Source organism: Balaenoptera borealis (genome assembly GCF_965194805.1).
Source record: "Balaenoptera borealis genome assembly, chromosome: 2".
Classification (NCBI taxonomy): domain Eukaryota; kingdom Metazoa; phylum Chordata; class Mammalia; order Artiodactyla; family Balaenopteridae; genus Balaenoptera; species Balaenoptera borealis.
In genome coordinates this window covers 173,060,697-173,339,109 of record NC_138867.1, presented here as the reverse complement: position 1 = coordinate 173,339,109, position 278,413 = coordinate 173,060,697, and the positions used below count along the sequence as shown (strand labels likewise).

Genomic DNA, 278,413 nt, shown 5'->3' with positions numbered 1-278,413 from the left:
CAAGAGGTTCCTGTCTCTGCCTATTCCCTTTTGTTTAGGTCCCTTGAGGGATACCCATCCTTTTCTCCTTAGTTCCTCTGCCCGTATTTATTAGGCTGAAACTTCTTAGAAATGTATCATACCAGAAATTCTTTCTCCCAAAATGGGGAAATAATACTTGAATTTGACAGTAGCAATCAAAATAACCAATCAGGTGAATTAAATAACCCTTCAACATCTTTTATTTGCCCCATTTCTGACGATACTGGAGCTGATTCTGGAAACCCTGATCATTTGTCCCTATTGATTCAGCTACCACCCCCCTTATGGGCAAAATCTCCAACTGGTGTTGGCAAAATCCACAGTGCATCTCCCATTGATATTCAAGTAGATCTCTCAAAACCTCTCCCCAGAATTAATCAATACTCTATAAGTAAACGTGCGCTTCAAGTTATAAAGCTCATAACAGAAGATTACAGGGATCAGCACCTTATTATCACACTCTTATTTTACCCGTGAGAAAACTCAAGGGCTGAGGATGGAGGTTTGTCGAGGAGCTCCGAGCAATAAACAACATTGTTATCCCTTGTCACCCTGTTGTTTCTAACCTGTCCACACTACTAACATTCGTTCCCACTGAAAGCAAAAGTTTCACCATAATTGATCTATGCAGTGCATTCTTCAATATTCCAGTTGATAAGGCTAGCCAATATCTTTTTGCCTTCACCTGGGAAGGACAACAATACACCTCAACAGTAGGGCCCCAGGGTTTCACAGAGAGTCCCTCTTAACTTTTCACAAATATTTATTTATTTGTTTGTTTGTTTGTTTGTTTATTTATTTATTTGCCACAGTGCACGGCATGCGGGATCATAGTTCCCGGAACAGGGATCGAACCCGTGCCCCCTGCAGTGGAAGCATGGAGTCCTAACCACTGGACCACCAGGGAAGTCCCTTAACTTTTACACAAAATCTTGAAAGCTGATTTGGATAATGCAAAATTTTCTTCAGACTCTACTTTGTTGCAATATATAGATGATTTGCTCCTATGCTTCCTTTCTCAATCCTCTTCATGGGAAGATAGCACCCACCTGTTAAAACTTTTGGTCTTGGGAATTCCCTGGTGATCCAGTGTTTAGGACTTGGCAGTGGCCCAGGTTCAATCTCTGGCCAGGGAAATAAGATCCTGCGGCCAAAAAAAAATAACAAGAAAGAAAGAGAAAAAAACAAACAAAACAAAACAACAACTTTTGGTCTTATAAATTCTCCAAAGAAAAATTGCATTTCGCTCAAATTTCAGGTTTGATATTTAGGGCACCTGATCTTGGAACGAGGACTACATTTGGATCCAGGTAGGCTTCACGGCATCCTGAACTTCCCCAAACCTAAAACTAAGCAGCAATTATGAGGTTTTCTTGGGCTAGCTGGCTACTGTTGAAATTGGATTCCAAATTTCTTTCTTATGGTCCAGCCCTTATATGCTTTAAAAACATATAAACCAGCAAACTTGACCCCGTTATTTGGGGAGGTCAGGATGACATAGCTTTTGGAGCCTTAGAGAAAAGCTTAATGAGACCACCTGCCCTTGGACATCCTAATTATCAGCTTCCCTTTTTCCTTTTTGTATTTGAGAAGGAAGGGAATGCTCTTGGAGGACTCATCCAAAAACATGGGGACCGTCATTGACCCATAGGGTACTATAGCAAATATCTGGACCCTGTGTGCCACAGAATACCCACCACCTTTGCTTTAGAACCATTCCTGCTACTGACCTTCTGGTTAAGGCCACCAAAGAAATAATTATGGAATCCCTCTTAACCATCTTTGCACCCCATGCAGTAGAACCCCTCCTGAATTCCCAGCACACTCAACACTTTTCAGTTGCTTACATCCTATGAAATCCTTTTGCTAACTGCTGTTCACATAACTCACGTTGTTGTAACCTCACCCCTGCTATTTCTCTCCTCTCCTTCACTGATGCATCCCCTCATGACTATTTTTTTTTAAGCTCATTCTTTTTTTTTTTTAAATTAATTAATTAATTAATTAATTATTTTTGGGCTGTGTTGGGTCTTCGTTTCTGTGCGAGGGCTTTCTCCAGCTGTGGCGAGCGGGGGCCACTCTTCATCGCAGTGCGCGGGCCTCTCACTGCCACAGCCTCTCTTGTTGCGGAGCACAAGCTCCAGACGCACAGGCAGTTGTGGCTCACGGGCCCAGTTGCTCCGCGGCACATGGGATCTTCCCAGATCAGGGCTCGAACCCGTGTCCCCTGCATTGGCAGGCAGATTCTCAACCACTGCGCCACCAGGGAAGCCCGCCTCATGACTATTTAACACTGACAGATCACCCTTTGACTCTCTGTAATAATTTACAGGAGACTCCTCTAACCAGTGTCGATAGTTCATGGTTTACTGATGGTTCCTAATTAAAGGATGACAATGGTAAACATCGTGCTGGGTATGTTATTACACCTCTTAAAATTGTTGAGGCAGCACCTTTATCTTTGGCTACTTCGACCTGACAAGCTGAATTATACACTCTCACTCAGACTTGTACTTAGGCAAAAGCAAAACTGTAAACATTTACACCAATATCCAGTATGCCTTTGGGGTAGCCCATGACTTTGGGATATTATAGAAACAGCAAGGTTTCCTTACCTCTAATGGGGAAAATATTAAAAATGGCTCTTATACCCAAAATCTATTAGATGCCATGCTCTTGCCAGCCGCTTTAACTACTATTAAGGTCCCTGGGCATTCCAAGCTTGACTCCCTAGAGGCTAAAGGAAATCAACTCACTGATATTTCTGCCAAAAAGTGCTCTCAAAGGAACCAATGGCCAAACTTCTGTCATGGTCCAAAGGGATGCTCCCTAAGATGATGATCTAGAAAAATTGACAAGAAATGCCCAACCATTGGCCCCAGAAAAGGAAAAGCAATGTTGAAAATCTAGTAACTGTTCATTTGATAAAAAGAGAGAACTCTCGTTTGGGTTAAATAACAAATAGGTCCTACTGGAAAATCTAGGATTCCCACTTCTTAGATTAAACTGTTATATAACAGTTTATTTTATATATATATATATGTGTGTGTGTGTGTGTATGTATAATATATATATATACATATGTATATATTACACATATGTATGTATGTATGTATAATTCCTATTTCTTACATCAAACCAATGCATTAAACCATTGGTCCACTGAAAAAATGATAGCCCTCATGAACAAATATTGGTGGTGAAATATTAATAAGGCTGCAAAAAGTACTCACCTCACTTGTCCCATCTGTCTAAACTACAATCCAAGGAAACCTGTTAGCGCTGCTCCTGGACATTTTGAATTGCCTAAGGGCCCACTGGAGATATGAGAAATGGATTTCATACAGCTTCCCCCATCTTGTGGATATAAATATATTTCAGTTATTGTCTGTATGTTTTCTCACTGAACTGAAGCTTTTCCTTGTAGACAGGCCACTGCTTCTGTGGCTAAAATTTTGTTAGAAAAGATTATCCCTACCTGGGGAGCCCCTCTTGAACTTTATAGTAATAGAGGAACCCATTTTACTGGTCAGGTTCTTTGACAAATGTGTGCTATTTGGCCAGTTTACAACAGTTTTATTGTGTTTATCGTCCTCAATTTTCAGGGTTAGTCAAATGCACTATTAGCACTATTAAGAGTCAATTGGCAGGGGCTTCCGTGGTGGCGCAGTGGTTGAGAATCTGCCTGCTCATGCAGGGGACACGGGTTCGAGCCCTGGTCTGGGAAGATCCCACATGCTGCGGAGCAACTGGGCCCGTGAGCCACAACTACTGAGCCTGCGCGTCTGGAGCCTGTGCTCCGCAACAAGAGAGGCCGCGATAGCAAGAGGCCCGCGCACCGCGATGAAGAGTGGCCCCCGCTCGCCGCAACTGGAGAAAGCCCTCGCACGGAAACGAAGACCCAACACAGCCAAAAATAAATAATAAAATAAATAAATTAATTAAAAATAACCAAAAACCACTGTTTGCGGTATAAAAAAAAAAAAGAGTCAATTGGCAAAATTTGTAGAAACCCTCCAAATACCTTAGCCAAAAGCATTGCCGCTGGTCCTTCTAAATCTCAGATCAACCCACTTTTAAACTCATAAACTCTATTCATTGAGGTAGTCATAGGACACACAATGCACCTGGCCCCCACCTCTTGATCTATGGCTGATAAACATAGATATACTTCAATATTGTAACAGCCTAATGGCTTCTACTAAAAATAACCATGCTCCGGTAGGGCAATCTTTTCAAAGTGTGCTCCAGGGAGAGGAGGACCTTAAACATCACACCTTGTAACCTGGAGGTTTCATCTATTGGAAAAGACACCTCCAGAAAGACTCTTCAACGTCACTGGAAAGGCCCCTATCACATACTGCTAACCAACCCTTGTGCTGCCAAACTCCAGGGAACAGACTCTTGAATTCATGTGACACATCTAAAGAAAGCACCAAATCCTGACTGAACTTGTACATCATTTGGTGACCCGAAGGTAAAGATATCCCAGAATTGAGGCAGACGACATCTGGTGAGAAAGCTTTCCCAAGATATTCAGGCTCAAAAGTTTAGAATTCACAGAAGCCTCTCTCTTTCATCTGGACTCTTAACTGACTCTGGATTCTTATCCAAATCCATGGCCTCTGAATTTGCAAACTACAGGCTGTATTATTGATAAAACATTTAGTTCCAAATAGTTCTTTTGAGATAACAATATTGTTTTTTAAAAACAAGTCTTTGAAGTTTTGCTATTTTTGTGAAAAGTCCATCAATTATTGCTTCTTGTTTAATCCTGCACTGTCTTCCCAAACCACATGTTTAATTTTCAGTTTTGAGTGTCCTCTTGCTGTTCTCACTACTCTAAGATACAGAGTTTAGATGGGAAATGCCTGAGAGATCTCCCTCCTACTCCCCCTTGTTACTCGAATGTGACCTCAATAGGTTTCCAATCTGTGCACTTTTCCCTCCAGCTTGGGCCATGACACCCAGGAAAGTTTTCCTGGCATCAAGGGACAAAAGGTCACTGAATCTGGAAAAAAATCCTGACTCTTGATCAACACTGTTTTCAGAGAAAGATTTTGATCAAGAGGGGAAAATGTGAAAATTAACAAACAAAAACCTCACTTAAAATGGAGTCAAGGGCTTCCCTGGTGGCGCAGTGGTTGAGAATCTGCCTGCCAATGCAGGGAACACGGGTTCGAGCCCTGGTCTGGGAAGATCCCACATGCCGCGGAGCAACTGGGCCCGTGAGCCACAACTACTGAGCCTGCGCGTCTGGAGCTTGTGCTCCGCAACAAGAGAGGCCGCGACAGTGAGAGGCCCGCGCACCGCGATGAAGAGTGGCCCCCGCTCGCCACAGCTGGAGAAAGCCCTCGCACAGAAATGAAGACCCAACACAGCCAAAAATAAGCAAAGAAAGAAAGAAAGAAAAAAAAAAAAAAAAAGAAATGCTTAGGGAAAGAAGAAATTCGCAGAGAAAATTAAAAAAAAAAAAAAATTGGAGTCAAGAGGCCAGAATGGGGAGCTCTCACGGGCTACCACTCCTTGCCAATTGCAGATCCAACAGGAAGAGATGGTATCTTTGCATTTCCGACAGGAGGAAGGTTACTACTTTGCTACCCAGCAGGAGGAAGAAAGAATTTCTCCTCGCCCAGCAATTGTCCAGCCAATGAGAGACTGTCAAAACTCAGCCAATGAAAAGCCACTACGCTTCAAACTCCCAGTTTCCTCCGAGGGACTCTTTGTTTATAGCAGCCCTTCCCAACTCCCTCGTCTATAAAAGAATATTCTTCTCCTTTGTTTTCCAGACTTACCCGTGGTTCACCGTAGATTGATTGCACGTCTCAAACTGCAATTCTTTGCTGTTGCCAAATAAACACATTTTGTTGGTAAAATAATTGGCTGTTTTATTGTTTTAGGTCAACATAGCCAAGTTCCAGCAAAAGGCCAAGGAAAGTATCCAGATGTGGTTAGTGTGGCTCTAGGATACCTGGGGTCGTGGCATTTTTCTGACTGGCCAGGAGGCAGAGAAAATGAACAATATCACCAGCACCCTGCCCTCTAGCAGCACCTGCACATACTTGGGGGTTCAAATTACTCACTCCCTTATAGATTGGATTATTCCAGCCTGCAGGGCCCAGTGAGGGAGATGTCCCTGGGCATGTGGGACCCTGAAAATCTATAGAGGAGGTACAACAAGTTCTTAGGGAGCTGGGAATAAGGGAGGCCATCTATGCTCTTGTCTTTGAGGGTCCTAATTGGGCCACATTCACTGCAGAAATGAAAGCCAAGATACTCCAGTCCGCCCCCAGCACCTGGTAGGGACTGGTATGGGATGCTGATATCCATGCTGAGCTAAGTCCTGGGAATGGGTACGGGTCCCCGAGACAGAGGGGGAACTAGAGAAGACAAAAAGCTATCCCAGTTGGCTGTAAAGGGTTCAGTAAAAGTAACCCAGGAGCAAATGTGGTTTAACCTCATTGCTGCCAGGACCTCAACCTGAAAAGGAAGACCAGCAACCCAATGCTGTGTTAGTCAACCCGTGGAGAGCCTTAAGACTGGAATAGTTCAGACCTGCCCTGACTATCCCTAGTGCCCTGTTAGCTCTCATAGAAGCCTCAGGGATACAGTCCTATTTGGGATGGGTGCCTCCCATGCCTTAGGTTTAGGATGCAGGACAAAAATCACCTCCAGGTGAAGCCTATTGGGAGCAATTGGAGGCTCCAAGTTGAACTGACTATTCACTAGTCCCCTTGAAATAAATAAAAGGTGATGGCTCTGGTTGACACTGGAGCCAAATGTACTCCACTACATAGCCACACTCAGAAGTTTTCAGGCCCCCTTGGTGCCACTGATGATTATGGAGGGCAATGCCTTTGGTTAGGAAGGTCCCTTTGACATTGTAAATGGGGTGTTCTCCCCACCGAGAATACGAGGTTTTTCTCTTTCCAATACCAGAGAACATATTGGGTATTGACATCCTACAAGTTCAGTCTACAAACCTCTACCTGTGAATTCCACATTGAGGTTAGAGTAATCAAACCAATGCTGAGAGGAAATGCCAGCTGGGAACCAGTAAGTCTACCGGCCCCCTCAAATAGTGGTTACTGTCAAATGATGTAAATTGCCTGGGAGGCATAATGAAATAGGAGAAACTATCCCCAAACTGCACCAAGTGGGTATTGTACACCCTGCCCATAGTGCTTCCAACAGACAGGTATGGCTTGTAAAAAAGCCAGATGGCTCGTGGTGGGTGACCGTGGGCTATCGAGCATTGAACACAGTGGTGTCCCCCATCCATGCGGTTGTGCCCCAAATTGCCACCATCTTAGATACCTTGGCCATAGTCCTAGGAGTGTACCATGCTGTGCTGGACTTAGCAAATGCTTTTTTTCAATCTACCCCTGGCCACTGAGTCACAAGATCAATTTGCCTCCAAGTGGGAGGGGCAACAATGGACTTTTCAAGCACTTCCCCAAGGCTACCTGCACAGCCCCACCGTATGTCATGGGATGGGAGCCCCAGACCTGTCCCTGTTCTCCTTCCCCACATCACTAAAATGAGCCCATTACATTGACAATATAATGTTGACATGTAAAGACTTGCCTCTGCTGCAGGACACCCTGCAGATTTTGCTGGAACATCTGTGAGGGAGACGATGATGTGGATGAACACACAGGAAATTCAAGTCCCAGGCACCACCGTAAAGCTTCTGGGAGTCATTTGGTTGGGTGAGAGGTACATTGTCCCAGAAGCCATGATTGATAAGGGGCAACCCCTAAGAATGTGAAAGAGGTGCAAGCTTTCATAGGGGTTTGGGGGTTTTGGAGGACTTTTATTCCCCACCTGATGCAACGCCTCCATCCTTTTTAGAAAAATTTTATTGAAGTACAGTTGATTTACAATGTTGTGTTAATTTCTGCCGTACAGCAAAGTGACTCAGTTATACATATATCTATATATTCTTTTTCATGTTCTTTTCCATTATGGTTTATCACTGGATATTGAATATAGTTCCCTGTGCTATACAGTAGGACCTTGTTGTTTATCCTTCCTATATATAATAGTGTCTCCAGCCTTTATACCAGCTTTAAAGTGAAGAAAAGGCATGTGGGGATTAGAGCAACAAGCTGCCTTTGAGAAGGCAAAAATACTAGTGAAGCAGATGAAAGCTCTGGGCATCTCCCAAGCAGGGCTACCATTTGAGTTTGAGTTAGATGTATCTGTGACTCCGGAAAGTATGGGCTGAGCACTGTGGCAGAGACAGCAGGAGAGAGGACCCCTAGGATTTTGGTCCCGCTCTGGAAGGGGGCAGAAACCCGATATGCCCCCATAAAGCAATAGCTGCTAGCAGTCTACGTCACCCTCCTCCAAATAGGACCTCTCGCGAAAACCAGCATATCATGGTAATAACATCCCTTCTTATCAAGGGGTGTATTGACAATATGTTCCATTGACCCATCTCTGCCATGGCTCAGACTCCCACGCTGACTGAGTGACAGCGCTTTGTGCAGCAGAAGAGCATCCGGTCGGCCAGCCCACTCTCTCTAGAAATGCGAGCGCTCCCAGGCTTTGTAGAGTATGTAGATCCTCCAAACACCCGCTGCCCCCACCACCTCTATTCCTGTGTAGCCCCTGCAACCTGTAGAGAGGAAGTCGGGGAAATTCCTGCTGATGCCTGCCTGCTTCACCTACGGGTCTAGTCGGGCAACCGGTGACAGGGATTGTAGTGGCTATTCAGCTCAACACTGACACCATCTGGATGGCAAACGAACTGCAGCAGCCAGTGGGCTGAATTCAGAGCGATTTGGCTGGGGATCACTCAGGAGCCCAGGCTGTTTGCTAACCTTTGCACTGATAGTTGGACTGTTCTGAAGAGATTAACCCTATGGCTTGGACAAAGGGAAGCAGATGATCGTGAATAAGCCCTTCCGGGGTGAGGATATGTGGACAGACATTTGGGTTTGCTTCCAACAGCCTGAGGCAGCCCTCACTGTTTTCCATGTCCCTGGTTCTTAAGGTGCTGATGCCCCTGGCAAATGGGAAGCTGATGCTCTAGCCCAGTATGAGCCCTAATGGACCCCTCAATAGATACAGCAGATGGGGCGCATAGGAACTGCAGCCGCCGCAGTCCCTGACTGGGATGGCATATTGCCAAGGATGCTGGATTGCCCTTGAAATAAAGTGACCTGGTTAATGCCATAACAGCATGTGTGTTCTAAACAACACCCCAGGCAACTGCCAAAGGAATCTGGCGCCATCCACTGGAGTTCCCAACCAGTGAGGGATTGGCAAATTGATTATATTGGCCCCCTCCCTCCAAGTGAGGGTTCTAAATGTCTTGGTTTATGTGGACACGGCATCTAGCCTAACCCAAGCTTTCTCCTGTGTCTGCCCAAACCAGGTTGCCACCATTAGGGGATTAGAGAAACGGAGTACAGCTACCCTCTTCGAATAGACAGTGACCGGGGGTTACATTTTAAGGGTCATGTTGTGCAAGATTAGGCAAAAGCACATGATGTGGAACAGAAGTTCCATTTCCCCTAAAAGCCACAGGCAGCAGGGTTGGTAGGAAAGAAGGATGGAATTTTAAAGCAGCAGATTAAATGACTAACAGGTAAAACCACCTTGGCCGATTCGACTTAAGTACGATCCCAGGCTTTAAGACGTTTAAATGATTGACCAATAGGGCCTGTTGCCTCATATGCCAGACTGGGGAGCCCTGCCAAGACACCCAACACTGTAAAGTTACGGAAGTGACGGGAGACAGCCACTGCCCCGACTCTCATCGTGATGGATCACCACGCTGTGTGGCTGAGATCACCAAGCCCCGTCACACCTGAGACAGGTGTTATGTACCGGACTTTGCAGTGGGGCGTCCCATAGGGATGGGTGAGTTAGTTCACATCCCCAGGTGAGGAGGAATCCCATTGTCCCTGCTACAAGCTGCGCCCATGGAAATGCATTGTCCCTGCTACAAGCTGCGCCCATGGAAATGCACTGTCCCTGGAATGGAACACGTACCACTGAGAGGGACGAAAAGGTGGTGGTCCTGGTCTGACATATCCCACCCCCAGTCCGTCTCACGCTTGACATTGCCGCCCCTGCTGGCCAACATATATGCTACGTACAACCAGGTCAAGTTCCTAAAGCTGCAGCCACGTTAACATCTAAGGATCAGGCCACAAGTGTAATTCTTCTAGAAGGGAAGACCTCCCAGTACCAGTTCCTACTAAATAATCTGTCTTTATGACCTTAGACTTCTGCTGTTCCTATGGTGTTCGGTCACAGGATGGGGACATGATGGAAATACCTTGCTACGGTGGGCCCACAAATATGCCCAGCAATCAATCCAGCTGTTGGCTATGTGGGCAGCTGCTCCTCTCTAGTTCACTGGGATCGTCATGGTGGGTACCAACACTCCAGGAACGAAATAAGAAGGCACTAAAGCAGTACGTGACATTACAGAAAAACACAAATTAGGATGAATGCTCTTAATTCATCTGATATTACCAATATTGCCTGGAGCACAAACCGTCAGTACCACTGGACATGGGTATTCTTTTTCTGTCAATCAATCAACACAGGCAGCCCAGCCAACTGCTGACCAGAAAGGTCCTAAAAACACCACCATCAGAAGCATGGGTGGCTACGCTCAGATTTGGAATGGATTCATGTGGCTTACCCCGGGTTAGGGATATTTGAGCACCTAGGCACCCCTATGTTGGGAACAGAAAAAACACTTTCAACAGAACCAACCCAGTTGTACCAGGAATATGGGGAGGATATCATTGGAACTGTGCAGGTATTCTGTCATATTAAAGAACAGCAACTGGTCTGGCACTGACTGGTCATGTCACTCACTTATTTATTGGGTAATCCTAAACAGGACCCAATGATGTGTGGGAAAACTCTTTGGCCGTGGCTTCCACCTGGATGGTTGGGCTGCTACACCTGGGTATGGGGAGAATCCACCCTACAGTAACAAAAGTTGCCAACTTCCCTCCCCTCATCTGCTATCTCCCAGGTGGGCAAGTTCTGTTTTCCACTGGTATGATCATTTGGCCACTGTCTTTATTCCCTCTGTTGGCCTGGAGGACGTTATAGCACACATAGAAGCCCTTAGTCAATACACCCAGCAAGCCTTAAAGGAGAACAGCTGTCCTCCAAAATAAGATGGCCTTGGACATCACTACTGCCTTGCAAGGAGGCACTTGGGCCGTTATCCAAGCAGAATGTTGTGTGTTCATACCTGCTGAGTCTGCTAATGTAGCATCTTTTTTTTTTTTTAAAACATATCATTAGTTCTCCTCTATTCTTAATTTATTTATTTATTTGTTTTTGGCTGTGTTGGGTCTTCGTTTCTGTGTGAGGGCTTTCTCTAGTTGTGGCGAGCTGGGGCCACTCTTCATCGTGGTGCGCAGGCGTCTCACTATCGCGGCCTCTCTTGTTGCGGAGCACAGGCTCCAGACGCGCAGGCTCAGTAGTTGTGGCTCACGGGCCTAGTTGCTCCGTGGCATGTGGGATCTTCCCAGACCAGGGCTCGAACCCGTGTCCCCTGCATTAGCAGGCAGATTCTCAGCCACTGCGCCACCAGGGAAGCCCTAGCATCTTTAATAAAGCACATGAGGACACAAGTGAACGCCCTGAGTGCTTCCCAGCCTCAGGGACTCAGTAAATCAGTGGTTCAGATCATGGTGATTTCGAACACACACAGCAGTGAGCGGTAGCTGGCAGTGAGCAACAGCTTGAAGTGAGATCTTAGTTCCCTGACCAGGGATTGACCCCTGGTCATGGTGGTGAGACTGCCAAGTCCTAACCACTAGACCACGAGGGACTGTGGCTAGAGTCTAGGCCCCAGTCTTTGTCTGCCTTGAAAAGAGAACATTCTGACAAGGAGACAGAAGGTAGAGAGGAAAGTAAAGCGTCTTTTAGAAAAGCAGAGTACATGTGGACAGACGGACGGGTGAACTCAGCAAGAGAGTCGTGCCTTTGGGAAGTTTCAATCCTTTATAAGGGGGCAGTCTTCTGGGTCTTTGTTTCCCCTCTGGCCAATCATCTTGCTTTGGGCCCATGGCTGATTTGCCTCAGGACCCTCCGTAGGTGCGCACAGCCCTCAGACAAGATGGATTCTAACGCAAGAGCCTCTGGGTGAGGGGGGGAGTTGACATGACTTATTACAGTCTGGTGTCCCCTGGCCGCCCCCCCTTTAAAAAAATTTATTTATTTATTATTTATTTATTTTGGCCGCACTGGGTCTTAGATGCGGCAGGGGGGATATTTGTTGAGGCACACGGGATCTTTAGTTGCGGCATGCGGACTTCTTCATTGCAGCATGTGGACTTCTTAGTTGCGGCATGTGAACTCTTAGTTGCGGCATGCATGCGGGATCTAGTTCCCTGACCAGGGATTGAACCCGGGCCTCCTGCATTGGGAGTGTGGAGTTGTACCCACTGGACCACCAGGGAGGTCCCTGTCCCATGCCTTTTGATGCCCCAAGAAGCCTTTCAACACATGTGCAGTGTCTTTCTTGCCCAAAGGATGGGAAATATGTGACCTCTTGATCTATTATATTTTTAAGATTTATTATTTTTTAATTTATTTTTGGTTGTGTTGGGTCTTAGTTGCGGCATGCAGGATCTTCGTTGAGGCATGTGGGATCTTTTGTTGTGGCGTGCGGGCTTCTTTCTCGTGCACGTGGGCTCTGTAGTTTGCGGCACATGGTCTCTCTAGTCGAGGTGCACCAGCACGGTAGTTGTGGTGTGTGGGTTTCATTGCCCTGCGGCATGTGGGATCTTAGTTGCCTGACAACGGATTGAACCCGTGTCCCCTGCATTGGAAGACAGATTCTTTACCACTGGACCACCAGGGAAGTGGCCAAGCTCTTTTTCTTTTTTTTCCTGTTTGGTGTTTTATTTATTTATTCATTTATTTATTTATTTATTTATTTATATTTTGGGGGACTGCGTTGGGTCTTCGTTGTCACGCGCAGGCTTTTGTCTAGTTGCAGTGAGCGGGGGCTACTCTTTGTTGCGGTGCGCGGGCTTCTCATTGCGGTGGCTTCTCTTGTTGTGGAGCACGGGCTCTAGGCACGTGGGCTTCAGTAGTTGCGGCATGCGGGCTCAGTAGTTGTGGCTCACGAGCTCTAGAACACAGGCTCAGTAGTTGTGGCACACGGGCTTAGTTGCTCCGCGGGATGTGGGATCTTCCCAGACCAGGGCTCGAACCCGCCTCCCCTGCATTGGTAGGCGGATTCTTAACCACTGCGCCACCAGGGAAGTCCCTTAGCAAAGAAAATCCAGGCTACACACTGCTCTGGGGTCATAAGGCTTTTTAGCTTCACTGTGCTGGACATGAGTAAGAATCCTAAAAATCCACTGGCACAGCAGCTGCCATGGAATCTATAGAAATACAGGAACGGAAAGTCCAGGACGCTGAGGAGATCACCTGTGGGGTGAGATGCAAATGCCAGGAGCACCACACTGAATAGATAGTTTAAGTACTGCTGGTCATTGTCACTTAACACGTTGGTTCTCTGGGATTTCTGTAGTATCTTATAAGCCCCTATGCAGAATAAGTGAATTACAGCCCAGAAATAACCATCTGGATCAAACTGGGAGTCGCTGAAGAGCAGGCACCCTGCGGCAGCCAGGAGGAAGAGGGCACTACAGATCTTTGCAGGAGATGTTTTCTCTTTCTGAAAACACTTCTGGTGCCCACAGATGATAACTTCGGCTACATTATGCAAAATGAGAAACACAGGAATGGCCAGTCTGGACAGTGCTCTGGACCCAGCACAGATGATACCCACAAACAGCACTGAAGCAGGAAGCCATGTCAAAACATCAGATCTTGAACTGCTGTTGATCTCCGCCCAGCCGTTTCCATGACACATGAAGCAAAAGTCCACCAATTCATGTCTGACACCCTTGGAATAATGTAGGGTAGGTAAATTTCAAGACAGACAGGACATACTTGTTCGTGAGGTAAGAAGCCAGGTAGCAGGTACAAAACGGGAGGCCGACCAGGCACCTCCTCATGCACATCTGTTAATTTGCGCCCCTTCCCCAGGAACCCGCGGGAGCCCCAGGGCCGCCGTGCAAGCCGGGCCACCCAGTGGCCAACCTCTTGATCTTTCAGTTAAACAGGGCATAGCTTCTCTCTGTCCCTGCCATAACTGTTATCTTAAAGTGTCCACAGGAGACAAAGTCCAGCTATTTACCCTGTTCCTGTTGTTATTTCCATCTCAAAGTGCAAACAGGAAGCCAGTTGTAAATACCTAGCTGGAGCCCACCTGCCTCTTGCCTCAGGAAATGTAAACAGAAGGCTAGTTGTAAATGTCCAGCCTGGAGCTCATCTATCTCCTGCCTCAATGGGGCTCTTGGTGGGAAAAATTGTTACTTATTTTGGGCATCGTTATCTTAATCTCTGTTTCCTCTCGCACATACCTATGTTGTCGCTGTGCTATCTGCCTCCGGAGCAGCCAGATAGCCGCCTATGAACCACCTCCAGTGCTAATGAAATCCCTGGCTGACGACTCAGTGCACGTTGTGGAAGAGGGGGGCCATGTGAAATTGTAAGAGCCGGTCATGAGGAGTGGAGTGTTGGAGTGTAACCAAGGGTGGGGTCCGGCTGCTCACTGCTCAAAAGCCAATAAAGAGACAAGGTTGGTGGAAAGGAAAGTTTGCTTTATTTTGGATGCCAGCAACCGGGAGGCGGGGAGGATGGACTCCCGTCCAAAGGCCAACTCCCTTTCAGGTCCCTGCGTGTAGGGGCTGCATGCAGAAACTGCACAGTCAGCTCTGACAGTCATCTTGAAATTGGTCATGCGGTGGTCTGACCAGCATCATCTTGATTGTTTTAAGTACAGTTAATCTTCAGTTCCAGGGTTTGTTCCCATTTCTTTGAGGCCAGTTCTTGGAATTGTGTAAATCGGAGCAGCTTATGTCCTGGCTGCAGTCTGCTCATCACGTAGTTAACTTCTTCCACCTGGTGGGGGGTTTCGGTATCTACAAGACAGCTCACAGGATATGGCTCAGAATATTATCTATAGCCCTTGAGAAGGAACTGAAAGCCCTTGACTATGCTTAATGACTAAACTATTATTATTTAGTCTTGCTAGACTGTTTTCCTTTGTTTCTGCATTTTCTCATTTCTCTGATTAAATTTATTCTTCGACTAAAGTTTTTCCACAAACAAAAGGCAGGCTGAGGACATGGGGGGGGGGGGAAGGACTGACTACAGGGTCCTGCTCCGTTTCAGGAGGAGGTCATTGAGAGGACATGGCCACCAGTTGACCCTCGAGGTGGACCCAGGGAACCAGAGGCCCCTCAGCCCCTCTCCATCCTTGGAATGTATGTTCCACCCACTGTTCTCACAAAGGGAGCCATTTTCAAGGATGCAGCCTTGAGAGAGTAAAGTGTTGTTGAGACAATCTGAACGGTATATGCGACTGAATCCTGTTAAGGCCTTTATATAAACTTTTAAGATTCTGGTAAGCAGTGTTGCTGCAGGAGAGAAAGTGGGGTGTGAGAGGATGGTCACGTCCTAGGTCTTAGGTGAATCCCTGGGACGGCCACCAAGTGTGGGTTCTTGGCTTTGCACAGGAAAGAATTCAAGAGCGAGCCATAGTAAAGTGAAAGAAGGTTTATTCAGGGAGATACACATGCCATAGACAGAGTGTGGGCCATCTCAGAAGGCAAGAGGCCCCAGGATATGGGGTTGTCAGTTCTTATAGGGGTGGGTAATTTCATAGGCTAATGAGTGCGAAGATTATTCCAACTATTTTGGGGAAGGGGAGGGGATTTCCAGGAATTGGGCCACCGCCAACTTTTTGGCCTTTTACGGTCGGCCTCAGAACGGTCATGGCACCTGTGGGTGTGACATTTAGCTTACTGATGTATTATAATTAGTGTATACCGAAGCTCAAGGTCTAGTGGAAGTCGACTCCTCCGCCATCTTGGACCTAGTTGGTTCTAACTGAGGTAGGAGATAGATGGGCCCCTGGGCTGGGCAGCTGGTGTTTGTCAAGTGGAGTAAAATTGAAGCTTTGTTCTCACCCAGACACTCCAAGGACAAAGCTGGTGGCAGAAGCTGAGCTCTGCTGAAGTAAAGAGATAAGATGACAACTCCTGAGGTTAAGGAAAACTTCCCTGTCTGCACATGCTCAGGAAGGCTCCTTGGGGGGTCAAAAAGGGAGGGGGCACCACCCCATAAGTGTGGACATGCACCCACAGTCCTTTGCGGTGGGATCCATCTTAGCAAAAAGTTGTGCACGCGTGTTGGGGAGTGTCCTAGAACAGGTCAGGTGTGGGAAAAGAAATGAGATAATTGGCCAAAGATAAACAAAGACCCGGAAGGACTGTCCTATATAAGGGATTTGTATCAGCTCTTTACTGCGCTTTTCCTCATTAGAAAGGATGCCCACACCCTTTCTCTCTGGGTGTGTATTTCTGCCTAGCTTCTGACTTAAATAAATAAACTTCTTCTCTGTGTGCTCTCCCATACACGGTGCTGTGTCTCTAACAATAAACTTTGTACCTGTTTTTACAATTTTTGCCTCCTTGAAACATTCCTGCTTTCAAACGGGGGAAAGAGCCAGGGACCCTTTGCTTCTAGCCTCTAGCCCCTGGTGCTATAGTGGCTAGGATTCCTGGTTTTCATCCAGGCTACCCAGGTTCAATTCCTGGGCAGGGAACTGAGATCTCTCTTCAGGACCACTCACTACTGTCTCTCCGAGATCATAACCAGTTAATGTCGTGTCCTCAACGGCTATGTCATTCTTTTAAAGGTTGTGCCCTGCCCCTTTCCTATCTCAGTGTGGAGATCGACTCATCTTGTGGCTGCCTGAGACAAGTCTCGTATATAAGTCCCTCGTTTGTTAAACCTGCCACCTACCAATCCGGAGTGGTCTGCCTCTTTCTTTGGTTTCTCCTTGCCTTCTGTGTATGGGGGTCAGTTTCAGATTTCACCTGGGGAACTCCTGGGGTTGGGAACCAACGTTCCTCCTAAGCAGTGGGAATAATGGGGTACTTCAAGAGGACCCCATAGTCTTGAGATTGTAACGTGAAAGAAAGTCTTTCAGAAAGTTCTGAAGACTGTTCCACCGGTTAGAGGTCAAAGTACAGTTGTATAGTTTTTGAGTCAAGGTTTTGAAAGTTTATGTAGTCCAGATCTGCACGTACAAGGTGAGTAGTGGGTTATCATGACACTTTACAGGATTGAGAAAGAAATGTTATCTCCTAAGGAGCTACCTTCCTGGTGCCAGAAGAAAATCCCTCTTTTCTTTCAAGCAGGCATTCCTGTGTTCAGGATATCTAGTTATCGTATAATGCAGATGCGCAATGCACGCTAAAGGGGAGCAGGTAGTGGCCCAAACGGCAGAGAGAATTACTTTATTTTATTTTATTTTAAAAAAATTTTTTTATTTTTGGCTGTGTTGGGTCTTCGTTTCTGTGCGAGGGCTTTCTCCAGTTGCGGAGAGCGGGGGCCACTCTTCATCGCCGTGCGCGGGCCTCTCACTGTCGCGGCCTCTCTTGTTGCGGAGCACAGGCTCCAGACGCGCAGGCTCAGTAATTGTGGCTCACGGGCCCAGTTGCTCCACAGCATGTGGGATCCTCCCAGACCAGGGCTCGAACCCGTGTCCCCTGCACTGGCAGGCAGACTCTCAACCACTGCGCCACCAGGGAAGCCCGGCAGAGAGAATTTTATGTTAAAAGTTTGTTTGTCCTGCCTTAAAAACAATTTTATTTAATCACAAATATAAAAACCATTTTTTTTTTTTCTCACAGGTGGTACAAAAACCAGGCAGTGGGCTAACCCAGGATATCGTAAAAAATTGGAAAATATACAGGAGTAGATAATATTCTGTTCCCTAGTTTTCCATATTTCCCCCTGAGGCGTGTAAAAGCATGTAGCCATGCTAAATACTTGTATACCATTAAAAAAAAAAAACCTAACTGTATCTGTGAATAATTCCTCAAGTTACATCAAGATTTCATGGCTCAAGTTGGTCCATATTTTTCGTTATTTAAACTAATTGCAGCATAACACATGAAAGTGTCCTTCTGGATGACCTGCTGGAGCTAGAATTGCGAGTTTTTCATATTTCTCTCCCAAATTTCCGTGAAACACCAACCGTATCTCTGCAGTAGAGGCTGATAACGCAAGGAATTCTGGGGAATGTAGTTTTGGTTTGCAGCTAGCGAGACATTTCCGGCAGAAGTTGCTGGGCGTGAGAAGAAAGCGAGACAGTTTTCCGCAAACGTCGCTCAAAGGCCCACCGTGGGGTTGGGGGTGTGTTGGGGGGGAGGGTGGGCATGAAGGGTGTGGCTGCTTGTCCCTACGCGATTGGCCGGCGGCTTTTCCGGCACGCTCATACGGCGCTTCCGGGCCCCCGGTCTCGCAAGGCCGTCTGGGAGTTGTAGTTCAGACTCTTGCCCGAACTCCGTAGTCCAGCTGCGGCTAGGAGGTCAGAGGCTGTCCACCGCCTTCGGTCCTTGGCTTGGAGGATGGATCCGGGGTCCGGGGCCGAGGCGGCCCCGTTGGCTGGTTTGGCCTGGTCGTCGGCCTCGGCGCCCCCGCCTCGGGGATTCAGTGCGGTGAGCGATGTCAGGGGACCAGGGACGAATAGGGAGAGAGGCGGCGACACCAGGGGCCGGGGGTTGAATAGGGGCAGAGTCGGCTGCGGCCGGGTAAGAGCCTGGCGCTGACCCGCGTCCGCGCTGTAGATCTCCTGCACTGTGGAGGGGGCGCCCGCCAGCTTCGGCAAGACTTTCGGGCAGAAATCCGGCTACTTCCTGTGCCTCAATCCTTTGGGCAGCCTTGAGGTAAGGGGCCCTCACCTTCGGAATCCCCGGGGTCCTCCCACTCCCCCTTGTCCATTCGCTGGGCTCTATGCTAGGCACACGGTCCCTGCTGCTGAGTGATTCTCGATGTATCCCCCCCCCTCCGCCAGAATCCACAGGAGAACGTGGTGGTCGATATCCAGGTCCTGGTGGACAAGAGCCCCCTCCCGCCGGGATTCTCCCCGGTCTGCGACCCCTTGGACTCCAGTGAGTCCCCTGTCGAAGGCGGGAGTGGGGTGGGGGGTCAGGGGCACGTTCGCGTCTCTGCGGGGAGGGTCCAGGAAGGGAATGGAGGGACCACAGGCGTGAGATTTTTGAATTTTGGCCACCCTCTCGATGCACTGGATAATGACAGTGTTGACTGAGAACACAGAGCCCTGGTCTAGGGCGGGACGATGTACCCCGCCCTGCGTAAAAATGTGCGATTGGTACAGTCCCTGTTCTAGAGTAAGTGTTCAGTCAATGCGACCTGTTTTATTACTGTTGCTACTACGCCTTCTTCTTACACTGTAGCTAAGCTGATCCACGCGCAGTTCTATTTTCCACTTCCACGCTTTTGCACACGGGCTCCGGTTGCCCTGGTGCTGCCCTCCCAGCCCCGACTGCTCTGCTTTCTAACCATCAGGCTCTCCCTGACTCTCATGCCCTCTCCATGTCTTGTCATTTATATTTGGCTCTCAGCATATATCTATTGGTACTGGACTTGGCAAACTTTTCCTGTAAAGGGCCAGGTAGTAAATATATTAGGCTTTCCAGGCCAGATGGTTTCTGTTGCATATATATAATATATATCCCTTTAAAAATGTAAAAGCCATGCTTTGCTCATGAGCCAGACCTTGGGCTGGATTTGGCTCATAGGTTGTAGTTTGCTGACCTCTGGATTAGAGGGCTGAGGGAAAGTGTGTTTGGAGGGCCAGGATGGGTACCCAGTTCTGTCTGATCCCACAGCTACCCACCCTCCCTGTGGTGCCCATGGCCACCCCATGAATGCTCCTCCATGTCACCAAAGATGAGGCTGGCCCAATGGCTCCTAAAAGCTTCATGGATTCCCCTCCTATGGCTTTACCATTCAGGATTTAATCACTGCCCCAGCGCCATCCAGATGGCTGCCTTAAACAGCACCTTGGTGAGCATTCTCCTGGAGCCATCTTTGGACCCCCTTCCTGCTTCTCCCCTTTTCTCATTCCCCTGTCCCTCACTCCCAGAGGCCTCCGTGTCCAAGAAGAAACGCATGTGTGTGAAGCTGGTGCCCTTGGGGGTCGCAGACACAGCTGTCTTTGACGTCCGGCTGAGTGGGAAAACCAAGACGGTGCCTGGATACCTGCGAGTAGGGTAGGGACACCCCCCAGCCCTCCTTCCTTGCCCTCCCAACCCCCATACCTACCCCTCTGACCCTCAGGGACTCCCATGAGTCCTTCCGTCCCTTCTGCCACCTCTCTGTGCCTCAGTTTCCACATGTTAAGGTGGGGACAGTTGTACCAATCTCGTAGGGTGCTGGTGAGGAGTAAATGAGTTGGTGTGTCTGAAGCACCCGGTACGGTGACTGCACCCAGCATACTAGTTAGTATGTTGCCGAGCGTGTGGGCTGAGATGTGAGGTCACCGGAGGCCTGCCTTCCCCTGGCAGCTATTCTCAGCCCTGGCTGCACATTGGGCCAGAGCCCCTTCTCTCTTTTCCCCCTCCTCTAGGGACATGGGGGGCTTCGCCATCTGGTGCAAGAAGACCAAGGCCCCGCGGCCAGTGCCCAAGCCCCGAGCTCTCAGCCGAGACATGAGAGACCTCTCCCTGGGCCCGCCTGGCCAGCCCAGGTGAGTCCTCGGGCTCAGGGATGGGAGCGGCCATGGTGGGGGGCAGTGGATATCAGGCCTCTGACTTGGGTCATCCTGCCTCCACCAGCAAGGGTGGCTTCCCGGAGCGGACGCTTTCGAGGCTGGGCTCTCGGGCATCTACACTTCGGAGGAGCGACTCCATCTACGAGGCCTCCAACCTCTACGGCATCTCAGGTGACCGCAGAGCAGGGAAATTGAGGCACTGGGGTGGGGGTGGGGCGAGACTGGCCCGAGATTGTACAGCCAGGAAGGCAAAAGGGCAGGGATGGACCAGGCCTGGGCTTCCCCCATTCTGTCAAGACTGGGAAGAGCCGAGACCTCCAGGATGGGCTTCTCGGGGTGGGGAGCGGGCAGGCCTCAAGTCTCCTGGGCCTCAGCTCCTTCCCCCCATCTGCTTTCCTCAGCCATGGATGGGGTTCCCTTCACGCTGCACCCCCGATTTGAGGGCAAGAGCTGTGGTCCCCTGGTGAGTCCGGTCCCGGGGAGTCTGGGTCTGCCCCTCCCCATTGCGTTTCTAGGCAACAGGAATCAGGGAGCATCGTCTGTGCAACCAGCACCTCAGCACAGAGGGGAGTTCCTGGGTGAGAGGAGGCTGGAGGCCAAGGCAAGGGGGCGGGAGGGCCTCCTGGAATGGGGGAGTCAGGAGGGGCAGCTGGATGCTGGGGGCGAGAGATGGTGGCAGGAAAGGGGAGAGGACATTGAGGCACATATTGAGGGGGCCCTCCTTGAAGATGAGGGAACGGGGGCTCCACGCTGGGGTCCCTGCCCGAGACTGACCTGCCCCTTGCCTGCCAGGCCTTCTCTGCCTTTGCTGATCTGACCATCAAGTCACTGGCGGACATTGAGGAGGAGGTGGGTGCAGGGTAGGGAGGGGGTGGGGTTGGGGGGTGCAGGGCCCCCGGTCTCCCCTGGGTGCCTCTTCTCTCCCAGCTATAACCCACCTCGAGGGCTCCAGATCCCCCAGTCCCTAAGTGCCACCCCATGCCCCACCATTTCTCCGGTACCCCAGTGGCTCCTCCTTTGCTCTGTGCTCTCCCCTCACCCCACTCCCCACCCCCCAGTACAACTACGGCTTCGTGGTGGAGAAGACAGCAGCTGCCCGCCTGCCCCCTAGTGTCTCTTAGCCCCTCGCCGGCCCCAGGGAAGAGTCCCCTTCCTGACACCCCCGGACTGGCAGCTGCCCACCGCATTGAATCTCGGGAGCCTTGGTGGCACAAGGCATTCTGGACCCTCGGCCACCCAGCAGAGCAGCAGCCCTGGAGGAGGGGCTGGGAGCGGTCTGCTTGGTGATGGGTCTCCTGCCCCCCCGGGCCCTGATGGGCAAGGCAGGGGGAGGGGCTGGACGGAAACCAGTGCCTTCAAGTCATTTGTGTCAAAACTTGCTGGTGCCTGGAGGCCACGCGGGCGTCCTCCCTCCAGGAAATAAACACCACGCTGTCCGGGCCGTCTGTAGTCTCCATTCTGACTGTGGGTCTCTGTGGCTCGCAGGAGCCAGGGACGGACGCACACCCAGCAAGCGGGTGAAATCCTGGAGGGGAGGGGGCGCTGCCACCACTCCCATTCTACAGAGGGAGAAACTGAGGCTCAGCGAGTGCCTGAGCCGGGATTCCGAATCACAGAGGAGACTGGGTCCCGCCCCTCCATCATTGCGCGTAACAGTAATAATAGTAACAGCTATCGTTTATACTCCGAGGACCTCCTCACCAACACCTGATGTACAGTATCTCATTTAGTCCTCCCCCAGCTCAGTGGGAAGCCATGGTTGTGTGGCCATTTCACAGATAGGAAAACCGAAGCAGGAGGCGGCTAAATTCACAGCTGGGATTCCAACCCAGAGCCTGCTCTCTTAACCACCAAGCTGTTCTGTTCTGTGCGTCCCTTTTCCTCCGCTGTGTGGTAGACACAAACGGTGGATACTCATGAATCGCGGTAGTTACCTCCTCTAAAGTAGTGTGAAAACTGAATTAGGAAATACTGTATTCCTCGAGGAGATACGGGTAGGTTCTTTTTTTTTTTTTTTTAAATTTATTTATTTATTTTTGGGTGTGTTGGGTCTTCGTTTCTGTGCGAGGGCTTTCTCCAGTTGTGGCAAGCGGGGGCCACTCTTCATCGCGGTGCGCGGGCCTCTCACTATCGCAGCCTCTCCCGTTGTGGAGCACAGGCTCCAGACGCGCAGGCTCAGCAGCTGTGGCTCACGGGCCCAGTTGCTCGGCGGCATGTGGGATCTTCCCAGACCAGGGCTCGAACCCGTGTCCCCTGCATTGGCAGGCAGACTCTCAACCACTGCGCCACCAGGGAAGCCCAATGGGTAGGTTCTTGTAAGCCTCTGGTCACATTTTGGTCAAGTAATCAATACATAACCTTGTTTTCTGTGCATTTCAAGACACCTTGGGTTTTGTTTTTTGTTTTTAATATGACAGCTTTAATTACAATTCCCCTCCTGTTTTTTTTTTTTTATGTGTTACTATTGTGTTTTTTTTACTGCCAGAAGCAGTCGTTTTTTTTTGTTTTGTTTTTGTTTTTTAAAATTTATTTATTTTTGGCTGTGTTGGGTCTTAGTTTCTGTGCGAGGGCTTTCTCTAGTTGCGGCGAGCAGGGGCCGCTCTTCATCGCGGTGCGCGGGCCTCTCACTATCGCGGCCTCTCTTGTTGCGGAGCACAGGCTCCAGACGCGCAGGCTCAGTAGTTGTGGCTCACGGGCCCAGTTGCTCCGCAGCATGTGGGATCCTCCCAGACCAGGGCTCGAACCCGTGTCCCCTGCATTGGCAGGCAGATTCTCAACCACTGCTCCACCAGGGAAGCCCGACACCTTGTTTAATATACATGCTGCCGATTCGTTAACGGTGAACTCACGGCCACCAGCCATAGAACTCACGTCTGAACAAAGCTCATCGGAGAGTATTTGCTCCCGGAGGCACATCCCAGCCTTCTTGCACCTGGGGACACTAGATAGCTCTTCAGCACTACACTTGGGGGCCTTTGCAAACAGCAAAAATCACCAATGAAAAAGCACAAAAATGCAAAATAGGCCACTGGCTAGACCTCAAGAAGGATGCCTGTTTACAGTCAGAGCTGGAACAGGAAGGCAGAACATCGCCTTGTCCTACCACAGCTGGGAACATGCACCTCTGAGGACTCAGATTTTTTCCGGCACTGTGCGTGTCCACCAATAGCCACAAAAGCACTGTGAGTATTGATTTGGGGGTCACAGATTTGAGCCAGTAGGAGAATTGGCAAATACGGACTCCACAAACTGTATTTGTGAAATGAACCACCCCAGGCTCACACTGTCTCTCCCATGCATGTGCTTCCTCTTCTGCTCTCTCTTCCCCAGGTACCCATAGCATCAGGGTGGCCCAGATCAGGAACATTCCCCAGATCTCTGGAGCGTAGGAAGGCTAAGGCTTATTTCTCGTCCACATCACGTGCCCATGGCAGGGCGGCAACAGGCTGCTGGTCGTAGTTGCAAGGAAACGCACCCGAAGGGGTGGCCAGCATCTCTCCAAGACAGTGGGGATGGACTCAGAAGGGTCTCACGCTGTCACTTAAGTGCTCTGGCCTTGAAGTGCCTTGTCAAAGTTCTGCTCACAGCTCATTGGCCAGAAGGAGTCACACGGGGTCCCAAGGGGATGTGCCACCCACCCAGGCACTTGTGTCTAATGACACTGCCCTGGGGACCTGAAGGGGGAGACACTGCCCTGCACAGGGATCTGAGGGAAAAGAGTCCCCTGCCCTGGGAGTCTGAGGGTGGAGACAGTGAACTATCCTGGAGGGGAGGGTTGGGGGAGATGATACCCCCTCCCCCACACACTTCAGCTGCCTTGGAAAAACTAGGCCTCTGATGCTAAGATATCTCCCCGAATCTCTCCACTCTGGGCGCAGCCAGCACCTGCCAGGTCCCACCCAGGTTGCTCTGGCGCCGGCCATGGAATCCGATCCAGCTGGGAAGCAAAGGCTGTTTGTTCTCTCTGGTTGTGATCTTGGCCACCCCGAAACCAGCCCCAGATCACTTTCCAGGGCATCTGTGTGTGACCAGGGGCCCCCGGACGACCCATACTGGCCTTGGGTCCGACTGGATCAACCATCATTGCCAGGTCACTGACTCTGCAAAATCCCAACCCTCTTGAGTGCAACAGGGCCTGGGAACAGCCTCACAAAGGGGCCAGAAAGTCCTGGTGGAGCCTGTCCCCTTAGCCCCCAACTCCTGACTTGGGCCACATCAATCCTCACAGCTCCAACTAAGCTTGCATCCTCTTGGGCTACAGGGAAGGGAGAAGAAGAGGAAGACTTATCCTTCTGCCTTTAGCTGGCTCTGAGGTGCTGAGACCCGGGCATCACAGGGGCCTGGGGACTGAGAGGGACATTTCTGGGGAGATGTGGTCCCAGCTCCAATGCTCACTAGCTGGTGACCCTGAGCAGTGGCTTAACCTCTCTATACCTCAGTTTGTCCATCTTTACAATGGGAATCTCAAAGGTCCTCACCTCATTCGGTAGTTCTGAGGGAGAACTCTTGTGGGACTGTGTCTCTCCGCTGCCTCTGCTGACTGTTGCAAAAACTCTTCCTGGCTCTCAAAGTTCTTCTCAGCTGGAAGCCTTCTGCAGCCCAAAGTGCATGCAGAGTGAATGGAAGATGCAAGTCCTAGTGGCTTCTACTAGTGGCATACCCCCACACTTCTTGTATTCAAGTGTTCCAGAGCCCAGCTGTGGCCCCTACTGCTCTCTCCACCCCCAGATCAGAGCAATGATCTGTGCCAGCCTTCAGCATCCCCTTGGACACCCTCCCACCCAAACCCCCAAAGCTGCTGGCTTCTACCCCATCATTCATTCTGCCTATATTTTTGTTTGTTTGTTTGTTTTGGTTTTGTTTTTTTTTTGCCATGCTGCTTGACTTGCGGGATCTTAGTTCCCTGACCAGGGATTGAACTTGGGTCACTGGCAGTGAAAGTACTGAGTCCTAACCACTGAACCACCAGGGAATTCCTTTCTGCCTGTTCTTGAACTTGAGCTAAGTGCAATGCCCAAACAAGTCCTCTTCTCTTCTGAGCCTGGCTAATCATATTCACTGTTAGGTCTGAGACATTCATCTGTGTTGCCTGTACCAGTAATTCCCTCTTGTTAATTGCTGAGTAGTATTCCATTGTATGGATGTACCAGAGTCTGTTCATCTGTTGATGGACATTTGGATTGTCCCTAGTTCTTGGCCATTGAAAGAAATTGCTCTGAGTACTCTTGTACATGTCTTTTGATGAATACACACTCATTTTTTTTTTGATTCTTACTAGTCGTATATATTCTTTTTTTTTTTTAACATCGTTATTGGAGTCTAATTGCTTTACAATGGTGTGTTAGTTTCTGCTTTATAACAAAGTGAATCAGTTATACATATACATATATCCCCATATCTCTTCCCTCTTGCATCTCCCTCCCTCCCACCCTCCCTATCCCACCCCTCTAGGTGGTCACAAAGCACCTAGCTGATCTCCCTGTGCTATGCGGCTGCTTCCCACTAGCTATCTATTTTACATTTGGTAGTGTATGCCACTCTCTCACTTTGCCCCAGCTTACCCTTCCCTTTCCCCGTATCCTCAAGTCCATTCTCTAGTAGGTCTGCGTATTTATTCCTGTCTTGCCCCTAGGATCTTCATGATCATTTTTTTTTTTTTTTAGATTCCATATATATGTGTTAGCATATGGTATTTGTTTTTCTCTTTCTGACTTACTTCACTCTGTAGGACAGACTCTAGGTCCATCCACCTCACTACAAATAACTCAGTTTCGTTTCTTCTTATGGCTGAGTAATATTCCATTATATATATGTGCCACATCTTCTTTATCCATTCATCTGTTGATGGACACTTAGGTTGCTGCCATGTCCTGGCTATTGTAAATAGAGCTGCAATGAACATTGTGGTACATGACTCTTTTTGAATTATGGTTTTCTCAAGGTATATGCCCAGTAGTGGGATTGCTGGGTCATATGGTAGTTCTATTTTTAGTTTTTTAAGGAACCGCCATACTGTTCTCCATAGTGGCTGTATCAATTTACATTCCCACCAACAGTGCAAGAGAGTTCCCTTTTCTCCACACCCTCTCCAGCATTTATTGTTTGTAGATTTTTTGATGGTGGCCATTCTGACCGGTGTGAGATGATATCTCATTGTAGTTTTGATTTGCATTTCTCTAATGATTAATGATGTTGAGCATTCTTTCATGTGTTTGTTGGCAATCTGTATATCTTCTTTGGAGAAATGTCTATTTAGGTCTTCTGCCCATTTTTGGATTGGGTTGTTTGTTTTTTTGATATTGAGCTGCATGAGCTGCTTGTAAATTTTGGAGATTAATCCTTTGTCATTTGCTTCATTTGCAAATACTTTCTCCCATTCTGAGGGTTGTCTTTTGGTCTTGTTTATGGTTTCCTTTGCTGTGCAAAAGCTTTTAAGTTTCATTAGGTCTCATTTGTTTATTTTTGTTTTTATTTCCATTTCTCTAGGAGGTGGGTCAAAAAGGATCTTGCTGTGATGTATGTCATAGAGTGTTCTGCCTATGTTTTCCTCTAAGAGTTTGATAGTGTCTGGTCTTACATTTAGGTCTTTAATCCATTTTGAGTTTATTTTTGTGTATGGTGTTAGGGAGTGTTCTAATTTCATTCTTTTACATGTAGCTGCCCAGTTTTCCCAGCACCACTTATTGAAGAGGCTGTCTTTTCTCCACTGTATATTCTTGCCTCTTTTATCAAAGATAAGGTGACCATATGTGTGTGGGTTTACCTCTGGGCTTTCTATCCTGTTCCATTGATCTATATTTCTGTTTTTGTGCCAGTACCATACTGTCTTGATTACTGTAGCTTTGTAGTATAGTCTGAAGTCAGGGAGCCTGATTGATGAATACACACTCATTCTTGTTGGGTAAATACCCTGAGTGGAAATTCTAAGTGGTAAGAGAGGCCTATCTTCAGCTTAAGCAGATACGGCCAAGCAGACTTCTAAGACTGTTGCACCAATTTACCCTCCCACCCACAGCAAATGAGAGTTCCAGTGGCTCCATGTCTTCACCAACACTTGGCATTGTCAGTTTTGTTAATTTTGGCCATTTGTCTCACCAGTTTGAATTTCTTAGGTATCATGTACACTCTTGCCAGCTTAGAAATCTGAACTGGAAAAGCTGACCCATGCTGTATAGAAAACACCGCTTTCTCATCTTCCTTATCCACCTGCCCTTTTTATTTGTCATTGGGAAGAGCCCACAGGGAATTTACAAGACATTAAGTAGTTTCTGAGATGGTTCCCTTTGGGAACATTTTGTCTTGGTAACCTGGTGTTCAGGCCTGTGTAATCCTCCGCTTGAGGGCAGGCTGGATCTGGTGTAGACTCACCTCTCACCAATGGAATACAGTAAGGGTGATGGGACTTCACTTCTGTGAGTAGGTTTAAAATACAAGACTTCCATCTTGTTGGCTACACTGATGCACACTGCCCTATAAAGAGGCCCACATGTCACAGAACTGAGGGCAGCCTCTGGCCAACAGCCAGCAAGGAACCAAGGACTTAGTTCCACAGCTCATAGGGAATTGAATCGTGCCAACAACCACAAAGTGAACTTGAAAGCAGATCCTACCCTTGTTGAATCTTTTTTATTTTTCTTTTTATAAATTTATTTATTTATATTTGGCTGCATCGGGTCTTCGTTGCTGCGCGTGGGCTTTCCCTAGTTGTGGCGAGCGGGGGCTACTCTTTGTTGTGGTGCTCAGGCTTCTCATTGCAGTGGCTTCTCTTTGTTGTGGAGCACAGGCCCTAGAGCGGGCGGGCTTCAGTAGTTGTGGCACGTGGGCTCAGTAGTTGTGGCTCGCGGGCTCTAGAGCACAGGTTCAGTGGTCGTGGGGCACGGGCTTAGTTGCTCCGCAGCATGTGGAATCTTCCCCGCCCAGGGCTTGAACCCGTGTCCCCTGCACTGGCAGGTGGATTCTTAACCACTGCGCCACCAGGGAAACCCTTAAAGTGTTTTAAATAAAGTGTTCCCTGGGGGAAACGGGCCCCTTGTTTGCTCTGAGCAATCTCCCTCAAGGTGGCATCTGACCTTCTGTTCTAAATGTCACCAGCACAGAGGACCCCAACTCCATCTGCCACTTTCAGAAGATTTTACCTGCAGAAGTAAAGGAGGGAGACCAGTGGGTGTGATGAGGGGGCAACAGTGGTGACCCTCGTGTGAGTTAGGCAGGGTGTTGGCACATGGCGGGCATCGAAAAACCAACAGCTCTTCTCAACCACAAATAGCACAGTTAAGTGCTTTCAATATCCCATTTATGCCTGCTGTTGCAAAAATGCCATGAAGCTGGAGCAGATGCTATCTGTGCCTCCCTCCCCTCTGCAGCAAGTACCTGTGACCCTGCCTGGGGCCTCCTGTGACCAGAGGAGTGTGTCTAGCTGGTGCACAGGGAAGGCTAGAAGTGTGAGGGGTCAGTCCCTCTGGGAACAGCTCTCAGCTAATGCCTGATGGAAATAGGAGGATAAATATCCCAGCCCCCTCGCCCCTGGGCTGGGACCAGCTGCCATGTGTGCTCTATGCTGTCTCCCTGGGGTCCCCAGGGGGATGGAGCCCCCGTTGCCCTTAGCACCATCTGCTCATTGGCGCCCCCTGCAGGGTTCCGGGGCGTCCTGGGGTCACTTCCCAGGTGAACAACATCTTGGCAATCATCTCAGCCTTTGGTTCTGATGACCCCAAACCAAGGCAACATCTTTTTTATAATTAATTAATTAATTAATTAGGTTGTGTTGGGTCTTAGTTGCGGCATGCGGGATCTTCATTGTGGTATGCGGGATCTTTCGTTGCAGTGCACTGGCTCTTCGTTGCAGCGTGCGGGCTCAGTAGTTGTGGCGCATGGGCTTAGTTGCCCCCACGGCATATGGGATCTTAGTTCCCCGACCAGGGATCAAACCTGGGTCCCCTGCATTGGAAAGTGCATTCTGAACCACTGGACCACGAGGGAAGTCCCCAAGGCAACATCTTTAACAGATGTGTCTACACCTCAAAATGTACCAGGATGCCGACAGCTATTTGTGTCGGTGAGGCCCGTGGAGCTAACGGAGTCACTGAAACTCTTTCCGATTTGGTCCTCACAGCTGTACTATGATGGGGTTGGGGGATTAGCCCTATTTTATAAAGAAAGAAACTGCAGTGCAGGTCGCATGACTGCTCCCTGAGCCAGGTCTGTCCAAGCTGCCCTCTTGGAACACAAAACCCTCATCAGGTGCCCAGGACAGGGAGCGACCAGAGCGTTTGGCTCCAGCCCTAGGACCAGCCTCTTCCCTGCTCGCCAGATTCTGATCAGAATACAAAGGTGCTCAGCACCCCATCCAGGGCGGTGTCGACAACAGGGCCAGGTTTCAGCAGGGACTGTGGGCAGCACTTCCAGCCAGCCTCCCACGTTGTAACCTTGCAGACTTTCCAGGGCTCCAGTTCTTGGTCCCAGGGGGGTTGTGCAGAGATCAGACTGGGATGAGGCTAGTGAGCACGTAGGGCCCACATTTAAGGAGGTGCTCACTTCAAACTTGGGGCCCACCTGCACGTGAAGGAACCTGAGAGTGAGTGCCTCCTTAAATTTTCTTTTTTTTTTTAAGTTGAGGTGAAATTCACATAAGATGAAATTCACCAATTAAAAATGTACAGTTCAGTGGCATTTAGTGCATGGACGATGTGCAACCATCACCTCTATCTAGTTCTAGAACATTTCCATCACCCCAAAGGAAACCTCATCCCTATTAGCCATTACTCCCCATTCCCCCTCCCCCAGCCCCTGGCAACCACTAATCTACTTTATATCTCTATAGATTTGCCTGTTCTGGACATTTCATATAAATGGGATCATACACTATGTGGCCTTTGCGTCTGGCTTCTTTCAATCAGCATCATGTTTTCAGGGTTCATCCATGCTGTAGCCTGTGTCAGAGCTTCCTTCCTTTTTATGGCTGAGTAATATTCCACTGTATGGATGGATCACTTTTTGTTTATTCATTCATCTATCAATGGACATTTGGGTTGTTTCCACCTTGTGGTGATTGTGACTAGCGCTGCTATGAATGCACATGTACAAGGATTTGTCTGAACCCTTGTTTTCAATTCTTTTGAGCCTCCTTAAATTTTGTACCTGCACCCTAGTCCTGGCCTTGAAGATTAGGCCTAGAGGTCTAGTTTCTAATTCTCCTGACCAGTCCACCAGGTACTCCTCACACACAGCCAGCTTGGGTCCTTCCTCCTCAACTCTCTTGCCCACCCTCAAGAGTCCCCAGGGCCTCCCCCATTCCAGAGAGTTCTCAGAAACTGGAGTCTCCAGTGTTTCCCGGGCACTAGCTATATGTCCTGGTGTCCTACGTGACAGGGTTATGAGGTTCCAGCCATCACCACCGCCGTGTGTTCTCACATGAGTGGCCTTGCTTTTCTGGCCTCAGTTTGCCCATCTGTGAGTGGGGTTGTCCTAAGGATTAACTAAAGCCCGAAGTGCCTGGTGTGTGTCTGCAGTACTAGGCATGTGACACGATATTCATTCTGACTTGATCCTCTTCATTGATATTTTCATGCTCACTGAGAGCCTGTGCTTCCTGGGCAACCCCTGTGACAGGTGCCATATGGGAGGAGGAGGTCTGTGCAGCCTCCCAGGGGCTCAGGAAGGAGGTGATCCAAGCCAGTGGGGCACCCAACTCTGTACCTGATCATCAGAATCCTTACCCAAGGTCAGGTTTGGGGACCAGCCTCCCTGCTGGGTGCTGCCACCTCTCTGCCCATGGAGATGGGTCCTGGGGGACTTCAAGCCACTGTGTGGCTGAGCTTCCTCCGCCCCTGAGTCCCTGTGTGGCCCAGGAAGGGACGGGTTGGGAGACTGCTGGGGACATTTGTCCATTTGGGGTTGGGGCAGGGACCAGGCCATCCCCACACCCTGTGAAATGTATATGCATGAAGATTTGTGGGGCATGGGCCCCAGACTTGGCTCTACAAGGGGCACACTCTCTGTCCCCTGACTCCTGCCCTTTCCACCCCAACTCCTTTCACTCTACCCCTCATCCTGGGTCTGCACTTGGCCATGCAACATGTTTGGATATGGCTCAGATGACATGGAAATAGTGACATGGAGTTTATTTTCAGGTTGTGCAGGACGGGGGTGGGGCCAGGGCCTCCAGAGACCCCCTGAGGCTCTGAGTTATCCACTCCAAGCCCTGTCAGTTCCAAGAGTCCCAGAAACTGGCCATCAACCCACCTTTTCCTGCCACCAGGCACCCCGACTGACAGAAGCACAGGTTGACAAGCCTTGAGGACCTGCTATGCACAGGCCCCCGGAATGGCTCACACGGAGTCTCACGGGAGGCTTAGGAAGAGGGACCGCTTCCGTTCCCATTTTACAGACCAGGAAACTGAGACACAGAGCAGTGAAGCCCTCAGCCACAGGCCCACAGCCAGGAGTCTGGGTCCAGGCCTCCAGGTGCGCCCATGGCCCTGGGCTGCTCTGAGCTCCGCACACGCAGGTTTCAAACGCTCACAGCCTGGAAGGAGTCGCAGAGTCTGAGACTTGCACTATCAGCAGCATGGGGGTTACAGGACTCGGGTTCGAATCCTGGCTCTGATGCTCAATACTGGCCGTGGGACCCTTGGTGAGTCACTGCCCCTCTCTGGGCCTCGGTTTCCTCATCTGTAAAATGGACGGAGATGTTTAGAGAAACGTTGCCTGAGCTCTCCCCTCCCCTCCTGCCTATAACAGAATCTTATTCATTCTGGGCAGCTACATTTCCTTGTCTCCTCTGTATTGAAGTGTGACCACATGACTCTGTTCTGGCCAATGGGGTATAAGCAGAAGTGTCCCAAGGCCTCCCAGGAAAACTTCCAAAATCTCCTGAGAAGTCCTGGCCTCTGCCTTTCTCTCTGAGTGAGGAGGTAAAGGTTGGAGCCCTGGCAGCCATTTTGTGCCATGAGGCAACCTTGAGGACACAAGTCAGGGATGCTGTGAACTGAGAGAGAAATCAAGTTATACTGCTACTGTGGTTGAGCCTGGAGCTATCTCTACAAGAGTCCTCTTCCTGCTGCCTGACACTAGGTCTCTATCCTTGATCTTTGGGCTCACACGAGAGTGGAGTCCTTCCCCGAACCCCCTGGCCTGTGGCTCAGGATGCTGCGCATCTCATGCGTGACCTCTTCCCAGTGCCCCTCACTGGCAGACAGTGTCCGGTGCATGCGAGATGCAGGCAGGCTGCCCTCCCGGCCTCCCCCTATGGCTGCAGGTGCTGTGGCAGTAACCATGGATCTGAGGGAGTCCCCAGGTTTTGGGCAGGATGAGTAGGGGGTCCAGTGATGGGTACCCTGCTGGGGCTGAGCCCTGGGGCTGGCCTTGGAGACTTCAGCAGGGCAGACAGGGTCGTCTTCAAAGTGCGGTGGGGACAGCTCATGGAGGCCACGGCGGGTGGCCCGGGCGGCCCGGAGTAGAGTGTGGGTCAGCGCCGCCACCAGGACCAGAGCACCCAAGCCAAGGATGGAGGCAGCTGCTGCACCCGTCTCGATCTCGAAGAGAAGCAGGGCGTAGATGGACAGTGCTGGGGAAGGAAATGGCTCTTATTCAATGTTTGTTCTCCAACCCCTGGGAGAGCTCCCCCAAATGGAGAGCAGTTATAGAAAATTGTACATTATGATAGGCACATAGACTAACTCATCGAACCCTTTCACACCCGACAAATACATCATCATCACATCTGTTTTACTATAAAATGGTAAATTGTGTGTTATGTGTACTTCACCACGATTGAAACAACTCAGATCTCAGGCTTTCTGAATCCCTGTGATTGACCTTGAGTGAATCACAGTCTCTCTCTGGCCTCAGTTTGCTGATCTGAACAACAAGACAGTTGGCGGGGACTTCCCTGGTGGTCCGGTGGGTAAGACTCCGCCCTCCCAATGCAGAGGACCTGGGTTGCACCTCTGGTCAGGGAACTAGATTCCACATGCACCCCACAACTAAGGAGCCGCAACTAAAAATCCCTCATGCCGCAACTAAAAAGATCCCACATGCCGCAACTAAGACCCAGCGCAGCCAAAATAAATAAATAAATTAAAAAAAAAAAATCTTAAAAAACAAAAAAGACAGTTGGCGACCTGGCCTTGAGGACCTGTACTGGTTCTCTGTTGCCCTGTCCGATGTCCAGTTGGCACCACCATTCTTTTTGGTGGGAACTGTCCTGTGCATTGTAGGACATTTAGCAGCTTCTATCCACCAGATACCAGTAGTACCCTCCCCCTGCCCTATTGTGACAACCAAAAATGTCTCCAGATGTTGATTGCCAAATGTTCCCTCAGGGGCAGAATCAGCCCCCATTGAGAAGTGCTGGTCCAGTCCCTACCCCTACCCTGGTCACTGGTCTAGAAGGACTGACCCACCACTCTGGCATCAGTGACATGTATGGTCCTAGGCCAATCAGAGCACTGCTTCCCCTGATTATAGTGATTGGTGCATGGCTATCACATGACCCAAGCTCAGCCAATCAGAGTCAGCCCTGGGACCTTTGCTTGGCCTATGAGGACAGGGTTATTTTCTAACTGCAGCCATTAGGGAATTGGTAGGAGAGAAGCCCAGAGCTGATGGAGGACTTCTTGGCACTTTGTGGGCTGTTTTAATGCTTTCTCCAGCTCTGTACTCTTGCTTTTGAAGATGCCACAATGCATCATGTCTGACATATTAAGGCGAGGCCAAGGACTTTTTTTGCTCTAAAAAAATTTTTTTTTTAATATTTTTATTTATGTATTTATTTGGCTGTGCTGGGTCTTAGTTGCGGCATGTGAACTCTTAGTTGCAGCATGTGGGATCTAGTTCCCTGACCAGGGATCGAACCCAGGCCCCCTGCATTGGGAGCATGGAGTCTTAGCCACTGGACCACCAGGGAAGTCCCTGCTCTAAACATTTTTGAAAGATCTTTATAACTATTATTTTGGCTCTGGTTAGCAATGAATGAATGATTGGCTGGACATGCTCAGGAATTCTTGCTGAGTGAGGTCACCTATCCTCAAAAAGAATCTAAATGGGAGCTGAACAAATTCTTAATTTAATGCTTAATGAGGCTGACATAGTTACCTTTTATTGCCCTTTGTGAGTTTTCTTGTATTTTAGAATAAGAATATTTTATTCTCCAAGTCTCCAACATTTTTGTTGGCTTATGAAAAGGCTTGAGATCATAGGTATTGTGTTGAAAGCGCCTACAGAGACAGGCATCTTTCTCAGGGCACGGCAGGTGATGAGATGAAGTGAGAAGCATTTCTGAAGACCTCATTTGAGTGCCTGGATCCAGCCACACCTGAGGCCAGTAACCCCTGATCTTTTCAGATACACGAGTCACTCCATCCACTCTCCTTTTTAAAAAACCCACATCCAGAGCATTTTTGTTTGTTTGTTTGTTTTGTTTGTTTTTGGCCATGTGACACGTGGGATCTTAGTTCTTAGTTCCCTGACCAGGGATGAACCCACGCCCCCTGCAGTGGAAGCGCAGAGTCTTAACCTTTGGATCGCCAGGGAAGTTCCACACTTAATAAAATCCAGAGCATTTTATGAAGTCAAACAACAAGAGTTATGCAGAGTTCGCTGCACTGTACATACAAATTCCCACAATGAACCCTAGGCTCATATCTCATAAATAAATCTTGTAAACTTATCTTTCTCTATTGTGGTACTAAGGAAAAATAGTAATAGCAAATCCCTTGTTTTTCAGTCAGCTGATTTTTTTTTCTTCCACTGAAACAGGTTGTTTATAGGGCTGCCAAGGATCTATGTATGATTCAGCGCTGAGTCTCCAGCACCAGCAACATATTTTTCAAGATTAGAACAAAATACAAGATGTCAGGAGTCTCTTTAAGAAAGGTGATGATTTGATTCCTTTACCAGCATGTGTGGGTGGAAGAATGTTGATCAAAGAAAAGTTATAAGTCGGGGAAGGAAGAAAGACAGTGCAGTGTGTCCTTCTGGCACTCAGGTTATTAGTTTTTACTCTGCTTCATGTTTTGGGATTTAAAATTGCATATCTGGTTTATGAAGCGTATTTTCTTCCTTAAGCCCTTCTTGAGCTGGATTCAGATATTTGTGACCAAAACAGTTTTTGCTAAGGCCAACCTACGAAACACTATCTCCAGAAACCACCAAGGACTTGGAAACTTTTATTCAAACCAAATGTAGAAAGCTGATGAATCAGAAGTGTGATGAAGACAACTGCCATTTATGGAATCCCCACTGGGATCAGATGCCAGCCATGGGCTAAAGTGTCAGAGCCAAGAGTGAAACAGGCAGGCTGCCTCTGGAGCTGACCCCAGTTGTGGGGCTATTACCCCTGGTCACCCCAACCCAGGGCCCTACACCCCATGTTCTATCCTGAGCACATACCTGCTAAGTAGACGGAGACCCCACAACAGAAGAGGCCGAGGGCCACATGTCTGAGGAGGCGGCAGTCATAGAGAAACCAGTCAGACCTGGCAGGGAGGGGGGCAGGAAGAAAATGGGCTCAGGAGGCAGAGCTGGTGGAATAAGGCTGGGGAGGAGAGGTAGGAGGAGTGGTCCAGCTTTGGGGAACTGGAGATCTATGTGAGGACCTAGCCATCCACTCATCTATCCCCCCACTCATTCATCCTTTACCATCCATCCATCCCCATCGATTATTCAACCATACAGCCATCCATCCATTTAACCATGCTTTGTTCGTCCATCCACCCATTTATTTAAACATCCGTCATTATCCATTCATCCATTTGTCATCTGCCATCCATCCATCCATCCATCCATCCCCCCCACCCATCCATCCATCGTCTGTCTCCCAGTCACCATCCATCGAGCAAACCAACCATCTGTCCATTCATCCATCCACAGTCACTATCCATTCCATTCCCCTCCCCCGAAACCCATCCATATACATCAGTCCATTCGAACATCCGACACTAACGAAGCAGCTATTGTGTACGGACACTTGCTAAACATCTGACCTCCATTATTTTACAGACCATAAGCTTATTTGGGGGTGAGAAAACTGAGGCTAACTTGTTATCAGTGACAATAGAAACAGAGATTCCCAAGAGCTGACGTGGATTGAGGACTCAGTTTTGAGCCCAGCCCCATGCTAAGTGCTTCCGCTGTGTGCATGCCCTTCTCCAGTCCTGTGAGATCAGGAAAAGGAAGCTCTGAGAGCTTCCATCATCACTCACCTCCCACCAATACCATGGAAATGGCCTCCTCCCTGGTCTGCCTTCCAACTCCCCTCCTGACCCCTTTTCTGCACAGTGGCCAGAGTGGGTTCTTTCAAACTTAAGTCAGATCACATCCCTCCTGGCTCACAACTCTCTCAGTCAGAGTAAACCCAAGGTCTTCACCACAGCACAGCAAGCGCTATATAATCCAGTACCTCTTGGACTTCCTTGGTGGTCCAGTGGTTAAGACTCTGTGCTTCCACTGCATGGGGGGCAAGTTCAATCCCTGGTTGGGGAACTAAGAGCACACATGCCACAGGATGCGGAAAAAAAAAAAAAAAATCCAGTACCTCTCACTTCCTGGCCCTCATCTTCCTTATGTACCCTCCAGCCACACCAATCACCTCTATCACCTTCTAACACCCTAAGCTCATTCCTGCTCCAGGGCCTTTGCACATGCTGTTCCCTCTGCCTGGATCACAGTCCCCCAGATCTTCTGCCTCCTTTCCTCCTTCAAGTCTCAACACAGGCCTCCCCTGATGGTCCCATCTCATTCCCCACCCTGTCCTCCTGCACCACATCACCCCATTTTCATCCATTTCCGGCATTCATCATCATTTGACATTACTGATCCGTTTTGTATCTTCATTATCTGTGTCCCCATGAAGGTGGGTCCAGGTCCTCCTGGTTCCTGCTGGGTCGCCAATACCCAATGCTGGGCTCAGCCCCCGGCAGGTGCCCAACACATATTTGTCAACTGGCAGAACGCATGCTTTTCAGCACCCCTTGAACTATCAGATGGAGGGTGCACAGTTTGGATGGGATCAAATGGTGGAATTTCCCATCCGCTCAAATCCATGGAATCCTGGACAAGGATCCCAGCTCCCCTCCCCCAGCGTCCTGGAAGGAAACACTCAGATATGGGACAGCCAAGTCCTTGGCTCAAGGAAGGTTCCTCACTCCACATGCACCCCCCAGCCACCCTGTCCAGTGCCCATATCTCCGAGGTCAGGTGCCTGACAAGGAACCCCACCCAGGGCCAGGGCATATGTTCTGGCTCTACCAGATTCAAGTTCAAATCCAGCCCACCCCCTTCCAATCCTGGCAGCCTAGAGAGAGCAGACTCTTTTTAACACACTGTTAAAAAGGGAGATAATAACAGCACCAGCCACCCAGGGGGCTTCACTGTGTTAATCCACATTAAGTGGGGGGCACCTAGAGCTTAGGGTTCCATAAATGACAAACACTATCAACACTGGGGCTAACTGACCCCAGGCCCTCTCTGAGTCTGTTTCCACATCTTTGAAAAGGGGGTCCCAGCTGTAGTTGTACCTGCTGTAAATTTTCAACAAATATAGGATGGAGGGAGGGATGGATGGAGAGGAGAGAGAGAGAGGGAGGGAGGGATGGAAGAAAGGAGGAAGGGAAAGATGGATGGAGGGGGTGAGGAAGGAAAGCTCTCCCCCAACCTGAGGCCCAGAGAAGGGCAGCGGCTCCCCCGGGCTTGTCCAGCCCTCAGCCGCGTAGAGGGGCCGGTCCTCCTACCTGCCGGGGCCCGGTGCCCGCGCCATCTCGGCGCCCAGGTGGCCGCAGAGCGCGGCGAGAAGCAGGCAGGTGAGACCCAGCACCAGGGCGAGCGCGGCGAGTGCGGCTGCCAGCGGCAGCAGCGCTCCGGCCGCGTCCTCCGGCAGCCCAGGGCCGGCGCCCAGCTCCGGGCCCAGCCCGTCGATTCGCGGTCCTCGAAGTTCCGCGCGGCCCGCCTGCAGCTGGAACAGCAGCTGCGCGCCCAGCGCCGCCAGCACGGCCGCGGGGATGCCCAAAAGGATCATCGCGGCCAGCACCCGGCCGCCGTACGACCTGGCCATGGAGGGGTCCTGCGGGCCTAGGGGACAGTTGAGGAATCAAAGAGATTTTAGGGGGCAGGGGAGTTGAGGGGCGTCCGAGGGCCCTCGGCGGTCCAGAGGGGGTGGGGTCGCAGGGGGGTTGTTTCTGAATATTGTCGGGGCCGCAGAGGGCTCGGGATGCCAGTCGCGGTGAGGACAAGAAAGCTCTGGGAAAACTTGAGACAGAGTCTTTTCTTTCTCTGTGAGCGACAGCTCTTGGCCTCAGAGTTCTGGAGGGGCGTGGCCGGCGCGGGGCGGGGCGAAGAAGGGGCGGAGGCGGTCCCACGTGGGATAAGGGTGCAGTGGCGGGATCCAGAGAGCCTCACAAATCCATAAACTCATTCAAGTACCCCCATTTTCCCCTCCCGCTGCCCCAAGCACCTGTTTCATTGCTGTCTTTTAAGAAAGAAAAGAAACTTGAACGAATTTTTAAATAATTCGCTCTGGTATGTGGTCTCTACCCGCGGATCCGGCAATTGGCTGGAATGTCCTCTCTGCTCACCTTCTTTCAAGGCTTTTCAGAAACGTCAGCCACATCAGAGAGGCCCTCCTGCATCCCCTCCCCAAGCAGCACACCTGTCCTTCGCTGCTAGCCTTTGTTCTTCCCACGACACATTTTGGGGGATATTATTTATTTTTAAGTTTTAAAAATTGAGGTGAAATTTACATGACATAAAATTAACCATTAGAAAGTGAACAATTCAGTGGTATTTAGTACATACACAACGTTGTGCAACCATCACCTCTATCTAGTTCTGGAATTTCCATTCCCCCCACCTCCCCCATTAGCAGTCACTTCTCATTCCCCCCTCTCAGCCCCTGGTAACCACAAATCAATCTACTTTCTGTCTCCAAGGATTTGTCTTTTCTGGACATTTCATATAAACAAAACCAGACAATATGTGGCCTGTTGTGTCTGGCTTCTTTCCCTGAGCATAAGGTTTTGAAGGCTCATCCATGTTGTAGCACGTGTCAGTGCTTCATTCCTTTTTTATTTTAACATCTTTATTAGAGTATAATTGCTTTACAATGGTGTGTCAGTTTCTGCTTTATAACAAAGTGAATCAGTTATACATATACAAATGTCCCCTTCCCTCTTGCATCTCCCTCCCTCCCACCCTCCCTATCCCACCCCTCTAGGTGGTCACAAAGCACCGAGCTGATCTCCCTGTGCTATGCGGCTACTTCCCACTAGCTATCTATTTTATGTTTGGTAGTGTATATATGCCCATGCTTCATTCCTTTTTATGGCTGAATAACATTCCATTGTATGGGTGGACCACATTTACTTTACTCATTCATCTGTTGATGGACATTTGGGTTGTTTCCACCTTTTGTCGATTGTGAATAGTGCTGCTATGAACGTGCACATACAACGATTTGTTTGAGTCCTGTTTTCATTTCTTTTGGGTCTGTACCTAGAGTGGAATGGCTGGGTTATAAGGTAACTCTATATTTAACTTATTGGGGAACTGCCTGTTTTCCACAGCGGTTGCACCATTTTACATTCCCACCAGTAGTGCACCAGGGTTCCAATTTCTTCATTTCCCTTCCAACACTTGTTATTTTCTGTTTTTGTTTTTTTTTTTATAACCATTCTACAGGGTGTGAATGGGTATCTCATTGCAATTTCGATTTGCATTTCCATAATAACCACTGAAGTAGGGTGTCTTTTCATGCCCTTGTTGTCTATTTGTGCATCTTCTTTGGAGAAATGTCTCTTCATATCCTTTGCTCATTTAGATTGTTTGTCTTCTTGCTTTCCTGTAGCACTGTGCATCTCTGGCAGCGCACCATATGCATTTTCCCACTATGTGTGGCCCGGTAGTGGGGGAGGGGTGGCTGCTCCAGACCGCAGAATGTCTGCTTCAAGTGTCCACTGCTGTGTCCCCTTTGTGTCTGGGTCTGCACCTCGCACACAGTAGGCTCTTAATAAATGCTTGTTGCACGCATGAGTGAACGGATCGCTTTGTACTCCTGCTCTGTAATTCTTGCAAAGTTTGAAGTATCAAAACTGAAAATGGTTTCAAAGTTAACGCATTCCTGATAGACCCAGAATATAAGAGTGAATGAGGTCGACATGGCCTCCTGCAAGCAGGGCTCTGTCTTAATGCATTTGGGCCTGAAAGACAGCATAGTCATCACCTAGGCTTTACAGATGAGGAAACTGAGACACAGAGAGGTTGAGTAACTCCCTAGGTCACACAGCAAACACAGACAGCCTGGCTCCCACCCACTGCTTTATATTGCTTCACAGAAATGTTATAGATCCCACTGGTTTTGAATTTCCAGGTCTCTTCTCTAATTTGGGGAGTCATTTTTTTCAGATTTCGAAATTTTGGGGTCTTCTGGGAACCGTTTGTGGGCCTTGAACCCTCAGCCCAGTGCCTGATGGGTAAAATGACCCCAGGGGAGAGAACAGGGTGACCCTTCAGCAACAGGTGGCTTCTTCCTTTGCTGTGTGGCTTTGGGTAAATCCCTTAACCTCTCTGGGCTTCCTCATCTGTAACAGGAATCAGTTCATTCATTCATTTATTCACTAGGCTTTGGTCCAACACACCCAGCCTTTTTCATCATCGCCAAAGTTAGAGTGAATTTTCCATGTTTTACAGGTAAGAAAAAGTCTCACATTGGGATAGCTGGGACTCAGTGATTCTTTTGGAACAGAGTCCTTGCTCTGTTCTGGGTGTTGGGGATACACAGATGTAAGATAGTGGCATTTATTCATTCGACAAACATTGATGAGGACCCGTGCCCCCCTGGCTCTGGGGACCCAGTGGTGACAAAGGCAGGTCCAGCTTGCCCTTCTGGGGAGGAGGTGAAAACACACGCTAAACCAGCCAAATAAAGGGACAATTCCATGCAATGGCCAAAGGTCATTACAGCCCTCTCTTAGACGTCACAATTATTTGATGGAAGCTGGGGGGTAGTGTCACAGATACCAAGACCTGGCACCCCCTTTGAATATGGGGGTGATTCTCTGGTTTGGAGGTGTCTGGCTTCAATTTGGAAATTTAACCCTGCAAGTTGGCAACACTCTGTAGGTGACACTCTGAGAGTGATCTTGTCTGCCTTGGCCAGGCGCCAAGCTGTCCCTTCCTCACCTTAGCTGTGACAAGCAGGAGTAGAGATGGGGATGGGAGGTTTGATCCCTATCTACCAGTAGGGAGACTCAGAGAGGGCCAGTGACCTGCCCACATCACACAGCCCGACAGGACAGGGAGCGGACTTCCCTACCTCACTGCCCAGGTGGCAAAACTTGGCCACTCTCATTCCGTGCTGGCTGAAATAATAGTAAAGATATTGATGGGTTGTGTGTCCTGTGGTTTGCTCTCGGGAAGGATGTTTTTTAACTTCTTTTAAAGGCTGTCGGTGAGTCAGCGACCTAAGAATTTAAGAGCCATTACCACACAGGGTTTAACACAACCATTTCACAGATAGGCCTAATTAAGGTCCACGAAGGGCAAGATGTGTCTGGAACCAGAGCAGGTGGCATCACCGACCTGAGCCTCAATTTCCTCACCTGGAGATTGGGGGTTAGGGGTGAGCAAGAAATGAGGCACTTGTCCAGTCCCTAGGCCTCTAGGGCCTCCCAAATCCCGGAGTCGCACCGCCCTCCTAGCACACCCTTTCCGGAGACTGGGAACAGGTGTGGATTGCACCTCATTTGCATGTTTGGCCCCGCCCCGAGGACGCACCTCCCGATATCGCCGCCAGGCGGCGCCAGAGGCAAAATGAAGAGGTTCGTGCGCGGAGCGAGCTTCGGCTCTGGGTCCTTGGCTGACCTGCCAGGTAGGACCTTGTCTTATTGTCATTTTCCAGAGGAAAGAAAGGAGGCTTAGAAAGGGGAGGTGACTGTCCTACAGTCACACAGCCGGGAAGGGGCTCCAGACTAGAGTTTTTGATTTCTATATTCTGCTGTCTCCCTCGTGAATCCCCAGGGTTCACCAGGGACAGGGAGACTCTGAGCCCTCGCTGAAGGTCCTGGACCCAGCGCACACGGCACCAAATATTGAACCGCATCCCGTGCAAACTACAAATCTGTTGTTAAAGGATTGCTGTAGTTTTGCGCATGAAGCATGTGAACAACGCATTTAGTGCACGGTGGGCCGAGCGTTCTCAGCACGATCATTTGATTTTAGTTTGCATTTTCCCATTTTGGAACCTGTAACCACCCCACCTCCCCAAGTCTTAAAAATATTTCTAGAGGCCCTTGAAAAGGTCTCCCTGCTTCACCACCCCGGCCTGGAAGGCTCAGACATGCCGCTGGAGAACCAAGACAGGTCCTGGGCCTGCCAGGTCCTGGTGGGGGGGGTGGGGGTGGAGGGGGTCCTCACATAGAAACCTCCGTCATCGGCCCTGCGCTAGGTCTCACCCTCCACCTGTGGCGGGGGTGGCGGCGTCCGAACTGACTAGCTCAGGTCCCGCCCTGCTTCTCCCCCGTTATCTCATTACACAGCCCCTCGCCCTCGCTCAATCCTGAAGGTGTGGAGGGTGGGCCGCAAAAAGACCCTTCCTGCTCCCCACTTCTCGGCCTTTACTCTGCATCCGGGGAGCTCAGAGCAGCTCCACCCTCACCGCCCCTCTGCTCCTCGGGCTGGGCTCAGAATAGAGACCGCCTCCCCAGCCCGCGGCTCCGGCCTGACGCTACGTCCCCTCCCTCCTCCTGGCCTGAACTCAGAACGGTCCCCTCCCCTCACCCCGCCCCCACTTCCCGCCCCGCTGGGGCTCATCAGAGATTCTGCTTGCTCTACCCGTCAGCCTTCCACCTTCGGGGCTCAGGACAGCCCCCCGGTCCCGCCCACTACCGGGAGGTGGTGGTGGGGGATGAGGGCTTATCACAGACTCGCCCCTGTCTGTCTGTTCTCTCCTACCGGGGGGTTCAGAACAGACCCCCACCCCCTAACCCCACCCACGCTAGGGAGGGGGAAGGATTCCTCATAGACACGCCCCTCTCTGTTCTCTCCCACCAAAGGGATCAGAACAGCCCGCTTCCGCCCCGGCCCCGCCCCCGCCCTCCTCTTGGGGGTTTCATCATAGAACCCCCAGTCCGGTCCACCCCTCCAGGGGTCAGAACAGCCCCACGGCCCCGCCCTCGGCCCCGCCCTCCTGCCTGGGGCCGCCCCCTCCACCCCGGCCTCGTACGCCCCGCGCAGCCGGGTCCACTCGGTACTTGCAGCGGCGCAGTGGTTCGGTGAGGCTCCGCGGCGCGGGGTCTTCCAGGTCCTCTGGCAGCAGAAAGCTGCGGTCCAGCACCTCTGCCGCCTCTTGCCAGTTGGCGAAACAGGCAGGGCCCAGGCGCCGGATCTCGTCGGCCGCGTCGAGCGTGAGCACGTCCCCACTCGGCTTGAGCACCACGACCGCCGGCAGGCGCTCCACGGAGAACCGGCGCCCGAGGTCCCTGCGGGGCGGGCGGGTCAGTCCGGTCGGACCCTCGTCCTTGACCCTATGCTGAGGAGCCCCACATCCCTCCTCCCAGTACTTACTGAGCGCCTTCTGTGTGCACTGTCCCATGCCGGCCTCTGGGGATGCCCAGGAACCAGAACAGGCCAGGCCACACTGGCCTTCGGGCTTTGGCTCCAACACCCCAGACATGCTCCCACCACAGGGCCTTTGCACTGGCCATGTCCTCCGCCTGGAGCACTCTCCCCAGACATCTGCGGATTAAGACCCTGTATGCTGCAGACACCTAACCTTAAATCTCAACGCCTCTCTTCCTCTCTGCTGATGCGTGGCTCTCAGCATCCAACACACTGCATAGTTTATTTCTCCTGTTTGTCATTTTCTCCCACAATAGAAAGTAGCTTCACTAGGGCACGGATTTCTGTCCCTATTCACGAGTGTCCCCAGTGCCTGAAACAGTGCCGGGCACAGAGTAGATGCTCAGGAAATGTGTGTGGGATGAATGAACAAATAACTGACAGATTCCGTAAAGAGATACTAAACTGGGTAAAGGACTTATGGTCAGAGAGGATCTCTCTAAGGAGGTGACCCTGGAGCTGAAATGTGCAGGAAGAGGAAGGGGAGAACTGGGGAAAGTTTTCCCATGCAGGGTGCACAGCTGGTGCAAAAGCCTGAAGGTCAGAGGGAGACTGGAGTGCAGCATTGATCATAAAGGCCCCGCAGGGCCATGGTAAGGAGTTTTTGATTTTGTTTTCTGTATGAGAGAGCGCCAGTGAAAAGCCATCCACAGGAGACCCCCCCCAGACCAAATCTCCCATCTAGGCCAAAACCCCACACAGTCATCATGGAATCAAGTAGGCTACCAGCCTGGGCCCATCACCCATGATTCTTAACTTCCACCCACGGGGTTCTTGGGTGGCCCTTTTCCAGGCCTCCATACAGAGACACATAGTATTGATACTTACAAAATCCCACAGGAGTAGGTTGCCAGACTTAGCAACTAGAAATACAGGACACCCTGTGTGAATGAATTTGAACTTCATGTAAACAACAAATAACTTTTTATAAGTATGTCCCTGCATTATGTGGGACATAGTTATACTCAAAATTCTTCATTGTTTACATGAAATTTATATTCAACTGGGTGTCCTGTATTTTATCTGGCAACCCTGTGTGTGGGAGGGGTGGGGGGTGGGGACTCGCTCACTCTGTCTGGATACTTGCCTGGGTGAAGGTTTTGTTGAGAGGACCCTGCCTCAAACAAGGTCAATGTTTGGCTATGATGCCCTTACAGCTGGCATTTCTTCCCCCAGGGGAGGGAAATGTTCACCATTTGGGGAAAAGAACCTCCTCAGCTGCAGAAGGCTGTGGGAGTGAGCAAGTGTGCCAACTCTGATAATGTTGGGTAGGGATGAAGGTCTCCATGACCAGAAACTTCTAAGTTTTGTAACAAAACTGATGACATCAGTAAAATGTCACAAAGTCTGCAACTCACTTTGAAATGGTTCAGCACAAACTCCGCGTGCATGGAGATAAAGCAAATGGCAAAAATGTCCAAGGGTTTCATTGTGTGCTCCTTCCAACTTTTTGGTATCTTTGAAATTTTTCTTTTCTTTTTTTTTTCCTTTGGCCATGCCACATGGCTTGCAGGAAACTTTTCAAAGTGAAAAATTGGGGTTTAAAAAGAATGAGGGACTTCCCTGGTGGCACAGTGGTTAAGAATCTGCCTACCAATGCAGGGGACATGGGTTCAAGCCCTGGTCCGAGAAGATCCCATATGCCGCAGAGCAGCTAAGCCCGTGCGCCACAACTACTGAGCCTGTGCTCTAGAGCCCGTGAGACACAACTACTGAGCCTGCATGCCACAACTAGTGAAGCCCACGCACCTAGAGCCCGTGCTCCAACACAAGAGAAGCCACCCCAATGAGAAGCCCGGGCACTAAAACAAAGAGTAGCCCCCTGCTCGCTGCAGCTAGAGAAAACCCGCGCACAGCCACAAAAACCCAACACAGCCAAAAATAAGTAAATAAAATATAAATAAATTTATAAAATAAATAAATAAAAAGAATGAAAGTCTCACTGTTGAAAAGGGGAAAGTTTGCAAATAGCCACAAACGATCACACTGTTTATTGGGCAGCTCCTTGGACAGCTTGAACTCAACCACCTCTCTCAGCTCCAGTGCCCTCCATGGCTCCCAGCTACTCTGAGGATCACATCCACACTCATTAGGTGGCATTTGGGGCGCTGCTCCACATGCTGCCTTCTTACTCCTGGTATTACTGTTCCCTGAATTGCCTGTTCTTTCTCTGAAATCCTCCGAGCCTTTGTCTGGGTTATGTCCTCTGCCTGGAAACCCTTCCCTTTCCTCACTCTTTACCCTCCTATCCTCCTTGTCCTTGGTGGGGGTGTGGGGGGTGTCTCTCTTTAAAGCCATTTCCTCTGGGAAGCATCCCCTGACCCCCAAATCTCAGCAAGGTCTCCCCATGATATTTCCACATGACATCCTCCCTTTGTCCTTGGGAACTACTGCAGTTCGTTATTATGTATTTATTTGAGTGTTTGAGTCTTTGATTCACGTCTGTGCTCCCCCCTTCCCAGGTTGTAAACTCCCCAGGGAGCTGGATGGAAATGGGCATATGTACCCCTCCCCCGCCCCTCCCCCCCAATTCTCTGTTCTGATTGGCCCACAGAGGGTGCTCATCAACTTCAAATGGAACAGATACGTCAGTAAACAAATACTTCACTTTCAGCAGAAACAGCCCCTCCTCCAGGAAGCCCTCCCTGACCTCTCCTCTCACCTCACCTCCTCAGGTCATCCTCGAAGGGCAAGAAGAGCCACTTCTTGGGCATGTCCCTGAGGAACAGGTCCTGCTGCTCCTCTGTCGAGTCCTGGGACACGTACACCAGGGCCAGCTGGGCTGCCCGCAACACGTAGAACTCATCCGTGAGCTGCACAAAGAAGTCCCTGAGGATGGGTGCAAAGGCCTGGCACTTCGGGCACGAGCCGGCACCAAAGAACAGCAGCACCAGTCGGTTTTCCAGCCGGCGGCTGAGCTCAGCCTCCGTGTCCAGCTCATCCTGGTCACTGTTGTTTCGGATCAGGACGCGGCCAGAGAACAGGCAGGCCATGGCAACCCTGGCTGGGTGCTGGGGACAGGGCGCAAGGACCTTGTGTGACCCCGACCCCGCTGGCTGGCTGCTGTCCCAGGATTAGGAATTCTTAGGAGGCCAGTTTAGAACCTCGCTAATCTGCCTAACCTCGACCTGATTCTTTGCTGCCTCTGAGGGCAGGGGGCCAGCTGCTCATGGGCCTGTCTCAGCAGACAGCTGCTAAGGCATTAAAAAAACAGACTGACATACTGGTGTGAAAATATTTTGTTAAATTGTGATGTAAAAAGATACGTGCCTCTTCATGGATGCATTCGGTAATCCTAAATCACAGGGCTCGACTAATTAATACCAGTGATTTCTAAGTCGAGATGAGCATAAATGATATTTCAAGGTGTCTGCCTGCCATGACCAGGATGTCCTGTGAAATTATCTTTGATTTACACGGGTGACAAAGTCACAGAGCTGGCCAATATCTGCTTTGATAGGACATAAGAAAACATGCTAAATTCCAGTTAGAAATTAATAAGAATAAACTTTTTTTCTTCCCTTCGCCCTCCTGAATTCTGTCTGAACAGCCCACCTTAAGATTCCATGGTGAGTAAGAGTGAAAATCATGGTCACAATATTTTGCAGCCCTCTCCCACCAAGCGCTGGGAACTAGTTCTCCTCTCCTTGAAGCCAGGTTGGCTCCTAACTTGCTTTGACCGACAGAATGTGGTGGAAGGTGTGAGTTCGCAGGATAAGCCTTATTCTCACCTCCCACTTTCACTCTTTTGGAATGTGGCCTCCAGACGCCCCCATGTAAGGAAGCTGATCTAGCCCAGAGGTTGGCAAACTTTTTGTGTAAAGGGCCAGGGAGTAAATGTTTTTGACATTTTAGGCCATAGAGTCTCTGCTACAACTTTGAATTCTCTTATTGTGCAAAAGCATCTCTAGACAATATGTAAATTCATTTATGTGTCTGGGTTCCAATAAAACTCTATGTACAGACACTGAAATTTGAATTTCATAGGATTTTCATATGTCGTGAGACATCAATCTTTCGATTTTTGTTTTCAACCGTTTAAAAATGTAAAAACCATTCTTAGCCCACAGTGAGCAGGATTTGGCCTGCGACCTGTTCTAGCCTATTGTTTGAGAGGCCACATGGAAAAGAGCTAGATGCCCAGCCACCAGCTGGCACCAACTGCCACACATGTGATCTTCCAGCCCAGCCACTGACAGAATGTAGCACAGTGACTCTGCCAGGTGAGACCTGCAGAGGGACCGCCCAGGTGTTACCGACCAGGGTTCTTGGCCTCCTTAATCAATAGGAATTGATCAGAGGCCAGACAAGAAGTTCAGGCAAGGCTTTATTTGGGCCCCTGCTGCAGGGCCCTACTTGCAGAACAAGTAACAGTTTCCCTCGCTGGCTTGCTTGCTGAAGTGGGGGCGAGCTGGTTCCTTATATGGGGTGAGGGGAGGGGTGTGTCCAGGGGCTGGGCCGGAGGGGTGGCTTAGGTTGTTTGCCCACCCCTCTGGTGGGGTTGTGTGCAGGGCGCATGCGCAGTACCCTGCTTTTGCTCCCAGCTCTTCAGAAGTGGCAGTTGGGGTTTTTTGGTCTGTTTGTATCTTGTTGTCCATAGTTTGCCCCAACTGTGCGTGCAAGCAGTTCTTTTTAGTCCCTTATAGTTTCTTTATATTAATATCTTGTTGCTTGAGGAGACTGTTGTCCAGGTGCAAGCACTGCAGCAAAGGGTCCCAGGTCCCAGGTCCCAGCCTGTCTCACAGGCAACCCATGGGATCCTGAGAAATAGTTGATTAGCCTTGTATGAAGCCACTCAGTTTGGGGTGATTTGTTATACAGCAGTAGGTAACCAGAACACCAGGTCTTGAGGACTTTTCTGGACCTAGGGAGACGTGAGAGACAGAAAGAAACTTAGTATTGGCTTTAAACAATGAAAAAGAAAACCACAAAATCCTCATCCTCAAGAGTTTAACCTACCTTGTCAAGGCTTTGTGACTGGGCCCATCCCTGATGGGTCCGCCTTTCATTCTGATAGGGATAGAGTAAGATACTTACACAGCTAGAAATCCCACTAGGGGAAGATAGATAGAGAGGGACTTCAGGAGATCACTGTAAAATAGACACCAACCAGGAAATGCCCAGGTCATCTGGCAGCTAAACAACAATCAGAACGTTTTGAAACTAAACAGACTTACTTGGGCCACTACCATGGAAAAAATGGATACAAGACCTGCATTTGGCTTTGTGAGCTCTGTAACATAACCTGCCCTGAAAAGCGGCATACCTGCAGGTAGCTTACAGAAGAATATGGGGGAAAGGTGAAAGAAACTAGGGGAAAGGTGACATTACACTGAAATCTGAGATGAATTACCATATTTTAGTATATGTTACCACCTTTTTACTAATACATTAGGTTGGCCAAAAAGTTCGTTCTGATTTTTCTGTAAGAGGCTATGGAAAGACCCGAACGAACTTTTTGGCCAACCCAATACATATGATTTAAGTAGCGCTATGACAGTCCCAGTTAGACCACACAAGCTTAAAGGAGCAGCTAATGAGGTAAGCCTTGACATCTACCCAAGAATGAGGAAGAAGGGGGTCTTCTTCCCTCCCTGCTTTTTCTTTGATTAGGAAGATGTAGCCCCCTTTGTTCTCAGGACAGCAGAGCTCTCTTGCCTGCCTGCTTGTATCCTTCACAAGAGTCCTATACTATTAAAACCACTTCTTGGGACTTCCCTGGTGGTCCAGTGGGTAAGACTCCGCACTCCCAATGCAGGGGGCGTGGGTTCGATCCCTGGTCGGGGAACTAGATCCCACATGGATGCCGCAACAAAGACTGGCGCAGCCAAAAAAAAAACAAAAAAAACCCCACTTCTTACCTATCACTTTGCCTCTCGTTGAATTCTCTCTGCACCAAGATACAAGAACTGGAACTTCAGTAAGCCCTGAGACCAGGCGTGAAGTTTCAGCTGGGAGATTGTGGGTTCAAGTCCCATCTGCCAGAGACTGTGGGTTGGAGTCCCATCTGAGGTGTGCGGTTTCAATTCCGTTTAAAATTTCCTGGTTAGATTTTCCTCTCTCTGCCAGAACCATGCGAACTCCCAAATTATTGTGAATTCAAGAGATTACTGAGAGCAAAATTATCTCAACAGTGGAGAACTCTTCTAAGATGTTTACAAGGTATGAAAATAAAGGGAAACCTCACAAAAATGGAGCTGGGAGGCCAGAGAGGGAGCTCTCATGCAGTATTACTCAAGGTCAATTACAGGAAGAACTGTCAATTACAGGCCCCAGCAGAAGAATCATCAATAGGAAGGAATCACCAATTACAGGCACCAAAAGAAAGGATGTATATTGCATCTCCTACAAGAAATCAACTACCCCAGGAACTCAGCCAATGGGAAACTCTTATCACCCTGAACACTCACTTTTCTCCAGTGGATTTTCCTTCCAAACAATGCCTCTCAACTTCCTCCTTTTTCTTTTTAGTACATTTTTTTTTAATTTAACTTTTTATTTATTTTTGGCTGCGTTGGGTCTTCGTTGCTGCGTGCGGGCTTTCTCTAGTTGCGGCGAGTGGGGGCTACTCTTCGTTGCGGTGGGTGGGCTTCTCATTGCGGTGGCTTCTCTTGTTGAGGAGCACAGGCTCTAGGCACACAGGGTCAGTAGTTGTGGCTCGTGGGCTCTAGAGCGCAGGCTCAGTAGTTGTGGCGCACGGGCTTAGTTGCTCCGCGGCATGTGGGATATTCCCGGACCAGGGCTCGAACCCGTGTCCCCTGCATTGGCAGGTGGATTCTTAACCACTGTGCCACCAGGGAAGTCCCCTCCTTTTTCTTTATAAAATAACGTTCCTCTCCTTTTTGTTGTCGTTGTTGTTGTTGGACTTGTCTATGGTTTTTGCTGTAGGTTGCTTGTCCTGAATTGCAATTCCATGCTATTTCCCCATAAACCCATCTTTGCTGGTAAAATAACTGTTTTATTTTTCAGGTCAACATAGGTGCCAGGCTTGTGTGCTCAGAACAGCCCTACAAGGCCTGTATGGTTTTACTCCCTTTTACAGGTGAAGCACAGAGCCTGGGAGAAGTCACCCAGCAAATGATGTCTGTCAGGCTGCAGAGTCCATTCCAACTTAACTGGGCCTTTCAGCTATCCCAGAATTTCCAAACTGTAGCCCCCTTGCAGTTGGGGCCAGGTCATTCTCTGTGGTGTGGGGCTGTCCTGAACATGGCAGAACATTTAGCAGTATCCCTAGCCTCTACTCACTAGATGCCATAACACCCCTATCCCCACCACACCTGGTCCCACGTTGTAACAAATAAAAATGTCTCCAGGTGTCACCAAGTGTCCAAAGGAGCAGGATTGCCCCCTAGATGATAATCACTGCTCTAACTGGTTACCCTGCTTATATTGGGTTGACTGGTGGCCCTTAAAGAGATATATCCAAGCCCTAACCCCCAGAACCTGTGACTGTGACCTTATTTGGAAAAGAGTCTTTGCAGATGTAATTAAATTAAGGATCTCAAGATGAGATCATCCTGGATTATCTAGGTAGGTCCTAAATCCAATGACAAGTGTCCTTATAAGAGGCAGAAGAGGAGAGGACACAGACACACAGGGAGAAGGCCATGTGAAGATAGAGGCAGAGATTGGAGTGATATGGCCAGAAGTCAAGGAATGCCTGGAGCCACCAGAAGCTGGACGAGGCAGGGAAGGGTCCCTGGAACTTTCAGAGGGAATGAGGCTGTTGACACTTTGATTTCTGACTCCTGGCTTCAGGAAGAACTGAGAGACAATACATTTCTGTTATTTTAAGCTACTCAGTTTGTGGTACTTTGGTATGGCAACCCCAATAAACTAATACCCCTACTGTAGTGGGTACTTGAATTTGGTGCAGAGAAATGGCTCCCTCCCACACGGTGCTCATGTTCTCCTGATAGTGCAATTCCCATGCTTTGATCTTCCGGTTATTTTATTTCAACGTATGCTTCATTTCTCTTGTTCTTCCAGAAAGTTCCAAGAACTCCCTTTGCAGTGGCCTGCAGACCCATGTGGTCAGCCGGGGAAGGGAGATACCCATCATTCTGTGCCCCCCACCTACTGTGTGCTTGCTTACTCTCCAGATGAGAAGCCCCTTGTGAGCCTTTCTGCACAGCGCGCGGGAGGTGGGCGTTACCACCCAGAGGGCGACCAGTGTGCTGACGGGAGAGGTGACCTGCCCAAGGCCACCCAACTGGAGAGGCTCAGAGCCTGCTTTGGCCCTGAAAGCTGAGTTCTGTCCCCCTGTCCAGGCCTCAGTTTCCCCTCCTGTGAAACAGGGATAGGACCGTTCCTTAACCAGTCATCTGGAATCCCTGGGGACAGTTACGTTTTTGGAATTGGGAATTTTTCAGATCTTAGGAAGGTAACAGGGTGAAAGCTGCCATGTGTTGTGTGATGTTCCTGGGGGGTGTGGGGAAGCCCCCTATGTAAAGGGATAAATAAAGGATAAACAGGGGTAAAAAGGGATCATTGATCACTGAAAACAGCCAGGGTCAGTGCCGGGCAAGTGGTCCCTCCGCTGGAGTACTGGCACTACCTTAAAAAAAAGTTGGGTTTGCAGAGCCTTTCTGGGGATTTGGGGATTGCTGACTGAGAAGAGTATCTCCGTGCATGGCATTTGGGATCTTAGTTCCCCGACCAGGGATGGAACCTGCGCCCCCTACAGTGGAAGCACAGAGTCTTAACCACTGGACCACCAGGGAAGTCCCACGTGTACTATTTAGTCAGGGCTCAGTAAACTTGGTAAGATGGAGGGAGGAAGAGAGAGAAGAAAGGGTGAAGGGGAGAAAGGGAGGGGAAGAAGAAAGAAGAAGAAGGGAGGAGGAAGGAAGGCAGGAGGATGGGGGAAGAAGGGGAAGAGGAGTAGTGGGGAGGAGGAAGGGGGGAAGGGGAAGGAGGAGTGGGTGGAGGAGGGGGAGAAGGTGAGCAAAGGGGGAAGTGGAGGAAGGCTAAGGGGGGGCCTTGAAGAGGCGAAGGGGGAGGGGGAGAGAGGGAGGAAGGGGGGAAGTAGGGGGAATCAGGGCAAGATGGAGAAGAGGGAGAAGTTTAAGGAAGACTGAAAGGGGAGGAGGAGGATGAGGAAGGGGAGCAAGCTCTCTGCCCACATTTGTGAATGAATGAATCTCAACTCCAGCTAGTGTGACAGTTCCAGGCCTCAGTTTCTTTACCTGTAAAATGGGGTGATCACAATAGTGCTACCTGGCAGGATAAGAGTGCTGCTGTAGTTACTGGGCATTGCTGACTCCACTGACCCCCGGTTGAGAAAGTAGGGGACCAGTGACTGGCTCTGGGCCTGTCCTCCGGATCTGCCTCCTCGTCCCCATTTTACCCACCTTAGGTGGCCCGCAGGGACCAATGGCAGCATGGGCGTGTGCACGTGTGTGTGTGTGTGTGTGTGTGTGTGTGTGTGTGTGTGGAGGGGAGCGCCTGCCCGGTCCTGTCCTCTAAATGGTGCTGGAAGCAGGCCCTGGCCACCTCCCAAGGAGAGTGCTGAGAAGGTCGGCCAAGCTGTGCAGAAAACAAGCAGGGTGGGGTGCGCAGAGGGGCAGAGGAAAGGAGAGCTTGGAGAGAAGGAGCCAAAGCAGAAGCCCACATGGGCACAACGCAGTCAGAGCAGGTCCCAGGAGTCTGCAGAAGCAGAAGCCCCAGAGGGGAGTCCTCTGTCTTGGACTCATTGTCGCTGCCCACCTACTGCCTGAGCTCTGGTAACCCTCGACAGCGCAGCTAAAGCCTGAGGGTCTGTGAGCGGCTCCAGGTCAGCCAGGGAACAGGGTGGTGGGCAGCGAGGCCAGCACTGGCCCGCACTTGATCAGGGGGAGGGCTTTAGGGTCTCTAGGTGAGCATTTAGGACCTTGGGATGCAAATAAGGGACTCTGTGGAGTTCCTGTGGAAGGGTGGGGAACTGGTGTGTGGATTTTGCCCTCCCTGGGCTGCTGCTGTGAGACTTAACTGACAAGATTTCAGGATATGGATTTGGAATTAATTGGGTCCTTGGAATATAGCTTTTTTTAAAAAAATTAATTTATTTATTTATATTTTTTATTTTTGGCTGCCTTCGGTCTCCGTTGCTAAGCATGGGCTTTCCCTAGGTGCTGCGAGCTGGGGGCCACTCCTTGCTGTGGTGCGTGGGCTTCTCATTGCGGTGGCTTCTCTTGCTGAGGAGCACGGGCTCTAGGCGCACAGGCCTCAGCAGTTGTGTCATGTGGGCTCAGCAGCCGTGGCTCGCAGGCTCCAGAGCGCAGGCTCAGTAGTTGTGGTGCAGGAGCTCAGCAGCTCCGCGGCATGTGGGATCTTCCCGGACCAGGGCTCAAACCCGTGTCGACTGCACTGGCAGGCAGATGCTTAACCATTGTGCCACCAGTGAAGTCCATTGGAATATATCTTTAAGATGAGGTAGGGGTTGGATATTCTGGGGCCCCTAGGCTGTGAGTTTAGGACTCCCCAGGTCCCTGGAGTCCGAAGAGGCTTTGGGGATTGGATTTAGAATAAGCTGGGGCAAGAACCCAGTACAGATAGGCCCTGAATGTGAACTGAGAGTTGCTAGTCCCCCGGGGTAGGAATTCTGGTTTCCATCTAGGGTTTGGGCCGGGAGCGCCCGGGAGCCACGCCTCTTGGCTGAGGGACCCACATGTTTCCTAATCGCCGCCAGGGATGGGACGGGGGAGCTGGGAGGCTGGCGAAGTTTGGTTGTCAGTGGAGACAGCCGCCTTCCTCGCCAGGCGTTCTAGCCCCTGGGTCTCGTTGGCCGTCGTCACTCTGGCCAGGGTGGCCTCTCTATGGTCGTGGCCTCCGGAAGGGGGCGGGCGTCGGCTATGCGGCTGTGCGGCAGAGCGGTTCTAAGCCAGACGTGTCGGAAGAGAGCCGGCCTGGGAGGGCAGGTGGGGTGGGGCCTAGGGTGCTAGGAGTGAGGCGGAGGGTGGTGACTGGGCCAAAGCCTGAGGGCGGGGCCGGTGACCGGGGTGGAACTTGGGCCTGGGAATACGGGCTAGGCCCAGGACTGGGGGCGGGGCTTGAGCTATTCTGGGCGGGGCCTGGCCCAGAGTGGGTGCGGCGTGGGCTTGTGGGCGGGGCCATAGGCCTAACCTAGGGGCAGAACCTGGTCCAGGGCGGGCGGGGCTCCGGAATGGGGCTTGTGCTTACGGGCGGGGCCGGAGACCTAACCTGGGGGCGGGGTCAAGCAAGTGGAGGTGGGGCGGATAGAGGTGGGACCTGGAGGAAAGCCCAGGATCTGGGTCTGTGGTGGGGCCAAGGTGGACTCTAGGCTTGAGGGCCAAGTCGTTATGATGGAGCTTGGGTCCAGCGTACAGCTGCTAAGTCGAGGCATGGGGTAGGGCTTGCCAGTGACTGACGGAATGGAAGAGCTGTGCCTGGGGGCGTGGAGATACACTAATGATTGGCAGAAAAGCCTGGGCCGGGCTAGGAGCAAGGAGGCCTGTGCCCACTTTGGGATGGGGCGGAGCCTGTCTGAGACGTGCCCAATCCCAGGCATGGGGGCGGGGCCCGGCTCGAAGCGGGAGCGGAGCGCGACTTCTGGGCGGGGTTGGGTTGGCCGTGGGGCGGGGCCCGGGAGGGCCGTGGCCTCAGAGCTCTCCGCCTCCACAGGATGCGAGCTCCAGGTGCGGGTTCGGCCTCCGTGGCCTCACTGGTGCTGCTGTGGTTGCTCGGACTGCCGTGGACCTGGAGCACAGCGGTGGCGCTCGGCGTGTACGTAGGCGGCGGCGGCTGGCGTTTCCTGCGCATCGTCTGCAAAACCGCGAGGCGGGACCTCTTGTGAGTGCAGCCCGGGCCTGATACAAGGGCTGGGGTAAGGGGCGGGCTGAGCGCCCAGGGGGGGCGGACAGAGGGGGCTGAAAGGGCAGCGTGGGGGACCTTGAGGGCTTGGGGGGGATAGGTTTTGGAGACTGGGGGCGGGGTTTGGGTGAGGGCGGGTCTAGGGGCGGGGCTGGGACCTGAAAAGAGTGGGTTGGGGGACTCCTAGGGCACCAGCAGGGGACATCTTGAGGGATTCCCTGGAGGGAGATGAGTAGATTTCAATGTCCTTGAGCCTGCGTGGGTGACCTCAGGGCTCTGGACGGCAACTTGGGGGTACTAGGGCAGCGAATAGGACTTCCAGAGAGCTGAGGCTGATTGGGAGGCCGTGCGTGTTTGGTGGGGTCTCTATGGGGCTTTGGTGACTGGGGGAGGGCTCTGGGGGGTCTTCAGGGACTCCGGTAGGTCCCTAGGAGTTCTCAGGGGGACTTTCTCAGGGAGAATGAAAGGGCTTCCTGGGGCATGTGTAAAGGGCTTTTGGAGTCTTTGAAGGGTGTTTTGTCTCCTCAGGGCCATTTACAGGTCTCTCTGTGGTCGGGGTGCTCTTTGAGAGTTTGAGGTCTGTGCGTGACTTTGGGGGTTGTTCAGAGTCTGTGGAGAGGTTGCTGTGTATTCCAAGATTTGCTTAGGGGTCTCTGGTGACTGAGAATCTCTGGGGAGGGGATTCTGGTGGTGTTTGCAGGCATCCTTGGCAGGTCTCTGGGGTATCTCTAGGGGCTTGCTCACAGAAGCTGTTGGGAGTCCTCCTGGAGTGAAATAAGTGCTTCTGGGCTTTACCACCAGAGCAAATCTCAGGAACAGCCTCCATGTGGAAGTCCCTGAGCACTTGCTATGGGTCTGCCAGTCTTGGTGCCCATGGGGAGGTGGGAGGACTAACCCATTGTTGGGTGAAGAAACTGAGGCTCTGTGAGCAGCAGGGATGGTGTGCAGCTGGGAAAAGTTCCACTGCAAATTGACTGGTTCTGAACCTTCTAGAACCTGACCTTTCTTTTCCACGCCCTGGCCCCTGCCCCTGCCCTTGGTTTTCTGACATGCAGATTGGACTGTGCTCTCTGTTCAGACACCTTCCACGATCTCCATCCTCTGCAGTAGAAAAGACTCAGCCTCCAGCTGGGTACTTGAGGTCCTGCCAATCTATTCCCTGCCCACTTGCCACTCCCCACCTCTCCATATGTTCATCTGGCCCCCAGATCAACTTGCTTTGTCAGGCTCAGGCTGCTTTCCTCTGTCTGGAATACACTGGCCCTCCTTTTGCCTGGCAACGCCTTATGATGTCGCCTCCCTCAGGGGACCCTTTGCTGAATTTTCCTGCTCAGCACCCTCCCATGGCTCCTTGTTGCTCTTAGAATCTAGACCACATGAGGTTTCTGACCATGTTCCCAACTTCCTGTCCTTTCCTTTGTCACTCTTCCAGCTACACTGGCCTCCTTGCTGTTCCTAAACACACTCGTATTTATTCCAGCCCCAGGGCCTTTGCATTTACTATACCCTCTGCCCAGATCACTCTTTCCCTGCTCTTCATTTTCATCATGCCATGGCTTAAATGTCACCTTGTCAGACAGCCCTCACCTGACCCTATGTCTCTGTAGACCCTCCCACCTTGTTGCTCTCTGGCAGAATGGCCAAGATTTACACAGGGCTTCCTCTGTGTGAGGCGCTGTGCTAAGCATGACTTCTTCAAGTCCTCCCAACCACCCTGAGAGGTGGGTACTCTCTTGTCCCATCTTACAGATGAGCAAACTGAGGCACAGCGTAGTTTTGTCACTTGCCCAAGGTCACACAGCTGGCCAGTAGTGGGGGCAGGATTTGAACCCAGGCAGTGTGGCTCCAGAGCTTGACTTGTAACCACTAGCGGCATCAGTCACTTGTAATTATCATATGTGTCTGCTTTCTTGCCTTTTAATTTTAGGGTCTCTTTCCCCCACTAAACTGTGGGCCCTGTTGGGGGGCCAGCACAGATGGAGACTGCGTTGGACTTTGTGCTCCTGTGGCCCTGGTCTCCCGTCAGGGCGGCACACAACAGGAGCGCAGGATATATTTTTTGGATGGCAGGTCTTCACTCCTTCCTTGGGCACCATGGGGCAGGGGATATCTGTGACCAGCTCTGTCTCCCCTGGGACAGGACAGAAGCTGGGTCCACTCCGAGTCCCCAACACAGAGCTTGACACACTTTCTGTAGGAGGCAGCCTGGAAGATGGCCCTACCTCCCAGTCTGCCCACCTTTGTATGATCCCTTCCCTTTGAGTGTGGACTGGACCTAGTGACTCACTTCTAATGAACAGAATACAGCAAAAGCAATGGGATATTGCTTCTGAGATTAGGTAATAAAAAAGACTGTGGCTTCCATCTTGGGTGCTCTCTCGTGGGTCACTCCCTCTGGGGGAAGCCAGCTGTCATGTAAGGCAGCTCTGTGGAGAGTCTCACATGAGTGAACTTGGAAATGGATTCTCTCCCAGTGAAACCTTGAGATGATCACAGCCCCTGCTGACACCTTGATTACAGCCTCACAAGACACCCTGAGCCAGAACCACCCAGCTAAGCTGCTCCTGGATTTGTGACCCACAGAAACTGTGAGATAATCAATGTTTGCTCTTTTCAGCTAGTAATTTTGGCTGCAATTTGTTACACGGCAATAGCTAACTAATGCAGCTTATATAACACCCACCCACCTCTGTACCAGGTTTTGTTCTAGTGTTCTCACAGTCCTGTAAGGAAGGAATGCTTACTAATCCCATTTTGTGGTTGGTGAACCAAAGCACCGAGAGGGGAGGTCATTTGCCCAAGAACACAGAGCCGAGGAGCGGCAGGACTCCAGAGTATGTGTTCTTAGCTGCTGTGTTGTGCTGGGGTGGTGGTGCAGGCTGGCTGCATTTAGAACCTAGGTTCAGAAATATTTAAGCACCCTGCCTCAGTTCTTCTAACTCATCTTGTTTTCCTCATGAAATCTGATCACATTCATCCTTGTTTATTTCTTCCTGCCCCGGTGCGCTGGAGCTCAGGGTGAAAGCAGGAAGGGGCAGAAGGAGCAGAGGGGCAAGAAAAGGCCTCAGGAAGGGCCCAAAGGTGGACAGTGGCCTCTTTGTCCCCAGGGTGGGGGTGGCTTGTGCTGCTGCCAGGCAGGGTGGCCCAGACATGTGGCTGGAGCCCAGTGCTGAAGTCCACTGCCCGCCTGTGTGGGTGTGCTCCAGAGAGGCTGGGGGCGAGGGTGGGAGGGACAGGCCGTGAAGACTGGGCCCCGCTGTGAATGCTTGAGTAACCCGAGCACGAGCCGCTGCAGCCTCAGTCGAGTTTCTTTGCTGTGCTGTCTGCGGACAGGGTGCACCCCTGTGGGAGCTGCTTCCTGTGGTTCCTACCCTTGCTGATGGCCCTCTCCCCATGGCTGTAACACTAGTACCCCTTCATGGGGTTCTTGGGGTGCTCTATTGAAGCTCTTAGAGGAGAGCTGGGCACATAGTAGGCACTCAGACTTGTTGGTGCTGATTGCCTTCACCCAGCAGTGGGTACCTCAGAGGTTAGGTGCTTGGTGGCTAGAGCCAGAGTGTCTAGCTGTGGCCCTCACTCTGCTCCCTGCTAGCCCATGAAACATCACCCTCTGAGTCTTAGTTCCTTCGTCTCTAAGAGTACACCTTGTGCATCCTCTCTTCTTTAAGAAAACGTGAATTGAGCACCTGTTGTGTGCAGCACGGGCACTTGGTCTGTCACGTGGTACATGGTGAATGTTTGGGGGCAAGCCTGAGGAGGAACAGAGGGACCCTGCCAGGGGGCCTGGTCTGGGTTGTTCTGTCCTCTATTTGCTGTGTGACCTTGAGTGTGTAATTCACCTCTCTGAGCTCCCAGCTCATCCACCATCTGACATGGGGATTTTAGAACCCTACTTTGGAGGGTGGCTGTAAGGTTAGCTCAGTAAATGCTGAGGCTGCTCAACTCTATTTATTCGTTGAATGGTTGAGATATCAGGATCTGACCAGCGAGGTGGATGTATAAACAGCTAACTTTTAACATTCTACATTTTTCAGTTATTTTTTGGTAACAGTTAATACATAACACAGGTACAAAATTCAAATGTTAGAGAGAGGTTTGCAGTGAATGTTGCCCTCTCTCCGCTGCCCCCAGCCCTGCAGTTCCCCTCCTCAGAGGCATCTTGTGTCTCTTTCCCAAGAAATATATGCAGACCTCTTCTTGTTCTTGGTGCTCACAAAGGGCCACGCATTCTCCATCATATTCTTCACCTCCTGCTTTCTTTCCTCTCTCCACTTTCACTTGAAATTTTTGCTTTTATTAAAGTCACGCAGGCTTCGAGATGAAAGACTCTAAGCCTTCTACCTCAAGTGGCAGCTGCCAGCCCCACCCTCTACCCACATTTTCCCTTCCCTTCCAGGAGTGATTCTTACCTCTCCTTTGAGTCTTTTGGACTTCACCTCCACGTCTCTAAATGGCTTATGTGACAAATCTGCATTTTTTCACTTTAAGGCTTGATCTGTCATCTCACTCCATGGAAGATGAGGATTTGGCATCCCTTTATCCCCCTGTCCTCACTCTCTTTCTGTCCCTGTGCATGGTGTATACATACCCACCCTCATATGTACACAGACACACATGTTCTTCCATCCCTTCATTGTCCCAATATTATTACAGTTGATTCTCATTATTTGTGGTAGTTTTCTTCTTCTTCTTCTTCTTTTTTTTTTTTTGGAAATGCTGCAAGGCTTGCGGGATCTTAGTTCCCCCACCAGAGATTGAACCCGCACCCTCGGCAGTGAAAGCACAGAGTCCTAACCACTGGACCACCAGGGAATTCCCTGTGATAGTTTTGTTCTACAAAGTTGCTGCGAACATTGAATTAGCAAATACTGAACCATTGTTCCTAGGGAAAATACAGGGTTAGGTTCTTGCAAGCCTCTGATCACAAGATTTTCATCAACCAGTCAATACATAATCTTGTTTTGTGTGTATTCTGTTTAAAGACACATCATTTAATATATATTGTTGATTCATTACTATTGAACTCACTGCCAGCAACATTATAACTCATGCCTGAACAAAACTTATCTAATATGTGTATCTTCTCTATAAGGCACATCACAGCCTTCTTGTACTTAGGAACACTAGACAGCATTTCAGCATTATGCCTGGGGCCCATTTTAAACAGCAAAATCAACAACAAAAAGCACAAAAACACCAAAAAATGTGGCATTAAATAGACTGCCAAAAGCATGCTTGTTTATAATATGAGTTAAACAACTTTATGTATTTTTGTCTGGAGTTATTGATTGCCTTCGTATTGGTTAGTTTTCTATGTATTTATCTCTACTTCAAAGCCAGACTCCACAATATTTGTCTATCTCTCCTCTAATGTTTATAGCATCAGGTGGGTTTTCAGTTTCACGTTTTTGGAGAAGTCTCTCTTTTAGCCTCCAATCTGTCCAGGCTGGTCTAGTTGCTCTCTCTACCTGGTGGGCAGCCATCACACCAGGCTTGCTCCTACCCATCTTCCTGAGGATTAGCATCACTTCTATCTTGGGTTGGATACCCTATTTCCTGGGTCCCTGATAGTCCTCTTCCTTGGTTTACTCCTTTAATTAGTTGGAACACATCTTCATTAGCTTTGGGAGAAATCATGTATAGAAATTTAATTTTTTGAGACCCTCCATGTATGAAAATATCTTTATTTCCACACTCACACTTGACTGATGGTCTGGGTATAGATTTCTAGGTTGGATATTATTTTCCTTCAAAATTGAAGGCATTTCTTATTTTCTTCTCACATCATGGTTATTGTTGAGAAGACTAAAACTCTCTGATTCCTGATCCTTTGCAGTGACTTTTTTTTTTTTCTTTCTGGAAGCTTGTGGGATCTTTTCAAGATGGTGGGTTATTTCCATCCATTGTATGATCTGTTGGTGGGTTTCAGGTCAAGGAAGTTTTCTTGGTGTTATCATTGGTGATTTCCTCACCTTTATTTCCTTTGTTCTTCTTCGAACTCCTATTATTGAGTGCCTGGAACAGTGTCTAGCTTGATAACATTTATTGAATGAATATGATGTTGGATCTTCTGGACTGGTTCTATAATTTTCATATCTTTTTTTTTCTTAACATATTTATTGGTGTATAATTGCTTTACAATAATGTGTTAGTTTCTGCTTTATAACAAAGTGAATCAGCTATCTTTTTATCTTTTTTATTTTCCGTCTCTGTCTTTTTATCCTACTTTCTATGATATTTCTTCAAATATATCTTTCAGTCCTTCTATTAATGGTTAACTTATGCCCTCACATTTAAAATTTTTTATTATGATTATTCTTTGTTCAAATTAATAGACTATTTTAATTGATTTTTTAATTTTGTTTTTTCTTTTTTATATAGACTTCATTTTTTATTATCAGTTTTAGGTTTACAGAAATTAAGCAGAAAGTACAGAGAGTTCCCATATACCCCCTTACTCTCCCCTGCAGTTTCCCCTGTTTTTAATATCTCTTATTAGTGTAGTATGCTTGTTACAGTTGATGAGTCATTGTTGATACATGATTATTAACTAAGCCCCATATTTTTCATTAGGGTTCATGTGTATGTTGTACATTCTTTGTGCCCTCACATTTAAATTTTCCAGGATCTTTTTTTTTTCATTCCCTGAAAGCTTTTATATAGCATCCTATTCTTGTTTCATGGATGCAATATATCTTCTTACATTTTCAAGGATATTAATGACTTTATTAGTTTTTTTCTCTTTGCACAATCTCTTTTTCCTCAAAGATTTTCTTCTTTGTTTATTTTAGTCTCCATCATCCCTATTAGAGGAAATCCCCAGGAGTCTGGTAGTCCTTGGCTGTAAAGCCAATTAGAAGCTCTCAGCATGGATGTGTGTAGGGGCTGAGGGGGTCTTGTCAACTGAGCTTCATGATGGGGTCACCTGGCCAGGTGGTGCTTTGGGGAAAGTCCAGTGCAGTGTCTTTGGGTCTTTCCTCCAGGCCTGGGCACAGGCCCCACCAGCAGCATCCCAGGAACACAGCGGGGAAGAGGGCTGGAGGCTTGGCATCTGGCAGGTAAACATTCACTTAACACCCATTTGCAGGGAGGTGCCCCACCCAGAAACCCTCCTGTGGATGGACTTTCAATCTTCTCCTGGGTGGCCACTTTTTTTTTTTTTTCAATTGAGATACTGACATATAACACTCTTATTAGTTTCAGGCGGGCAACATAATGATTTGCTATTTGCATAAAGGTTTCTCATGCTACCCGAAAATAGAGCATTCCTCTGAAACCTTTCATAAGCCTAAATGGTGTAAAAGGAAGAAGCAATTACCTTAGGATGCATCTTGCTAACGGGTGCACAAAATAAATTGAGATAAAGTTCAGATGCTCACAGACACAGTTCAGAGCTATGGCAGCTTGATGCTGGGATCCTGAGTGTAGTTCCCAGGGAAGGAGCTCGGCAGTGCCTCTCTCACTGCTTTGGGTGCGCGCTGCCCCTATAACAGCTCCCTGCAGAACAAACACCGAACACTATTTTTACTTTTTGCCTTTTATTGTAAAAACGAAAATCCTCTTTGGATTTCTTTCGGTTAGCAAAAACAGGTACTAATTTTGGTCTTTCACAAAAGAGAAGCGGCATTAAAGTGAATTTTTGAAAAGTAAGGGATACTGGTATATTGTGAAATGATCACCACTGTAAGTCTAGTTAACATCCATCACGATACATAGTTACAAAAATTTTTTTCTTGTGAGGAGAACTTTTAAGATCTACTCTCTTAGCAACTTTCAAATATGCAATGAGGTGTTATTGACTATAGTCACCATGTTGTACATTACATCCCCATGACATTTATTTCACAGAGGGGCCTTCTTAAACAGATTTCCATCAATCCTCCACTGCAGCCCAGGATTCTGCTTTCCCCCTCCTCCTGGGGCCCCCACCTCTCATGTGCTGCTGCCCAGCTTCCCAAAGTGGGGTGATTTGGTCTCCACTTCCATTTTCCCAGTCCTTGTGAGTTCACACTTAAGTCCTTTTACTAGCCGTTTTGGGAGGCACCGTGAACAGTCAGTGTCTGAGTGCTCAATCTGCCATCTTTGCCACAAGGTCAGCAGTAACTTTTCCCATTTACCTGTAGGGTCCTTCCTCATCCCTTGCATTGGGGACACCATTCTTGTGCACAGCCTTCTGTTGTAAGCTTCAGCTCGAGCCATTGTTCATCTAACCCCTCGCTTACTGCAGGATGTTTGGATTCTTTCCCATCTTCTGCTCACTGGAAGCTACAAATGAACAATGCGCCGTCGTTTCCCCCGTGTGACTTTAATGTGTCAAAATCAGTATACCCGTTGATGGAGCGATTCAGAGCCGTGGAGAGACATTCCTGACCTTGGGCCGTCTCCTCCTACTCTCTGCTTTACTCACTCCTCTCCTCCCGCTGGCCTTTGCTCTCTTTTAAACCTGCCACTCTCCTTCCTGCCTCCAGGTCTTTGCACTCGTGGTGCCCTCCACCTGGAATACTTCCCCTCGAGCTTTACCCATGGCTGGCTCCTTCTCATCCTTCAAAGTTCAGTGCAAATGTTGCTTCCTCAGACAAGGCTCCCCTGCCCCATGGGTGAAGTCTGTCCTGGTCGTGCTTGATCACATCATCCTGTTGCTTTTTTCTTAGGAAACGTATAAAACTGTCATTGTTTTTGTTTGTTTTCTCCTTGATTATTGACTGTAAACCCATAGCGGCAGGGATCACGCCTACCTTGGTCACCTGTGTGTCCCCATTCCTGTCATGATGTCCAGCATGTGGTGGTACTTTGTTTGTGGAGGTGTGCTGCACTTGTGGATCAGCTCCTCTGGGGAGGTGTTCTCCATGAGGAGGCTTCAGCTGCAAGTAGTGGGAATCCCAACTAGAAGTGGCATCAACAGTAAAGCACATTTATAGCCATGTGCAATGGGGTATTGGGACATGAGGTGGCTTCAGGTTGATCAGTTTGTGTTCAGCATGTTATCATTGGCCCAAGTTCCTTCTGCCTTTCTGCTCTGGCATCCTTGCTTCAAAGGCTTGGCGTCTCCAGTTAGTTACCCTCATGGTCTCATATTGGCTGCTGTGGCCCCAGCCATCACATGCTGATAGAAGAAAGTGAACATGGGATTACCAGGCCCCATGTTGCAGGGGGTGTGAAAGGGGCTATTGTGATGGCGGGAGGTCTATGAGTTGGGCAGTGTTGGAGTTAGAGCCAGATTTCCAGAGCTTTGAACACAGAGCAGAAGACAGTCTTATGTTCCCAGGGAAATGTTCTGAGCAGGGAAGCAGCACAGCCAGGCTGGCCTGCATGGAGGAAGAGGGTGGCTTGGTGAGGAGGGTTTGGGGCAGCCAGGCAGGAAATGCACTTGTTCCCAGACAGGGGGAATGGAGACACACCCCCTCTGCCCCCTTGAATGGGGCACTGGGGTGAGAGCGGTAAGGAAGATAGACAATGGTGGAGATGAAGCAGAGTGTGTTAGTTTCTTGTGGCTGTCATAACAATGTAGCACAAACTGGGGGACTTAAAACAACAGAAATTTATTCTGCCGTAGTTGTAGAGGCCTGAAGTCTGAAATCAAGGTGTGGGCAGGGTTGGTTCCTTCTGGAGGCTCCGAGGGAGAATCTGTTCCATGCCTCTCTCCTAGCTTCTGGTGGCTTCTAGCAATCCTTGGCAGTTCCTTGGCTTGTGGTTGCATCACTCAGTCCAATCTCTGCCTCCGTCTTCGGATGGCCTTCTTCTCTATGTCTGTGTCTCCTCTTCTGTCTCTTAGAAGGACACTTGTCATTGGATTTAGGGCCCATCCTAAATCCAGGATGATCTCATCTGAAGATCCTCAACTTAATTACATCTGCAAAGACCCTTTTTCCACATAAGGGCTCATTCACAAGTTTGGAGGATCAGGACTCGGATGTATCTTTTTGGGGCCACCATTCACCCCACTACACAGAGAATGGGGCCTGGCTCAGGGTGGAGGCGGGAGACCAGAGGGAGGTGACTGCACTGCTTCAGGCTTGTGACGGTGGGGTCTTGGCCGTGCTTGTGAGATAACCAGATTCCAGCTAGTCTGCACTGGGGAAAGTCATTTGTTCTACCCATCCTTGAGGACCTCCTGTGCCCCACACCCTGTCTGGGCTTCGGGGATGCCATGGTCACCACGACATGCCATGAACGCACCAGATGATGCTTTTCCTGTCCTATGGAGCCCACAGCCTAATGAGGGAGAAGGATGCTCGAGAAGGAAATGAGGAAATAATTTAAACATCAAAAAGTGACAAGAAGAATACAGCACGTGGGGGAGAGGCAAGGATAGTGCATGACTACTGCAGCCAGGGCGGTAGGTGTGGGGCACCTAGCACAGGTGGTCAGATGAGAAGGAGCCAACCATGCAAAGACCTGGGGGACGGAAGAGTGCTCCAGGCAGAGGGAACAGCAGGTGCAAAGCCCAGAGGCAGGACCCGACCCTCCTGGGCAGAGTAACAATGAATCCCTCTTTTTCAACCCTTCTTCTTGGTTAGGCACTTAATACATTTGACAGGTATTAGGCCGAGAATTGCACTGTTCCCCCATTTACAGATGCACTGCTGTTCTGGACCCTGCTTCCTCTTTGTAAATAGGACAATGGCAGTACCTACACTTTGCTGAGCTGGAGAACACCTTGGAGCTTGTTATGTTCAGTCTCCTGATATTCCAAGTAAGGAAACTGAGGCCCAGAGAGGGCAGGGTCTGCCCAGGTGCCATAGCTGGTAAGTGGTAGAGGAGGATCTGAACCAAGGCCGTTGACTCCAGGGCACTTTTTCTTTCCTCTGGGCTCTGCTGGGGCTCACAGCTCCGGGACAGACACTTGAGGAATAAGTGTTTGCACGAGGCCCTCAGATCATGTCCTGCCTCCTCTCCTGGACCATTACCCCCAGGGGACTTCCTGGGCTGGCCCCCCCCTCTTGGAACTTGCTTGTTCCTCTTTCTTCCTTACAGGGTAGGTATGAGTCAAGTTGCTGGGCAGATAAAATGCTAATTCAATTCTGTTTTCATACTGACAGTGCATACCTCCCTGGGGAGAGGATAGCAACAGAGTTTATTGAGAATGTAGGACACGCCAGGCCCTGTCCTTAGAAGTCTCCATCCATCTCTTTTATCCCATAATGACCTGGAAGGCATGGGATCTTATTGTCCCCATTAACCAGGAGGCCCAGAGAGGGATGTACCCACCCGTGCCCACTGTATGAGTGTCCTGGGGCTGCCGTAACAAATTACCACAATCTTGGTAGCTTAAAACAAAAGGATTTTGTTGTCTCAGAGTTCTGGAGACCAGAAGCCCAGAATCAGCTTCTGGGGAGTCCAGGCGTCCTTGGCTTGGCTTGTGGCTGCATCACTCCAGTCTCTGCCTCTGTCTCCTCAGAGCCTTCTCCCTTGTGTCTCTGTGTTCTCTCTCCTTTTTTTTTTCACTTTTTGGCTGTACCGCGCAGCATGCGGGATCTCAGTTCCCCACAACTGAGGGTTGTTGAACCCACAACCCCTGCAGTGGAAGTGCAGTGTCTTAACCACTGGACCACCAGGGAAGTCCCTCTCTCTTCTTGTAGAGATACCTGTTATTGGATTTAGGGCCCACCTAGGCAATCAGGATGACCTCATCTCATACTTACCTTAATTATATCTGCAAAGGCCCTGTTTCCAAATAAGGTCATAGGCTGAGGTTCTGGGTGTACATGAATTTTTGGAGACACTCTTCAACAGCTGCAGTCACACAGGCAGAAGAGACTGGGCTGCATTTGAGCCAGCCTGTGGGACACCAGCATCGTCCTTACATTCTAGGCCCTGTTTCTAGTGCTGGGACTACAGCCCTGCACACAATAGACAGATAGACAGGGTGCCTGCTCTCATGGAAAAAGACAAAGAATTCAGGAAACCCACAAAGGAAGATGGCAGTTTTAGATTGTGATGATCACTTTGAAGGAATAAAACGATGGTGGTGGGGGGGTGTGGGTGCTGGGAATGTATCAGTTACCTATGGCTGTGTAACAAATTACCCCTGAAACTAGGGGCTTAAAAAATGATCATTATCATCTCCTATGTCTAGGCTTCCTTACAGCTCAGTGCTGGGTTCTCAGGGCCAGTGTCCTGAGAGAGAGGGAAAGCGAGAGGGCATGAGGGCTCCTGCGTGCTGGGAAGAAGGTGTGCTGACTTTGTGCCCTGGGCTCGGAAGTCACATAGCATCACTTCTGCTACATTCTCTTCCTTAGAAGCAAGCCCCTCAGTCTGCCCATACTCAAGCGGATGGGAAATAGAACCCACCTTTCGAAGGGAGGACTGTCAAAGGGTTTGCAGGGATATTTTAAAATAGCCATACTGATCCAAGCTGGGCAGGGCTGGGAGGACCCCTCTGAGCAGGTGTCATTGGAGCTGAGAGGTGAAGGATGAGAAGGAGCCGAGATGAGGGGCCTGGGGCAGAGTATTCCAGGCAGTGGGAGCTGGGCGAAGGCCCTTGGGCAGGAACCTCTGCCCTGCTGAAGATCAGGGAAGGAGGCAAGAGCAAGCTGGGGCAATGGAGGGTGAGGAGGTGGCCAGATGCATGCAGCTGGGCCGTGCTGGGCCTCACAGGCCACAGGGAAGTCATTTGATTGAAAAAACAGTGGGAGCCTTTGGAGGGTTAAAACATTATTTTAAAAAAATTTTTTTAATTTTTGATTTTTTAAAAAATTTTTTAAAATTTAGGGAATTCCCTGGGCGGTCCAGTAGTTAGGACTCCACACTTCCACTGCAGGGGGCCCATTCCAATCCCTGGTCAGGGAGCTAAGATCCTGCAAGCTGCATGGCGTGGCCAAAAAAATAAAAATTTTTTAATTAAAAAATTTTAATTTTTAAAATAAAAAAATTTTTTATTTAAAAATTTTTTAAATTACAAATTTTAATTTAATTTTTAAATTTTTATTTAAAATTTTTTTATTTTTAAAATTTATTTTTTTATTTTATTTTTTAAAAATCTGTGTTAAAAACATTTTACTATGGAAAATTTCAAGCTTATAGAAGTAGAGAGAATAATGTAATAAACCCATGTGCCCATCCCCCAGCTTCCGTGATCTTCATATGATTGTTTCCTCACCTCCACCCACTTCCTCCTCTGTCTGAATGTCAGTGGCACATCTTTCTATCTGTTAGTTTTCCAGGGTGTATATCTGGAAGGTAAGGACTCCTGTTTTTAACCTTGCCACAGACAGTCTTCATGAGTTTCATTCATTCATTCATTTTTGTGGTAGTAAAACGCATATAATATAAAATTTACCATTAGCGACATTGAGTACATTCACAGTGTTGTGCAACCATCAGCTCTATCTAGCTCCAGAACATTTCCATCACCCCAAAAGGAAACCCTGTCCCCATTAGCAGTTACTCCCCATTCCCCCTCCCCCAGCTCCTAGTAACCACCAATCTGCTCTGTCTTCATGGGTTGTTTTTGAGGTGTAATTTACATATAATAAAATGCACCCGTTCTAAGTGTTCATTTAGGATTTGGGGAACCACCCCCGGGTAACCTTCCTGGGGGCAGAGTGAGGACTGCCTGTCTCAGTCAGGGCAGAGCAAGCTGCTGTAACAAACAGGTCCCCACTTGACAGTGGCTTAACCCAGCACAAAGTTACCTCTCAGAGTCAGGTGGCAGGGCAGGGAGCCAAGTAAAGCCAGAAGACCACTTGTTTCTTGAGCTCCTGCACTGAGAAATTCTAGCTTTCTTGGTTCTGTGATCTAAAGCCATTTCTGTTTGCTTAAAACAACAGAAACAAGTTCATGTCTCACTCATCTGACAGCCTGGCATCATCAGTGATGGCTGCTCATCTCCACAGGGTCATTCAGGAACCTGGCTCCTTCTACGGGGGTTCTGTCTTCCCCTGGGGCCTCTGATCCCCTTGTCTCTACTAGCAGGTGGTGACAGAGGAACAAGACACCTGCCCTCAGGGCCTCTCGCTAGCCCGTCTCTGGCCTCACCTGGGGCAGAGGCACCTCCTCCCCTGGGTGGGGGCACACGTGCTGGATGGCTCAGCCATCTGTGCCTAGTGCTATTGAGTAACTTGGGAGTGGAACGGCCCCCCAGCTCAGGGGGTGGACCCCAGGGCCCAGTTGAGGCAGGCGGGGCATGAGGAGTCCAAGCTGGAGGCAGTGGGGGGTCAGCATGGGGCACTTGGGCTGCCCCAGGAGAGAAAAACAAGGAAAGGACTGGGCCTGGCTCCCTCAGGGTCACCAAGCAGGCTGTGGTGGAGGAGGACAGGGTGACTCTGATTTACACTGCATGGCCTGGCCAGCTGTGAGAATCCGCCTACTTCTGGGCTGACTGGTAAATGGCCCTTTGCCCTTAGTTTCTCCAAGAGACCCAGCAACCCAAGGGTTCTCATTGAACACTTGCCACCGTTGGGAATACAGGGACCTTTTCCTCCGCTTTCTCCACGGGGGGATGCTGAGGCTTGGGGTGGTCTCCTGGAAGCTGGGCAGGACACTCAGTGACACCGTCCCCTCGTCCCCCCTCCCAGCGGCCTCATCGTGCTGATGCGCGTGCGCCTGGAGCTGCGGTGGCACCAGCGCGCCCACCACACCATCCCGCAGATCTTCCAGGAGGTGGTACGGCGGCAGCCTGAGCACCTGGCGCTGGTGGACGCGGGCAGCGGCGCGTGCTGGACCTTCGCGCAGCTGGACGCCTACTCCAATGCCGTGGCCAACCTATTCTGCCAGCTGGGCTACACGCCAGGCGACGTGGTGGCCATCTTCCTGGAGGGCCGGCCTGAGTTTGTGGGGCTGTGGCTGGGTCTGGCCAAGGCGGGCATGGAGGCCGCGCTGCTCAACGTTAACCTGCGGCGGGAGCCCCTGGTCTTCTGCCTGGGCACCTCGGGCGCCAAGGCCCTGGTCTTCGGACGGGAGCTGGCAGCGGGTGAGGCCGGGTGTGGGCAGCATCTCGGTGGGGGCCTGGGGCCGCCCAGGGCAGGGAGATGGTGCTTCCCCGGGCCTGGGAGGGGACCTGCCCATCCTTGACCGTGACATATGTTTTGGGCCGCAGTGGTGGCCGAGGTGAGTGGACAGCTGGGCAAGAGCCTGGTCAAGTTCTGTTCTGGAGACTTGGGGCCCGAGGGTTTCGTGCCGGACACCCAGCTCCTGGACCCGCTGCTGAAGGAGGCCTCCACAGCCCCCCTGGCCCAGCCCCCTGGCAAGGGCATGGATGGTGAGTCCAGGTGGGATCCCCTCTGCCGATGCCCACCCAGTCCCCTCGTCCCCCTCATGCCAGCCTCCGGTCCCCAACACCCACATCTCTCTTAGATCGACTCCTCTACATCTACACGTCAGGGACCACGGGGCTGCCCAAGGCTGCCATCGTCGTACACAGCAGGTGAGGGGCCCGTGGGCATTGCCCCCAGCGCAGGAGAGCCACTCCAGGTCCTCTCTACGGCCTGATCCCCCCGACCTCCAGCTCCTGTTGGGGTCTTGTGGGCATCTTGATCCCAACTGGGTAAAACCCACAGCCCATCTCAGGACACCATGCTGCCCTCTGCCCCTCCTCAGTCTCCTCCTGTCCCCACTCCTGCCCCCAACAGTCCCCTTCTCATCAGCGACCATAATAAGGTTTAAAATCCTAAATCAGACCTCCTCTATGCCAAACCTCCCTGTACCCTCCTTGGCCCTCAGAATAAAAGCCGTATTCGTGTTGTGCGGCACCCACCACTTCTCTGATGCCATTTTCCTCCTCTCCACCTCTCACTCGCTCCCTCCCTCCTCAACCCCTCACACTTCCTCAAACCTGCCAGACTCCTTCTGGCCTCAGGACCTTTGCATATACTCTGTGCTTCACCTGGGTGCCCTTCCCTAGCTCACCCTACAGCTCCTTCTTGCCGGACCTTAACTCATGTGTCACCTCCCCAGGCAGGTTACCCCACCCTCCCTGGCTTTGTCCCCTTCAGCCTCTCTCTGTCCCTTTGCTCTATTATATCCCTCGTGGCAGCAAGCACCGTTTTCTTTATTTGTTGCATGTTCCTCTTCTGCCAGCCTATAAGGCCCCTATGAGCTGGGCTGGCTCTGCCTCAGTATGCAGCTCGCTCCCCCAACTCCATGCTTTTTTCGTGGGTGTGGGTCCCAGCCCCTGCACTCCCTGCCCCTGCAGGTACTACCGCATAGCGGCATTTGCCCACCACTCCTACAGCATGCAGACGGCAGATGTGCTCTACGACTGTCTGCCCCTGTACCACTCGGCAGGTACCACAGGGAAGCTTGGATGGGGGAGGGGGCGGGGGATTGGGGACCCCTCATCGAGCCCACTCTCTGCAGGGAACATCATTGGCGTGGGTCAGTGTCTCATCTACGGGCTGACCGTGGTCCTCCGCAAGAAGTTTTCAGCCAGCCGCTTCTGGGATGACTGCATCAAGTACAACTGCACGGTCAGGCCCCGCCCCCTCTCGCACCTCCAGCCCTCCTCCCACCCTTCCAAGTATATGGCTCTGAATGGCTGCCTCCCAGGGACTCGGTGGGGCTGGGAGGGGGCAGTCAGTGCTTCGCTCAAGGCCCAGCCCGAGGCTAAACCTTGAACATGTAAACTCATTGGACCCTCATAGCTGCTTGGGAGCGGGCAAAGGCCTCATACCCATTTTGCAAGTGGAGAAACTGAGGCTTTTAATGCAGCTGGGATTGGACACAGACTGCCTGAGATCCTTAAGATGCTGCCTTCCCTACTCCCTGTGCCCCGAAGGTCTTCCCTGCTGGTGGCTGTAGGGAAATGGGTGCAGTCACCTCGCTGGGCTGGTTAAGGCCACAAAGCCCAGGGCTTCCCGGTGGGATAAGCATGAAGCAGAGGTGGAGGGCATCCACTATGCTGCAGAGCAGGTAGGGGTTAAGACAAGTTCCTTCCTCTCCTCTCCCCTCCACAGTGAGAGGAGAGCAGGCCAAGGATTTCAGTGCTGTGATGGGGGTGGAAATACAGGTGCCTAGTACCTTCCTCCAGGTGGAAGAAGGAGTGAGGAGGGGAGAGAAGGGGGTGTGTCCAGGGACTGGCAAATTGGCAGGTGCTGAACCTTGAAGAGGTGGGACCCAGAGACGTTCAGCCACTTGCCCAGATCACACAGCTGGCCAGGGTGGGGGCTCTGGGCTGGGCATCCTGGGGGATCCCTCAGGGCGATGACTCTGCCCTGCTGTGCTTTTGAGGATTTTATGTTCTGCTTGGGGTGGTGGGGGGTGGTCTGGGGAAAACTGCTAATCTGAATCTTGAAAATAAAGACAGTCCATTTATTAACTATTGAGAGTTGCAAATATACATAAATGTGGACAGAAAAGTTTAGGGGATTCCCAGGTATCCATCACTCGGCTCCAAAGGACATCAGATACCCTATCCTGCCCCCTCCACGCCCCCAGCACATCCCTCCTTCTGGGTTGTTGTGAAGCAGCCCCAGATAGCAGCGTGTTTCCTGCATAGATATGTCAGTAAAACCTGAAAGATGAGGATTGGTCTTTTTTTTTTCAATTGAGGTGAAATTCACGTTAGCTTTTTTTTTTTTTTTTTAATTTTTGAACTTTTTAGTTTTATTTATTTATTTATTTATTTTTTGGCCACGCCTCACGGCATGCGGGATCTTAGTTCCCCAACCGGGGATGGAACCCGTGCCTCCTGCAGTGGAAGGGCGGAGTCTTAACCACTGGATCGCCAGGGAAGTCCCCAAGATTAGCTATTTTAAAGTGGACACTTCAGTGGCGCTTAGTCCACTTACGGTGTTGTACAGTCACCACCTCTATGTAGTTCCAGAACATTTCCATCACCCCCAAAAGGACATGCTGTCCCCACTGGCAGTCATTCCCCATTCCCCTTCCCCCAGCCCCTGGCACAACCATGAATCTGCTTTCTGTCTCTATGGGTTTGCCTGTTCTGAACATTTCTTATAAATGGGATCTCTGTGTGGCCTTTTGTGTCTGGTGAGGGCTGTTTTTAAAACAAAAGATTTGGGACTTCCCTGGTGGCGCAGTGGTTAAGAATCCGCCTGCCAATGCAGGGCACTCGGGTTCGATCCCTGGTCCGGGAAGATGCCACGTGCCACGGAGCAACTAAGCCCGTGCACCACAACTACTGAGCCTGCACTCTAGAGCCCGGGAGCCACAGCTAGTGAACCCTCATGCCACAACTACTGAAGCCCGCACGCCTAGGGCCCATGCTCCACAACAAGAGAAGACACCGCAATGAGGAGCCCATGCACTGCAACAAAGAGTAGCTCCGGCCCGCCGCAACTAGAGAAAGCTCACACACAGCAACGAACACCCAACGCAGCCAAAAATAAATAAATTAATTAATTAAAAAAAAATGAAACAAAAGATTTGAAAGCAGTGTCTCAAAGAGATATTTGTACACCCATGTTCATAGCAGATTATTCACAATAAATAAAACATGGAAGCAATCCAAGTGTCCATCAGCAGAATGAATGGATAAGCAAAATGTGGTTCATCCCTACAGTGGAATATTATTCAGCCTTAAAAAGGAAGGAAGTTCTGACACAGGCTACAACATGGATGAACGTCGAGGACATTATGCTGAATGAAATAAGCCAATCACAAAAAGACAAATACTGCATGATTCCACTTATATTAGGTACTCACAGTAGCTAAAATCATAGGAAGTAGGATGGTACTTGCCAAGGCCAGGGGAGGGGGGAATGGGGAGTTAGTGTTTACTGGGTATAGAGTTTCAGACTTACAAGGTAAAAATATTTTTGGGGGGGAATTCCCTGGCAGTCCAGTGGTTAGGACCCGGCACTCTCACTGCTGAGGGACCGGGTTCTATCCCTGGTCAGGGAACTAAAATCTCAGAAATCACGTGGTGTGACCAAAAAAAAAAAAAAAAATTTATGGGGATGGATAGTGGTGATGGCTGCTCAACAATGTGAATGTATTTAATACACTGAACTGTACACTTAAAAATGGCTAAGATGGAAAAGAAATGGCTAAGATGGTAAATTTTATACTGTGTGTATTTTACCCCAATAAAAGAAAGAGTAAAAAAGAAGGAAAAAACCCCCACGAACACATACCTCAGTATCATTATCACAGCCAAAAAGTGCCAGTGATTTCTCAATTATCAGGAATCCGGACAATGGCCTGATCCCCAGTGTTTTACCATGTCAAAATATGGGGTTTTTTTGTTTCTGTATTTTTTAAAAAATCAGTTTTTAGGTAAGACCCACACATTGCAACTAGTTGATGTTTCTTATAAGAATCCTTTCATCTGTAGGTGCCCCTTGTCTCTCCCTCATTCTCCTCCCACCCCTCCTTGTAATTTATTTACTGAAGAAATGAAGTTTGGCCTGTAGTGTTTTCCCAGTCTGGGTATTGCTGGGAGGTCCTTTGACATGCTTCTCTCTCCCTGGCCACTTCCTGTACCCTGGGAGTAGGGTCAAGCATAGCGTTTTTTTTTTGTTTTTTTTTGTTTTTTTAACTACTTTTTAAAATTGACATATAGTTAATTTATACAATGTTGTGTTAGTTTCAGGTATACAGCAAAGTGATTCAGTTATATATATAAACATTATATATATATATATTCTTTTTCAGATTATTTTCCATTTTCCATTATAGATTATTACAAGATATTGAATATAGTTCCCTGTGCTATACAGTAGGTCCTGTTGTTTATCTGTTTTACATATAGTAGTGTGTATATGTTAATCCCAGACTCCTAATTTATCTGTCCCACCCATCCCCTTTGGTAACCTTAAGTTTGTTTTCTATGTCTGTGAGTCTATTTATGTTTCATAAACAAGTTCATTTCTATCATTTTTAAAGATTCCACATAGAAGTAATATCATATGATATTTGTCTTTCTCTGTTTGACTTACTTCATTTTATATGATAATCTCTAGGTCAGTCCATGTTGCTGTAAATGGCATTATTTCATTCTTTTTTATGGCTGAGTAATATTCCATTGTATATGTATGTACCACATCTTCTTTATCCATTCCTCTGTCAGTGGACATTTAGGTTGCTTCCATGTTTTGGCTACTGTAAATCGTGCTGCTATGAACATAGGGGTGCACGTATCTTTTCAAGTTAGAGTTTTGTCCAGATATGTGCCCAGGAGTTGGATTGCAGGATTATATGGTAACTCTATTTTTAGTTTTTTGAGGAATCTCTATACTGTTCTCCATAGTGGAAGCACAGCATCTCTCAACCACAGCAGTGTGGATATTTGGAGCTGCATCATTCTCTGTGGTGAGGGCTGTCCTGTGCACTGTAGGTTATTTAACAGCATTTCTGGCCTAAAATCACTGGATGCCACTAGCACCCCACCTCCCAACTGATAATTAAAAACGTGTCCAGACATTGTTAGGTGTCTTGACTGTGGTTGAGAACCACTGATCTAGATATTTGATTGCTTCCAGTTCTACTTTTTTGGCAAGGGTTCCCTGTGGGTGGTGTCATGCCCTCCACCGGGAGTCCTGTGGTGTCTGGCGGTCCCTCTCTTTGTCTTTGACATGCTGTGTTGCATTGGGCTTTGTTCACTGTCTCCGGGCCCCTGAAATTCCATTCTGTTTCCTTGAAGGGGTATTTCTGTGACCAAGAGAAGGCACTGAGGGGCTCTTTAAGGAGTAGAGGATGGAATCCTCAAAGGTCAAGTTTAACAAGGATGCCAAAAGGACTTAAGAGCATGCGTTTGGGTTTAGAAATCCCATCTTGTGGCTGGCTGTAGGATGGCGGAAACTGTGTGGCTGTTTTATTTGCAGCAGTGGGCATGGCCCAGATCAACTGCCCAGCCATCCTCCTGGGAGGCGGCAGGCTGTAATCTAGCACTCGCCTTTCTTAGCGCATAAAGCAGATGGGCAGGCGATAGGTAAGTCAACCCATCATCCATCCATGGGTGTATAGTTCCTGTGTCTCCCCATACCCACTTGGGTGTGTACATTTGGTGTACGAGGTCACCCTGACTCGGGAGTTGTAGTGGGGGTCCCAGGTTGACAATTCGCTGCCAGCGTCTGTCCAGGTGCTGCCCTGCAGGCTGGAGGTCTCGGCTGGGGCACCTGGTGTCTGCCTCTCTGAGCTGACCTGAGTTGTCTTCCCTTCAGCCCTGGGTCTGTCCGAGGGCCCAGGCCAGAGTAAAGATCAGCTGTTTGGCTCTCAGTATGTAGATGTGGCCTCAGGGCCACAGGGTCATTGAAACCTTCAGCTGCCTCAACTGTGGCTGTGTTGTCCCTTCCCCAGCCTGGTTTCTGAAGAGGACAGCTGAGAGCTGCTCAGAGTGTGGCTGCGTCTACCTGTGATGGTCTGGAGGGCAGCTATGTATTTAGGCAGGACTTTGTCAGTTGACAGGTAAAACCAAAACCCTGAACCCAGCCCTAACCTAAATTCTGGCTTTCTTGAGGAAAGAGATTTATTAGCTTATGGAACTGAGGAGGCCACATGGTGGACAGTTTCAGGCACACCTTGATCAAGGAGGGCCTCTCTCTCTCTCTCTCTCTCTTTCTCTATTTCTTGTTTTCCTCTTCCTCTTGTTTTCTTCTTTCCTTAGTGGGTGGCTTCCTCCCCACCCCTGCTTCTCCAGGAGTGTTCCCTGCAGTTCTAGTTGAGAAAGAGCCTGTCTTCCCACCAGTCCCTTAAAAGTCTCAGGGCTGATTCTCATTGGCTTAGCTGTGGTCACATGCTTATCCTTGAACCAATCAGTGTCTGGGGATGGACTGGACTGATTGGCCAAGCTGTATGACTTGTTCTGTCCTGGAGATGGGGTGGGCTGGGCCACACCCAAGGCACATGAGGGAGCCTGGGGGCAGAGGGAGAGAAACCATCATGGTCTCTGATCTTACCTTGCCCAGGACTTGCTTCCTGGTCAGCAGCTGGTGATCTTGGGCCACCTGTGTCCCCTCTCTGGGTCTCAGTGCCTTTCTCTCCAACATGGGGTCTCAGGAAGATTAAACAGATGAGCTCTCTGCTTGGCTGGTAGTGAGTGCTCAGTGCGCTTGTATTTATCAGATACTTATCAAGTCCTGCTCAAGGAATACCTCTCAGTCACGGTGACATTTGAGCCGAGACCTGAGGACCCAGGTGCATCTGGGGGAAGAGTGTTCTAGGCAGAGGGCACAGTATGTGCAAAGGCCCTGAGGAGGAGACCCACGTGGCAGAGCCGAGTGAGCATAGGAGTTAGAAGGAGAGGGGGCAGTGAGGGCGGCAGGGCCAGATGGAATTGATCACGGGTCGAATTTTGTACTTCATCTGGTGAGTACTTTGAAGCTGTACTGATTGCCATGGTGGTTAATTCTGAACATGTAACTGCTTCATTGAGACTCTGGAGCCAGGATGCCCAGATACATATCAAATTTTACCACATTATCAGCCTTGGTGGTTACTTACTGTCTGTGAACCTCAGTTTCTCCATCTGTAAAATGGGGAGGGTATCATTAAGAAGCCATCCTGGAGATGAGGACTCAAGGGCACCTGGGGTATCTGGGACTTGACCCCAGGGAGTGGCGCCACAAGACAGGGAGAGAAGGAGCCCTGGCGGCGGTGCGGGGGCGGGGGCAGTGAGTAGATGACTCCATGAGCAACTGGGGCTGGGTCCCTGCTGTGACTTCAGGGAGGCAGCGAAGAGCATGCACCTGAGAGTGGTCCCACCCCAGGATCAGGACTGTGGGCACCCTGAGCTCAGATGGTTGGGGCTCTGGGGGACAGTGTAGAGCACATCGCCTCTGGGCTGAGGGTTGCCCTGTGGAGTGTCAACGCCACGGCTCACCTTCCTGCCTGCGTGCACCACACGTGGTGTCCCCAGAAAGCAGCGGAGGGGATAGAGGGACCGCTGGAGGGGCATGGGGGACGCGATGCATCCACTCAGATGGAAGGCGCGTTGGGGATTGAGGGAATGGATAGGCCTGGTCTGTTTCCTTGCTATTATCAACTTTAAGGCCGTTTTGTTCCTAGTGCCCAGGTTGGAGTGGGGGAGGTCGCTGGGTCTGGGGGTCTCTGGCCCGCGGCAGCCTCCGCCCCCAGCCGGCTCCTCTCTGCTCCAGCGCAGGCGCCCACTGCTCGCTTCCCACCCACCTAGGTGGTCCAGTACATCGGGGAGATCTGCCGCTACCTGCTGAAACAGCCGGTGAGCGAGGCGGAAGGGCGGCACCGCGTGCGCCTGGCGGTGGGCAACGGGCTGCGGCCAGCCATCTGGGAGGAGTTCACGGAGCGCTTCGGCGTGCGCCAGGTCGGCGAGTTCTACGGAGCCACCGAGTGCAACTGCAGCATCGCCAACATGGACGGGAAGGTGGGCGCGGGCGGGGCGGCCCGGGCAGGTCTCGGGGTTCAGGGGTCGCTGCTACCTATGCGTCGCCGGCCCCGTGTCCCCAAAGAACAGCCTGGATTGTGGTGGGCAGCTCGGCCAGGGCACTCGGCTGCTTTCTTCTGGCTTGCCCAGTCATGTGACTGTCGCCCCTGAGTTCAAGTTCACAGCGTGACTGTGTTGCCCTGGGCAAGCGCCTCAGCCTTTCTGAGCCTCAATTTGTAGCAGTGGAGGTGGCAGGGGAGAGCAGGGCTCTGGGGGATCCAGGGCCAGGAATGGGGTGCTGATCTCCTCCTACTGGGCAAGTCACTCAGACTCCTTGGGTCTTTGTCTCCTTATCTGTAAATGGGGTTAACAACTTACTAGGTTTGTTCTAATCACCCAACATCATGAGCTGAGCACAGCATCCCTTCCCCATGCAGCAGGCACTCTGCAAACAGATGCTTTTATGATTAACAATTATTATCTCCACTCTGCCCTCTCAGGACCCTCCTTCTCCCTTATCAAGCCCTTCCCATCCAAAGTCGGGAACAGAGAATGAGAAGAATAATAAAGCGCCCTAGGGGGTAGGGGTTCTTTCTGTCTCTCGCTGCTGGGTCCCCAGCACCTGAGGACAAGGCACAGTCCCCACCACGCACATCTGTTGAATGGACAGCCCCAGAGCACACTGTGGCTGTACCAGCAGAGGTTGCCGCTGTAACAAACATACCCAACCGTGTGCAGCGGCAGAAACCCATTAGGCCTTCCTGCTCATAGAACTGAGCCAGGCAGGGTGACATGCAGTGGGCAGCGGGCAGAAGCTCTGCCAGCGTCCCTACGTGGCTTCAGGATCACTTTGGGCATCCACTTCCTGCCAGCCTGGAAAGTTTTAAGGACCAGGAAGTGGCGGCCAGCTGGCAGGTCTCCTCACATGACTGCAAGGGAGGCTGGGAAGGTGAGAGACGGGGCATGATTCCTGGCAGGATGCTGCACTTAATACCCCCCTCTTTCAGATCAACCAAGGTCACAGAGTTGGGTGACACTAGGAGCGCTAATTCCAGGCCCTGGGGCAGGAGAGGCAAGGTGTGTGTGTGGGGGGAGGACACCGTGTCACCCTGGGGCTCCTCGTTGACTCGGCTGGCCGCATCCCAGGTCGGCTCCTGTGGCTTCAACAGCCGCATCCTGCCCAATGTGTACCCCATCCGCCTGGTGAAGGTCAATGAGGACACCATGGAACTACTGCGGGATGCCCAGGGCCTCTGCATCCCATGCCAGGCCGGTGAGCAGGGTCCCGCCCAGTCCCCCGGGGAGCTGGGGCCCCCCACCTCCTGCCCACCCAGCACAGCCTGAGCGCTGCCTCCTCCCCAGGGGAGCCCGGCCTCCTCGTGGGCCAGATCAACCAGCAGGACCCGCTGCGTCGCTTCGATGGCTACATCAGCGAGAGTGCCACGAGCAGGAAGATCGCCCACAGCGTCTTCCGCAAGGGTGACAGCGCCTACCTCTCAGGTGTGCAGACCCTGGGGGCTGGCTGTAGGGATGGCAGGTCACCGTCTTACCTCCCCCTCTCCTCTCTGCCAGGTGACGTGCTGGTGATGGATGATCTGGGCTATATGTACTTCCGGGACCGCAGCGGGGACACCTTCCGCTGGCGTGGGGAGAACGTCTCCACCACTGAGGTGGAGGGCGTGCTGAGTCGCCTGCTGGGCCAGACAGATGTGGCCGTGTACGGGGTGGCCGTGCCAGGCAAGCTGGGGGCTCTGGGGGTGGTTCTAGGGTCCTGGGAGCAGCCCCAGAGGAGCCCAGCCAGGAGGAGCTTGGAGGTACAGGTACCCTTGTAGGCAGGAGCTAAAGCAGTGCACAACCTGGACAACTGCACCCGACAGGGTGGCGGCCTGGATCTGGAATCTCTCCTCGTGCCTGATGTTGAGCCTCAGTTTCCTCATCCAGAAAATGGGCTCATGAAATCAGCTGTGGCTCAGGGCTACAAGGAGTGCAGCAGGAGCTCCATAAAATGTTTGCTGCTTTGGCAAGCATTATTCCAGGTGGAAGGGCCTGGAGATCAGAAGCCAGGGGCCACCGTTGGAGGGTGGATCTGGTCCCATGGAGGGGGGAAGGGTGGTGGTCTCAGCCAAACCTCTGTCTCCAGGGGTGGAGGGCAAAGCAGGCATGGCGGCCATTGCGGACCCCCACGGCCAGCTGAGCCCCAATGCCCTGTACCAGGAGCTGCAGAAGGTGCTGGCGCCCTACGCACGGCCCATCTTCCTGCGCCTCCTGCCCCAGGTGGACACCACAGGTGCGGCCCCCTGTCTCTCCGTGTATCCATCTGTCTGTTAGTTCCTCAGTCATTTACTTATTTGTCCTGGTTCAGTCCCTGTGCCAGGTCCGACATAATGGTTCATGGCCAGCCAGCACTGTGGGCTAAGCCCTTTTCTTGTTTTATTTACATACTTATTTCTTTCCATTTCTCACTCCCTCTCCCACTGGGCATCCTGCAGTATTTGGTGCATTTCTTCATATTCAGCATTTTGTCTGATGACTAGGAAGTTTGAGCAAATCATCTCACACCTCTGAGGTTTCCTCTGCTGTAAATCACCCTTCTTCGTATCTTTGACCCGTCTTTGTATTGCCTCATCTTTCTTTGTGATTTACGGGAATTTCCCATAATAGTCTAGATGTTAATTCCTTAGCGGTTTCAGACCTTCTAAATCTCTTCTGTTTTGGAATCTGTTAACTCTGTCCATGGTGCCCTTTATTGAAAAGAAGCCTCTAATTTTGATACAAACTTAAACACCACCACCACTACCACCTCTGCGTTTTCAATTTTGTGGTTTGTGCTTTTGGAAGGCAGCTATGCTCACCACTCTGCCACCAATGCACACAGGTTTGTGCTTTTGAAGTTTCATTTGAAAAGAAAAAAAACCTTCCCAACTCTAGAGCACACAGGGATTCTCCCTCTATCTTTTTCTACCAACCCTAACCCTGTCTTTCACAAAACCCTTCTTTAATAGTCTACCGCAGGGAGTGCAAACTTTTCCTTAAAGTCCCAGATAGTAAATATTTTCAGTTGCGGGCCACAGCTTCTGCAGCAATAATTCAGCTCTGCAGCTGTAGGGCAAAAGCAATAGTAAACAGTGTGTACGTGAATGGGCGTGGCTTCCTCGTATGGTGGGCCGAATCTGGCCCGTGGGGTGGGCCGTGGGCCTATAAGTTGCTGACCCCTGACCTACTGTGTGACAGACCCAGCCCTGTCACCTTCTTGGTCTTGTGGGGTGTCGGCACGTGACCAGGCAGGGGGTACACAGAGTTTCAGGCCATGATGAGGGTGGTTAGGGAGGCCTCCCTGGAGGAGAGGGCATGAAGCTGAGATCCAAAGGCCAGGGGGGAGTCAGGCAGGCAAAATGGGGAAGAATGTTCCTAGCAGAGGCCTCTTCAGAGGCCTGGAGGTGCAGGACAGGATGGCGAGTTGAGGGGGGGGATTCCTGGAATCCCCCTGCCGAGTCCCCATCCCCCCCCCCACTTCCACCCCCATCCCCACAGGCACCTTCAAGATTCAGAAGACGAGGCTGCAGCACGAGGGCTTCGACCCACGCCAGACCTCAGACCGGCTCTTCTTCCTGGACCTGAAGCAGGGCCACTACCTGCCTCTGGATCAGGGTGTCTACACCCGCATCTGTTCAGGCGCCTTCTCCCTCTGACGCTGTTCCTCGGCCCACCAGAGACTGCACCAGGCCCAGCAAGCAAGAGGGGCTTGAGCCAGACAGCCCTGCCCTGTCCTGGGGGCAGAGAAACTGGATCCCGGGAGGAGCCTGTATTTCCCGCCTTCACCCTCCTCCTCTCCCCGTCTGGTTGCCCCCTGCCTGTCCTCCACTCCTGTGTCTGTGTGTGTGTGTCTGTCTCTGCTCCCTGCTTCTCGGCCTCCCTGCTGTCCCTGACTGCCCTCACCGCTCTCCTCCATCTTTCCTCCCCTGCCCTCTTCCTGCCGAAAGTAGAACAGACATTTCCTGGGAGCTGGGGTCTGTGCGGAGGCCCAGCTGCCCTGGGGGCCTCCGCGGGTCCTCCCCACTGGGTGGTAAACCCGAGTGGGGCCTCTCCGCCTCCCTCTCAGCTGTGCCTTAACAAGGCCCACCCAGCCCAGACCTCCCTAGGCTGCTGGATTCCAGGACGTTGTAGCCCTGCATGAGCTCCAGGCAGGCCCTCCACTCTCCTTGCTGAACTGAGGAGCCGGGGGTGGTCCGCCTGGCCAGCCCGGGGGCAGGGGGGCCTCGGCCAGGGATGCAGGTCAGCAGGAAGTCTCTCCCTGGCCGGGCCAATTGCCTTTTGCCCTTCCTGTCCCTGGTGGGTCTCCCTTGCCTTGCCTGCCCTTCCTGATACCCCAGAAACTTGTGGAACTGACTGTGACCACTTGGATGTTTCCCCTGCCCAGACGTCCCTGTTCAGGCGTCTGCACGGAGCTTCTGCTGGAGGGGCCCTGAAGATGGCTCTGGGTGGCCCACTGCTCAGAGGCTCACCCTGGCAGAGGCCTCTTGGGGATCCTACCTGGTGTGGCTGCTGGAGGGACCCATGGGAGTGGAAGCAGTGGGGTTGGGGGAAGCCTCCGGGCCAGGGGTGGCATCTGAGATGGTCTCTTGGGCCTCAGGCGTTCCAGCCTGTTGAATGTCCCGCTAGCCTTGCTAGTGACAGCTTGGACCCTGGGTTGGTGACATCCCGAGACAACCCTGCCAGGATGGCTCGGACATCCCCATCAGCTTCGTCAGTGGCCCATCCCGGACAGCCATCGTTGGGGCCCGCCACCCAAACTGCCCCTCTGTCCCTCCCTCCGGCAGCACCGTCCCGCACCTAGAACAGCAAGGCCAGTAGCAGGTGACCCCATGCTGTTTTGCATGGGCCTTTCTAAGCACTGAGATTTTGTTTCCTAGCTGAATTTAAGAAATAAACCTGCGGAGTGTCTGGTGCCTGATGGGAGCTCAGTCACTCACCATTTGTCCCCACGTGGCCCAGAACCCTGTGTGTTTCAGGCCCCTCCCCGGGGAACACACAGTCATCAGACATGAGGAAAACACACTCAGCCTTTGCTTACAGCTCCGGTTGCCTCTTCTCCACCTGCAAGGCTTCAGGGGTCTGGGGATGGGGGCGGGGGGTGGGCACAGGGGTTAGCGTTCTCGCCACCTCCCTGCAGCCTCTGGGTCCTCCCGGAGCCCCGTGCTGACCTTGATGGTCCCAGGAGAGGGACAGCCTATCTGCCTATGGGTTCCGGCAGGTGCACAGGATGGCCGGGGACAGAGGGTGTGTCCTGGCATGTCCGGCTGCCCCAGGAAGGGTGCCCCTCTGTGTGTGGGGTCAGCACATATGGCCATAGCTCTGGGCGAGAACCACTGAGCCTGCAAGGGTAGCTGTCTGAGATGGGATTTGAACCCAGGACCTTGTGCTCCAGAGTTCATACTCTCAGCTCCCACCTTCTGCTGTCCCCCCTCCAGAATTATAATGTCTGTCTCATCTCCATTTCAAAGGACAGAGGAAGAAAGTCTTATGACAATGGAGCATTTGCTAGGAAGGAGCACCCAGGGGGCGACCCTGGGGATGGTTAGGGGGGTGGATGAGTTCTCGGCCAGCTCAAGGATGGATGAACCATTGATGTGTGGCGCTGGTCCTTGGCTGCCCACAGTGCAAGGAGGGGGATGTAAGGTATAGCCTCTGAGATGCCCAGTGAGGGTGGGAGAAGGATCTGTTGCTGGTGGGGATGGAGCTCCCCTGGTGTGCTGATAAGCAAGTGCATTCTGGGTAACGTCCCTTCAGACATCCAACCACCTCCAAAGGTATCATCATGGTCCCCGTTCGTTGTACCGATGAGGAAACTGAAGGCACAGGGAGGGGAATGAACTCATTGTCAGGGGCTCTGGTGAGAAAGTGGCCCAGTGGGGACCTTTCTCATTGCAAAGCCTGTGACGCTAGCTGCAGCAGTGTAAGAAGTTCTCTCCAGACCAGCAAGAAAATAATCCTGATGCCCCCTAGGATCAGGCTCTGCGTTTGTTTGCTTTTTAAAATTAATAGGGACTTCCCTGGTGGCGTGATGGTTAAGAATCTGCCTACCAATGCAGGCAACACGGGTTCAATCCCTGGTTCGGGGAGATCCCACATGCTGCGGAGCAACTAAGTCCGTGCGCCACAGCTACTGAGCCTGTGCTCTAGAGCCCGTGCTCCGCAACAAGAGAAGCCACCACAATGAGAAGCCTGCGCACCGCAATGAAGAGTAGCCACGGCTCGCTGCAACTAGAGAAAGACCGCGCGCAGCAACGAAGACCCAACGCAGCCAAAAATAAATAAATAAATAAACTTATTTAAAAATAATAAAATTAATAGGTTTTACTTATTAGGGCAGTTTTAGGTTTACAAGAAAATGAGCGGAAAATACAGAATTCCCATATACCCTCTCACCTCTGCGCCACTGTTTCCACTATAATTAACATCTGGCATTAGTGGGCTACATTTGTTACACTTGATGAACTAATGTAGATACATTATTATTAAGCCAAGTCCGCAGTTTACATTAGGGTTCGCTCTGTTATACATTCTGTGGGTTTCAACAAATGCATAAAGACATACATCCACTGTTATAGTATCACAAAGAATAGTTTCTCTTGCCCTAAAATTCCCATGTTCCATCTCTTCATTCCTCCTACCCCAACCCCTGATCTTTTTACTGTCTCTACAGTTTTGCCTTTTCCAGAGTGTCATGGACTTGGAATCACACCATGTGTAACCTTTTCAGACTGGCTTCTCTCAGCAAGATGCATTTGATGTTCCTCTATGCCTTCTCGTGGCTTGATAGCTCTGTATTTTTTATACCAAATGAGAAGCTCTGTGACTTGCCCCTGGGACCCTCGGTAAATCAGGAAGAGAGCTAGGATCTGAAGGTGCTGTGCCCTGAGCCTCTCCTTTTTGGAGGGGCCCTGGAAGGATGTGCACAGAGGGGATGTCTTTATTTGTGTTGTGGGAAGAAAAACGCCCCAGCCTGGCGTTGGCAAGTACACTGAGAGGCAGGGGCTGAGAAGTGCATGAGGGACCAGGAAGGAGGAGCAGCTGCCCGAGAGGGCACATGGAGGAGGAGAGTTGGGGGCCAAGAGCTTCCTGAGGATGGGCGGCTGCAGGCTGAATCCCTGCCCCACACCCCTTGAGGGTCTCCATCACTCTGGGGAAGATTCCAGGCTCTGGCTAGCACTGTCATCCTGCAGGCTTTTTTCCTTGCACCACGGATGGTTGTTTCCAGCCTGTGTCTGGCCTCAGTGCCTTCGCTCCTGCTGTCTCATGTGCCTGAATCACTGGTTTATTTTTTAAGTGAGCTATTATTCATACACCATAAAATTCACCCTCTTAAGATGTGCAACTTAGTGGCTTTTAGTATATTCACAAGGTTATGCAACCGTCCCCTCTGTCTAGTTCCAGAATATTTTCATCACCCCAAATGGAGATCTCATGTCCCTTAGGAGTCACTCCCCATTCCCCTTCCCCAGCCTCTGGCAAGTACTACTTTCCATCTCTACGGATATATCTGTTTTAGACATTTCATAGAAATGAAATCATATAATATGTGGCCTTTGGTGTCTCACTTACTTCACTCAGTATGTTTTTAAGATTCATCCAAGTTGTAGCTCATTTCTTTTTATGGCCAAACAATATACCATTGTATGGATAAACCACATTTTGTTTAACCATTCACCAGGTGATGGACACTGAGTTATTTCCACTTTTTGGCTATCGTGAGTAATGCTGCTGTGACCATTCACACAAAAGTTTTTTGTGTGAACATGTCTTGAATTCTCTTGGGTATAAACCTAGGTGTGGAAGTGCTAGGTCACATGGTAACGCTATGTTTAATCTTTTGAGGAACTGCCAGACTGTTTTTCAAAGTGACTGCATCATTTTATATCCCCACCAGCAGCAGTGTGTGAGTTTCCAATTTCCCACATCCTCATCAGCACTACTTGTTTTATTATTGTAGTCATTCTAGTGGGTATGAAGTGATATCTCATTATAGTTTTGATTTGCATTTCCCTGAGGGCTAATAAACAGGACATCTTTTCATGTGCTTATTGGCCATTTGTATACCTTCTTTGGAGAAGTGTCTATTCGGACCCTTTGCCCAATTTTTAATTCAGTTGTCTATTTGGAGTTGTAAGAGTTCTTAATATATTCTGTATACTAAACCCTTATAAGATATATGATTTGCAAATTTCTCCCATCCCGTGGGTTGTCTTTTCACTCTTTTGGTAGTATCCTTTGAAACACAGGTTTTCATTTTGATGAAGTCCAGTTTATGTATTTGTCTTTTGTTGCTCGTGCTTTTGGAATCATTGTCTAACCCAAGGACAGAAAGATTTTTGCATTTGTTTTCTTCTAAGAATTTTTTAGTTTTAGCTCTGACATTTAGGTCTTTGACCCATTTAAATTTTTATACACGGCATGAGGTATGGATCTGTATTCGTTTTCTAGTGCTGCTGTAACAAATCACCACAAACTTAGTGGCTTAAAATAACACCAATTATAGCTCTGAAGGTGAGAAGTCAGAAATGGATCTTACTTGACTAAAATCAAGGTTTGGCAGGGCTGCATTGCTTCTGGAGCTTCTGAGAGAATCCATTTCCTTGCCTTTTTCAGCATTTAGATACTGCCAATATTCCTTGGCTCGTGGCCTCTTCCTCCATCTTCAAAGCCAGCAACAGTGGGTTGAGTCTTTTTCATGCTGTCAATTCTCTGGTCCTCCTTCTTCTATTTTTAGTGACCTCTGTGAGTACATTATGCTCATCCAGGTAATCTCTTTCAAGGACAGCTGATTAACAACGTAATTCCATCTGCAACCTTAATTCCCCCCTGCCAAGTAACCTAACATATTCACAGGTTTCAGGAATTACAGTGTGGACACCTTAGGGGGACCATCATTCTGCCTACTACAAGGTTCAACTTCATTCTTTTTTTTTTTCTTTTTTCTTTTCTTTTTTGCCTGCACCATGCAGCATGTGGGATCTTAGTTCCCTGACCAGGGATCGAACCCATGCCCCCGCGTTGGGAGCAGGGTCTTAACCACTGGACCGCCAGGGAAGTCCCTCAACCTCATTCTTTTGCATGTGACTGTCTAATTGTGACATCATTTGTTGAAAAGACTATTCTTTTCCCATTGAATGGTTCTGGCACCCTTGTTGAAGACATACGGTTTGTTGTTGCTGTTTTTCAACTCAGTTCTATTCTATTTATATATATGTCTATCCTTATGTCAGTACCACAGTTTGGTTACTGTAGCTTGTAGTTAAGTTTGAAATAAAGAAGTGTGAGTCCTCCAACTTAGTTCTTTTTCCAGATTGGTTGGCTATTTGGGGCCCTTGCAATTCCATGTGAATTTTGGGGTCAGCTTGTCAATATCTACAAAAAAGGCTCTCAGAATTTTGATAGGGATTGCATTGTATCTATAGACCAATTGGGGGAGTGTTGCTATCTTAACAATATGAAATCTTCCAACCCATGAACATCGGATGTTTTGCCATTCATTTAGATCATCTTTCAACTTTTTTCAGCAAAGTTTTATAGTTGTCAGTGTACAAGTCTTGCACCTCTTTTGCTAAATTTATTAAGTATTTTATTCTCGTTGATGCTACTGTAATGGAATTGTTTTCTTGCTACTTCTTTTAAAGATGCGCTACCTATGCAAACCTCATTGCACTTACTACACTCTCCTAAACTCTCTGCTTCTGAGACGTGGTCCAGCTGCCTTGACCCACCAGGCCTCCTGCCCCTTCCAGTCCTCCCTGCCCATGTTATTCCCTGAATATTCTATCTTATCAGCCAAGGCCCACTTGCCTCACTCTGGGAGCTTCTCCAGGCAAGAGCCAGGGTGGAGGACTCTCTGAGTCCTCAGAGAGACACAGAGGTCTCCAGAGAGAATATGCAGGAGAAATTCAACAAGTGTATTTTCAGCCCCTACACTGTGCCATAGTTCAGTGGGCTTTGGAGGACTCAGTGAACACAACAAATATCCCTGTCCTCATCAAGTCTATATTTTAATTAAAGAGAGAGACAACAAATACCAGCAAGACAAACATAAGTTCAGGAATGCAAAGTCCACCAAAATGCGCCCTCCTCCAGGAAATCCCCTCCCTCCACCCGACCCCAGGTCCCCCTCTTCCCGAACCTGGAAGCTCTGAGCTCCCTTCTCTGGCCCCGCCCTGATACCGGGAGCTTGAGCGCAATTGCACCTGCTCCGCCTGCTGCAGCCCAGGAAAGAGTTCGATGAGCGTGCAAAGAATCAATGAGCGCGGCCGGACCGGCTGCCCGACCCCGCCGGGATTTCACTCGTGGGACTGCGCATGTGCTACAGGCAGCCGCCCAAAGGCAGCGAGAGCTGTGTACCAGGACCAGGCTTTGCGCAGGCGCACTGGCGGCTGCCGGGAGGGCTTCCGCCTTCCTGTTGCCGCCGTAGCCATGGCCGCGCCGGCCCCTGGCCTCATCTCGGTCTTCTCGAGCTCGCAAGAGCTGGGCGCGTCGCTGGCACAACTGGTGGCGCAGCAGGCAGCGTGCTGCCTGGCGGGGGCCCGCGCCCGCTTCGCGCTCGGCCTGTCAGGCGGCAGCCTCGTCTCGATGCTGGCCCGCGAGCTGCCCACCGCCGCTGCCCCCGCCGGGCCCGCCAGCCTCGCGCGCTGGACGCTGGGCTTCTGCGACGAGCGCCTCGTGCCCTTCGAGCACGCCGAGAGCACGTACGGCCTCTACCGGGTGAGAGCTACGGGGGCCGCTGGGGGTCACGTCGAGAGGGCCGCACCCGTCGCCTGAACCCGGCTACGGGGGCCACCGGGGGTCACTTCGAGAAGGCCGCGCCCACCGCCTGAACCAGGCTACGGGGATGTTGCAGGGTCACACCGTGCCGTCTGCCTCTATCTGGACTGGAGCTGGGAATGGTCTGCTGGGTGCCCTGAGATCCCATCTGGGCTGCACCTCCACTGCCACCCGGGTGGAAAGTGGGGACCTTGAAGCCTCTCTTGATGCTTTATCCGGTAGCCAGGTAGAGGGAATGGCATGGGCAAAGGCGTGGAGGTGAAACAGTGGTCCATTCCAGGGACCTAGAGAAGGTCAGGCGCCGCAGGCTCGTAGCGTGCAAAGGCAGAGTTAGGGAAGAGCCAGGTAGGAGGGATCTGGTGTGGAACCTGGGCCTCAGTTTCCCCATCTGTAACCTGGACGAGTTCTTGATGGTCTCCACACAGCTTGTGGCGCTGATGACTCCGTGACTGGTTATCTTTGGCCTGGGGCCCCGGACTCCTATAGAATCAGGGGACCCCCTGCCCGCCGTTTTACAAGCAGGAAAACTGAGGCTTGGAGGATCTGTGGTCTGAGCTGGGTGCCCACACCTCCCCCCGAGCCCCCCGCGTCTCAGTCAACTCTTCTTGCCATGGATGGAGGAGGAAAACCCGCCCAGGAAAGTGTGGGAGGGGCAGGTTTGGCCAGAAGCCTCAGGTCGCTCAGGTCCTGGATGTGTTAAGTTCTCTTCACAAAGAAGCTTGAGCTGGTAGTTTTTTGTTTGTTTTGGTAATAAGCAGGAAGGTTTACTGATTACCAAGCGCTTTATCCATCACCTGATGAAACCCCACAATAGCCTATGAGGCGGGGGCTGTTAGTACCTCCATTTCATAGATGGAGAAACTGAGGCCAGAAGAGGAGAGTCACCTAGTGACCAGTGAGGGAGCCGGGGTATGAACCTGCCTGGCCCAGCCCCCCAGATAGCACCTGGGACCCATAGCAGGGACAGGGGCCACCCTTAAGTCTGCTTTCCTGTGTGTCTTCCCCCAGAGCCTAATTTAAAAGTGGGCTCTTGTTTCTTTTTACTTTGCGTGACTTTGAAAGACTTTTAATTAGAAAAGCCGTACTTGCTCAAGTAACAGAATTCTAACAAAACAGTCAAAGAGAAAGTTGCACGGATATTCAATGCGTGTCCATGTATCCAGCACTAGGGACAGGTCCCTCGCAGGGCTCGTCGTGGGGCAAGGGGCACCAACACACAAGGCAATAAATAAGGGAAATCCACTCAGAGCCATAACGTAATGCAGTTTGGACAAAAGATAATAGTGTAAGATGATAGGAAGTGCCGGGGAAGAGGGGGGAGCATCTTTCAGCCAGGATGCTGGGCATTGGGGGGCTCTGAGGAGGTGACGTTTGGGCTGTGACCAGAAGGATGTGAGGAGCCCGCCACAGGTGAGCTGGGGCAGAGCGTAGAGTAGAGGCAAAAGCTGTGCGGTGGGAACAAACGTGGGGCGAGGATTTGCTCCTGCCATTTCCCCCGTGAGGGGAATCGTATTAGTTCCCTGGGACTGCCGTAACAAAGTACCACCAAATGGGTAGCTTAAAACAGCAGGCATTGATTCACAGTTCTAGAGGCCAGAAGTCCAAAATCAAGGTGTTTTCAGCAGAGCTATGCTCCCTCCAAAGGCTCTAGGAGAGGATGCTTCCTTGCCTCTTCCAGTTTCTGGTGGCTCCAGGCGTTTCTTGACTTGTGGCTGCATCGCTCCAACCTCTGCCTCGGCTTCTACATCATCTTCTCCTCTGATTTTCTCTTTGTGTCCTCCCTTTATAAGGACACCAGTCATTGGATTTAGGGCCCATCCTAATGCACTGTGACTTCATCTTAACTAATGACAACTGCAAAGACCCTCTTTCTAAATAAGGCCACATTCTGAGGTTCCAGGTGGACATGAATTTGGGGGGGCCACTAAGCAACCTGGTACAGGGATGCAGAGGTATTCCTCTCCTTGAGGATGGACCCCGGGCACCTTGGGGCTCTCTAAGCGTGAATGGCTCACCCTGTTCTATGGGCCTTCTGCTGTCCAGGCTGGGAGGATTAGCTGGGGCCACCTGTCCGGGGATGGTTCCTCAGCACCTACAAAGTGTTTAGAGAGAGCCCACCCGATCAACCAGCAGTTCCACTTCTAGGAACCTGCCCAACCGATGCCCAGCCTTGGGCTCCCTGGAAGTCCAAGCTGAGGAGGAGGGAATGGCTCTGACCCTGTGGGGGAGGGCAGCTAAGGAGGGGACTCACGTGACAGAAATGGGGCACCCGTACTCCATCCGGCTTTGCTCAGTACAATCCCCAAGGGTGTGTATAGATGGGGACCTTGGACAAAGCAGGTCTTTCCAACAATGGATCTGATCGTGCTCCTCCCCAGCTCACACACCCTCCTTGGCTCCCCATTACCCTCAACACAGAGCCCACACTCAGGCCAGCATTCAGGGGGGGTCAGCACCATAAGTTCTGGTGGGTTTATCCCATGTCCCTGCCGCCTTCCCCCACTGCTCCAAAAACTATATTGTTTACCTGCTTTTACTTTGTGGTTCAGCTCAGCATTGCCTGGGCTGAGCTAGTCCCTGCCTAAAAGGAGGCACCGAGGTGGGGGTTGCCAGCGTCCATCCCAGAGCAGATCCAAGGCTCTGGGGCTCATCTCATGAAAGAGGGCTAGAGCCCTCTGCCTGCGGGAGGCCTGATTCCAGGTGCTTCTGCATTAAACCCACGGATCCTAGGTTGGGGTGCCTGCTATGTGCTGGGCACGCTCACCCCGTAGTGGCAGCCCGGAGGAGAAATCAGTGCTTTTCACAATTACGTGTCACGCCACCAGGCAGCAGTATGGGGGAGGTGCAGGCAGGAGTGGCTGCTCAGACGAGGCAGCTTGAAGGATGTGTAAGAGTTTCCCAGGCAGGGTCAGCAGCTGGTGTACCCACTGAGGCAGGAAGGTCAGCAGGGCCTCGTGGAGGGCAGAGAGGGGCTAGGTTTTATCCTGAAGGCCCAAGGACCCTGGGGGTATGTTTGTTTGTTTATTTACTTTTATTGGAGTATAATTGCTTTACAGTGTTGTGTTAGTTTCCGCTGTACAGCAAAGTGAATCAGCTATATGTACACATATATCCCCTCTTTTTAATTTTTATTTATTTATTTTATTTTATTTTTATTTTTATTTATTTATTTATTTATTTTTGGTGTTGTTTTTTTTATCCCCTCTTTTTTGTATTTCCTTCCCATTTAGGTCACCACAGAGCACTGAGTAGAGTTCCCTGTGCTCTACAGTAGGTTCTCATTAGTTATCTGTTTTATACATAGTAGCGTGTATGTGTCAATCCCAATCTCCCAATTCATCCCACACCCCCCTTCCCCCACCCTGGGGGTTTAGGAACAGGGCTGTGGTGTGGCCACACAGGTGCAGGCTGGAGCCAGGAGACCCCCAAACACCATGGACTTGAAAGACCCCTGGCGGAATGCCGCTGGGATCCACTGGGATCCTCACTCACACGGGAAGTGGGTATAATGACAGCCATGTCCTCACCTGGAGGATCCAGGCAGTCATAGGTGCAAGTCCCACGCCACCACAGACTGTGTGTTTCTGTTGGTGACACCGTGCCTCTGTCTGCCGCAGACCCACCTGCTCTCCAGGCTGCCGATCCCCGACAGCCAGGTGATCACCGTTAACCCCGAGCTGCCCGTGGAGGAGGCAGCTGAGGACTATGCCCAGAAGCTGAGACAGGTGAGTCCCTCGGAGCAGCTGCGGCGAGCCCTCGTCCATCCGATGGCCTCTCCCAGAGTGCCGGAGCCGCCCCGCTGCGGGCACTGTGTGCTCATCACTGGCAGAAACTCTCCCTGGGGGCGGTCAGCAGACCCAGCCTCACCCTGCAGAGCCCCCTTTGAGAATCCCCGCTCTGAGAGGCCACAGCCCTGCCCTGGGAGACCCCAAAGGTGGCCTGGTCTCTGACACCCTGGTAGTGGGCCTGGGTCTTCACATCTTGGGGACAGTTGTATACCCACACTGTCAGCCAGTTGGACAGTGAAATGTGGAACCTTGTAGATAAGAGTTCCTTTTTTTGCAGGTGAGGCTGAGCGTTTCTCACTGGGTTACAGCGACTTGTTTTTCTGACAACTGTTTCTTTGTGTCCTCTGCGCCCTTCCCTCACAACTTCTTGGGACTGTCTTCTTTCCTCACCCAGGCCTTCCAAGGGGACTCCATCCCGGTTTTCGACCTGCTGATTCTGGGTGTGGGTCCCGATGGCCACACCTGCTCACTCTTCCCAGACCACCCCCTCCTGCAGGTGAGCACACCCACGAAGGCCCTGCTCATGTCTGAGCCCCAGCCTCTGCCATCTGGGGCTTCCAGAGCGCTGGAAGGTGCCTACAGCATGCTGTGAGTCAGCCTCTGCCAACAGGCATGCCCACTGGGCTTGACCGTTCTGAGCCTCAGTTCACCCATCTTAAAACGGGAACCTTAAATCAAGTACCACAGGATTAGCAGGGCGGGATGGAACGATGGATGGACAGTACTTGGCATGTGTGAGTACTCAAGAGGTCAAGTGACATTGTCCTCCTGTCTCTACCTTGGGCCTCCCTCCCCAGGAGCGGGAGAAGATTGTGGCCCCCATCAGCGACTCCCCGAAGCCACCTCCACAGCGCGTGACCCTCACACTTCCTGTGCTGAACGCAGCTCGAACTATCATCTTTGTGGCAACTGGAGAAGGCAAGGCAGCTGTTCTGAAGGTAACAGCTGAGGGCCCCCTTCCCAAGAAGGTTGTAGGCATAGAATATGGCCCTAGACACTACTGTGCTGAAAGCACCAGATCCCAGGATATTTCAGTAATTCTTGGGTTGAAGGGGAGATGAAAACTGCAAATACAGGCTAGTTAGGAGTTAACAATTATGAAATGAAATGGACGAGATGAGACCAAAACTGCTCAGAGGTAAATTCGTAGCACTTAATGCATATACATATATATTTAATTGTTAAATAGAAAACCATTGAAATAAAGAAATCAAGCACTTTAGAAAGCTGCTTTTGCCCTGTAACAGCAGAGCTGAGTAGTTGCAACAGAGACGGAGTGTGATCTGCAGAGCCGAAATTGTGACTCTCTGGTCTTTGTAGAAGAGGTGTGCTGACCCCCATATTAAACAGTCACAGATGATAGAAAGGAAGAGACCCCATCCCTCCTGATTGCTTGAAGCTAGGACATCCGGGATGGGCGATATCACCTCTTGAGGGTAGGAGAGGTCCAAGGGTGCCGGGGTGCGGGCAGGGCCCCACGCTCCTGCCCTCTCCACACAGCGCATTTTGGAGGACAAAGAGGAAAACCCGCTCCCCGCCGCCCTGGTCCAGCCCCGCACTGGGAAACTTTGCTGGTTCCTGGACGAGGCAGCAGCCCGACTTCTGACCGTGCCCTTCGAGAAGCATTCCACTTTGTAACTGGTGCCGAGATGCTACAGCTGGGACCACGCACAGCCCGAGTAGGCTGGGATCTTTCCAGTCTGGGCCCTGCTGCCAGCCCACCCCAGGCTTCATTTTAGAAAAGCCGAGTGGTGCCACTGGAAGCCGATAGGGTCTGGCCACCAGCCCTGCCCAGGGGCTCAGCCCATGGGCCGTGCCTCTGGGTGACTCAGTTATTAAAAGGAATATCTCTTTGAAGTCTCCGCTGTCTCGTGGTCCTTGGTGGGCAGTGGGACCGTTGGTCCCCGGGTGGAGGGCCTGACCTGCAGCCCTCATCCCAGCATGTGGAGGGCAGGGAAGGGCACCCTGGATGAGTGTCCTGGGGCTGCCATAGCAGAGTACCACAAACCAGGTGGCTTCGAACAACTGAAATTTATTGTCTCACAGTTCATGAGGCCAGGAGTCTAAAATCAAGGTGTCAGGAAGGTTACATCCTTCTGGAGGCTCTGCAGGAGAATCTATCCCAGGTCTCTCTCCTGGTAGCTGCTGGCAATTCTTGGCCTTCCTTAGCTTGTAGACACATCACTCATCTCTGCCTCTGTTGTCACATGGCCTTCTCTTTGTGTGTCTCTCTGTGTCCTGTCCTCCTTTTTTTTTTTTTGTCTTGTTTTTTTGTTTGTTTGTTTTCTTGGCCATGCCGCTCGACTTGCAGGATCTCAGTTTCCAGACCAGGGATTGAACCCGGGCCACGGCAATGGAAGCCCAGAGTCCTAACCACCAGGCCACCAGGGAACTCCCTCTTGTCATCTTCTTTTTTTTTAAAGATAAGATTTTTTAAAATATTTATTTTATTTATTATCATTTATTTTTGGCTGCATTAGGTCTTCGTTGCTGCGCATGGGCTTTCTCTAGTTGTGGCGAGCGGGGGCTACTCTTTGTTGGGGTGCGTGGGCTTCTTATTGTGGTGGCTTCTCTTTTTGTGGAGCATGGGCTCTAGGCGTGCAGGCTTCAGTAGTTGTGGTGCGCAGGCTCAGTAGTTGTGGCTTGCGGGCTTAGTTACTCTGCGGCATGTGGGATCTTCCTGGACCAGGGCTCAAACCCGTGTCCCCCTGCATTGGCAGGTGGATTCTTAACCACTGTGCCACCAAGGAAGCCCTCCCTCCTGTCCTCTTCTAATAAGGACACTTGTCATTGGATATAGGACCACCCTAAATCCAGGATGAGCTCATCTCAAGATCCTTAACTCATTTTGTGTGTAAAGATGTCTGTTCCAAATAAGGTCACACTCTGAGGTTCCAGGGGTTAGGATGTGGACATATTCTTTTTTTGTAAACTGTGTTAAAATACACATAACATAAAATTTACCATCTTAACCATTTTTAAGTATACAGTTCAGTGGTATTAAATACATTTACAGTTTTAAGCAGCCATTACCATCATCCGTCCCCATAACTCTTTTCATCTTATAAATCTGAAACTCTGTACTTATTAAACACTAACTCCCCATTCTCCCCTCTCCCCGGCCCTGGCAACCACCATACTATTTTCTGTCTCTATAATTTTCACTACTATTAAGTGCCTCGTGTAATTGGGATCATACAGTATTTGCCTTTTTGTGACGGGCTTATTTCACTCTGCATAACGTCCTCAAGGTTCATCCATGTTGTAGCGTGTGTGAACTTCCTTCCTCTTTAAGATATGATATACCACATGTTACTTATCCATTCACCGGTCAGTGGACACTTGGGTTGCTTCTGTGTTTTTGCTATTGTAAATAATGCTGCTGTGAACACAGGTGGATGAATATCTCTTCGAGAGCCTACTTTCAGTTCTTTTGGATATACGTCCAGAAGTGGAATTGCTGGTTCATAACGCATATGGTAGTTCTATTTTTAATTTTTGGAGGAGTCTCCATACTGTTTTCCACAGCAGTTGTATCATTTTACATTCCCATCAACAGTGCCCAAGGGTTCCAATTCCTCCTCATCCTCGCTAACACTTGTTTTCTGTTTTTTTGATAGTGGCCTGTGGACATATCCTTTTGGGGGACACAGTTCAATCCCCTGCCCACTCACTTGGCCGAGCTCCCATTGCACACCCAGGGCCAGTCGTCACCTCTGCACCTGGCCATGCTGCAGTCCTGCTCAGAGCCTTGAATGCGCCGAGGTGCTGCTTCTTTGCGTCAGGACTGCAGCATTTGCCCAGAGTGTGTCTGCTCATGGCCCACCCATCAGCTCTGCCTGGCTCCAGCGACCAGGGGAGGCTGGTGGGCGAGGCACGTGGGAATTGAAACCTTAAAGCCGAAACCACAGAAAGTGAAGTTTCCTTCAACATCTTGTCTGGGTTGATCACTCAGATGTGAGAGTGAGGAAGTGGGACGGGGCTGAGTGGAAACAGATTGAGAAGAGCAGAGTAGAGGGTTGGAAGGAAAGCAGCCTGGCCGTGCTTGGGCAACAGCAGGTGCCACTAGCGGGAAGACCCAACTAATCCGATCCAGTCCAGGGCTTTATGCGCCGATAGAGAATGGACTGGCGAAGCAGGAACCGAAGGGAAGCAGCCCACGAGTCCACGGCACAGCAGTGGCTCCCCACCCGCTCCCCCTACCCCAGCACTGACCCCAGGGCCCCGGCGTGTCCGTCCACTTCTGTCTTCCCAGCCTGGTGCTGGACCTGGGCTGGATCCTCTTGGGATCCAGAGTCACCCGGCAAGGGATAGGTACAGGATTTAGCTGCCCCATCTCTGCCCAGCCCCCCTTCCCTGCCACCCCACACCAACAGCTGCTCTCAGGTCCTGCCAGATACCTGCCCTGCATCTGTCCTCCAAGGCCAGCTAGGACTTTTGTCTCCCACCACCCCGCCTCCCACCTGGGGCAGCCCCTACAGAAACCACCAGTTCTAGGGAACTTGGCCACAGGGGAACTGGGAGGACACAGGTGCAGGGTGGGGCGGGGCAGGGGGCGGGGCAGGGCGGGGAGCAGGCATCCCACACCTCACCAGGACCATGCTCTGGCTTCTGACCCCAGGCATTGGTCTCCGCAGCGCCCAGGCCCCTCAGGTCACCTTGCTCCCAGGGTGCCCCTGAGCCGAGGAACCTGGGGGGTTGTGGGGAGGAGGGGCGTGTTTGCTTCACTCTCAGGGGAGCCCAGGACACAGTAGCAGGATGGGTGGGCGGCCCTCGAGCCCCTTGGACAAGCGACAGCAACAGCACCTGAGGGGTGAGTGGAGTGGGAAGGAGCCAGATTTTGGCGGGTGGGGTTTAGGGCTGGGTTGTCAGGTACACAGGATGCCCTATTAATGTGAATTCTAGAGAGGCAATGAATACTTTTTTTAGAATAAGTATGTCCCAAATTTTGCATGAGGGCATACTTATGCTAAAAATGTATTCCTTATTTACCTGAAATTCAAATTTAATTGGTGTCATGTACTTTTATTTGGTAAATCTGGTAACCCTACTCAGGGCATGGGTTTGGGGTGGAGGGCATAGAGCCAGGTGGGAAGTGCCCCAAGCCTAGCCAGATCTTGTGGGATGATCCTCCCAGGTGGGCAAGGACCAACAGGCCACTCAGTGTGGACCCCAGGGACTAAGTCACAGTTCTTGATTTGAGACAAGTAAGGGCCAGTGTCCTCCATCCTCCACACACACAGTTGAGCACTTACGGTGTGCTGGGCACTGGGGATATGGAGGGGGGGCTCATGATCTAGACTAAGAAACAAGGCCAAGTTGTCATTACATGAATGGATTTAATAAGCTACTCTGCAAAGTGTTGGAATTTTTTTTTTCTGTAGTGGCTTAAACGAGATAAAGATTTGTTTCTCTCTCCTATAGAGGGGAACAGTGGCAGGCAGCCTGATAAAAGTCAGACAACCCAACCCCTTCCATATCATGGTTCTAACATGTGTGGCTTCTGTGCCTGAGGTCACTTCATGACTCAGAATGGCTGCTGAAGCTCCAGTCATCGGATCCACATTCCAGGCAGCAAGATAGATGTGTTTTACACACAGTCAAGTGCACACATATTAGGGGAACAGCTTAAAGAACTTTAACACTTGTGTAATCACCTCCTAGATCAGGATACAGAATACTTCTATCACCCCAGAAAGTTCCCTTGTGCTGGGTGAGGTTTTTAAAAGATTTTGAAAATCTCCCCCAGTAAGGGGCACAAGGAAACTTTGAGGTACAGTTGATCTGTTCTTTATCTGGGTCACGGTGATGGTGTCACGGGTGTGTACATGTGTCAAACTCATTCATTTCTATGCTTTATACATTTAAGGTGTGTTGTACATTGTTTATAAATTAAGCCGGAATCCTTTAACTCCCCCGCCCCCCACCAACCCCATGTGGATAAAAACAGGCAATGGAGGGTTAAGGGTGAATGGAATTGGAGCATGTCTTCTGGGGCAACTTTGGGGTGCGGATAGGAATCCATAAGTGGCTTTTCTGCCTGTTCTGCCCCCACCTCCGGCAGGTTGGGGGGGACCTGATTCAGCCACGTCACCATCTTCTTGTCCCTGCAGGCCAGGTAGACACCTTGCTGAGGAACTTCCTGCCCTGCTACCGCGGGCAGCTGGCAGCCTCGGTCCTGTGGCAGATCTCCCGAGAGCTGGGCCCCCAGGAGCCAGCCGGATGCCAGCTGCTGCACAGCAAAGTGGGTGCCGCAAAGGGGGAGGGGGTGCTGAGTGGGCGAGGCTGGGGAGGCCGTTCATTCGTTCGTTTGAGGGTCCCTCCTCACACCTTTGTCCTTGCTGGTGCCACGACCTGGCGTGACTATTAAAAATTCATTCTGGGACTTCCCTGGTGGTGCAGGGGTTAAGACTCCGAGCTCCCAATGCAGGGGGCCCAGGTTCGATCCCTGGTCAGGGAACTAGATCCCACATGCATGCTGCAACTAAGGAGCCCGCCTGCCACAACTAAGACCCGGCGCAACCAAATAAACAAATAAATATATAATATATAAAATAATAATAAATGCTTAAAAATTTTTTTTTAATTCATTCATTTTTTTTTTTTGGCCATGCTGCGTGGCATACGGGATCTTAGTTCCCTGATCAGGGATCGAACCCACACCCCCTGCAGTGGAAGCGTGGAGTCTTAACTACTGGACCACGAGGGACGTCCCCAAAATTCATTCTTTGAGCAAACATTCACTGTGCATCTACCGCGTGCCACACCCCTGGCTGGATGCTGGGGACACAGTAGTGACTGAGACAGATCCTGCTTTGCCCTCCAGGGCTCACAGTCTAATTGGGGAAAATGACCAGTTTGTTGTCAAGTTAACATATCATGATGCAGGATAACTTCTGATAGGTGCTAGGAAGACAAAATGAAGGGCGGTGTTGGGGGCTGGAAGCTGGGGTGTAGGAAGGTCCTTCTGAGCTGAGACGTAAAGGATGAGAAGGAGCCAGACTTGAAGCCCAGAGTGGGAAGGGCATTCTAGGCAGAGGGCACAGGCAATGCAAAAGCCCTGAAGTTGGAAGAGGTGTGGCCTGGCTGAGTGCATCACCCAAGGGCACAGCATGCCCACTGAACGCCCAAGCCTTTGCATGTGCCACCCTCCCCATTCTATCCCATACTTTGTCTGCTACTTCTTCCAAGAAGCCTTCCTTGGCTACTATTACCCCCACCTGAGTCGGGCACCTCCTCTGTAACCCCTGTCTGTCTGCTTCTCCGACGCAGCCCGGGCTCACACGTCTGCCACCTCCATTTGTCTGCTTTGTGAGGACAGGGTCCAAGCCTTATTTCCCCTTCCCCCTGACCCCTTGTGCCCACATGGTGCCTGCACTTAGTAGGGGCTCAGGAAGGGCTTATCGATGGAACAAAAGAGCTTGGAGCTGCCCAGCCCCAGCTCCAAAGGTCTCCTGAGCTGGCAAATGGTGTCCAGGATCTCCATGTGCCCTGTACAACTTAGTTCTCACCAGCCCAGGGGATGGGTCTTTGACCAATGAGGAAACCAAGGCACAGAGGGGTGAAGCGACCTGACTGAGGTCACACTGCCAGCAAGATGCAGAGGCGAGATTTGAACCCAGAGCCCATACTCCTTACAAGGGATACTGGGTCCCCTGTCCCGATCAGGGCTCTGAGATTTCCTCTCTTGGACACCCCTTCTCCCAGCTGTGCCTGCCCTGGGGTGGGGGCTCTGTGGCACCATGGACAGAGCCCCCTGCCACCTGGGACTCCCCCTGTCCTGCTTGGGGCATCATGGGGCCTGGGCATCATCCCCACCTGCACCTTCTGCCTCCTGCTGGTCCCAACCCCCTGGGCCAGGGCACAGCTGACGTTGGGGTTCAAGCAGCGTGGAGGGATTTCCCCTCACTTCAGTTGAAACATTTTCTTTAATACTTGTTTTATCTATTTGCATTATGTATATCATTTCTATTATAACATTTTAACACTATTACTATGAAAAATCTCAGACCTAGGAAGAGAGATGGAGAATTATTTAATAAACCTCTGAGTTCCCACTACCTGCTGAAGAATCAAAACATCACAAATGCTGTTTATTTAGTCATCAAATATTTACCGAGCACCAGCTGTGTAGCAGTAGCTACTCTGGGACCACTGGTGAAACAAACGCACACAATTCAGGTGGCCAGGTAGTGAGAAGAGGGACAAAGAAAACGAAACAAGGTGATGTCCCATCCTGCCTGAGGGAGGGGTCTGTGGGCAGAGGCCTGGCCATTTCTCATAAAGTTAAACTACACCTGATCCACGCCCTAGCAATCCCACCTGTATCAGTTAGCTATGCTGTGTAAAAATACACCACCAAATCAATGCTTCAAACAACACGTTTGTCATCTCAGTTACTGTGGGTCAGAAATCTAGATGGGGCTTTGCTGGGTCCTTTCTTTCAGGGTCTCTCACAGGCTGCAATCAAGATGTTGGCCAGGGCTGGGGTCTCATCTGAGGCTCAACTGGGGAAGGGTCCGCTTGCAAGTAAATTGGAGATAACAAAAGTGTCTGCCTCAGTTCATATTTGGAAGTGTAGGCTGTGAGCGTGCTTGATAAAGAATATAACACCACACAAGCAGCGCCCAAGCACCTGTACGGTAAGTCCCCTACATATGAACCTTCAAGTTGCGAACTTTCAAAGATGTGAATGTGCGTTCCATCAGCGTCAGGTGTGAGTCAAATTGCAGTTTGCCCTCCGTCTCCTATTGCTGATGATCCTTCAGCTCTACCATCTCCCACCTCCTCTCCCTCCTCCAGTCAGTCACTCTTCTTGCCTGTTCACTCGATGCCAGCCCTGTATGCCAGCTGTTGTACTGTACTACTGTACTTTCCAAGGGATTGTACTGTAAGATTAAAAATGTTTTATTTATTTTTTTGTGTTTGTTTTTTATGTATTATTTGTGTGAAAAGTATTGTAAACCTACTACAGTACAGTACTATAGAGCCGATGGTGTTAGTTGGATACCTAGGCAAACTCTGTTGGACTTACGAACAAATTGGACTTACAAACTCGCTCTCGGAACGGAACTCATTCGTATGTAGGGGACTTACTGTACTTGGTGGCACCCGGGACACAGGAGGAGCTGTCCAGGTGGTCTGGACACTGGGACACTGGCCCATGTTCTTGACATCCGCCCGCCCCTCCTCCCACAGAAGCTGCCCCAAGTCCGGGAGCACCGAGGGCCCCTGACCCAGCTGCAGGGCCACCCACCTCAGTGGCAGCCAATCTTCTGTGTCCTGCGTGGGGACGGCCGCCTGGAGTGGTTCAGTCACAGGGAGGTGAGTGAGTGGCCGGCAGCCCATCTACCTCTGGCGTCTCCATCCCACCCTCCCCAGTATGGGTTTGGGGTCCAGTTCCCAGCATAGCCCCCCTCCTTTCTTCAGTCATCAAGTAGGGCCAACCTGTAAGCTTGGCCCTGGGTGGCCGACCATCTCCTGCTGTGCCAGGTGGATAAACTGAGGCCCAGGGGTAGGGGCTCACTCATGGTCATCAGCAGAGCTGAGGTTGAAACCATGCAAGGCCTTTGCACATGCCACCTGTGCCCTGCTTTCCAGCTGGGGAATTCAGGCAGGTCACTTGTCTCCCTGGGACTCAGTTTTCGCCTCTGTGAAATGGGATGATGATGGTCTACGCCACATGGGGCTGTAAGGATTCAATGGGTTAGTCCTCATATAGCACTTGGGACTGGCCTAGCACACAGCAGGTGCTGGGTGCTCTACTACGGGGAAGAGAAGGAGGGAGGGATTGAGGGAGGAGTGGAGGGAGGGGTGGACAGAAGGAGGGAGGGTGGAGGCAGGGAGGTAAGGTGGAGGATTTCCCCAGTTAACCCAAAACCTTCCCCTGATCCCACACTGGGATATGGAAGCCACAGTTTAGACCTGTCCCAAGACGGTTCTTTGGATGCCTTTTGCAGGAATATGAAAATGGGGACCGTCCCCTGGGCTCCACAGTCCTGACAGGGTACACGGTCCTGACTTCCCAGAGTGAATATCTCCACCTGTTGGACACTCTCTGCCCAGAATCCTCAGGTAAGGCTCCCGGGGACCCCAAGAGCAGGTTTCTCTACTTCAGCACTGTTGACACTGGGGCCAGATCATTCTTTGCAGTGGGGGCCACCATGTGCTTCACAGGATGCTGAACAGTAGCCCTCGCCTCCACCCACCAGATGCCAGTAGCACTCTGCATCCCAAGAGCGACAACCAAGTATATCTCCAGACATTGCCAAGTGTCCCTGGGGGTGGCATTGCCTCTGGGTGAGCAGCCTCGCTCTAGAAAGAGAAACGCCTATTCTTGTCAGGGTGAAGGAGTTAGGTCACTGGACCAGAATCAAAGCAGCAAAGCGTACAAACGATAAAATATGGTGTCAGCAAGCATGTGGGGAGATGGGCAGTGGTGGGCAGGAAAATTGCACAGACTTGTTACAGCGTGTAATTGGTCAGTCCAGTGTTTCCAGGATGGTTCTCCTTCCTTCCCTCCTCCTCCTCCTCCTTCTCTCTCTGAATAGGCAAGGAGCAGCATAAGTGGGCTGGCATGCATCTGATGAGGGCCTGCATCATCTCATTGAATCTGGCCAGGAGGCAGCCCCATCAGTAACCACCCCATTTTACAGAGGGGGACACTGAGGCTAAGGACTGTCACACAGTTAGTAAGGGACAGAGCCAGAATTACACCTTTTGCTTCACTGCACTGCTATCCTGCTGTTTAATCATGCAAAGATGTAGCAACAAGAACAGTCTGCAGAAATGTTGATGATGTCGAAAACATGGGAATCCACCCAAATACGCATCCTTTGGGGTTGATTAAATAAATTACAGCCTGACCCTTAGGAAGGAAAGCTGTGCAGCCTCTGAAGGTGTCCCAGACATATGCAGGAGGCAAAAGGCCAGTTATAAACCAGAAAACTCCACATTGTTAAAAAAAAAAAAGCACTCCATACAGCTTTGTGCAGATTTTAAAATCTGGAATAATGTCCCCCAAACTGTTAACAGCTATTATCATCTCTGGGGGCTGCGATCGAAGGGCTGGATGACAAGGGATGTCCACCTTTTTTCTGTATTATTATTTTTAAATTTATTTTTGGCTGCATTGGGGCTTCGTTGCTTTGTGCGGGCTTTCTCTAGTTGCAGCGAGTGGGGTCTGCTCTTCGTTGCGGTGCGTGGGCTCTAGGCGCGCGAGCTTCAGTAATTGTGGCACGTGGGCTTAGTAGTTGTGGCTTGCAGGCTCTAGAGCGCAGGCTCAGTAGTTGTGGCGCACAGGCTTTGCTGCTCCGCGGCATGTGGGATCTTCCCAGACCAGAGCTCGAACCCGTGTCCCCTGCATTGGCAGGCGGATTCTTAACCACTGCACCACCAGGGAAGCCGTTTCTGCATTATTGCATTTTACTGCAGTCTGTATGTATTACTCTGGAAATCTGAAGAAAACACTGAGGATTTGGGAGACTCCAATTTAATTCATCGAAATAAATTCACTCATTTTTGTCCTCCCAACAGTTCTAGGTCATTGGCATCACTTTTCAGCCCATTTTACAGGTAGGAAAACTGAGGTTTTTCAGGGAGATGAAAATCTGTGCAAAGAGCTAGAAAATGGTCTGGCCAGGTTTGAACCTGGGCCTAGCCGACTCCAGCGCCCCACAGCAAGCAGGGCTCAGACCACATGCCAACTAGGAGAGATTGTTGGTGGCTGCCTAGGGCTGCTGTGTTAAGCATGTTGCTGAGGCTGGGAAACAGTGCTGGGATGGATTGCTGATGTCTGCCCTGGGCACACCTCCTCCTGGGACTGAGCTGAAGTAAGGGTTCTCTACACATTTCATGGTTATTGTCTCCTAGTGAATGAATGATTTTAGAGTGAATGAATGAATGAAGATGCGACCTCCTCTGCTTTCAGGACACCATACACAGGAAGAGCCTGACCCCCTCTTGGAAATGCCCGTGAGTTTCCCCCTGTTCCTGCAGCACCCCTTCCGCCGGCACCTCTGTTTCTCTGCAGCCACGGCGGAGGCGCAGCGCGCCTGGAGGCTAGCCCTGCAGGGCGGCATCCGGCTTCGAGGCACAGGTGGGTCCTGGGAAAGGGCAGGCAGTGGTGGAGCACAGAGTCTGGAGTCGGAAGGTTCTGCTCCTGCTGGCTCTGGGATCCTCTCCAAGCCTCAGTTTCCTTATTTATCAAATGGATCGTGGGGGATGACAGGGGGGAAACAGGCAGTTATGCATGGCCAGGGCTGTAATGAGGGCACAGCCCCATGGGAGCTTAGCCTGGGGGATCAGGGAGGGGATGTCCAAACTGGGGTCTAAAAAAGATGAGGGGCCAGCCAGGTGAAGAAGAGGAATGAGGACGGACACATCTGGGCAGGTTGTTGACTGAACAAGCGTACCTAACTGGAGAGGCAACTGGAGACCGCGGTGGGATCTGGGCTGTGACTGCCTGCAGGGGATGCCTTTTCCACAATGGTATACAGGCCCCTCACGGGCTGGTGATAATCTTAGGGGAGCGTGTTCCCGGCGGAGGGCACTTCTCTGCGCAAAGGTCTGGAAGTGGGTGAGACTTAGCTGTCTGGGACCTGGCGAGGAGGCGGAGGGCTTCCTTCTCGGGCGACGAGGAGCCAGGCAGCCTGAGAGCAGGGGAGGGGTGGGCGGGCACTGACGAGCCGCCCCTCAGTCCTGCAGCGAAGTCAAGCCCCAGCCGCCCGTGCCTTCCTGGACGCCATACGGCTCTACCGGCAGCAGCAAGGCCACTTTGGCGATGACGACGTGACCCTAGGCTCGGACGCCGAGGTCAGTGCCGCGCAAGGCCGCACCCGGGACCCCCCGGACCCCTTCTCGGCCCACCGAAGCACCCATGGTCACCTCCCCCGCAGGTGCTGACTGCGGTACTGATGCGGGAGCTGCTGCCTGCGCTGCGAGCCCAGACCCTGCCCGGCCTGCGGGGGGCCGGCCGCGCCCGGGCCTGGGCCTGGGCCAAGGTACGCATGGGGTCGAGGAGGTGGGGCAGGGACACGCGGGAGGCCGCGGATGGGGATAGGAGCCGGACCTGGGTGCTCAGCTTCGCCCTCCCTGCGACTGTCGCCCAACCTCTCCGCCCATCTCTGTGCGTCTGTCTTCTCTCTGTCCTCCTACCCTCGCCCCATCTCGTCTCTCTACCGCGCCCCTGGCCCGTGTGGGGTCTCCTCGGCTGATCTGGGCAGCTACTGGACGCCGTCCACGCTGCAGTCCTGGCCGGGGCCTCCGCTGGGCTCCGCGCCTTCCAGCCCGAAAAGGAGGAGTTGCTCGCCGCCCTGGAGAAGACTATCCGCCCAGACGTAGATCAGATGCTGAAGTTGCGGGAGCGCGTGTTAGGGAGGCTGCAGGGTGAGGTCCGGGGGCGTGGCCTGGATGTGAGGGGCGGGGCCGGGAGCCTGAGAGGAAGAAGGGGAACAGCTTGGGTGTAAGGGAAGGGGCCCAAGGTCTGGGACCCGGTGGAGGCAGGGCTGGAAAAGAAAAGGGTGGAGCCTAAGTGGGAAAATGGGCGAGGCCTTGATGCTTTGGTGGTGAGACTAGATCTCAAGACGGGGTCAAGAGGGAGGGCGGGTGCTTGGGAGGCGGGAAGGCCAGGGATGGAGCTGGGGAGCCCGGAGACCTGAGACTGGGTGGGGAGAGGGGCAGAGGCGTTGGCAGTAGCAGGCCTGACTCCGGTTGTGGGTTGTCCAGTCAGACGGCGGAGATAGCTCTCACTCAGCTCAGTAACAAAGAGAACAGAGTTGGAATCCTAACTCTGCCTCTGTGTGCAACTTTGAGCCGAACCCCATCGCACTTGGCCTCGGTTTTCTATTCTGTATGATGGGGTAGAGGAGGGTGCTCAGAGTCAGCGCTCCCGTCTACCTCACCCTGTTGAGCCCATGGCCTCACTCCGTGCCCCCCACCCCCCAATTTGCGGAGCACCTCGAGGAGGAGGAGATCCAGGCCAGTGTCTTCCACTCGCAGCCAACGTCCAGGGTCCCCTCGAGTCGTGCCTGCGCAGGAAGGTGGATGCGCAGCTGCCCCGGGTCACGCAGTCGCTGCTGAGCGCCGTGGAAGCCGAACTCGCGGCGGTGCAGACCCTCCTAACCCAGGGCATGGACCGCCTGTCCCGCCACCTGCGTGGGAGCCCCTCCAGCACCCGGCTGCGGAGGGAGGTGAGGTCCAGTGGGTCGTGTTTCATCGGGCCTATGGGCAGTGTGTTAACTTTATAGAAGAGTTGCGTGAACCTTGAATCTTTCTTGTTTGAAAACCTTCTCTTTTAAAAATCTCTGAACTTTCTTCTAGGCTGCATTTTACTTACGGTGGTCCACTATGCTATGGTCACTGGGGCACGGTTAATAACATGGGGGGGAAGGAGTAAGGTGACAAGATTAGCATTTTAGTAACATCAGTCTGGAGTCACCTTCCCCACAAATTGTTCCTCCTCCCATTCCCTTGTTTGGCCACAGCCCACCCCATTCCCTGGGACAGAATTCTGCTCCACGCAGGTCAGCTCTTTTCTTCCGATATTAAATGAGAGCATACTATGTGCCAAGAAACCTTCAACTTGTTAAGTGTCTGTTGACCTTTAAAATGAAACAGCCAGTTATTTTATCAGCAGAACATTTTGGGAAGGGAGGGCAGCATGAGAATTGCAATTCGGGACATGCAGGCTATGGCAAAACCAGAGGCAAGTCTGGCAAACGAAGGGGAGGAACATTACTTTATAGAGAAGAAGGAGAAAATTGGGAGAGGCAGCTTTGAAGTCCATTGGAGGAAAGCGAGAGTTCAGGGTGGTGACAGTTTCTCATTGGCTGAGTGGTGGTAGTTTCTCATTGGTTGGGGCTGTTACTGCATAAGGAGAAAATCTTCCTCCTGCTGGAGTGGTAAAGTAGTAACCTTCTTCCAGTTTGGGGTCTGCAGAGGGCAAGGATTGGCACTGCACGAGAGCCGCCCCCCCCCCACCCTTTCAGGGCTTAATGATTTCAATTTTATTTATTTATTTATTTATTTGGCCACGCAACTTGTGGGACCTCAGTTCCCTGGCCAGGGATTGAACCTGGGCCACAGCAGTGAAAGCGCCAAATCCTAACCAGTAGACTATCAGGGAACTCCCATGACTTTATTTTAAATGAGGTTTCCCTTTATTAATCTTCACATCTCCATTTCATAATCACCTCCTCCAGGAACTTTCCCTGGTCCTTTCTGCATCTGCAGCTGCGCGTGCTTCCCTCCTCACAGAAATATTAACACACCACTACAGTTGTTTGTCTACAATCTGTCTCCCCCAACTTTTCTGTGAGCAGTTTGAGGGCAAATACCACTTTGGATTACTGCACTTCTGCAGCCCCAGGATCCAGCACAAAGAGAACATCAGGTGGGACAAGGGCTGAGTGTGCCCATTTCCCCTCAGCCATGCCAGCACCACATGTTATCATTTGTTTCAAGTTTTACCATTTTATGTCCATCACACCATACCTCACAGTTACTTTTATTATGCATTATTTTGGTGACAACTGAGGCGGGATGTGTTTCTATTTGTGTTTCTTCTTTGATGAACTGTCTATGAGGTCCTTAGCCTTGCTCTTCCATTGGCTGGTGGTATTTTTCTTACCTGACTGCTATGGGAACACAGGTTTACTCATTTGGGGAGATGCCATGGGACCCAGAGCTGATGCAGACCTGCTACCGAGAGGCGGAGCAGAGCCGGGGGCGCCTGGGGCAGCTGGCAGCACCATTTGGCTTCTTTGGAACACAGAGCCTGGTGTTTGGGGCCCAGGATCTCGCACAGCAGGTAAGGGTGAGTGGGAGGCTGGGAGGAAGCGAGGCAAGGATGGCAGCCTCCAATGAGTAGGTGCCAAGTGTGTGCCAGGGAGACCACGATGACCCAGACAGACCTGGCCCTCCCTCGCTGGACTCCCAGTGTCACGCAGACATGAGCTCATGACCAGGCAGGCAGTAGTCACACGTGATGGACAGGGCTGTGATGGGGAAACACAAGGTGCTACGGGAACCCTGAGGAGGCACCTGATCCATCTCCAGGGTTGGGAAGGCTTCCAGGAGGAGAGGACTGCCAGGCTGGGGCACCTGGGGGAGGAATGGGAATGGGGGCATGTCCTGGGTGGAGGGAACAGTGTGGATAAGCCCTGGGAGGTGTGAGAGCATGTCCACATTTGGGGAAAGTGAAGCAATTTAGAGACATTGGCTTGTAGATTTCAAGGGAGGGCAAAGATGTGAGAGATATGCCAGCGAGGTGGGGGAGCAGATGGGTCAGGGCCTTGAGTATGGGGCTCAGGGGGCTGGGCTCTGTCCAAGGGCAATGGGAGTCACAGCAGGTGTGTGAGCAGGGGAGGGGCATGGCCAGATTCAAGGTTTTTTAGAAAGCCCTGCCCGCCCTGGGGAGCAGGGGCTGTCGGGGGCAGAAGCGGAGGAGGCAGGGAGGAGGTCTGAACCAGAATGGGTTGGTGGAGAGGCGCAGGGTGTGTTTTGAAAGCCAAGGGGTTGGGACCTGCTAATCGACATGGTGACTGAAAGAGACAGGGATTGAGAAGACCCAGTGCTGCCCGGCACGGTTGTTCAGTTTGTATACTGCACAAGGGCGCTCAGCCAAGGAGCCTGGACTATGGACGGCTCTCTGCTCCCCATGCTGGGCCTCCTGGCACTGACTGGATGAGCCCCAAGTCCTGAGAGGAAGAGAGTGCTGTTTCTTGGGACAAGAAGGAGGTTGGAGGGAAGCAGTTGGTCAGGGCAGGCTGGATGCTGAGAAGGGTTCAACCGAGCAGGCGTAGGGCCCAGAAAGAGCATGGATTCCCAGGGCTCATCCCAGCATCTCTTCCCACAGCTCATGGCTGACGCCGTGGCCACCTTCCTGCAGCTGGCCGACCAGTGTCTGACCACGGCTCTGGACTGTGCCCAGGCTGTCCAGCAGCTGGAGAAAGTCAGGGGGCGCGTGCTGAAGGTGGGGTCTGCGGGGAGGGCCTGGCAGTGGGCCTGGGTGCTCAGGGGGCTGTCAAACCAGCTGCCGTGCGTGTCATGCAGAAATTCCAGTCGGATAGCGGCTCAGCGCGGAGGAGGTTCATCCATGGCTGGCTGCTCTGCATCTTCTTGCCCTTTGTGTTGAGCCAGCTGGAGCTGAGCTGCAAAGCGGTGAGCTGACGGGGGACGGGTGCTATAGAACAACCAAGCATCTTTCTGTAAGACTCATAGAACCACCTTGATGACTAGAGACTTTTGTTCCCTGAGCCAAGGGGCTGGGTCGGATGGCTCTTCTGGGACCTCACAATGCCCTCTGCTTCTCCCATGACAATGCTGTGTCTGCAGAGCTGGCGTGGGGTCCCGTGCATCACATAGCAGCAGGTGATACAGGCTTCAGAGAAGGGAGGAGGCAGAGGGGGAGTGTATGTGTGTGTATGGTGAGGGTGCTGAGTGGTTAGGGGGCCTCTCTCTGAGAAGATGATGCTTGAGAAGCAGTGAACTAAAGGCATGAGCCATGTCCTGGGGAAGGGTATTCCAGGCAGAGGGTACAGCATGTGCAAAGGTCCTGAGGTAGGTCTGTGCCTGGTGTGTTGGAGAAACAGAGAGGAGGCGAGTGTGGCTGGAGCTTAGCGAACAAGGGGGTAGGAAGTAGACGAGGGGAGAGGTCACAGGGGCCTTGCTACCCAGGCTTAGGGGCACCATGAAGGGGTCTGCATCAGGGGTCAGGCAGGAAGTAGCTGTGAGGGGTCCCAGCAGAAACACCTGTACTATTCCCATTGAGGTGTGACGTGCTTTGTTTCACCAATTCTCACAACAACCCGAGGGAATAATGAGTCAAGGAGTCCATTTTAAAGATGAGGAAACTGAGGCCCAGGTTCCCCTAGCTAATCAGTGACAGAGCTGGGGCTCAAACCCATGTCACACATAGCCCACCCCTCCAGCCCAGCCCCTCACCTGCATCGGTTACAGGAGCTGCCTGAGTTCGAAGGGGACGTCCTTGCTGTGGGCAGCCCTGCTCTGACCATTGAGGGTATTTATGAGGATGTCATCCGGGGGGTCCTGCTGCAGAGGATCAATCGAGGTGAGCCCCACCCCCTACGGCTCAGGGGAGCCTGGTGACCCCTGGCTGTGTATACTGAGCCCTACCAGGGTCCCCATCACCTCTCACTGCCTGTGAACACTAGTCCTTTGACTAAGGGCCAGGACTGGGACAGAGGGGGTCTGGGGTGGGCGAGCCTAGAGGGGCAGTGATGGAAACTCCCTGAAGGAGGGGGCATTGGAGTGGGGTTGTGACGGATATGCAGGAGTTCTTAGGATGAGAGAAGGGAGACAAAATTTAAAAACTGGGGATAGACATTTACATTTACTCATTCAACAACCTCTCCATGTTTTATTCTGGGCTGGCATTGAGGCCTCAAGAGTACTTGGACTTGGGGTAGGCCTCTTAGGATTTCCTGGGCTGGGAAGAGGCTCCTGACTGTCTCTTCTCCCTCCTGCCTTGTCTGTTCCTTCCTGACCCAATGCCTATGACTGCTGAGACGTGTACTAACAGGGGAATGAGCAATGTGTAATGGTTATTCAGGGAATGTCACAGCTGACACAGAAGGAAGGAGAGGAGGCTGCCAGGGCAGATGTGCAGGGCCTTAAATGACAGGCAGAGGAGTTTAGACATTTTGTGGCAGGCAATAGGGAGCCACGGAGGGTGTGTGAGCAAGAGGGCAACAGTGGCTAGACCGGAAGCCAGAGAGGAGGCTGTGGGCCTGGTCCTTGGGGGCAAAGGATGGACTCGAGCAGGGACAGCAACCAAGGAGACGGAGACCAGGCCTGAGGATGAGACGGAAGTCAGAGGTTGTTGTTGGCCTGGGGTGTCACTGGGTGCATGGGAGGGACCACAACCCTGGGGATGGTGTAGAGAGAAAGGAGAGGAGTCCCAAGGAGCCTGGATTTGAAGGACACAAAGAGGAAGAAGGGATGCAGAAGGAGCAGTCAGAGAGGTGGGAGACCCAGAGACAGCAGTGTTCTGGGAGCCAGGAAGTAAGCGTGAGAAGTGTCCTTGTTCTGTGGGTGGCCAAACGAAAAGAACCGAGTTCCTTTAGAATAGGGGACATTTTAAATGGAAAAAGGCTAATCTCTAATTGGAAAAAATTTTTCAGAAACAGGTTTCCATTCCTAGAAGTTGTACATGTACTGCAGGCAGGGTCGGGGTGGGGTGTTTCCCTCCTCTATTGATTTGTGATGTCTGCTTGAAGCATTGTGCCGGAAGGTGGGGTAGGTAGCATCCAGGCTCAGTGAAGGTGTGGGGATCTGCTAGCAATGTCTGCCATGGGCACAGGTGTGGAGAGAGGCTCATGTGAGCCACTTGTTTAGAGTTCCTGGTTGAGACATTTCTTCCATCCTTTGCCCTCTTGTGGCCTCTCTGGGAAAATACATGGAAGCCCTGGGATTCTGGGGCTTATCCAGGTGGGTCCAGGGGTTTATCTTTTTATTTTATTTTATTTTTAAATTTGTTTATTTTTGGCTGCGTTGGGTCTTCGTTGCTGCGTGCAGGCCCTCCCTAGTTGTGGCGAGCAGGGGCCACTCCTTGCTGCAGTGTGCAGGCCCCTCACTGTGGTGGCTTTTCCCGCTGAGGATCATGGGCTCCAGGCGCGCGGGCTTCAGTAGTTGTGGCACGCGGGCTCTAGAGCGCAGGCTCAGCAGCTGAGGCACACGGGCCCAGCTGCTCCACTGCATGTGGGATCCTCCCAGACCAGGGCTTGAACCTGTGTCCCCTGCATTGGCAGGCAGACTCTCAACCACTGCGCCACCAGGGAAGTCCCTATCTCTTATTTTAGAATTGAAAAATGCCCTTGGTGCCAGCAACATGTCCTGCACTCTGGATGGCTGCTCGGAGCTTCCATGGGACCAGGCAGAAACAGGTGAGGACCTCACAGGTTCTTGGCCCATGCCAGTGAATTGCCAGGATCGGGGGGCCTGTGCTGGGGATACAAGAGGGTTGTGAGTGTGGGTTCCTGGATGGAACAGTATGCACCTTGTCTCCTGACTTGGCCAGGTTGGCCAAGCTCATGGTGAACTAGGGCAATGGGGAGCCACGGAGTGTGCCTGAGTGTCAGAGGTATCCTCTGACATGCATATGAATTTGTGTCCCATCTCTTCTTGCCAGGCCTCTATAGGGCCTCTCCCAATGGCTACCAGTTCCCAACACTGGTGGGGGAGATAGTGGTGATGGGAGCCTTGGGTTCACCTTAACAATGGGTGCATGGAGCTGTGCTCAGGGCAGCCTGGCCTCCTACTATAGGACCCTACAGAGACCTCCTTGTTGCAGCAGTAAATGTGTGTAGGGCTGAGGTTGACACTGCTGGTGGTGCAGGGATCCTGAACTCCATCCCTAAGACAGAAATGTTTCATGGGGACTTCCCTGAAATGGGACAGAAAGCAACTGGTCCAACTAGAAGCGGACCAGTGGGCAAGATGTTTATAATCTGGATGTTCAGGACTCAGGGCAGATGCAGGTATTCTGGAGCGGCTCTCAGCTCCTCAACCCCCTTGGGTATCATTGTTATGAGAGCTTTGTGAATCCACCCAGCTAAGTGGCTCCCACATTCTTCACCCACAGAAACTCTGAGCTAATAAACATGTATAGTTTTCAGTGGCTAACTCTGGGGGTCATTTGTTGTGGGGCAATAGCTAACTAATACACTGCCTAGCTGATTGGGGGCAGCATCTCATAGTCAATTGCTGCAGATAAACTGATGAATATTCACACTCACTGGAATACGTGAAGATTAAACAATCTTAGAAAGACTTCTGGGTGTCATAATATTCGGGGACTTGCAACTGGGGATGAAGGATTGTGGATGGGCTCCTTAATCTATTTAACCAGAATTTAATTGATGATGGGGTTTTGCTTCTAATCTTTTGCACTAACAGCTAACACCATAGTGAATGACCTTTTACATACTTTACATGCAAGGGGGTAAATCCCCCAAGGTGAAATCTCAGGGTTTAGAGCATGAGTGTTTGTCATTTCAATAGCAGTCTTGAGAGTGCTCTCCACCAGAGTGGTCTCACCTGGTGCCCCCTCATCTGTGTGGAGGTGGCCCATTTCCCCACCCGCTGTCAGCTGACTTGGGATTCCCAGATCTTCTGGGTGAAAAATGTTGTCTTGGCATCATTTTAATGAGCATGTCTTATTGGGGATGAGGTGGAGAGTCTTCTCATGTGTTTAGGAGCTTCTCTGTGAACCTCCATTTCTCTCCGTGGCCCACTTATCTTCTGGGTGCTTTTACATTTCTATTAAATTATTCTCGCTAAGCTTCCAATTACTGAGTATTTATTATGTGCCAGGCATTTGATGTGCCCAAATGTTTTGGCATCCTTATGACACTTTCCATTTTACAGATGTGGAAACTGAGGCTCAGAGAGGCACTTGCTCCAGGCAACCAGGCTCCAGCACCGAGGTCTAGCCACTCTGCCCACTGCCTCCTCCAGGGACATTCCAGAGCTGAAGCTTGGCCCACGTTCATCGTCATTCTCAATGGATAAATGTCTACTAGTGGAATTTCTGAGTCAAAGCATATGTACCAGTTCAAGGCTTGTATAATCCCCACACCTCTGCCTTACTCCTCTCCAGAAAGGCTATGCCTTTTAACACTCTCACCAGCAGCATTTGTACATATTCTCTTTTCCAAACACTAGGACTTTTCATAAAAGGAAAAACTGCCAGTTTGATAGACACACACACAGAGTGCATTGTTTTATTTTAAATTTCTTTGATGACTACACTGAACCTAAAAATATGTTTATTGACCATTAATATGTTTGTGTGTTTCTTATTTATTTATTTTTGGCTGTCTCGGGTCTTAGTTGTGCCACGTGGGATCTTTCGTTGTGGTGCGCGGGCTTCTCTCTAGTTGTGGCATCTGGGTTTTCTCTCTCTAGTTGAGGCGCCTGGGCTTAGTTGCCCTGTGGCATGTGGGACCTTAGTTCCCCGACCAGGGAACGAGCTCGTGTCCCCTGCATTGGAAGGTGGATTCTTTACCACTGTTTGTGTGTTTCTGTGTTTTCCTTTCTTTTCTTTTTTAGTGAATTGCCTGTTCATAGCTTTTACCTACTTTTCTCTTCAGGAGAATTTATATTTTTCTTCATGATCTCTAATAACTCTTTGTATATTAAGGATAGTAACACTTTCTGATATACACTACAGATGTTTTTTTCTCAGCTTGCTGTGGGCCTTTGGGTTTGTTTACTTGCTCCAAAATCTTAACTTAGTATCAAGTTTCCCAGCTGAGAGTAGAGCTTTTACTGCCTTCCTGTTTGCCAGAAAAGTCATCTGTCCACCGGAGGCTGGCAGCTTCACATCACAAGACTTCCAGTTGCTTCCGGAGTAGGTTCTGGGAGGGACTTCCCCAGTGTTTTTCTCAGTTCAGCTTTCAGAGGTGGGTAATGCACACTCCATGGTTTCCTCCCCCAAGAGAATGAGATTTTCCTCACCTTTCCTTCCTAACTTTTGCCCAACTGTCTCTTGCACACACTGAGGACACACGATCTGTGCCCTGAATTTTACTTAACAATATTGAGCCCCCACCCCCACCACTCACGTTAATAAATAGATATCTGAGCATCACAAAAACGATGAATTAGAAAACACATTAGATTACTGGAAAACAGCCCCCTCGTAGCATTTCTTTGGAAACGTCCACCTCCCTCCCGTTCCATCTTCACACAAGCCTGCGGGGTCGTTATGACTCCATTCTACAGGTGGACAAACTGAGGCTCACACAGACGGCCCACGCGGGGACTGGATTTGAAGCCAGGTCTGGGGACGCCAGGGCCCACTCGCTTGGTACTCAACAACCCTTGAGGACATCCCAGGGAGGTCGAGAACTAGAGTGGTAAAACCCATGTTGCAGCAGAGGAAACTGAGGCTCAGATCTTGAGTCCCAAACCAGATCCTGACTATCCAGGTTCGACTCGTGACACAGCCGGGTCTTATACAAATGGAAGTTGGATGGCGAATCAGGCTGGGATCCTGGCGGGAGCAGTTGCTCGGTGGCAGGGCAGATTCTGAGCTCTGACACCTTTACCGCACAGACCCAAGTTCAGAGCGCTCAGCGTCTTGGGGTGGGGGTCGGGGTCGGCTGGGCTTCCCGGGCAGGCCTGCAGATTGACGTCACTTCGAGCGGGCCGCTGCGGTGGGTAGGAGGCACTTTGTGTCTTTAAGACCGTTTGGAGGCGGGCCCTGACGGCTGACTCCGCCAGGAGCTCTCCTCCCCTTTAAGGCGCGCGGCAGGGGCGGGGTCCCGACGGCCCCTTTAAGGCGCCGTCCGCGTCCGCCGGCAGAAAAGCGGCTTAAAGGCGACGCGTGGCGCGATGGCGGCGACCCCACGCGCATGCCGGGGGCACGGGCGGCCCCTCCCGGTGCTGCTGCTGCTGCTGCTGTTGGCGCTGCCGCCTTTGGAGGGCCCGCCGGGCGCCGCCGCCTACTTCCCAGAGGAGCGCTGGAGCCCCGAGTCGCCGCTGCAGGCGCCGCGCGTTCTCGTCGCGCTGCTGGCGCGCAACGCGGCCCACGCGCTGCCTGCCACGCTGGGCGCGCTCGAGCGGCTGCGGCACCCCCGGGACCGCACAGCTCTGTGGTGAGCGCGGCGCCCGCGGCCCCGCATCCGGCCTGCTGTCCCCATCCCGGCGGGTCCACGCCGCGCCCCGCCCGCTGTCCTGGCACCGGGCGGGGCGGGCCAGCCCCACGCGTGCCTTTTGCTTGCTGTCCCCCATCAGGGCAGGACAAACCTACGCGTGCCTTCCTGCTTGCTTTTCCCCTGCCGCATTAGCACCAGCCCGAACGGCGCTTTGCAAGCTGGCCTCTTTAGGGTGGGGCGGCCCACAGCTCTGCCTTCTGGCCCCCACATTAGGGCATATCCGGGATCACCCGTGCCACACTGCCGGGGACTAACCCGCGAATCCACTTGGGAGCACACACAGCTTCAAAGGGAAGCTTGAGAACCCGCCCCCACCCCCAGTTGGGGCGTTGCAGTGGCCCACATTGCACGGCTACTAACTGAACGTCTTTCCGCTCCTGCTGCTGTATTGCTCCCTGAACCCAGCCTGAATCGGACCTCCTGCCTTCTGACTACTGGAGTGGGTGGGTGGGGTGTGCGACGGATGGCGGAAGGTTGGGGGGAGTGGATCCTTCCTAGAAGCAGAATGGGGCAGGGCCATGAACAAGCCTGACTGGTGACTTACCGCTTCCTACCTCAGTTTCTTCATCTGGAAAATGGGGATACAAATACAATTCTAGTTGGGTTGTCTCTGAAGATGAACAGGTTACTGAGTGTGAAGCCCTTGCGCCTGGCATCAGTGACCAGAGCCGTGGTTATTATTATCATTACTGTTATTATTGTCATCGTTGCTATCCTTGTTGTTGACTAAATAACAGTTATTTTGGGAGAATAACTCTCAGCTGTTGGTCACACTAGACTTCCAAATATTCCTTTTCCCTCCAGGCCGGATAATCCAAGCACACAGTTGGTGTTTAAGAAATGTTTGTTGAATGAATGAGTGACCACAGCCCACTCCAAAGTGGTATTGCTCATAGGAGAGAATTGAGGAAGGTGGGGCAGGGCTGCGTGATATATATGTATTTTTATTAAATCTCACATATTTAGCAGTGAATGTGGTTATAAGATCCTAGATGCCCCATACTACGAACATCATCTAATGTGTGTTTCCAAAATTAGCTTGTTTAATCCCCTCTGCAGCCCAGTGAAGTGGGCCCTGTCCTCACCCCCTGTGTCACAGATGAGGAAATTGGGGCACGGAGCGCGGAAGTGTCTTGCCCAGGGCTGTGTAGCTGGTGGGAGGCCCAGCCAGGTCGTGGGAGCCCTTGTTGCCTTGCTGCTGCTCGTCCTGCCTTGGTCTCCCTAACTTCACTCACTGGCCTGTGCTGTCTGCAGGGTGGCCACGGACCACAACTCAGACAACACGTCAGCCGTGCTTCGGGAATGGCTGGTGGCCATGAAGAGTTTGTACCACTCTGTGGAGTGGCGGCCGGCAGAGGAGCCCAAGTGAGTGCCAGGCCTTGCCCTGCCCCCTGCCCCCAGCTGGACTTGGCTGTGCCCCTGCTCACACACCCTCCATGACTCCCCATCATCCTGGGCCAGCCCCCCGCCCCCAGTCCCTGATGCTCCAGCCCAGCTCTGCAGCCTTCAGCGCTAGCTGTGGCTACTCTGACCCTACCTCAGCTTCACCAGTGGGTCAGAAGCCTCCCGTTGGACCTTTGCCCCCGCCGTTCGCTCCACCTGGAATTCCTTCATTCCTTGGTCTTTGTGGTGGACGCCCGCTGCTTTGTCCCCTGTGTCACTCAGCTGCAACATCAGCTCTGCTGCTTAGCGTGCCCGTGAGCCCCTGAGTGATGGGGACTGCGGTTCCTTTCACTCTTTCAGGATTAATGTCTGTACCCACCCACTGCCCAGACCAGATTAGGAGTCTGGGAGGACAGGCTCCGAGCTTTCTTGTGCTTTGCGTCTTCTCTCCTGGTGGCTCCCCCTCACCCTCAGGGATGTCTCTGCAAGGCAGTAGAGGCCCTTTCCCCTCGCCTCTGGGCCTTTGCACATGCTGTGCCCCCTACTGGGGACACACCTCCGTTCTCCTATTTTCTCCGTGCTTCTTCCCAGCCTTCAGATCCAGCTTACACATCCCCTCTTCCAGGAAGCCCTCTCTGACCACCCCACATTCAGCCAGCTCAAACCCTCTCTGGGCTCCAAGAATGCCCTGTGCTTCCCACATCACAGCTGCCTCTCTGCAGGTCCTACCCAGACGAGGAGGGCCCCAAACACTGGTCTGACTCACGCTATGAGCACGTCATGAAGTTACGCCAGGCAGCCCTGAAATCGGCCCGGGACATGTGGGCCGATTACATCCTGGTGAGTTTCTTGGCCAGCCAACCCATGGGTCCCCAGCCGAGGGTCTGGGGTATCCAAGGGAAGGCAGAGTGGCGGGATTCGGAGACCAGCCTTAACCCCATTTTACAGAGGGGAAACTGAGACTCTGAGAGGGGAAGTGAGTTGTCAGAGGTAACACAGCAAGTTAGCGGAGGAGCTGGGATTTGATCCTCGGCCACCTGGATTCTTAATCATCAGGAACGAATGGGCTTTTGTGTCCCCAGCCGACCCCTGTAGTTGCACACTTGGGTCATCTCCACTTTTATCAGCATCACCAGTGATGTGAGTTCTCTCTGCAACCACGATGATGACCTCGGGTCACTCCGAGAAGCAGGAGGATGGGGCGGGGGCTGGGAGATGTTGGCGACACTGAGCTGCTGAACCCTGACTTTTACTTCCTCCTTCTGGGCTTCTGGGAAGAGGGGAGCGGTTGAGGTTTTGAATGCAATGTTGGGTTACATGCCCACAGATCACGGGTCTCCTGTGAGCTCCTTCAGCCGGGTTCCTTGACCTGGGCATGGTCCCCTCCCCTGGTGCGATGGGCAGGGCATTGACAGCTGAGCCTGGTTGACCATGGAGGTTGAATGCAGTGATGCCAGTTTGACAGTGCCCGCGGTCGGTTTCCATCTTCGTGCCAAACCTCAAGCTTTGGTCTCTACCTTCTTAATTTATTAATCAGCATATATCTATCGTCCACTCCCTGTGCCCTCCTCGTGCCGGGCCCTGGGGACCCAGTGAGGGTCAGCACAGGCTGAGCCCCACCTTCCTAGCATCCCAGGAAAGGTGGATGTGACCAGAAAACAAACAAAACTGAATGAGGAAATATCAGAAGGCGGCCAGTGCTGTGAAAGGCACTTGATGATATATCAGTGTTCTGGGGCTGCCATAACAAAACACCAACACTGGCGGGCTTAAAACAATGCAAGTTTATTGTCTTGCAGCTCTGGAGGCCAGCAGTGTAAATCAAGGTGCAGGCAGGGCTGCACTCTAGGGGAGGATCCTTCCTTGCCTCTTCCAGCTTCTGGGGGCTCCAGGTGCTCCTTGGCTTGTGGCTGCATCACTCCAGTCCCTGCTTTTGTGGTCACGTGGTCTCTTCTCCTTATAAGGTCACCAGTCACTGAATTTAGGGCCTACCCTAATCCAGTATGAACCCCATCTCTTTTTTAAAGTAATTATTTTTTAATTTGTTTATTTATTTTATATTCTTTTCCATTATGGTTTATCACAGGATATTGAATATAGTTCCCTGTGCCAGACAGTAGGACCTTGTTGTTTATTCATCCTATGTATAATAGTTTACATCTGCTAACCCCACACTCCCAGTCCTTCCCTCCCCCATCCCCCACCCCCTTGGCAACCACAAGTCTGTTCTCTGTGTATGTGAGTCTGTTTCTGTTTTGTAAATAGGTTCATTTGTGCCGTATTTTAGATTGCACGTATAAGTGATATCATATGGTATTTGTCTTTCTCTTTCTGACTTACTTCACTTAGTATGGTAATCTCTAGTTGCATCCATGTGGCTGCAAATGGCATTATTTTTTCTTTTTTATGGCTGAGTAATATTCCATTGTATATTTATACCACATCTTCTTTATCCATTCATCTATCGATGGACACTTAGGTTGTTTCCATGTCTTGGCTATTGTAAATAGTGCTGCTATGAACATAGGGGTGCATGTATCTTTTTGAATTACAGGTTTGGCTGGGAATATGCCCAGGAGTGGGATTGCTGGATCATATGGTAATTCTATTTTCAGTTTTCTGAGGAACCTCCACACTGTTTTCCATAGTGGCTGCACCAGTTTGCATTCCCACCAACAGTGTAGGAGGGATGAACTCCATCTTAGTTTACATCTTAATTACATCTGCAAAGACCCAATTTCCAAATAAGGTCACGGCCACAGGTACCAGGGGTTGGGGGCCTCCCTTAGGAGGGGGCCCTAGCAGAGATCTGAAGGAGCCAAGGAGCCAGCCTCAGCGGGAGCTGGGGGCCAGCGTCCGTCCGAGGCAGAGGAAACAGAGCAGGGAGCAAGCCTGGGGCATTGAAAGACTGGCGAGGAGGCCAGTGTAACCAGAGTGGAGTGATGGAGGGGGTAATGCTGAGGTGGTAGGTGGGGGCCGGACTATTCAGGCCAAGGGAGGGATGCGGCTTTTACTTTGAAGGTAATGGGGAGCCATGGAGGGTGTGTGAACAGGAGAGGGCTAGGTTCCGATTTCTGATTTCTGATTTTCAGAAGTCCCTGTGGCTGCCGTGGGGAGCAGGGCCTGTGGGGCAGGAGGGGGGGCAGCAGGAGGCCAAGGTGGGGGCCTGTATGGGACTGTGGGTTCAGGATGCGTTCTGAGGCCAAGGGGACAGGCCCTGCTGGATGTGTGGGTGCCGGAAGGACCTCACGTCCTGGCCTGAACCTTGTGGGGAGGACGGCACCATCTCCTGGGAGGAGGAAGGATGGAAGAGGCTCCTCCTGGGATCCCTGTGAGTTGGCGCCTTCTCAGACCATTTTATAGATGGGAAAGTGGAGGCTTAGAGAGGGAAGTGACAGCCTGCTGGGTGGGGTCTCAGAAACAGTGAAGAACAGAGGTGGAACTCGAACCTCCCAGAACCGTCCAGCCCAGGGCCACCTTGTCTGCTTCCCTGGGTTTTGCTTTCATGGTTTGACGTTGGCTGGTTTTCACTTTTTTCTCTCAGCAAACCTGGGTGGAACTCAAGGTTTTGGTTCAGAACTCAAAGCAGCTTTTGACATGCCGTATATTTTTGTAATCGGGGACTTCAGTAATCCATATTGGAATGTGAAATCATTTGTCTAGTGTTTTTAAATTATTATTAAAATGGCCTCTTTTTTTCTCTTTTTACAAACACTGTGGGTGTTACTTGTAAGAAAATATACAAGAAACAACAAGAAGCTTGGAAAGAAAGAAAAAAATCATACCTTGTAGTCGTACCTCCCAGAGAGGCTTGCTCTCTGGCTGCGTTTTTTCATTGAGGTTCAAGTCACATAACATAAAATTATCCCTTTTCAAGTGTACAGTTCAGCGGCATTTAGTACGTTCATCATGTTTTGCACCACAACCTCTATGTGCTTCCAAAATTAGTTTCCATCACCCCAGAGGAAACCCTGTGCCCATGAGCAGTCACTCTGCATCCCCCTCCCCCAGCCCCTGGTGACTGCTGATCTGCTGTCTGTTCTGTGGATTTGCCTGTTCTGGACATTTCACATAAACAGGATCATGCGCCATGTGGCCTTCTGGGTCTGGTTTCACTCAGCCTGATGTTTTCTGGGTTCATCCAGGTTGTAGCGTGTGTCAGTGCTTCACTCCTCTTTCTGACTGAGTGATATTCCATTGTATGGATGGACCACGTTTTGTTTATCCATTCATCCATCAGCGGACGCTTAGGTTGTCTGCACAGTTCGGCATCTGTGGATAAGGCTGCTATAAACGCGGTGTGCAGATGTCTGTTCGAGTCCCTGTTTCCAGTTCTCTCAGTCTGTACCTAGGACAGGAATTGCCGTAACTCCATGTTTCACTTCCTGAGGAACTGCCAGACTGTTCTGGCTGTTTCCACTGCAGCTGTATTCCAAGGTCACAAATTCACATGTCCGCAGGGGTCTGGGCAGGAACATAACAGGACCGCACGGCTTGTCCCAAGGGACAGCCACCTCCCATCTCCAGCTGGGGCGTGCCACTTGGGAATGCCCTTCCCGCGTTGCTGGAGAAGGCAGGGATTCTAGTTTTTGCTCTTGTTTATGGCAAGTGATTCATACATTCTAAAAATCCTGCATGGGGGGCTTCCCTGGCGGTGCAGTGGTTAAGAATCCGCCTGCCAATGCAGGGGACACGGGTTGGAGCCCTGGTCCGGGAAGATCCCACATGCCGCGGAGCAGCTAAGCCCGTGCGCCACAACTATTGAGCCTGCGCTCTAGAGCCCGTGAGCCACAACTACTGAGCCTGCGTGCCACAACTACTGAAGCCCGCACTCCAAGAGCCTGTGCTCCGCAACAAGAGAAGCCACCGCAGTGAGAAGTCCGTGCACCGCAACGAAGAGTAACCCCTGCTTGCCGCAACTAGAGAAAGCCCGTGCGCAGCAACGAAGACCCAGCGCAGCCAAAAATAAATAAATAAAATAAATAAAATTTTTTAAAAACCCAGAAAAACCCTGCATGGGTAACGGAAAGCATATCTGTGGACCAGATGCATTAAAAAAAAAACCCACCTCCTAATAATAGTTGTATAATATATCATGCCGTGTGTGTTTTCACATCCCAGTAGACAGGAACGTCCTTACCTAATTGTTTCCTGTGGCTTGATTTTTCAGTTGTCTCGACACATTCTGCAAGGGGACAGCAGGGCAGGGCCAAAGTTTCTGTAGCTGATTCTCCACTGCTAGACTCCTGGGTCGTTCCCAGTTTGTGTGATGACCAACCCTGCCATGAATATTCTGGTGTGGCCTTTCTGGAAGGTGTTGGTGACATACGGTTTTGGGGGGGCAAGCAGGCACCCCCCACCATGATGACCCTATTCATGGGTTGGTGAGTTTCCTTCCAGGCTGCAGCAAACAAGTTATCATCTTTTTACCCCAACATTCAAGGTGTTAAAAAAAAAAAAAAAAGCCTTATGTAAAGATCCCATTTTTACGAATTTTTTTGTTGGCATTTAACTTACATAGAAAAAAGTGTGTTCCAGCCCCGACTGTCCTCCTCATTGACCAGTGCTGCCCATCTTAAAAGTTCCCCTAAAAGGAGCCACATGATGCACCCGCTGTCACTTCCCGTGGCTCGCCAGCACCGTGTGTGGGACCCATTTGTGTCGCTTCGTGCTGTGTGGTCCGTCCCTTCTCTTGCAGTGTCGTGTATTTCATTGTGTGAACGTAACTCTGCTGGTGACTTAGGCAGAGCTGTCCGTTGAGGAGCAGGTGGCTTCCAGGGCCGCATGTGCTATTCCAGGCGCCCCCCTCCCCAGGGCTCCGGCCTCTGCCCCAGCTGTTCCAAGCTGTGGCCTAGCCTGGCTCACTCTGGCGGCCCACACTGATGCCATGTCGGGTGTTTTGCAGTTTGTGGACGCGGACAACCTGATCCTCAACCCTGACACGCTGACCCTGCTCATCGCTGAGAACAAGACGGTGGTGGCCCCCATGCTGGATTCCCGGGCTGCGTACTCCAACTTCTGGTGTGGGATGACCTCCCAGGTCAGGGGGTTACCGTGGTAGGGCAGGGGCCTGGGGGTGGTGGGGGCTGGATTTGGAGTCTAACTTATCCTCACACTGCCTCATGGTGAGCATCTGATAAACACTATTGTGATAATCCTTAAATAGACCTTGAGGGAGGGTCTACGATTGTGTGCCCCCTGCCCCTACACCCATTACTGAGGCAGAAACACAAATGCAGAGAGAGGAAGCGACTTGCCTGCGCTCACATAGCTATGACGTGATGGTGCCAGGATGGGACTTCAGGCACAGCTTGATCCAGGTGTTCAAACAGTATTCCTCTTCCTCCATGCCTTGCGTGGCTTCATTTCCAAACTCCTGGGGAATGATCCCAGCAGCATTCAGCCAAAGTCCACTCTGATAGAACCTTGTCCAGTCTCCTCCTACCCCTGAACCAATTACTGAAGTCAGGAAAATGTCAGGCTCTGATTGTCCCACCCAGTGATGAGGGTGGGGTTTTAGGCAAAGCCAGGGAGAGTGAGGGGCTGGTGATGGAGCAGGGCTGTGCCAGGGGAAGGGGGCTGGGTGGCTAGAGCCAGGATACTGATCCATCCTATCTCCTCCTATCTTTTTGTTTTGAATTGATGTGTAATTCACAAAATATAAAGTTCACCATTTTAAAGTGAATAATTCAGTGGTTTCTATATTTTAAAGTATGTCATAGAAATCTAAATGTTATATGCTAACAATTCCAGTTCATAAAGGATAGGAGGAAGAGAGAGGACTGTTCCAGAAGCTTCTAAAACTTCTCTTCTAAAAGATTGCCCCCCGACTTTCTTGAAGTCCCACTTCTGATGTTTAATTTTAAAATCAAAGGATCTCAAATATCCAGTCCCTTTTTCAGCTTTTTAATTTCCTTTCTCAAATGCTGCTTTTCTGATCAGAAGTATTGAGCTGGGTCTGCCAATGAGTGGCTGTTTCCCTGTGTTTCTGTGCCATTGCCCAGCAACTGAGACTCTGGAGCTGGAGACTGACAGGCCCTGCTCAGAGCCCTGCGCTCAGGGAATGCCCACCACAGCCAGAAACTGGCACCCAGTCTTACTCTCCGGGTGTTCTGTGCCTCCTGTTGTCCCGGGCCTCCAGCCTCACCTTTAGGGACCCCCATGCAAAACTCTGCCCGCCTCCCCACAGGGCTACTACAAGCGCACGCCTGCCTACATCCCCCTCCGCAAGCGGGACCGCCGGGGCTGCTTTGCAGTCCCCATGGTGCACTCGACCTTCCTGATTGACCTGAGGAAGGCGGCATCCAGGAACTTGGCGTTCTACCCTCCCCACCCCGACTATACCTGGTCCTTCGACGACATCATTGTTTTTGCCTTCTCCTGCAAACAGGCAGGTGAGCCCACAGGGGGTTTGCCATCATGGGGTGTCTCTCTGCTTCTTTGGGACCAGTGCTGAGCCCACAGAAGGTTCACAGAACCAGAACTGCAGGGTGTAGCGATGACTTCAGGTGCAGCTGTATCCAGGTGTTCAGATGATATCCCCAGGATATCTCTCCAGCCCTGGCTTTGCTGGGTGGCTTCACTCCCCAGGTCTTTAAGATTTGCTTATTGAAAGTTATTTCCATCTTGATATTTTCCTATATTCCCCCAAATATCTGTGGTTGAGCATAATTGTTCCCTAGTGGTATACTTCGGGCAAAAAAAAAAAAAGTTTAAAGAGGAAGAAAACATAGCCATATGCTGACCTGTCATTTATTTTTAAACCACGGTCAGCAAACTATGTCCCATGGGCCAAATCTGGCCCACTATCTGTTTTCGTATGGACGCAAGCTAAGAATGCCTTTTGGGTTCCTGGACCCAATTCCTATGTGTGTAGGTTGGAGGTGGGGGTGTATTCCCCACACCGACAAGCAATTCTGGGACCCCAGCAGGGTGTCTGAGAATTCAGCTCAATTCCAACTCGGTTCTGGCTCTGTCTACTTGGAGATAGCCTCAGATTCCACAGGTTAAGGGCTCAACCCCACAAAACTATGTCCCCCACCCCGCTTGAGATGCTGATCGCAAGTCCAGGTTGTCACCTGTGCTTCTGACCAAATGGCTAGAAATCAAAGGTTCCCGCGACTCCTTCCTTGGGTTCTGCTAATTTGCAAGAGCAGCTCACAGAACTCGGGAAACCTGTTTACTCACTAGGTTACTGTTTATTATAAAAGGATATAACTCAGGAACAACCCAGAGGAAGAGGTGCACGGGGCAAGGTTTGGGGGAAGGGGCGCAGAGCTTCCACGCCCTCTCTGGGCACGGTCCGAAGGCAGACTTGAGTTGTTGAGACAGAACTGTTTGGCCCACAGACCTAAATATTTACTGTCTGGCCCTTCAATGAAAATCGTTTTCGTTGGGTTTATCACTTTAAAAAAAGATATATACTCATTATAAAATTTGAAACCATTCAGAAAAGCACTAACACAGAGATAATGTTACTCATGGTTTGTCCAACTGCATCTCATTTTTGTGCATAAATGTGCATCTTTACTGTTCACCCGCAGTTTTGCGGTTTGCCTGGTCGTGGAATCCTGCAGGGACTGAGTCAGTACCGGTGCAAGGCACTCGTTAACAGTTCTGGAGTTTTTTGTCTTCTTTCCTGGCACTGCGAACCCCTGTTCTGGCTCCAATTCCCAGATGGAGCACCGAGGGGGGGCGGTCTCTGCCGGTTGCTGGGAACAGCTGGACCCATTTTACGCTCTGGCCCCATGCTGGGCCGTGAGGCTAATGCTCTGTTCGGAGGTTGCCTCCACTGCCTTATTGCTCTGTTTTCAATTTTGATTGTTGTTTCCTTGGCCCCAGAGGTCCAGATGTACGTCTGCAACAAGGAGGTGTATGGCTTTCTGCCGGTGCCACTGCGGGCACACAGCACCCTCCAGGATGAGGCCGAGAGCTTCATGCACGTGCAGCTGGAGGTCATGGGTGAGTCTGCCTGCGCCAACCTGGGAGGGCTGAGTCGCCTCCCTCTCCCCGCCATCTCGCGTCTGTGAACACTGACTGAGTGTCTGCTGGGCGCCAGTCTCTTCGCCGGGCACTGGGAACCCAGTGTGAACAGGTGGACGGCTGCCCCCCCTCTCACAGAGTGCTGGCTTGCAAGCAGCTGTGCACGGCATGCTCGGGGAAATGAGGGTGGGCTTTCTGGCGGAGGTGGCGTTAAGATGCAGGGTGAGTAGGAGTTAGCCGATAAGAGGATTGCAGCCGGAGGGAGCAGCACGTGTGGAGGCCGGGAGGCTGGAGGGGCTGTGAGCTCAGGAAACAGGTGAGGTCGGCGGGACAGAAGTGGGGCTGGTGAGCTGGGCAGGGCTGGCAGGCAGGGCCAGGGCGGGGGCCTCAGACATTCGGCTGAGGAGCGGGCCTTTTCCTCCGGGGCAGTCAGGAGCCATGGAGGGTGTAGGAGCAGTGAGGGCAGCAGGTTTCACTGATGGCCCTGCATGTGCGTGGCAGCATCTAGGACACAGCCATTTCGGGCCATTTTGTCACTCATGTCCCTGCCAACCTCCAGACCCACTATTGTTTGTTTAATATCTATCTTAATGGACACTTTTTTTTTTTTTTAACTTGAATACATTTTAAAAAGGAGACTATACCTGGTCCTGGAGACTACATACTTTTACCGTGGTTGCAAGCTCATGTCTTTCTAACACATATACAGATAGATCCGTAGACTATTAAACTAGCAGCTGTCCCTCTGGTGAGGTGGGCTGAACGCACAGGGCCGAGCTGCCATTGATGCTGCTTGAGGAGGGGATTCTGCCCCGGCTGAGGGTCTCTGAAGCAACCGGATAGTGGTACGGCGTCCTCTTCCATAGGGGCCTTGCCCTGTGCTGACCACATCCCTGTGAAGGCCTGGGAAGCAGCATGGCCGTTCCTCCCACTGCACAGATGGAGAGGGCCTTGGAGGGCCAGGCCCCTGCCCTGAGGTTCAGTCCGTGCCCCACCCCCTGGGCCCGGCTCTGATCCGTTTCTAGAAGGTTCTGTCTGTGGCTTCCCCTTGTGGCTGAAGATGGAATGACACCCTACCTTCTTTGTTTTGTGGGGGCTTTGGGGTCTTTTGAGGTGACACCTGGAGGCTGCAAGGTCATCAGTGTGAAGACCCCCGCGACACCCAAGTGTCTGTCCCATGTAGTTGCCCAGGCTCAGCCTGGCAAACCCACCAGGCTGTAGTCATAAGAAGTGGGTCTCTGCCTCTTGCCAACTCCTGTGGGCGAGCGGAACCCAAGAAGCTTCTCCAGGCTGCCATAGTTTTCCTAGTTTAACTTTTCACATATATTTCCCTTGTTATTTTTGGTCAGAAGACTGTTTACGCTGCTGTTATAAACGGAAGGCACAACAGAAGCGTGAATATTTTCGTGTTTCTCAAGCGCCAGAGCAAATCACACAGAACAGACGGAAGGAGGGTCTGGAGGTTTCAGATATTTGTGCAAATCCTTCCTTACAGTTCTAGTGAAAACCACCTTTTTTCTCCACCTCTGTGTGGGTACCTGTTCCAGGGCTGTGCATGTGATTTTTCATGTGTTCAAAGGTCTTTCGGGACTTCCCTGGCGGTCCAGTGGTTAAGACTCTGCGCTTCCACTGCAGGGGGCACAGGTTTGATCCCTGGTCGGGAAACTGAGATCCCGCAAGCCGTGCGGTACGGCCCAAAAAAGAAAAAAATCTTTTTTACAATGAAATTTCAAGCTTAGAGAAAAGCTCAGAGTGATGCCCTCTGTGTGTGGGGAATCCAGCAACTTCCTTCCCTACCTGCTCATGGACTACGGGGTGTCTTTCCCAGTTGGCCCCATAAACTTGGCTCAGTGTAAATCCTGTTCTTTGAGTTTTAGCATACACAGCAGTGACAGGTCATATGTGTGCAGCATGATGATTGTTTTTATTTTATTTTTTAATTTTTTTATTAAAAAAATTTTTTTTCAATGTTATCATGTTTTTATTGATCAATCTGTGTCCAATTAAAACATAGACAACCAAAAAAATACCCTTATCTAAAAGCAAACAACTCAGGAACATCCAGATGCAAGAGGTGCATAGGGCAAGGTATGTGGAAAACAGTAAGGAAGCCTGCATTCCCTCTCGGAGCTCGCCGTTCTCTGTTTTTAATATCCTTGTCACCAGACACGGACCAGGCTCTGGCCCTCCCCAGGGTCCCCCACTGTCATGATTCCACCAGCTGACGGTTTTTTTCCCTTTTTGTGCTTCTCATCAGTCAAGCTGCTCAAGTGCGGTGTCTTCTGCCCCATGTCCTCGTCTGTGCTGTCACCGGGTGCTGCGTGTGGCTGTGGCTCGTTCTCTTGTCTTGCTGTGTAGTATTCCATGTAGATGTTCAGCCACCGATTCATTCACTCTTGGCTGTGTCATATGTCACTTTACCAGTCTTCTCCTGAGCGGCATGGGGGTGCATTTCCCATTTTTCCCAACATTGCCATGTGCGAGAGAGTTCTAGACATGCATCAGTGGGTGCAAAGTTAGGGAATATCCACAAGGTTGCCCTCACTTCTTACACCAGTTGCAAAATCTGGGGTCCCCAAGACCATGCTCAGGTTTGATAATTCACGAGAGGGACTCAGAGCTCACTGGAAGCTATTATACTCACAGTTACAATTTATTACAGCCAAAGGACACGAATTGAAATCAGCAAAGGGAAAAGGTGCATGGGGCAGCATCCAGGAGCGCTCCAAGCACAGAGATTCCTATTGTCCCTTCCCCGTGGAGTCATATGGGCAGTGCTTACTTCTCCTAGCACTAGTATGTGACAACATGCATGGTGTACTGCCCACCAGGGATGCTTCCCAAGCCTCCATGGCCAGGGTTTTTACTGGGGCTCCTACACACAGATACAGATGATTGCCACGTGGCTAACCTCCATCTCCAGTCCCTGCAGAAATTGAGCCAATACCAAGTAGCCCAAGACCTCCACCCTAAATCACACTGTTGGCATACATACCCAGTATGGCCCAAGCCCTGAGATAAACAAAGACATTTCCAAGGGCTTCAACCTCCCAGGAGCTGGGAGCAAAGGCCAGACCTCTCTGTGGTCAAGTTTAATTCTTCACCCTATGATGGGTCTAGGGGTGTTGCAGTTTTTGACATGGCTCTCTGGAAAGGCTGCATTGTGTTGCTCCTTCTGGACCCTAATGTGCTCCATTTTCCCAGAACTGATAAGAAAGGATGAAGAGATACCCCCACTTCCCATCAGCAGGTCCTTTCACCATCCACACCCCAAGTGGGCAGGCAGAGGCTGAGAAAGAGAGGGAAAGGGCACCTGGGATTTGAATTTGGGTCTTCAGATCCCAAAGCCTTGCCCTTGGGTCCTAGGCTCCCCTGAGGAGGACGGGGTGGCAGGGAGCTCTGACGGGCCCTGGATAGGAAGAAACCCCAGGGCACAGTGTCCCTGGAGGAGGCCCTGGCTGTGAGGTGGGAGGTGCCAGGTTGACCCTGAGCCTCGCCCAGGCTTCTCCCAGACAGAGGGGCCTGTGTCTGTCCTTTGAGCTCACACAGGGCCTTTGTTCTTGGGGAGGCAGATGCCACACTCACCTTTTCTGGGCCAGCCTGGTAGATGACCAGGAGCCTCACCAGGCCCACAGTCCCCTGTGGATCTGATCCTTCTGTGGGAAACCGTCAGGGATGTACCAAGACAGGGCCCAGGGATATGGTCTGAGCACTGCTCACAGCAGCTAAAAGGGGAACAATCACGAACACCCTGGAATTCTTGGCATACCTGGGCTCGTAGGTGTGTCACTCCAGTCACATGGCCATCTTCTCCCTGTGTGTCTTCACACTGTCTACCCTCTGTGTGTGTCTGTGTATCCGAATTTCCCATTTTTATAAGGACCCCAGTCAAACTGCTTAGGACCCACCCTAATGACCTCATTAAAGATCCTATTTTCTAAATAAGGTCACATTCTGAGGTACCGGGGTGTCAAGATGCCAAAGTATCTTTTTGGGGAAGATACAGTTTAACCCAAAACAATGTGTGTGATTTCATGGCATCTTATCATGACATAAACCTCTGAGAGATTTATTAGCCCATTTTATAGATGAGGAAGTTCATTCCTTTGTTCATTTTATGAGTTTGTGCCGAGCTCTGTGTTGTGCGTAGGGAGCCAGTGTGAGTGGACAGACCTGGTATCCGTCTGGCAGAACTCATGGGAGATAATCAGGGAGCCGGGGAGGTAGGACAGCAGAATGAGGCTTTGACGGAAGCCCAGGCGCTGTGGGGACCCCCGAAGAGGTACCTGACAGCCTGGGGAGGTCGGGAGACTCCTCTGCTGCCACCCGCCCACCCCCCGCCCCGTCCCAGAAGGCCTCTTAGCTGATAACTCAGGGGGAGGAGGGGAGGAAGGAAGGGTATTTCAGTAGAGGCCCAGTGTGTGCAAAAGTCCAGAGGTAGGAATGGGGGATGGGTAAGTCTGGAGCAGTGCCAACAGCCAGCGTGGGTGGGAGGCGGAGGAGAGAGACTAGCACTGATGCTGTGAGTGGGGCCGTGTCGGACAGGGTCTCCAGCACCAGGCTGAGGAGCTCGGGATGACGGAGCCACGCAGAGGGTGGGGAGGGGGCGTTGGAAAGAGGCTGGACACCCCCCCACTTCCCAGTGACCCCCGTGACCCCTCGGCTTCTCTCTGCCGCCCAGTGAAGCACCCACCCGCGGAGCCCTCGCGGTTCATCTCGGCGCCCACCAAGACGCCAGACAAGATGGGCTTTGACGAGGTAGGCTGGGCCTTCCCTCAGGGGTGGGGCCGGGGGCCGACCTGGAGGGTCCAACCGAGGCTCTGGGCCACAGGTCTTCATGATCAACCTGAAGCGGCGGCAGGACCGACGGGAACGTATGCTGCGCGCGCTGCAGGAGCAGGAGATCGAGTGCCGGCTGGTGGAGGCTGTGGACGGCAAGTGAGTCCCACCCCGGCGGGGGAGGGGCGGCTCCACGTGTGGGTGTGTAGACCTCGCGGGTGGCGGCTGTGGAGCGGATGTGAGTCTGACCCTGCGCGGGGTGCTGGCAGGTCTGCGCACATGGTATAGACCACGCCCTGGCAGCCCACATTGGGTCCAAGAGGGGTGCGCAGGTTGGGGGGTGGTGGCAAGGGGGAATGTCGCTAATGGTGGAATTGTGGGCAGAGAGAGTCTTCCACTGACCCCCTCCTGACCCCCCTTGCAGAGCCATGAACACCAGCCAGGTAGAGGCACTGGGCATCCAGATGCTGCCCGGCTACCAGGATCCTTACCACGGGCGGCCCCTCACCAAGGGCGAACTGGGCTGCTTCCTCAGCCACTATAACATCTGGAAAGAGGTGGGTCCCGCAGCGGGGCAGGGCCCTCCTCAGCCTTCTTAACAGCTCAAGGAGGGAATCACCTGCACCCCAGACAGTCTTGTCTCTTTAGTGAATGTGTCACCTGAACCCTGGGTGGGTGAGCTGCCGTCCTTCTCCTGTGCAGATGTGGAGCCTGAGTCTGGGGAGGGTTGAGCCTGACTCTAGAAACAGGTAGGGTCTGAGGCCCAGGACCTCGAAGCAAAACCTCTTTATGTCCACCCACTGTCAAATATCTAGAGCCTTGGCACCGTGCTCAAAGCTTACTAGTAGGAGTAATAGCCATGGTGACGATAACTAATGCAGACCCCACACATTGTTACCCCATTAGCCCCAGAGGCTCATCACACACCCTTGGAAGGAAAGGTTATGATGGGCGAGGATGCCAGGCACGGGCTGGAACCTGGACCAGCAGGCGTGAGGCCAGATGGGGCATTTGGTGTTTGAGGCGACAGGTGCTCAGCCAGGTTGCCCTCCTTTTCTGATATTCATCATGGAGGTCATGGGGCAGGGATTGCAGTGTCCGGGAAGCTGTAGAGCCAGAGGGGATCTAGGTTCAAGTCCAGCCCTGCCTCTGAGAGGGGTGAGCTCTGTGAGCAAGGAAGGCATTTCCCAATCTGAGCCTCAGTTTCCCCAGATGATGGAGTCAAAACTTCAGGGGCAGTCGTGAAGATTCTCTAGTTCATTCATTCTGGGAATATTTGTCAAGGACCTACTGTGTGCCCAGCCTGCTGCTGGTGCTGGGGACACGACAGCCACCAAGATAGACCCAGCCCCCTTCAGGGGGCTCACAGCCCTGGGAGGTGGGGAGACTGATGATAATCCACAAAGAAATGAATGACAATGAAATAAGTGAGAGGCATCTACAGGAGAGGCCCAGGGTTATGAATTATCCTCAACTGGCAGCTTTGGGTGATAGTCAGGGAGGACCTCTTGAGTAGGTGCCAGGTGAGCTGAGGCCAGAAGGGTGAGAGGGAACCTACCTGCTGCTGTGTGGGGGAAGGGTGCTCTGTGTCAAAGGCACAGCGTAGGCCCAGGCCCTGGGTTGGGAAGGAGCAGCCAGGCTGAGGTGAGGCTGTGGAATCTGCTGCCAAGTTGTGAGGAGGAAGTTTTGGCCGGGAGGTAGATCCAAACTGGTGGTGGTGTGTGTGTGGGGGGGGATGGGGTTTGCTTTTCTCCTGGTGCCCCAGAGCTTTTAAGCAGAACTGGCTTCGGGGTCAGGCCTGGCTTTGATCTCTCCAAGATCTCAGCAGGGCCTCCTCCCTCAGGTTGTGGACCGCAGGCTGCAGAAATCACTCGTGTTCGAGGACGACCTGCGCTTTGAGATCTTCTTCAAGAGGCGTCTAATGAACCTTATGCAGGATGTGGAGCGGGAGGGTCTGGACTGGGACCTCATGTGAGTGGGGCCTGGGAGGGGCCAGAACTCAAAGGTGTGGCCTAGAGCCTCTAGGTCGGAGGGCCTTTGCAGGTTAATGTGTTGGGCCAACTTTTGGGAGCTTGGCAGGAGGACTTGTTCTTGACCCAGAAGTCTAGGGACCTGGTGGAAGCCTGCCAGCTCGTTCAGGGTTTGGAGACTTGACTGGAGCCTGTGGGGTAGAGAATAAGGCTAAGATTTGACCCGGAAGCCTGGGGAACGTGGCTAAAGAACTTGGGGTGTGGCCTGGGGTGGGTTTGATCCGAGCTTGGCTGCAGGGCCAGAAGCCTGGGGGCTTGGCTGAGTGGGGTATGCCCACGGGAGCCTGGGTCTCAGACCAGTGCTAGGTAGAGTATGGCCAGCATGTTTCTGGAACAGTCCCTTGGCATCTCATGTAGGTGGGTTGGTTCATCCTCCCCACCCCACCCCTGCCCCCACCACCATGTGCAGGGCCCTGATGTGGGTTCTGGGCCTCAGACTCAGGACCATGCTATTGATAGGAGCAGTAGCTTCTCCCCTTCACTCCTGACTGCTCACCCTATCCGTCACCTTGCCCACCTGCCTCACAGCCCTCTGAACCCAGAGCAGCTCCCCTCTCAGCTCCGCTCTCCTTCCTGTGGCACAGCCTCCCCAGCTCCAGATCCTCCTTGGCGCCCTCAGAAAAAGCCCCCTCTCCTCCCTGCGGCCCCAGACCCCTGTGGGCCTGCTCTCACCCCGTCCAGTCACACCAGCCTCCTCATTGCTCCCCACCCCCCCAGGGCCTGACAGGGGCTCAGTGGATCTCTGCGTTAGCACTCTTGGGTGGGCAGGTGGGAGGAAGGTGACAGGGCCCCCATCCTGCACCCCAGCTACGTGGGCCGGAAGCGGATGCAGGTGGAGCACCCCGAAAAGGCTGTGCCCCGCGTGAGGAACCTGGTGGAGGCCGACTACTCGTACTGGACGCTGGCCTACGTGGTCTCCCTGCCAGGCGCCCGCAAGCTGCTGGCTGCCCGGCCGCTCTCCAAGATGCTGCCCGTGGACGAGTTCTTGCCGGTCATGTTCGACAAGCACCCAGTGTGAGAGGGGCTGGCGGTGGGCAGGCGGGCTGGGGTCTCGCTGTGGAGCTGGCCTGGGTGGGGGCGTGAGGCTCGTGGGTCCCAGGGAGGTGGCTTTCCCTCTGCCTGCTTCTTCCTCCATCTGGTCCCTCGCCGCCGCCCTCCCCCCACCCCTGCCACCCACTTCTGTCTCCATTCGTCTCTCACCCCCCAACCCACTGCGGCCCCCGTGCTCCCCTCCCCTGCAGGTCTGAATACAAGGCCCACTTCTCCCCTCGGGACCTGCGCGCCTTCTCCGTGGAGCCCCTGCTCATCTACCCCACACACTACACAGGGGACGACGGGTACGTGAGCGACACAGAGACCTCGGTCGTGTGGAACAACGAGCACGTCAAGACCGACTGGGACCGGGCCAAATCCCAGAAGATGCGCGAGCAGCAGGCCCTGAGCCGCGAGGCCAAGAACTCTGACGTGCTGCAGTCCCCGCTGGACAGCGCTGCCCGGGATGAGCTCTGAGAGCTCTGAGGGGCGGTGGCCATGAATCCAAAGCAGCCTGTCGCTGGCCCGGCCCCCGCACGCCCGCCGGGGACAGCGGGGCCCCTGTGGACCCCTGGCAGGCCAAGGAGGGCTCCCCACACAGGGCGGCGTCCAGCCAGCTCTTGCTCAGCAATCACGTGCACGCAGGCAGCATTAACGGAGGTGCCTGCTGTACGCCAGGAACAGGTGGATTGGGTGGCAACAATTCGTGCGCCCAACACTTTAAGCGAGTACTGGGTACCAGGTTCCTGCGTTCCGGCAGTGAACGAGGCATGATTATTCCCTCCCTCGGTGACGGATCCAGTCGTCAGGCATTATCGATCCCCCATCAAGAAGCAGGCGCTAGTGATACACATTCACTGTTTGAATTCATTCGAGTATTTATTGAGTGCCTACTGTATGCTGGGCACCATTCCAGGCTCTGGGACTAGTGAGGTAAACTTTCATTTATTCAGAGACATATTGAGCACCTACTATGTGCCTTGTACTTGTGACACAGAAGTCCTTACTGACTCGGTGCATTTATTGAGTGCCTGCTGTGTGCTGGGAGCTGAGCTTTGTGCTAGGGCTGAAGATAAACAAGATGCTTTTCACTCCTAATTGGTTTCTTCCCCACCCATCCAGAGAGCATCTCCTGTGTGCCGGGCACTGGTGATACAAAGCAGGATGACAGCTGTTCAGTCAGCATCTGATCACCAACAGAGATGAAGGAGTCCTTTCGTTTCTTCATGCAGCAAGCATTTATTGAGTGCTGGCTGTGTGCCTGACCTCATGGACTCCCAGTGGGGCTGACTGAGTTTGATTCCTCATTTCCCGCCACCCCCCTTCACCCGAGCCGTGTGCAGATAACATCCTCTGTCCACCGCCCAAGAGAGGGGGTGGCTCTTCCCTTGCCAGGGGCAGCCATGGGTTCCAGCAACCCCATGTCCTCATGCAAGGCCCCCCTGCTAGACCCAGCCCCCCTGGAGCGGGTGAGGGGTGAAGCTGGGGGCAGGGTCTCCCATGCCCACTCCTGGTCTCAGTTGCTTGACTGCCCTGCCCTGCACGTCAGGTGTGGTCTCTGCCTGCTCGATGGCGTTCCTCTGTCCAAGCCTTTGGTGGGATCATGCATTTGGGGCCTCGCGTGGGCTCCGCTGCACTGGGGTGCTACCCACGGCCCGGGCAGGACGTCCCCCGGCACAGGCTGGAGGACTCGCTGGGTCTTCAGCCTGAAACGAATGTCAGAGCCAGCCAGCGGTGCCTCATTCTCTGAGGGATAACTAACTGCTGTCCGGGTCGGGTCCTGGATAACTTGCTTATTTTTTTATTAAATGTTCCTGGTTGGTTTTCACATACATTTGTGTTCCCTTCTTGGCCCAATGCTCTGCTCACCACCTGTGCACCACCCACACTCCCCACCCACCCCCCCGCTTCAGGCCAAGATGTGGGAGGAAACCAGGTGCGGCGGGGGGAGTGAGACCCCGGGGTTCCAGTGTGCCCCATAAAACTTCCCCAGAATAGCCCGGGGGCGACAGATGGTCAACTTCACTCTGTCCTGCGGGGTCAAATAACAGAATGAAGAGGGGGGCTGTCATAGTTTGGAGTCTCCAGAAAACAGACCCCAAGATGAGGATTTGAATTATCCGAGAGGTGACCCCAGGAAACCCTGATGGCGGTGGGGACGTGAGGCAGAGAGGGAAGGAGCCCTTCAGGGGGTGCCAGTGAGCAATTGGCGGGGTGGGGGGAGGCAACTGGGGGGCAGGGGCAGCATAGAGCATGCACCTCAGAGTGGTCCCACCCCAGGGGCGAGGGAGGTGGGGCATTTATCCATCCTCAACAGCATTTGAATTTTCTGGGTCAAATAAGGGTTCTCAAGATTCTCAAGCCCTTTTAGGGTGTGCAGGCATATACCTGAGGCTTTTACAAAATAACGGATGGTGTGTGATCCTCGTGGAAAAACGAGAACATACAGCTAAACAAACCAAAAAAAGCAAAATTAAATCACACGTCCTCAGAGACGACAACTCCTAACTTTTTAGTGACAAACCTTTCAGTCTTACCCATTTGCATGGTACAAATATATACATGTTTTGAAAAAGAGGATTCGTGTTACATAAACTCTGTTACAACCTGCTTTTTTCTTTTTCTCCCACACAACACATTTTAATTTCATAAACACGGGATCAAATTGTACCCGGATTTTTTTCAGCAATTTTCTTTTTAAATTTAACAACATATTGCAGACATTCTAATCAGCGCAGATGTCTACCAGGTCTTTTTGGATTGTTACAATAAAATAGGCTGTGATCAGGATGGACCAGCATTTATTCAATCATCCTGATGGAAGAATATCACAGCCTGGCAGTGAACAGTATTATACAATCCATCTTTCCTCCTGGAGTGTTTATTTCAGTTGGGTAAGTTGATACAGGTGGGATTGCTGGGTTAACAGAAATGTGCCCTTGAAGTTTCAGTAGAGGCTGCCATGTTTTCTCTTCTTGTTAAATCTTAGCTATTCATCATGTATCTGCGAGGGTGGATGATCCCAGTTTATTAACCAGTCTCCTCTCGTAGAACACTGGAGTCGTTTCTCATGTGTTACCGTTACATGTTATGTTTCCAAATCTTATTTTAACCTGGTGGATCTCAATTGGGGGGGGGGGGCGTGGATTTTGTCCCTCAGGGACATTTGGCGATGTCTGGAGACGTTTCTGGTTGTCATGACTGGGGGTGGGTGCTCCTGGCATCTAGTGGACAGAAATTAAATTCCCTGAGTGCACAGGGGGGACCCATAACAAAGAATGATCCGGCCCCAAAAGTCCACAGTCCCTACACACAATTCCATTCAGCCCTTTGGGGACAGAAGTCTCTAGAAGAGTCTTCTTCGTGGCATGAGTGAAATTTCCTTTGCCATGAAATGTCTCTGATTCAAACGTAGATTCTTGGGCTCTGCCTCCAGACTGAAGGGGTCAGAAGCTTGGAGGTGGTGCCTGGGAACCTGAGTTTTCTTTCGATGCCCCCATCCAGTTATCTAACTCTGATCTCCCCTTTGCTCTCTGAACATCTGGGAGAACCGCATCCTTCCTTCTAGAACATTCATACAGGAATGACTCCACAGAACTGGCTCACCGGGGGAACTGAGGCGCCCCACGCTCACAGAAGGCGGACGGTCGGGAGGTCCTTGCAACCTCCAACTTGGGGCACACACCCTGTCTCTGTGATTCAGGAATAGGATGCTGTCTTTGCCTCCATCACAACTGCTTTTCAGTGCCCTCCAAGCTTGTCACTGAACAAGGGAATTTGGATTCCAAACTATCAGATGCTTCCATGCCCTGCTGCCGGCCCAGTGAAGAGGAAGCAAAACCAAGACAGCTCCGGTTTCTTCTGCCTTCCAAACCGCCCCCAGGACACCTCTGGCCGGTGGACCGGAGCACAGGCACAGCTGCAGGGACCTCTTCCAGCGTGCAGCTTCTGCCCAGAAATGGGTTGGGTGGGAGTGGGTGCTGACGTCAACCCACCACTCCCCCTCGTTTATGACTGTACGCTGTGGTGATGGTAAGAATGACGGTGAAATTGCAGGCTGCGTAATCATAGCAACCATTCTATGTAATTGCAGGGTTAGGAGCAGAATAATTATAATGCAATCTAACAAATTATGGAATGAAATGTAATCTTACGTAGGTCGTGAATCACATAATTGTGTTACACCCTCCAGGAACTGACTGTGCATTTTGTTGACATTCCCTGGGTGGTCCTGCCCTGTTGGCAGGTGCCGCGAGGAGGAGGCTTGGGTAAATAGTGGGGGCGGGATTACAGTAGTTTAAGGCGGGTGGGGGAGGGGGGAGGTGGGGAAGCTGAACCAGAGGGTTCAGGTGAGACTGGAGGGTGGGGTGAGCGTAAGGGTGGCGGTGCTAGAGTTTAGCTTAAGGTTGGGAAAAGTGGGGAGAAACAGGAGGGGAAGTTGAAGAAGAATGGATTAAGTCAGGGGTTGGCAAACTATGGCCTGAATCTGGCCAGCCATGTTCTGTTGTTTAAAAAAAAAAGTGGTTTTTTTATTGAGATGAAACTCAGGTAACATAAAATTGACCATATCAAAGTGTGCAATCTCATGGCAGTCGATGTACTCGCATTGTTGTGCAGCCATCACCACTAACCATTTCCAAACTTTTTCATCCTCCCAAACTGAAACCCTGTCCCCAGTAAAGACTAAGTCGCCGTTCTCCCCTCCCCCAGCCCCTGGCAATCACCCTTCTACTCTCTGTCTCTATGAATGTGATGGCTCTAGGGACCTCATATAAGTGGAATCATACAGCAATTGTCATTTTGTATGTAGCTTCTTTCACTCAGCATAAAGCCCTCCGGGTTCATCCATGTTGTAGCAGGAGCCAGACTCTCCTTCCTTTTTGAGGCTGAATAATATTCTGATCTTGGGCGGCCTCGGCCGGCAGTGGCTTGAAGCAGGATCTCAGTTTCCCCGACCAGAGACTGAAGCCAGGCCACAGCAGTGAGAGCGCTGAATCCTAGCTCCCAGACTACGAGGGCCAGTGGCTGGTGACAAGTCCCTGGCTTGTCTGCTTTGTGGAAATGAATTTCAATAATGGGACGGAAAGTAGTGAAAAAAGTAAAGTGTTTACTAGCAGGAAAAAAAGAGTACATGTGAATAGACACGCACGGGTGGGCTCAGAGAGAGAGTTGCGCCTTCGTGGTAGTTCAGATCATTTATACAGGGCATTTCTGCTGGGTTTCCTCTGGTCAATCGTCTTGCTTTGCCTGGCTCTGAGTCTGTATTTGGTATAACTCAGGGTCCTCCCCTGTGTGCACGCGCATCTCTTAACCAAGATGGATTCCAGCGTAGAGGCCTGTGGGAAGGTTGACACCATCTAATATGGGGTGGCGCCCCCCCCACCTCCTTTGTTGGCCCCCGAGGAGCCTTTCTGGGCTTGTGTAGTCGGGAAGTTCTCCCTGACCTTAAGAATGAGAAATATGTGGTCTCTTTATCTTTTATCCAGGCAGGACTCAGCTTCTCTCTCCCCCTGCCATTATCTATCTGTCCACAGGGGACAGCTGCTCAGCCTGGGGTCCATCTATCTCCTGCCTCAATTCCACTGCATGTAAGTATAGATCACATTTTGTTTATCCATTCATCTGCCAGTGGACACTTGGATGGCTTCCACCGTTTGGCTATTCTGAATAAAGCTGCTATGGACGTAGGTGTACAAGTATCTGTTCCATATTTGCTTTCAGTTCTTTTGGGTATACACCCAGAAATGTATTGTTGGAGCATATGGTAATTCTATGTTTAATTTTCTGAGGAACTCTCATCCAGTGTTCCATAGCTGCTACACGTCTTTTAAAAAATATATATTTATTTATCAGTGTTTATTTTGGTGAAATTCACATAATATCAAATTAACCAATTGAAGTGTACAATTCAGTGACATTTAATACATGCACAAAATTATGCAACCATCATCTCTGTCCAGTTCTGGGGTATTTTCAGCACCCCAGTGGAAACCCTGTACCCATTAGCTGTCACTCCCCAGTTCCCCCTCCCTGCAGCTTCTGGCAATCTGCTTTCTGTCTCCTCTGAACATTTCATATGAATGGAATCATATACTATGTGGTCTTTTGTGTCTGGTTTCTTTCACTCATCATGTTTTTGAGGTTCATCCACATTATAGCATGCATCAGTGCTTCATTCCTTTTTTAAAGCCAAATAATATTCCACTATATGGAATGCATTTTGTTCATCCACTCATCTGTTGATGGACATCTGGGCTGTTTCCAACCCTTGGCTATTGCGAACAGTGCTGCCTTGAACATGTGTGGACAAGGATTTGTTTGACTATAGCTGCTATAGCTGCTTGTTTTTCCAGGTGAAGTTTTCTGGGCACTGAGCCCCGCCATTCATTTATGTGTGTCTGCTTTCATGCTACAGCGGCAGAGTTGAAGAGTGGTGTCAGAAACTGTATGGCCTAAGATGTTTACTATTTGACTCTTTACATAAAAAGTTTGTTGACTCCTGGTTGGATGAGTTTGGGAGCTGGGTCGGCTGGCAGAAACGTCTAGTTTTTTTTATAATCAATATTTTTTTTTATTGAGATATAGTTGATTTATAATGTTGTGTTAATTTCTGCTGTACAGCAAAGTGATTCAGTTATACATATACATATATATATATATACATTCTTTTTAGAAAAATATTCTTTTCCATTGCGGTTTATCATAAGATATGAATATAGTTCTCTGTGCTATACAGTAGGACCATGTAGAAACTTCTACTTTTGCCCCAATAAGCATTCTTTTCTCCTATAGAACTATAACTTTGGTTGGGGAAATGGCTGCTCAGGGCAAAGAATACATTTCCCAGCATCCTTTGCAACTAGGCACATGCAGTAATGAGGTTCTGGTCTGACGACTCCTAGTGGAAGTGATGGTCACAGCCTCTCAGTCTTACCTAAAGGGACAAGATTTGCCCCCCTCAGACCCTTCCCTTTTACCACCAGCTGGAGCAGCCATCTTGCACCCTGAGCTGAAAGAAGCAAGATGGAAAGATGGTCCCATAGGGCCACGTCAGCCCTGGTAATACAATTTCACTGTGGCTCTCATTTTCACTCTCTGATTACCAGGAGAGGTGAGTGTCTTTCCATATTTTTATCAGCCATCAAGTTTTCCATTCAGGAAATGCCTATTCATGCTTTAGTCCATTTTTCAACAGGATGTGATTTGCCCCTTATTGATTCAGAGTTCTTTACAGATACTATTCTTTTCTTGGTCACGTGCGTTGCAAATATCTTCTCCCAGTATTTGCCTTGTCGTTTCACTCTCTTCACAGTGTCTTTCGATGAACTGAAATTCTTCATTTTTATGGTGTTGAGTTGATCATCTTTTCCTGTATTTTCCTTTTATGCTTTTTGTGTCTTGTTTAAATTTTTTTCCTTGTGTCAAGGTCATGAAGCTATTCTCTTACATTCACTTCTAAAATCTTTATCATTTTGCTTTTCACATTTAAATCTTTAATACGCCCAGAGTTGGGTTTTGTGTATACTTTCATGTTGGGTAGGCCAGGATGCTCAAATGCTTTACTTTTATTTTTTGACACAGAAACTCCATTTCTTTCTTTTCTTTTTCTTTTTTTTTAAATGAAAATCATCAGTGGAACCCTTGTAAACCAGTAGCAGGATTATCCTTCCAGTTTATTTCTGATGGGGGGTTGTGCTCTATTGTCATTCAATTCCAGTGCATTTGTTCCAGCAGAAAAAGCAGGCTCAGAAACCAAAGTCCTGTAAGCCTCAGGGTTAGGGCAGGAATTTGAAATCAAGGGGAATGTGGCCATAGTTAGGGAACCCCCGAGATGGCCCCCAATCATCTCTGCCTGGTTTTCAAGCCCTTGTGTAATCTTCTCCCCTTGACGTGGGCTGGACTTTGTGATTCCCTTCTAACCAATAGATTATGACAAAAGTAATGGGATGTCACTTCCAGGATTAGGTTACAAAGGACTGGGATTTCTCTCTCTCTCCGATGAAGCCAGATGCCATGTTGTGAGCTGTCCTGTGCAGAGGCCCACATGGCATTGTGTACTAAGCACTAGATCTTCATCAATATCATCACACACACTTCCCTGCTCCCTGTTCCCACCTCCCTGCCTCCCCCACTCCCCGAGGCAATCACTGCCCTTGGTTTTGTGTTTCTTTTTTTTCAATCCTTCATTTTTAAAAATTGTGTTAAAATACGCATAACCTAAAATTTACCATCTTAACCATTTTTAAGTGTACGGTTCAGTGGTATTAAATACATTCACAGTGTTGTGCCACCATCAGCACCACATCCATCTCCAGAACTCTTTTCACTTGTAAAACCGAAATTCTGTACTTGTTAAACGCTATCTCACCACTCTCCCCTTCCCCCAACCCCTGGAAACCACCATTATACTTTCTGTCTCTGATTTTGATTACTCCTGGGTACCTCGTATGAGTGGAATCATATAGTATTTGTCTTTTTGTGTCTGGCTTATTTCACTCAGCATAATGTCCTCAAGGTTCATCCAGCTGTAGCATATTGCAGAATTTCTTTCCTTTTTAAGGCTGAATAATATTCCATTGACCACATTTTGCTTATCCATTCTTCTGATGATGGACACTTGGGTTTCTTCCATGTTTTAGCTATTGTGAATAACACTGCTATGAACATGGGTGTACAAATATCTTTTTGAGACCCTGCTTTCTATTCTTTTGGGCATATACCCGGAAGTGGAATTGCTGGATCATTCAGTAATTCTATTTTTAATTTTTTAAATTGAAGTATAGTTGATTTACGATGTTTCAGGTATACAGAAAGAGTGATTCTATTTTATATATATATTCTTTTTCAGATTCTTTTCAGTTATAGGTTATTACAAGATATTGAATATAGTTCCCTGTGTTATACAGTAGGTCCTTGTTGTTTATCTATTTTATATATGGTAGTGTGTATCTCTTAATTCCAAATTCCCAGTTTATCCCCACCCCCCTTTCCCCTTTGGTAACCATAAGTTTGTCTTCTATGTCTGTGAGTCTATTTCTGTTTTGTAAATAAGTTCATTTGTGTCACATTATAGATTCCACATATAAGTGATATCATATGGTATTTGTCTTTCTACTTCTGACTTACGTCTCTTAGTATGATAATCTCTAGGTCCATCCATGTTGCTGCAAATGGCATTATTTCATTCTTTTTATGGCTGAGTAATAGTCCATTGTATATATACACCACATCTTCTTTATCCATTCATCTGCTGATGGACATTTAAGTTGCTTCCATGTCTTACCTATTGTAAATAGTGTTGCTATGAACATTGGCGTGCATGTATCTTTTTGAATTAGGGTTTTTGTCTTTTCCAGATATATGCCCAGAAGTGGGATTGCATGATCATATGGTAACTCTATTTTTAATTTTTAAAGGAACCTCCATACTCTTCTCCATAGTGGCTGCACCAATTTACATTCCATATTTTTAATCTTTTGAGGAACCACCATACTGTTTTCCACAGCAGCTATATCCTTTTACATTCCCACCTACAGTGCACAGAGGTTCCAATTTCACCACGTCTTTGTCAATGCTTGTTTTCTGTTTTGTTTTGTTTTTGTTTTTTGATAGTAGCCTGATGTGTATGAGGTAGAATCCTCAATTTTTTAACCATTAGTTTTATGCTTATTATTTTTTATTAATCACACAATTATCCTTAAACAAAATCTCTGTGGATGTATCTTGTATGTCTTTTGAGCTTTATAAACGTAGTGTAATGCTCTCTGAAGCCTTCTGGGACTTTTTTTTCACTCAACATCACACTTCATTCATGTCATTTGTCAGAATGCAGAAGCTCACTTCCTAGAGAAGTAAGCCTGTCCCTCATCCATAGGTTTGGAGTCAACTGTGGGACTCAGTGCATCAGAGCAAGACGGTTTATTCCTCACAGGGTAGCAAGCAACATGAGCCTCAGTCCCCAAGCCCCATGGGTGACACGATGGACCCCACATGCTGAGGGACACAGGGTCAAGGGCTGAGCACCTTTTGTAGAAGGCAGCAAACGAGCCAACTTCCCTCCATCAGGGATCAAACAGTTTCTCAGAAGTTATGCTGTGGGGGGGACTTCCCTGGCGGTCCAGTGATTAAGACTCCGCGCTTCCACTTCAGGGGGCACGGGTTCGATCCCTGGTTGGGGAACTAAGATCCCGTATGCTGCACAGCGTGCGGCAAAAAAAAAAAAAAAAAGTCATGCTGAGTAGCCTATGTGCTTAGCTACGGAAACGGCTTGGTCTTGGGAGAAGTATAGGTCTGCAGTCTGGCACAGTCAGCAAGAATGTGCAGGGAAGCTCAGGACCTGCAGGCTACCCCTTCTGACGTCATGCAGACACCTGTGGCTCATCCACTTCACACCTGTATCATATTCTCCCTTTGTGAAGATACCACGGCGTTGAGGCTGCTTCCAATCTTACCCATGTGCAAGAGTCTCTTGAGGGCAGAGTTGCTGAGCTACGGGTTATCCCTGTGTTTGTTGTAGTTTTTTTTTTTTTTTAATTTTTGGACGCACTGTGTGGCAGGTGAGATCTTAGTTCCCCAACCAGAGATCGAATCCGTGCACCCTGAAGTGGAAGCGTGGAGTCTTAACCACTGGACCGCCAGGAAAGTCCCTTTCTTTTAGTCCTTGTGTCTCTTACTTGCAGCCAAACGCACTCATCAGACTCACTCCCAGTGATGGATCCCATGGCCCCTGCCCTGGCCACTCAAATGTGGAAACAACTCCAGATCTTAGGAGGAAATCCTGTGCTGAATAAGATTCCGTTTCTGCTCCCTGGTGGGATGGGGGCTCAAAAGAGAAGTCAAATTCGGGTGTAGAAAAATGAAGCTTCCTTCTTTGCACATCCAAGTTTATGAAATGAGATTCTCACCTGCTACAGCAAAAAACGAAACAGAACACCTCCAAACATGGGGGTGTGGGTGGAATTTGAGTGTGTCCCTGGCATTTGTGTCCTAACTTGCTTGAGCTAAGAGCAACAGCTGCCCAGTGTCCTGGGTTCAGATCCTGGCTCTGCCCCTGGGACCTGTTTTCCTTCTCTGTAAAATGGGACCATGGTAGTTGTAATGAGTTGTGTTCGCGGGCGGGAAGTGTATTCAGCAGTGGCTGCTCATGGTAGATGCTACGTGATTTTTTTGCCAATAGGGGAGGGAAGGAGGCCACCATGCATCTGAGGCTGTGTGCTTTTTTTTTTAATGTCTGCTGTTAATAAAATATTTTTACAGAGACCAAAAATTCAGAATAGTGCAAAACATCTCAACACCATGCATTCATGACCACTTCTCGTTGATTTTCAACATTTGTTCCAAGTCACATATTTACAGAGAAATGGGGGCATCTGTGCAGATGCCGGACCAACGGGATGGAATTAAAACAGACAAACAGCGTCTTGAGTTCACATTTGCAATCACATGCTAAGAGAAGTGTGGAGGAAGAACCTCCCTGGACTGCGTGGCCGGGTTTGGGGGGGTCTTAGGGGGCCGGGGCCAGGGCTGGGGTCTGAATCCCCCTGGCTGCGTGGCCGGGGATGCATAGGGACCCTCTGCCTGTGACCTGTGCCTGGAGAGAGCCACTGTGGCTGGGTGGGGGTCAGGGGGAAGATGGAGGGGGTCTTACCTAACACCATCAACTTGATTTGTCTCTTTAAAAAAAATAAAAGGCAAAGAGAAGAGCAACACGTATCAGTGAAAACGACTTTGGTCCTTGACAATACTTAGGAAAGGATGTTCAGGGGACAGCAGGGGTCATGATGTGGACCAGCCCCCCAGTGAGCTCCCCCATTCTCTGCCTGCACAGCAGAGTTGGGGCAACTCCAGGCTGTCTCCACTCTGCCTCGTGCCTCAGTGTTCCCACCTGTAAGATGGACAGCGCTGGGGGGGACAGAAAGGTCTCTGAGGTCGCAGCTGAGAGAGGTCCCAAGGATTTCTAGTTGGCTAATTTTTTTTTTTTTTTTTTTTTCATCTGTGATGGAGGCATGGTGAGGTTTCAGGCTGTGATGCCTGAGAATCAGGACTTGGGCGCCTCCTCATTTTAGGTAAATCCTTCGAGGACAGACTGGTGAGAGCCAGAGAGAGCAGGGGACCCTCTTCCTTCTAGAAACCTGTTTTTGCTTTTTCTCCCTTCTCTGTCTCTGCATCTCCCCATCTCTGAATCTCTCTCTCTCCATTTCAAAGTTCTGGCTGTCTCTATCTGGCGTGATCTTACCCTCTTGATTTTTTCCTTTGTTCTTCTGTCTGTCCCCCCTTCTCTCCTTCCCTCCCTGCTCTTCTCTGTGTCCTTACTCTGTCTCTGTCCCTTCTGAGGGGGGATTGGCTCTGTCCAAGATGTCCCTCAATGTTACATCCCCCCAATCCCAGTACAAGCCTACTTTATTATTTCCCTGATCCATGGAAATCTGGGGCGAGCTCCTGGCATGGAGTGAGGTCCAAATGCAACCCCAAGACCCCACCTGAGCCCAGAACCCCAGGAACCTCAGGTGAAGTGGTGAAAGCCCAAAGGTATCATCTAATGCTGAGTGGCCTTGGGGAAAGCCCTGTTCCTTATTCCAATACAGGGACATCCTGATTTCAAGCACTTCCAGTCCCCTCTCGTCCTCTCTTCACCCTGTGCCCTGTGGCTCAGCCAGTCTGGCTGGAAGATCTCCTGAGTGCCCAGATCTGTGTGGGAGGGGAAGGCTGGTATGGACAGACACACATGTGGATGCATGGGCACTCACAGAACCCCCTGCCCGAGACACAATTCAACTAGGCATCCCCTCCCTGCCATCCCCCTGTGCCCAGAGAGCCTTTCACAGACACCCCTAGCCCCATGGCACCAGAGACAGAGGCTGCGGAAGGGACAGACAGAGGAGGAGGGACAGAGGCTGGGGAAGTCCTGAGGGGGATCAGAGAAGGTTTTCTACAGAAGGGAAAATTTGTACTGAGTTTCGAGGAATGAGTAGGAGTTCTCTGGGAGAAAGAAGAGGGAGGAAATTTCCAAAACAGTTCTAGCCTGGGAGTCAGAAAGTGTCATTCGACAAATACTCCCTGAGGCTTCCTCCATGTGCCTGGGCCAGTGCTGGGGAATCCTACACACACACACACACACACACACACACACACACACACACACACACACAAACACACACGCTTTGATCAGAGAGCCTCCCAATGAATCTTTTGGGAAATACCTTGGCTCTCTCCGGCAGAAGCTCAGCTCCCTCTTTTCCTGCCAGTCATCCAAAAAATCTTTCAGAACCCACCCCAGATCACAGATTACCTCCCCTTTGGGTGTTGCTGGTGTTTTCAATTCCAAGTGAACCGCCCAGCCCACCTCCACCTCTTGGATGGTCTGAAGTTCAAATCTTCCTCTCAGTCCTTTTGACCAAGACTCCATGTTCTCCCCAAGCCACCTCCCAGCCTGTCCCTTGCCCCTGGCTGGGACCCACCTCCCCCACCATCCTGAATGAGAACTTTCGTCCTAATCTCTGGTTCAGAACCTTCAGTCACTTCAACCTGCCTGAATTTAGAGGAACGCACAAATACTTCCAGGTAAATTAGAAAACAGTGTCGCTTCTTCCAGATTCTTGTTCACGGATGGGGAAACCATTATCATAAACATACAACACTCAGTTTGCACATGGCCTCCTTAGAGATGCTCAACCCCTCGGCAGTGCACAACTGGGACATCTGTACCCAGGGACCCTGGGGCTCATCTAAGGCAGAGTTTTAAATATATACTCCAAAGTCTTTCCAAAAATTAATTTCAGTGTCCTGAAAGCATTTTGTCCTCTCCCCCGCACCATCAGTCCATTCTTCATGACGTAGCCAGAGGGAGATTTCAAAACCTGAAATCAGACCCTCCTCAGCTTTAAAATCTCCTGGGTCCTTCTAAGCCTCTGAGGGTAAAATCAAAACTCCTCAGGGCAGCGTACAAGACCTGGTTTGATACCTTTGCAGGTGTCCCCAACCTCATCACCATCCCCCAGTACCCCACTCGCTGGCTCAGCTCTAGCCTCGCCGACCTGGCTATGCTTCAAGTCAGCCTGCCTCCTAGCCTTTGCACCTGCTGTTCCAGCTGCCTGGAGCTCTTTTCTCTCCAATGGGTGGTTCCTTCCCACTTTTCACCTCCAGAGAGAGCCCTCCCTCACCTTCCCCATCTGATGTAGCCTCCACCACTCCAAGAGCCCAGCTAATCCTCATCTCATCCCTCTGTTTTAATTTCTCCCTAGCACAGCACAATCCTGTATTTATCATTCTGGCAGAAAAAAATCCCATGGCATACACACGCTGGTCCAAGGTGGAAAAGCAGATTCTGGGCAAAGATAAGCTGTGCCAACCTTTCCCAAAATATTTCCCAAAATGCCTGCATGCGCTAAAATGGGGAAATTTGACTCTGGCCAAACTGCCCCAACATCCCTGCAGGAGGAAGAGTTTCAGGCAGCTAGAGGCCCCACCTGGGGTATCCTGTGACCTGTGTGTTTGAATGAATGAATGGGATTATGGGGAGGAAGCTCCCAGCAAGTTTATATATTTACACACACACACACACACACACACATACCCCTAGAGTTTCTGGTCTCTTTCTGTTCTTTCCTGACTGGAGCATTCTGGGGGACGAAGAAGGGGTTGGGTTAGGGGACTGGGTCCAGGGAATCCCAAATCTTCACTCTTTTTTGGCGGGAGGTCAAGAGTTCTCAGGGTATCTCCCCCTGGGGTCCCACTGGAAAGGGCTGAGGGCAGGGGTTTTGCTTGGCAACCAGAGGTGGGAGGGGGCACTGGGGGCCTTGGCCCAGGACCCCCATCCCTTTAAGGGTTGGGGGAGGTCCCCTAAGGGGGGTTAGCAGCAATGGGGAGCTGTATCGGGTCATCCGATCTCAGCCCACCCTTCAATGGGGCACACAGGCCAAAGGGAGTGGGGAGAGGGTGTGGCACTGGGACCCTCGGCATTGTCTCAGGCAGCTCTCCGGTCCTCAGTTTTGTCGTCAAATGGGTGGGTTGAACTCTATGATATGAGGATTGGATATGTGGGGGGAAAAAGGGAGGCAAACCCCCATAGGGAAGTGGGGGCGGCGCGGGTGCCCCAGAGCCGACCCCTTGGTCCCCAGGGTTTGGGCGCCCAAGGGCGCATGTGCTTTTGAAATTCCATCCTCCCCCCTTCCCTGTTTATTTTTTGCACAAACATCAAAAGGGACTCTGGTACACCCGGGGGCCCTCCAACCACCACCCTAGTCCCTCCAGGCCCCAGACCACCCTAGGGGGCGCTCCAGGAAGCCCTGCCCCTTGCCCAGGGCCCGCCCCTCGAGGGAGCTCAGAGTTCCATACTTGGCAAATTGATCTTGGGCCCCAGGGGTTGGGGACCCATCTTATGGCTTTGCCAGGGGGCAGGAGATAGAGCCTCCCGGTACCACAGCCCTGGGACCTGGCCTCCTTACTAGGGGGTGGGTTTTCCTCCCATCCCAGCTCGAAAGTCCCCCTAGACGCTGGAGGGGCGGCCTCAAGTAGGGGGACGTGGCTTCTTCCTTCCTCGCGCCCCACTGCGTGGCCTCCTGAGGGGGCGGGGCGTTGCCATTCACCTTTCCCCAGACGGGGAACTAAATCCAGGGAGCGGGGCAGCCCAACCTCAGCACAGAGCGCGGAGACTCGCCCTCTGGGAGGTCCCAGCGCGCGGACGCCGCCCCACTCCGCGCGCTCTGCGCAGGCGCAGCGGTGCCTGTCTGCGTGCCCCGCGTTAGGGGGCAGGCGCGGCACCGCCCTCCTCAGCGGAGCGCGTGTCCGACTTAAGCTTGACGAACTCCTTGGCCACCTCATCGTTGCTGCGTTGCGACAGGATGCGCAGCACCGTGAGGCCCGTGTCGTCCATGTGGATGCGGCGGCCAAGCGGCAGCCAGCAGGCGGCGCTCCCGCGCTGGACCAGCTCGCGCAGCTGCAGCACTGCCAGCCCCACTGTGCGGTCCTCGCGCGCGAAGCAGTAGTCCTTGACGCACACCTGCAGCTCATAGCACTCCGGGCCTGCTTCGGCGCTCAGCGTGCTGTGGGAAGGCGGGGCGTGAGGACAGGTCCCGCCCACTGACCAGCCACGCCCCTACCGGTGAGCCTCACTTTTCCCCACTGGCCCCCCCCCGTCACGCCCACACCCGGGCATTCTGAGCTGCGGCATTCTGAGGTGGGCCACTCTCACACTGAGTGGCCTCCTATTTTCAAAACCTGCCACTTAGGCCGGGCCCCACCCCTGACCCAGATGTCCGGCCCCATAGCCCCGCGCTGGGACACGCCCACATCAGCTGACAACTTCCATCCCCAGCACTGTCCCTGCCAAGTCTCTCCTCCTTCCCTCACCCAAGGACGCCCCCATCAAACTACTCCCAGCCTCCAGCCAAGGCACATCCCCACCCCCAAGAGACCCTTCCTCCAGACTCCTCTGGCTAGGCCATGCTCCCACCCCGTGATACCAGCACCCACACTCTCAGCCAGCTGAGCTGCTGCCTCCACCACCCTACCCCAGATATGACACCAAGAAGCCCCTTTACCAGGCTCCCATCTGAACCCAAGTTCTCCCCTTGACGTGACCCCTCCTACCTGCTCCCTAGCCTACCCTTCTTACACCCAAGATGCCTCTCCATGTAACCCTGCCAAGATGTCTCACCATGAGCGACTACCCACTCCAGCACTCCTCCCCCTCCCCCAGGCTACGAAGTCCCCAGTGCTGCTGGGTCCTGACCTGATGCTGGCTAGTCAAGAACTCGTTTCTTTCAGGCTACACGCACACCGATCCCTTGCATCTCCTGCCCAGGCTACATTCCTAGCCCTCAACTAGTTTGGCCCACCCCAGGAGACATCTGCCCCCTCCTAGGCGGTGCTCTTGCTCCCAAGTATTGCTTCAGGTGACCTACCTCTCCGAAGTCCTCTGACCAAGAGCTCTCCCCTCACAGGACTGGCCAGGCTCCTGTTCCTCAGGGGCCCCCACTTCCCCCCAGCCCTGATGCCCCCTTACCCCACTGTACTCTGTCCCCCAAGAACACCCCCCAATGTTACCCTGCCCCAGTGAGGCTCACACCTGATCCAAAGATCCGCCGACCTTCACCCTCACCCCCAGATAACCCCTCTGTACACCTTGATCAGACTTGTTTATGTTCCCCATAAATCATCTGCTCCTCTAGACCCTGATGCCCCTGACCTAGGAAGCCCCACCTAGATGTGACCACAGCCCTGCCCATATGACACATATCCGCATGACCTGGACCAAGCCACACTCCACTCTTGTCCCCCAGAGCAGACTCCTCCAGATGACCTGCCCCAATAGCCCTGACAGAGTTCATTGCTGACTCGAGCAGGTCCATGCCTATGCCCCTCAGCCCCTCACCCACAAGCCTCTCGCCCCATGATGACCAACCACGCCTCTTAAACAGACCAGAATCTCCAGCCCCAGAAATGCCCCTGCCCAACATGCTCCTTCTGGCCAGACTCCTCCCCTTCATGAGCCCTCATCATGCGGTTATATCACACTCACTGCCCTCTGGGACCTGTCTGCCCCCCAAGGTGGTCACCTCCATCCTGGTGTCCCCTCACTGATGTCACTCCTGCACTAAGGTGCCTCCCTTCCCAGCATACCCGCCTAGGATGTGATCCCTCCTGTTCCTGTCCCTAGGTACCACTGGCCCACCAGACATCCCTCCTGTCTGGTGGGCCCTGAGGTTCAGATAGCAGATGTCCCCTTGCCATTCTCCCCAAAGCATCCCAGACTTACAACTGGAAGCTCTCATTGTACTTTGGGGCCCAGCTGTTGTTCTTGGATTTGGTCGCAAACTTGCGTTTCTTGTCACTGAGCTGGGGCCCGATGATGTTGACCTCGATGAATGGCCGGAAAATGCCAGAAGTCTGCCACTTGAGGTCATTGGCAGCCACCACTGTTGGGGGAATTAGAAGGTAAGATTGGTTAGGGTCCCCCAGTACACAGTTGTGGTTTTCAAAGCCTGTCTGAAAGACTACATTTCCCAGAATGCTTCTGAAGCCAAGCGTGGCCATATGACTAACTTCCAGCCAATGAGATGTAAGAGGAAGTGATGCGTACAGCTTTCAGGTTGTGGCTTAAAAGGCAGGGAGAATGCCCTAAACTTTCTCCTTCTCCTAGCTGCAAGGTGGGATGCCGATGGGGGCTGAGTTCTTTGGGACCCTACAGAGGAAGAAAGCACATTAGGGATAAAAGTACAACAAAAGATGTCAGGGGCCTGGATCCCCAACACTGTGAAGCCTCTACATCAATTCTGGGCTGACTGTCCTCGGAGTTACCTCAGAGAAAGCTTTATTCCACCTATCTTGTTTAAGCCACCGTTATTTTAGGCCTTGGCTAAGACAGCCCAATCTGTGTTCTAATTAGAAAATAAAAGCCAACAAAAGGAAAGCGGAGCTGAGAGATCAAGTGGAATGAGTTCTGTAACACTCTTTGTACCTCTTCATCCAGCTATGCCTGAAGGTGGTGACTTCTGGAATTTTCAGTTTTATAAAAACATTTTTTTTTAATGAAAAAAATTTCTTCCTTACTCCAGTTTTGAGTTTGGTTTTCTGTCTTAGAACCTAGTGCATCCTGGCTGAGGCACTCTCCCTCCCACCTCAGGTTACTCACCTTTCACTGTGACCTTGTGTTCCCCAGTTCCTGGATGAGTGAAGAGCTCTACATGGACGGAGACTTCACCCACAGGGTCTTCCACACCTGAGCCTGGGCGGGGCAGGGGAGGATGCTTGGCATGAGCTTCATTCTTTCCCACCCACCAGAAAGGACCTGGACTGCCTCCCACCCACCATGTGCTGGCGGCACCAGGTCATCAGCCATGACAGGGTGGCACTGAGGGTGGGCTGGGAAGATGGGTGTTCTTAGGGAGGCCAAGAATCCTGGGTTCTAGCCTTTCACTGCCTCACTGTGTGATCTCAGGCAGATCTCTTAACTTCTCTGAGCCTAATGTCCTTTTTCTCATTCCCTGTCATTAAACTCAGCCTTCACCTTTCACACCATCTTGGCAGCATCTGATACCCTGGCTTTCTGTGCCTCAGTTTCTCCTCTTGGCTGCAACAAGGCCACACTCTTCAGGTTCTCATCCTACAGATTAGTCACTCCTTCTCACCCTCTTTTGCCATTTCCTCCTCCTCTGTTGATCTTCAGACTGTTGGGGCACCCGGTGCCTTAGTCCTCAACCCCTTTTTTGTTTTCATTTCCTCCCTAAGTACTGGTACAGTGGAAAATCCTGTCAGCTCTACCTTCAAAATACATCCAGAATTTGGCCCACGTCCTTGGCCTCCATCCTGGTCCAGCCCCCATCAACCTTCTGGCTCCATCTCACACTTCAGGTATGGCTAAATGAACCATGGCTGCCCAATCAGAGCATTCCCTGGCCATGGCTGCAGTGACTGGCTCAGGAATGGTCATGTGACCCAAGATAGGCCAATAGGAGTTGTCCCTGGGCCAACTAGGCCAACCTGGAATATTGCAGTGGCCTCCTCCCTGTCTCCCTGCACCCTCCTCTCAGCTTCTTTCCATACACCAGCCAGAGAAATCCTAACTCAGATCATGTCCCTTCTCTGCTCAAAATCCTCCCATGGCTCCCATCTCACTCTGAAATAATCAAAGTCCTTTTATGACCTTCAGTGTCACTCCTGATATGTGTCACTATTACCTCTCCTGCCTCACCTCCCTCCACTCTTACCCTTGCCACGTCGGCTCCAGCCTCACAGGCTTCCTCACTACTCCTCCAACACACTGTGATAACATGACCCAGAATCCTCAGCTCTCCTGAAGTGACAGCTTGTAGAGAAATCTTTCATTTTCCCTGCCATTCCTTTTCCAATAGACCATCTCAAGTTTCCATTGAGAAATGTCCCTACCTCACCTCAGACCTTGTGGCTCCATCTCACACTTCAGGTAAGGCTAAACGAACCACGGCTGCCCAATAAGAGCATTCCCCAGCCATGGCTGCAGTGATTGGCTCAGGGATGGTCATGTGACTCAAGCTGGGCCAATAGAAATTGGCCCTGAGACTTTTGCTGTAACTCTTAGGAAAGAGTCTCTCTCTGGTTAGGCTGGCAAGGCTGACTCTACCCAGTGAGGGGAGAGTCCACCCCACAGAGGTCTCAACAGAGACCAATGACCAATGGCATTGTTGGAGACTCTAGATCCAGCTATTACTGATGCCAAATCAATTCCTAATCTTTCAGTTACAGGTTCACAAATTCTCTAGTCTGCCTGAGTCAGGATAAGGTACGCTTTAGTTTCTGGCCACCACAAGCATCCTGGTTGATTAGTTCTGATGGGGATCATTGAAGGAGCAGTTTAAAAGCTTCTGTCCCCATTCCTCCCTCTGTGACTCTTGGGAAGGGCATCCTGTGGGGCCTGGGGACCTGTGACCATCAGCACCCCCACCAGTCCCCTCCCCTGCCCCTCAGGAAGCTCCCCACACCTGGAGCACCCCATGCATGGGGGGAGGAACAGGGGGAAAGGCAGGGGTGGGTGAGGGGAAGGAGAACGGGTCAGTCCAAGGTTGACCGGGTTACCTGTCTCTGGGCAGAAAGTGACCGAGGCTCAGGGGTCAGAGGGGCCTGAAGACCCTGCACACCCTCATCTTCGCTGCCCACCCCAGGCTGCCTTCCTTGTCATCTCAGGCTCCCACCCCCTTCCCCCAACCAGTCACATGCTCAGCCTCACCCGCCACCCCCAGGCTGATGCTTCACAGCAAGCTCAATCCGGGCCAGACTGAGGGGTGCCAGGGGAGAGTCGGACAGTAGTGGGTGGGGTGAGGGGTCAGATCATGGCCAAAGCTAGTAAGAAGGGGGAGGGGGGCAGTGCTGGGCACCCCCATCCCGTGGTTTGCTGGCTCCAAGGGGAAGGGTCTTTCGCGGGCTTCTCTGTGCTTTCCCCAACCCCATCCCCACTCCCCAAGTCCCGGACACCCCCTACAGGGGAAGGTTCCTTGGGCAAAGGGCTTAATCTCCTCTGAGACTCAGCTTCCTCATCTATGGAATGATGGACGCCCTGTGGAGCGACCAGGAGGAATGTTTTTGAGAATCCCTGAGAAATGCTTGGCACAAGGGCTGACCCAGAGTTAGAGCCTAAAAAATGTTGGTTTTCTATGCTCGGAAAAGTGACATCAATAATAATAATAATCATAATCATAATAATCATATAAACAATAATAATAAAACAACTAACAATTGTTGCCCCCCAGTACACGTCAGGAACTTTCCTGTCAGGAAAGTCTCAGGGCTAAATTTAATTCATCTAATCCTAAAAATAATCCTATGAATTAGGGTCCTTGACTGTTCCCACTTTACAGATGAGAAACCTGAGGCTCAGGGAGGCAGCCTGTTGCCAGAGGCGCCCAGCCATGGAGTGGCAGAGCTGTAATCTGAGCCCGCTCTTAACCGGGCAGGCGCCTGTCTGGGGGGACCGGGGATCTGGTTTAAGAGAAGCACCTAGGGAGAAACGGATTCCGACTCGAATCGCTTCTCCTTCCCCATGTGGAACCAGCAAGCCGTCCTTCCCCCTTGTCCGCCTCAGCCCCCTCGCAGCCAGTCGGGTCTGGGCGGGGCCCCGCAGGCCTGGGAGACGGAAGGACGGGCCTTTTACTAGCCGGGCCAGGAGGGGCGCAGGCACCGGGCGCGGGTGGGCGGCGGAAGCACGTACCCTTCTCAGGATAAATGTCTTCACTAAGGGTAAACCTAGTCCCTTTTCCACCATGGACTAATCACGGTGGGGAGGTGGAGAAAGGAGGGAAGGGAGGAGTGGTGGGGGGAAGAGACGAGCGAGCGAGAGGCGAGGATGGAGGGCGAGTGTGCGTGACGGGGAGCAGGGGAGGCGCAGAGAGGGGGCGGCGAGTGAGAGGGAGGAGAAACAAGAGAGAGAGAAACGTCAGCTGCAGACGGACAGACAGACAGCCTCCTGCTCCGGGGGGACACCAGGGACACTAAAAGCAGCAGCGTGGGCTGGGCACGAAGCCGAGGGCCCTAGGCCCTGGGTTGACTCGGGGGGAAGGGGGCCGCTTGCGGCCACAGGGTTTAGCTCCCCTCACCCCGGCCTCTTCTTCCACTGCCGGAACTAAACCTGGGTCAGCGGCCAAACTTCTCTCCCTTGTCTGCACTCTTAGGGCCAATTTTGAAAAGGGTGGTCCCCAGGGAGGGGAACTAGGACCCTGGAGTTCTGCCCCCCAGCCCCAGCTGCTGTGTGCGAACTCAGAGAGGGACAGGAGACAGAGGCAAGAGAAGAGAGAGAGAAAGAGAGAATTTGAGAAATGAGAACTCCCTCTCCGTCCGCCCCCTCCAGGTCGGGGTCCCTCCCATCTCTGGGGCTGTCATTCCTTAGCCCCTGACAGTACAGAGGTCCCTCCCTGGGGTACTTTCAACCATTCCCCCAGAGGTCCCTCCCCGGGAGCTGCCAATCATTCCTTGGCCGCATGACGTCAGAGGTCCCGCCCCTGCCAGAGCTGTCAATCACTCCCTAGTCCTGGCCGTCAGAGATCCCGCCCCACAGCTTTCAATCACATCCTGACCCCATGACGTCATGGATTTTCCCAGGAGAGATCATCCCCTCCTGGCCCAATGACGTCATAGGTTCCGCCCCTAAGAGCTGTAGATCGCTCATTGGCCTGGTGACACTATGGAGCTCAGGTGCGCCCCGGAGCTGTTAATTCGGCCCGGACCCATGACATCACAGAGGAGGTGAGTCAAAGGGGCTCGGCTGCTCCTGCAGGCGGGGATTGTCATCGCGTTAACCAGTGGCTCCTTACCCTGCGCCGACTGCGTCTGCACGAATGTCTTGATGAGCAGGTCGGTGGCCTGCGTGTAGAGGGACAGGGCGTAGCGCAGGGACTGCAGGTCTGGACTCTTCTCCAGGAAGGTTTTCTTGAGGCCCACGCCACCCGCATGGAAGTATTGCTGTGGGGAACAGGGTGGAGACAGGTAAGGCTGGCGGGACCCCCTACCCGCGCATCGGGCTGGGCAGCCCCAACTCCCCCTCCCCCACTCCGCTGCCCTCTGCTGTGATACGCCATGACAGGGCAGATCTTCAGAACACCCAGGTCCTGCTATTCCCTCACCTCCACCCCTGCCCCAAACGCGCCTGTGGGCTCCCAGCACCCTCAGAATAACACCCATGCCCTGCACCCCTCCCAGCCTTCTTTCCAAAAGTCTTCCCTAGAACGTACCTGCCTCAGGGGCTTTGCACTTACTATGCTCACTGGCAGGAAGGCCCTCCCAGCCCCACCCCCACCCCCTATTTTGCCATGGCTGGCTCCCTGTCTTTCTTTGATTAAGGTTTCAAGGAGTTTTCCTTAACCACTCCAACTTAATGTGTTGCCAACCCTGTTGTGCTGTAATTCTCCATTTCAACAAAACATTTCCTTCAGAGTAGTTTTCACGCTTTTTATTTCATGGAGACCATGTCCCCTTTCATGTCTCCATGTTTTTGCATGGACTGGTTCCCTGCCTAGAATGCTGTTGCTTTGCCTTGTGAATTTCTATGCATTCCTCAAACCCCACCACCTCCCACATGCCTTCTAATCCAGAAAGTCCTTACTGCCCCCTCCCTGGGCTCTCCCATCTCTTCTTCTACCCTGTCCTGACCCCACAGGGCTGGGGATGTCTACATCCAGCTGACATCCAGCCTGGGGCTCCTCAAGTCCCTGCCATCAGCCAGCCTGGAGCTGACATAGAAGGGTCATCAGGGAGTGTTTATAAATGGAATGAATTAAGGTGGGTTTGAGCCTAGGTCCATGTCCACACCAGCCACACCCTCTGCCTGCCCCATCTGGGATGGGCAGGGGTGTGGCCTCTCACCTTGATAGTGTCCAGGGCCAGCTCAACAACTGCACACTGCTTTGGGGTCAAGCTCTTGGCTTCTTCTCGTACCATGTGGTCCTGGATGGATGGAGAGAGTGTCCAGGTGGGCAGAGCAAATTCTGCCTTGGGGATCTGCCTATGGGTCTCATTCTTGCTAAACTCTGAGGAGTTGGATAGTGGGTCTGTCTTTTCATCATTGTGTTCCCAGTGCCTAGCATGTGGCTGGCACACAGCAGGTGCTCAATAAATATTTGTCAAATAAATTATTTGTATTCTTGATCAAGCTGTATCTGAAGCTGAACCTTGCACCTCTTTTCAATACACTGAGCAAATACATTGTGATTAAGCCAGTCTGAGTAGGGTCTCTGTCCTTTGAGCCTGCAAAGCATGCCACTATTCTGGGACCTCTTCCCTAAGAAGCCTCCCACCCCAATCTCCTGCCCCCACCCCTGGCCTCACCTTGAGTTTAGATAGCTGACCCAGCTCCTTGGCTGCATTGAAGATCATCTGGGTTCCCTGTAGGTAACAACAGACATAACCCGGGTGAGGGTGGGGGGTCCTTCTGCCCAGTGCCCAAGCCGCCACTGACACCCCAGCCCTGGACGCCATCTTGGTTCTTGTCCAAAGGCTCTGGGCAGGGCAATGGTGTGTCCTGGGGACAGAGGTCTGGAGCCCCCCAGGAAGTGCTGAGAAGGAGATGGTGACCTTGTCTCCAGAAATCTCAGTCCCGTGGGGTGCTACCCAGCCTGCCACCTCCACCATGACCCCAGGTTTGTGGGACAGAGAAGAAAACAGAGAGCGGGCTGTGATGGTGTTTGCGGGTATGGGTGGGGCTTGCCAGCCCCAAGTCATGGAGCCTTGCGAAAACTATGGGATGGGCTCTGTGTAGTGAAAACCACTACCCACCATGGGCCCATTCCCTCTGTAGAAGAATTCCCCCAGTAATCTGGGGGGCCTGTTAATCTGACCTTTTAAAGGAAGAATCCTCCCCCTTAACACACACCTCAGTACCCCGCCCCCACTCCTCCCCAAAACAGACATCAGCAATAAGACATCCTGGTTATGGCTCCGATGAACCGGGTGGGCATGGGTTCAAATCCCAGCTCTGCTATGTGGCCCTGGGCAAGTCATTTAACCTCTCTGACCCCCAGTTTTCCCATCTTGATGGGGGAAATCATATCCCCGCTTAGCTGGGACTAATCGCGTCTTTATTCAGTGTTCACGGTTCTTATCACTTGGTTTCGAGGTCACGGGCAGTGTTAGGGGAGACGGGGTCGTGGCCTGGAAGCTGCATGTCCTGCCTCCTCCATCACTATGTTGGGTGACCTGAGGCATGTCCTTGGCCCTTTCTGGGCCTCAGTTTCCTCCCCTGGCTAATAGGGGCACCTACACTAGCTTAGGGGATAACAGCTGTGGGGGGAGCTGAGTATCAGTGAAGTTATGAGTCCTGAATTACTGGGTCCTGGGGAGGTATGGGGGTCCTAGGCAGGGCTAGACAGGGAGGAGGGCCATTTACAGCTGGGATGTCTGGAATCACGTTGATGCTTTTCCAAGCTGGCCAGTGGGATCTGGTCACCCTGCCACTACTGGTATTATTATTAGCATCCTGGCTGTCGCTACTCTTCTTATTCCTTGTCTGTGATTCCCCAAGGCTGTCACAAGGCACAGTCACTCGGGAGCCCAGCCTGGGCCTTGGTTTCCCCTGCAGCACCCTCCTCCCCACCTGCCACCCTCCCCACGCCACCCCTCACGAACAAGCCAGACAGACAAAGGAAGAAGAGACCAACAGACAGGGTCACGGTACACCCCCAGATGGCACGGATCACAGAGGTGGAAGAAGGTACGGGGTGGGGTGGGGGGTAGGTAGGAGTTGGGGTGGGAGCCAGACAGACAGGGAGAGGCTGGTCTTACATCTGAGTGGCTTGGCAATTTCACCCTGCCCTGTGGAGAGAATCAGGCGAAGGTCAGAGTTCGGGTGGCTGCTGAGAGGATACTCAGTGGGACTTCCCTGCCCCCCTCAAAGCACAGCCCACGAGCTCCCTCCCAGGTTCTGGGTCTAATGCTGGACCCCCTCCCCAGCTAGGCACCTTCCCTTGTCCTCTGGTGGGGACCTGGGGCCAGACTCTGGACTGTCAGGAGGCTAGAATCAGTCCATCACCTGGGGACAGGTGCCCAATCCCACAGTCAGCCTGCCCCAAGATGGGGTGCCTTGGGGAGGGGAAAGAAGAGAAGGCTCAGAGTCTCTCCTCCCCCAACTCCCAAGACCTTACCCCAGCAGGCCTGACTCTAAAAGAAGCGTACTAACAGGTATCACCAGTTCACTCAACACATAGACACACACCCAGGCACATCCATGGGTGTGCAGAAAGTTTATGCACACACAAACCCCCAGATCAACATACGAAGACACACACATGTGCAGAAGAATTCACAAGCTAAAATACACACGTGCACTACTAAACACTTGCACGCACGTGCACAATTACACACATAAACCCACACACTCTCCACCCCCCACCCCCAGGGATGTATGTACATGTATATGGAGCCTGACATATTGCATGTGCTCCCCAAAGGGCTGGATGAGTGAGTTGGGAAGTCCTACAACCCATGTTCATGAAGTGGAGACCCCACTTGTATGCACACAGGCATGATAGCTCCTGTGTGACTGCACAGTAAGGGCAACTATTCACGTGTTGCCACGGCTCCTATCTCCTTATAACGAACACCCATTAGAATAAACAAAACAAAACAAAACATGTCTCAGTCCAGGGCAGTTGTCCAGTGTCTGGGCCCTTCCTGAAGCCACAGAATTTCAGCTGAGCCCAGGGCTGGGATAAGCCCTTTGGGTATTGTCATGAGAGGGCAGGAGCTGTCTGCGCACCAACACGCACACACACTCTAAGCCATGTCCGTGGGGAATCACTTTGTCTCTGACTTCCAGTTTTGTGGGACTTCGTTAGGATACCCTCCTCCTACCCATGACCCCCAGCTGGCCTTTCTGCCCATGCAAATGGACACACACATACACACACACACCCAGACGCCAGAGCTTGGGACCTCAGTGCAGACGAGGCCCTCATTACCTTTTCTAATCCCTTGCCATGTTTTCTCAAGAGGTTGCCCTGCAGAGACAATGTCACAAGGTGATCAACCTAGCAAGCTGTGTGGGATGGGAATCCAGAGTGATAACACATACTCATGGGGACAGGAAGTAAAGGGCATCTGCACTGCACAGAGGGCTGGTAACAGGGTTGCTGGGGGGATTGTGTGTGTGCCTTAATGACTGACTCTTAAAAAGGGCAAGAGAGTCAGAGAGACAGGAAAGAGAAAGAGCCAGAGAGAGAGAAGTTGCTGCCAAAATATAATCCATTTACATTTACTGTATATATGAGGCTCTTGGTTCTTGAGTCAACAGGAAAGCAAATAGGCTCCATATTCAGACAGACCTGAATTTGAATCCTGATTCTGGCATATATTTACTATATGGCTTTGAGCAAGTGACTCTCTGAGCCTCAGCTTTCCTCATCTGCAAAATGGGAATAATAATATCCATCTCACTCAAAGGGTTGTCATGAAGGTGAGCTGAAACAACAGCTATGAGGTCTGGAATACAGGAAATCCTCAATAAATGTGAATTCCCTTAGCTCTCTACCCACAAATGCATTGTCTGTAGTTGGGTACGCTGCCACCATGTAGTTACAGCCAAAGACCCACACTGCAGCCACAAGAAGTGAGATGAGCACTAGCAAACTTTTGACAAGGTGAAATCTTGTAACAGCCTTGTCTTGCCTACAAAAGAGGACTCTAAAGTGGTTTTAACTGATCTCTGCCCTCCTATGTGTCTACATACTACCACCACCACCAATAATATTAGTTCTAATTTAGTGAGCATTGCCTCAGTCTGTCACTGAGTCGAGCACTTTAATGCATCATCCTATTTGGTTCTCACAACAACACTCAGAGAGCTGCTACAATTAACCTCTTTTTCCAGACAAGGAAATGGAGGTTGGGAGGTGAAGTGACTTCCCAAGGTCACAGAGAGAATGGCTGGGCTGAGATTTGATGCCAAGTCTGCCTGACACCAAGGAGTCACAACATCGTCCCCCACCTGGGTGCCTGGGTGTGTGTCTGGGATTCTTGTGTGTTAGTATGTGTGGTGGAAGGGCGGTGAGCAGGGCTGGTGGTGGGGTCTGCACTGATCAGCTATACAGACCGGGGTGGTGAGGACCTGTATTTTAGGCGGCTACTAACAGTTCAGAGCTGAAAAGAGAGGTCAGAGGAGCTCCATTGACTTTGAACTTCCTTCTAGCTTCGGGGACCCAGATATCCTGGTGGTGTCTGAGCATGGGAGTAAGGGCGAATTCTAACTAAAGGATGTGGGCAGATGTGAAGGTGCCGGCCCGGGTTTTGGGAGGCGGGAGGTCCCTCCTTCGTACTTATAATTGGGGGTGGGCGTGGCCTCCCTCCCTCCCAGCCCCGCCCCTCCCCATGCCCCGCCCCAGACAGACACAGGCACATCTAGGCGGGAGGTGGGACAGTGGATGGGGGGGCCAGTGGGTGAGGAGGGGGCGCTGGGTGGGGGGGTGCAGCCACGCGGTGGGCCGAGTCCAGACACAGAGCGGATGGACAGACAGACGGACAGAGGGGCCTCTACTTACGATCATCTGTCAGCCGTGATGGGGGCAGGGCGGTGGGGGAGGGGGGAATAAGTCACCATGAGTCTTCAGGGAGGCCAGGGAAGGGGAGGAGAAGGCACCGAGGGACGGACCCGGACTCCGTGCCCCAGCCCAGCCCAGCAGCCCGGAGGAGGCGGGCAGGCAGCGGGAGGTCCGGCGCCTCCCCCATCATTGCCTCTAGGCGGAGCCCCGCCCCCCACCTCCCCCAAGCCTCTCTCATCCACCCAGGAATGTCCTCCCATTGTGTGTTGTGCCATCACTGTCCTCAGGCCACCGACACCTCCCGGCTGGAACCCACGCCCAGCCACACCCCTCTGAAGATGTCGCCGCCCCCCGCCCCCCCCTCCCCCCGCCAACCCTGCAGATCGCCATCTCTGGGCTGTTCCCAGAAGAGTCCCAGAGGCACGGTCCTGGTCTCTGGATGACCGCTGACCTCTGCTTGACCTCTACGAACTTGGGTGCTCTCCATAACCTCTGGTTGACTTCCTGGAGCTCTCTGTTCTGTTGGTCTCTGATCTTTGAAATCTGGGTATCTCCTCTCCTTGTCTCTTGATTGACCTCCAAAGCCCCCTGATGAACCCACTGGCCCCTATAACCTCTGTAACCCATGGATGGCCTTGATCCCCAAGCTGACCTCTCTGTTTTCTGGGTGATCTCTGACCTTTGAATAATCTCTTGACCCACATGTGACCCCTGTGTCCCCTAGACATCTCTTTACTTGACCTTTAAATGACCCCTGAATGACCTCTTTGATGCTTTGATGACTTTTGACCCATGTGTGACCTCTCTGATTTTTGAATGGCCCCACTGACCTCCGGTGGCTTCTATACCCTCAGATGGCCCTTGTGCCTGGATGACCTCTAAGCCCCCAATGCCTTTGATTCCAAGCTCTCTAGGCTCCCAAAGAGGAGGAAGCCCAGGTGTCCCCTCTGGCCCCCTGTGGGCCTCACCGTCTGGTCAGTGAGGGGTGGCAGGACGATGGTCTTCTCCATGGTGTTCATGACCAGCTTCCATAACTCCTTCAGCACCCGCTTCAGCACCGTCTTCTCACAGATTTTGGCAAAGAGAGTCAGGCTGGGGGCAAGGGACAGGGCTGAGAGAGTGCCCAGATGGACCTAACCTGAGCAGCCCCTTCCCCTCAATACATGGGCAAGGTGGGAAGGCATTCCATGGACACGCAAGAGGGCACAGAGCCTGTACAGGGACCCCTGGGTGGTCTGATGGGGCTATGATGCATGACGCATGGGGAGAAGAGTCAAAGGTGGTTGGACAGGTGAGCAGGGGCTAGACTTGGAAGGGGCCTCAAAGTCTAGGAGGAAGGCCTGGGCCTTAGCATGAGGGCAGTGGGGAGAGTGTTTAAGAGAGAAGGGACACAGCCAGACTTTCCTGTTTGAAAGAACATAGTGGGGGATGATCTGGAATAGGAAGGTTGGAGACCAGGGACTATGAGGGGGCTGAGGCCATGCTCAGAAGGGAGAGGAAGGGAATGAGAGGGAAAACAGAGTTCATGATTGACTGTATGGGATTGAGAGAGGGCAATCCACCATCATCCTTCCAACAACTGACCCACCCATCCACCAAACCATCCTTCCCGCAACCTTCTTTAATTCTTCCTCCATCACTTTTCCCTACCTTCCTTCTTTCCTTTCTTCCGTCCTCCCACCCAGACATCCATCCACCCATCCTCCAGTTATTCATCCATCCAAATATTTACCCAACTCTCCATCCATCCATTCATCTATCCAACCATCCTTTTACCCATACACCCTCCATCTAAGTTTCTAAGCATTTATCTTTTAATCTACACATCCATCTGCCCACCCATCCCTCATGTCATTTATCATCCATTCATCCATACAAATACTGACCCACCAATCCTTCCAATCATTAACCCACCCATTTTTCCATCCTTTCATGCCTCCACTCACCCACCCGTCCAAACCATTCAACCACCACCCAGCAAACATGCCCTGAGTGTCCTTTCCAGGCCAGCCCCCAGGTTTCTGAGGCCCGACCCCGGAGCCCTCCCTGGTGGACTCAGTCCACCTAGCCTGGCTCACTTGCTGTCCAGCAGGTCCATGATGGGTTGCAGTACATTGTCAGCATCCTGGGCCACGCTGCTGCAGGCACTGGCTGGCACATTGCCTGTGCCTTTCACCTGGCTAAGGATGTCACCCATCTGCTTGACACAATCTTCAATGTGTGGCTGGAAGCTGGGAACACAGAGAGGAGGAGCTCAGGTCAGACTCTCCTGGCCTCCGGAAGAAAGGCAGGATGAGGCTGATCTGTGGATGGCATATAACAGCCAGGGTGGGATTTAATAGCAGAAATGGACATCAGACTAAGATATTTACCTGTGTTGTTTATTTCATCACACAGTCCTACTCAGGTACTATTGTTATCATCATCCCCACTTTACAGATGGGTAAACTAAGATTCAGAGAGGTTAAGCAACTCACCCAAGGCCACACAGCTAGTAAGCAGTGAAGCCTGCATTGAACTCGACTTCATCTAACTCCTAGCCTGAGATCTTCGCCACTACATTTGCTGAGTCTCCAGATGCTGCAGGCTCAGAGGTCTGAGAGCTGCCCCCTCCCTTCTGCTCCCAGCCCTGGAGATGCCCCCACCTGGTAGCAAACACCCGGCTGAGCTCATCCAAGACGTTGTTGAGTTTCACCTGTAGCTCCTTCAAGATGTCACTGGCCTCAGCATCCAGCTGAGGAGGAAGAAGGCACATCAGGTCAGGTTTATAGGGCATCCACACGGATGGGGCATTTTCCCATCCAACCCAGGGAAAGGGATCCAATCCAGAGAAAGGGATACCAAGGGGCTGGAGAGGAAACTGAGGCCCAGACAGTTAAGCCGCTTGCTTGGGTTTGACGGAGTAGCTGAAGTGGAATTCATCAGGTACAAGCTCTGGGGCCTGCAGGGACATGGGGGATGATGGTGACCCCACGGGGGCCCTGCCTCACCTCCTTTCCTCCCATGGCTTCGAACATCTTCTCTAGCTGAACTCGCAGCTGCTGAGTGTTGTTCATGAGGATGCAGGGCTGGTGATGGGAACAGAGCAGGGAGTCAGTGCTCAGGACCCCTCCCCAGAGCCTCCCCTCCCCCGCACTGCCAGGGACCTCAGATGGTTACAGGGTCTGGGTCTGGAGGAAGCTGGGGTCCCATAGGGTCATCTGAGAATGGAAGACAGCATTTGGGATCAGATTTCTGGGAGTGTTGAGGGGGGGTGTCTCTGGGGACCAACAGGGGGAAGGAGGACTCCCCCCCGGTGGGCTGAACCTGGTGGGTCCAGGAGAGGGGCTGGACCTCTGCGAGTAGCAGGAAGGGGAGTTCTTGTTTGTCACATACCAGTATTCTTCTACATGGGCTCAAAACTTTGTAAGCTCAAAGTTTTGAGCTTATACCCTGAAGCATACACCCTGAAGGGTTCATTCACAACAACCAGACAATGACATGAGGGCACATCCCCTCACCTCCAGATACCCCCAGACTCACATAGTCTGACACAAAGACACACACAGTTGGAGACACATGCAGACACAGGTATCAGAGCCCAGGGAAGGATGGATCTCTGGGGGTATGGAATGGGGTTAAGGGGAAACAGGACAGGGATCCCCGCAGGTCACCACTTTCTCCTTCTCCTTGGAGCAGTAGGAGGCGAAGTCCTTGGAGATGATGTCCGCATACTGGAGGAGCACATTACTGATGGTCTGGGGGGGACACAGAGGGTGGGTGAGACAAGGGGCTGGGCTTGGATGGGCCCATCAAGAGCCACTAGTGAGATCAGGGATGAACCCGAACTCCTACTAGCACCTAAGATGGACCACTGGGCTGGGTGAATTCTCCACCCAGGATGACCATCATGGCCAAAGGGAGACACCACCAGATGAAGATGATTATTTTACATAGACCTAGCTCTTTTTAAAGCTGGGTTCAAGAGCAACCAACAATCACATTAACCCAGCCCCAAACACAAGCATAACTCAGTCCCAAATGGAATCCCAATTCCTATCTGCAGTCCTCAACTTCACCCCAGGTTAAAGTCAATCCATCTGAACCTCAACCCCAGGCCAATGGTCCCAACCTTCAAACTCGCCCCAACACTCACCCGCATTCTCCATAAATCCTAACATTCACTCCAACCTCAATGCCCAATAGAATCTCAGTCCTAATAGTAACCCTAAAACTAACCCCAACCTCAACCCCACCTCTAACCCTGACCCCAGCTCCAAATTCAACTCCAGCTTTAACCACAACCCTGACCTCAATCCCAACCTCAAACTCAACCTCAGCCCAAACCCGGATCCCAACTTCAACTCCAATCCCAATGATATCACCAGCCCTAACCTCAACCCAAACCTCAACCTCAAATCCCAACCTCAAACACAACCTCAGCCCAAACCCTGATCCCAACTTCAACTCCAATCCCAATGACATCACCAGCCCTAACCTCAACCCAAACCTCAACCTCAAATCCCAACCTCAAACTTCAACCACAACTCCAATCACTATGGCATGACCAACTCCAACACTGACCTCAACCCCTACCTTAATACCAGTGATAGCACCAGCTCCAACCTTGACCTCAGTCCCAACCTCAGTATCAACCCTGACTCTGACCTCAATCCTAACCTCAACTCCAACCCCAACTTTGACCCTATTCCATCCCCCACCTGGACCCCATCCATGCTCCCGAACCTTGGCAAAGCGTCTCATGTAGTGCCCCACGATCTGGGGGTCAGGACACTCAAGTTTCTTGATGATCTCAAAGCTCTGATTGAGCTGGGAGAAGACATCCACCACGGAGCAGGAGAACAGGGCATGCTCTGAAGTCTGTTGGAACTGCATTGGGAGGAGGACAGGAGGGAGGAGAGAGGTCAGAGCCAGACAGTTCCCAGAGCCCAACCCTCTTGCTCTCCACAGAGAGAGCCAGAATGCCCTGGGATGATAATGAGATGGACAGTGTGCAAGGTGAACTTAGAGGCGGACACAGGGGGGAGGGGTGGGGCTTGATAAACCGTCATTCATTTGTTGGATGAACAAAAGACCGTCAACACTGTGAACAAGACAAAGATGGCTGGCACCTTTCAGAGACTGGCCTCATCCCAAGGGCAGTTTTTGGCCCCCAAATTGGATCCCAATGGATCCCAGAAGTAGTGAGGCCACTGTGAGCAGACCGGGACCTTGGTGGTGGATCAGCCTTCTTACCCCGTCCTTCTTGTCTCGCTCCAGGGCTCCATGCAGGAAATCTCGGGACACTTCCTCATTCTCGTCCAGCCACTGGATGACGAAGGGCTCAAACCACCTGGAATGGCGAGACGGGATGGGGCCCTGCCGTCTCTTGTCCCCCTAACCCTCTGCTCAAACTCACACTATGGCCTGGGTGGCCACTCCCCAGCTCCCCTCCTGCACGAGGCCTTGGCTGCTTCATCCTTGAAATGAAGGATGTGACTATTGTCAGAGCAAGGCCCAGACATGTGGAAATCCTGGTGGATAAACTGCCCCTGGGCAAGTGGGTTTATTCTCTGAGATCCTGATACAGCACACAGTAGGTCCTTGGTAAATGGTGACCATCATCCCACTCTCCAACAAAGCCCTGAGAGTCACACATCCCGAGTTTGAATCCCGGCTCCATCACTAATTAGACATCGCCTTGGGCAAATCCTTCAGCATTTTATCCTCTATTTCCTAATCCACAAAGTGGGAATGACAACACTCCCATCTCCTTGAATTGGTGAAAGGATTAAATGAGAAAAGACAAGTGGGACTGCTCAGCTCGGTTCCTGATACTTGTGATCATTCATTGTCTGCCTATAGGAGTCCATAGTCCAATGACTGAGAATGGAGAACACTGGGTTTGTACCCCACCTGTGCCCCTGATGCCCAGGGAACTCTGAGGAGGTCAACCCTCCCACCCTGGACCTCAGTCTAGCTGTCAGCGCTACAGTTCTGGCTTGGGTTCAGGGCACAGGACTTACGCAGGATACTCAGGCACTCGGTCCTTAAAGGCAGGAAGCTCTGCCACATACTCATTGTAGAGCCATTTGACCTTGAAGTGGAGGTTCATGTAATCAGCACTCTTGCATAGGCGATGCTTATCGTGCTCTGGTGGGGGAAGCAAGGGGGCAGCTTAGCCGGGAGGGTCTGCCACTCTCTGTCTTGGTAGTGCCCACTCTGGCCATCACTGATGGCCTCAGGTATGAGGGTCCAGGGCACTCACAGCCTTAGAGGGGACACTGAGGCACAGCTACCTGCTGTAGCCAGGCTGGGAGATACAGGGGTGGGAGGACTCACCCTCCATTGCATACTTCATATCCTGGGCAAACAGATTCCACATCACTTCAGCGCTGATTTTACCCACGTTCAATTCCTGGGGAAACCTGGTGAAGGCCATGAAAGTATGAAACCTTGGCAGACAGAAGCCAGATGGCACAGGATGCTTTGGCCTTCCCAGCCCCAGAGGGTAGTGCGGGACAGGCAAGGGATCTGGACTCAAGTTCATTCATAGCTACTGACTTGCCGAGTGACTCTGCACTGGGGCCCTGTTTCTCTCTGAGCCTCCACCTACCCATCCCTCCATTCACTCATTAACCCATTCATCCATCTATCTACCTATCCATTCACCCACCCATCTGTCTGTTCACCCATCTGTCCATCTCTCCATCCATCCCTGCATTCATTCCTTTATCCACCCACCCATCCTTCCACCGATCTATCCATCCATCCATCCATTCATCCATCTGTCCATCCATCCATCCATCTATTCATCCATACATCTCCATTCATCTGTCCATCCATCCATTCATCCATCCATCATTTGGTCCATCCATCCAAAATCCCTCATCTTAACTCAATATCTAAGTAACCAAGAGGTGCTGGCACCCCAGAGACAGGAGCCTTTCTAGCGCTCACCTCAGGGAGCAGTAAAACACAATAGCTCATTCAGCTAACACAGGCGAAAATTCTACAGACATGTAAAGCCACAAACCAAAACTGTGCACACATTCACACATAATTACACAATACACAACATTGCACATTAAAGTACATTCCACAATTGTGCACAAATAACAATTAAATCCATAAACCACAACTATACACAAAATTATATATTATATATATGTGATGTACATGCAAAACATTTAGTAGAGTATCGAACATAGTAAATACTTGAACAACACGATCTATTGTTATTTATGAACCTACAGACACATATAAAATTACATACATATGTGCACAGTTACACAAATCAACACATACAAAATACATGTCTGATTAGACCAGTGATTGTGTACATGCACACAATTTTGTTTGTTTGCAAATTATGCCATATTTCATCCATGCACAGCCACACCCACAACTGCCCCCACATATACAACATTTCATATGTAATTAGATATGATTGCCTTTACACACAAGACACAAAACTGTGACACACATTCATGATGACCTCCAGATAATTAACTGCACAGACACAGAACTCACTGGTTGAGGCAGGGAGTGTACGAATTCTTGTCTTCCTCAATGATGGACACTATGAGAGTGATCAGCTTGGACCAGAAGTCGAGGTTCTTGATGCTGGGGCCCTGTTCCTCTGGGGGAACTTCCCCCTTCTTGGCCTGGAAAGAACAGTGGGGATGTTGGCCACAAAGGATCCAGGGGTGGGGAGCTCAGACATTTCATTATTGAGGGCCAGGAGGTTGGTGAGGAAGGGCTCCATTAACATATGTAAGTTTCAGGTGTGAGGTCTGCATGAAAAGGAGCTAAACTCACATAAACTGACCCCAACACAGCTCAACAAAGCTTAATTAGGCTCAACTAATAAAACTGAATGGAACTGAATTTAGTTGAACAAACTCAAGCCGGCTAAACCAAACAGAACTGAAATGAATGCAAATCAGGACCACTTAGTTTAACAGATGGCAGTTTTCAGAGTTAATTCAGTGGAACTGGGCCAATTACACTGAATTAGTGGAATTAAACTTAACTGGGTTGAATTAAACTCAAATGAACCCAATTGGATTGAACCTAATCAACTTGTTCAAGATCAAGATCAATCTAAATCAAAATAACGGAAATAAATCAACTTGAACTCAACCCAACCAATGTAATCTAATTCAACTCCACCCAAGTCAAGCCAATCCAACTCCACCTACTTATCTCAACCTAACATACTCAGGCCACCTCAATCCAACTTTAGTTAATCAATGGAAATGAAAGTAGTTAAACTCAACTGAAATAAGTCCAACTCAACCAAACTCAGTTGAACTCAACAGTACCTAATCCAACAACCTAGCTCATCCTAACTCAAGCCAACTCAACCCAGTCAAGAACAATTTCAATTCAAGTAAACTGAATGGAGATGAATACATTTTTACTCAGTTAAAGTCAACTCAGTCCAACTCAGTGATGCTCACTAATTAGCCTAGAGCAATTTTAAGTCAAGCAAACAGAAATAAATAGATCTAAACTGATCATAGTTGAACTAAACCCAGCCCAATTTAATCTACTTCATCTCAACCCAGTTAAGAACGACTTGATTTCAACTCAACTGAATGTAAATGAACAGGATGAAATAAAATTGAACTGAATTCAGCTTACGTGTTATCTCCTATCTGAAGCCCAAGCTGAGGAAGGGGCTCAGCTCCCACAGCCTCTTGCAATTCCTCCCTTCCAGTGCTAATCACCCCAGGTTGTAAATTTCCAATTTATACATTTTTCCCTCCTAATAGAGTATAAGCTCCTGGAAACCTTACTGACAATCCTGGGACATTATATGTGTACACAGCGTGTTGAAAGATCTCAAATAAATTGAGTTCAAGACTGAACTGAAGAAATTCAATTCAACTCAATATTTATTGAACAGGGACTCTATTCTAGGCACATTGTATTATGCCGGACTCAACTAAGTTTAACTAAAACTAAATTTATTGAGCTCCTACTGTGTACCAGGTGCTAAGCATTTAACTATGTTTCATCTGAAGCTTGTATCTCATTGAATCTCCTCCTTAATCCTGAGATGTGGGTTTATGACCCCATTTTACAGGCGGAGATACTGAGGCCCAGAACAGTTAAATCACTTGGGAAGGGGCAGATCTGGGACTTGGACCAGGGTCTGGTTGGAGTCCCCTAGTCCCTCCTGCCTCATCTGGGGTCCTCACCGGGTCAGTCTGGTACTCTCGACTGTAGAGTTCATGACAATTGTTGAAGATGTATTCATAAGTGGAGTTGAGGCAGGCTTTCACACAGTCCTTCACCACCTGGCTGGCTCGGGGTGGGCTCTGGAGTTCTTGCACCTGGCAGGAGGAAGTGACATGGGCATGGGTGTGCACAGTGGGGACAGGGGGTACCCAGGAAGTGGCTACAAGTGGAGCTGGTTTTAAGGAAATGTTGTAGCAATGTGAAAGCAGAGGGTCACTGAGAAAGGGCACTGCTTTCCAGGAGAAATGTTACTCATTTAGGAGCTAACAGTCCTGGAGTATCCTCCCTGGAGAGCTAATGGAACTGATTCCCCTTACCAACCTTCATCCGAAAGAAGGTGATGCTGGTGAGAAGATCCACCGTGGATTTGAGGTCCTGGAGTCTCTCTGGGCTGCTGGCTGGGAAGTTATTCTATGGAAGGGAGAAGAGAGGTGGGGTTATGGAAGAAGGCCGGGGGATGATGGGAGACAGCGTTTTAGGGGAGACACAAGAGCCTCCAAGTTTCAGGAGGTGTGTTAGGGGTCATTGAGAACACCTTGAAGTAACTGGGGGTGTCTGCTTGGATACACCAAACTTTTTGGGCAGGTGCTGCCCACATATGTGTACATGTGTCAGAGGAACACATTCTACATGTTAAGATGGGTCCTGCCATGTGCATGCCTGCTGGCAGCTGTCCCCTCCAGGCACACACATGCCTGGGGTGAGCAAATCATCATGCATGCTCTTCTCACCCGATACATGGAGAGGTCAATCCGCAAGGAGTTATGCAGCTGGTCCAGGAGCTTCACAAAGCGTTCTTTCTGAGGAGGCAGAGGAGGAGGAGAAGGTTGGATGAAAGCAGGCACTTGGGGATCAAGTGTAGCAGCTAAAGGTGGCTGCCACGTTGGCTAAGTGGTTGCTATACGTTATGTGTACCCCATCCGCTGTTGAACTGACCCCTCATAACATCCATTCAACAGAGGGGTAAAATGGGGCTCAGAGAGGGGAAGTGACTGGTGCAAAGTCACACAGCAAGTCAGGTCCAGATTGGGAATCTGGAAATCACACGAGGTGTGACCAGCACAGGGTCAAGCTCTCCCTCATCTCCAGGCCCCCACCCCTGGGACTGACCCCAAAGTTGGAGGCTGCGAAGCGGTCAGAGGCAGACACGTTGGTGGAGGCGGTGGTGTGCGCGTAATAGGCGTTGATGTTGGCAAGCAGGGTGCTCATGACGGCAGGCACCCCAGGACACATGTACTTGGAGGAGAGGCAGGCAAAGTGGCTGGTAGGAGGGAATGGGAAGCACTGGGTCTGGTGTCCAGCCCCCAGAATGCCTCTAAGACAGCCCTCACAACCCCCCAAACTGTCCCCTTTTCCTCTGCTTGATTCTGTCCTCTGAGTTTGTCTCCTCTCTGAATTGCCCTATCTCTGCCTCTTATCTCCAGCTCTCATCCTTGTCACTCTAGCCCCCAGCAATGGCACTTGTCTAACCTCCAGGGAAATTACATAACCCCCACCACACTCACTTCCTCTCTGGCTCCTCCTCCCAAGAATCCCTTCCACCCCAGATTTGCCAGTGTCCACTTGGTAACCACCCCTCCCCCCAGTTTCCTCCACCTCGTCCTCATGTCCACCACAGCCTGCAGCCTTACGTCATGGCTTGGTAGATGGACTCGACGCCATAGCGCATGGCAAACTCGTCCACGATCTCCTGGGCTGTCTCATCATAGTAAACCTTCCAGGCGTCGTCACCCTTGGCATCTGGGATCTTCACGACCCCGTTGTTCTGCACATCTGTCACGAAGTGGAACAGGTTCTGCCACCACAAGGGAGAAGGTGTCATAGAGAGTGCAAGGGGACACCGGGGGTCAGAGATCCCAAGTATAGGGCAGCTTACATCATCCATCTATCTGTTTATTCATTAATTCATTCATCTACCCTTTCAGCCGTCCACCACCCGTCCATCCATCCAACTACCCCAAATTTCAGCTATCCCTCATCCATCCTCCCAATAGTTCAACTACACACCCATCCATCTGTCCATCTGTCCATCCACCCATCTACCCACCCATCCCTCTAACCATCTACTCCCTTACCCATCAATCCAACTACCCAAAAATCCACCTGTTCACTTTATCCATTCTTTCAGTAATTCAACCACACATCCATCCATCCCATACATTTACCCGCAACTTCACCTGTCCATCCAATAATTCATCCTTCTACCCAATCAACCATCAATCCACCCAGCCATCATCCATCTGTCCATGCATCTACTCATCCATCCACCTACCCAACTACTCCAAAATTCTCCCATCCATACACCTGTGGATGGTTCAACCATACATCCATCCACCCACCCTTTCTTCCATCCATGCATCTATCCACCAACCTACCTACCCACCATTCCAACTACCCCCAAATTCACCTATCCACTCATCCTTCTGTCTAGTAATTCAACCACACGCCCATCTATCCCATCTACTACCCACAGCTTAATCTGTCCATCTAACTTATCAACCCATTCAACCATCCATCCATCACCTATCTATCCACCCATCAATTTATCCATCCATCCATCCTTCCATACTTCATCTATCTGTCCATCCATCTATTCACCCATCCATCTATCCAACTACCCCCAATTCACGCATCCAACTCATCTATACTTCCAATAGATCAAGCACACATCCATCCACCCATCCTTTCATCTTTCCACCCATTCTTTTATTCACTCAATACTCATTCATCCAGTCATTTATTCATTCAACATACTGAGTTCTCTCCAGGAACCCCTAGGCAGCTGGAAGAGACAAACCCAGGCACACAAAACCTAACCCTGAGTGTTCAGGGCTGGGACAGTTGGAAGACCTGGATTTCTGTAGTGAGAGTCTGCCTGGAGGTCATGGAGGGCTTCCAGAGGAGGGGGCCCTGAAGCTGGACCTTGATTGACGGGGAGGAGTTTTCTGAGCACAGAGAATGGCATAGGGGACAGTCTCAGAGGCCCAGGGGAATGTGAATGGTGTGGTCAGAAAGAGGAAGGAGGAGCTAGGGCAGGCAGGAATGGTGAGTGGAGGTAACGTGGGAGACAAAGGTGAACTTCAAATGCAGGGTGGGGCAGTGGGCCTCACCTCGTGCAAACAGGTATACTGGACATGGTAGGGGGCCACCTTCTCCTCGCCTTTGATCTCCACACTGATGTGTAGCCGGATGGCACCCGACACAGCAGATTTGTCAGTCCGCTTGTCTGCAGGGCAGAAAGGCATGGCAGTGTCAGAACTTCCCAATATAGCCCTGGACTATTTTAACATATGCGTAACTGCAGCCCTCTCAGACTCCCTGCATTAAGGCCTAGGTGTTTCTCCTCAGATTTGCTTCCTAGACTTGTGTCTCCCCCATTAGACTAGAATTCTTAGGCCCTGTCTCTCCCATCTCACTAGGATCCCAGATCTTGCTTCCTCACTCAGATTAATTTCCTTGGTCTGCATCTCCCTCTTTAGACTAGGAGCCTTGCTTCTTCCCCAGGCTGTGCTCCCAGACTCTGCCTCCCCCATCAGATCAAGCTCCCCAGAGTCTACTCATCTTCTTAGACAGGATTCCTGGGTCAGTGCCTCTTTCCTCAGACTAGGATCCCCAGGTCTTGCTTCCTGCTTCCCCCATCAGAATAGGATATCTAGATTTCCTCTAACCGAACTAAGAAGTTCCTAGACTCTGCTCACCCCTCTCAGACTGGGTTCTTCCTCTGCCCTCAGACTGGGCTCACAGATTCTCCTCATCATTCTTAGACAGGGCTCTTAGGTCTGTAGCTCCTTTCTCAGATTAGGAATCCCAAACTCTACCTCTTCCCTTAGACTGGATTCTCAAAGTTCAATCTCCTTTCTTAGGTTAGATTCCTGGGTCTGTGCCTCTCTCCTTACACTAGGGTCCTCAGGTCTTACTTCCTGCCTTCCGCATCAGAATGAGATATGGAGATTCTGTCCCTCCCTCACTCTCCCACACCGAAATAAGACAGTCCTGGGTTCTGCTCACCGTCTCAGCCTGGTGCTTCCTGCCACCATCAGACTGGGCTCACAGACTCTGCCTCCTCTGTTAGACTGGGCTCCTAGATTAACTCCTGCTGACACTGTCTCTCCGCTCCAGCTGGGCTCCCCACTTTGGTTGGCTTCCTGGGACCCCCTCCCCTCTCCCCTGCAGAACCCCACCCTTGCTCACCCAGGTTGTACCACACGTCCATCTCGCCACTGAGTGTCCGCACCTCGATGATCGTCTGCCCCAGGAAGTCATCGGATTCCCTCTTGAACCTCTGCTTCACGCGAGATTTGATGTCATCGTCCTCATCCCAGACACGCACCTTGATTCGGTCCGAGGAGTTGTGACATTCACTGCAGGGGGGGAAGAGGAGGTTGGGGCAGGGGGCTTTTTTTTTTTTTTTTTTGTCTGCGCCGGGTTGCGGCACGCAGGATCTTCTTTGCTGCATGCGGGATCTTTAGTTGTCACATGCGGGATCTAGTTTCCTAACCAGGGATGGAACCCGGGCCCCCTGCATTGGGAGCACGGAGTCTTAACCACTGGACCACCAGGGAGGTCCCAGGGCAGGTGTCTTGAAGCCCACCCTTCAGCTGCTCCAACAGGGAGCTCCATCTAGGGGGCTGGGGGCCCAGCCAGACACCTACAAGTGGAAGTTCTCCTCCCACACGGGGTTCAGGTTTCCATAGATGGTTTTTGTCCGTTTCTTGGTCTTCCCGACCTGGACGGTGACATAGGGGTCGCTGGATCCTGTCTTGTCCTTTGCCTGCAAGCCCTGGGCACAGACCACTGGAAGACACACAAAACAAATATAAATGTGGGCTCAAGGAGCAAGGCATGCCAAGAACAGACACTGTCACAGGCTCCACAGGGAACACCTGTGACAAGGACTGAGGGCTTTGTTCTGGCCACAGGAGCCCATGGACACACCCACTGGGCATGCTCGGCTTGCTAGAGTTAACATCCAGGGAACCCTCACCCAATGAAGAATATGAAGGTGCCCCAGGGTCACCCCTGGGGTGGGACACTCGGGTGTGTGCTCTACAGTGTCCCCCTAAGGTCCCCAGCAGGATTGAGCCCCCAGTTGCCCACAGTATGACATTGGCATCCTCTGCAGGACTCTTTACTTCCCGGCTCTCAAACTCATGTCTCCACTTCCCACTGGCACTCCCTGGGACCACCTCCTGGATACCCATCTGCCCTGAAATCCTCATCTTGGAGTCTGTTTTCAGGGAAATCCCAATGACGATGAGGAATGGATAAACACCACAAGGCCCCCACCCCTGGGAAGGACCTCTCAGCCCTGGGAGGTCAATAATGTCCCCCAGTGGTCCTAGGTGTCCACTGCTTCGCCTGCTCGGTGGCACCCTGGGTAGGGCTTATTCCCTCCTGGTCTCACTTCCCAATACCCCTGGGGGCTTCCTGGGTTCACCTCCCAGATAAACTGTGTGCCCTCAACTCCTCTTCTTGAGGTCTTGTTCTGGGGGCTACCAAGCGAGATGCACCCAGATAGTTTCATGCAAACAAGTTTGGAGGCATATATGCCCAGGTTGTGGGCACAAACGCATATACACCGACATGAGAAAGTCACGGGGACGCTCAAATATGTGCAGCAAAGGGAAGGAAGGGGCGTGGGAGGGAGCACAGGGGGCCGAGAAGAAGGGACCCCCGTGGCCGTCCCTCCCCCTCCCCCCCGCGGCCTCACCGGTGATGCTGATCTTGGCCGACCACTTGGACGTTCCATCCAGCACGCTCTGCTTGACGGCCTTCATCTGCTGCGTGTGCGCGGTCTTGGTCACCGCGAAGATCTCCTGGATGAGCTCGAAGATCTCGGGCTTGTTGCGCTCCCGGATCTTCATGCGGTCCTTGAGCACCATGATGATGTTCTGCGTCCGGTCCTCCGCCCCGTGCTTGGAGCTCTTCTCCGCCGCCCCTGCGCGCAAAGACAGCCGTCACTGTACACAGAGAACTCCCTCCCAGGAGCGAGAGCCCTGATTCCCGCTCCAGGGCTTCCTCATCTGCTGCCACGGACACAGGGTTCAGGTGAATCATCCCCCCAAAGCTAGAGCTACCTACCTGCTCTCTGAATCCTCCCCCAACCAGGTCTTTCCCCCTAAAGTTCCCACCCCCTGTCTTAGCCCCTCCAGTCCGCGTGAGTCCCCTTCCCCTCCGACACCCTGCCCTCTCCAAGCGCCTCCCCTCCTCGGACTCCTCTCCCCAACTTGAGCCCCCTCCCACCTCTGAACTAACCCTTACCCTAACCCTCTTTTTCTCCATAGAAACCGCTGCCTCCCATTAAGCCCGCCCCTTGAACAGTTTAGCTCCTCCCTGAGTCCCGCCCCACCTCTCTAGGACCCCTCTCACTTCTCCTTTCCCCTCCGGTCGCTCCCGTCCCGTCCCACGGCCCCGCCCCGTCCCACGGCCCCGCCCCTTGTCCCGCCCCCTCCTCCTCGTCAGAGCCCCGCCCCCTAACCATTAACAGTCCTGCCCCTCCGTCTCCGCTCCAGCGGGAGCCCGGCACTCACGCTGCAGACAGTCTGCGTTGAGCAGGTCCTGGCACTTCTCGTGGCACTTGACACCGCACTCGGTACAGCGCATACCCTGCCGCGCGATGCCCCACAATAGCCCCTCACACTCGTAGCAATAGGTGGGTGTGGTGGCCGTCCACACCTCGAAGTTGTGCGGCGTCGTGCACGAGATGGGGTAGATTAAGGCTTGCAAGGTCTTCTTGTAAACGTGGTTTTTCTGCGGGGAGGGAGGACATGCGACATGGGCGTAGAGCCTTAACCTGGGGGCACTGGCTTGCCCCGCCCTCATTCCCCCCGCCCCCCGTCCCGTTCTGAGTATGGTAAAGTCCCGGTCCGTCCCCCGCCCCACACTGTCGGAATCCACGGGTTCCTGTACACAGACTGTGCTCGCTGGCGGCTGCGTTGTCGGAATTCTGGAAAGCGAGGAGTGCCTGTCTCTGCCCCACCCCCTTCCTTTTCTCCGGGAGCCCCCCAGCCCCGCCCACCCTCCAAGCTGGGGAGGGGGAGGTGCCCCACGCACCAGCTCTTCGTTGTTCAAAGTGCTGGATGCCAAGGCCGAGGTGATGCCTGCTTTTCTGGACTGCACCAGAGACTGGAATAGGGAAGTCACCAAGGGAGTCAGAGGGATCGATTGGCACCCGGGGGGTTGTCACCGCGAGCAGAATCCCCAGCCATGGTTTGGGGCCACCAGCCACGGATTCAAGCCACAGCCACAAATAGGAAACAGGTCACAGCAGCGGGAGCAGAACCAGAAAAGAATTGGGAGGTGACAGAGGCTCCAGGTTAGAAGAGACCCTGGAAAGGGAGCAGCCCCACACCTCTGACTCACCCATTCCCCACCACCATGGACCAGACTGGGGAACTGCACTTGGCCGTGGTCAACAGCCACAGAGCAAAAGCACCAGCCAGGCCATGAACCAAGGTGGGGAGTCACCTGCTCTCTTCCCCACCCATGAACTGTTGGACATGGCAAGGTCCCCTCCCCAGAACCCATGGGATGGGGACCAGTTGGAAGATCCCAGTGGGGGGCGGGGGTCTCGGGAGGAGATTCAAGGGCCTGGGTTGCCATCACTCACCATGGCCTGAAGAGTCCATGCAGCACGCAGGGTAGAAATGAGATCACATTAGTCCCAGAGAATGCCTTGCCAGTCCCCAGCCCCAGTTCTGCCATGGGCAGTTGTACAGGTTGAGCACTGCTTGTGGCAGGGCTGCTCTGGTTGGGCGGGGGAGGGCACAGGCGCTCACCAGGTCGCTCACGAGTGGGATAGGCTTCCTCTTGCGGATGTCTGGCATGCTGTCGATGATGATGAGACCACCGCCAGGGCTGCAAAACACACCCAGGGACGTCAAGGGCCCAGGGAAGTTCCCCTTCCTCCAACAGACATCTCCTGAGGCCTGGGCAGGACACCTGATCTCCCCAGGTATTAAGAGTTGAATTGTGTCCCCCGAAAAGATACATTGAAGTCCTAACCCCCAGTGCCTCAGAATGTGACCTTATTTGGAAATAGAGTCATTGCAGATGTAATTAGTTAAGACAAGGTCATACTAGAGTAGGATGGGCTCCTAATCCAATATGAGTGGTGTCTTTATAAGAAGAGAGACACACAGGGAGAAGACAGTGGTGTGATAGTAGAGGCAGAGATTGGAGTGACTCGTTTACAATCCAAGGAATACCAAGGATTGCCAACAACTACCAGAAGCTAGAAAGGCAAGGAAGGATTCTCTCCTACAGAAGTCAGAGGGAGTGTGGCCCTGCCAACACCTTGGTTTTGGAATTCTGGCCTCCAAGAACTGCGAGAAGATACATTTTTGTTGTTTTAAGCCCTCTGTTTGTGGTAGTTTGTTATGGCAGCCCTAAGAAATGAAGACACTGGGCCTCAACTTCCTCATCTGAGAAATGGGGAGATGATACAGTTGCCCACGTTGAATGAACATTTGAATTAAGGCAAATCTAAATAATATGCAAAAATATCAATGAAATCTTTCTTTATGCTCAAAATTGGAAATATTTGTGTATATTTAAAGTCTATCCTGGAAGAAGTGATTTCAAAGCCCATGAGAAAGAGGGAACTGGAAATTGTATTTGTGCTGTTGCCTCTTGGCAGCTTTGCTGTAGCTGGCTAATCAGAATGAGGGCTGTGGCAGATGCTGCGGTGGTCTGTCCAAATCTACTTTACTGAGAGGTGCAGGTGTTCCCAGAGAGGGTTCAGGTGTGGCTCCTCTCCAGAAAGTTCTCAGTGGCCATTGAGAGTGACGCCTGGCAGCCAATGACTCTGGACAAGCCCTGGGGTGCTATTCATGCTCCAGCGCTCCCTGAAGGATCAGGCAGAGGCTTGGTGACTCCTGAACTACCTCTCTGCTTGGCTGTTTCTCCTACCTGGTCCCGCCTGCCTCACAGGCTTTTCTTTTCTTTTTTATAAGTTTATTTATTTATTTTTGGCTGCATTGGGTCTTTGTTGCTGTGCGTGGGCTTTCTCTAGTTGCGGCGAACAGGAACTACTCTTTGTTGCGGTGCGCGGGCTTCTCACTGTGGTGGCTTCTCTTGTTGCGGAGCACGGGCTCTAGGCACGTGGGTTTCAGTACTTGGTGGCGCATGGGCTTAGTTGCTCCATGGCATGTGGGATCTTCCTGGACCTAGGGCTTGAACCCGTGTCCCCTGCATTGGCAGGCGGATTCTTAACCACTGCACCACCAGGGAAGCCCTCATAGGCTTTTCTTGAGAGTGCTTCCTGTATAAATCATGCACACAGGAGCCCCCATCTCAGACCCCACTTCCAGGGCTCCCCACACGGGACACTTGCCCCTCTGGGAGTCACAGCTCCTGTGTCCCTGTCTCTGTTTGAAAAGGATGTACAAGGGAAGGCAGTCGCTCTCCAGCTGTTATTTAAAACATTAGTGTAATTTACAAATATCTTTTGCATCCCCTAACCTCACCACACAAGTGCTGAAAAAACACCCTGGAAAAGCAATAACTTAAGAAATTAGATATGACATATGCTCCATGTAAGACCAACAACTATCGTTATGAAACAGCCAGCAACTGTAGCAATAATCTGAGAAATGTAAAAGCAGAATCAAAGCAAAAAATTCACTCCAGGGTTGCAGATGTATCGTGCAGTAAATGGGTTTCTTCTTTACCTTACATTTATTTCTAGGGGGAAATGTTCTTGAATTATATGAGCGGCTTGAGCAAGGCCTCTCTGGACTGTTTCTCCATCTGTAAAATAGGGGTAGTGGGCCCCCCATGGGTTTGTTGTGAGGATTCAATGTGTTACTATCTTCGGCTCCTGCTGGTCATGAGTGCCTTATTACAGTGGCTACATTATTTCACTCATGTGCAATCTGTCCCCTGTCTAAATGGACCTTCTCCCTGCCCTGGCTGGGCTGAGGTTATGGTGCAAACCAGCCTTAGGCTCTGGGTTCAAAACTTCCTCTCCCTCACCCCCAAGATCTGATACTCACCCGCCTTTGAACCACAGGGATTTGGACATCTCTCCTTCTCCCCGGGCCTGCAGGACAGAAGACAGATATGGTCAGTGTAGCTGCCCCTTCCCAGGGCAGCACATGTACCACACCCACAACTGTCTCCCCTTTGGGTTGGGAGTCAGGAGGCCTGGGTCCTAGTCCTCACTGTGTGTCCTTAGGGAGCCCACTGGCTTTTTCTGGGCCTCAGTTTGTCCATCTGTAAAATGAGAAGAAAGGAGATACTCTCTGACACCAACCTCAGTGAACTTCACTCTCCTTGTCTGTCAAAATTGGGGATTTGTTAACATCATCTCGAACAAGAGCTCATGCTCTATAGTCCTGGGATTCTTAGGGGCTGGCTCAATACCCATAAGATCCTATCACTCGCTAAACTCCCCCTGCCTCACCTGATTATCTGATCTCATGCCCCAGGACCTTTGCCTGAGTGGTGCCACCTGTATATATGCTCTCCCACCTTCTGCACCCGACCAGCCTCCATCTATCATTCAGGTCTCAGTGTGGACCCAGAGTCAACACCCCCTACCATGCAACTAAAGGGTGGCATGGTGGTGGGGGGGAACAGGGAGAAGGGTCTGACACCTTCTTCTGAAATATTGTTTAAGTACTTTGGATATCACTTCACTTTAAGTGTCACCTCCTCCAGTGAGTCTTCCTGATTGACTTGGATTAGTTTTATGCCCCCTCTATGAAACCCAGAGATCCTGCTCATGTTTATTTTTCTTGTCATATCGCTAGTTCCATTACAAGGGTAGTTGCTGTCTTTTTCATTTAATTTGTTGACTTAGTGAAAGTTATTCAATAGATTTTTCACAGTGTATCTTCTACTGTTTGAATCTAGAACCATGAGACTGTATAGTAAAAGAAAATTCTACTGTACAACTGATAAGAAATTTGATTTGAAACTTTTGTGGCTCTGATAATTGATGGTCTAAGACTTTGGGAGTCTGTTTAGGATCTCCTCCTGCCAGCCTCACCCCAGTTTGGAAGGTCACCCCGGATAATAACACTGCTTGGTGTCCAGCCCAGAGCAGGTTGAGTGAATGAAGGAGTGAATGAACGGCCTCATTCCTGCTGCCCATCTGAACAGTCATCCTGACCCTGACGTTAATTCTATTTTTCACCTAATTTCTTCTGCAATACTGACCAGATCTCAGACCTTTCCCAAACCCCAACTCTGACACCCATTGTGAGCCCAAGCACTGACTTCTTCCGCTATCACCAAGTTTAACCCTGAACTCTGATCTTTGACTGCTGCCCTAACCCTGACCTATAACCCTAACCCTGACCTATAACCCTATCACTAACCTCTATCCCTATCCATGAACCTGGCCGCTGAACTTGGCCATAGCCATGACCTCAGCTTAATTTCAGCTCTAGGTTCCAGTTCGCCTCTCCTTCTTCCCCACTTAGAAATCCCAGGCTGCCCTGGGGGAGGCTGGACTAGACCTTGGTGGGGCCAGCTGGTTGCAGGGGAGAGTAGGCAGGCATGGGTAGGGCCAGGGAGGAGTCAGATTGGGCAGGGGTTGGGCCAGGAATGGTGGGGCTGGGGCCAGGGCAGGAGTGGGTGGGGCTAAGGAAGGGCCAGGCTGGGCACAGATGGGAACAGGTTGGGGTGGGCGGAGCCATAGAGGAACCAGGATGTATGGAGGCATGGTGCTGGGCGGAGTGGTGAAGTAGGCGTGGCCTGGTGGCTCATGAGTGGCATGGGCTAGTGTGGGCAGGGCCAGGGAAAGGACCAGAGTGGGTTGGGGCATGGAAGGAGTGGGGAAATGAGGGTGGGTGGGGCATTGGGCGTGGCCAGGCTGGGGGTGAGCCCACTGCTGCTCTCACTCACCTCCTGCAGCTGCAGCCGCACTTTGTTGAAGGCTCGCAGCCAGTTGGCCTTGGCCCTAGACATGGAGTCCTGACCCTCTTGGCCTTCCTCATCTTCTCGTGGCCTGAAACTGAGGCAAGGGGTTTCATGAGGCTCCGGGGCCGGCACTCCCTCCACCCTCCACCCTCCGAGTGATGCTGGGCCCTCCATGGCCTCCCTGGCACTTCGGAGACACAATGACCCACCTGTGACCCCTCTGACCAGCCTCAGTGATCCTCCCCCCCCTTCCCACATGCCCATCAGCTCTCTGACACCTTCAGGTCTCCTGGGTCCCTTTGCCACCTTCCTGGCCCCTCTGCAACTTTGTAACCCTATCCGAGGGCTCCTCTGATGCTTCTGTGACCTCTCTAACCCTGGCAAACCCTCCAGCCCCTCACAACCTCTAAGACTCCTTCATGACCCTGCTTGACCCCCTCTGACCCCACTGAGCCACTTCTGACCTCCTAGACCCATCCCGATCCCTTCAATAAACCCAGGACCCTGTGACAACCTCTCCCCCCATTCCCCAGGTCTACACTGACTCCATCATGGCACCACTGACCCTGTGACCTTGTGACAGGCCCTCAACCCCTTCCCGTTACCTCTCCTCAGCCTTGGGGGGCTCAGGCTGAGGCTCTTGCTTAGCTGCAGGTGCCTCCTCAGGGGCGGCTGACTCAGGGGCCACCTTGGCTATGTCGGGGACCTCGGTGGGCACGGCTGGGGCCTTGTCCTCCTTCCTGGGGGTGGCGGGTGGAAAGCTGACACGCTTGAAGTCCCTGGGCTCGGCCACGGCCACCTGCTCACGCTCAGTGTAGCCTCGGATGTCATCCGGCACCTCCTCCTCATCCTCTAGCTCTTCCTCGTCCTCAGGCAGCTCCTCCTCCTCCTCCAAGAAGTCCTCCAGGTCCTCATCCAGCTCTTCGTCCAGCTCCTCATCCAGCTCATCCTCATCCTGGTCCCAGCGTGGCGAATCCTTGTGGTAGCTGACCGAGCTGTGGCAGGAGTGGTAGGAATCCCGGTCCCGCTCGTCTTCCAGCTCAGAGCCCTGTAGGCTCTGTTCATCCGGGTCGAAGTCCTCGCTCAGCTGCGAACTGCCCTGACTCAGCTCCCCTGAGGAGGCGTAACGGCTGCTGCCTGTGGGGCTACAGGAACGGGCCAAGGGCTCAGGGGCTGGGGCACAGACCCACTGCCCATCCCAGCCCCGGTCACACAGGTTCCATCACCCAATCATTCCCTGGATTGGTCATTCCCTGGATTCCCAGCATTGGTGGAGCTCCTCTGGCTGCCAGGGAAACACAGCCGTGAACAAAAGACAAAAACACCTGTTCTTGGGGCGTTTACCATCTTGGGGGGCAGGCAATAAAACCAGATCACTGACATTAGTGATCATCGGTGACCTACCGTGCACCACTCCTATCCATGCACTGTGGAGGCTGCAAAGCCTTCACCCACATGTTTGGGACCCCGAATCAGTGTCCCTGCCACAGCCCCCTTGGAGACCTAGCGCTCCTGAAACAAACATAGTAGCCCCTGTCTCTTGATGTACCCTCTACCCTCCGCCTCAACCTGGTCCTCCCACTGCCAAGCCCCCTCCGTTCATCAGGGACCTGGGCCTCCCTGCCTCCACTCCTTCCCCAGCCTCCACTCACAGCTGATCCTGAGGCGGGTCCCTTCAGCTCCACCTTGTAAACATACGTGCAATGCAACCACTTCCTTGCACCCTGGGCCCCACCCTAGCCCAGGCTCCGCCATCTCCACTAGATGCTGCCCTACCCAACATCCACTTCTCTCCTGGACAGTACCTTTTTGCATAGAAGCCACAAAGGGGCTTATTGGAATCATAAACCCAAACACGGACCTCCCCTGTTCCAAACCCTACCACGGCTCCCTTGAAATAAAATTCTGTGCGTGTTCTGCATCCCTGTGTGGCCCAAATCCTCCAACGTCTCCATCCCCATCTCCTTCCATCCTCCCTTCTCTCCCCCTGCTCCAGCTACATCAGTATCCATCCTCGCTGTCCCTCCAGCACCCTAAATTGTGCCCACCTCTGGGCCTTTGCACTTGCTGTGCTCTCTGCCAGGAACATCCTTTCTTGCCTGCTTTATCTGGAAAAATCCTTTGGTGCCCACTGAAATAGCACTTCTTTGAGTGAGTCTCCCCCACCCTCCAGCCAGGTCAAGCCCACGCCCACACACATTATATGCTCCTTATATGTACCCTGGATCACACTCGACATGACCAGGAAGAAATATCTGTCTCTGCCTGAGGGCAGACAGCATGACACATGGGCCACCTCTCATCCCCCTTCTAACCACTCATTCAGTCATTCAATAAACAGCATTCCTTGTCTTAAACACTTTCTCCATTCTCAGTGACTGGGACCCTCTTCCCTGGCCAGTCCCTGGGATGCTGTAGGAATCAAACAGGGGTTTCATTCCTACAGTCCTTTAGTCCTTGTTTGCTAAGTTATGTATATGGTTGATTGCTTTTTAGTGCCTGTCTTTGTAGACAGCTGGGATGGGGGATCAGCAGGTATTATTTGCCTGGAAAGGACTCCAAACTCCCTCTGCTGGTGAATACCCCCGAAGTCCACCCCAGCACATTCTGGGGTCCCAAGTGAGGGGGGCAGCCTAGGACTGGGATCTCCACACAGGCCTGGATGTATCCATCTGTGACCCTGGGCGCCACGTAAACTGCCCCAGGCATGGGACCCAGTGGTCCCCGAGACTCCTCCCACCCCAGCTCTGACATTGGGGCCCAACACAGCTCTGACCCCAGGTGCCTCCCCTGGATGCCATGTCCTCGAGTCAGCCACCAAGGGCCTCCCTGCATGATCTGGCCCCGTTCGCCTCTCCAGCCTTTAGCTGAGCTGTCTTCTCTGCCTGGAATTCCTCTCCTAAGACTCTTCATTTATCCTTCAAGTGTTGGCTCCCAGGCACATTTCTCCAGGAAACCCTCCCTGCCCTTCCCCTCTGCCAGTGTGTCCAGCTGTGTCCCTCCCTCCAGTCAAATCCTGACCTGTGGGATGGAATGCCTGTCCCTCTGGGGGCCCAGCATCACCCAGCCCTGGGCAGCAAGGCCAGGGTGGCCTGGGATGGTGGCTTGAGTCACTCTCAGGGGAACTCTGCCTCTGCATCCCCTCCCCACCACGTGACTTGTTCACGGTGAGAGTGGAGAGTTCTCCTCCTTTTCCACTCCCCCATTCCGCCCCAGGAATGCTTAGAATAAATAGACTCCCCCCCCCAGGACAGACAGACACACCCAAGGCCAGAGAAGGACAAGACACGGCCAGGCACACAGGATGGGAGCCAATCTGGGAGCAGCTCTGTGCACATCCTGCTCTGAGACTCAAGCAGCTCGTTGCCACTTTTTGAGCCTCAGTTTCCCTATCTGTAAGATGGGCACTCTTCTGCTTTTCATCTCTGAGAGAGAAGACGTTTCCATCTACTAAAAGAGTTAATATTTTCTTAATATTTGATGTCTTACTCTCCTTTCAACTGTTTCCAGTGCATTGAAACTTTGTTCCAGTAATTGCTTAAGTCTGAGCCACCTTGAATGTGCAAATGAACGATGCTTTACAAATTGTAGCAGTCACAAAAATGGTAAGAGAAACTGTTAGGGAGACAGGAGTGCTTCTGAAGATAGTTTGAATAAGGAAGTCATGAATACAAATGGAAAGGGATCTAGTTCTTTGCTTTCAGGATAGCACAAGCACAAAGGAGTTGAATGAAGAATGCTAGAATAAATCCAGGGTAAGACTAATTCTACTCCCTCCTATGCCACTAAATGTTTTACCTTGAGTATGGCATTTCATTTCCTTGGACCTAAAAAATAAAGAGGTTAGACTAAATGCTCAATCTTTTTTTTTTTCTCATTTTTTGAAGTATAGTTGATTTACAATGTTGTGTTCATTTCTGCTGTACAGCAAAGTGATTCAGTTATACTATATACATATTCTTCTTTTTTATTGATTGTTTTTTTTGCCGACCGTGCAGCATGAGAGGTCTTAGTTCCCCGACCAGGGATCAAACCCGCGCCCCCCTGTATTGGAAGCGTGGGGTCTTTTAACCACTCACTGGACCACCAGGAAAGCCCCTATACCTTCTTTTTTTAAATATTCTTTTCCATTACGGTTTATCATAAGATATTGAATATAGTTCTCTGTGCTATAGAGTAGAACCTTGTTGTTTATCCATTCTATACATAATAGTTTACAGCTGCTAATCCCAACCTCCCACCCCATCCCTCCCCCAACCCTCTCCCCCTTGGCAACGACAAGTCTGTTTTCTATGTCCGCGAGTCTGTTTCTGTTTCGTAGATAAGTTCATTTGTGTCATATTTTAGATTCCACGTATAAGTGATATCATACGATATCTGTCTTTCTCTTTCTGACTTATTTCACTTAGTATGATAATCTCTAGTTGCACCCAAAATGCTCAATCTTTTAAAAAAGTTCCTTCTAAAACATTCTATCTATAAACTATCCAAACTTTCTATGGTATATACAAAACATAGGAAAATTCAAAATAAAAGTTGTTCAAATACCTGCAAAAGAATATTATATTGGATGATGGTAAAGACTGAGTAGGGGGCTTATGAAGGTTTTCTTCAAATTATGTTTTACCCAAACTCTCCACGGCAAATGGAAATGTTTTCTGTCCTCACCATCTAACATAGTAGCCACCGGCCACATGTGCATGACTCTTGAGCACTTGAAAAGTGTCCAGTAAGATGGAGGGACTGAAATTTTATTTTATTTATTTTAATTATTTTAACTTTAACTTTAAAAAGCCACATGGGGCTACCATGTTGGACAGCACAGCTCTGAAAGCTCATTTACCTTGATGGCACAAAGATAAACCATTTAAAATTTCTTTTCTTACTGCACTAGAAATAAAGCGATTCTGAGGGTTTCTCCAAATCTCAACCAGATGCAAACACTTGTTTGCATAATTAACCTCTTCGTCAAGAGTTGGAGAAGGTCTGCAATTCGGGAGCCTGGATAGCTATGTTTAATAGCGAGTTTGCCCCTGAATTTTTGAATGTGGGGTAACACGGGGGTGATTCTGAGATGCTGCTGGGAACACAGAGAACAGACAGTCTCCTTGGTTGAAGTCCTTTGCTGATGATGTAGAGGGAACATCACTTTTGTCCAGCTGTAGGACCTTGGGAGGCTAACGTTGCAGGTCCCCAGGTGCCTTTTTTAGGGCTGAGAGGCAGTGTGGCGTTGTGGCTGTGGACTCAGAAGCCTGCTTGACAAGGTTTAAATTCTGCCTCAGCCACTTACTAGCTGTGTGACCTTAGGAAAGTAACTTAATCTCTCTGCCTCATTTTCCTTATCTACAAAGCCATGGGGAGATGAAGAGGTAAATTCTCACCTCATAAGATTGGTGTAAAGAATAAGCATATTATTTGGGACATATTAGAATACCTAGCACATAGTAAGTGCTCAATTAACCATCATTATTTTTCTTGCTTATACACTAGATATAGCAGGACTAGGATCAGAATGAGGTAGGTGAGGCTGAGGCCTGCAAGTGCAGAGTCAGATCATGTTTTAACTTAAATTTGTATATTTTGCTAGTCATGGATTTTTAGAAATTTCATTGAAGTATAACTTACATACAAGAACATCTACTCTTACAAAGGAACATTTTGGTGATATTTTTTTCCTGGATTTTTTTGGCATCCATTTTGATTTTTTAAAATATTGTATTAATATATTATTTATCTTGAGGACTGAGTTTCTTGGCACCCTCTTAAGTTTTGTACTTGAGGCAACTTCAAGCATACCATGCTCACCCCAGCCTAGTCCTGGACCTAAGTTATAGGGTTAACCTCCAAACCTGGTATAGCAAGGTCTCACACAAATAGGAGGCCCTGGTGTATGTGTGAACTGAGCCTAATATCTCAAAGAGATTTGGGGGGTCATATTAATAGCAGTATAAGTTCAATGTCAAGGGAGTAAAGAGCCCTCAAAATTTTCATCCTGCTCATACTTTAATGGAGGAAATGTATTCTTTGGGGAGCAAATATTTTGCAAGAAGACCCATGACACAAAATCCACTAGGCGGGGCTTCGCTGGTGGCGCAGTGGTTAAGAATCTGCCTGCCAATGCAGAGGACACGAGTTCGATCCCTGGTCTGGGAAGATCCCACATGCCGCGGAGCAACTAAGCCCGTGCGCCACAACTACTGAGCCTGCGCTCTAGAGCCCACGAGCCACAACTACTGAAGCCCACGTGCCTAGAGCCCGTGCTCTGCAATAAGAGAAGCCACTGCAATGAGAAGCCTGGGCACCACCACGAAGAGTAGCCCCCGTACCTACTCGCTGCAACTAGAGAAAGCCCGCGCGCAGCAACGAAGACCCAGCGCAGCCAAAAATCAAAACAATCAAAAAAAAAAAAAAATCACCAGGCCACTGCTTTCCACCCAGTGGGTTCACCATAAACACTAGTCTTTATGATGATTTACCAGCTGTGTGACCTCAGACAAGTGCCTTAACCCCTCTGTGCCTTGATCCCCCATCTATCAAATGGAACCAATAATACTCCCAACCAGAGAATGAAATGAGATGATGAAGGGAAGATGCTGGACCAGAGCTGGGCACATAGTTAGCTCCGAATACTACTATTTGCGCTGTTTATCTAACAGTCACTACGTAGCACTTTCAGGCACCACCCTAAGTGCTTTACAAATAGCCAACCTGTTTAATATCATGTTTGTTATTGTTCTGTTAAGAAACCAGGACTGGGGAGAGCAGGTCAGCGAGGGGTGGGGGGCAGCAACAGGCACAAGTTTCAGTCTCACAGGCTCAAGGACCAACACACTGCACCCTTGCAAGCCAGGGGACCCACCTGTGGGGTCGGTCTAGGGACAGCCTACTTTGAAAAGAGTAGTGATGGTGGCTGGACTGAGCAGCTCCCAGGTCACTGTGCCCATGCCTGCTGGTCAGGAACACAGAGTCAGGCGTCACCAGGAGGGCTAGGTAGGACCACCCCAGGACCACGAGCCAGCTGCTTGCTGGGAGTCTTTCCAACATCACTGTGCCTCACCTCCCACCCCTATTAACGCTCATCTCTTCCTCCTTTCACCTCCTCCCCTGAACAGTTAGAGAGTACAAAGGGACCAGGGGCTTTTAAGCGGAGTGCCAAAAAGCCCCCCTATTTCAGGGGAACCTCTCAGGGGCTTCTTGACTTCCGTCTCTTTCTTCAGCCAAAGCAGACCCCCTTTAATCAAGCTTGGGGAGTTTTCTTGCAAGATTTTGGGTAAAGGTTTTACTGCCTGTAAGAAAGTATGGACGCTGCTTTCCTAGAACCCACTTACCTTCACCCCCAGCTCCCTCCAACCCCCTATTCCTTTCTCCCCTCCAGGAGATAGAGCTGGACACACACACACACACACACACACACGAATCCTTCACTCCACTGTGACTACCTGAGGGCCCGCGGCTCAGAGAACTCCTCATAACTGTGCACGGAGTCACTGTAGGATTCCCGGGAACCCAGGGGCGGTGGTCGGACAGAATATTGGTGGACCGAGGCATTGGGCTGGGACGTAGTGTAATAGGGTGGCGGGATGCTGTTGCTCGTCTCGCTGCGATAGTCACTGTCACGGTCATCCACTGCACTGTCAGGGTCATCATCTGGAAGAGAGAGGAGGCGAGGGGAGAGAGTGAGGAGGGGAGGGAGAGGGAGAGCACGCAATGGAGGCCAACACAGTCTCTCAGGTTTAGGGGGTCTTCACTGATTGCTAACCCAAGAAGAGGAATCTACCAGAAGGAATGAAGGATCTTGGGTCATTTTAATAGAGGTATAGGCTTTAGAATAAAGGAAGTGACTACTGGGCATATACCATAATTCAAAAAGAGTCATGTACCACAGTCCTCATTGCAGCTCTATGTACAATAGCCAGGACATGGAAGCAACCTAAGTGTCCACTGACAGATGAATGGATAAAGAAGATGTGGCACATAGATACAATGGAATATTACTCAACCATAAAAAGGAACGAAACTGAGTTATTTGTAGTGAGGTGGATGGACCTAGAGTCTGTCATACAGAGTGAAGTAAGTCAGAAAGAAAAAAACAAATACCGTACATTAATGCATATATATGGAATCTTAAAAAAAATGGTACTGATGAACCTAGTGACAGGGCAGGAATAAAGACGTAGACATAGAGAATGGACTTGAGGACACGGGGTGGGAGGAGGAAGCTGGGGTGAAGTGAGAGTAGCATCAACATATATACACTACCGAATGTAAAATAGTTAGCTAGTGGGAAGCAGCCGCATAGCACAGGGAGATCAGCTCAGTGCTTTGTGACGACCTAGAGGGGTGGGATAGGGAGGGTGGGAGGGAGGCTCAAGAGGGAGGGGATATGGGGATATATGTATGCATATGGCCGATTCACTTTAGTGTACAACAGAAACTAACACAGTATTGTGAAGCAATTATACTCCAATAAAGATCTATTTAACAAAAAGAAGAAGGGAAGTGAAAACCCTGCTTTGCTGTATGTGGGTCAAACTGGACCTAGAGTCTGGGGTCCACGGTAGGTCCTACAATGTGAGGAGGACAGGGACAAATTGGAAGGTGTCTTTTGGCTCAAATGTGAAAATGGACTTTTAATGAAGTCCAGGGTCTCTGAAAACAATATTGGGTTTTCCATCAGGCTTCCCATAACAGGAGTCACACAGACTCTCATGGGGAAGTTGAAGAATCAAGAGCACAAGGTAGAATATAAATGCCCTTTAACCCTCAGAGATTCCTTGATATCCGAGGATGGGGACCCAAGCCCGGAACTCACATGCGCAGGAACAAAGAAGGGGCTCTGCCAAGGTGCTGCCTCCCTCAAAAAGATCAGATTCTTAGGTTGGCAAGACTACCACATGCCCAGAATCTATCACTCTAATGGAACAGGGAGGGGTTGCCAAACTTCAAGTGTTTAGTAAGAATTAAAGGATGTTTCAGTTCGGTTTGCTTTCCTTAGTAAATGGAAGACAGATTTTCTTTTTTAGGAAAAAGAAAACAGTCTCAAAGGATGTGGGACTGTGGTGGGAACAGGAAAGACTGAATTTATTTAGAAAACAACCATTGAGCTGAAAAGAAGTGAGCATCCCCCAAATTAACTACCCGACTGGGAAGCCCACGGTGTGCTTGGCCATGGTATCAATTTACTGGTGATTTTAAACACCAAGGGGGTGGCTTGTACTTTTTATGCCTTTAAGTATTTTTGCTCTTTTCCCAATTTTTTTGCTTGATTTTAACTTTCTAATTCTTTTCCCACTAATAGAGTCTATTTCTATATATTAAAAGAATAGGTCAAAAAATTTTAATGTGGTAAACTGTTAAAAAATTAATTTCATACTTCATGTAGATCTAGCTATTTGATTCATTCCCTATTTTGCCTTCAGAAAAACCTTAAATTCATTTTTAGCCAGCAAAGCCGGCCTTACCAAAGTAGCTCTGGTTTCCTGGTTTCTCATTTGACTTGAGCCATTGTGACCGGCAAGCTTTTTATCCTGTCGCTGCCATATGGCCACCTTCTGATGCGCTGCGCTCTGATAGCGCTGGCATCAAGGGCAGAAGCAGATGTGAATTTCCGCAACTCAGATTTGTGGGCGTCAGGGTGAAACTGTGAAGCCATAAAGGCCTAAAGTTGGGGATCATGAAACTGGGGACAACTTGTCAATATCACCAAATCGCCCCTCTCACCAAGTTGTTTTCTACCCAATTATTTGGGTTTATAGCCTACCATATTGCCCTTGACCGGACTGAGATGTTTCCAACCAAATCACATGAGGCTCTGTGCATGTTCCCCAAATTAATTTTTTCTGACAAATTGTCTGTTTTTGAGGGGCAGATTGCTTTCTCTTGGATTCTTTCTGCTTTTACCCAGACTCTGCTTTTTACCAAATCGTTTTTGACCAAATTGCCTGCTTCTGGATAAGGCATTTTCAGCCACTTTTGTTTTGACAAAGTGGCCTGCTTTTGGCCTAATTGTCTTGGCTCTTCTTGACCCAATTATGAGCTTTTGCTAAACTGGTTTTAATCCAAAATGTCTTTTTTTTTTTTTTTTTTTTTACTGTATTGTTTTTTTGTGGCAAACTGGTTTTGATCAAGCTTAGCTGTCTGCCAAATGCTTATTTTGGCTAACTTTGCTTCTGATTAACTTGTTTTTGACAAATTCTTCTGGATCAAAATACAGTGGACCCTTGAACAATGCAAGGGTTAGGGACGCCAACCCTCCGTGCAGTGGAAAATCCATATGTGATTTTATAATCGGCCTTCCGGATCCACAATTCTGCATCCATGGATTCAACCAACCAGGGACTGTGTAGTCCTGTAGTAGTATTTATTGAAAAAAATCCACATATAAGTAGACCCGCACAGTTCAAACCCATGTTGTTCAAGGGTCAACTGTATTTGTAAACAGTTTTCCTGCTCCTGGAGGGAGGGTGGGGCGCAACTTGTCCATCAGGATATGGGGGTGGGGTGGAAGGCCCCCCAGTTGATGGAGTAGAGATTAGGAGGTAGATTCACACTTAGACTAGAGGACTGGATTTCTCTGAAAAGGGCATGGGGAAAAGGGAGCTATTCCTTAAGGAGAAAAATGGTCATCCAGTTTTGGGGGAGGTAGCTTGTCTCTTTCCCCTGGGGGGAAATTGGAGGAAGATGTGTGTGTGGGGGGGGCGTTGGGAGCTGAGGTCTCCAGAGTGATATCTGTCTGGGGGGTCTCTGCCCAGCTGCTCTGTCTGAGACCCTCTTCCCTCCCTGCCCACCAGCCTCTGAGTGACATTGGGGCTGGAGGAGGGCTCCAGGTAGAGGAGGAAGGTGGGGAGACAAAAAGAGGAAGGGAATCACAGGAGAGGAGATGAGGTTATACATGGGGAGCAAGGGGGTGGGGGGCTCACAGTGCCCAGCTGGAGACAGGCAGGTTTCCCGTCTATATGCCCACTCCTCCCAGCTGAATCCTCCCACCCAGAGTGGCGTTACCCACTCCCCACCAGACAGAGCAGGACCCTCAAACAGATGTTAGTGATCAGGGGGCAGGAGGGCACAAGAGGGGTCGTGCCAGTCCTCTGGCCCCAGTGTGCCAGCCACAGGCTCCCCATTTCCCTGAGCAATGGGGCGGGGGCCTCAGGGTCGCCGAGGCGCCCACCTCCCCATGGCCTCCCAGAACATCAAGCTGAGTACTTACTCTGCTGCTCACCCCAGCCAAAATAATTCCAGTTGCCTACAAAGAGAAGGGGCAGAGATAATAAAAGGGAGAAGGCAGAGGGGGAGGCATGGGGAGGGGGGCTCCCGCATCCTCCCCATCTCCTTCTCCCAACCCAGGACCCCATCCCCTTCTGCCCTGTGTATCTTCCCCGAGTATCACTTTAACCACTGACTTTTGTTATACCTTCACTCACCACCCTGGGAGGAAGGCAGGATACCCCCATTTTTTGACAAGACCACAGGCTCAGCCAGGACGTAATAAAGAGGGCATTTGGACCCAGGGTTTTCCAACTCTGAAGTTTGGGGTCAGCACTCCTCATTCCTTCCCTCCCCCAGCCCCCAGATAATGAAAGAAACACTGAACTGGAAATCCTCAACTTAGAAACACCCCTGTTGGGTGGGTTTTTATTTTTAATCATTCTTATCCTTTTATAGGTGAAGAGGGCTCAGAGAGGTAGAGTGAAAAGCCTAAAGTCACACAGCCTGAGCATCAGGACCAGGCAGAGAACTACATCTTCATCACCTCATCCCCAGCATCTGGCATCTCAGAAAAACCACTTGGACCAGAATTCTGACTCCTCTGACACTTGGCTGCCTCCTTCGTGAAATGGGGATGGTAAAAGAGTCCCAAGAGAACTCAGAGGTAAACGCTGGGTGGTAGGTCTCCATTCTCAAGTTGAACCCACCTCTTGCTTCAAGTCACCTGCCCGGGTGCTGTTTGTCATCAGCTCCTGCCCCCGCCGTGCCTGGCTCTGCCCCCACCACAATCCTTCAGTGACCCCATTCACCAGAGAGGGGGTTTGTAATTTCTTCAGGGCAGTGATGACCCCTGCCCAGGCAGGGAAGTTAAGGGACTTTCTCCATATCACACCCCAAGTTAGTATAGGAATGAGGTCTCCCAACTGCAGTTCCCCCAGCCCCTCCCTCCACCAGGCTCCATCATCACATATCCTGGGCATATGGGGAGAGGGGAGGTGGACGACGGATACAGGGGAGACTGTGAGAGGGGAGGAAAGGAGGATGCGGAAGCAGATGGAAAAGGAGAAAGAGGTTGAATTGTGGGGTAGGGGCCAAGTGTCATGGGTGGGGGGTTTGTCCTGAGACTATATGATTTTCACTTCCTCCTCACTTCAGAGGACTTGGAGGGCACTTTTAGGAGAAAGTCATCTAGACCCGTGGAGACCTGCTCTGGGGGCATCTGAATGTCCACAGGAGGATAGACACTCCTGAAAATTTCTGCCTTGGTGGAGGGACAATATACAGAGAAACATGGTGATCATCATCATTATTAATAGATGTAGCACACTGGAGAGAGAAGCAAACTTGTAAGTCCCTCCGACCTGGGTTCAAACCCTGGCTCTGCCTCCTGCCAGGTGTGTGACTTTGGCAAGTCACTTCTCCTCTTGGGCCTCAGTTTCTTTATCTAAGTAAATGGGCGCCTATTATACATGTGTTGGCAGGATTGTCTGTCTGCACCATCTGAGTGTGGGCTGCTTGGCGGGGGGTCTGTGTTGGCCTCATGGAAGTTTGATGAATGAGTTATAAGTCCTCATCCAGGATCTAATGAATGGAACTGAAGAGTCTGCAAAGTGTTTTTCAAGCCTCCAGATGTTCTGGGCCCTTCCAAAAACCATCAGAATGCGGGGGGCTGTCAGGTGCCCCTGTTTCAAAGCGAGGGACTCTAAGGATCAGAGAGGGACCCTGACATGCCTGCGGCCACACAGTACGGCAGGACTCAAACCCAAGTGCCACATCCCTTTTTCTTTCCACTGCACTGTGAGGGGATACTGTGTGCTCTTAGGACGCATATCTCTGGAGACGAGTGACCCGTTCATTACACAGGACAGTCATGGGGTAGAGGAGGGAGGAGGCCTTCAGTTGAAGCCCAGGAAGGAATTGAGAAGTACTTACAACACTGGTTGCTGGGGACAGGAAGAGGCTTGTCTTGTTCATCCTGGAATGAATACTGAGGGGGAGGGAAGGAGAGAGGGTTTGTCTCAGGGGGGTGCCAGAAGCCAGGGGATCAAGATGGTCCTCTGTTCTGTTCTATCTTGACTTCCCCCGCCTCCTAAATCCTCTCCTTCTGGAGGAGAAGCATACAGATGTCCACAGAGAAAGAAAGAGGGAGAGAGAGACACAGAGACCATGAGAAACAGATATAGAAAAAAGAAAAAGAGACACAGATGAGGGAAAGAAACAGAGGAAAGAGAGAGAAAACACCAACGCGGGGAGCTGAAGAGCGGTGATGAGAACTCAGGTTGGACCAAAATTGCTAACATGTGAGCATTGCCCCTTTGCCCTCCACCTCCCGCTAAAGGGTGTTCTAGCCTTGCCTGCTATTTCTTCCCTGCCCTCACCTTCTGAAGATTGTCTTCTGGGCCACATTGGGTCTTTGAACTGTGAAAATATAGAGTGTAGAAGAAGGGGGATGGCATGGAAGAACAGAGGTACAGAGGCTAGGGCTGGGGCTGGGGGAGGAGAACTTTTAAGAAAGCCTGGGGCTTCCCTGGTGGCGCAGTGGTTAAGAATCCGCCTGCCAATGCAGGGGACACGGGTTCGTGCCCCGGTCTGGGAGGATCCCACATGCCACGGAGCAACTAGGCCCGTGAGCCACAACTACTGAGCCTGTGCGTCTGGAGCCTGTGCTCTGCAATGGGAGGGGCCGCCGCAGTGAGAGGCCCGCACACCGCGAAGAGGAGTGGCCCCCGCTCGCTGCAACTGGAGAAAGCCCTCGGACAGAAACGAAGACCCAACATAGCCAAAATAAATAAATAAATAAATAAATTTATAAAAAGAAGAAAGCCTGAAAGTGTGACTCAAGGAGTTGAGGGGTGAGGGGCAGAAAGGGGGTGTATCTCCTTGACGGTATTTGGTAAATACACAACTCGACTCGATTGAAATTGTCATGTCATTGGTGGACCGTATGTTCCTTGATGCCATCATTGGTTCAAGACTGGACCACATGGGTCACTGATTTAGTCAGGTTACAAAGAGTTAGAGACACAGACACAGGGAAAGACAAGTGGAAAGAGAAACAGAGACAGAGAGTGGAAGACAGGGAGAGACACGGAGAGAGAGCGGGAGAGAGAGAGAGAGAGAGAGGGAGAAAAGAGCCCCCATGCCAACGCTCACCTCATCCTGGTCCCGCATAGCATTCAGCTGCTCCAGCTTCTTGGCCCAGTAGCGTGCCTCCTCCTCAGGGATGTCTGGAAGCAGAGACCTGGCCATGAACCTGGAAGCCCCTCCCTGCCCCTCAGCCTCCAGCCAGGGCATCCTGCAGGCCTATGGGGCTGGTCTCCAGTGGGTGGGGGAGAGGAAAGGAGGACAGGAAAGGAGGACCCCTGACAACCCCCCTCCACCACACACCCAGAACTGCCTTGGGAATGGGTGGAGGATGGGAGAGGAGCTGCATCCTAGCATTACCAGGATGGGGACATCATGGGTTCTTGGAAGGATGATGTGGGAGAACTGAGCTGCTTCCAGGAAAGGTAAAGAGGCCTCTCTGTGTCTCTGCCTTTGTTGACCTCTACATGTCTCTCTCTCTCTCTCTCTCTCCATTTCTCTGTCTCTGTCTTTCTGCCTTTGTCTGTCTCTTCTCCATATCCAGCTCACTTCTGCAGCTTAAGACCTCACCAAGGACCAGCTAAGACAGCTCAGACCTGAGCCCCATAAGTTGAAAAGCACTTGCAGCCCACTGGTGACCTGCAAGAGCTGGAGTGTACTCTGCGTGCGGCAGGCATACATCTCTGCTGACTTGCTGTAGCCCAGGAGACTCTCCTCTTGGGAGGGGGAACCTCATCCTCAGAATAAAGTGTTGTCTGGACCCACTTAGACCTGACCATTCTCCTGGGGCTGGGTGAGGGTCCCACCCCACCCAACCCCCCGCCACACTCACCTAAGGGCAGTTCAAAGCGGGTGTCAAGGAGGATGCGGTGGAAGGTGGGGTCCTTAGTGCCGCAGATCTCACTGTCTGCCATGATGACTTGAGAGTCCAGGGTCAGCCACTCTCCGGGGCCCTCCTGGGGTGTGGGTGGGGTAACAGGGGTTAGGGTTCCGGGTGAGGCGTGGTGGGTAACGTATCTGCTGCACACCGAGCAACAGGCTCCCTATTCTCAAATGAAATGTCTCCCTCACCCCATCTTACCCTTACCCCAAGAGCAAGGGCCATGTCCCCACTTTAGATGAGGAAACCAAGATTCAGAGAAGGAAGGTCTCAATCCAGGGCAACATGGTGGGTCCAGGGAACCCAGAAGCAAGGACCCAGAGAGAGAGACCTGTAGGGTCAGGTAGGGGCGGTCCCGGCCTTGCACAGCACTCCTCATCCCTAATGAGGGGTTATGGGGCCCCGACCTCAGATAAAAGACCTGATCCTCCCACCATTCAGGGGGGATACCCCCTGAGTGAATGAACCAGTCCCCCTTGGTTCAGGGAAATGAGCCCTTAAGCAGGTGGGGTCCACTCTGAACCTCAGTTTCTTCATCTCTGAAATGAGAATGATGCTCTGCAGAATCTTCTTTCTGCAGTCCCAGGGAAAGGCTGGCAGTGATGGGGGAGTAGTCCAGGGTCCCTTGCATAGGTCATGGTTGTCCCAGGTGACTAGGCCTTCCTCACACTTGGAGGGTCACTGAGGAAATTTTGGGTCACCCACAAGCCTTCCTTTTGGACTCGTCTGGACTATTGCGCCTCTTTCCTCCATCTCCATTTATTCATTAAAAAATAAACCCTACCTGGTGCCTGCTCTAAGCTTGGTCCACATTGGGCAATGCCTGAGAAGCCCACAGTCACAGGAGATAGAGCCTGACACAGACACCCGCAAGTCATATGATGCCCGCAAGTCATATGACTTCATATGAAGTCAGGGCCAGGCCAGAAGGAGGGAGGGGAGGTGAGGGACCCAGGCAGAAATTAGGGAGGGCTTCCTGGAGGAGAGGGCATGGGAGCTGGGCTTAAGGGTGATGGAAAGGAGGACACTTGAAACCCAGGGAACAGCATATGTGAAAGTTCAGAAGCTATCCCTGGGGCCTGTGAGGAGTGTAGGTTGAGGTGTGGGGGAAATAAGGCTGGCAAAGTGGGTTGGTGCCGTCTGGAAGGTCTCCCAAGGGTGATGCGCAGGGAGGGCAGGATTAGATCTTAGGTACCAAGTGGAGAGGGTGAAATTTAAGGCCAGGAGGTTAGAGAGGAGGCCAAGGTTATTTTCTTTGGGACTGGCGTAAACTCCCTGATGCCCATCTGGGCACAAAGTGCTAGTTGCTTGCAATATCCCTTCTCCTTTCTTCCATAGGGATGCATTTCTAGCTGGGCCCAGGGCTACGCAGCTTAAGACTACATTTTCCAGACTCCCTTGCAGGTAGGTGGTGCCACATGACAGTTCTGGCCAATGACAGCCAGCTTCCAGTTTGGGCCCTTAATTAGGAGTGCAAACCCCTCCCCTGACTGGAATGCAGATGTAATGGTAATCCTTGAGCAGCCATCTTGGGCCATGAGGTGGAAGCCACATGAGGAGAAAGGCAGAGCGACAAGATGGAAGGAGTTTAAACCCTGGTGACTGGAGCTGCCACTGCAGCCCTGGATGTCTACATGAACATTGTCAGGGGATGGAGATAGATGTCCATCTTGTTTAGACCACTGACCTCTGGGCCCCTCCCAGGCACTCCTATCCAGCCCTCATCCCACCACTCACTTCGTTGGACTGGCGGATGGTCCGCAGAGGGATCCACACAGTGCCCACCATCGTGTCCCAGATGAGACCCTTGTTCCATACCTCCACCGTCAGCCCCAAATCCAGGCGGTTAATTTCACTGTGGAGAGAGGTAATGAAGACTCAGAAAAGTCAGGTCACTCGCCTTTGGACACATGACCAACTAGAATTCAAACCCAGGTCTGGGTGAGTCCTAGTCAGGAAGGTAACACAGTAGTTCTTGTTTTACAGAGGGGAAACTGAGGCCAAAGGACTAAGTTACATGCTCAGGGTATCACAGCTGAACCAGGATTCCAAGTTGAGAAAGAAGGAATGGGGACAGGTGTCACATGTCTCCTGTAGCCCCAAATCACCTGGTCCTTCCTCTAGCCCTCAGATCCTGAGAATGCTGGTTAAGTGAGGAAGAGGCTCAAATGCCCTCCATGGCTCCCTATTACCCCAAGATAAGGGCATTCGTGGTGCCTCCATCCTTCCCAGTGTCATCTCTATCCAATCATATGAAGACACCCTTGAGCATATGAATGATTACACCTCTAAGCACTTTCCCTGCAGGCCCCATCCTGGAAATATGCAGATTTGGTAGTAAACCTTGGTGAATGTTCAATTCACTGAATCTACCAATTTACCAAAGATTTATCTTAAGGAATGTTCTCCTTGAATATATCTGTTGACCGTGACCTGGTCATTCAGTAACTGGCTTTAGGGGGAGTTGGGGACCACTCTGTCCTGCCCCCTTCACATTTTCCTAGAATTGTAGAGCCAGCTCCTTTCTTCCTTCCCCAAGTGCTCCTCTGCTCCAGAATCCCAACTCTAGATTCCCTCATGGCCTCCACTAGTGACAGTCCCCAGCCAGGCTCTGCTCAGGGATTGAGGGCTGCCTGGGTCCAAATCCCAGCTCTGCCAGGTACAGGCTATATGACACTGAGCAGGTGGCTTTGCCCCTCTGGTCCTCTGTTTCCTCACCTGTAAAATAAAGATTATGTTAGCACCCTCCCTCCCAGGATTATAAGCAAAATTGATTTAATCAAAGCCTTAGAAGAAGGCATGGCACATGTTGGCCATCATCAGAGTAGGTGGGATGTAATAGGAGGCCCCGAGTAGCTCCAGGTTGAGGGGAGGGTCCAGGTTATGAATTCATTCAGTTATTAGACAAATATTTATCGAGCACCTATTGTGTGCCAGGCTCTGTGCTTGGCATGGAGATCACAGTGGGAACAGAGACCAATAGGGCCTTACCCACGTGGAGCCCATAGTCCAGGGGAAGGGGCCAGAAAGGTGTCAAAAATCACACAAATGAATAGAATAACAATTGGTGGCAAGGCGTGAAGTTACTGTTCAATTGCAGCTTGAGGGTGGTGGTCAGGGAAGACTTCCCTGAGGAGGTGACACAGCTGAGACCCAAAGGGCAGAAGGAGTCAGCTGGGATGGGGAGAGAGGGGGAAAGAAGAACAGAGCAAAGGTCCTGGAGCAGGAACAAGCTGGACATGTTGGAGGAACAGTGCAGAGGTGGGTGTATCTGGGGCAGGTGAGGCAGGAGAGATGAAGCAAGATACTGGTGTGAGGTCACAGGGGCCGGGCCTTGGGGGGTTGCAGGGACGAATATGGGTTTTGTTCTTAGGTTGATGAGCCACAAGCCCCAGGCAAGTTTGGAGAGTGACCGGATGTGATTTGCAATTTTAAAAATATCCCCCTTGCTGCCTGGAAGAGAACAGATTGCAGGAGGTGGATGGCAGCAGGAGGCCAGGGTGGAGGCTGGCGGGCAGAGGGGACTTGGCTGGTGGCCTCGGAGATAAAGGGAAGTGATTGGATTCGAGAAGTGCTTTGGAGGCAAAGCTGATGGCTGGACACAGGGCTGAAGGAAGAGCGAAGGGAGTCCCAGACGACACCCGGGGGTCCGGCTGTGCCCTGCAGGACCAGCAAAGTGCCCGGCTGTGCCAGGGGGTGTGGCCATTCAGGTCCAGTCGCTGCAGACTCACAACATGAAATCCTGCTCCCAGCTGGGCTGGCTGCCCCGTACGGCAATGGTCGTGCTCTTGACATTCTGCACCTTCAGGGTCACATATGTGTTGAATTTCTCTGTGGCGGTGAGAGCAGAGGTCAGTGCAAGGGCTCAGGGACTCCCTCATGCCCCTTCCCAAGCTCTCGATAACACCCCTATGATCCCCCAGGGGCTGTGAGTTCTTGGGCCCATCCCAGGTCCAACACCCTGAGGTGCTTCTGTGCCTCCACTCCCAGGCCAGGCCCCCAGAGCCCCACCCCCAGCCCCTCAGAGCACAAGGGAGGGGCCTTGGTGCAGGGAGATGTGGAATTTGGGGATACCTAATCCTGATGCTTAGAAATGACTACGTCCAATATCCTTGGACATAGGAAACTTCCTTTGCCTCTCTGAACCTCACTTTTCTCACCTGCAGCCTAATCTAAGTGTCCCCACCCTATCTCTTAGGATCCTGGGAAGCACCATTGGCTCAGGGTGAGCCTCACTCCCACTGGAGTCTTCAGGGGATGGCTGGGAAGACTGCTGGGACCCTAGATCAAGTCTGACACTCTCTGTGACACTCAGCGGACATAGAGCCCAAGTTCCCCGTCACTGGCTCAGACCCCCTCTCCCGTCTCTCCAAGAGATGGACAGACAGACAGACAACACAGGAGAGGACAGGAATAGAGGCCACTTACCTTGGGCACCATCAAACTTGGCTTTTTTGACTGTGGAGAGAGACAGAGAGAGGGAAGGGAGACGGGGAGAGAGTTGGGGAGGAGAGAAAGAGACAGAGAGACACATGAAAATAGAGACATAATGAGAGAGGAGAGAGATACAGAAAGAAAGAGACAGAGAGAAGAGAGGCAAAAAATAGAGAGCAAAAGAGGCCAATAAAGAGACCGAACAGATTTAAAAAACAAAACAAAATAAAACAACAACAACAGCAACAACGACAAAAACAAGATAAAGACAGAGGCAAAATCAGAGACAGAGGCAGAGACAATGAGAGGAAGAGAAATAGGGAGAGGAGGGAGGCAGGGATGAGAGGGAGAGAGAGAGAAGCCATCAGACAGATGAGCACAGGCAGACCTGGGTTGGAAGGAAGTTTGGACCTTGGGAGCAGTCCATGTTCCACCCTACTCCCCATCAAACTCCCCTAGAGCTCCCTCCCTCTGGTTGTGACTTCACCAAAATTGAACAAGATTCAAAAGAAGGAGCTGGGCAGGTGGCAGGAGAGGCTTCTTACAGGAAGTCCTCTAGGATTGCTTCAGAAGGAGGAGGGGAGTTGGGGAGGAGGCGGTAGGGGAGAAAGGAGAAAATAATCTCCAATGATTCCCATCCCCCTGTTAGACCAGTGAGACTTCTCCGTGAATTGTCCAGCTCAGCCTGTCCTACTGAATGCTTCCAGGGTTTAGAGTCCCATATTCAAAGGGGACTGGGCAAGGTGGGAAAAAACAACCCAGAGAGCTGACTCCGTAGTGCACATAGAGATATCCCAGTCCTGGCCAGTAGGTTGTTAGAGCTTGTCCAGCCCAACTTGCCCGTGAAAGGTGCAACCCAAATATACCTCAGGGTTCCACGTGGTCCAGTCTCTTCATATTTCACATAACCCCACAACCCCAAGTGATTCAAAGCAATTCCACTCTTTACTAGATTTTCTCACAGGACATTAAACTTTCATTTTCATTACCTCTCAAACTCTGCATCTGCCCCCAATGCATTTCTCTACCATTACTCTCTACTCGCACCTGAAACCTGCTCCCAAACTGAGACCTCTCTCTTGATTTCTGTATTTCTTCTCCCTTTAACATTTTCAAATGAATATTTTTGTCTGAGTAGGCAATACACCCACATTTTACAAAATCCAGAGCAACTGAAAGATCATACAATGAAGATAGGCTTTTTCTACTCCAGCTCTCACTCTCCCTCCTGGATGCAATCAACAGTACCAATTCCTTGTGGTACTAGAGATGCATCAGCAGTCATGTGCATATGTGCATTATTTTATTTCCTACACAAATGGTAGCATTCTACACCCTCTGCAGAACCTTTCTTTTTCTCAGTATGTCTGAAAGAGGGTGTGCTAGTAAGATGAAGGATAAATTCCTAGAATCAGAATTGCATTTCTATTCTTTCTTCTTTTTTTTGAGAGTCAAGTTCAGCCTTTTTCTGGGCAAGTGCCACAGCCTCCTATCTGGGATCCAGCCTCCCATATGGGGTTCATTTCTCTGTCCTCATCACTTGAATTTCTTCCTCTAAAAAGCACCTGAATGGAGCCAGTGAAGAGAGAATTCTCATCAAGTGTGGGGGAAGTAGAGTGGTTCTAAACACTTGTCAGTAAATACTATTTGTTCCTGTTGCAGACAGACTGTGGGGAGGATGAGGTTGGGGGTGGGGATTGATACCCAGAAACACTGAGTGAGCTCCCCAGAGTTGCAGAGCAGAAGAGGGAATGAGTGCCTTCCTATGCCAACACCACCAGCACCCCAAGACCCAGATTTTAAATGCAAATGGGTTGGGCATTATGCCCACCATACCTGGGTTTGGGTTTGGGAGGTAGAACGCAGATAGAGCCCTTGACTGGTCATCGGGAAAGGTGAGCCCTTGTTCAGCATGGAGTCAGGTGGGGCTGGGTTCAGATTATGGTGCTGTGTGACCCTGGGCAAGTGAACCTCCCTCTCTGGGCTTCCATTTCTGTCTCTCTCTTTCTCTTTCCCCCACATCCAAAATCAGTCATCGAGTCCTGTCTTCTCCACCTTCCCACTCAAGGCACATGACTGCACATGCAAAAGTCCCTCTCTTGCAGGACAGGGTCCCTACCCCTGTCCCACATGCCCCCTCTCATAGCCTCAGCCCCACCCAGACCACAGAGAGCTCAGCCACCCAGCCCCTCATCTCTGGGACTGAGTGAGGCTCAGGGGCACTTAGGACTGTGTCCAGCAGTAGCTCCAGGCCTCCCTCCTGGGGGACCTCCAGCTTGCAAACCTGATGACTCTGTGAAGGGGGAGGAGGGTGCAGGGGGAGGGCGGGGAGGGAGAATGATGGGAGAGACACAGAGGCTCAGAAAGGCACATACACGGAGGGACCAACATGAGGAGAGAAAGGAAAAGGAGGGAGGAAGAAGTGAGGGGAGATAAGACATGATAGTCAGAGACACAGAGAGACACACAGATTTTCATTAGGGAGGGCAGGCAGGGAAGATGTTGCAGAGAGGAGAGGCAGGATTGGGAGAGAAAAGCTGGGGGTGGGAACCAGAGGGGAGGTAGGTGCCAGGCCCTGGGAGATCTGAGGGACTCACTGGGGTATGACCGAACCTGTGCCCCACTCTGCAACTCCCTCTCTGTGTCCCTTTTTTACAGACCAGGGGCAGAGCTCAGAGGGGAAGCCAGTTGTCCAAGGTCTGTCCTCCATCCTCTCCTCTAGGGAGGCGGTCTCTCCCTGTCTCCTTCCTTCCGATTCTGTTTCTCTCCACCCCTGTCATCCCCTTGTCACGTCTTTCTGTCTTTCTTCTTCCCTTCCTCCCTCTGTCTCTGTCTTTCTTGTTCCCAGTCCCTTATCTCTCCCCCTTTCCTCCTCCCTAAGTCTCTCTGGGCCAGAGGGTAATGGGCTCAGTTGGGGTCCACAAGCAGTGGGAGATTGCCGGAGAGCTCTGGCTCTAACAGTGAGCCCCCGGGCCCCTTCAGAAAGTTCAGGGTGAGGACATCAATATATGTTCATCACTGGGGACTCAGAGGGAGGAGGGGCAGACTCAGGGTGGGAGACGGGGCTCAGAGAAGAATGGGGAGTCAGGGAAGGACCCTCAGAGTAGGAAGCTCATGGCGGGGAACAGGGTGTGGGATAAGGAGGAGGAGGGTAGGGGACTAAGGGAAGGGGGCTCGGAGAGCTGGAGGAGGCTCATGACGGGGGAGGGGACTCAGGAAGGGAGAGGGGAACGGAAGGTGGGTGGCCTCAGGGAAGGGGCTCAGGGGATAAGAGGGCTTGGAGGTAGGGGCTCGGGGCGGTGGGGGTCGGATGGGGCTCAGAGAAAGAGCCGAGTCTCTCTCTGCCTCTCTCTTCCCCATCAGCAAGCGGAACCCGAGTCATTGTCGCCTTCACCACCGTCATCGTCATCACATCTCCGCCCCGCTGCCTTCCCCCTGCCCGTTGCCTTCCTCTTGCCTGCGGTATCGGGGTCACCAGGGCGGAAGCGCCGCCCCTCCTTCACGAGCTCCTGGTCACAAGCACGAAGCTATTTATAACGTGGGCGCGGAGGGCGTGAGCGACGCGACCGCGGGGAGTGCTGAGTGGGGGAGGTGCCCACTGACGGGCGGGCAGGAGATACCGCGTCACGCCAGGTCAGCAGACCGCGCGGCCTCCCCGGTCCCCGCCCACCCCCCGCCCCCATCAGCGCTGACTGATTAATGTGGTTGCACAGGCGGCTGTGGCCCAGGGCAGAATCGGTGGAAGTGGGAGCAGGAGCTCATTGGCGCTGCCAGGCTCTGGGCTTCAGTTTCTGTATCTGGAAAATGGGGCAAGGCAAGCCTAGTTGGTCTCACTTTCTTCTCCCCTTCCTCTTCCCTTCTTCTTCCTTCCTCTTCCTCCCTCTCCCCTTTCTTCTTCATTATTATTAGCATCAGCATTATCATACTGTTATTACTACTATTATTATCATTACCATTACTAGTATCATTACTATTTTTATGATTTGGTTGAGTTCGAAGTGTGCCCCTGGCCTGGACGACCCTGGATTCTAATTGAGGTAGACTCCAGTCCTTGGGGCATCTGGCCCATAACCTGCCAGCCCTGGGAGTGGGAGTGGGGGAATAGAGAACTCCAGCCATCAGGGGAAGCGGCTGAAAGCCCACCCACAGGACATGCTTATCAGGTGTCAGAAGACACTACAAGTGGTGGAAGGAAAGCATAGAGAATTCAGAAATAGATTCTAGGATGTTTGGTATTTAATATGTGATGTCGATAGCAGACAAGGGCTTTGGGATAAGGACACTGGTCTCTCTGGCTTTGCATCTGGGAGAGAATAAATGAGGACTCTCATCCTCCATGGACAGAAATAAGCCAGAGCCAGACTGAAGCCTTAGATGTAAAACACACCAAGAAACTTGACAGATATTCTGTCTGTGTTGTTTACCAGGTACCACTTAGAACTAGACCTGGCATATAGTACGTGCCCATTAAATAGTGTTCACTGAAGGAATGACGTCATTGCCTCCTCCAGCAGCCCTACGCTAAGACCCGGTCCCGCGGAGCGGACGCTGTCCAATGTGCTGAACTCAGCGTCTCCTCCCTGAACTGTCCACGGTGCTGAACTTTTCATCCCTGCCCACTTACCTCCAAAGAATTGGCACCTCTTTTGCCCCCTATGTATTACTGAGCCCTCCTCAGGCCTGAGAACGCAGTGAGCTCTCAGGAAATGTCCTACACTCACGGACCTCTTTCCAGAAAGCTTTTAGTCCCCATTAATAAAAACACCATCACAGATTTTTCCTGTCTTTGGTTCACACTTATTGACCCTTTCCACAAGCCAGGCATCATGCCAAGTTCTCTGCGTGCCTCATATGACTGGAGAGTTCCAGCAAACCTAGGCAGCGGGCACTGTTAGTGTGCCCATTCTACAGATGGACACACTGAGGAATGAAGAAGATATGGGACTTTCCCGGAAGTAGTGGATTTAGGGATTCAAACCCAGGGCTCCTGGACTCAGGATGTCCTGGTTCACACCTCACAGAGGAAGCTCATTGTGTGTGGGAGGCAAGTGAGGTGCAAGATAGGGAGGTGGCTAAGATTGCAGCCCTGAAGATGAATCAGAGCCAACACCGGAGGCATCCTATGAGGTTGTTGAGAGCAAAGATCAGATGCAGGCCCCCCTGGCTGTGTGGTATCAGAAACAGGGCAGTAAGAGACAGAGGGATTTGTGAAGGCTTCCTGGGAGAGGGGCAGAGGAAAAGCCATGATGAATGGGGAGATCGTGATATGTCTGTTTGCTTAGTGGATGAAGGAAAAAGGTGATCCCAGGACAGATTCTCACCCCATGGTAGGGACTTAGGTGTCTCCAGGTTCTGGGGGCTGAGGGGAGGCTCGACCTTCACTTCTCACTCCCGGTAGGCTGTGGAGTCAGGCAGCTACACCTCTGGCTCTGTGGCACCAGGCGAGTTGTTGAACTTCCCAGAGCCTCGGTTTTCCTCATCTCTAAAATGGGTTGCTCTGAGGATTAAAGAGGGCAATGGGCATAAAAGTCCTCAACGGTGTGCCTATAGAATGCTGGATAGATGGGGCTTGTTGTAGATATTATTATTAGTTGTGCGGTAAACTCACTCTCAAACGCATTTGCTGATTTATATGCAATATTCAGTCATCAAATATTTATGGAACATTTTAAACATTGAGTGGCCTGGCAAAATGTCGTGATGCACATAGGAAAGTCTAGAACCAAATCCCTGCCACCACGCTTTTGCGCGTGCTGTGCCCTCCACTTAGAGCATGGTCTCCCTTCTGCTCTGTTCCCCCTCATCGTCTGAGACTCAGGCAAATGGTGATGATGGGAACAGGGTAGGCTTCCCAGAGGAAAAGAGCCATAGAAACGCTCCTCCCCATCTTCCACAGCCTTTCCCCATCTCTCCCACTCTGACCCCACCAGCATGAGGCCAGGAGTAAGGCTGGGTCCCCAGAGCCAGGAACAGTGCCTGACATATAGTGGGTGCTCAATGCTTGCTGAGTAAATATATGAATGAATTCACAAAGGAACAAGGTGGCACTTGCTTTTAGCAGCCTCAGAATTCTGCCAAGACTTAGCAAGTGGATTAAGGTGGAGGGGGCAATGGGGCTCCACATAGACAAAGGAATGAGAGGGGGCAGAGGCAAGGTCTGTACAGGGTGGTCTCCCATGTGTTAGTGCAGGATATGCACACAAGAACTTGCATTTGTGTGTTCTTGAATGTGTATTTGCTCGTGTTACCAGGGCAGGCAAGTGAGTGTATATGGGTGTATGTGTGCATGTGTAGAGGGACATGTACTCATGTGCACCATCTGGGCGCAGGTGAGGGTCTGCACGTATGTGCTGGGGAGTGGGGTGTGACTGTATGTGGGACAGGCCGGTTTGTGTGAGTTTAGGTACGTGCAGGTTTTTGAGTGATATGTTAGGTAGAAACACATGTTGGGGTGTGTGATATGCAGTTGTATAGCCTGTGTATTTTTGTTTACTTGCATACATGTACACACTCATGTGTGCATCATTATTCACCTATTCAAAGTGACTGCTTTGAGTGTCCAGGCAAGTGTTATCATGTGTGTACATATATGGCCTTGGCATTTGATCATGTGTACACATGTGTTTCTTGGGATTTGGGGCCCTAACAGGTATCTCTCTCTCTCTCTCTCTCTCTCTCTCTCTCTCTCTCTCTATATATATATATATATATATATATATATGTACATGCCTGAGGGGTAAGGCATGGGTAGACCTTTAGGCGACATGGCTATTGTGAACATTAATCACACATATCCGTGTGTGTGCATGTGTGCAGACACACATGCCTGTATTGTGGGAACAATGCCTATGGCATAGAGTGACTGTGTCCAGTATATATGTATGTGTGTGTGTTCAAATGGGCATGTGAACCTGTACATGTGTCCATGAATGTGCAGTCACAGGCACGTGGTCTTCATAGAGACTTGGTGAATTCTGAGCATTTCTGTCCACACAAGGCAAGTCTGGGTTTGAACGTACCAGTCCCAGTGTACGCAGATGTGGGCAATCATGGGTGGGCCCCTGGTTCGGGGGCAGGTTGCTTCCTCAACTCTGAGGATGAACTCAGATCCAAGAAAAGCCCTCTCAGCCTAGTTGCCTTGCTCCCTCTTCCTTCCCCCTCAGCCCTCAAGGTCTCCCACTCTGGGCATCTCCCCCACCCTTCTCAGCACTTCCCTCTCCCCACTTCTCCCAGTCTCCCCCCACCCAGCCTCTCCCAGCATCCACTGCTCCCTTTACACCTCAGGGCTCTGCCTCCCACCTCATCCCAAGCCTTGCTCCTCCCAGCGACGCCCCTCTACCCAGCTGGTGACTCCTTATAAGTTGCACAAAATCCCTATAAGGCATTCCACAGAATCATCCAACACTGTTCTTCCGCTAGGCCTCCGATTTAGGAAGCCTCACCCCTCTTACTGCCTCCGCTTCACACCACCCCTGCAACCAAGACTCCAGTGTGCATCACAGTTAAGGGTGAGATTCTAGAGAAGCCCCGCTCCGAAGACGGGGGTGAGGGGCAGAGGAGAGCAAGCTTGGAGGAGTCAGCCAGCAACCCACATACCCCCTCCTCCAGTGCTATCCCCTCCCAAGTGTTAGGCAGCTCAGAGGATGGGGAGGGGCCAGGAGGGGGTTTGGACGTTCACCTCCCCCTCCCCTTGGGCCTAGTCTGTGAGGGGTTCATGGGGGTCCACTCCACCTCCCGACTCCCCTAGTTCCCTAGGCTAGGGGCTGAATGAGTTGACTTTTGATCTTACTGGCCCTTCTCCCACCATCAGCCCCGACCGTTGGGAACGAGCTCAGGGAAAGGAGGCCCCTGTCCCTTTAAGAACACCCGCGTCCACGCCGGCCCAGCCCCGCGCGAGCAGCACACGGGAAGCCACCGCGGCGGGGAGCGGGCGGGCGGGGCTGGGTTTGTGAATGGAGAGGCACAGGAGGAGGGGGGAGGGGGGAGGGGCAGTGGGGGAGGTTCCCGGCTCCTGGGCCTGCCCACCCGGGTCCAGGAGGAGGCTGGGGTCCATATCTCTCTCCCTCTCTCTCTCTCTTTCTCTCTCTCTCTCCCCCAATTTCTCTTTCTCTTTCACACACACACACACACACACACACACACACACACACACATACACACACAGCACACTCCCGGCTGCCTAAGGTCTCCCTAAGCCTGCCATCTCAGGCTTGGCGGATACACCCCTTCTCCCACCCCAGCCTTCTTGAAGGGAGTAGAGGCGAAGGGGGTGGACCCCAACCCTTAAAATCCAAGGTTGAGACGTCTATTAGCCTTGAGCCCTGCTTCACCACCACCCCTACCGCCAAGGTCCCCTGCTGAGAACTCAGAATTGCCCCAGACGCCTTGGTCCAGGTGGGCTGGCTTCTCCCCCACCCTGCCTCCGGGGTGAGGGGGGCGCAGTGATGCCCCTCCCGAGTCTCTTTCCCTCCACCCACCCCAACGCAGAGCGTGGGCCTGGGCGTGGGCCTCGATGCAGATGGCGTTCCGGCCCCAAAATAGCTCCACCCCACCTCTCCTTTCCTCCCTCCAGCGCAAAGTGGGTGAGGTGAGGATGGGTCGTGAGGGGTGCAGGTGGTACTGCACTTCCAAAGGGTCGGCTCCCTGCGGAGAAGGCCGGATTTGCGTGCGGAGGGGCCAGAGAGGGCGGGGAGGGGGAGGCCCTCCGGCGACCGCCCCAGCCTCCACTAGAGACGGCAAAGAGGTAACCGGAAAAGTGCCCCCAGACCCCCCAATCACAACCCTCTCATAATGCTGGAAGGGGTCTCCCCCACCCCAGTCCTCTCCACTCCCAGGGTGAGGGATACCTAGAGCTCATGGTAGTCCTAATGGCCAAGCCCCTCTACCCAAATCTTGCACGCTCAGGGCTTGGCGACCGCTCCCCCTGCACCCCTCTCCGAATTCCGAGCCCTGCCCACAGCCCAGCCCACAGCACAAGACTCCTTCCAAGTACCCTGCAAGATTCACTCGAACTACCCAGCCCGGCTCCTTCCACACGAACCCGCTAATAACCTGTTCTACACAGACGACCCAGTCTAGACCGTTTCCAGATGGAGCCCCAGACCCCTGCCCGCGTCCACACGGGCCTCCACGTTCAGCCGTGTCCACACGACCCCGGTAGCGGCAACCAGGACCCCCTGAGAGCCCAGCTGCATCTACACTGATCACCCTCTCAGGCGCCCTGACGCGTCTACAAGGGCTACCCCCTGAAAACCCAGCCGCGTGTACTCGGGTCACCCCCTCAGGAGCCCAGCCGCATCCACACGGACCCCGAGCCCAACCCTGGTCCACATCGGTTCCCCGCCCTGCAGCCTCGCCTCCTACCTCCAACGCAAAGTAGAGACATGTCTCCAGAGTCGCCGGCGGGCCGGCTCTGTCAGGCCGGGCTTAGCTGCCGCTGGGTTGGGGCATGGCGGGGGCTGCAGCCCGCACTCCGCTCACGCCGGGGCCCGGCCTCCGCCGCCTGCCATCTTGGTTCAACACCGGGGGCGCGGACAGCTCCTGACGTGGTGCTGATGCGGGGCTGGCGGGCGGAGCCTGATGGGGCGCGGGTGCTGCAAGCTCGGGGGTGGGGGTGGGGTTTAAAGGGCCGGAGCGGGGTGGGAGCTGAGGGCGGCCATCACGCAGGTTCCCTTCTGGTTCTGCGTGTTTTCGTCTCTCCTTTAGCTCTCAATCTTGAGTCGTTTGCTGTCTCTCTGCTCTCCCTGAGTATCTCTATTCCTCTGTCTCTATGTCTCGTTCTCTTTGCCTCTGTTTCTCTGTCTCTCTCTCTGGGTCTCTCTATTCCCCTGACTCTTTGTCTCCCCGTCTCTCCCGGTCATGTGTCTCCCTCTGAGCCTCTCTCTGTTCAATCTCTCTGTGTCTCTGCCATGTCCTGTTTAGGTCTCTCTCTGTGTCCCTGTTTCTCTCAGCCTGTGGATCTTGGCACACACTCGGACTGGATTCCACCCTTCACTCCTTTGTGTAACTGGCAAACTCCTATTCATCCATCAATGCCCAGTTTGAATATACTCTTCTCCAGAAAGCCTTACCTAATTCCCCCAACCTGAGCCCTTACTCCACATTTCTAGACTCCCCCAGACCCCAACTCTTCCTCTGGTTGGACCCTGACCCCAACACAGCTCTGCTCACCACCCCTCCCCACACATCTAACCAGACAGTTCCATGTGAGCCAGTGCCCTAACACACCTAATACACAAACCTGGTCATTGTGTATCTCCAGTACCTAGAACAGTCCCAGAGGCTGAGGCCCACAGAGTCCCCAGCCCCCAGCAGACATGACGGAGATTCATAAACACAAGATGTATATGGAGTTAGTCACAAGGGAGGCCTGTGTTCAAAACCCAACTCTGCCTCTAATCACTGGCATGACCTTGGGCAAGTCATGTGTCCACTCTGCCTGTTTCCCTGCCTGTAAAACAGAGATAACAGGACCTACCTCACAGAGTTGCAGGAGTTATTATATAAGTTAACACCTGAAAGCACTTGGAATAGTAATGTATAATGTTAACCATTGCTGAGATTCTCATTGCTTTTAAAATTTTTATTACATATTGATTAACCATAGGTAAGGAGTAAGAAGCAGCAATGACAGGCTTGAATAAAGAACAATACCATCATAATGGTAGACCCCATAGGCCACTGTCCCTCCCCAATCGATTGTCCCTTCCCTCTGAAGGAAGAGCTACGTCTAACTTTGTTTTTCATTCCCCTACTTTTCCTTAGAGTTTTACCACATATTTATCAGCAAACAATACAGGGTTTAGTTTTGTGTGTTCTTGAACTGTCCATAACTAAAATAAAACATTCACATTGTTATAACTTGGTTTTTTTGCACAACATGATTTTACTGATATTCATCTGAGTTTCTTGTGGTTAGCTGTAATGCATGCATTTTCACTGCTGTATAGTGTTCCTTTGAATTAGTACATCTTTGATTATCTATTTTCCAGTTGGTGGACTTTTTTTGTAATAAATTTATTTTATTTATTTATTTTTGGCTACATTGGGTCTTCGGTGCCGTGCGCGGGCTTTCTCTAGTTGCAGCGAGAGGGGGCTTCTCTTCGTTGCAGTGCATGGGCATCTCATTGTGGTGGTTTCTCTTGTTGTGGAGCATGGGCTCTAGGCACGCGGGCTTCAGTAGTTGTGGCACGTGGGCTCAGTAGTTGTGGCGCATGGTCTTAGTTCCTTTGTGGCATGTGAGATCTTCCCTGACCAGGGCTCGAACCCATGTCCCCCGCATTGGCAGGCCGATTCTTAACCACTGTGCCAGCAGGGAAGCCCCAGTTGGTGGACTTTAAGATTGTTTCCACTCTGGGATTATCACAAACAAAGCTTTTATAACCATTCTCAGGAAGGTAGGCTGGTGCACACGAGTAGTGATGGCTGGATCATAGGGCACCTATATGCTCAGCTTCATGAAATAACATTCAACTTGTTTTTGACGTGGCTCCGGCAATTTACATCGCATCAGCACCATATAAGCTTTCAGCTGCTCCACATCCTTGCCAACAGTTTGAATTGTCTGGGTGTTTGAATTGTTCCAAAATAAGAGGGTGAAGTGTGCCTCATTTTGGTTTTGATTAGCTTCCTGATTGCTCATGAGGTGGAACACTATGTGATTTTTTGGTTTCTTCTTAGGGTGAAATGCCTGTTGAAGTCTTTTATCTATTTTTTTTTTAATGTGACTGTGTTTTCCTATTGATTTATAGTTCTTTATCCATATATAGATATAAATCCTTTGTTAATTTCACGTGTTGTAAAAATCTCCAATTTTGTGGCTTGTTTTCATTCTATTCATGGTGTCATTTTCTGATCAGAAGCTCTTAATTTTTATCTTATTTTATTTTTTTAATTGGAGTATAGTTGTTTTACAATGTTGTGTCAGTTTCTGCTGTACAGCAAAGGGAATCAGTTATACATATACACATATCCACTCTTTTTTAGATTTCCTTCCCATTTAGGTCACCGCAGAGCACTGAGTAGAGTTTCCTGTGCTATACAGTAGGTTCTCATTAGCTATCTATTTTATATATAGTAGTGTATATATTTCAATCCCAATCTCCCAATTCATCCCACCCCCCTTCCCCCCATGGTAACCATAAGTTTGTTTTCTACATCTGTGACTCTATTTCTGCTTTGCAAAACTCTTAATTTTTAAAATAACTTTTTTATTTTGGAAAAATTTTAGATGGACAAAAAAAGTTGCAAAGGTACAGAGCTATAAAAGGCACAGAGCATTCCTGTATGTCCTTCACCCAGTGTTCCCTAATGTTAACATCTTACATATGGTTACACGGTACATAGGTCAAAATAAGTGCCATTAACATTGACACTTGTTATTAACTAAATTGCAGACTTTATATTTCACTTGTTCTTCCACAAATGTTCTCTTTCTAGCCTAGGATCCAATCCAGGATCGTAAATTGCATTTAGTCATCTTATCTCCTTGGTCTCCTCCTCTCTGAGTTTCTTAGTCTTTCCTTATTTTTCATGACTTTGATACCTTTGAAGAGTGCTGGTCAGATGTTTTGTAGAAAGTCCCTTGACTGTGTTCATCTAATGTTTTCTCATTATTAGACTGGGGTTATGGAGTTTGGGGGGAAGATCACAGAAGTGGGGTTCCCTCCTTGTCACATCACACCAGAGGTCCCTGATGTCCACATGACATCACAGAGGATGTTAATTTTGATTACCTGGGTAAGGTGTTGTCTGCCAAGTTTATCCACCGTCAAGTTATCATTTTTCCCTTTCCCTGCTCTGTTGTTAGTAAGCAAATCACTAAGCCCAGCCCATGCTCATAGGGAGGGAATTCATCTCCTGAGCGAAGTTTCTAGGAAGCTCTTAATTTTTTTAAAAAATTGTATTTATTTATTTATTTTTGGCTGCGTTGGGTCTTCGTTGCAGTGTGCGGGCTTCTCATTACGGTGGCTTCTCTTGTTGCGGAGCATGGGCTCTAGGCACGCGGGCTTTAGTAGTTGTGGCTCGCGGCCACTAGAGCGCAGGCTCAGTAGTTGTGGCTCACTGGCTTAGTTGCTCCATGGCATGTGGGATCTTCCCGGACCAGGGCTCGAACCCAGTCTCCTGCATTGGCAGGCGGATTCTTAACCACTGCACCACCAGGGAAGTCCCGGAAGCTCTTAATTTTAAATTCCTTTTTCTTATTGCTGTAAAATACACATAACAGGGACTTCCCTGGCAGTCCAGTGGTTAAGACTTCGTGCTCCCAGTGCAGGGGACACAGGTTCGATCCCTGGTTGGGGAGCTAAGATCCCGTATGGCTCAGCCAAAAAATATATATATATATAGATACACATAACAAAATTTACCATTTATATATATATTTTTTAAAATTTTATGTATTTATTTATTTATTTTTGGCTGCATTGGGTCTTCGTTGCCGCACGCGGGCTTTCTCTAGTTGTGGCAAACAGGGCTTCTCTTCGTTGTGGTGCGCGGACTTCTCATTGTGGTGTCTTCTCTTGTGGCAGAGCACAGCCTCTAGAGCGCAGGCTCAGTAGTTGTGGCACACAGGCTTAGTTGCTCTGTGGCATGTGGGATCTTCCTGGACCACGGCTCGAACCCGTGTCACCTGCATCGGCAGGCAGATTCTTAACCACTGGGCCACCAGGGAAGTCCCACCATTTATATATTTTAAAGTGTACAAATCAGTGGCATTTAGTATATTCACAATGCTGTGCAACCACCACTTCTATCTAGTACTAAAACATTTCCATCACCTGGAAAGGAAACCCCATCCCAATTAGCAGTCACTCCCCATCCCCATCCCCCAGCCCCTGGCAACCACTAATCTGCTTTCTGTCTCTATGGATTTAATTTTAAATTCTTCAACTTGATCAATATTTTCCTTTGCACACACTTCTTTTTTTGAAGCATAATTGACATGCAAGATTATATTAGTTTCAGGTGTACAACATAATGATTTGACATTTGTGTACATTTTGAAATGCTCACCACAGTGAGTCTAGTTAACGTCCATTGCCATACATAGTTACAGGGGTTTTTTTCCTTGTGATGAATGCACACTGTGTCTTGTTTAAAGAATTCTTTCCTGCCCTGGAATCATAAAGATATTCTCATAGCATCTTCTACATTTTTTGAGTTCTGTCATTTACAGTTGAGCCTTGACCTCTCTTGGAACTGATTTGGGAGTGTGGAGTGAGATAAAGTCCAATTGTGTATTTTTTTCCATGTGGGTAATCAGTCATCCGAACACTCTTTGATGAAACTGCCACAAAGCAACTTTGTGTGCATGTGTGGACTTAACAGTGGACACAGGTCAATCAGAGTGTATGCAGTGCTTCAGGATGTCTGCCCCACCCGGGGTCCGTTCTGGCTCTCTCTTCTGTCCTGGGACCATCTATCCCTGTTACAAAACTTTATACTAGTCTTTGATATCTGCTAAAAATGCCAGTCCCCCATCTTCAGGAGCATCTGGGTTATTCTTCACTTTTTTTCCTCAGCTTGTTGGGTTCCATGGAGAAACCTAGTTGGGACTTTGATTGGAATTGCATTGAATCTACAAACCAAATAGGGGGAGAATCAGCATCTTTTCTGATATTGACTCTTCTAAAGCATGAATACAATGAGTCTTTCCATTTATCTATCTTTCAATAAAGCTGACAACTTTCTCCATAAACCTTGCACATCTTTGTTTTCTAGATTTCTTTCCAGATGCTTTGTGTATTTGACTATATGAGTAAATGGCCTAAATTACTTTTTTTTTTTACCTGTTAAAAAAACAGGAGTTTAAAATGCAATTGTGGGACCTCCCCGTGGCACAGTAGTTAAGAATCCGCCTGCCAATTCAGGGGACACGGGTTCGAGCCCTGGTCCAGGAAGATCCCACATGTCGTGGAGCAACTAAGTCCATGTGCCACAACTACTGAGCCCATGTGCCACAACTACTGAAGCCCACGCGTCTAGAGTCCGTGCTCCACAACAAGAGAAGTCACCTCAATGAGAAGTCCGCACACCGCAATGAAGAGTAGCCCCAGCTTGCCGCAACTAGGGAAGCCAGCGCGCGGCAACGAAGACCCAACGCGGCCATAAGTAAGTAAGTAAATAAATAAATAAAATTTTAAAATAAATTAATAAATAAAAATAAAATGCAGTTGATTCTAGCATCTAACAAGCTTTCTTCACCTTTCGTAAATCCAGTAAATAGATATTCAGATTCTTTGGGGTCTTCATTGTATACAAAGGTGTCATAGGCAAAGACACTTTCATTTCTTCCTTTCCAGTCCTTTGGCCTTTCATTTCTTTTTCCTACCCTACCACACATGCCAGGGACTTCAGTACCATCTCAGACACCATGGTAAAAGGCATCCTTGCCTTGTTTGCAACCTTGAAGAAAACATTTCAACATTCACCATTAAATATGATATCTGCTATAGGTTTTTAATAGAAAATGAAGTTAAGGAGGTCCACTTCTATTTCCAGCAGGTTAAGATGTTTTTCTTTATCATGAACAGGTGGTGAATTTTAGCAAATGCATTACCTACATCGGTTGGGACAACTATATAACTTTTTCACCTTTAATCTGTTAATGTGAATTACATTCTCTCAATATGTTTGATACCCATTGGTCTCTCTTGCTCTCGCTCTCTCTTTTTTAATAGACTTTATTTTTTAGAACAGTTTTTTTGGATTTTAGAACTTTATTTATTTTTTTATACAGCAGGTTCTTATTAGTTATCTATCTTATACATATCAGCGTATATATGTCAATTCCAATCTCCCAATTCATCCCACCACCACCCACCCCCGCCACTTTCCCCCCTTGGTGTCCATACGTTTGTTCTCTACATCTGTGTCTCAATTTCTTCCCTGCAAACCGGTTCATAGGTACCATTTTTCTAAGTTCCACATATATGCATTAATATACTATATTTGTGTTTCTCTTTCTGACTTACTTCACTCTGTATGACAGTCTCTAGATCCGTCCACTCTCTACAAATGACCCAGTTTTGTTCCTTTTTATGGCTGAGTAATATCCCATTGTATATATGTACCACATCTTCTTTATCCATTCATCTGTTGATGGGCATTTAGGTTGCTTCCATGACCTGGCTATTGTATATAGTGCTGCGATGAACATTGGAGTGCATGTGTCCTTTTGAATCATAGTTTTCTCTGGGTATATGCCCAGTAGTGGGATTGCTGGATCGTATGGTAGTTCTATTTTTAGTTTTTTAAGGAACCTCCATACTGTTCTCCATAGTGTCTGTATCAATTTACATTCCCAACAACAGTGCAAGAGGGTTCCCTTTTCTCCACACCCTCTCCAGCATTTGTTGTTTGTAGATGTTCTGATGATGCCCATTCTAACCTGTGTGACATGACACCTCATTGTAGTTTTGATTTTCATTTCTCTAATAATTAGTGATGTTGAGCAGCTTTTCATGTGCTTCTTGGCCATCTGTATGACTTCTTTGGAGAAATGTCTAGTTAGTTCTTCTGTCCATTTTTGGATTGGGTTGTTTGTTTTTTTAATATTGAGCTGCATGAGCTGTTTATATATTCTGGAGATTAATCCTTTGTCCGTTGATTTGTTTGCAAATATTTTCTCCCATTCTAAGGGTTGTCTTTTCGTCTTGTTTATAGTTTCCTTTGCTGTGCAAAAGCTTTTAAGTTTCATTATGTCCCATTTGTTTATTTTTGGTTTTATTTCCATTACTCTAGGAGGTGGGTCAAAAAAGATCTTGCTATGATTTATGTCAAAGAGTGTTCTTCCTATGTTTTCCTCTAAGAGTTTTATAGTGTCCGGTCTTACATTTAGGTCTCTAATCCAGTTTGAGTTTATTTTTGTGTATGGTGTTAGGGAGTGTTCTAATTTCATTCTTTTACATGTAGCTGTCCAGTTTTCCCAGCACCACTTATTGAAGAGACTGTCTTTTCTCCATTGTATACCCTTGCCTCTTTTGTCATAGATTAGTTGACCATAGGTGCATGGGTTTATCTCTGGGCTTTCTATTCTGTTCCATTGATCTATATTTCTGTTTTTATGCCAGTACCATATTGTCTTGATGCCTGTAGCTTTGTAGTATAGTCTGAAGTCGGGGAGTCTGATTCCTCCAGCTCCGTTTTTTTCCCTCAAGATTGCTTTGGCTATTTGGGGTCTTTTGTATCTCCATACAAACTTTAATATTTTTTTGTTCTAGTTCTGTAAAAAATGCCATTGGTAATTTGATAGGGATTGCACTGAATCTGTAGATTGCTTTCGGTAGTATAGTCATTTTCATAATGTTGATTCTTCCAATCCAAGAACATGGTATATCTCTCCATCTGTTTGTATCATCATTAATTTCTTTCATCAGTGTCCTGTAGTTTTCTGCATACAGGTCTTTTGTCTCCCTAGGTAAGTTTATTCCTAGGTATTTTATTCTTTTTGTTGCAATGGTAAATGGGAGTGTTTCCTTAATTTCTCTTTCAGATTTTTCATCTTTAGTGTATAGGAATGCAAGAGATTTCTGTGCATTAATTTTCTATCCTGCAACTTTACCAAATTCATTGATTAGCTCTAGTAGTTTTCTGGTGGCATCTTTAGGATTCTCTATGTATAGTATCATGTCATTTGCAAACAGTGACAGTTTTACTTCTTCTTTTCCAATTTGTATTCCTTTTATTTCTTTTTCTTCTCTGATTGCCATGGCTAGGACTTCCAAAATTATGTTGAATAATAGTGGTGAGAGTGGACATCCTTGTCTTGTTCCTGATCTTAGAGGAAATGCTTTCAGTTCTTCACCATTCAGAATGATGTTTGATGTTTGTCGTATATGGCCTTTATTATGTTGAGGTAGGTTCCCTCTATGCCCACATTCTGGAGAGTTTGTATCATAGATGGGTGTTGAATTTTGTCAAAAGCTTTTTCTGCATCTAATGAGATGATCATATGGTTTTTATTCTTCAATTTGTTAATATGGTGTATCACATTGATTGATTTGCGTATATTGAAGAATCCTTGCATCCCTGGGATAAATCCCACTTGATCGTGGTGTATGATCCTTTTAATGTGTTGTTGGATTCTGTTTGCTAGTATTTTGTTGAGGATTTTTGCATTATATTCATCAGTGATATTGGTCTGTGATTTTCTTTTTTTGTAGTACCTTTGTCTGATTTTGGTATCAGGGTGATGGTGGCTTCATAGAATGAGTTTGGAAGTGTTCCTTCCTCTGCAATTTTTTGGAAGAGTTTGAGAAGGATGGGTGTCAACTCTTCTCTAAATGTTTGATAGAATGCACCTGTGAAGCCATCTGGTCCTGGACTTTTGTTTGTTGGAAGATTTTTAATCCCAGTTTCAATTTCATTACTTGTGATTGGTCTGTTCATATTTTCTGTTTCTTCCTGGTTCAGTCTGGGAAGGTTTTACCTTTCTAAGAATTTGTCCATTTCTTCCAGGTTGTCCATTTTATTGGCGTAGAGTTGCTTGTAGTAGTCTCTTAGGATGCTTTGTATTTCTGCAGTGTCTGTTGTAACTTCTCCTTTTTCATTTCTAACTTTATTGATTTGAGTCCTCTCCCTCTTTTTCTTGATGAGTCTGGCTAATGGTTTATCAATTTTGTTTATCTTCTCAAAGAACCAGCTTTTAGTTGTATTGATCTTTGCTATTGTTTTCTTTGTTTCTATTTCATTTATTTCTGCTCTGATCTTTATGATCTCTTTCCTTCTACTAACTTTGGGTTTTGTTTGTTCTTCTTTCTCTAGTTCCTTTAGGTGTAAGATTAGATTGTTTATTTGAGATTTTTCTTGTTTCTTGAGGTAGGCTTGTATTGCTATAAACTTCCCTCTTAGAACTGCTTTTGCTGCATCCCAAAGGTTTTGGATCATCTTGATTTCATTGTCATTTGTCTCTAGGTATTTTTTGATTTCCTCTTTGATTTCTTCAGTGATCTCTTGGTTATTTAGTAACGTATTGTTTAGCCTCCATGTGTTTGTGTTTTTTACGTTTTTTCCCCTGTAATTGATTGCTAATCTCATAGCATTGTGGTCAGAAAAGATGCTTGATATGATTTCAACTTTCTTAAATTTACTGAGGCTTGATTTGTGACCGAGGATGTGATCTATCCTGGAGAATGTTCCATGCGCACTTGAGAAGAAAATGTAATCTGCTGTTTTTGGGTGGAATGTCCTATAAATATCAATTAAATCTATCTGGTCTATTGTGTCATTTAAAGCTTGTGTTTCCTTATTAATTTTCTGTTTGGATGATCTGTCCATTGGTGTGAGGTGTTAAAGTCCCCCACTATTATTGTGTTACTGTCGATTTCCTCTTTTATAGCTTTTAGCAGTTGCCTTATGTATTGAGGTGCTCCTATGTTGGGTGCATATATATTTATAATTGTTATATCTTCTTCTTGGATTGATCCCTTGATCATTATGTAGTGTCCTTCCTTGTCTCTTGTAACATTCTTTATTTTAAAGTCTATCTTATCTGATATGAGTATTGCTAATCCAGCTTTCTTTTGATTTCCATTTACATTGAATATCTTTTCCCATCCACTCACTTTCAGTCTGTATGTGTCCCTAGGTCTGAAGTAGGTCTCTTGTAGACAGCATATATATGGGTCTTGTTTTTGTATCCATTCAGCGAGCTTGTGTCTTTTGGTTGGAGCATTTAATCCATTCATGTTTAAGGTAATTATCGATATGTATGTTCTTATTATCATTTTCTTAGTTGTTATGGGTTTGTTTTTGTAGGTCCTTTTCTTCTCTTGTGTTTCCCACTTAGCGAAGTTCCTTTAGCATTTGTTGTAGAGCTGGTTTGGTGGTGTTGAATTCTCTTAGCTTTTGCTTGTCTGTAAAGCTTTTGATTTCTCCATCGAATCTGAATAAAAACACTGCTGGGTAGAGTAATCTTGGTTGTAGGTTCTTCCCTTTCATCACTTTAAATATATCATGCCACTCCCTTCTGACTTGTAGAGTTTCTGCTGAGAAATCAGCTCTTAACCTTATGGGAGTTCCCTTGTATGTTATTTGTTGTTTTTCCCTTGTTGCTTTCAATAATTTTTCTTTGTCTTTAATTTTTGTCAATTTGATTACTATGTGTCTCAGCGTGTTTCTCCTTGGGTTTATCCTGTCTGGGACTCTCTGCACTTCCTGGACTTGGGTGGCTATTTCCTTTCCCATGTCAGGGAAGTTTTCAACTATAATCTCTTCAAATATTTTCTCTGGTCCTTTCTCTCTCTCTTCACCTTCTGGGACCCCTATAATGCGAATGTTGTTGCGTTGAATGTTGTCCCAGAAGTCTCTTAGGCTGTCTTCATTTGTTTTCATTCTTTTTTCTTTATTCTGTTCCATGGCAGTGAATTCCACCATTCTGTCTTCCAGGTCACTTATCCGTTCTTCTGCCTCAGTTATCCTGCTATTGATTCCTTCTAGTGTATTTTTCATTTCAGTTATTGTATTGTTCATCTCTGTTTGTTTGTTCTTTAATTCTTCTAGGTGTTTGTTCTTTAATTCTTCTAGATCTTTGTTAAACATTTCTTGCATCTTCTCGATCTTTGCCTCCATTCTTTTTCCAAGGTCTTGGATCTTCTTCACTATCATTATTCTGAATTCCTTTTCTGGAATTTTTCCTATCTCCACTTCAGTTAGTTGTTTTTCTGGGGTTTTATCTTGTTCCTTCATCTGGTACATAGCTCTCTGCCTTTTCATCTTGTCTATCTTTCTGTGAATCTGGTTTTTGTTCCACAGGCTGCAGGATTGTAGTTCTTCTTGCTTCTGCTGTCTGCCCTCTGTTGGATGAGGCTATCTCTTGTTCTCTCTCTCTTACCCACACCTCATCTCCCTCCTTCTGCCAAAGCCCCTGATAAACTGATCACTCAGATCCAATTAATTTTTAAGTCCCAGTGTCCCATTTCACTACCACCAACAACTCAGCTCAATCCAAAGTTACATATTTGAGCTATCTCTTCCCTCCATTTAATTCTGCCCTGCTGTTTTCTCTTGTCCTCTCTTCTCTCTTCTTCCCTCTTTCCTTAGCTCTCTTCACTGTGCATCTACATTCATGTCTTTTGCAAACTCAGACTGTCCGTCCATCTGTCTGTCTGTCTTTCCATCTCTCTTAGCTTCTGATGTCTCACTTTCTCTCCACCATCCTATGAAATCCACAGATAAAAATTATTGAAAGAGAGGTGATGGGAGATAGTGCACAGACTGGTGAAAAGTACAGCAGACACACACATACACACACACACATGTGTGTGCAAAGAGACCCCCCCCCCAACTCCACCAAATGCACACACACATCCCTCCCAGCCATCCAAGCTCCTGACCATCCCCAGGGGCCCTGCTTTTATTAAAACTTGCCAATCCCCGGTGCCAAGAGAACCTATGGAGACATTTGGTCTTTGGATGAGAAAGTTCCTCCTCCACAGCATCTGCTGAGCTCAGCTCTTTACTGGGGAATGAGTGGAGTTGCTTCTAGAGTCCCAACACAGGGCAACATTGCTTGGTCTTCAAATAATCCCCAATCCTTGATGAGTACATGCAAGGTTTCTGGCACTGAGCAAAGCTCCATGGAGGAGACAGATATAAATCAGATGTCAATCAATTTGTTCAGCAAATATTTGTTGGCACCGTGATGCTGGGAACTACTCTTGTCAACAGGTTCCAACAAGTGACGTGGTCCCTAGCACGAGAGTTGGAAACAAACAAATAAGCATGCACAGAGGAAATCAAGAAAAATTATGAGGAAAACTGGGAGGGTCCCGCAATAGAGAGAAATGGTGGAGGAGAGGGTAACTGCCTCCTGGCAGAGGCAACACATGAGCTAAGACCCAAGGGAGGAGAAGGAGCCAGGCATGGGGAGAGTTGGGGGAGGGGGATTCAAGACAGAGGGCAGAGCAGATGCAAAGGCCCTGAGGTGGGACATGCCTGGTGTGCTGGAGGAATACCGAGGAGGCTGGTGTGGCTGGAGCAGAGTGAGAGACGGAGGAGATGAGCAGGGGCTGTGAGGAGCCTGGGGGATATGGGGAGGGGTCTGAGATGCAGAGAGAGAAAGAGACTGAGAGAAGGAGACTAAGTGAGAGGGAGACAGGGGACTTCAGCCCTGTGGGGCAGAACATAGGCCCAGCAGGACCCTAGGCTCCATGGACACCTTGTGGCCACTGAGGTCTCATCCTCACCCATGAACCCCTAACCCTAACCTTAACCCCAGACCCCTCTCTGGTGCCCCACAGGGAGGATTGTGGGTTTTCCTTGAAGGCCAATGGGTGGCCATGGGAGGGCTTTGAGCAGAGGAGGGACATGATCTGATTTATAATTTAAAAAATCTTTCTGAGGCTGCTCAGGGGAGCAGGGATGGTCAGGGTTTGAATGTAGGTGGAAGAAGGCCAGGGCAGAATCCAGGCGGGAGATGGCGGGACCCATGGGAGTGCAGGGAAGGTTCGGGTTCATTCTGGAGTCTGAGCCTACACAACCAGCCAATGGACTGGACATGTGGGGTAAAGGAAAAGAAGTGACAAGAATGAGTCCAGGGTTTGGGACCTGGGCACATGGGTGATGGTGGAGCCATCCATCTACCATGCTGATGGAGAAGCAGATCTCAGGGTGAGAAACTGGGACCAGTGCTTTGGACTTGCTGAATGTGAGATACTTACAAGGCACCCAATGAGAATACCCAATACTGTTGGATATTGGAGTCTGAAGCTCAGGGTAGAGGTTGGGCTGGTGATACAAATGGAAGAAACATCAACATGAGATAGAGTGTAGCCACTTGGGACCAGAGTGTAGACAGAGGGTAAAGGGCCTCCTGGCTTCTAGGACCAAAATCAAGACATCAAACCCAGGGGTCCACCCTCCACCTGTTTGTCTATCTCTGACTCCAGTCCCTGTTATCCGGGTAGCAAGCAATGGGATGTGTGGGGAACATGGAATTCAGAGCCCTTGGGACTGTCCTATGTGCTCATCTTCTTCCCCTGACAGTTCTGTTGTCAATGGCCTTGCCCTGGGGACTGGGGCAGGGTGGGGCATGGGGGAGAACTGAAGTAGATGAAGCAGGACATGAGTCCCGAGTCCAGGGTTCTCATAATTGGAGAGGAGAAGAGTATTCATGTGGTTCCTGAAGGCCTACTGTGTGCTTGGCAATGTGCTGGGTGCCTGCCTGACATATGTTATTTCCCTCGGTCCTCTGCAACCAGAGGTGGGTGCAATACTGTGCTCTTTTTGTAGATAGGAAGACTGAGTTCCTGAGAGATTGGAGAGACAAGGCTGGGATATGAAGTGAGGCTGGACCAACTCTCAGAATAGGCTGTTTCTGCAACACAGATATTCATGGAACCATTCATTCATTCATTCAACAAACGCAGCCTGGATCCATACTCATGTCCATGCCACGTCCATGGTCGGGGCGGGGCTGGGGGTAGGGGTCCTGCCTAGAGTCTGGAAGGAGGATGTGGGGCAACAGAACCCAGTCTCTGAGGTCAGTGCTGGGACAAAGGAAGGGAGATGACTAAGGGGCATGGAGACTCTGATTGGGATGTTGGGAAAGGCGTCCTAGAAGAGAGGAAGCTGGAGAGTGGCAAGGTCTCGCTAAGCACAGTGGAATTGGAGGAAGGCCATTCCTAGCAGAGAGCATGGCAAGTGCAAATGCTCTGAGGCTGGACCTTCTGATGGCCTTAGTTGTGGCTCTCAGGCCGGTGGTAACAAAGAGAAATCGATGAGGGCAATCTTGGTTTATCACCTATAAAATAGGGATAAAATAATTGGTTCCTAGAAAGCCAATGGGACAAGGTCAGCGCTGATCCCTTGCAAATTCCCAGCCCTGATCAGCGTCACTCTGGGGCGTGACTAACTCGAGGAAGTGAAGGGATTGGATTGGCCTGGAGAGTGCTGATAATAAAAGAGAGTGATTGGATTGGTCAAGAGGATGAGGCCTCGAAGGGGGCAAAGAAATGGAACTGGTTCAGACAGGATGGCAGAAGGGGCTCTGGCCTCCAAGGCGGGCTCAGCCCAAAGTCCCCAGAGTGACCAGCAGGGGGCAGTACTGGGCCAATAGACGATCCTAAGGCTGGGGGTCACCTGGAGCCAGGGACCACCTCCAGGGGAGTTAACTTATTCAGCAAGTGCCCTTAGTGTGCCAGGTGCTGCACAGAACCCTCCAAATGTTCACTCGTTTAATCCCCAAATTGATTTTACAGGCAGGGAAACTGAGAGCAAAATTGTTCAGTCTCATACCCAAGGTCAAACAGCAGGGAAGTGGCAGAGCTGGGGTGTGAACCCAGGGAATCCAGCTGGGACCCTTAACACCTACATTCTCAAATCCTCTAAAATGATAGTTTTGTTTGTTTTGCTTTGTTTTTGTTTGTTTGTTTGTTTGTTTAAAGTAAGGGCTCCCTCTCAACAATTATTGAGCTCTTCTTGTTTACCTTACTTATGTGCCATCTCTCCAGGTGTGTACAGTCATTTCCATTTTCCAGGAAAACTGAGGCATAAAGGAGTGACTCTGGGAGTTGAGATGGATGTATGTCCAAAGTGAAAATCCCAAGAGCTTGTGAGGCTCATCTGCAGTTGGGTCTGGGTCCAGCTCAGGGGAGAAGCCGGCAGGAACCCCAAGTCTCTGCCCTCTCCAGCCTCCAGGCCCCTGCTGCCACCACTGCCCCAGCCAAGCCCCTCGATGTGCCCCAACTCAGAGCTGCACCCCCATTCATGCCACCCCTCTGAGTCCTGCTTCCCCACCCCAGACTGGCTGAAGACCCAGTGGACTCCCGCCCAGCCTGGGGAGAGGTCTGAGAACACTCGACAAAGGGGCTTCAATGATGTCATCTTTGACAGGTGGGAAACTGATCAGACATGCCAAAGCATTTGCCCAAGCTGCGCAGATAGTATGAGGTACAGCTGGACCCGAAGCCACACCTCTAGGATAAGGCTGTGTCAGTCCCCAGGTGCTCAGGGCTCCCAAGAATGCCAGAGTCCTTTGAAAAGGTTTGAGACCCAGATGCGTACACACTTGGGCTCTAGTATGCAAAAGGGGAACTGCAAAGTCCAAATGAACTGATGTTTAACCATGTTTAGGAACAGGATGTCAACTTTATTGGGGTTAAAATGGATGCATCTGGAAAGAGGCCTGGGTTTGGAATGCTCTCCCTGGGAAGACCCCAGGCAGATGGCCTCCAGCTTCCTAGAGAGCTACATGTGGCCAGTCTATTTCCAAAGCAAAAAGATAAATTACAAGAATAACTAACTGGTGGACTTCCCTGGTGGTCCAGTGGTTAAGAATCTGCCTTCCAATGCAGGGGACACGGGTTCGATCCCTGGTCAGGGAACTAAGATCCCACATGCCCGTGGGGCAACTAAGCCTGCACAGTCTGGAGCCTGCATGCCACAACTAGAGAGCCCCAGTGCTCTGGAGCCCACGCGCCTCAACAAAGATCACGCGTGCAGCAACTGGGATCCCATGCAGCCAAATAAACAATTAATTAAAAAAAAAGAAAAGAACTAACCGCGTGAGCACTTGGCACATGCAGCATCTGGTTCTTGTTGGGTGTGTTTTAACTCCTTTAATCCCAACAGCGCCCCTACTGGGTGGGGCTGTTATGACACAGGTTCAGTTGATGGGGAAACTGAGGCACAGGGAGGTCAAAGAACTGGGGAGGGACACAGCTGGGATTTGAACCTCACCAGGCTTGGGGTCTGCACCCTTGATCCCTGTGCTGTCTTCAACCTTGTGTTTCACGGCGGCATTATTTTTGGGACGGGAGATGCGGATACAATGGTGACCGTTTGACTTGAATAGGGTCTGGATGTCAGGACACTGCACCGCTTGGGGGTCCAGATCTGGACGATGGTGGGAAACTGGGTCAGGACTCCTGTCAATCCCCTCCAGTCCCCGTCCTCCTCCCCGGATTGCAAGCCACCCAAGGCAGGTCGCCTCCGGCCCTGGACTGGATGCCTGACAGGATGTAGCTCCGCCCCTGACTGCGCCCTGTTGGCCGTCGCTGATTGGACCAGGACAGGTGTAACCGCTAGGGCAGTCCTTCATACAACAGCTGGTAGCCAATGAGAGGACGCACTTCGAAAGTTCTGCCCACAAGGCTCTTCTTGCGCAGTGATTGGCAACCGGTCTTCCCTTCTCTTGCATCCTCCTCCAGACTAGGCCTCCCTAAATATCTTTAATTCCTCCAACAGGCCTCGCCTGCCTGCTTTTGCATGCACTGTTCCCACTGCCAGAAACACCCCTTCCTTTCTCTTCTCCTGTATAAGCTACTTTCTCTCCCTCTCTCAACTGAAATGTCCCCTCCTCCAGGAAACCTTCCTTGATGCCCAAGGCTGGGTGGAGACCGCCCCTTGGGCCTTTGGCATCCTGTGTTCTCATACCAGTTTTCTTGTCTGTTTCCCAACCAGGCAGCAAGTTCTTTAGAAGCTAGAACGGGGTCTCAGAGGACACTGTCTCCCCATTGCCTAGCGTATAGGAGGTGCTCAAGAAATATATGTCGACTGGAATAATTAATGAATGAATATGGTATCAAAGATTAGGGAGCTCTCAGCCCTCATGAAACAGAATGGACCCTGTGGGGGCCTTCCCAGTGACAGACCCTTGTGTGCCCCACTTCTTGCTTGTAGAAAAAGCTTTAGTCTCTCAGGCCTTCCTCAAGAGCAGACTCAAGCAGTTAATGATTAGAGAAGTGGAAAAGCAGGGACAAAGGAGAAGCAGTCAAGCAGGAAAATAATAACAATAACTTAAATAGTAGGTCAGCCATAAAAAGAGTCACAGAGCCCCTAGTTTCTCCTTGAGGGATATGGATAATCTTCTGACACACATTTTTTTTTTTTATAGATATTTTGAATCGGAATCTTTTTTATTTTTTTCAATTTATTTATTTTTGGCTGCATTGGATCTTCTTTGCTGCACGGGCTCAGTAGTTGTGGCTCGCGGGCTCCAGAGCACGGGCTCAGCAGTTGCGGCGCACAGGCTCAGCTGCTCCATGGCATGTGGGATCCTCCCAGACCAGGGCCCGAACCCGTGTCCCCCGCATTGACAGGCAGACTCCCAACCACTGCGCCACCAGGGAAGCCCCTGACACACATTCTTAAGTTGTTTTTGCAGAAACCAGGATCCCACCAGATGGAAACTGCTGACCACAAACATATAGACCCTAAACTGGCTGGAGGCAGAAGATTGATGATTGAGATTCCTGAAACATCACCCTGTTACCTCACCACCAATCAATCAGAAAAATGTCCATGAAGTGGTCACACACCCTGTGATCCTCACCCCTAATGTTGCCTTTAAAAACCCTTTTCTGGAAGCCATTGCAGAGATTGGGTCTTTTGAGTATTAGCTGCCTGTTCTCCTTGCTTGCTGCCCTGAGAATAAATGCTGTACTTTCCTTCACCACAACCTGGTGTCAGTAGACTGGCTTTGCAGCGTGTTGGATGAGAGGACCCGAGTTCAGTTCGGTAACACTCTTGGGAGCACTGAGCTAGAAGCTCCTGATGAGGGCAGGACCGAGATTCACCCACTACTGGTCTGCCACTCAATACATGTGTGTGGAACAGAGGAGGGAAGGGATGCAGGTCATTTCTGAGGATGACATTGAATACAGTATGTGCTCAATGACTCATGGCTCCACTTCATGGTCCTCTGCAGCTCGCAGGGATCCAAGCCACTCTAGCCAGTCACCTCCCTCCCTACTCACCCTCTATCTAGGGCCTGCCCTGAGGTGAGATTTAGAGTGGCCCAAGGGGGAGGAAGTGGGGGGGCATTCATGTCCTGAGCTGCTGTTAGGTGTCCAAAGTGGGCTGTCTTGTCCAATCCTCTGTGGAGGTGGAGCTTGGCAGGACCCTGAGCTGGTAAGAGGAGAGGGGAGGTTACTGTCATTTGGGGGCCTCTTTGCACTAATTGGGGGATATGGGAAGGGGCTGAGAGCTCCCCCACCCAGAGAGGACTGGATTATAAACAAAATGGAGCCTCCTTCCCCCCATCCCACCCCATCTCCACCCCACCTCACATCCTGGTGATTTTATAGAATAAACTGATTGCAAGTGAGCACCCACCCCTGTCAGGGGACTCCCAGACCCCTCTTTCCTTTTTGCCCCATAGTGTGGTGTTTAAGAGCCCAGCCCCTAAAACTGAGGGCATATGGATTCAAATCCTGGGTCTGTCATGTGATGTCTGTGTGATCCTGGGCATGTGACTTACTCTCTGCAATCCTCAGTTTCCCCACCTGTAAAATGGGATGGATAGTTACATGTTAATGGTGTAAAATGCCTGGAACCAGTTCACGGTCCTTTTTGCAGTTCACTTTCCATGTCCCCTCTGCTCCCAAACCCTCCATGGCTCCCATGGCCCTCAGGGTAAAACCCACACCCTTTCCTGTGACCCTGCATGGCCCAACCCCCACCAACCTCCCTGGTTCCCCCTCCCTGCATCTCCCTGTCACACCAGCCAGCCACTCTGTGGTCCTCTTTAGTCTTTCAACACAGCCAGCTTGTTCTGGCCTCAGGGCCTTTGCACATGCTGTTCCCCTGCACAGGAAATGCTCTTCCTTCTCCACGTGCTTCTCCTCTTGTTGTCCCATACTCATGCTGAGGTCCTGACTGACTCAAGTGCTACTTCCCCTGGGAAGTCCTCCTAGATCCTTTCAGGTGTAGTTGAGACAACCCTGTTCCATTCACAGATCCCTGTTTATCTCAAATGCGTGAACCTCCATCCACAGGCAACAATTTGAGGTCCTCCTCTATCACCACCATGCCAGGCTCGTGGGTAAGGGGCTGTATGTTTTTCCTCCCATATTCCTCACTCGGGGAAACTGAGGCTCCACTTCTGGGAGGTGCCTTGGAGCAAATCCAAGCATCTCTTTGAGGCAGAATCATGTCGTCTTGGCCTCATTTAACCCAAGCAATATATTCCAAGACAAAAACATTCAGCATCAGCTCTTTCTGCTCTGGGGGAGCAAATTGGAGCCACGTCCTCCTCCCAGGAGACCCTTGCTGGTCTGCTGAAGAACTTCTATGTTCCTCCACCTGGGACACCACCAGCCCCTCCCTCCCCTTCCAGCCCATCCATGACCCTTTGGGGAGTCCGTGTCTGGCACTCTCTCCCCCAGCCTGGGGACTCCCTGGGACCAGGCTGAGGTGAGGTTGGCACAGAGGATTTAGCTGAGGGTGTTTGTCGAATTAATGAATCCATCATCTGCCTGATGAACTCCTGTGCACTCTTCAAAAGCCCAGCCTCAATGTCCCTTGTCCCAGGATACCTTCCCTGTCTCCCCACACAGAGCCTTCACTGCCCTACTCCTGACTCCTCCAGCTCCAGGTGCACCCTCTAGCCCAGTTCTGAATCCATAGCTGGGGAGCATCTGTGGCCAGCTCTTCTTCCTGCAGACTGGGGTTTCCTTGGGGACCAGGACTGAGACCTCTTGGAGGCACAGTAAAGTTGTCAGGAAGTGTTTACGGAATGGATGAATAAACAAATGAATAAACAATGAATGAATGAATGCCTCTTTCAGGGCCTGGAGTCACATACCCTGGGTTCACATCCCAGCTGGGGTGCTAGACACTGGATCTGTCCCTTGACTCTCCAAATCCCTTTTTCCCATGTATTAAGTGTGTTTTCGCAGAGCTTATGGCCCAAGTTGTTGCAAGAATGAAATGAACTGACATACCAGCATACAGCCCTTGGGCTCCCTCCTGTCCCAGATTGAGAGCGATTTGTACCCAGGAGCAAGGACTTTGTTCCTCTCCCAGCACTCAGAACTAGAGTGTTGTCAACACAAATGCTTAATGAATGTTGAAGAACAGGGTTGGTGAGAGAGATGGGGGAGGAAGGGAAGAAAGGCAAATATTAAAACAGCTGACATAAAAAAAGAATAAAATAATGCCATTTGCAACACCATGGATGGAACTAGAGATTATCATACCAAGTGAAGTAAGGCAGAAAGAGAAAGACTAATACCATATGATATCAGTTTTATGTGGAATCTAAAATATGACACAAATGAACTTATCTATGCGACAGAAACAGACTCACAGACATAAAGAACAGACTTGTGGTTGCCAAGGGGGAAGGAGGTAGGAGAAGGATGGATTGGGAGCTTGGGATTAGCAGATGCAAACTATTTTATATAGAAAGGATAAACAAGGTCCTACTGTCTAGCACAGGGAACTATATTCAATATCCTGTGATAAACCGTAATGGAAAAGAATATGAAAAAGAATATATATACATGTATAACTGAATCACTTTGCTGAACACCAGAAACTAACACAACATTGTAAATCAACTATACTTCAACAAAATAAAATAAAATATTAAAACAAACAAAAAAAGGCTGAAACCTAAGTGTTGGCAGGACATGGGCGGCATTGCCTCCCTCACAGGTTACTTGAGAAAATAGCCTGGCCATGACCTACCCCATGACCTACCCCATGACTCAGCCATTCCACCCCTGGGCATTTACTGGGGGAGAAAAGAGTATAGTTACCAAGAGACATGAACAAAAAGGCTCAAAACAGCTTTAACCATAATCGCCCCAAACTGGAAACAACCCAAATGTCCACCAACAGGTAAAATGGACAAATCATGAAAAATTGGCACCCAGTGGTTAAAATAAGAAAGGAAAAAATCCAAGTGTTTGCAAGGAGGTGGAGATACTGGAACCCCTGTACACTGCCAGTGGGAACGTAAAATGTTACAGCTGCTGTGTAAAAACAGTGTGGCAGTTTTCAAAAGCTAAATATAGACTTACCATATGACCCAGCAATTCCACTCCTAGGTATAGACCTAGAAGAATTGAAAGCGATGCTCAAGAAAAACTTGCATGTGAATATTCACAGCAGCACTATTCACAATAGCGAAAAGGTAGCAACAGCCCAAATGTCCACCAACAGATGAATAGACAAACAAAATGTGGTAGATCCACATGAAGGAATAAAGTGGTCACACGTGATACAACGTGGATGCACCTTGAAAACATTATGCTGAGTAAAGAAAGCCAGATAGAATGGCCACATATTGTATGAACTGTCCAGATGAGGCAAATCCACAGGGACTTCTTTTAAGTATTCTGGAGCTAGATACTAGTGAGGGTCATGCTACATCATGGATGTCCTAAATATCCCTGAATTATACACTTTAAATGGTTAAAATGATAAGTAATATGTTATATTTATTTTACCACAATATAAAAAGAAAAAAATGGGGACTTCCCTGGAAGTCCAGTGGTTAAGACTCTGCGCTTCCAATGCAGGGGGCATGGGCTCCATCACTGGTCACGGAACTAAGATCCCACATGCTGTGCATTGCGGCCAAAACAAATTTTTTTAAATAAATAAATACAACAAAAGAAAGAAAGAAATGATACCCAGGAATATTACATAACCATGAAAAGGAACAATTGCCTGCTCCACACAACAAGAGGAGCAAGAGAAGCCAAGAGTGGACACCCTGCGATCCCATATGTGAAATTCAAAATCAGGTAAAACTCACCAAAGTGATGGATGCCAGAGTAGTGGTCACCTTGAGGGAGGGGAGAATCAACTGGAGGGTCCAAGGAACCGGCAGGGGCTGGAAATGTCCTATATCCTGACCCAAGGGTCATCACCTCAATCAACCTCCAATCCTGACACTCATGAACTTGACCATGCCTGTGTTAAACCTCAACAAAAATGTTAAAAAGAGAAAAGAGGGGGGCTTCCCTGGTGGCGCAGTGGTTGAGAGTCTGCCTGCCAATGCGGGGGACACGGGTTCGAGCCCTGGTCTGGGAGGATCCCACATGCCGCGGAGCGACTGGGCCCATGAGCCACAATTGCTGAGCCTGCGCGTCTGGAGCCTGTGCTCCGCAACAAGAGAGGCCGCGATGGTGAGAGGCCTGCACACTGCGATGAAGTGTGGCCCCCACTTGCCACAACTAGAGAAAGCCCTCGCACAGAAACGAAGACCCAACACAGCCATAAATAAATAAATAAATAAATTTTTTTTAAGAAAAGAGAAAAGAGGGGAATTTCCTGGCGGTCCAGTGGTTAGGACTCCGCACTTTCACTGCCAAGCGCATGGGTTCGATCCCAGGTCGGGGAACTAGGATCCCACAAGCCGTGTGGTGTGGCCAAAAAAAAAAAAAAATGAGGGAGAGAGAGAGAGAGAAAAGAATTGCCAGGGGAAGGACACAAGAGCATCCAGCAGTCCTGAAGGTCGAGGGTTTTCCATTTTCCCCACAAATGTCATCACCTTATCCCTCTGGGGACTGATGACTTGGAAACAGGCATGGAGCTGGGGGTGGACAAAAGCAGGAGGGCAGTGACTGACTGGAGTCTGATGCCTGGGATTTCAGAAATGGTTCCCAGATGCTTTTTCATATCTTGGGAGATGCTCTCCACACTCCCCAGACCAGGGTCCCCAGACTGTGGGACACTCTGGGACAGGAAAACCTCAGGACTCCAGAACACTCAGAACATCAGCTCCCAGATCCCCTGGTAGAGACATATCTTGGCACCTCAGGGCCCTTTAAGACCAACTAGAATGAACACTAGCAATCATAACTTACAGCCTTGGGCAGAAGGAAGAGCATAGACTGCAGGCAGAAGGTCCTGGTTCCAGTCCTGACCCAATCAATAAATACACCTGAATGAATGAATGGATGGATGAATGGTGGATGAACTAGCTTTTCACCCCCATTTCACAACCCTTTATCATGCACTTCCCAGATACTCAGCCTTGTCCTGCAAAAGGCCAGGACCCCAGAGAAACCTCAGCCTGATCTGGCCTCCAACAATCTCCTATCCTGCTGGGGGAGACAGAACCTGACACAGATACTTCCATTCCCATTATTGCTGAGAGCAATAATAGGAGAAATCACAGGCAGGCAGGAAACAGGGAAGGGAGCCAAGGAGGAGGGACCAGGATAGAGGAAAGATGCCAGGGCCAAAAAGAGAGAGAGGAAGTGGAGCACCCAAATGTTAGACATTAGATGGCACGTGGCCAGCGACTGTTACACACTGACCGGGGAGGAAGTTGTGCTGAACAGATAATGAAGGGCAGTGGGAGGCTGATCCTTCTTGGCAGATCTTTTCATTTGTCTTGATTGGTTTTGTATACCTCCAAAGATGAGGAGCTCACTCCCCAGGGAGACAGCCCAGCCCTTCCTGGACATGGGCAACTGTCAAAAAGTTTGCTGAGGGGCTTCCCTGGTGGCGCAGTGGTTGAGAATCTGCCTGCCAATGCAGGGGACACGGGTTCGAGCCCTGGTCTGGGAAGATCCCACATGCCGCGGAGCAACTGGGCCCATGAGCCACAACTACTGAGCCTGCACGTCTGGAGCCTGTGCCTTGCAACAAGAGAGGCCGCGACAGTGAAAGGCCCGCGCACCGCGATGAAGAGTGGCCCCCGCTTGCCACAGCTAGAGAAAGCCCTCGCACAGAAACGAAGACCCAACACAACCAAAAATAAATAAATAAATAAAAATAAAATTCATAAAAGAAAAATGTTTGCTGCAATATAATTTTCCAGGTAGTGGCCACCATGGGTAAAAAGGCCAAATGCAATTGTCTGGGGAAGGAGGGCTACCCATGTGAGCCAGGCAGTCAGTCTCTGCCACAGACTAAATCTGGAATCAGACCCGCCTGGATTTGAATCTCTGCTCTACCTCTTATGGGCCTGGTGACTTCATCTCTCCAAGTCTATTTCCTCTCCATCCTTCTCTGAAATGACCGTAATAACAGTGCCGACTTCATAGGTTTATGCATGTATTCAGTGAGCTAATGGAGTAAAATGCCTGGCATATAGTACGTGCAGAATAAGTGTGCCCTGTTCCAGGCCCAGAGTGCTCTGGAATGTGTCTCAAATTCACATGTACTTTCCTATCTTTAAAACTTTGCACATGATCTAACTTATGCCTCACATGTCATTGTCCCATCACCCACACCTTGCAAACTCCTATGCGTCCCTCAAAGCCCTCAAAGGTACCCTTCTTTTCTCTGTTTAAGTCCTGACCTGGGGAACTGGGACCACCTGGGACCTGGTTCTGATTGGGCCCACTGTGATATGATGTGAGTTTCCAGAGGGCAGAGATTCCGACTGGCATGTAGTAGGCACGCAGTCAGAACTTGTTGAGTGAATGAATGAATGAGAGAATGAATGAAAGAGTGAGTGAATGAATGAATGAATGAATCAGTGGTTATTTGGGAGGGGTGCCCAAAGTGGAGACCCAAGCCTAGGCCAACCCTTAGGTGTCCATACCCCCATCTCCCACGACTTCAATGGGCGGGAAGGGGCAGATAACGGGCGAGGAGGGGCTTCCGGGCGGGGTCTTCAGCCCTTCCGGTCCGGCCCCTTTAAGGGGCGGGGACAGCAGGGCGGGCGCTCGGAGCGTCAGGCCGGCGGGAAGATGGCGGTTTCGGTGGCAGGGCCCGGGTCGGTGGGGGCGCCCAGTTCACTGCTGCTCGTGGTGGGCGGCGAGTGCGGGTGCCCCGGGCTGCTAGCCTATGTGCTGGAGGAGCTTGAACGAGGTCGGGCCGGCCCGGGAACGCGGTGTCGGGGAGGCGGGCGCGGCGGCGCATCTCGGCCTAAGGGCCGGGGGATGGGGCGGGGGGCGGCTGGATCCGGGGGCCCCGGTGCCCCGATCCCCTTACCGTTAGGCACAGGGCTCAGGCAGAGGCCGTGGGTGCCCGCAGAGGAAACAGCGTTCGGGTTTGGGCTGGGCTGCTCCGCCTCGAGCGGGTTGCAGACCGGGGAGGGGATACGGGCCGAGGCTTTGGGACCCACGCGATTGGGCAGCATGGGCAACGGCTCCACTTCCCGCCCTCCGGGCCCTCCTCGAATCCTCGGGCCTTAGCAGCCCGGGCCTGGAAGTCCTGGAGGGAGGAGCAGGGATGGGGAGGCTGGGCCCGGAGCTCCGGGGCCTACTTTCCGCAACTCCATGAGGAACTGCTAATTGGGGTGTGGGCGGGTGCTGCCTGCTCAGGGGATTTGGCACCTGGGGATGTGAGTCATAGGTGCACCTGCAAGGTTTACCTGCAGCCACTTGGCACGGTGGGACCGGCAGGCGTGGTGCACCCCAAACCGTGATTGGAGGGCATTCATCCATCCCCCATCTCTCAGATCGGCAGGGCCTGCCGTCCGTGGCCAGTAAAATGGGACGGCAGCACACATCTCGGTTCACAGGATTAAGGAATGTCACCCCACAGGGCATCAGGGATAGCGTGGGGGACCATGGGCAGGCTCAGGCCTGCCCTCACAGGACTAATGGGTCTGGTTGTGGGGGCGGGTACCAAAGTGAGTGAGGAGATGGACCAAGTTTTAAGCTCAGATGGTTACAGGAGTGTTCAGAGAATGCAAAGGGCTGAGAGGACATGAAGGGTGGGGAGAAGGACCTCTGGGCAGTGGGAACAGCTCACGCAAAGGCTCAGAGATGGGAACTGTGCCTGGCAGGGCTGAGGAACAGTGAAACCAGTGGTGGGGGTGGGAGGATGACAGAGGGGACAAGATGACTGTTTAGGAGGCCGGGACTTTCTTTCTGATGTCCTGAGTCTTCTCTGTAAAATGCCTGAGTTACACTTTGGGTTCCTTGAGGGTGGATGCGGTGGGCTCCAAAGGCACATTGGATGGTTGTGAATTTCCAGGCCGTCATGTGCAGGGGCAGGTTGAGGGGAGGGGCCTGTGGCGGCCCTCGCCAGCCATCCGCTAGTTATTGAAATATTCTGGGAGCTGGGAAGCCCAGCTGATTTCCTACCTCGCTTCCCCCCTCTCCCCACCAGGCATCCGGTCATGGGACATTGACCCTGGCGTCTGCAGCCTCGATGAGCAGCTCAAGGTCTTCGTGTCACGGCACTCGGCCACCTTTTCCAGCATTGTGAAAGGTGAGGCTGGGGACCCTGCATGCCCCAGCTCTCCCCTTCGGTTCATTCAGTGGACAGGTGTTCTTTGAGTGCCAACTCTATGCCAGGCATGGGGGTCAGGGAACGGCTGTAAGCAGCAACAGTAATAATACAACTGAGATCTACTGAGTGCAGAGCAGGGGCAGGCCCTGAGCAAGCACTCACTTCCTTTGGTCATCAGCAACCCACAAGGCAAGAACTTGTGTTTTTGTTCCCAGTTGACAGGTAAGGCAGTGAGGTGTGGGGGACAGGGAGACCTCTGAGGAGGGTCTTTTTGGATGAGAAGCAGCTGGGGCTGGTGTGTAGGGTGGAGGGAAGGGCCCAGTCAAAGGGACAGGACATTTGGAAAGTGAGGGGCTGCTGAGCGGGAATGGAGGGTGGAGTGTAGGCCTGGCGTGGCAGGGACTATGTCTGGTTTATGCTTGTGACTCCTTCACAGGGCCAGGTACACAGTAGATGCTCAATAGATGGGGAGCTGAGAAAGCAAGATCGAGGAGGGAGTTGGGGTTCCTGGGCCAGCCCCACATGTCCTGTGGCTCCCTGGGGATTCTGGGGTGACCGGGGTGAACAGAGCAGCTGCTGGGCGGGGCCTGGGTGTCGCCTGCAGCTCCCCCCTGCCTCAGCCAGCCTGTTGAGTCACCTCCAGGCCGCTGCAGGAGGGGAAGGAAGTGTCCGTCGCCTCATTGTCCTAGTGGTTCTGGGTGGCTTCCTGACCCTCACCATTTGGGGGAGCTGGAAATCCCATCCGCTCTCTGTGGCCTTGGCAGCCACTTCCCCTCTCTGTGCCTTAATTTCCCCACCTGAATGGGGCAATATCCGCACGTGATAAGAAGCCCATGATAAACTGATAAAGGGTAACCAGCAGTAGAGGGTCCTTGCCTCTCCAGACGCAGGGCCGGGTGCTTCATGTTTGAAACACATCTGGTCTCTGGGGGACAGACGAGGGTTCGGATCCCAGAATCAACCCCACTCCCCTCTCCGTGGCCCATGAGGCCTCCCTGCCCTCGGCTGCCTCCTGCTGCCCCTCGCTGCAGCACCACCTGCCCCTTCCTGATCCTCAGGCACAGAGAGCTCAGTCCTGCCGCAGGGCCCTTGCCCATGTTGTGCCCTTTTCCTGGTGTACCCTCCTTGGCCCTCCCTGGGCTCAGGCTCCTTGATTAGCAAATGAGGGTGACAGTGGCGTCCCCCACAGGGCTGAGAGCTGTGAATTGGGCCCTGCCAGCAGTGGAGGCCTTGTTGTCACTGCTGTTTCCAGCGTGAGGCCTGCCAAGGCGGTTTCCTGTTCTTGCCTCATCCTGACCTGCAGCTCTGCCGTATGCCTGTTAATCCCTGGATGACCCTCTGGCTGGGGGTCCTGGGAAGCGGAGTCCTGGAGGGGCTCGTGGCCGCCTGGGGTCACACAGTGGGGCAGGGTTTGACCTTGCCACAGGCTGACCCCCAGGCATGTGGCTCAGCCCTAAACTCACAGGGCCCGGTTCCCCCACAGGCCAGCGGAGCCTGCACCACCGTGGAGATACCCTGGAGACGCTGGTCCTCCTGAATCCATCAGACAAGTCCCTGTGTGACGAGGTAGGGAAGGGTAGGCTCCTGGCGGGAGCGGGCTGCTGGGACGAGTGCCATCCCCTGGCCTCACCTCACGTGTCCTTGCCTTCATGCTGCCTGAAATCCTCTTGCCACCCAGCAGCAGCGAAGCGTCCCCCGATGACTCCAGCCTCGATTTATTCCCTCCTCAGAGCTGATGGTGGGAGCGGGTGGAATCAGAAAAGGCTGGAGTTTGGGAGGAAGGAATGAGATAGGGAAGGGCTGGAGGTGGGAGGGCAGAACCCAACCGATGTTTGCGTCCTGTGCGTTCCCTTGGGCTGGGCTCCGCTAGTTGTCTGAACTGACTTAATACTTCTAGCTTGTGGACATCTGCACTCTTCTCTCAATTTCCCATGAGAAAGATGAACAAGATAGAGCCCCGGGACACCCCTCCAGATACTCTTGTACAGGTTGATTCCTCTGATCAAAAATGCTCCCTTTTGCCCCCTGAAGGGGCTCTGGAGGAGACAGAGCCAGACACAGACCCCTCTTCCCCATGGCACCAGGGCTGGGCCAGAGGGAGAGGTGGGCCTCGGGGAGCCCAGAAAGGGTGTGCAGGGCTTCCAGGAGGAGGGGGCACTGGAGCTGGGCTTTGTAGAATGAGCAGGAGTTGGGAGCAGGGATAGGGGGTCGAGCCCAACAGGAGGCCCACAGGCTACAATCCCGGCTTCTAGTTTAGTACTGGCCAGGCCGTCATGGGGACAGGAGTGGGGTGGTTATATATAGATTAGGGGCTGGGGACCACCCCAAAGAGGGGTGCTGACTATGTCACTGCACAGAATAGGGCCTTGAACACTCTCCCCCTCCCTCAGCTCCGGAACCTTCTGCTGGACCCTGCCTCTCACAAGCTGCTGGTGCTGGCTGGGCCCTGCCTGGAGGAGACGGGGGAGCTGCTGCTCCAGACAGGGGGCTTCTCACCCCGCCACTTCCTCCAGGTCCTGGGGGACAAAGAGGTAAGCCGTCCCCTCACCATCCTGCCTCTGAAGCCTGGCTTGTCCCCACTGGGCTGAGTGGCTCCAGCGACCTGCTGTCCCCCTGAGCATCGCCCTTCCTCCTCTGTGGGATAATGGTGGTGGCGTGTGCTCCTCCTGGGCCCAGTCCCATGACCCACTACAGTGTGTGGGCCTGTAGATCAGCAGATGTCTCAGAGGCTTCAAGTGGCACCGCACATTCTAGGTCCCATCTGAATGGGGGTCCCTTCTGAATCCCTTAGTCTGGGTGGGGCAAAATGAGCAAAAAACTGGCAAACCATGTTTGGTTTGATAAGAACCAGTACACAGGGGTGGCGGGGGCGGGTGAGTGTAGAAGGTCTCTCTGGAGGATGCTGTGCTTTAGGAGTTGAGAACAGCAAGTGCAAAGGCCCTGGGGCAGGGAGAGTGAGAGAGGGTGGGGGAGGGTAGAGGTGGACAGGTGGTGATGGGCCCTTCTGGGCTGTGGGGAAGGCTGGGTTTTTGTCCTGAGTGTGACAAGGGCAGGCAAAGGGCCTTAGTTTTCCCAAGGGGCTGGGTGTTGCCTGGCTCCAGGTGACCCCTTAACCATTCCCCCCTCTACAGATCCGGGATCTCCTGGCCTCCACACCCCCGCCTGCAGACCCGCCCAAGCTCACCATCACCTGCCCGACCTTTGGTGACTGGGCCCAGCTGGCACCCGAGGTGCCCGGCCTCCAGGGTGCGCTCCAGCTGCGGTTGAACCCTCCAGTACAGCTGCCGGCCTCTGAGGGCCTGCGTGAGTTCCTGGAGTACGTGGCCGAGTCGCTGGAGCCGCCGTCCCCCTTTGAGCTGCTCGAGCCTCCGGCCTCTGTGGGCTTCCTCAGGCTTGCCCGGCCCTGCTGCTACATCTTCCCTGGCGGCCTTGGGGATGCTGCCTTCTTCGCCGTCAATGGCTTCACCGTGCTGGTCAATGGTGGCTCCAACCCCAAGTCAAGCTTCTGGAAGCTGGTGCGGCACCTGGACCGGGTGGACGCCGTGCTGGTGACCCACGCGGGCGCTGACAGCCTCCCCGGCCTCAACAGTCTGCTGCGGCGCAAGCTGGCGGAGCGTGATGAGGCGGCCGCTGGCGGGGGCTCTGGGGATGACCGGTTGCGCAGGCTGATCTCCCCCAACCTGGGCATCGTGTTCCTCAATGCCCGTGCCGCCGCCTCGCGGCTGGTACGCGGGGAGGATGAGGCGGAGCTGGCCCTGAGCCTCCTGGCCCGGCTGGGCATCACCCCCCTGCCTCTGAACCGTGGGCCGCTGCCGGCCGAGCCCACTGTGCTCTTCCAGAAGATGGGCGTGGGCCGGCTGGACATGTACGTGCTGCACCCGCCCTCGGCCGCCGCTGACCACACGCTGGCCTCTGTGTGCGCCCTGCTGGTGTGGCACCCCGCGGGCCCCTCCGAGAAGGTGGTGCGCGTGCTGTTCCCTGGCTGCACGCCGCCCGCCCGCCTCCTGGATGGCCTGGTCCGCCTGCAGCACTTGGGGTTCTTGCGGGAGCCTGTGGTGACCCCTCAGGACCTGGCGGGGCCTCGGCGAGCTGAGAGCAAGGAAAGCGTGGGCTCCCGGGACAGTTTGAGGAGAGAGGGCCGGACGACAGCACCCTCCAGGCCTGCCCAGGAGCGCCCCGGGGTGGCCCAGAAGGAGCCACTGCGGGCTGAGGCCCCTCGCAAGGCTGAGAAAGAAGCCAGGCCCTCCCGGGAGGTGAAGAAGGACCCCAAGCCGAGCGCCCCTCGGACCCAACCCCGGGAGGTGCGGCGGGCGGCCTCCGCTGTGGTCAGTGGCAAGAAAGCGGGTGCCCAGGTGGCTCCCAAGCCCCGCAGAGCACCCAACACACCCCGCCCGGGTGTCCCACCAGCAGAGAATGGGCCCCGCAGCCCACCTAGCTTCCGGTGCAGAGAGGCCAGCCCCGCCACGGAGGCCTGCGGCTCCCCGGCCCCCCGGCTGGTGGCCACGCCCAGCCAGGAGAGCAGCCTGGAATTGGGGCTGAGCCCAGCTGGGGAGGAGGGCGGCAGCTTGGAGGAGAAGACCCTGGAGCTGCTGTTGGCCACCAGCACCCCCGAGCCGTGCACACCCTCACCCGCCGGAGCCCACCAGGGCCCAACTGAGAGCAGCGGGCCACTGTCACTGAGCCCGCTGCGGGGTGGGGAGCCTGGGCCGGATGCGTCCCCCACAGTGACCACCCCCACAGTGACCACTCCCTCGCTGCCCGCCGAGGTGGGCTCCCCGCACTCCACAGAGGTGGACGAGTCCCTGTCCGTGTCCTTTGAGCAGGTGCTACCGCCACCACCTGCCGCCGCAAGTGAAGCCGGGCTGAGCCTCCCACTCTGTGGCCCGCGGGTGCTCCGCTCGGCCTCCCCACACGACGTGGACCTGTGCCTGGTATCACCCTGTGAGTTTGAGCACCGCAAGGCTGTGCCCATGGCGCCAGCACCTGTGTCCCCCGGCAGCTCCAATGACAGTAGTGCCCGGTCCCAGGAGCGGGCGGGTGCTCCAGGGGTGGAGGAGACACCACCCACGTCCGTCAGCGAGTCCCTGCCTACCCTGTCTGACTCGGACCCCCTGCCTGCCGCCTCTGGCACCGCGGACTCGGATGAGGACACAGAGGGCTTTGGGGCCCCTCGCCGCGACCCACTGCCTGACCCGCTCAAGATACCCCCGCCACTGCCCACCCCACCTAGTATCTGCATGGTGGACCCTGAGATGCTGCCTCCTGAGCAGGCCCAGCAGAGAGAGGGCCTCGGCCGTACCCGGAAGCCCCTCACCCGCCCCAGCCGTGGCACCGCTGCCCCCAAAGCCACTCCAGTGACTGCTGCAAAGACCAAGGGGCTGGCCAGTGGGGACCGGGCCAGTCGGCCACTCAGCGCCCGGAGCGAGCCTAGTGACAAAGGAAGTCGGGCACCCCTGGCCAGAAAGTCCTCAGTCCCCAAGACAACCACTCGAGGTCCATCCGGTAAGTACCTGGGGGTGGAGTCCTGCAGTGGGTTCCCTGCCCAAGTCCTCCTGTTCCCTACTTGCTGTGTGGTCTCAGCCATACGCACCACCCTCTCTGGGCCTCAGTTTCTCCAATAAAATGGAAGCTCTGGTCTGACTCTCTAAGCACTTGCAATTCCAAGGTGCTCAAGCAGTACCATCAATGGAAATGTAATGTGAGCAACATCCATCGTGGTGAATTTTCCAGTAGCCACTGTAAGCAAAAAGAAACAGGTGAAATTAATTTTAATAGTATATTTTATTAAACTCATTTGTGTGGAGGGTCCCAAGACCACCTGCAGGTTGGATGATTGCCTAGGAGGACTCGGTGTATGGTCATACTCATGAGTTTATTACAACAAAAAGATACAGAGCAGGGTCAGCAAAGGCAAAAGACATGGGGGAAGTCCCAGGGAAACCAGGCACAAGCTTCTGGAAGCCTCCTCCCAGTGGAGTCACATGTCATGTGCTTGATTCCCTGAGCTCCAAGCTGTGACGACACGTGTGAAGTGCCGTCGATCAGGGAAGCTCCTTAGAGACTCAGGGCCCAGGGTTTCTATTGGGGCTGGTCGTGCAGGCACCCTCTGTCTCACACATACGCTGGAAAGGTTTCCAGGATCCAATTCTTGGACACCAACCGGGTGTCCCACAGTTGCCCGCAATTCTGACACTGTCTACCCAGAGACAGAATCACATTCCACAGGTAAAGGGCTCCGTCCCCCGAGCACCCTCCGCTTCAGGTGCCAGTCACAAGTCCAGGCTGTTACCCGTGCTTCTGACTAACTGGTTGTAAATCGGAGGTTCCCATGCCCCCCTCCTTCGATTTGATTAATTTGCCAGGGCTGCTGACAAAACTCGGGAAAACCCATTTACTCACTAGATTACCAATTTAGTATAAAAGGCTCTTAAAGGATACAAATCAACAACCAGATGAAGAGATACATAGGGTGAGGTCCCAAACAAGGGATCTTATGTCCTCATGAAGCTTGGGGCCCTGCATGGTAGCACAAAGCGTTCTGGTTCCCTGGTGTGGAAGCTCTCTGAAAAAGGGCCAAAAAGCTGCCTTTTGAGGCTTTTATGGAGGCTTCATTACATAGTCATGATTGACTAAATCATTGGCCAATGGCGATTGACTCAACCTGAGGCCCCTCTCCCCTGCCCAGAAGTCAGGGCGCAAGACTGAAAATTCTGACCCGCTAATCACAAGGTTGGTTCTCCTGGCAACTAGCCCCCACCCTGGGGTGGGATCCAAAGTCACCTTCATTAACATAACCCGGTTGTGATGGAAAAGGGCTTCTTAATAACAAGACACCCATTTCACCTTTTTGGCCCTAAAGTGTTTTCTGGAACTGAGGACTAGAGACCAAATATAACAAAATATGCTCCCATTGCTCATATTGATCAGAAAATTCCAAGGGTTTTGGGAGCTGTGAGCCAGGAACTGTGGATGAAGGACCAAATGTATCTGAGAATGACCAAATATATGTATTTCTTATAAATCACAATACTGCAGTCCTCCCCCTGGTGGAACAGATCCCTTACAGCAAAGCAATCATACCTATCACAGCACTTATATTTGGGGTCGCATTTATTAGAACAGATGTAGCAATAGTACCGACATAACTAGGCCAGACATTTGGAGAAGCCGGTGTGGGGTAGGGATGGATGGATTGATTGATTTTTGGCTGCGTTGGGTCTTCGTTGCTGTGTGGAGTCTTTCTCTAGTTGCGGCGAGTGGGGGCTACTCTTCATTGTGGTGCATGGGCTTCTCATTGCGGTGGCTTCTCTTGTTGCAGAGCATGGGCTCTAGGCGCGTGGGCTTCAGTAGTTGCGGCACGTGGGCTCAGTAGTTGTGGCTTGTGGGCTCTAGAGTGCAGGCTCAGTTGTTGTGACGCACAGACATAGTTGCTTCACAGCGTGTGGGATCTTCCCGGACCAGGGCTCGAACCTGTGTCCCCTGCATTGGCAGGCGAATTCTTAACCACTGCGCCACCAGGGAAGTCCCGGGATCGATTTAGAGAAACGTCATTTGCTACTTGTACCTTACGATCAATTTGTGCAGAACTATTCAGCACAGAAATCAGCTGGTGATTAGCTAGATCCTGCTCCTCCTCAGGCCAGTCATTTCCCACAGGTATTACCTCCTGAGGAGGCTTTAACTCAGGCTCTCAATACATCATCAATAACAGTGTTACCATAAGACTCATTTACATGAGGTAGTTGAATCTTACCAACGACAAGGTTACGCCGTATCGAAATATGGTTACTGTACGATTCATTTTCATTACAGAACAAATCAGTAAGAGCTACAGACGTGTTCACTTTGCCTTCCCAACAGAATCTGCCTTTACCCGTATACCAGATGGTATTAAGGACAGAGGTCGTGACCACTGGCCACGATTCAGTTAGCTCTGGATTCCAAGGTAACCGGGGACAACAAGTTCACAAGCTTATACTGAGTCTGATTTCCATTGTGTGTTGTATCACAGGGCCCACCTCCCTCCTATGGGGAGGACACGAGTTGTATTTAGAATATTCCTATCCCAACTAACTGCTGCAGGGTATATTTTATTTCTAGCTTTACTGGAGGTGTGATCAGTCAGGGTGCATCTGTGTAAATCATAAATGTCCCCAGAGAACTTCCATAAGCTTGGAGGGCCGTAATATTCCCATAGGTGTGTTCGCCCCTGAGCCTCAGCAGCTAGGATTGAGGGCCACTGCCCCGGGCACTTCAGCCTGCATATGTATTTAAATAGTCAAGAGGCCTTGTTGGATCGGGGTGCACGGCTCTTCCCAGTGCTAGTTCTAGCATATCCAGCATTATTGGCAGAGTCTGCCTGACCCACTTTGCTAAAACCTCATTCTCTTTCCAGGCTGGCTCCCATCCTTCGCCTTCCACCTGGAAGAGAACTCCCCCTAGTCTGCCTATTCTAATTAATCTTTTTCCTCTGAATGCCACTCCTCCTTAAAAACAAATTCCATTGTTTAAAAAAAACAAAAAACAAAAAACAAAAAACAAATTCCACTTGTCCTAGGATACCTACTAGCACCTATTTACCCTAAGGCTGTTTCTGGCTTGTGGGTCAGTGTTGTTGAATCCACCAGAGATGTTGTTGCCATTGTGTACTAATGGCCTGGGTGCAGATAGGGTGCATGTTTTGCACCCCAAAATTTTGGGTCCCCCAGACTAGGCCTAGATGCGTGGTAAGCACACCTAGATGTAATTTAATTTAGTTTGAGTATGCCATGAGGCTTTCCATGGCCTGCCTTGTCTCTGGTAGGGCCGTACCCCAGGGGAACTTGAGCTACCATGTGATGCCCACTGCTTTAATCCCATCAGGGACCCAGTGTCTTTCCCTATTTTGATGAATCGTTTTCCATCCACAAAAACAGGGTGACATGTGCTTGTGCACAGCACACCCTCCCATGTTGGGCATGCTGCCATTATATTTTGTCCATCATAACCAGGGACCTTTCTAAGCAATTGATTGTCAAGATCTATAATTACACAGTGATTACATAGATCAGTCTGCTGGGAGCTATACATCACACAGTTTGAAGTCCCAGTAGGAAGCAGTTCCCAAATGTTATCCTTTGTAGTAGATGTAGCCCGAAAAATAGGAGTCAGAAGATACAGGCGCATCGCTAGAATTTCATTTAATCTTTTAACAGTTGGTCCTGTTCATTAATATATCTCAGGACCAGAACGTCTTTCCAGAGCAGTGCCATTCAGGTGTGCAGGCTGCTGTTCAATCTTGTCGGGTCCCAAAATCAGGGCTGATCTCAGCAAACTAGCTTCAGCCTGCTGGGCATCTGGTATGCTTCTGCTAAGAGATTATATTATTCTCTTGCTCTGAGGCTCTCTCCAGGTGCTAATAAAATGTTGGATTTCCCTCATTGCATAACCCACTTATTCATCCCTTTACCCTCAGCTGTTATTTTTCTTCTCCATTTGTCATTTATCTTTACCTACACTTTTCCACTCTTGGAAGGGACGTTAGTTTGGCCACCGTGCTGGTCCAGATTGCTGCCAGGACACTAGGCTGGCAGGTGTCTCCCCTGCCCCGTCCACTGCCGCTCACATAGAGTAGGGTTACACAGGTACAGAACTAGTGGGCTCTTGCTCTTGCAACCGCTAGGCAGCGCGGCAGCATTCACCGTCAGCACCAACTTTGCCAGAGGGGGTGAAGGCACATTCCGGGCCCATCAGGCCCTTAGGAATTCTGACATAAAGGTTTAAAGGTAGAGTTACAGTTTCTTGTTTAGGAATCATCCCTGCTTCTGGCCCCCACAGTTGCATCCCTGGTTCTGGGACCACTGCATCGAGTAGGAGAAGAAAAAAAAAAGTTGCTGTGATGCGGGGAAGAATGATACAGTCGCATCAGCATCTTCCCCCACCCTGACTTGCCCACACCCCCAGAAAAGTGGAGGAATCTATCCAGTGGGGACCCGCCCTCAGCCCCGTTCATGTTGAGTGTGGGTGCTCGTGACGGTGTGTAAGCCAGCCTCTCAAGCCTGTATCTCCCCTGGTTTTAGACAGCAAATGCTTCAGCCGCCCATTCCAATTTTCTATTAAACCATTACTCTGAGGATGATACGCAACACATCTGGTGTGAAATCTCTCGCCACTGTTGGACAGTATGGGCTGTAAAGTGCACCCCTTGGTCCGAAGAAATGTAACTCAGTGGCTCAAATTGTTACAGTATTTTCTGTTCCAATCTTTCAGTATTTTGAGCATTTGCATCTACCATCAGGTATGCAAACCCAGTGCAGGGTGTCTGTTCCCGTTAGGGCTCATTGATAGCCCCCCGCCCCAGGGCTACTGGCTTCGGTCCAGTGTAATCCACTTGCCGGCTATGTGTGGGGCCCTGCATTGCTGCAGCCCTCTCCCCATGCCGACTCATTCATGGACCGCCCTCCCAAAACGTTCACTTGGTGGTTCAGTGACCTTCCAAACCTGGAAGGGGTTCTCCTGGTGGGCATTGACATGTCCTACTTTAACACGCCCCTTAAATTCCCAGAGTGATTTCCATAAGGCCGCGCCCCATGCAGGCACCCCTTTAATAGTCCAGGTTTCCATTGCCCATCTGCCCGACCACACAGCCACGCCATGGGCCGCGGCCCAGGAGTAAAAACCCAAACATAGGGGCTTTTACCATTGCTCAATTCTTCCACCACTGCTAGGAAAACAGCGTGCAATTCAGCCCACTGAGCCGATTTGTTCTCGCTGCTTCCAATCAGAGTCTCGCCATCCCCTGGTCTTAATGCAGCCGCTTTCCAAGCAGGTTACTATCCATTCATCTTGAAACTGCCATCCGTAAAGCAACCGCGCTTTGTGGTTCAGTTGAGAGCCGTCCACAGGGCAAGGCCACGTGCCAGTCGGTTCCAGCAGCTCCTCAGGTGGCTCCAAAGTCGGTCCTAGAGGAAAAGAGGCTACGTGCTCATGATCCAGTGGGAGCCTCCCTGCATTCCCCTGGCAGCGTGCTCTCGGATGAACCATTTCTCTTTTTATTATGGAACACTTCTGGGCGCTGCGTTCACTGGAGTGTTTCTCCAACATCACCCAAGACACTATGGGCATCTCAGGTTTCATGATTATTTTATGTCCATCAGTAATCGAGGTGACCTCAGTTAATGCCCAATCGCAGGCTACTAATGGTCTCTCACATACTGTGTATGGGCGGCAGCATCTCGGAATTTTCTGGTCCAAAATCCCAGTGGTCACTGCTGGGAGGTGCTCGTGGGCTTTTGCCAGAAGCTCCAGTCTGCAGAGTATACAGAGTATGGCAGACACTTGCCAAATCATATCTGAGTTGGGGGTCGGCAGGGCCCAACGGCCAAGTTGAGAGGGCTGCCACTGTTTGTAATTCAGACACAACCTGCTCTCGTTCGGGTCCCCAACTCAGAGATTTCTTTCGGGTAGTCTTACAGATGGGAGCAACATTCCCAGATGAAAATCCAAATCAACCAACCGAACGCTGGGCTTCTTGTTTGGTCCTGGGGAGGACAGTGACAGCAGTTTATTTTTAGTCTCTTGTGGAATATCCCAGGTGGCCCCTGCCCAGGTTCTTCCTAAGAATTTGACTGTTCGGGCAGGCCTGGGGACCAGTGCTGGATTTACTAACCCACCCCAGTTGGTCATGTGCGTCACCATTGCACTCAGATCAGTCCTAGCCTGCCCTGTGGTTTCCGCTATCACCATAATGCCATCAGTATAGTGTATGATTACACTGGCGACCCGCATTAAGTCCACGTCCCTTCTGACCAAATCACAACAGTAAGCCAGTGAGTTCAGATACCCCTGTTGCAGCACAAGAAAGGTAAATTGGGATCCTTCCCATGTGAAGGCCAACTGCTGCTGGCTCTTTTCTGAGATCGAGACAGGGAAGAAAGCATTTACGCGGTCACTCACTGAGTAGCAGCCTCCTTGCATTTTCTGTGTGTCCGGAACGGCTGAGCCGATGGGTGGTACAACTTAGTTTAAGTCTCGATAGTCTACAGTTAGTCTCCATGAACCATCCTTCTTTTCCCCAGGCCACACAAGGCTACGGTACAGTGAATTCGTGGGTACCCACACTCCAGCTTCTAGCATATCATGAATTAAAGTGGTCGTCTCTTTTTGTCCACCAGGCGTTCTAGATCACTCTGTGTTAGCCACCTGTGTGTGCTCGGGCGGTTCTAGCAGCTCCCATCTGGCGTCGCCAATTAAAACTGGCCGGAGGGCGGACTTACAGGCCTCTGCTTTACAATATTAAGTAGGGGGGGCAATCCCCAGTCAGCCGTAATCTCCATCCCAGTAATACAGTCAGGTAAAGGAGATGTGACCACCTCACACAAAGTCTGTTCACTCACCCCAGTTTTCATGCCAATGTTCACCTTAATCCCATCAAGGTTTGCATCTCCAGTTCCTCCCAGTCTAACCTTAGCCCCCCCCCCGCCCCCCGGCCCCCAAGACTTCACCAACAGGTGTTGGAATCACAGTGCTTTGGGCTCCTGTATCTAGGAATCCTGGGAAAGTCTCCTCCCTCTCCTGGCCGTTTTTCTCCACGCCTGTGCAGATGGCCTTGGGTCCCCACCCCCGGGGTGGAGCCAGAAGATCCTGGCCTCTGCTTCAGTCTTTATCTTGATTAATCTTCCTAATCCTCACCCTCAGGGGGTTCCTGGTCAGGTTTCTCCTTGTAATCTTTGCCTCCTGGCTTTTGAAATTCCTCCAAACTAGAGTAAATAGTGGACTTGTTTGGGGCCCTTTAACAAAACGTTGGGGGCCGCACTGATCCACCCAATCTCTGGTAGTGCTGCATCTGTTGCCGAAAACTCGGCTTCTGTGAACCAGTGCCACCTCGAATCTTGCAGGGAGAGTTTTGGGTGAAGTAGAAAAGAATAGCTTTAAAAAAAAAAGAACAACTTTATTGCTTTGCCAGGCAAAGGGGGGCACAGTGGGCTCATGCCCCTGAAAAACTGTGTCCCCCAACCCAGGGGGGATTTGGTGAGGAGTTTTGTAGCAGTGGTTCAAGGGTGGGGTTGTTGATAAGATTAAGGTGTGTGCAGGGCCTGTACTCCTTTAATCCGGTCTCAGGTAATCTCTTGATGAGCTTCTCTGGTTCCTTTCATCTGGCCTCAGATGCTGTTCTCTGGAAAGAATAATGCTGACATCTTCCATTTGTTGGGGGTTTTAGTTCTGTAAAGAGCTCAAAGATACTGTTATGTGCATCTCTTGAGGTGGAACCAGGACCCTGCCCCAAGGCTGCACTATTGTTTCTTGGCGGCTCCTCCCTTGTCTCTGCATCCCCTCCCTTCCCTGATTAGCAACTGTTTGAATCTGCCCTTTGGGACTCAGGGAAGGTCATGGAGGCTGGAGTCTGTTCCCTACAAACAAGGAATGGGGGACACAGAAAGGCTTCCGTCCCCAGGAGCCCCACAGGGTCCTGCTCGGTTTCACCTGTTTCAACTCTGTCAGTGTCTGCTTTATTCATTCTACATTTCAGCAGCCATCTGAAGATTACCACTCCACTAGGTCAAGTCCCTTGACTCTCCCCTTTGTCTCTCCCCATTTTCTTAATTACTCTAATGTTCTTGGTGTCATCAGGGAAGCTGAGATAGCAGATCTGATAAGGCTTCTTGAACTGTTGTTCAGTTTTGTAGCAGTAAAGTTCCATGGGGTGCCCATGCAACAAGGGTCCCGTTAATCACAGCATTTACCAAAACCTGGGTAACAGGCATATTAAGTGGGTGAATGTCCCAGTTATAAAGCTAATCCCACATGGCTTGCATAGGAAGCATCTCAGCTGCTTCATCTGGGGTGTCCCACTTGGCATTTATGGGGTGAGTTGGGCAGTCCCCCCTCTCAGGATAAACACACGTTTCAGTGGCGTTTATCCAGTCGACCAGGCTGGTTATTCCTTCAGGAATAACCTCCTGTGTGTCTGGAACAATCTGTGATTGTTCAGTAGTGAGTTTCGGGTCCTGCATCAACCCAGATGTGCTCTTCTGCTCTGCAGCCTTCAAAACCAAAGACACAGCCCCCAAACTGGTTACTCCCACGATCCATTTTGGTAAAGGTTCTTCACGAAACTGATGATACCAGTCTACAAAGTGAGTCGGTTTCTTTACACTCTCTCCCCTGGTTTTAGTTGTTTCTTGGTTTTGCCCTCCCCCTACATTAACTACCTTCTTGGTGACCAGAGACCTTAGAGGTATTTCCTGTTGCCCCTGCATGATTTTTCCCTCTCTGAGCGGCTTTGAGGCTAATGGCCAAACCTCAGATCTACCCAAATCTGAACTTGGTTCAACATCAAGACCCGAACGAGCACTTTTTTAAACTTTCATTTTGGCTAATAGAGATAACAATAACCAGGAAGCTGTGTATTCAGCATGCTGCTTGCTTATTATTTTGCATTTCCTTATATATCCAGCGAGCCAACTCCTTGGGTGTTGCGTCTACTACCATTTCTACATTCCATTGGTAACTTTTACCTTTAGTAACTGGTCACAGTGCAGCTGCAGTTTCATACTGTGGGTGACTAGGTAGCTATCTGGGGATCAGCGTTTGCTCATTCCCCACCCTTTTATCCTTTCTCTTTAAAAAACACATGTTTCTGTGAGCGAGGGTCATTCTAGCAAATCCCACTCCTGACACCAACCGAAAAGGGTTCCTGGACCCAGTTCCACTGTGTGTGTGTCTGTGTGTAGGTTTCCCCACACCAACAAGCAATTCTTGGATGCCAGCAGGGTGTCCAGGAATTCAAATCAATTCTGACACTCTCTACCCAGAGATAGAATCACATACCACAGGTAAAGGGCTTAGTCCCACAAGACCACCCTCCACTTCAGACGCCAGTCACAAGCCCAGGTTTCTACCTGTGCTTCTGACCAACTGGCTGCAAACTGGGGGTTCTGATGACCTCCTGCAACTCAGGATGCCAATTGCAAGTTGAGTTTGTTACCTGTGCTTCTCACTGACTAGCTATAAATCAGAGGTTCCCATGACCCCCTCCTTGGGTTTGGTTAATTTGCTAGTGCAGCTTACAGAACTCAGGAAAAACCCATTTACTCCGTAGATTACCAATTTATTACATATAAAACACTGTTAAAGGATACAAATCAACAATCAGTTGAAGAGATACATAGGAGGAGGTCCCAAACAAGGGATCTGATGTCCTCAGGGAGCTTGGGGCCCCACACAGTGGCACGTAGAAGCACTCTGGTTCCCTGATGTGGAAGCTCTCTGAAAAAGGGCCAAAAAGCTGTCCTTTGGGGCTTTTATGGAAGCTTCATTACATAGTTGTGGTTGACTAAATTATTGGCCAATGGCCATTGATTCAACCTCAAGCCCCTCTCCCCTCCCCCAAAATCAAAGGGCAAGACTGAAAGTTTCAACCTCTTAATCATATGATTGGTTCTTCTGGCAACCAGCCCCCACCCTGGGGTGGGATCCAAAGTCACCTTCATTAGCAGAAACCTTGTGTTGGAAAGGGCTTGTTTTGAATAACAGACACTCATTTCACTTTTATGGCCCTGAAGTGGTTTCAGGAACTGAGGACAAGAAACCAAGTATTGTAACAAAAGATGCTCCCATTGCTCTTACTGATCAGAAAATTCCAAGGGTTTTAGGAGGTGTGAGGCAGGAACTGTGGATAAAGACCAAATACATCGGAGAATGATCAAATTTTATATGTATATTTGGAAGGGTTCCCACCATTTCCCAAATGATAAGAAGAGTGGCTCACCATGGCTACACTGCTTGTACAGCAATGTAGTTTATGCTGTAAACTTGCTCACCCCTTCCTGGGGAGTCTGGAATTTCGGAAATGGTGGGAACCCTTCTGAAATCCAAGTTCCCAGAAGGCAGCCAAGGGCCAACCTGTCAGCTTTCTAAGGATAGCAGTCTTGGGCTTGCTGTGCTTTTTTTTTTTTTTTTTTTCAAATTCTTAAAAATTGTGCTAAAATTAATGTAACATAAAATTGACTACCTTAAGCTATTTTTAAGTGCACATTTCAATAGCATTAAGTACATTCATATTGTTGTACAACTATCACCACCGTCCATCTCCAGAACTTCTTTCATCTTGTGGAACTGAAACTCTGTCCCCATTAAACACTAACTCCCCATTCCTCCCTGTCCCCAGCCCATGGCAACTACCATTCTACTTTGTGTCTCTGAATTTACTATTCTAGGGACATCATATAAGGGGAAACATACAGTATTTGAGGTTTTTTGTAACTGGCTTCTTTTACTTGGCATATTGTCCTCATGCTTTATTCATGTTGTAGCATGTGACAGAGCTTCCTTTTTTAAGACTGAATAGTATTCCATCATATGGATGGACCACATATTGTTTATCCATTCATCCATTGATGGATACTTGATTTGCTTCCACCTTTTGGCTATTGTGAATAATGCTGCTATGAACCTGGATATACAAATACCTTTTTGAGACCCTTGCTTTCAAATTTGGTGTATGTACTCAGAAGTGGGATTGCTGGATCTTACGGTGATTCTGTTTTTAATTTCTTGAGGAACTGCCATACTGTTTTCCACAGTAGCCGTACCATTTTATGTTCCACCAACAGTGCACAAGTGTTCCACTTTCTCCACATCCTTCCCATCACTTGTTATTTTATGGCTTTTTGATAGTAGCCATCCTAATGGGTGTGAGGTGGTATCTCACTGTGGTTTTGATTTGCATTTCACTAATGATTAGTGATGTTGAGCACCTTTTCACGTGCTTGTTGGACATTTGTATATCTTTTTAGAAATGTCCTTTGCCCATTTTTGAGTCAGGTTGTTTGTCTTTTTGTGGTTAGGTTGTGATAGTTCTCTATATATTCTGGATATTAATCCCTTATCAGATAATGATTTGTAAATATTTTCTCCCATTCTGTGGCTTGCCTTGTTACTCTGTTGATAGTGTCCTTTGATACACAAAATTTTTTGATTTTCATAAAGTTGAGTGTGTCTATTTTTTCTTTTGTTGCCTGTGCTTTTGGTGTCATTGCCAAATCCAGTGTCATGAAGCTTTTGCCTTATGTTTTCTTTTAAGAATTTTATAGTTTTAGCTCTTATATTTTGCTTTCTGAGTTAATTTTGAGTTAATTGTTGGATATGGTGCTAAATAAGCATTGAACTTCATTCTTTTGCATGTTGATATCCAGTTTCCCAGGGCCATTTGCTGAAAAGACTGTCCTTTCCCCATTGAATGTTCTTGGCACCCTTGTCACAAATCATTTGACCATATATGTGACAGTTTATTTCTGGGCTCTCTATTCTATTCCATTGATCTGTATGTCTGTCTTGATACTAGTACCACATTGCCTTGATTACTATAGCTTTGTAGTAATTTTAGAAATCAGGAAATGTGAGTCCCCCAACTTTGTTCTTCTTTTTCAAGGTTTCCTTGGCTACTTGGGATCCCAGTGAGCTTCCATATGAATTTCAGAATGTATTTTTTCTATGTCTGCAAAAAAAAAAAATCACTGGGATTTTGATAGGAATTGCATTGAATCTGTAGATCACTTTGGGTAGTGGTGGCATAACAATATTAAGTCTTCCAATCCATGAACATGGGATATCTTTCCATTAATTTATGTTCTCTTTAGTTTCTTTCAGTAGTGTTTTGTAGTTTTTGTGTACAAATATTTTACCTCCTTTTTAAGTTGATTCCCAAGTATCTCATTCTTTTTATGCTATTGTAAATGGAATTGTTAATTTCCTTGTTGAATTGTTCACTGTTAGCGTATAGAAATGCAATTGTTTTTTGTGTGTTAATATTGTATCCAGCTATTTTCTGAATTCATCTATTAGTTCTAACAGTTTCTTTTGTGTGTGTGGAATCTTTAGGATTTTCTACACGTAACACTATATCATCTGTGAACAGAGATAACTTTACTTTTTCCTTTCTAATGATTCTTCTTTAAATGTTTGGCAGAAACCCAGTGAAGCCCCGGAGGTTTTTATTACTGATCCAATCTCCTTACTATTTATAAGTCTATTCAGATTTTCTATTTCTTTGTGGGTCAGTCTTGGTAGGTTTTGTGTTTCTAGGAATTTGTACATCTCTTCTAAGTGATCCAGTTTGTTGGTGTATAATTGTTCATAGTACTCTCATAATGCTTTTTATTTCTGTAGATTGGTAGTAACATCTCCACTTTCATTTCTGATCTTACTAATTTGAGTCTTTTTCTTTTGTTTGTTTGTTTAAAATGGAAAGTTTATTTGCTCGGTACACCAAATAGAATGCAAGCACTGTCATGATAAATATACAGAAACATGCAGATCAACATAAAATAGTAATTTAGTTTAAATGAAGGGAAATCTCTTTAAATGTTATGACAACGTACTCCCAAGAATTTTTCAGTTAATTATACATTTCAATAAAATAAACAGTAATGAATTAAGTGGAAGTTAGCTTTATGAATTTTTCTTAAAAATAAAAATCCAACCCTATTAATCCATGCCAGTTAAACACTCTAAAATCTCCAAGTAAGTGCAAAAGGAGATGGAGTTAGTTACCTTTTTTGCTTGAACAGTCCCAAGGAAAGTGGTTATCACAAATACAGCAGGCAAACTGTTAAGACCAACCGATCTAGAACATAGTGTTGAACTAATTTCAGTCTCAAGTTGTGCTAAATGCTCATCATTAGTATGGCACAGTTTGGTCCATGATATGGTTTAATGCCAAGACAGATCCCAATTGGTTACAGAAACACATAGATTACTGTTGCTTTTTTTTGTTTTGTTTTTAAATATATATATATTTTAAAAGCCAGGTATACTTCCACATACAAAGGCAGGTTTTCCCAGGAGGAATTTACAGAAAGTAGCCAGGGGTGCACCGGGTCACATGAGGCTCTCCATGACGAGGTGCTGGGTCAAACTGAAGGAAGGAATACTTCAAAGTGTCATCTAATTCCATGATAGCAGCCTGGTTCCCACAACGATAACAGTAATTGGGTGCACTGAAAATGGTAACCACATTCCGATCGTGACACCAATTGTATCCCTCCATTACAAGTTGGTGAGCACGAGAAACCAGAGTGAAACCATTGGCATGGTTAAATGTTTCAGAAATATCTTGTCCAAATGTGTAGCCAGCACCGCGTGGTGAAATACCCCACCCACCACGATCATCTGGATCTGACCATAACGGATCACACATTGGACCCTCATGTGGAACTTCTTGTAAACGATCCAAGGCTCTTATATGATCCAGTGTATCTATGGATGGGGAAAGGCCACCATGGAGGCAGAATATCTGTACATCTACTAAAGCTGTAAGTGGCAGATAATCAGACAGATCTGTAAAGTATTTCCAAACATTGGCATTTCCATACTTTCACAGACATTCATCATAAAAGCTATATACTTGGGTAATTTGTCGGCTTTCGTCTTTTCCTCTCAATATTGTAATATGTTCTGGATAACGCACCTTTAATGCCACAAGAAGAGTCAGAGTCTCCACAGAATAATAACTTCTGTCTACATTCTCCACAGAATAATAACCTCTGTCTACAATCGGTGATTTCCCACCGATTCTAAAGAGTTCCATAAGATCATGGAATTGACCATGCACAGCTCCACAGATGGTAACAGGACAACGGACCTCTTGCACATTTGATTCTTTTGTTAAAATTTCCTTAGCCTGGTTCTCGTTAAGTTGTTTACACTCGTTCAGCTGCTCGACCCACTGGTGCAGCTCCTTGGTGAACGCCTTGTCGTCAATGGTGGCCTGAGCCCCTCCCCCGCTGCCTCCGGCCCCCCTCCCCGCCCCCGCGCGCCCCAGCGCCGGGCGCCGCTCCCGTCGCCCAGCGCCCCCGCCCGCAGCCAGCTCCGAGCGGGAGTGGAAGGAGCCAGGAGCGCGACCCCGCGCCACGCCCAAGCCCCGCGGGCGGCTCCGGACACACGGCCCCCAGCAGACCCCCGCCCGCCCTGGCCCGTTGGACCGCGTGCCCCTGGAGTTGGTGAAAGGCGCGGGGAAGGTGCGGGTTTTCCACGCCGCTCCCGCCGGACAATGGGCACCTGCCGCCGCCTCCCACCTGCCGGCCGCTCCCGGTTCCCTTGCCCCTTCTCTCTCGCTCTTTCTCTCTTTTTCTTTCTTAGTCAATCTAACTAAAGATTTGTCAATTTTGTTAATCTTTTCAAAGAACCAACTTTTGGGTTTGCTCATCTTCTTCTGTGTTGTTTTTCTACTCTCTGTTAAAATCTTTCCTCTAATCTTTATTATTTCCTTCCTTCTGCTAGCTTTGGATTTACTTTTGGTCTTCTTTTTTCAGTTCCTTAAGTTGTAAAGTTAGGCTGTTGATCTGAGATATTAATAAAAGTGTTTATAGCTATAAACATCCCCTTTATCACTTCTTTCCCACAAAAAGATTCTCTTTGTCTTTATCTTTGAACAGTTTGATTATCATGTGTCTCAGTCTGGTTCTCTTTGAATTTATCCTATTTGGGGTTCGTGGAGTTTCTTAGGTGTTTATGTTCATGTCTTTCATTAAATATAAGAAGATTTGGGCCATTATTTCTTGAAATAATCTTTCTGCCCCTTTCTCTCTCTTTTTTCTTCTGAAACTCCCATAATGTGTATGTTGGTCCTCTTGATAGTATCCCATAGGTCCCTTAGTCTCTGTTCACTTTATTCAATTATTTTTCTTTTTGTTCCTCAGACTCAATAATTTCCATAGCCCTGTCAACAAGACCGCTGATTCTTCTGCCTGTTCAAACCTTGAGTGGAATCTTTCTAGTGAATTTTTCATTTCAGTTATTGTACTTTCCAGCTCCAGAATTTCTTTTGATTTACTCTTATGTTTTCTATCTCCTTATTGATATTAGTATTTTTTCCATACATTGTCTTCTTGGCTTTTTCCACATCTTCCTTTAGTTCTTTGAGTATCTTTAGGGCAGTTTTTTAAGTCTTTGTCTGGTGAGTCCACCATTTGGTCTCTCTTAAGGACGGTTTCTGTTAAATTTTTTTTCCTTTCACTGGGCCATACTTTCCTGTTTATGTACCTTGTGATTTTTTTTTTTATTGAAAACTGTACATTTGAATCTACTAATGTGATAACTTGAGATCCCAAATTTCCGCTTCCCCAGGGTTTGCTGTGGCTCTTTCCTTTGTTTGTTTATTGTGGGCTGTCTCTGTGCTGGGGATCAGTCTGTGGTTTAAACTTAGGGTGTTCTCATGTCTTTTCTGATCCTGTACCTTTCGCTGGGCATCTGTGGTTGCTTTCTAAATTCCCCTGTATAGTAGTTGCTTTTGAGTGTCCTAGTGCTTAAATGTTTGGCTCCCGAAAGGGGAAAAAGAAAAAAAATGAAAGGGGAAGAAAAGAAGAAGAAAAAATTTACAGTCCTTTAAGTCCCATGTAAGTTGCTTCAAACTTATGCTGAGGGGCTGCCAGCACAACTGTCTAGATGGGGAGCAGATTCTTGGAGCTTCCTACTGTACCATCGTCCCAGAATCCTGCTGTGTTCATTCTTTCCTGCATACTACTGTATCAAAATGATTTTCAGCATGTAATCAATATAAAATATTAGTAGATAGTTCCCTTTTCTCTTTCCACACTACATCTTGGGAGCCTGGTGCGTGTTTTGCACTCGCAGCATGCCTTGGCTCACACCACGTTCCAGTGCTTGGTGGCCACTGCATCAGTCAGAGCAGGTCTAGAATTACCGAGGGAGGGCTGGTGAGAAAGCAGCGCCAACGATGACAGTCATAATAACTCCAGGTCACGTTCACTGAACGCTTGCTCTGGACTGAGCCCTATTCTAGTTGCCTGGTGTGGTCCTGCCCTCCGGGAGCTGACAGGCATCTCCAGCTTCTCTCCCCATGTGGCTTGTCCTCAGCTCCTGGCCACCCTCGTCTCTTGATTGTCTTCTAGCCTCAGCGCCCCCCTGAGCCACCACTTCTTGTCTTTCCTGGGCAGATTCCAGGAGAGGCATCTGATGGGCCCTTGTGACCTTTGGCAGGTCAGGGGTTCCCAGCATAGTGGCAGGGAGAGAGAGAGGGTGGCCCCTAGGGCCCATGGACAAGGCTGGCACCCGGAGGCTGGAGATCATCTGAGACCTTCTCTTCCTGGGCATTTGGCCTCTTTCCAAAGGCCACAGTCTTGGCCACTCAGGGTCTCCTGCTCCCACTGCTTCTGATAAACCAACCATCGACATTAGTGTCAGCAAAGCCTGTCTTAAAGGGCCAGAGGGTAAGCATTTTCAGCTTTGTAGGACAGATGGTCTCTCTCTCAGCTGCTCAGCTAGCTACTCACTCAGCTAGGTGTTGTAGCACAAAAACAGCTCAGTAAGTACTCAGTGGGTGTTCTAGTAAAACTGTATTTCCAGAAGCAGGCAGTTGCCATATTTGGCCCACAGGCCGTAGCTTGCCGGTCCCTGCTCTACCCCTGTCCTCCTGCCCCATGGCTTCTGCCCACATTCCCTTTGTCTTCGCTTTGCTGTTCTGCCTCTGCTGCTCCTGTCCCCCTCTCGCCTTCCACAGCCACGGTGGCTTTCCCTTCCTGGGGCACCACTCAGGGTCCTCGACACCACTGTCCCCAGTTATGAGTGAGGGGCGCTACTTGCCCAAAGCTGGGGGTTTCATTCATTCTGCAAATGCCCCAGCAGCCCTCTGGGCCCACACCCTGGTCTGGGCAACGTTTATGATCTTAAGACACCAAACACCTGACAGGCTTCCTGTGCCCAAGACCTGACTACGTCCTCAATCAGTTAATGAGTTCACTGGCCCAGGAATGGTGGCCTTGTCCCCCTTGCACAGGCTTTGGGTTCAGGGCATGGACAAGGCCCTGAGAGCAGCTGCCCCAGCTCCATCCAGGCTGCCCAGCCTGCGTCACCCTCTCTCAGCTCTCCTTCCTACACCCACTCTGGCTCCCTGTCAACCTTGAGGGCAGGGAGTTTTGTTTGTTTTGGTCACTGCCGTGTCCCCAGGGTGCGGTGCCCAGGAGAGTTTGATAAATGCCCGATTGGCTCCCCTTGAGTAATTAAACAGGTGGATGCTGCTGAGAATTCCAGGTACTGCTGCTTTAGGAACTCAAGCTCTAAAACCCCCTCTTCCAGGGAGCCCTCCCTGGCTGCCCCCTCCCTCAGGCCCTGGGGATGTCTGTGTCCAGGGACTGGCCAGGGAGTGTCCAGGCACTGAGGGGTTGGCTGGGGTATTTGCAGGACAAGCCAGGGAGAGCTTGTCAACCATAAAACGGAGATCAGCCTTCCTGCCAGGGAGGGAGCCACTCAGAGAGGTGCAGGTGGAGCTGGGAGCCTTGTCCCGGGCCCTGGGTCTCGGCCCCTCCCTGTCCCGAGAGCTCACGACTGACCCCATCCCTCTTACCCACAGGGTCAGCTGGCAGTCGGCCAGGAGGGTCACTGGCCCCGCCGAGCTCCCCCGTCTACCTCGACCTGGCCTACTTGCCCAGCGGGGGCAGTGCCCGCCTGGTGGACAAGGAGTTCTTCCGGAGGGTGCGTGCGCTCTGCTACGTCATCAGTGGCCAGGACCAGCACAAGGAAGAGGGCATGCGGGCTGTCTTGGATGCACTTCTGGCTGGCAAGCAGCAGTGGGACCGTGACCTCCAGGTGCGTGACGACCCGGGTGTGAGACCGTCTCAATGACAGCAAATGTCACTGGGACATTGCCCAAGCTCTTGGCACTGGGCAGGGCCAGCGCTTCCCGGTGTCTTCCTGCTGAACCCACACTGTCCTGTGAGGTTGGTGTGACCTTCACCAGCATCCAAGGAGGGAGTGGGGCTCAGAGAGACTAAGCCATGCCCCCAAGGCCATGCGGCAATGAGGTCAAATGCAGGAGTCCCACCCAGCTCTCGGGACTCTGTTCCTCTTACATCCACTTCCTTGTCTGCAGCAAACCTGGGTGAGGTCGCAGGGTGGGGCTGGTTTGATCACCTCGCCTGACCCCTGGCACTGAACCTCCCTAATGTTATGAGAATCAGCCAGGAGGAATAGGTGAGATGTGTGGTGTCTACACAGCTAAGAACGTTGAGAATTGACCCTGAGGGCTGGGGTTGTCCCCATGGGAAGCCTTGAAATAGAACCTTGAAGGGTGAGGTGAATTTGGATAGAAGGAGCCTCCAGATACCTGGCCGCCCACTCAGCCTGTGAGTGTGCTGACACCCAGCCTTGCACACAGCTTATGGAGCAGCTGGGAGGGAGCGTCCCGGGCAGAGGGCACAGCGTGGGCGAAGGCCAGTGGCGGGAGCAAGCTTACTCTATTCAGGGAGCTGGAGGGAGGCCTGGGCAAGAGAAGAGGGGGCGATGGCAGCGGTGGGGGTGGGCGGGAAGCATGGAGAAGAATTCGCAGAAGAGTGGTCCGGTCTCCTGGGTTGTGAAAGGGTCCTTCGGGTGCCATGGGAAGGAGGAGGGACTTCGGGGACAGGCTGGCCGCCGGCTGCAGACATCCAGGCCAGAGGTGATGGAGGCGGAGATAAACGCGGTCAGAGAAGAGGGGCCTCAGATGCCTTGGGGCTGGGCCGGGAGGGCAGAGGGCGCTCCCCCTCACCGTTGGTCCATCTGTCCTACCCACAGGTGACCCTGATCCCCACCTTCGACTCGGTGGCGATGCACGAGTGGTACGAGGAGACGCACGCCCGGCACCAGGCGCTGGGCATCACGGTGCTGGGCAGCAACAGCACTGTGTCCATGCAGGACGAGGCCTTCCCCGCCTGCAAGGTGGAGTTCTAGCCCCGCCCCCAGCACCACCCCCCGCCCCGAGTCCGCCGCAGTCCTGAGGTGCACCTGTGTCAGAAATAAACCAGGTACTCCGCGCGGCTGTGGCCTCAGTTCCTTCTGCCGGCAGGAGACTTGGCAGCACCCCGGACGGTCATTGCTGCCATGTGGGTCCCCAGTTTTGGGGGGGGACAGCTTCCGTGGCATCCCCAGTAGCCTCCAGGTCAGGCATGCTCTGGCTTCCGTGTCACAGATGGGAAAACCCAGGCCCAAGGGAGGCAGTGCCTCTCAGGTGATGACCCCTGGCCAGTGGAGCTCGCCGCTGACCATGGCCCTCCAGCCCATCCCAGCGGCCGTGAGGGCCCCGTTCTATAGACGGGAAAGGCAGCTGCCAGACCCCGGCCACACAGACCATTTAGTGGCCTAGCAGAGATTTGAACCCCAGTCTCTGTGCTCCAAAGCCATTAAACAAAAGTTGCCCTCTGTTCCTAGGGATAATTGGCACTCGTGGCAGGAAAGTCTCACTCTACAGCAAGGTCTTAAAAGGTAATCTGAGGGAATTCTCTGGTGGTCCAGTGGTTAGGACTCAGTGCTCTCACCGATGTGGCCTGGGTTCAATCCCTGGTCAGGAAACTAAGATCCCACAAGCCACTTGGCTTGGCCAAAAAAAAAAAAAGCAATCTGAAACTTAAAAGCCACAAAACATCAATTTCCTGATGAACCCCCTCCCTGATCTCTCTATTCTGCATGTACAGAAACACCTAGATAGTGTTTTCAATAAGATGCCATCTGCACTGGGTTGAATGGTGACCTTAGAAAACTTATGACCAAGTCCTAACCCCTCAATACCTACCCCCCTTTTCCCACGAGGAGAGACTTCTTAGTCCAGGGTCTCAAGATGGGTTACTGTTTATACATGAGGTTGTATCACCCTGATTTTTCATCTTGGCCAAACTGTTGAGTACATACAGGTGCTGCCTCCTTGTTCTGATTTCATTTCTTTCCAGGGAGATTTTCTTATATTTATTTTCAATTAGCTGGTTCACTTTTTTTTTATTAGACATTTGTCTTTTTCTCATTCATATATCATAATTCCTTTTTTTTTTTAATAGGGACAACAAACTTGTTAAAAATTTTAATTGCAAACAAAAACACGTAACACAGGGACTTCCCTGGTGGTCCAGTGGTAAAGAATCTGCCTTACAATGCAGGGGACGCAGGTTCAACCCCTGGTCAGGGAACTAAGATCCCACATGCCGTGGGGCAACTAAGCCTGTGCGCCACAACTACTGAGCTCACGTGCCTCAACTAGAGAGCCTGGTGCCGCAAACTACAGAGCCCATGCGCTCTGCAGCCCGCGCACCACAACTAGAGAAGAGAACACCTGCTGCCACAACTGGAGAGAAGCCCGTGCGCTGCAACAAAAGATCCCGTGTGCCACAACTAAGACCTGATGTGGCCAAAAGTAAATTAAATAAATAAATAATAAATATTTTTTAAAAATCCTCAAGAAAATATTAAAAAAAAACCACACGCATAACATAAAATTTACCATCTCAACAATTAATAAACTTGCATTGTACAATTTTTTCCAAATTTACCTTTCAGCTTTGTTAATGAGTGGTTTTGCTGTAAACATTTTATTTTTACCATTTTCAAGGCACAGTTCTTTAAATGTCTCTCTTTTGTGCTTTTAGAGACCCTTCCACAGTTGGCACAAATTCTCCCAGGGTTTTTTATTTCTGTTTATTTTTACCCACCTAGGACTTATTTTGGGATGAAGAGAGAGGTAAGGATTGCCCCAACCTGGGCAATTCGATTGTTCAGTGCTATGTACAAATTTGAAACACTCCTTCCTCCCTGAAAAAGATCCCATGTGTGTCGTTGTTTCTTTCTAAATCTGTTCTAATCCATTGCCAACCTTTCTGGCCATCTCCTTGTTTTCGTTGGTATAGCTTTGTGTGCCTTAAGAGCTCACCAGGCAGGTTCTTTCTCCTTAATTTTATTTTTTCCTTCACAAAAAATTTTTACATTCTGATTCTTCTTGGAGTTCTAGAATCTCCACGGAGGGGGCCCAAACACATGCATAAGAAACGCTGTCAACTTCTGCTTCTCACCAGATAGTGGGCTAGAGTCCCAATAAAAACAACTAAAATTGCTGGGTAAAAATGAGTTAAGTCTTGATTAACATAATGTAAGGGTTAAGTCTTAATTTCTGGTTGCTCAGTGAGCAACCAGAAAATAAGTAACAGTCAGAGGCCAGACCAGTGCAGACAGAAAGCCCAGGAGGGAAGCGGCTTTTGTGTTAGACAAGGCAGGTTTGGTCTTCCATTTTCATGGACCTTCAGGATGGTGTGTCTGATAAGTAAAGACCTCAAAACATGAAGTAGAAATCAAAATAAGATCTTCCCAAGAATGGAAAGCAAACTTGGGCGGATGACATGGTTTAAAGTAGTCCAGGATGAGAGGGTGTGGAGAAAAGGGAACCCTCTTGCACTGTTGTTGGGAATGTAAATTGATACAGCCACTATGGAGAACAGTATGGAGGTTCCTTAAAAAACTAAAAATAGAACTACCATACGACCCAGCAAACCCACTACTGGGCATATACCCTGAGGAAACCATAATTCAAAAAGAGACATGAAATGCTCATGAAACTGCAAAACACTGTCAGGTGAAATGTGTAATGATTATGGCCAGTGCTTCTTTTTTAAACATTTTATTTATTTATTTGGCTACGCCAGACCTTAGCTGCAGCACGCGGGATCTTTGGTTGTGGCATGTGGGACCTAGTTCCCTGACTAGGGATTGAACCTGGGCCCCCTGCATTGGGAGCATGGAGTCTTAGCCACTGGACCACCAGGGAAGTCCGTAGGCCAGTGCTTCTTAAAGTGAGATCCACACAACACATTCTTCAGCATTTTTGAGTTCTGTAGGAGAATTTTTAATTTTAGTTTTTAATTAGATGCTAATTTAAAAGTTAATACAAGCATATTTCAAATTATCTGATACACTTATTGTCTGTTGAGGAGACAGGCTGAAAAACTACACTGACAAACAGTTTTAGATCACAGGAGCGCTCCGTATTTATGATTGCATTTATGCTGAGGGATCCACCAAAGAGTTTAGTTTTAAATGTGTTGGTAAGAATGTCCAGCCCTACTACACATCCTGATGTCAAGAAGGTAACACTTATCCCACAACTACTATTACACAACTCTTATTAGTTTCAAATACAGGAAAAAAATTTCACTCTTTTTTACAGTGATAATTTGCAATTGAAAATCATTTTCATAGAATAAAATGTTGATTTCTTATTTAGTGACTATGATACTATCATTTGACAATGGTACATAAAAGACCTGTACTCAGAAAACTATAAGACACTGATGAAAGAAATCACAGATGACACAAACAGATGGAGAGATATACCACATTCTTGGATTGGAACAATCAATATTGTGAAAATGACTATACTACCCAAAGCAATCTACAGATTCAATGCAATCCCTATCAAATTACCAATGGCATTTTTTTTACAGAACTAGAGCAAAAGATCTTAAAATTTGTATGGAGACACAAAAGACCCTGAATAGCCAGAGCAGTCTAGAGGGAAAAAAAAGGAGCTGGAAGAATCAGACTCCCCGACTTCAGACTATTCTACAAAGCTACAGTCATCAAGACAATATGGTACTGGCACAAAAACAGAAATATAAATCAATGGAACAGGATAGAAAGCCAAGAGATAAACCCACACACCTGTGGTTAACTAATCTGTGACAAAGGAGGCAAGGGTATACAATGGAGAAAAGACAGTCTCTTCAATAAGTGGTGCTGGGAAAACTGGACAGCTACGTGTAAAAGAATGAAATTAGAACACTCCCTAGCACCATACATAAAAATAAACTTAAAATGGATTAAAGACCTAAATGTAAGACCGGACACTATAAAACTCTTAGAGGAAAACATAGGAAGAACACTCTGACATAAATCACAGCAAGATCCTTTTTCACCCACCTCCTAGTGTAATGGAAATAAAACCAAAAATAAACAAATGGGACCTAATGAAACTTAAAAGTTTTTGCACAGCGAAGGAGACTATAAACAAAATGGAAAGACAACCCTCAGAATGGGAGAAAATATTTGCAAATGAATCAACGGACAAAGGATTAATCTCCAAAATATATAAACAGCTCATGCAGCTCAATATTGAAAAAACAAACAACCCAATCAAAAAATGGGCAAATAGACATCTCTCCAAAAAAGACCTATAGATGGCCAAGAGGCACATGAAAATCTGCTCAACATCACTAATTATTAGAGAAATGAAAATCAAAACTACAATGAGGTATCACCTCACACAGGTTAGAATGGGCATCATCAGAACATCTACAAACAACAAATGCTGGAGAGGGTGTGGAGAAAAGGGAACCCTCTTGCACTGTTGGTGGGAATGTAAATTGATACAGCCACTATGGAGAACAGTATGGAGTTTCCTTAAGACACTAAAAATAGAGCTACCATGTGACCCAGCAATCCCACTACTGGTCATATACCCAGAGAAAACCATAATTCAGAAAGTTACATGCACCCCAATGTTCATTGCAGCACTATTTACAATAGCCAGGACATGGAAGCAACCTAAATGCCCATCAACAGATGAATGGATAAAGAAGATGTGGTACATATATACAATGGAATATTACTCAGCCATAAAAAGGAATGAAATTGGGTCATTTGTAGAGACGTGGATGGACATAGAGACTGTCATACAGAGTGAAGTAAGTCAGAAAGGGAAAAACAAATATCGTATATTAACGCATATATGTGGAATCTAGAAAAATGGTACAGATGAACAACTTTGCAAGGCAGAAATAGAGACACAGATGTAGAGAACAAACATATAGACACCAAGGGGGGAAAGTGGGAGGGGGTGGTGGTGGGATGAACTGGGAGATTGTGATTGACATACATACACTAATATGTATAAAATAGATAACTAATAAGAACCTGCTGTATAAAAAATAAAATTAAAAAATTAAAAAAAGGGAGACATGTACCACAATGTTCACTGCAGCACTATTTACAATAGCCAGGACATGGAAGCAACCTAAGTGTCCATCGACAGATGAATGGATAAAGGAGATGTGGTACATATATACAATGGAATATTACTCAGCCATAAAAAGAAACAAAATTGAGTTATTGGTAGTGAGGTGGATGGACCTAGAGTCTGTCATACAGAGTGAAGTAAGTCAGAGAAAAATAAATACCGTATGCTAACATATATGGAATCTAAAAAGTTTGGGGGAGGGGGAAGGGTAAGCTGAGACGAAGTGAGAGGGTGGCATGGACGGATATACACTACCAAAAGTAAAATAGATAGCTAGTGGGAAGCAGCCGCATAGCACAGGGAGATCAGCTCGGTGCTTTGTGACCACCTAGAGGGGTGGGATAGGGAGGGTGGGAGGGAGATGCAAGAGGGAGGGGATATGGGGATATATGTATAGATATAGCTGATTCGCTTTGTTATACAGCAGAAACTAGCACCACATTGTAAAGCAATTATACTCCAGTAAAGATGTTAAAAAAAAAGTCTTAAGATTTATAGATTTTAAATAAATACTTATTGAACATATAAAAAAAAAAAGTAGTACAGGATGGTGGTGACCCTGGGGGTCTACTGGCAGAAACTTCAACCCCAGTCTTAAAGAATTACCCCAGTCACATCCCAGGAAATTAGAGCCAGAATCAAAACTCACACCCTATCAGTGCTAGCAGCAAAGACCTGGTATCTTTAATCCTGGTGTCTTTGCTGTGTTTAATCTTAAAAAGTGAACAAAGAGCAAGAGAGAGTAATATTTGTAGAAGAACCAAATAGAACTAAGAGAAATTAAAAAGTAAATAATTGGGTTGGGTCAACAGTGGATTTGAGATAGCTGAAGAGAAAATTGGTGAACTAGAAGATGGAACCGAATGAATTTCCCAAACATGGGAAGAGAAAAAGATTAAGAGACAGAGGAGAGAGAGCAGAAGCAAACTCTGAAGGGGATAATGGTGGAGAATTGTCTAGAACTGATGAAAAGTATCAATTCACCCGTATTCAGAAAGCCAACCAAATCCCAAGCAGGATATATAAAAAGACAACTGATAGTGCAGGAAACCAAAGTCAACAAGAAAAGCAGACCAAGAGCCAGCTCCTCAGCCCCACAACGTGAAGCTCAGGACACAGTGGGGCACCATCTTTAAATTGCTAATAGAAAATAGCAAGAAGTTCTCACGCAGCAGAAACATCTTTGGGTGAGAGAAATGAAGACCCTCACTGAAAGAAATTCTGAGGGAGTATTTTTTCAGGCAGAGAGAAAATGATCCAGGTGGAAGTGCTGACTTGCAGAAGGAAACAGCAAAAAAGCAGGAAAAACATTGGTGGCAGCTAAAGAAACATCACCATCATTAACAAGAATTATAATGTCCAATATGTAGGATTAAAAACTAAATTAAATTTAGGCAAAAATGGCAAATAATAAGAGCTGATTGGAGTAAGGTTTTTAAATCTTTGTATTGTTTGAGGGGAGAGTAACATATTGCTTAGCTGAGCAGAGTAGCAATATTAATAGTTATAGTAAATACTAGTAGAATAGAACTAGTCTATAACTTCCAAATTAGTAGAGGGGGAAAAATTAGAATGAAGAAGAAATAATCCAAAATAAGCCTTCCATAGGGAAGGAGGTACAAATAGAAAGCACAAAATAAGATAATGGAAATACATAAAAATTTTCCAGTAATTAAAATAAATGCAAATGGACAAAAACCTCCAGTTAAAAGACAAGATTTTTTAGACTGTATTTTTTTTAATTCAAGTTTTATGCTATTTACAAGAAACATCTCAACATGAAGGTGCTGACTATTTACAATAACCAGGATATGGAAGCAACCTAAATGTCCATCAACAGATGAATGCATAAAGAAGATGTGGCACATATATACAGCGGAATATTACTCAGCCATAAAAAGGAACAAAGTTGAGTTATTTGTAGTGAGATGGATGGACCTAGAATCTGTCATACAGAGTGAAGTAAGTCAGAAAGAGAAAAACAAATACCGTATGCTAACGCATATATATGGAATTTTAAAAAGCAGTACTGATGAACCTAGTGGCAGGGCACGAATAAAGACTCAGACAAAGAGAATGGACTTGAGGGCACAGGGGGGAAGGGGAAGCTGGGATGAAGTGAGAGAGTAGCACTGACATACATGCACTACCAAATGTAAAATGGATGGCTAGTGGGAAGCTGCTGCATAGCACAGGGAGATCAGCTTGGTGCTTTGTACGACCTAGAGGGATGGGATAGGGAGGGCGGGAGGGAGGGTCAAGAGGGAGGGGATACGGGGGTATATGTATACATATAGCTGATTCACTTTGTTGTACAGTAGAAACTAACACAACATTGTAAAGCATTTATACGCCAATAAAAATGTGAAAAATAAATAAATAAACATGAAGGTGCTGAAACTTTGAAAGTAAAGGATGGAAAAAAATAAACCTGGCAAATACTAAAGAAAAAATTAAAGCTGATAAACCCATACTAATAAAGTTATATGTTTGGTATAGTACTAGAAATAAGAACTATCAAATCAAAACTTTTAATTCACCAAGAAGATGTAACAGTTCCAAACTTGTATGCACCTAATAACAGGGCCTCAAAATAAATAAAGTGAAGAACCACTGGAGGGAATAAGTTTATCTTTAAAAAAAAAATCTATTAATAGGTTTTCTAACATTGATTTATCCTTACATTCCTAGAAAGAACTCCACTCTGATTTTTATTTTAATAAGTTGTGTATGTGTTGTGGGGAGAGGGGGGTCTGGGCTTTTGCACTCAACACTTGGTGGACCTTTCCCTGCCCTTCAGATTTCTGATGCTGCCGTGTTTCTCATCGCCCTCATTTAGCAGCCCAGCATGATGGAACTTCCACCGTCTAGAACATCAGGTGGCAAGACAGGAAAGGGACATGGCAAATCAGGCACCAGCTCCTAAGGGTTTCCACCAGGAAGTTACATGCCACTTCCACTCTCATTTCATTGGCCAAAGCAAGTGACATGACTCTGCCTAATCCAGAAGCTGAAAGGTATACTCCTCCCTTGTACGTGGAAGGAGGAGAATCAGAAATAGTGGTGAAAATCAATGAATAACCACTGACACGTCCCCACAGAGAGATAGTTTTGTCCTGGCAGGAGGTTGGCAAGCTCATTCTGTAAAAAAAAAAAAAAAACACAGATTTTTTTTTGGTGTTGTGGGCCATAGAGTCTGTCCAGACCTCAACTCTGCTGTTATAGCTGAACAAATGGAAATAAATGGCTGAATTCCAGTAAAACCTTATTTACGGAAAGAACCCAGTGGGCTGGATTTGGCTTATGGGCTGTGGTTTGCCAACTCCCGGTCTAGGGCATTACTCTGACTCTTTCCCATCTGCCTCCTAGAACAATCTGGGGCCTGGAGTTCCCCGCCCCCTCTTTCTCCTCTCTCTTTCTCTTTCCTCTCTGTGCCTCTCTTCTTCCTCTCCCCCAGTCCCTCCTGACAGCTGTCTGGCCCAGCCTCTGCAGAGCATGCGCTAAAAATATCCCGTCGGCAGCCGAAACACCTGGGGACCCTGGAGCATGCGGCAGGAGCCAGATGTGCGATCTTGACCCGGGCACCCACTCTCTGCGCTGCCTGCTCGTCGGCAGCCCCTCCCCGATACTCACCCAGAGCCTGATCCGCAACCGCCCCCTCATTTCTCTGTGTTGCTTCCACATCCACATCCCGCCTCCAGGCCTTTGCACCCGCGGTGTCCACTCCCTGGAATGCCACCATCCAGCCATTCATCAGTCAGCACGTACTGGATGCTGCCCTCGGGGGGCAAACAGTGTCAAGTAGGGGAGTCAGACACCTAGGTGGGGACAACAACCCACAATGACGGGTGTGGTGGGTGGCATGGGGCGCCAGAGCCCCCCAGGCCTGGGGGTCGGGGAAAGCTGCCTGAGGATACAAAGGATTAAGCCAATGTTAGGGGATGACAGAGTGCATGGCTGGCGGAGGGACCCGCAGAGGCAGAGGCTTGGTCTTTTAGAGGAACCGAGAGGAGACATAAAATTGAAGCTCCCGGAACACTGGCAGGCCAGGGGCGGGGCCGGCCCTACAGCTGCGTGGACACCCCACTGAGCAGTTGGGACTTCCCCTTCAAAGGACTGGGAGTCAGGGAGAGAGGGGTCCAAGCTGGGGAGCTGTGAGCATGCCAGGGTTGGCACTTGGAGTTGGTAGAGGTTCCCGAGGGGATAGAGATGGGGCTGGGGGGACCGGGTCCCTCGTGGGGCGTGGCCAGGGCACTTTTCTGGAAAGATGTGGACTCTTTGAAGGCCACGATGGAGGAGGAAGGGGTAGCCTTTCTCTGAAAGAGCAACGCAAAACCTCTATATCTTCCAAACCCCACCTGCTAGGGGCCCTTCTCCAGGAAGCCCTCCCTGTTCTTCTGGTCCCCACCTCCAGCCCAGGCCCTTCTCTGGCTCCTCCTGACCCACTCCCTTTAAAATGCTACCGTGTCCACCAGTGAGTCACCCTCTTGTGCTGCCTTCTGGTCTGTAAGCTGGGTTGCTGCTGGGCCAGGACAAGGTCGGCACCCCCCTACACAGTATGTGCCGTTCCCCTCCCTGGCACATAGTAGGTGCTCAGGAAATGTTGGTTGTGTCCCAGCTTGGCATCACTGGGAATGTGACCTTGGAAACGTTACTTAACCTCTCTGGACCCCACCGACCCCCCCCACCCCACACACAATCTCAGAAAATTGGCCTGAACCTCCAGGTACCCTCGGGCTGTATTGGAGGTGACTGGACACCTGAGTTTCCTTCCCCAACCCCAGACAGGCCTGTTCTGCATCCTGTCCTCCCCATCCTCACAGCATCTTTTGGGATCCAAGGTCAGGACAGGTGAGAGTTTAGGCATCAGTGCACCTGGGTCAAGCCCTGCCTCTGACATGTCTTCACTCTCTGACTTCAGAGAGTAGCCTCTTGTCCACCAGCCTTGGTCCCTTCACCTGTAAAACAAGAATCAAAGCCCCCTTCCCAACCTTGCCCCTGGCCCAGGCTTGAGGGAGGCTTGTATGGGGGTATGAATGCAGTTCAGACCCCACCTGGCTGGTGTGGGTGGTGCCGGGCCCCCATGGATCTCCCAGCTTCTGGCAGGGAGGGGGCCAAGCCTAACACAATGCCCCAGCCCTGGGGGTTATCACTGGGCTGAAAGGAAGCCAGACCAGAGGTTCCATGCAGGAACTGAGAGCTAAGTTACCAGTCAAATGGGGAACTGGGAAGAGAGCACTCCAGCTGGAGGCAACAGCAGGTGCAAAGGCCCTGAAGTGGGACTGATGGTGGTGGGACTGCCGCAAGGGGCGCGTGGCCAGACTGGGCTGGCCTGGAGGGCTTGGGGGGGGGGGGCGGGGGTCTTTACTGAGGGTGCTGGGCACTCAGGCAGGGTTTGGAGCTAGAGAGGCGGGTGATCAGTTTCTGTTTGAAAACCCCTCTGTGGGTACAAGTTAACATCCTGAAGCCACTATACCTGTGCCCCTGAATGGAATAATTAAGCGAATGGAGAGCGGTTGGTGGGAGCCAGGTTTCTCACTACTGGAGTGGGAGGTTACAGACAGGCAAGGGAGGAGGCTAGGAGGATCCATTTGGTAATGGTTAGGTGTAGACGTATCTGTATGAACTCATGTTTAACTTAATATAGATACAGTTACATATGGAAGTATTTACAGATCTGTGTATATACACAGGTTAGTATACAAACATATGTCCTTGCTCTGTCAGCTGCCTAGAAGCAACTACACCCCAGTAGTGATGAGCAAACCTACTACCCAGATCTTGGTTTCTAACAGTATTCTCCAATGAAAGGCACCAGGGTTGCTCCTTGGAGAAAGGCTGATTCTAGGACTGGGGCAGGAAATATACCAGATGAGCTTGGAGCATTTTGTAGTGACAACGTAAGGGAAGTGCTAAAAGAAAACAAACCAAGGATGCGATGGATGGGGGCATGTCAAAGGGACATGAGAGCCAATTGAATGAGCTTCCAGGGGCCAAAGCTGGAACAATTTGAGTAAGAAAATCAATAAAGTAGTATTGGATTATAACCCAAAGTGTAGAATAAATATCCATGAGTCCATACTGATATGAATGATTGAATAGATAAATAAATGGGGAGAAGAGACATATTTCCCATCAGAGGAATTCCAAATAATTTTTGCCCTCAAGGTGGGGGAGAGTGAATCCTTATCCCGTAGGTGTGGGCTGTAAATAGTGACTTCCTTCCAAAGGGTATAGCAGGGAAAGGGGGAAGAGACTAACTTGACAGTGGAGACACCTGACAGATGCTACCTCAGCCAGGTGATCTCAACATCAGAGTGAAAATTCACGTTGATGGCATATGCCCCGGGAGTTTCACCTCTGTGATCCTCTCCAAACCCATCACCCCAGTCTAACCCAGAGAAAAATATCAGACAAATACCAATTGTGGCAAGCATATTATGGCATATAAATGTATCAAATCCACATGTTGTACACATGAAATTTATACAATGTTATATGTCAAATAAAGTTCAACTTAAAAGAAATTTTTTTTAAATCCTGATTGAGGGGCATCCTACAAAACACCTGACTAGTTCTCAAAACTGTCAAGGTCATCAATACCAAGAAATTCTGAGAAACTACTTAGCCCAGAGGAGCCTGAGAGACATGATGACATGATGATCCCTAACAGGATCCTGGGACAGAAAAAGGACATTAGGGGAAACTGAGGAAATCTGAATAATGTATGTATTTTAGTTAATAATAATGTCTCAATATTGGTTCACTAATTGTGATAAATGTACCATATTAATGTAAGATGTTAATAACAGGGGAAATTGGGTGTAGGACACACAGGAACTCTCTGTATTAGCTTCACAATAATTCTGTAAATCAAAAACTGCTCTAAAATTAAAAGTTTATTAAGAAAAAAACCCTATAGTTGCCATGGGGAACAGGGATTGTCGGGGGAAGAGGTGGAGGCAACAAGAGGCCCAAGTAGGGCTTCCCTGGTGGCGCAGTGGTTGAGAATCTGCCTGCCAATGCAGGGGACAGGGGTTCGAGCCCTGGTCTGGGAAGATCCCACATGCCGCGGAGCAACTGGGCCCGTGAGCCACGACTACTGCGCGTCTGGAGCCTGTGCTCTGCAACAAGAGAGGCCACGATAGTGAGAGGCCCGCGCACCGCGATGAAGAGTGGCCCCCCGCTTGCCGCAACTAGAGAAAGCCCTCGCACAGAAACGAAGACCCAACACAGCCATAAATAAATAAATAAATAAATAAATAAATAAAAAACAAGAGGCCCAAGTAGAAGCCCAGGCAGCACCCAGGCTGGAGATGACTGGGCCCAGGCCACTGCAGGGTACAGGAAAGTTAGCAAATTGGGGGTGTTGCAGAGACACAGGGCCAGCAGGACCAGTGTGGATGATGAAGGGAAGAGAAGGCTCTCAGGGACTCCCAGGCCTCTGGCCAGCCTCCTGAGTGGCCTTTCTAAGCTGGGGAGGCTGGTGAAGGAGCAGGCCTGTGGGCAGGCAGATCAACCAGGCGTGGAGGTTTGAATGGAGGACCGGCAGGTGCTGTATAAATCTCATTTTATGAGGACTCACTTGAGGGCGACCGGACCCATTCAGATTTGTGACATGACAACATTCTTAAGGATGGTTCTCTGGGACCAGATCCTGAGGCTGCCCTCATAAGGCTGTGGACTTGCTATGTGGCCTGCAGGAGCTTTCTCTGAGCCTCAGTTTCCC

At 50.6% G+C, this 278,413-nt stretch overlaps 9 protein-coding genes and 2 pseudogenes across 17 annotated transcripts; 6 read left to right on the top strand and 5 right to left on the bottom strand.

Moving 5' to 3' along the window:
- Positions 1 to 13,048: 13,048 nt before the first annotated feature.
- On the bottom strand, positions 13,049 to 17,381 carry LOC309623569 (UDP-N-acetylglucosamine transporter TMEM241 pseudogene; annotated as a pseudogene). Its single transcript has one exon. The product of its transcript is annotated as a UDP-N-acetylglucosamine transporter TMEM241 pseudogene (transcript).
- A 1,037-nt stretch (positions 17,382 to 18,418) lies between these two features.
- Positions 18,419 to 22,121, top strand: MVB12A (multivesicular body subunit 12A). The gene is made up of 9 exons (XM_082380401.1): positions 18,419 to 18,602; positions 18,732 to 18,830; positions 18,959 to 19,055; positions 20,054 to 20,180; positions 20,537 to 20,656; positions 20,745 to 20,851; positions 21,082 to 21,143; positions 21,473 to 21,529; positions 21,739 to 22,121. Exons 1-9 carry the CDS (start codon positions 18,513 to 18,515, stop codon positions 21,799 to 21,801), a joined length of 822 nt encoding a protein of 273 aa, XP_082236527.1. The 5' UTR covers positions 18,419 to 18,512; the 3' UTR covers positions 21,802 to 22,121.
- A 9,664-nt stretch (positions 22,122 to 31,785) lies between these two features.
- On the bottom strand, positions 31,786 to 39,845 carry TMEM221 (transmembrane protein 221). 2 transcript variants are annotated; one of them, XM_082380279.1, is made up of 4 exons: positions 38,410 to 39,845; positions 36,071 to 36,156; positions 33,015 to 33,245; positions 31,786 to 32,350 (listed from the first exon to the last, which is right to left on the bottom strand). In XM_082380279.1, the coding sequence occupies exons 1-4, from the start codon at positions 38,727 to 38,729 to the stop codon at positions 32,289 to 32,291; spliced, it is 699 nt and encodes a 232-aa protein (XP_082236405.1). In that variant the 5' UTR covers positions 38,730 to 39,845; the 3' UTR covers positions 31,786 to 32,288. The 2 variants fall into 2 exon arrangements, with proteins under 2 accessions (XP_082236405.1, XP_082236404.1); XM_082380278.1 differs by having other exon boundaries at positions 31,786 to 33,245.
- Positions 39,846 to 43,796: 3,951 nt separating this feature from the next.
- NXNL1 (nucleoredoxin like 1) lies at positions 43,797 to 48,563 on the bottom strand. The gene is made up of 2 exons (XM_082380156.1): positions 46,955 to 48,563; positions 43,797 to 44,148 (listed from the first exon to the last, which is right to left on the bottom strand). The coding sequence occupies exons 1-2, from the start codon at positions 47,278 to 47,280 to the stop codon at positions 43,818 to 43,820; spliced, it is 657 nt and encodes a 218-aa protein (XP_082236282.1). The 5' UTR covers positions 47,281 to 48,563; the 3' UTR covers positions 43,797 to 43,817.
- Positions 48,564 to 53,834: 5,271 nt separating this feature from the next.
- On the top strand, positions 53,835 to 84,288 carry SLC27A1 (solute carrier family 27 member 1). 3 transcript variants are annotated; one of them, XM_082380148.1, is made up of 13 exons: positions 53,838 to 54,062; positions 55,910 to 56,077; positions 70,615 to 71,009; positions 71,136 to 71,297; positions 71,393 to 71,462; positions 72,231 to 72,322; positions 72,395 to 72,504; positions 79,128 to 79,337; positions 80,484 to 80,610; positions 80,700 to 80,837; positions 80,910 to 81,074; positions 81,478 to 81,624; positions 82,869 to 84,288. In XM_082380148.1, exons 2-13 carry the CDS (start codon positions 55,911 to 55,913, stop codon positions 83,024 to 83,026), a joined length of 1,941 nt encoding a protein of 646 aa, XP_082236274.1. In that variant the 5' UTR covers positions 53,838 to 54,062; position 55,910; the 3' UTR covers positions 83,027 to 84,288. The 3 variants fall into 3 exon arrangements, with proteins under 3 accessions (XP_082236276.1, XP_082236274.1, XP_082236275.1); XM_082380149.1 differs by lacking the exon at positions 53,838 to 54,062 and adding an exon at positions 55,105 to 55,185; XM_082380150.1 differs by lacking the exon at positions 81,478 to 81,624 and having other exon boundaries at positions 53,835 to 54,062.
- A 5,442-nt stretch (positions 84,289 to 89,730) lies between these two features.
- On the top strand, positions 89,731 to 95,791 carry PGLS (6-phosphogluconolactonase). The gene is made up of 5 exons (XM_082380155.1): positions 89,731 to 90,086; positions 93,764 to 93,871; positions 94,329 to 94,430; positions 94,732 to 94,872; positions 95,435 to 95,791. Exons 1-5 carry the CDS (start codon positions 89,799 to 89,801, stop codon positions 95,570 to 95,572), a joined length of 777 nt encoding a protein of 258 aa, XP_082236281.1. The 5' UTR covers positions 89,731 to 89,798; the 3' UTR covers positions 95,573 to 95,791.
- Positions 95,792 to 98,521: 2,730 nt separating this feature from the next.
- Positions 98,522 to 115,736, top strand: NIBAN3 (niban apoptosis regulator 3). 2 transcript variants are annotated; one of them, XM_082380152.1, is made up of 15 exons: positions 98,522 to 98,747; positions 100,048 to 100,178; positions 103,133 to 103,258; positions 103,894 to 104,008; positions 105,864 to 106,031; positions 106,632 to 106,747; positions 106,831 to 106,935; positions 107,158 to 107,320; positions 107,933 to 108,123; positions 109,584 to 109,742; positions 110,790 to 110,906; positions 110,987 to 111,094; positions 111,893 to 112,004; positions 113,755 to 113,838; positions 114,084 to 115,298. In XM_082380152.1, exons 1-15 carry the CDS (start codon positions 98,693 to 98,695, stop codon positions 114,167 to 114,169), a joined length of 1,836 nt encoding a protein of 611 aa, XP_082236278.1. In that variant the 5' UTR covers positions 98,522 to 98,692; the 3' UTR covers positions 114,170 to 115,298. The 2 variants fall into 2 exon arrangements, with proteins under 2 accessions (XP_082236278.1, XP_082236277.1); XM_082380151.1 differs by lacking the exons at positions 98,522 to 98,747; positions 114,084 to 115,298 and adding an exon at positions 115,322 to 115,736 and having other exon boundaries at positions 98,836 to 100,178.
- A 709-nt stretch (positions 115,737 to 116,445) lies between these two features.
- Positions 116,446 to 137,653, top strand: COLGALT1 (collagen beta(1-O)galactosyltransferase 1). Of its 2 annotated transcripts, XM_082380154.1 has the most exons (13): positions 116,446 to 117,555; positions 118,870 to 118,980; positions 119,721 to 119,838; positions 124,904 to 125,038; positions 126,188 to 126,392; positions 127,840 to 127,959; positions 132,662 to 132,738; positions 132,812 to 132,918; positions 133,184 to 133,316; positions 134,603 to 134,730; positions 135,597 to 135,803; positions 136,031 to 136,126; positions 136,944 to 137,653. In XM_082380154.1, exons 1-13 carry the CDS (start codon positions 117,293 to 117,295, stop codon positions 136,972 to 136,974), a joined length of 1,731 nt encoding a protein of 576 aa, XP_082236280.1. In that variant the 5' UTR covers positions 116,446 to 117,292; the 3' UTR covers positions 136,975 to 137,653. The 2 variants fall into 2 exon arrangements, with proteins under 2 accessions (XP_082236280.1, XP_082236279.1); XM_082380153.1 differs by having other exon boundaries at positions 116,450 to 117,555; positions 136,031 to 137,653.
- Positions 137,654 to 147,814: 10,161 nt separating this feature from the next.
- UNC13A (unc-13 homolog A) lies at positions 147,815 to 205,267 on the bottom strand. 2 transcript variants are annotated; one of them, XM_082380146.1, is made up of 41 exons: positions 205,005 to 205,267; positions 204,308 to 204,407; positions 202,314 to 202,431; positions 200,529 to 200,652; positions 199,766 to 199,839; positions 198,545 to 198,599; positions 196,614 to 196,649; positions 192,847 to 193,054; positions 186,013 to 186,552; positions 185,393 to 185,501; positions 183,535 to 183,581; positions 181,318 to 181,396; positions 180,593 to 180,664; positions 180,070 to 180,289; positions 179,250 to 179,477; positions 178,192 to 178,333; positions 177,731 to 177,900; positions 176,650 to 176,765; positions 175,171 to 175,334; positions 174,650 to 174,800; positions 174,271 to 174,339; positions 173,861 to 173,950; positions 173,500 to 173,634; positions 171,824 to 171,957; positions 170,633 to 170,718; positions 170,317 to 170,443; positions 169,547 to 169,643; positions 169,037 to 169,180; positions 167,965 to 168,048; positions 167,302 to 167,379; positions 166,957 to 167,045; positions 166,390 to 166,542; positions 165,280 to 165,403; positions 162,737 to 162,775; positions 161,562 to 161,591; positions 160,110 to 160,166; positions 159,648 to 159,728; positions 158,600 to 158,747; positions 154,453 to 154,545; positions 153,577 to 153,736; positions 147,815 to 151,861 (listed from the first exon to the last, which is right to left on the bottom strand). In XM_082380146.1, exons 1-41 carry the CDS (start codon positions 205,108 to 205,110, stop codon positions 151,561 to 151,563), a joined length of 5,178 nt encoding a protein of 1,725 aa, XP_082236272.1. In that variant the 5' UTR covers positions 205,111 to 205,267; the 3' UTR covers positions 147,815 to 151,560. The 2 variants fall into 2 exon arrangements, with proteins under 2 accessions (XP_082236272.1, XP_082236273.1); XM_082380147.1 differs by having other exon boundaries at positions 167,968 to 168,048.
- Positions 205,268 to 239,352: 34,085 nt separating this feature from the next.
- MAP1S (microtubule associated protein 1S) lies at positions 239,353 to 265,672 on the top strand. Its single transcript, XM_082381536.1, has 7 exons — positions 239,353 to 239,513; positions 240,762 to 240,863; positions 242,368 to 242,450; positions 243,275 to 243,415; positions 244,016 to 246,386; positions 264,232 to 264,467; positions 265,431 to 265,672. Exons 1-7 carry the CDS (start codon positions 239,393 to 239,395, stop codon positions 265,584 to 265,586), a joined length of 3,210 nt encoding a protein of 1,069 aa, XP_082237662.1. The 5' UTR covers positions 239,353 to 239,392; the 3' UTR covers positions 265,587 to 265,672.
- Positions 259,082 to 260,630, bottom strand: LOC309624022 (serine/threonine-protein phosphatase 2A catalytic subunit beta isoform pseudogene; annotated as a pseudogene). Its single transcript has one exon. The product of its transcript is annotated as a serine/threonine-protein phosphatase 2A catalytic subunit beta isoform pseudogene (transcript).
- Positions 265,673 to 278,413: the final 12,741 nt, after the last annotated feature.

Bases quoted from the DNA above. Each gene is read 5' to 3' on its own strand.
- MVB12A (XM_082380401.1), top strand. From the start codon at position 18,513: ATGGATCCGGGGTCCGGGGCCGAGGCGGCCCCGTTGGCTGGTTTGGCC. The intron at 19,056-20,053 runs GTGAGTCCCCTG...CCTCACTCCCAG, and splicing joins CTGCGACCCCTTGGACTCCA to AGGCCTCCGTGTCCAAGAAG. The intron at 20,852-21,081 runs GTGACCGCAGAG...TGCTTTCCTCAG, and splicing joins CAACCTCTACGGCATCTCAG to CCATGGATGGGGTTCCCTTC.
- TMEM221 (XM_082380278.1), bottom strand. From the start codon at position 38,729: ATGGCCAGGTCGTACGGCGGCCGGGTGCTGGCCGCGATGATCCTTTTG. The intron at 36,157-38,409 runs GTAGGAGGACCG...CCTCCCTGCCAG, and splicing joins CGGGCACCGGGCCCCGGCAG to GTCTGACTGGTTTCTCTATG. The intron at 33,246-36,070 runs GTATGTGCTCAG...TTCCTTCCCCAG, and splicing joins GGTCTCCGTCTACTTAGCAG to CACTGTCCATCTACGCCCTG.
- NXNL1 (XM_082380156.1), bottom strand. From the start codon at position 47,280: ATGGCCTGCCTGTTCTCTGGCCGCGTCCTGATCCGAAACAACAGTGAC. The intron at 44,149-46,954 runs GTGAGGTGAGAG...CCCGCCCCGCAG, and splicing joins TTCGAGGATGACCTGAGGAG to GGACCTCGGGCGCCGGTTCT.
- SLC27A1 (XM_082380148.1), top strand. From the start codon at position 55,911: ATGCGAGCTCCAGGTGCGGGTTCGGCCTCCGTGGCCTCACTGGTGCTG. The intron at 71,463-72,230 runs GTGAGGGGCCCG...CTGCCCCTGCAG, and splicing joins GCCATCGTCGTACACAGCAG to GTACTACCGCATAGCGGCAT. The intron at 80,611-80,699 runs GTGAGCAGGGTC...CCTCCTCCCCAG, and splicing joins CTGCATCCCATGCCAGGCCG to GGGAGCCCGGCCTCCTCGTG.
- PGLS (XM_082380155.1), top strand. From the start codon at position 89,799: ATGGCCGCGCCGGCCCCTGGCCTCATCTCGGTCTTCTCGAGCTCGCAA. The intron at 90,087-93,763 runs GTGAGAGCTACG...TGTCTGCCGCAG, and splicing joins GCACGTACGGCCTCTACCGG to ACCCACCTGCTCTCCAGGCT. The intron at 94,873-95,434 runs GTAACAGCTGAG...CTCTCCACACAG, and splicing joins GCAAGGCAGCTGTTCTGAAG to CGCATTTTGGAGGACAAAGA.
- NIBAN3 (XM_082380151.1), top strand. From the start codon at position 99,906: ATGGAATTGGAGCATGTCTTCTGGGGCAACTTTGGGGTGCGGATAGGA. The intron at 106,032-106,631 runs GTGGGTCCTGGG...GCCGCCCCTCAG, and splicing joins CATCCGGCTTCGAGGCACAG to TCCTGCAGCGAAGTCAAGCC. The intron at 106,936-107,157 runs GTACGCATGGGG...TGATCTGGGCAG, and splicing joins GGGCCTGGGCCTGGGCCAAG to CTACTGGACGCCGTCCACGC.
- COLGALT1 (XM_082380153.1), top strand. From the start codon at position 117,293: ATGGCGGCGACCCCACGCGCATGCCGGGGGCACGGGCGGCCCCTCCCG. The intron at 117,556-118,869 runs GTGAGCGCGGCG...TGCTGTCTGCAG, and splicing joins CGGGACCGCACAGCTCTGTG to GGTGGCCACGGACCACAACT. The intron at 135,804-136,030 runs GTGAGAGGGGCT...CCTCCCCTGCAG, and splicing joins ATGTTCGACAAGCACCCAGT to GTCTGAATACAAGGCCCACT.
- UNC13A (XM_082380146.1), bottom strand. From the start codon at position 205,110: ATGTGTCTCTCTGTCTCTTTCTCTCCTCCCCAACTCTCTCCCCGTCTC. The intron at 168,049-169,036 runs GTTCGGGAGCAT...TGTCCCCCCCAG, and splicing joins ACATGAGACGCTTTGCCAAG to ACCATCAGTAATGTGCTCCT. The intron at 159,729-160,109 runs GTGAGGCCAGGG...CCATCCATCCAG, and splicing joins GTCAGCTATCTAAACTCAAG to GACCACATGGTACGAGAAGA.
- MAP1S (XM_082381536.1), top strand. From the start codon at position 239,393: ATGGCGGTTTCGGTGGCAGGGCCCGGGTCGGTGGGGGCGCCCAGTTCA. The intron at 240,864-242,367 runs GTGAGGCTGGGG...GTTCCCCCACAG, and splicing joins CTTTTCCAGCATTGTGAAAG to GCCAGCGGAGCCTGCACCAC. The intron at 264,468-265,430 runs GTGCGTGACGAC...TCCTACCCACAG, and splicing joins AGTGGGACCGTGACCTCCAG to GTGACCCTGATCCCCACCTT.